General features: G+C 43.1%; 1 protein-coding gene and 4 non-coding genes across 17 annotated transcripts; 1 reads left to right on the plus strand and 4 right to left on the minus strand.

Moving 5' to 3' along the window:
* Positions 1-1,047: 1,047 nt before the first annotated feature.
* On the minus strand, positions 1,048-171,826 carry MTSS1 (MTSS I-BAR domain containing 1). 13 transcript variants are annotated; one of them, XM_030553801.1, is made up of 16 exons: positions 170,938-171,826; positions 148,598-148,659; positions 142,720-142,793; positions 44,561-44,645; positions 42,983-43,074; positions 40,665-40,739; positions 34,214-34,225; positions 22,229-22,386; positions 21,007-21,114; positions 19,596-19,693; positions 16,986-17,112; positions 8,987-9,106; positions 7,847-8,041; positions 5,883-6,047; positions 5,307-5,469; positions 1,048-3,934 (listed from the first exon to the last, which is right to left on the minus strand). In XM_030553801.1, the coding sequence occupies exons 1-16, from the start codon at positions 171,007-171,009 to the stop codon at positions 3,252-3,254; spliced, it is 2,289 nt and encodes a 762-aa protein (XP_030409661.1). In that variant the 5' UTR covers positions 171,010-171,826; the 3' UTR covers positions 1,048-3,251. The 13 variants fall into 13 exon arrangements, with proteins under 13 accessions (XP_030409661.1, XP_030409659.1, XP_030409657.1 ...); XM_030553799.1 differs by having other exon boundaries at positions 5,307-5,466; positions 16,986-17,196; XM_030553797.1 differs by having other exon boundaries at positions 16,986-17,196.
* Positions 171,827-280,401: 108,575 nt separating this feature from the next.
* LOC115647359 lies at positions 280,402-280,615 on the minus strand. The gene has a single exon (XR_003999307.1). It is a non-coding gene; the product is annotated as a small nucleolar RNA U3 (small nucleolar RNA).
* Positions 280,616-283,969: 3,354 nt separating this feature from the next.
* Positions 283,970-284,182, minus strand: LOC115647362. The gene has a single exon (XR_003999310.1). It is a non-coding gene; the product is annotated as a small nucleolar RNA U3 (small nucleolar RNA).
* Positions 284,183-286,571: 2,389 nt separating this feature from the next.
* On the plus strand, positions 286,572-286,785 carry LOC115647364. Its single transcript, XR_003999312.1, has one exon. It is a non-coding gene; the product is annotated as a small nucleolar RNA U3 (small nucleolar RNA).
* A 1,335-nt stretch (positions 286,786-288,120) lies between these two features.
* On the minus strand, positions 288,121-288,337 carry LOC115647368. The gene has a single exon (XR_003999314.1). It is a non-coding gene; the product is annotated as a small nucleolar RNA U3 (small nucleolar RNA).
* Positions 288,338-288,358: the final 21 nt, after the last annotated feature.

Below are 288,358 nucleotides of genomic sequence, written 5' to 3' on the forward strand. Positions count from 1 at the left end.
AACAGAACCAAGTTGTTGCCTTATTGTGACCTTTTGGGGACAAATAAATCAAAATACTCTTTTTGTTCCACTTGTCTGAAGTCTCCATATTTACAACTAGCATTAAAGAAACCAGTGAGAATCTTTCCATTGACTTCAGTGGCCATCAGATCTGATGTCTGATGTTCTCTAGGAGAATACGTCTTTCAAATGTTTGCACACAGGGTCAAAGCTGACAGACACACTGGAGAACCATTAGGAAAGTGCCTCGAGGTTATATAGGTTTGCCTAGCAGCACCGTGCATGCATGAAATAAATGATGGCAGTAGGCAGTGCAACGGGTATGTACATATACTGTTTTTAAAGGCACAAAATATATTTAGCTCAACCACCTTGAGTTTCCCTTTCATGTCTTTAGGACGTGAATTTTCATTAAGTTTTCATGTATCTGTTTCAGCAGCAAGTAAATTAGGACACTGCATGGTACTTTTAAAACAATTCCTTCCCATCCTACCTTTGTCTTTAGGACAGGCAGCAGAACTGAGAGTAGACACCAGTCAGAGATATGCTTATACTTAGTTATGCTTGATACTGACTAATATATTTATTAGAACACAAGCAGCATCAACAGCAGAAATCTTCGTCCTAAGGCAAAAGAAGAACCAGTCCACAAGGAAAACAGATATACTGAAAGCACAGTATTGGCCAGGAAATAAAGAACTCTACAAGTAATAGTGCGGGCTGGGCAGGGAAATATAATTGTTTGGCATTAAGGACATTTTATCTTTAGGGTGCTCTACAATGTATCTTTCTCCTCTAACCTCAGGCCACCTCTCCAAACACCCCAGGAAAAAACAACTGAACAAAAATATAATCTCCAAGATTCCTTATTGAAGCTTCTGTTTACCTACATGCATGATTCAGATGCTTGGAGTTCAGGGATGATTTGCATGTTCTGTGTTTTATATATATATTTTAAAGGAATTAGACAAAGGAAAACATCTATATCCAAAGCTCTGAAAGGACTGAGTCTTTTTTAAGAATGGAAAAACACGCATTTTCCATCAGTTCTTTATTTATAATGTAGGCGGAAGCAATCATTACAATGTAGAAGGGAGACCCACAGTTACAGCAATTATTTATACCAGTTTAGAACAAAAAACTGCACAAGGAGAGGTCAACTCTCAGTACAAACTAGCAACTAAACCACAATAATTTACCATTAGAAACTTTTTATTTTTTAGCTGTGACACTGCTTTTACAATATGCAAAAACACAAACAATAGAACTATCCAAAGTGTTTTGTCACATTCTTTCTACATTGAATTTGGCAACATTTTATATTACATTTACCGAGATTATACTTACGTTTAAGAACTAAACAATTGAAAAGCTGTACTTTGGTACAGTTACATCCATTTATTTCAAAGGTTTAAATAACACTTTTAACTACTGAGATTATTACCTAACAGTTTTTTGTTTAAGCAAAAACCATCTCAAAGCATCATTTGCACAATTCATCAGCTACTTTATCAAGATTGGTGGGCTCCACCACAGGCACTACTGTTTATTATATTCGGTAATAAGGAGCTTGTTTTTCAAAGAAAGGAAGGTTTCATATATTCTAAGAATCATGCCTTTTTGCTTTAAAGCCGTAATATAAAAATGTTAAGCAACCATAGCAGTGTAAATATTATATAGAACAGAGTGACTATTCAGTTACAAGAAGTCTCACGTCCAATGCAGTTATGTATTAAAGCATAAGAGGTTATGTAGGCAAGACAAAAGCCAACAGAAATCTGCAGTGTTTGGTGGAAACTACCCCCTTACATTTTTTGGTGTATTTTAACAGTCAAAAATGTACAAGCCTGGTACCTATCTCACTTTTGGGGTTGATGAAGATAGGCAGTTGTGCTCTTTTGGACTGTTTGAACAGAACACTTGCGGCAGTCCAAGTTCTGCACATTTCTGTTGGCTTCAGGAGATGGGTACTGCAGTCATAACTTAATTTTACTTTAAGAAAAAATCCATCTCATCTATAATTCTATCAATAACATTCCAAAAATACATTACCTAGAATACAAAAAAGGGAACAGAGTGGTCAGTCTCGGAGAAGTGACATTAAATACAAATATTTCACCCATTTTTCAGGATTTAGTAAAAGCCAATCAACTGTCATTTAAAAGATGGTAAGAAAAACAAGCCCCTGAACTGGAAATGAAATATATTTGCAATTTATTAGATCTTAAGCTGGTGACTGCCGTCAAATCATTAAGTGTTTTCTCAAAATATTTGGGCTTTTCAGGGTGCCCAGCCTGCTGGGCTCAGTCACTAAAAGGCATTTTGATATATCTAAGAACTCCCTGCTATCATTTTTAAAACGTTTTCACATTTGTAATTTCCTTAAGTCTCTTGAACTTGTTTGTATTCGATGAAAGGATGAGTGGAATAGAAAGTAATGGAGGACATTGAAGCCTACACAGTTCTGGTGGCATGCATATGACTGAACGTTCTTACTGTGCAGTCTAGAAGAAATGTGGAGGGGGGGACACTAAAGTCTTTAAACACGCTACAGAAACAAACAACGCAATCCAATATGGCTTATTCGGGTGCACTTACTGTGAAGCTACTAGCACTTAATCCTACTAGACTACTCTTGTGCAACAGCATCTGCTATTTTGATGGCATTTCCCTCCCCCAATTATCCCCCAATACTCTACCAATTGCAGGTTTCTTTCTTGCATTATATTGCTTTTATTATCAATTGTTATTCCTGCTTTTCAAACAAACAAACAAACAAAATCATTATACTTAAATGAGTATCTATTCCTTACTGGTTCATTTATACACAAAAGTATCATTTCTTTTAAACCTCACTATTACAAGGTGCTCTACAAAAACCTGCAAAAAAGCCAAATGCAGTAAATCTCCTTGCCAAAGTTAACTATTTAACTTTTTTTCCTCTTGCGTATTTAAAACTTTACAAAGAGTTATACAAAAGTTAAATGGGATTTGGCACCTTCAGAAAAAATTAAAAGGGGGTCTTAGATCAAAAATGTGCAGAAAAAAATCATTGATATTTACAAATTAAAACACTCGTGAAAATGCCTGTTACTATGCGCTTTTATTTTTTTTTCCCCTTTATAGTACCTTCAAAACGGTCTATTACTGAGTTTCCTACAAAAGCTTTTGATTATAGATTGGAATGGATAGAGACAAAGTTCCATCACAGTTCATTCTCAGTGACTAGAACTCTGGCAGCACTCTCCTGTCTACAAAATACGAGGTGCCGAGCGATCATTTGTGGTAGTTTTCTTCAGTTTGACACCACGGCGAATGGCGTTCAGCATGTCTTCGCCTTGTGGGGCATCTCCAGGGCTCAGGTCTCCTGGGTCACATTTTGGGGGTGCAAGGCTGCTTGAGCTATCCCTTTCTTCTCCCTCGCTTTCAGGGACTGCTTGTCTCTGCTCGTCTGGGGTATTCAGCTTCTGGCTTGGTGGTGGAGGGTTGACAGATGCTTGCCCGCTCCACAAGGAAGAGGGCAGACTGGTGACTCCTTGCCCACTGTCGCCTGCTGATTCAGACTCAGGACTCTGCTCAGCACATTCTTCTGCTCCACCTAGAATGCCCGGCAGTCCCCCTAGTACATCTGGTACAGTTGGGGTTTTGACAGGAATTACTGGAGTTTTGATTGGAATAGGGCCCCCCCCTATGGTACCTCGTCTGACTGAAGGTTTGGTGGAAGGGGTCCGTCTGATGGTTGCTACACCGGGTGTAACTATTACAGGTCCAAGCGTCGTTGGCAGGCCTGCAGTAGAGGCAGGACGCTTGGCCTGAAACATTCTGCGGTAGGACTGGCTGATGTCACTGTTTCTTGGAATGGTTGAGGATTTGTCAAATTCTTGTTGTTCTGTCTCCTGATCAGCACTCACAGAGAAATAATCATAATCTGAAACTGACACCAAAGGATACTGTAAGAAACAAGCTGGAGCAAACAGCTGTATCAGGTTAGTGAGTCTAAAATAAGTGTATAACAGTACTAAGTTTGAAGTCAGTATCTATTAATATTTGCAAAAGACACACTTTAACAGCATGTGCATGCACCCAAAAGATGAACAAGAGACCACGGCCACAATTTTCAAAGCTAGGTGTCTAAAGTTAAGCACCTAAGTAGCCTGATTTTAGAGGTGATAAGCATTTACCTCTCTCATTGAAGTTAATGAGAATTATGGGTGCTCAGATCACTTACTCAGGTGTCTAAGAAATTTGGGTGTCAACAGTAAAGAACCCAACTTTTAAAACCACTGACTACTCTGTCCTGTTAGCCATGTCCCAATATTTTGAATTCATCGATGATGGAAGCGCAGCCCTGGTCTAAAAGGCAGTTCTAAAAATTGCATTGTAGAGGTGCACATTTGCTGTGTCTCAATGATTTCTGCATCAGATATGATCAACTTATGAGTAAAAATATTTGCTAATGGCCAGCCCTTCAAACTCAGCCTGAGTTCTGAGTGTTAAGCCTCCTTCTCACACACTAGAAGTCAGAGGTTATGCCAAATTAGATCTTCAGTTTTAACTACCCAACCCGTATTACCTTTAATGGACTTACACAGGTGTAACGGATTCAAAATTAGTAAACAATTTTAGAGGTGCACAAAAAATAGAATCCAGCTCACACCCCCTTAGCTGGGTTGCCTCTTCTGAAGCTGAATTAAAAATAAATCCTGAATGCAATTTGTCAGGTATTCCCAAATAAACTTTCAGCAAATCTATTTTTCAATTAAAGTTACTACAATTCCCACCTATGTTCAAAAAAAAGCTCACAGAACGAAGAAACGGGAACTAGACAGCTACTGAGCAAAGTTCATGGATTTGCCATTGGACAATACAGGACCACCCAAAAGGCTACATAGTCAGTGAGACAAATCATGCAGAACATTATTAAATAAAACCTGTAAAAGATCAATCAGCTTTACTATAAAAATGGTACGATGCTTAAGATGAAATTCTCCCCTATACAGTTCCTCTAACCTCCGATAAGTCTTTAGTTAGTGTAGGCACCACTCCACCAGAGTGAATTTTGCCCTTATTTGCTGTTTAAGGGAGAACAGGCTCAAAAGCTTACAAGATGAAATCTGTTAATATACTGCTCACACTTAAGCCTGAACAAGCCATCAGCATGGTAACGTTCGCTTTGCTCTTCTCCTATCACTAACCAGAAGAGAGCAACATTTCCTGACTTCAAATCCATTAGTAGTGAGAAGTTAGGGGCTGTGATGGTCTTCGTCTGGAATGGTCAAGAAGTGCAGCAACTTAGATCTGTATACCTTGTGATGGGATAGTGTCCTCCGAACAGCACGGTGTGGTAGTCTGAGTGCTGTAGCCACTGGAGCACTGCAAGGAATCTCTGCTGCTTCTCTGGGTGTCCAGCTGCAGACCTCTTGTCAGAGCTAGAGCTAGCTCCTCACATGCTTCTATCTCCTCTCCCTGCTAGTTACACACAGGAAAGCAGCTCATTACATTTACGTCTGATTCCATTGGGACAATACTTCCGAAACTGCACCAAGTTTGGTCCTGTCACTGTTGTATCCTTTCCCACCTCAACCTGAGTCACCCACAACCCAGTAGGATTATTTCTAAATATTCACCATTTTAAAAAAAAAAAAAGAGAGAGAGAGAAATAGGTGTTTCTTCTTACATCATAGTTCCACAAGTGCCACACTGAACAGAGTATCCTCCGTTGAGGCATATTTATGAATTCCAAAGATTATGCCCATGCCTTAACCATTCTGTCTTTATAAAAAGAGTTGTGCCCACAGAAAGCACTTGAACTAAAATGTTTGCAAGAGCTAACAAATACATCCCCTCTGCACTGAGCTCCTTAGTGAAAATTAGAGCATCACCCTTGTGGTAGCTGACACAGTCATACTCCGAGGTCTCTGGGCCTCCTCAGTGGGCACAGATGGTCCACTTGGGGCTCCTCCATTAGGGTCTGGTTCACGTTTCTCTTTGCGGCGTTGCAAGGTGTTCACCATAGGCTGATCATACGGACCTGGTTTAGCCCAATCCTAAGGAAACGTTTCCATTAGCAAACATACGGTCTATGTGGAAATACAACCATTCCTATTACAGAACAATACCAACATAGCAGCAGATTAGGTATCAAATGTGGGCGCAATATTGAAAAAAGTGAAATAAAATTCTTAATTCTCATATTTATAAAAAAGTTCATGATACAGACTCATCTCTTCTAATCTTCCTTTAAACAAGGTACCTAAAATACCTCAATTCTCTCCAGGTAAAACTCAGTTGCATTTAAAGCCTAAATTTTCAGAAGTACAGAGGCAAAATTTATGTCATTACCACAAGTGAGCAATTGCAATGCACGTGCAAATGGTCAGTTAGCCATCTAAAAATTCACCTGCATGTGCAATAGCAGAAACTGCACACATCACATTATGGCTGCCATGTTCTCAAAATCTGGTCTGAAACAGATCTAAATACCCCATTAAAAGCGTACATTTATTCTGAGTATTTTCTTTTAAAGCTACTTATTAGCGGAAGTCTAGGTTTTAGTTAAGAGCTATATTGAGGAGGGCTAACTTCACTTTGCATACTGGTGATGCTGAATCCACTAAGGAGGCAACCTTTCAAGCTATTGGAATATATGCACTTATGGCTCTATTAAGCAGTGAAAATTCTGTGGATACATAGAAACTATGGAGCATGCACTAGGAAAAGTGTTCAGCAGAGAAATTTGGTGGGACTACAAATTCACTGTTGATCAGATCCAGAGGTGCTACTTACCAAATGTTAATGCTCAATTAATTGTAAAGAGTTCTTCTCTAATCTGTACATGAAGTCCTTTCTCTATTCTTTTTCATAAGCAAACTGCCATAACTTTAAGACTACATGGCCTATTTCTTGTAGCAGCCTGGCTGCTAATCAGCCTCTTCTCTACCCTCTTCAAGTCAACAGAGGGCTCACAGAAGATACCCAAGCCCAGAGGTGGTAATTACCATCCTCCATATAGGGATTTCAGAGAAAGGTAGCTCTACAGATTAAGTTTCAGAGGGTGGGGTAGAACTGGAAGCCTGTATGTAGCATTCTACAGCTGCAATAAGTATCCCAAAGTCTCAATTTAATTTATAAAAAGTCCCATTTAAAAAAGCTGAAATCTTGTAACAAATCTATAGCCACCCAAGAACTTCACAGCTGTCTGCATGATGCACACCATGGCTCCTTGGAGCTTCAAGGGGACAGAACTCAGATTCTCCTTGTCCAAAAACACAGGTCTATTCCTCCCATTGAGCTAAATGAGAATCTCTGAAAGCTCTGGGCAGTATTGGGCTTATGACACAATGAACAGTTCTGATTCCATCCACTAAAAGACAGGGGTATTCTCTAGTAGTTCATTACAATAGCTAAAGCAACACATGCACATTGTTAATCAATTAAAAAAAACATCCACTAAGTGAACTAGATGCCAACCCTACATTTGTCTCTTCGAGCATAAGTTTGGTGGGGTGCTAAGCAACTTGTGGGAGTCCTACCACCTGCTGAACAGAACCCAGAATGCCCACAAAGGAACAACCTCCCCCTTTTTCTAAGGCCAACCCTGTCTATTTTTAAAGGTAAGTATTTTACAAACGTTAGACTGTTCATGGTCATGCGGAAATACTGATTTAGTTCTTTGTACATTTATAATTGGATTGTGGTAAATATTCGGCATGTAAAGTCCACTTTAGAATGGGTACTAAACAGAGCAAATCAACTGGTAATTAAGCGGGATCTGAAAGGCAAGGACTGCAGTGAGTATCGAAAGGCATGGAGAGGAGAGCATTGCTGCAAAAAAAGAAACACAAACCTTCCAGCTAGGGATCTTAGATGATGATAACATGCCTGGCCCAATGGTGTAATAATGACCGCGGTCTGGAAGGAGGGTTGAGGAAGCCCGAGTCCATGCGCGGGAGACAGGCGGGAAATGAGGGAAAGGACCTGCACCAACTGAAGCTAGGTATGGGTCACTTGACAAACTACAGTGATAAAACCCATTAGACAACTGGAAACAAAACAAAACAAACAAAAAATAAATTAATATAAACAAGATGAGTATGGAAATATACGGTGACTGATGTGCTCTGGGCAGAAAGTATCTTAATTTTAAAGCAAAAAACCTGAGAACTGCTACAAATTAACAACTAATTAAAAAACAGATCTAATATTTGATCCTGAAGTGTGCCTGCTTGAAAATTGTTATTTGAATTAACAAATTTCAGAGGACAATCCAGAAATCATTTTCTTTGGGCTAAGCAGCTTTGCCTGGTCTCTCCTGGAGATCGTATTTTAAAAAAAGAGACTCAACAATTTATTGATGATGCAGCTCTGGACATGGAAACTAAACATTTCCAAAGCTGAAAACATTCATGTCAGCTTTATCATATGCAATAAAATGGAGAAAGGAAAGTGTGCAGCCTCCGAAAATGACATGTACCAGCAGCATAATGACCAGGGAAGGAAAAAAAAATGGCTGGATGAGAATGGATACTGATATCACTGGCTCCCCAAGATTTAGGGTTTATCCAAAATTTATTCTACTGTGGTGGCTTTTTTGCATACCTGGGTTTCTCAGAGCTTAATGCATAATGCATCATTTGGAGAAAAAACATGGACAGTGAAACCTGAACAAGAGGCCACTCATATTAGGCAACTACTCTCTGTAGACAACTTCCCACAGTGCCCCCAAACACAGAGTGTATAGTTTGGCTGCACCTTTGTTAGAAAACCACCTCTTAAACCACCAATTTGTAGGTCCCCCGAGTGGCAGTTTAGACAAGTTTCACTGTAGTTTATTCATGTATTCATTTGTTAAGAGAGCGTGTAACAGTTCCTTTTCTCATCTTCACAGGGAAGGGTCTTAGCTCCATGTCCCATGCATGCTGTTATTTAATGTCTGGGCTTGGCTAATGAGCTAGAAGATTTGTATGTCTGAGATGAAATTTTTCACCTTATCTGTGGAGGCCCAAGCCCCCATGGTGGAGCCTGAGCTGACTGAGGTGGGGGAACTGCACTCGCTCACTGACTGGCAGGTTTCAGAAGCTTCTGAAGAGGCAGAGCTGGACGAATTCTGCAGCGTGAACAGCATCACAACGTAAGGAAAGGAAAAAACAAGCCACCAACAAAGGAAAACAAAAAGCACGCACATACAGACAGACACACGCAGGAGAAGGGGAAGGATGAGAAAAGCAGAGGGTTAGGGATTAAATCAATCATTAAATACTGTTCAAATCCACCACTAGTGATCAGTAAAGGTACAGAAGAAACAAAATAAACTAATTTCTTAATGCAAGGACTAGCTTCACAGACTCACGGACCTCTTGGTTCTCTCACCCCCACTGCTTTCTGTGCCACTGCACCTCAAGGGCCAGATGCCCTCAGATGCTGAGGGCCCTCCTGTATAATCAATGGAAGTTGAGGGAATTCAGCTCATCAAATGTCTGGCTCCTATATGAATTTAACTATTTAATATCAAAGGCAGATTATATCATGAGCTCAGTTTCCTAGTGGAAGCTGTCTAGACTCAGCATGTGGCTGCAAAACAGCAAACACCCTTTGTGCACACAAATTCTGTTTTTTGCAGATGCAAATGTGCGTGTGCAAAGCTTGATTGAATTTGGACATTAGGGAACAGCGTACAGTCCGCCTTTCCCTCTTTGGAACCCTTCCCTGTGAGACCAGTTTGACTATAAAATCCCTTCACAATTATGAACATACCTATTGGGTGACCTTAAAGCTCAATTCACCCCTTTAACTATTTCATCACAGTAAGTTTTTTTTTTTTTAAAAGCCTGGAATGACTGTGGTTACCCTTCAGAGAGTGCACGCACTACAGATCTAAAAATCACCTCTTCTATGAAAGAGATTAAAGCTAACACAATACTAACATAGCAATCTAAACAGTGCTTTGCACAGCAACAAATGCCATTTCTCAGGGTTATATTGTATTCTATGTAGCCTACTACCTTGTCTGTCAGATGTTGACTCTTGGTGTCAGAGATTGTTCTTCAATAACCTTTCAATGCCTATGGGCATTCCATCGAAAATATACAATATTTTGTATTTTGAGCCATTGTACCATGTTTTTAGATTAGATGGAACTTTCCACCTTTTGACCTATACAAGATCCATATCCATTTCAATCTGCCTGCAGCCTTATTTTGCTATATTTTTAATTCATGTACTGTGTTGCTGCTTAAAAACAAATAAAAACTTTTCCTAGGACACCATACCAAGGAAGACAAAATCCTACTGGCGGGCCTGATCCTGAACCTACTGAAACCAATGGGAGTCTTTCCACTGACTTCAATAACTCAGTTGGGTCACACTCAGAGTGACTGGAAATCACTCACTTGGATTTTTCCACTGGCAGCAGAAAGTCTATGCAGTGACTTCTGATGGTCTGTTAATAACCTAACTGGATTTTTTAAATTTGAAGAAACCCAGGAGAAGCTAATACTTGATGGTGGTTCACAGAGATTTATAGTTCCTGTGGGACCCCTACTAAATCTTCCACTTGATCCGTGGGGTGAATGTGTCAATTCTGAAATGACAAACTGATATTTTATGACCCATTAAGAAAGGAAGAGCTCCTGGCATGACCAAAATGATTCTTGGTCCAGTCAGTTAATGTCTTCCAAGCCAGTTTCTTATCCAAGGAAAGTTAGTTTATCCACATACCAGAACTTTCTGCTAGGCAATTAGTGTAGTACTTTACTGAATGCTTTTTGAATATCTAGGTATCAAAGTATATCCTGCATTTTAGCCTGTATAATCTTTGAGACAGAGGCTGCATCTTCCGCTGTATTTGGAAAGCACTTAACACACTTGGGGTGCTACTAGTCATAATCAATTGTGCAGTCTGCCATATAAACAACAATTGATGAATTCCAACAATTCATTAAGCATAACAGACCTCCAGGCACTTTACACCCAGATGTTCTTACTAGTTTCTCTAACAGATGCAGTAAAGTTTCCTAATCCATATATTTTAACTTAGTATTAAAAACACACACACATCGACTGTCAGTTAGTGAAACTGTAACTAATTTCAGTCAGAGTTTTATATTTTTTTTAAAGATTTGTAGAAGTTACCTGCATTTCATAATTTACATAGAAAAAAAGGATTTTTTTCAAAAATATTTCCACCGTGAACTGTACTAACTTCTTCCCTACTATCTGATGCAACAGGATCTCCTCATCAGCGGACTCCCATCAGTTTCCTGACTGGTACATGCAGAAGGAGTTAAAACAAACCTGCCACATATTTCTGATCTAGTTTCCCTTTTTAGAGATTACCCATTTTTCTTTATTGTCTCTGGAAAGATATTTTAAGAATCCTTTATTGTTAGTCAAACTGTCTTTTGCAATTTGAGATCGGAATTTATTTTGCTCTAATTGTGCTTTCAACTTAGTCTGTCTATTTACTTTTCTAATACCATTACCTAGTTTTCATCCTCATCAGGTTGTTTTAAAAGCCTTTTTGATTGTGTCTTGTGCCTTTACAATGGCTTTTGCTGTCCTTTTGTCATGATTAGATTTAAAACAGAATTAATTCCATGTGCAGTCTCTCCAACTGTGTAATTACTGTCCATTTTCCTGCAGTACATTTCTTACATTATAATAAACAAGGCATTTACACGTTCACTCAAAGTCAAAGGCATCATTTTATTATTATCCTGATAACTCAAATATAATTACTAGAGCTGTCAAGCGATTAAACAAATTAATCATGATTAATCGCACTGTTAACAACAATAGAATACCATTTATTTTAAATATTTTTAGGTGTTTTCTACATTTTCAAATATATTGATTTCAATTACAACACAGAATACAAAGTGTACAGTGTTCAGTCTATATTTATTTTTGATTACAAATATTTGCACCATAAAAAACAAAAAAATTGTATTTTTCAATTCACCTCATACAAGCACTATAGTGCAATCTCTTTACCATGAAAGTTGAACTTACAAATGTAAAATTATGTACAAAAAAACCTTCATTCAAAAATAAAACAATGTAAAACGTTAGCGCCTACAAGTCCACGCAGTCCTACTTCTTGGTCAGCCAATCAGACAAACAAGTTTGTTTACATTTACAGGAAATAATGCTGCCTGCGTCTTGTTTACAATGTCACCTGATAGTGAGAACAGGGATTTGCATGGCACTGTTGCAGTTGGTGTTGCAAGATATTTACTTGCCAGATGCGCTAAAGATTTGTATGTCCCTTCATGTTGCAATCATCATTCCAGAGGACATGTGTCCAGGCTGATGATGGGTTCTGCTTGATAATGATCCAAAACAGTGCAGACTGATGCATTTTCATTTTCATCATTTGAGTCAGATAACCCCAATAGAAGGTTGATTTTCCTTTTTTGGTGGTTTGGGTTCTGTAGTTTCTGAATCAGAGTGTTGCTCTTTTAAGACTTCTAAAAGCATGCTCCACACCTCATCCCTCTCAGATTTTGGAAGGCACTTCAGATTCTTAAACCTCTAGTGCTGTAGCTATTTTTAAAAATCTCACATCGGTACCTTCTTTGCGTTTTGTCAAATCTGCTGTAAAAGTGTTCTTAAAACGAACATGTGCTGGGTCATCATCTGAGACTGCTATATCATCAAATATATGCAGAATGCAGGTAAAACAGAGCAGGAGACATACAATTCTCCCTCAAAGGAGTACAGTCACAAATTTAATTGGTGCATTATTTTTTTAATGAGCATCATCAGCCTAGAAGTATGTTCTCTGGAATGGTGGCCGAAGCATGAAGGGGCATACAAATGTTTAGCATATCTGGCACGTAAATACCTTGCAACACTGGCTACAAAAGTGCCATGCAAATATCTGTTCTCACTTTCAAGTGACACTGTAAATTAGAAAGAGGCAGCAGTATCACCTGTCAATGTAAACAAACTTGTTTGTCTTAGTGATTGGCTGAACAAGAAGTAGCACTGAGTGGACTTGTAGGCTCTAAAGTTTTGTTTTTGAGGGCAGTTATGTAACCAGAAAAAATCTGCATTTATAAGTTACACTTCTATGATAAAGAGATTGCACTTCCATACCTGTATGAGGTGAATAGAAAAATACTATTTCTTTTGTTTATCGTTTTTACAGGGCATATATTTGTAATAAAAAATAATAATATAAAGTGAGCACTGTGCACTTTTTATTCTGTGTTGTAACTGAAATCAATGTTGAAAATGTAGAAAAAATCCACAAATATTTAATTAATTTCAATTGGTATTCTATTGTAATAAGTGTGACTAATCATGATTAATTTTTTTGAGTTAATCGCATGAGTTAACTGTGATTAACTGACTGCCCTAATAATTACCACATCAGTTGAACCTAGATACTCCCAAACTTGGGCCTCTCTATTGTATTAGGCTATGGTTAGCTTCAACAGGACCTCTGTCATGTAAAGTGTGCACCAAAGAGATGGTATGTGCTGTCTCTACCAGCATATTCCCCTCCTTAATTTTACAGAGTCCCTCAAAACAAGACTTAGGCAATTCCAACCCAACTTGATCTAAGATTGGCCTTTTAAATAACTATCAACTGCAAAAGACAGACCTGATCTGTGTTCTTCAATTGGTCAGTAATATTCAACTATTACTTCAATATACTGAAAAGCAGTCTTCACTTTGCTGCATGTTCACTGATAGATTAGGTAGCTCTGTCTATCTGTTTAGTAAAGTCTGTATCCTTGTTTAAAACCCTAGGTATCCCTCATTTTCAGCCAACTTAGTTAAAAAAAACCCTGATTTATTGTTAAACTACTAGTTATATACTTTTCTAAAACTTTGGTTTACACTTCTACCCTTCTCCTACAGCCCTCGTGGAAGATACATGACCATGGAATTTATGCACAGTCCCTTTCTATACTCTTTTCACCCATCACCAAAACAAAAAAAGATGTTTTGCTGCCTTACACAACATGGTGTTAATACATGGAGCTAACAGAAACCACCAGAGCAGGTCAATCAATGCTGCATGTACAGCTTTTGTCATTCTAAAACTTCCCAAAATGTTACTGTTGGAAATGACATCTGGGTTTCAAAAGCAACATTTAGCAAACAGTACACCTGTGCTTTCTTCTCATATGAACATGGAAGCACAATACAAGAATGAAAGTCTGGCCATTAGTTGGAGACACACAACACGAAATATCCTGTATGTTAAACAGCCTTTTAATAAATTTACTGTCACAAATTTGTCAGCACAACATGCACATTTTAATTAGTGCTGCACATACAAAGCAAGCCACTTAAGCAAAAAGTGAAGCTGCCAGGCAATGATCTGTTACCTTTCCCTCGAGGTAAAGGCAGACAGAACTTGGGACATGTTGAGGACATACCTATGCATCGTACCAAGATACGACAGTTGGCAAGTCAACTCTTTTGTTCAAGGGCAAGGCAGGGATAGCTCAGTGGTTTGAGCACTGGCCTGCTAAACCCAGGGTTGTGAGTTCAATCCTTGAGGGGACCATTTGGGGAACTGGGGTAAAAATCTGGGGATTGGTCCTGCTTTGAGCAGGGGGTTGGACTAGATGACCTCCCGAGGTCCCTTCCAACTCTATGATTCTAATGTAAAAAAGCTGAATTCCCATTTACTACCGTTATTCAGGAGCTACAGTGGTATTAAGGTTGCTTTGTGATTTCATATGTAGCTTCAGAAATGAACTAAAAAAATACTTGGGCCAGATCCTCACCTGGTTTAAATCGGCATAACTCCACTGGCTTCAATGAAGCTACATCGATTTACACAGTGAGGATCTGTCCCCTTATTTAAGAAGATGCAAAGAGAACTTGTATGAGATGGTGCTGATGCTTCCCATACTCAAATGACCTTAAAAGAAAAAATCTTTGCCTGCAAAAATACTTGCCAGTACCATACTGCAACTCAGCACACTTTTACCCAAATGTGCTGGATGTTATGGAAAGGTAAGGAGATACCAACAGGTTAAATCCATATATTTTATAGTTAACTTTCTTACCTTTTTACTAATCCAGTTTTCATTTTTGATCATTCATGTTGCATTTACTTTTTGCATTTCACTTGGCTTAGCCTTAGATCATCAAAATAGAGCAGTCAATTAACTTGTCTATATGCAGTTCCTAATCAATTTCACTTTCAGGATCTCATGCTGCAATGTCTGAGCTTCAACACTGCAGAGGATATACTTATTTGAAAAGCAAATGTTTTCATTAAAATAAAAACATGGAAATATTTGTTTTAGTGCATACAAACTCACCTAGCTTTTACCAGATGAAAAAGATTACCGTATATACTCGTTCATTAGCCTGTTCGTTTATAAGCCAACCCCCCAAGATGGTTAGATAAAAATAGCAAAAACTGTATGACCCTTTCATAAGCCGACTCTATATGTCAGGGGTTGGCAAACTTTGGCCCCTGGCCGTTAGGGTAAGCCACTGGTGGGTCGGGACGTTTTGTTTGCCTGGAGCAACTGAAGGCATGGAGCCCCTCTGTTCCTTGTGGCTGCGGTTTGCAGTTCCCAGCCAATGGGAGTTGACTGAGAAAGGTGACCTGCGGCCACAGGGAACTGAGGGGCTCCATATCTTCAGACGCTCCAGGTAAACAAAATGACAGTGTATTAGACATTCAATTCAATGATCCCATAGAGTTTAAAATCATCAAATTTTGGTGTAGACCGGTTTATAAGCCGACCCCCACTCTTTGATGCATCACTTTTTTTACCAAAAATAATCGGCTTATGAATGAGTATATATGGTAAGTTTGTATTTATTAAACTAAAAACTTTTATTAAAGAGGCACTAAGGGCATCTCTTCTTCCAGTGACCTGTGGGCTACTAAGCAACAAACACAAATCTTAACAAAAGATGACAAAGACCTACTAGTGGGTATGTCTACACTTGAGCTGGGGATATAATTCCCAGCTCGAGGAGACACGCTCATACCAGAGCTACACCCCCAGCTTGAAGTACAGACATACCCCCAGTGTCGTGATATTGAGCTCTGGGGTGGGACTGAGTATGTAAAATGGCAAAAAGCCTTAATGAGAGCACAGAAAAAAAACCTGTACTTAAAGGGTGATTTGAAGAAACTATGCAAAATTCAGCTGCTGAAAACGAGATGGCAGTCAGCCACAGAAACCCCATTTGCATATTTCACCAAGGTTTTTTAGGATGCTTGATTTGATCATAAACAGAACAGCAACTCAGTTTGACATAGACATCTATAGAGTATACTGTCTGATTTAAACAGACCAGGAAAAAAGCAAGAGGTGAACTTCTGACCCCACTGATGTCAACAGCAAAACTCCCATTGGCTTAAGTGGACTGGGATTTCACCCAGCATCTTTAGGTTAATATGCATGTCTTATAAGTAGTGTGTGTGTGTGTATGTATATATATATATATATTTTATAAATTTTACATTATTTTCATACTTCTGCAGGGTGCTGGATTGGCAGCCCTAGCGAATGAGGTTATCCATGGAGGTGGTTACCACCACAAAAGGTAGAGCAACTAAGTTTCCCATGCTGCCTGCCAATGCTACTTAGCACTGCCCTGGAAGTGGGCCATTTCTCATAGGTCAAAGGGGAATGTAGTTTTATGTGTATTAAGTCCTTGGCCTCTTTGCCTACACTACCAGCAAGGGCACCAGGGTTAATATGAATTATAAGGCTACTGGGACATGGATGTCTAATCACTGGGAAACTGAACTGAGATGTCTTAATGCAACACTCATTATATGTTAACTTGCAGTCACTGCTGACCTAGATAGGATATGAACAAGTGAGCTGGGTGAGTGGAGTTGAAGTAGAAATTAATTCCCTCATTTAAAAGTGTTCAACTTGATTCCATGATACCCAATAACCGTGTACTTCTTCCTTTTGACTCCACAGATTGCGTGTGCATTACCGTACATTACTCACTCAGATTTGTGTTGTTTCACTTGCACATACCTGGTTAGGTGCTTCGGGTGGCATAGGTGATGGCGATTTGGACTGGAAAGCATCCTGGGACATGAAACCAGAATCGTGGGATGACACACTGGACAGTCTCATGGGCGCCTGCTGAGGCAGATTGGAGCTGCGATAGCGATAGTGTGAGCTAGGTGAGTGAGAGTGAGAGCCACTCGACCGGGAATCACTACTGTTAACACTGTTCAGACTGCTGTGAGAGACAAAAGGAAAAGAGAAAGGAAAGGGGAGAGGGAAAGACAAGAGGGAGGAATGGGAAGAGACCAATACAGTACAATTAACACTCTACAGGTCTAGCAACAGGCAGCATAAACCAGGAAAGAAATGTGGAATAACAATTGGCAAAAATCATAAGAAGCTGCAAATATCCTTAGAGATTAGAGAGGGAAAATGGCATTCTGCATTACTGTGTGTTCTGCGCTCATTAGGGGCCGGAGTCTGACACACCTACTCACACTGCTTAGTAAGGGTAGCACAATCTGGCTCTAAGGAATTTATTTCCCCAGTTTGGGGAGACAGTAGAACACTCTCTCTGGGCTTTTACAGAGCACCAGTCACCATAGTCACTAAACATGAACAGTCCATTACTGTTCCTATCTGATGGTCAGCAGAGGGAGTCTAGTTTAATATTACCAGCTCTGATATGTTAAATTCAATGTAATGGGCCACATTGTTAAGGTAGTGTCGAGTAACACGTCTGCAAAGTTTAAACGCACATCCAATAGCCTGCCTCTGACTGCACAAAGAGGGTAAAGTGGGCAGCAGGAGCGGCTTCAGGCACCTGCACGCCAAGCGCGTGCCTGCGGCGGCAAGCCACGGGGGGTGCTCTGCCGGTCGTCGCGAGGGAGGCAGGCAGGTTGTCTTCGGCGGCATGCCTGCGGAGGGTCCACTGGTCCCGCGGCTTCGGTGGACCTCCCGCAGGCTGCTGCCGAATTCGTGGGACCGGGGACCTCCTGCAGGCAAGCTGCCGAAGGCAGCCTGCCTGCCGTGCTTGGAGTGACAAAATACCTAGAGCCACCCCTGATGGGCAGACAAACAGGTGCAGTTTCTGGAAATGGCTTTGAAAAATGCAAACTTATCTTGAGTTCTCTAGATCTTCTACAGCAGATTTCACTGTATATAAAAAAAATTCTGCTGATAAACTGCAAACTGAAAGCACGTAAGTTAAAGCTATACTGAGGGTATTTATTAAATGTTAGTGAGTACAGAGAGGAAAGAGAATTAAAGATCCCAGCTAATAATTGTGAAAAAGGCATAAATATTACTGACTTCTGAATAACCCAAAAGAGACTGTTTTCAAAAAATTCCAATAAATCTATGTTGCATCGATTATTTACCAGCCACACAGGGATGTTTTTCAAGAGTTTCCTTTTGCCCCTTATGATAATGTGCTAATGGCACTAGTAGCACTCCCCCATGTAAGTACAGGGAATAACTGCTCAGACTGGTAAGATCTCCCCTAATGGTATAATGGAAACAGAAAAGGTACCCACTCAGCTGTATGCTGATTCGATGTGTATCATCATCTTTCTATTTAAAAATTGCATGTTAAAGTGTGTGCTTGGGACAAAGGTGGGGAGCGCCGTGTTGCTTGAACCAGACACACAAAAGCCTGCTGCTACATGATCGTATCACTTGAGAAAATAAAAAGCTGGCTAGGAATAGACAATGTATTTTCAGCCATTTTCTTTTACAGTTTCAGGATATTGCATCTTTAACCCTGTGCTCACTGCTGTAAATATTATATATAATGTTATATATACATATATTATATATATACACACACATATATACAATATATATGCATGCAGAGACAGCTAGATACATACATGAAGCAGCGCAATTTTGCTAGATCTGCCATGCTATAGGCTAAATTCAGTTCACACAAAGGAGCTTACGATCCACTTGATTCATAAGGTAAACCAAAAAGGTAAGAGTATTAAAGGCGACAAAGGTATTAGAGAAGGATACACAATAGATATTCATCCTTTTTTTAAAAAAAAAAAGGAGGGGAGGATAGTTAATTATTTAGACACCAAGGCACGGGGCAACATGCTGATAAACTGTTTTACTGAAAGAAAACAGTTTTACAGAGAAAGTAAGGACAGGATACAACTATTCCAAAATACACTTTAGGACAGCATTAAACAGTCTTGTATTTCACAGCAAATAATCTCCATTTAACAGACTGAAAAAGTAATTGACAAGTGTATTCTTCCCTTTCATACAAATTAACCTAGTAGTGAATTACAGCTACTGCATGATCATTTCTTTATCTAAATCATCATAATATGAAGTAAGCATGATCAAAACGGGCAATTATGAGTGAACAATTCAGAGCTTAGATTGGTTAGTAGGGTTTCTTCTTTCATCTGCAATTCACTAAGCGTATCTTCAGCTGTCAGTCTCCTTGCATTCTGTTATTTAATAGTGACCCTCATTTTTCATGTTCTGTCACACACTTAAGTGGACAGTGACTAGCAGGGATTGATATCTCATTATTAAAACAAAATACAGACACACATTTGCAACAGAGCATGGGCAGTATTTTCCCAATAATAGATTAAAATAACATTTCACCAATCTGCTTACCTGCAAACACTAGATTTTCTGGACATGGTGGTACTGGGAGAGGATGGAGGAGTTTGATATGACCAGCTGTAATCAGAACCTTTCAGATCTAGAATCACCTGGTGGAAACAGAATTGATCGTATAAAATGACGTTAAAAAAGCCATTTTCCCTCTCAAGAAAATACCCCAAACTAGCAAAAAGTTGTTCATTGTTAGAGGAATTTTCACTATTCTTCTACTGATTTACACTTTCTGATCACCAAATCCATGCTTTCTATTTTTTTCATATTTAGCTCTGGATGGATGATGAGTACAGACTAGTCAGCTTCATTTTTGGGTTCTGGCACACTAAAGCAAAGTCCCAGTATTTGAGTTACTAACACGAAAGGGAAAGTTTAGATTTATACAAAAATATTTTTTAAAAGATTTCACTTATTTACATGTAGTAACTAAAAAAAAATCAACCCTCAGGCCATGATCCTGCAAACAGGATATAGGAGAACAGACTCATTAAATTAAATGGATCCAATTCTCACTTACACTGCTGGATCAGCGTAAAGGTGTCAGAGTGAATAAGAACTGGACTCAATAAGACTACGCAAGTGTTTGTGAGATAAGGGCCTAAATTCTAAAACTAGGTTAGTTGATAGTATACCTTAAAGGAAAGTCATGAACTCAAATGACAGAATGCCAGGAATTATCTATCCAGAGCAGTGCTGCTGTTGTCTAAGATGTTCAAAGGTACCTTACGGGAGTCAAGCACCCAAATCCATTGAGTTTCCATGGGAGCTGGGCACCTAACTCCCTTAGTCTCTTTTGAAATGTCCAGCCTAAAATGCTACCACAACCACCTTAAGATTTGTTCCTGCATTTGTTTTTACAGTTCTATACATGCATTTAACAGATACTTTTAAAGGTTCAAAAGAACATTTTTACCAGTTTTTAGTTTGTAATTGCCAAACAAAGGTGGTAGAGGGTGGAAACTTCTCCCTGAGCAGCCTAATTCTAATTGTAGCCAGCAGCAAACTTACAGTGGGGCCCCACAACAGAAAAAAAGCCATTTCCCTTTGAAAGAGTCCCTTAACTCTGCAGCTGCACTATGTTATTTTCCAGCACCAAATGGTGAGACTGATTTGTAAACAGCATTTTCTACTCAGTCCTTTCTGGAGCACAGTTGGTTGTTTCTTAGCTACATTCAAAACAACATTTTGTGTTGGTCTGCCCAAGATTTCAGGAGACAGTCGATTTACTTGATTTATCAAGTTGGAAACACTGTATATATTAAAAGTGAAAAAGTTATCTTGCTGCACCTAGGCACCTACAAAAATATACTCAAGTATTTTTTTTACCACTTGAAGTTAGTAAAAATTTCTAATAAGCAGCCCCTCTCCGTCCGTGTAACACTGCCTTCTCTAGGGAACAACAACTAACCTGTTCACTTGAAGATGGCAATTTGTGAGGATCCATAGTGAGGTTTTTCAGGTCATCTGATATGGTTTGCAGATGCGTTATTTCTCCTAGCATTGATATTTCTTCTTCCTGAAGAGATTAAAAATGTAACAGTAAGTCTCACCATCCTCTTGGATTTTAAAAATTGCTATATATAGACCATGATGTGTAACATTTATCACTCCTCCTCCTGGATACAACTATGTCAAACAATCAGTTACGTGCTCATGTCTTTGTCCATGAGATTATTATTTCCCATGGAAAAGGGCTGGAAAGTTCAATCTATAGTGCTTAAGAACTAGAACCACACTGCAGCAAATCTGTGCCTCAAAACTCATGCTCAGTAAGCCATCTGTCTCACCCAGGAGATGCAGAAATCCAAGCAAACTTTTAGAAAGACCTGTGCAAACAGAAGTTCAGTCCCTCTCTGCATTTGGAATGGGAATCAGAACTCCTAAGTGCACTCAATGTTTGCCCTCAGGGATCTTATCTTTGAAACTCAGACACAGTGGTTGAACTTACAGTTTTTGCTGGTTTTGTGTGCACTTCATTTAGATAAAGTCATTACATAAATCTGAGATTCAGACTAGCACATAATTATGCAAAGGGCTGGTTTTGACCCAACAGAGGTTTAGGAACATGGCAAATTACCACAGCAATTGCTTCAGCTACCATGGCAATTTTATCCAGAACTTCAGTGTCTGCTATTCACTTCTTATTGCTTAGGCACCCTCCTACCTAACTTTTAATGGTGGTTCTACTTAGGGACTGATGCCTTTCATGAGAAAGCATCAAGAACATATTGCATATACAAATATACAAGTCTTATACAATGACACAAAATTCCATTCCTGGGCTTCAGGCAAATTGAGCTTACGAAAATATACTTAAGCCCCTAAAATGGACTGAAAAGGGCCTTGCGTAGGCGGTCGATGCTATCAGAAAATTGTGTTGAAGCAAACTGGAATGTATCAGATAATCATTTCTGTATATGGGGGGGCATGGAATGCACGAGTCCAAGCATTCCATGGGGAGTGAGGGAGGAAGGTTTTTTTTAATATCCTGTTTTAAAGAGAGGGAGGCAGAATATGAATTAGTAACATCTAAGAGTTCATTCAAAACTTTTATTACTAATTACACTATCTCAAAGTTACATTTACCTGTCAGGGTTCTGAATTTTAAGAACTTGAAACAAAAGACTTACTATCACAGGTCGTAGCATCGAGATAAAAGTACAGAAGCGACTGCGTTCTTCAATGAGGGCCTTTCTAACAGCCTGCTTCTCGGTTTCTTCAAGCAGCAGGTACTTATCATTGACATCCTGTAATGCACTGTCCAACTGGGGTTGGATGTCTCCTCTCCCTGTACATGGGAAAGAATAAGTAGGTTTTGTCTGAACTACGGGCTTACAGCAATGGAACTCCCTATTTTCAGTCAATATCACTGCCTCATTCCCTAATAAGGCTATTCATAATGGGAAGCTAATCAGCATTTTCTATAATTAAAATATATTTTCTTAATCAAGTATTTACCATCATTTCTTTTTCACCTGGAAGCAGAAATACAACCCTCTCAATTCAAAAGAGGTTCCTTCAAGTTAGAAAGAACAGATTCTGGTTTCTATTTCACATGGAAAGTGCAAGATGGCTGTATAAAGCAAATCTTATTAAAAACCCTCAGCCATTCTTATTAATGACTGTTGCCTGCAGGAGTTGTGAAGGTGCCAATCACTGACCACTGACATCTCTCTTCCTCCCCCTCCCTCCTCTTTGAGTCTAGTTCCTAGGTACTTTTGGTTTTGATAGGACCACAAAAGATTCAGGCACTAATGATGTTCCTTAGGATCAAATGAAAACAGGTGCTGATTACTAATGATTAGAACACTGGGTTCTCTTGTATTTCTAGAAGTAACTGGTAATATGCCAAGCACAATACTCATCAATCTGCTAAGGTCAAAACCCTTTTATAAGCTATGCATAAGTCCAGTAGCTTTTACTTATTATTATTTTTTTTTTTACCTACAACCAATCTACTAAAAATAAAAGGAACAGACTTTTGTCAGAGATTTATCTAGATAGTTGCAACAAACTCATTATGCTGAAGCTTGCTGCCACAGTAAGTACACATCAAGTCTCATCCTAAAACAAGTTACACCCTTGCGTACTGTCCACCACTCCAAAAATATGGGTTTGTAATAAAAAGCAACCTTAGCTATAGCATTACTGATGCACCGTTATAGCTACAAGACTTTTTAGTACAACTTATTAGGTTCTGTAATATTTTAGACTCAGACACATACATTTACCCTAACCATTAAATAATGTGATGTCTTTTCTGAAAACATTATGTACTTTGCATATTTCCATTTCCAGCAGTGTGGAATACCAATGACTGCTTTTATATTATATTTATGTTTGTTCGTAACAGTGAACCTCCTCCCAGATTCATTGCAGTGATATTGCCCGTTACTAATGTTTGCATCCCTCTGAAATGGGGAAGACCATTTCCAGACAAGATAACGGTTGGATAGCGTGTTTGGGTACGTAGTTGCTATGTAGAGGCTTCCCCACAACCCAAGCTGAGTTACTGAACTCCAAGAGAGGGGCAGGGCTTAGGACATACCCCTCTTCTCAGCATCTCCCATTGGCTGCTTAGGCATCTCCCTGCCTAGCATGTTAGCTTTTGTGTATTCTACTCTTACGCACCTCTTTCTCCCCATTCACCATATAGGGAGTGTAGGCATCTAATTCAGATTTTCTGGATTCCCAATGCTCCAGTATTTTTTAGGCACCTGTCAGGCACTGCAACACCTATGCCCTTTGCGAAGCTGGCCCAGCATTTACATTTCACCCTTTATAGAAAGCTTTCTGTCTCCATCTACACCAGAGCGTGCTGCATAACATTTTGTAATGTTTGGCTCAAGGATAGAGTTTATGAAATGGAGGCAGTTGAAGAAACTAACTTGCCTTTTCTGGTGCAGCAAAACTTTAGTGGTCTGAAAGTTGGCAGAACTGCAATTCCTGGAAGCTGAAATCCTATTAGGGAGCAGACCTGACAGAACGTAGGATTTTTCCTTACTGTTTTGCAGGCCAACTTCAGAAGCTATATCTACATAGTCCTCTATAAAACAAAGACTATGCAAAGTACCAGGTGCAAATGTACAACGCAGCCTAGACAGACCAAAGACCACATGCTCATTTCATCTTGGACTCTGTACCAGGGATCGGCAACCTTTCAGAAGTGCTGTGCTGAGTCTTCGTTTATTCACTCTAATTTAAGGTTTCGCATGCCAGTAATGCATTTTAACCTTTTTAGAAGGTCTCTTTCTATAAGTCTATAATATATAACTAAAGTATTGTTGTATGTAAAGTAAATACGTTTTTTAAAATGTTAAAGAAGCTTCATTTAAAATTAAATTAAAATGCAGAGCCCCCCGGACCTCCAGTGGTTAGGACCCGAGCAGTGTGAGTGCCACTGAAAATCACCTCGCGTGCTACCTTCGGCATATGTGCCATAGGTTGCCTACCCTGCTCTATACACTGGATAAGAATAGTTACTGCCAATCTTAAGAGTAGAATTTGATATCTTGGTACAACATTGTTTTAGAGAGAAAGCAAAAGGCGAGGTAAGATTGGGTTAGCCTGATGGTAGCACATTACCATGCATATGATGAAAGTACATCATCTAAGATGTATTGTCTCCTTTGGAGGCAGCATATTCCTTTCCTAGGAGGGATGTTTGTACAAAGGAGCATTTTGCATCACCTTTTAGTGATTCCTGGGGCCATTTTGGGAGCGTGACTAACTGGACCCTATAGGCATCATGACCAGCTTCACCCCTCAGCAAGGTCATTCACTGAGACCTGAGGGCTTTTAGAGTGAAGGTCAGCAAAGAAAATTCAGGTGAATGTCTTTTCTCTAGTTGGTGCTGAGCAGGGCTTAAATTCAGCCAGAGCTGTCCAGAGCCAGGTTCCAGTAAACGTCTTCATCCACCCTGGAGATTTTATAGCATGTTGGGGGAATGGGACTCCTCTGGGAAATACTCTGTAAGAATTTAACCCATGGTGCTGAGACTTGGGATTTATTAAAGCACAATGTATCTGCTGAGCTCAGGGCTCCTATTGCTTAGGGTTTGAAAAACTAGAGTTTAAAATGGGTTGAAAAAATATGTATAATTCAATTTCACTTGTTTTAGACTCAAGCAGAAGAGAAAACATTGAATAGATCTCTAGCTAACTGCACCTTCTATGTTTCAAACAACTAGCACTAAAGTGGTTGACCGAAAAGCACAGCCAGTATAAACTGTTGTAAAGATCTCTTAAGATGCATGTTTGTCAGTAAAGATTTATAGAGAGATAAGTACAATATGAGTTAGTTATTTCTGTGGGCTAGGCGAAGCTGGCACTGAATTACATGCCAGTCTCTAAGTTCTGTGGCTTTAATGAAGTAGGGCAGCAGAGAAGCTATGATGCCAGCACATTTAGAGACAGCAGAGTACATTCGACATCTTGAATGATGAAGTATGTTGAGGAGCGTGTAAAATTAAACAGAGTTTGCGGAATGAATCCTTAGTATAAATATATACGCTCTGTCAAACTGGTTTATAACAAATGATAAGCTACCAAAAATATAATTATCTGATGCAAGGCCAATCAAAGATATCGGCGCAGAGCTGGATTAATATTTATTGGGGCCTTGGGCACAAAGAATATTTGAGTCTCCCCATCCCCCTCACCACTAGCATGGGGCCCTGCCTCCTGTTCTTCCCCTTCCCACCACGGCCCAGCCCCCAGCTAAGGCCAGAAGCAGAGCTGGGCTGTGGTACGAGCTTCTCGGGGAGACTGGGCTGTTGTCGAGAGCCCCGACACCTGCCCTAGACACTGTGCTCCGAGGAGCAAAGATAAGGCTGCTCTTGGGCCATCCACTCAGGGCAGATGGAGGGGCCGAGGCTCCCCACAGTGGCTTGGGCTCTCTGGGCAGCTCTTACCACAGCCTAGGGTGACTATATGTCCTGTTTTGGCCAGGACAGTCCCCTTTTTAAGCCCTACCCTGGAAGTCCCAACTTTTTAGGCAAAACTGGGCCTTTGTCCTGTTGCACTTGCCAGCTGATCATCAGGCTCAAGCCAGCTCCATGAAAGCATGACGATGTACGTTAAGGCTTAAACTTATTATATGCTATTAAAATAAATTACATTTTTAAAAAATTAAGCAACACATGTCTGCTGCTAAAGTTTTAAAAGAAGTCAAGCCACTGAACTGGTAGAAGTTAGTGGATAAGCAACTGGAACTAGAATTTTCTGAAGTGCTAAACCAGGATCGACAGCAGTGGCTGCTGCTTCAGGTGCAGAGAGAATATTTTCTTCATTTCAGTTGATTCAGCTAGTTCATGTCAGTGACTAGTTGCTTCAAAGTTCAGAAACCAATGGGAGCTGAAAAAGCAGGGTTGGGGATGGGTTTGGGGAATCACAAGTGTAGAGCCGGCATTAGGAGGTGGCAAGCAGGACAACTGCCCCGGGCCCCGTAAAGCTCAGTTACATGCTTCAGCCCCAGCGCCTGGGGCTTGGGTTTCAGACAAGTGAAAAACAGGCTCAAGTACTGCATTGAAATACAAGTTCAATATTTATACTCCAATCAATTTACTTTGTAATTATATTGCAAAAACAAGAAAGCAAGCTTGTGTGCTGTGACACTTTTGTATTTTTATGTCCGATTTTGCAAGCAAGTAGTTTTAAAGTGAGGTAAAACTTGGGGTATGCAAGACATATCAGACTCCTGAAAGGGATACAATAGTCTAGAAAGGTGGAGAACAACTGTTTTGGAGGATGAGATCTATTAGTTCTAAAATCTTGAAGGACATGGTGACAAGAAACAATCACTACAATTCAGTAACTATAGATAGTATTTCCTCTGTTTAATAAATTAGGTTTAAATGCAAAACCTGTTTAAACTGACTTCTTTCCTTATGTATCCAGAACATTTAAGGTAATTTTATTTAATAAAAAAAATTAAATGCTGTTTTTGTACATTGTAAATGAGCACAGCTGTTCTGCGGCACTCAGTTTTCCTTCCACAATAAGTCCACTGAGGCCTATGTGACATGCCAACACCCCTTCTTGGGGATCAGCTTATTAATATACAATATGCTCAAACACAGTCCCTTTTGTTCTGGTACCCTACTGGGTACAGCCCCTCCTTTCTGAAGGTCTTTCTATTTTGCAGCTTCAAATTAAAGTCTCTTTCTTAGGTCCTCCACTGGGTACACTCCTGGTGTCTAAGGCCTGTCTATTTCCCTTTCACATTTCCCCTTCTCTGAGGTCTGGCTTCAATTTCCCCAGCTAACAGTTTCTCAACTTTCTTGTCAACTGCTGAAATGAGCCACATCCACCCTAACTGAACTGGCCTTGTTAGCACTGATCACCCACTTGGTAAGGCAATTCTCATCTTTTCACGGGCTGTATGTATATTCCTGCTGACTGTATTTTCCACTCCATGCATTGAGGAAGTGGGTTCTACCCCACAAAAGCTTATGTCCAAATAAATGTATTAGGCTAGGCCTACACTGGGGGGGGGGGTCGACCTAAGATATGCGAATAGCGTAGCTGAAGTCAGTGTATCTTAGGTCGATTTACCTGGCCATGAGGACGGCGGTGAGTTGACTGCTGCCGCTCCCCTGTCAACTCTGCTTTCGCCTCTTGCCATGGTGGACTTCCGGAGTTGACGGCGGAGCAATCAGGGATCAATTTTATCGTGTCTACACTAGTCGTGATAAATCAATCCCCGATAGATCGATCACTACCTGCCAATCTGGTGGGTAATGTAGACGTATCTTTAGTCTCTAAGGTTCCACAAGTACTCCTTGTTGTTTTTACAGTTTCTTAGTGCTCTCCAGCTCCTACCGTCTCTCATTCCCTTTGGAGTCCTCTGGGTTATCCCGGCCCCTTTCCTGAGGCCTCTGCCCTCTGGATTCTCAGGCTGTACCTCAAGACGACTTCCCCAACTGCTTCCCAAAGGAATCCTATCACAAGCTCAGCCGCAGCTCAAATAGCTCCCCAGCTGCTCCTCTCTACCTCCAGCTGCTCTCTCCTGCTGTTCCTGCCCCTCTCCCAGGAAGCTCCCTACCGCCCTCTTTTCACGTCCACTCCTCCCTGCCTTATAAAACCCAGGTACTTTCCTTTTTGATCAGCAGCAGCCAGTTGGTCACTTGTGCCTATCTGCTGCCCAATTAACTGAAAGGAAAAAATCAGTCAAAGGTGCCATCCCTTTCACCCCATGACGTGCATTTTTATTGAGTTTGAATTTCCATCCAAATACAGCCTGGCACAAATCACAAATAAACTAATTATCATGTAGAAAATACAATGAGTTAGTCATAATTTTCTAACATAATAAAAACAAATATTGAGACTAATCCATTTGCAGGCAGAGTGTGTCATCCAGAGAGAAAATTGTGCATTATTGTACAGTGTGAAAATCTCTCTGATGTTTTCCCAATGGGCAATGCATCTGCCTCAACTGAAGCGTTGCAGTGCTAGCATGGACTTACATTGGTGCAGCATTACCAGTGTGGACACACACAATCAGTGTTTGACCAGCTGCGTCAGATCAACTGATCAGTATTTCCATCAGTGGATTTTTCTAAGACCAGACCTAAGACTTTCACTGTTGTTTTACAGTGAGGTCTATAACTTTTTAAAAATAGTTAATTTAATAGTGTCCTGTGAAATTATAGAATTACCAAGTTCCTCTCCCACAAAAAGTGAAATATTAACAATTGTTGTTTTTTGGCAAACTGATTTGAAACAGTGTGGATTGATTTAAACCAAATCAATTTAAAGCATCAAGTGGAAAGCCTCAATTTAAATAATCAATTTTATTCAACTTTTCCATTTGTACTTCAGTTATTTTCTAAAGAAAGGTGCATTCTCATTGGTTGATATAACCATGAAACCATGTTGATTTACAACTAATGCTGCCTTCATACCAGATTTGGTAGGTATTTTTGGCTACTTAGGAGGGTACACTATAACGATATACATTTATATAAGCAACTATACAGTTTAGTATTTTCAGATTCTTATTAACTGTACATTTTTAGTATGTTTAGAAAACGGTGAAGGATATATTGCTTATTTACTACTATTGTGCCATATTTATAAAGCTAGACTGCAAAAGTTAGATGTTTTTCCTGATTCTCTCTTTATATAGAAAAGCAGCTTTAACTCAAACGTTTTTTAAAGAGACTCATGGATTCAGTATTTTTTTTTATATTTAAATGTTTTAAGAGATTAGAAGTAGTATTAAATTCAGATTTCATTTAAAATAGATTTTTAAAAAGAAAAACTAGAATTTAAACAAACAAAATCAAAGAAATCCAATTAAAAGTAAAAATATCTGATTTTTTAAAAAAAAACATGGATTTTTATCCACCCTAATTTCAAATCACTCCTGAACAGACTCACATTTTCGGAGTCCTCATCTGCCTCTTGAGACAGGCAAGATGGTAACTTTCTATGTGACTATTTTTTAATACCTTTCAAATCATTTTTATTTCATCTCTTTGTAATTAGAAGCAGTGATCAGAATAGCATTTACATTACACTAGAGTTTTTCTTTTTTATCAGATTGAGGATTATATTATTGACACCACACAAGAAAATACTAAGTGACTATATTTTGAGAAGAATTTTGAAAATGATTGTAAGTGCCTTAAATCTAGACAGTAGCTCACAAATGTCCTCTGCCCCATCCCCCGCACCGAAACTCCCATATTCCCTTGCCCTATCCCACTCCTGTTCCTTCTCCACTGCCTCTTCCCACCATCCCATCCCCCTTCCCTCATATCCCTCACTCATTTTGCCCTGCCCCACCACAGGCACTCACAGTTGTACACAAGCCAGGTGCTAGGACTCAGGAGGCAGCATGCTTCAGAGTCAGATAGCAGAGCACCAGCCTCCTTCAGCCAGGCAGCTTTGTGCTCGCTGAAATGGGTGGGGCAGTGGTACATGACCCTGCGTGCCCTCCCACCTCACCTCAGCTTGGGGGGAAGCAATGTCCCCCCCAAACGACACCCATGGGCTTACCCAGTCCCTTCCCTCACGCGGCATCCCTTTGCCTCCCCATCATATTCTGTGGGGATGCAAAGAAATCTACAAGGGGGACATGAATTCTGCATATATGCAGCGGAGCAGAATTCCCCCAGGAGTATAAAATGCACTCACTATTTAGGTTTGGACACTACAGGTATTGCTACTGTAGACAAGATAGATACCACCATATATGCTGGTCCAATTAAAACTACTTTTCATTGCACACTTTTTTGGCTCACCGATTGCTTCCCCACTCCTTCCATGTGTCTGCATTGAATTATTAATTTGGACTCTACACAAAATGACACAATTTACACTACACATTTATAAGCTGAGCACATAAACAATAACACCAAAAAACAATTGCTGCAGCCACTCACCCCTTAGTCTTCTCCTATGGCAACTGTGTGCACTTTGACCTTCCAATATAATTAACTATTGTCAATACTGCACAGTGAATCAAACAAACAACTATGGTGTAGTCCAAGAACAAAAGAACCACGGAACTGTTTTCAGACTGATGGGAAGAAACTATACAATAGTATCTGCAATTTGTCAGAATAGCCTGTTAAAAAATGGTTTCTGTTGGATTAATCTATCTTCAAAAGAGGAAAAAAGCAAATGTGTTATACTGGCCTGCAAATAACCTTCTCTAGAATCTCTAAGGAATGCCTGAGGTACCTTATAGAACAGAATCCTTAGAAGCCCAGTAATTGATCCAGTCCCTAACCCCATTCCTGCAAACATCAAGAAAAAAAGGTTACCTATCTATAACCGTTGTTTTTTGAGGTGATGCAGATGTGTATTTTACTTATGTGTGTGCGTGCCCAGGGTACCAGAGCTGGAGAACTTTGCCTAACAGTATCCATAGGAGCAGTGCTCATGTCCTGCAGCCCCACTCCCTCCTCCATATAAGGGTGGTTAGAGGACTGCAGGATTGCCTTCCCATAGTTTACATCTGATCTGGATGCAGCAATATGGCATAGTGGCATATAAAAGTATGCACAGAGAACCAAGTGGCAGCCCTGCAAATGTCCAATATAGGAATGTCACTTAGAAATGCATTCAATGTTGCATGGGTGCTTGTGGAATGAGCTCACAGCACCCTTTGAGAAGGCGTAATCTGGGCTAATTTGTAGGCTGTCACAATACAGGAAGTTATTCACCCGGAGATCAGCTGTGAAGAGACCGCTTGTCCCTTCATTCAGTCTGCATATGAAACAGACAAATGAGATGAGGAATGCAAAGGTTTCGTCCTCTCTAGATAAAAACCTAAAAATTTCTTGACATTCAATGTGTGAAGACATTGTTCCTCTGGTGTTGAATGCAGCTTAGGAAAGAATACTGGTAAATATATTGTTTGATTCAAGTAAAACTGGGTAATCACTTTGGATAAAAATGTAGAGTGCTGTTGCAGGGTTATTTTGTCTTTAGAAAACTCCTCCTAAGGGGTCTCCACCATCAGAGCCTACAACTCACCCAATTTCCTTGCAGATCTTAATGACATAAAGAAAGAAGTTTCTGACAGACTGGAGAAAAGAAGAAGTGGCCAGAGGCTCGAATGGAGGCCCCACAAGAGCTGCTGAGATAGTATTAAGATCTCAGAAAGGAAATGGCTCTTTAAGTGGCAGGTGGGGATGAGCGACTCCTTTCAAGAACCTTGCTGACATGGGGTTTGAAAACACCAATCTTCCATCAATGGACAGATGAAATGCCAAAATCGCTCCAATGTGCACTCTCAATGAACTAAGCACAAGACAAGAAGACTGAAGGTGTAACAGGTATTCCAAGATATCCTAGATACAAGCCAGCTTCGGATTAACTCCCTGGGCTAGCGACCATATTGAGAACCACTTCCACTTGACCAAAGAGGTAGCTCAGTGGAGGGCTTCCTACTATTGAGTAAGACTTGCTGGACCGCCACCGAACACTGTTCCTCCTCCTCTTCATGTAACCATGCAACATCCATGCTGAGAGATGCAGGAAGTTGAGTGTGGGACACAAAACCTGACCATGGTGCTGAATAAGGAGGTCAGAATGAAGAAGAAGAGATGTGGAAAGCCGAACTGATAATGCAAGGAGGCTGGAGAACCAACACTGTCTTGGCTATCCTGGAGCAATGAGAATGAGTTTGACACAGTCCAATTTCAGCTTGAGAATGACCTACGGGATGACTGGAATTGGAGGAAAGGCATACAGGAGTGCTGATTGCAGCTCAGGTAAAAAGCATTGGTCAAGGAGCCTGGACTGAGACCCCCTCAAGAGCAAAACAGCTGGTGAACATGCAGATTGTTGGGATGCGCTGAACTGCAAAAGTAGACTGCAGGGCACTGGGATTCAGAGACCACTCATGATTAAAGGAGAAATTCCTGCTGGAGCAATCCACCAGGTGATTCTGGATCCCAGTAAGTGATCAGCCATGGGGGTAACGTTCTTCCCAGTGCAAAACTGTCAGAGCCTGATCACCACCACGCTGGAGTTTGCTTCTTCCTGTCTATTCATGTAATACACTGTGGTAGCATTGTTGGTAAGAATGTGCAATGTCGAATCCCTGATGTGATCTCGAAGGGCCTGACAGTCATTGTAGACGGCACAAAGCTCCAGGACATAGATATGCAGAGAAGCTTCCCGTTTTGACTATAGGTCTTGAACTTTCAGCAACACCCCCTCCCCCATATTCCACAACCTATTAAGAAAGCAATAATGACAATCGTCCTGGTCAGTTGGGACTGAGTGAAAGGAACGCCCTGGAACACATTGCCCTGAACCATCCACCATTGTAAGGAGTCTAGGATCGGTGGAGGAAGTCGGACCAGTCTGCCCAAAGGGATGTTGGCTCAGATGATAGATCAACTTCAGCCCCATCTGGAAAGACACAGGTGCAGCCTGGCATACTGATCTACCTGCGTGCATGCAGACATATGGCCTAGCAACCTCAGAGCCACTCAGGCTGTGGTTGAGGGTTCAGACTGCAGCTCTAGACAGGTGGTGAATCAACGAGAATTGCTTGGTTGGCAGAAAAGCTCTCTAATTCATCATCTATCGGGGCCCCACTGAGCATAATTCTTTGAGTTGGAAACAATGTTGACTTCCACTGTTTAGGATGAGACCTAGGAGGCGTAGTATGATTTGCGTGATGTGGACAGGACAGAGGATTTCCTCTCTGGACTTGACCCTCAGTAAACAATTGTCCAAATACAGGAAGATATGGATACCCCTCTTACACCACCTTCCACTTGTGTTCCCCTTGTTATCCACAGCTTATTGCTACTGCTGACTTCAGAAACTAATTCCAAATCCAAATCCCACTGAAATCAATCGGAGTCTTTTTAGTGACTCCAAGATGACGTTGGATCAGTCCCTAATGCTGCAAAAATTGTTAGTTGTCCCTATAGGGCCAGCTCTAAGTAATGCAAACTTATGGATTTAGATAAGCCCAAGAAAAATGCAAAGTACAATTTCAAAAAGGAGAAAAATACTGAAAGACTCTTAGCAAGACAACCGTTTTCAATTTCCAGTATCATGGTTGAAGATCACCCTCTGATTCAACAGATTTAAGACTTAGTCAAGCAGCAGAAAAGAAGAATCCAATTTCCACCCCTTTGAAAGATCAATATAATTTGTTATTAATCAATCATAAAAGTGCATGCAATGTGTTTAAAAGGGATTCGGGTAACAGGTTTCCAAAAAACAACACGAAGGATTTTTAGCTCTAGACTTTAAAAATTACACTGGCAATAAGAACAAATAATTATTTGAGCGTCACCCTGACGACAGATTGTGTGTTTAATGTAACTTCTCTCATAAGCATGGCATGATTTAACCAGTACATATTAATCCCTTTCTAAAATAAACCTACAATTTAGCTACTACAAAAGAGATTTTTTTTCCTTTTACAGTGTTCCAACTCGATGCAAAGAAAAGGAAAATTAAAAGAATGATTGTGGAGTTTCAAGATCATTGAGAATAGGTAGTATTTTAATTTTATTATTTTAATTAGAAATTAAAGTCTAGGCAGCTAGTGGAGACTAGACAACCATGAGGAGGCCACAGAAAGGACTACAACCAACCAGCCACCAGGGATACAGCACAGCACAGACTTACCCAGAGCCTCAGCTGGCGGGAAGGTGCGCATGATGAGAAATTGCAGGATACAAAATTGACACAAAAAGGAAAATAAAAAAAGTCAAACTGGTATTCCAGCATTCCTAGTGTTTATACATCAATATCAGCTCCAGGACAAGAGTGTGAGTCACTTCAGATTACACTACTTTCACTTCTTCATGTGCTGGTATCAAGGAAAAACTGCTAGCATTGATTTGCAACAGCTCATCAATAAACAAACCTCCCATTACATGCCAAGCAGTTATATTTTAAAGGGAGTTTAACTTTAAATCCATTTAGTACTTTTTAAAATCAACATTGTTTAACTTGCAGCAAGAACATAGTAGCTGACCTTTAAAGAAAGCACACGCGATATATAATTAATTCTCAGACTCAGTAAGTTAACAAACAGGAATGAAGTGAATGTCCTTTGTTTAACTTTCCCTGTCCCTCTATTTAAAGCAACAGTGATACATATAACAGCAGTTCAAGTCCTTGCAATGCTGAGATACTGCACTGGTTGCTGCAGCACGCTCCAGGATACTTTCTGCTGCTGTTTTATAAGCTAAAGGTTGATGCAGTAAACAATAATGTCAGAAGGCTGCTACTGCGAAGGGGAAACAATCCCTCTGCAAGTTGGGATTTTAAACAAGATAAAAGGAAGGAGAATCAGAACAAGATTTCCTGTCAATGATTTCCCTAACACCTTTATTTTCATTTTGTCCCCAGCAGAGCTTACATGATAGAGGTGTGAGAAATAACATGTTCCTAGGTGTTTTGTTTACAATTTTCTCCAAAAGTCTCTAAAAGTTGTTTCTTTCAGTTTAGCAATAGTCACTGTTCCAAGCCTGTTTGTACTGCAGTCAGCTCTTTCTAAAGTCTCACTGCTGGAGTCGTAGGCGCCGACTCTGCGGATGTTCCGGGGCTGGAGCACCCATGGGGAAAAATTAGTGGGTGCTTAGCACCCACCAGCAGCCAAACTCCCCCCACCTTCTTCACCTCCTCCTCCCCCGAGTGCATCGTGTCCTCGCTCCTCCGCCTACCTCCCAGCGCTTCCTGCCCAGTCACCGCCAAACAGCTGTTTGGTGGCACTTCTGACTTTCTGAGAGGGAGCGGGGAGGAGCGGGAATGCGGCATGCTCAGGGGAGGAGGCAGAGAAGAGATGGGACAGGGGCCGGGACTTGGGGGAAGGGGTGGAATGAGGGTGGGGCGAGGGTGGGGCAAGGGCAATGCAGGGGTGGGAAGAGGCAGGGCAGGGCCGAGCACCCACCGGGCAAAGGGGCAGTCGGTGCCTATGGTTGGAGCTGCATGCACTACAGTAGCACATGTGCTTACTTTAAAGGGGAAAATCCTAGTATAGATACATTCTAAAACTGGACCTGATCAGAGGTCCTTTACCTGCACGCAACTCCAGTGAGAGTTGATGAGAGCTTTCCGTACTAAGCATTGCAAAATTGAGCTAAGAGATTTTAAACAAAATGCTAATCTATTTAAATATTTATATGGCTGCCATCCCTATAATATTGGCATGCAAATATTTATTTTCTCCTTCAGAAAAGGTGCCAGGTACACAATCATCCTTAATATTCTACAGCTGTGACAAAAATTCAGAAATTAAAATGTCAAAATCAACTGACAAAAGGAATCCAAAAATGGGAGCATTTTATCTTGTCTAACCAAAAAAACAAAGAATTTAAAGGGCTTGTAAAGCGACTTAATAAAAAGCAAATCTCAAATATATACACTAAAATTCTGAAGAGCAAGTTCTCAAGAACTGCTGAGTAACTCAAAAGTACAGAGAATCAGTATCTAAAGTAAATGCATTAGATTTGCTTTACCATTAGCCCTACATGTCATGAACTTAGACACTGGCTACTGATGGGATGAGAGATGTCCTCATTCAGGTATATTAAGTGTAAGTAGTGCTCTAAAGGGACTTTATTGTGTAGTTTTGATCCAAAATGCAGGTTCTGTATAAGTTTTATAAAATTTATTTGGGGGGAGAAGGATTTTTGACTATGAATTGCTTCCACTCCCCAAAAAGATTTATCTATCTGAAAACGCTTCAGATGTAATCATTTTCCCTTGCAGTGTTTGCAGCCCTTAGACTAACACAATGCTCCACAAAGATCCTGAAAGCAAAACCTATTAAACACAAATTAAGCAATAGTGAAATCTGAGTAGTCTAGCTAGATGTAATTAGATTTTTTTTCAATTATATCCTAAGATTTTAATTCATTTTTTTTAAAAATATGATTTTTAGTTAAAATGTGCCTAACAATGTTAACTCACCCCAGCCCCCACCCCCTCAAATGTTTTACACCTACAAAAATAGCTACGACAATTTACGCCAGCTGGGGACCTGGTCCCAATTCATCACAACACAAAGTATACACCTCGTTTTAAGCACATACTTATGGGCTTTATTCAGTCAGTTCCTATGCACACGGAGTACACAAAGTGGGAAGGGCTGATTTTTCTGGTGCCAAAGAGATCAATGTACAAAAGGAGAGCAATTTAAAGATGGAACATATAATTACATCCATTGGAAACAAACAAAAATAAATGAAAAATGTAGATCAATTAAAACATATGCTTTTCCTATAGTCTTAATAAGTTTGTCATAAAGCAGCCACAAGAAATGACTGCAATGTACAAAAACAAAAAGATTCCCAAGAAAGTTGTAAAATTTCCATTTCCCTTTCCATAAAAGTCCTACCATTTTGCCAAATACCTTTTTGCAAACTCAGAAAAAGAAATCCTAAAATCATTCATTTAGTTTAGCGTTCTAGTGCTTCTCATTCATCTTAAAAGGAAACACATTTATCCCAATTAACACCACTGATGCCATCGGTATAATTTCTAATTACTGATCTCAAGAAAGTCCAAAACTGAGTTTCCACATAGTCACATGAGATTGGAATATAGTCTACACAAAACAAAAAAAGATGGACCAAATACATTTAACCCTCTTTGAATTCTAAGGGACGGGGATGAAGGATGCATTGTATTGAGGTGGAAGATTATACTCAAATCTCTGGATCCATTGCCATCCATATAGTTTGTGTCCAAAGCCAAGAGGGGTCTACTTTCCAATTCAGTTGTGGCAGAAATCTTGCTATGCAAAGCTAGCAAAATTCTGGCACCAAATCTTACCTTAAATTTAATCTAGGTCCAGACCTCAGCACTGCTCCATTGACCCATCTCGGACCATAAGATTTGTTAAAATATATTTGAGGAGTGGAAGGTGAAAGATTATCTTATTTGTTGTTTTATAGTTCTCAAAAGTGTGCTAGGAACATCACAGAAAACAAAAGGAGTAAGTTCCTGCTTGGAAAGGGCTCAATTTTAATGAGAGATGTAACAGACAAATGAATTTACGACTAACAGGAAGTGGGAGGGGAGAAGAAACAGGTGATGGACATACTGGTATGAGTACATGGATATTCATTTGAAACTAACGTGTCATGATGTCAAGATTTTTGGATTTTAAAGTTAATACACTTGTTAGTTCCTCAGCACTCTAGAGATTGTGGTTCAAATCCTGCTTCTATCTAGAATGGAATTAGCTTAGTGTTGTCAATGTAGTGCCTGGTAAAAGCTTTGACACTTAATTACCAAGCTCTACTTCAGTTTGTCACTACTAGAAGTTTCTGCTTATAAGACACTGCAGATTGATAGCAAGAATAATGCAGTCAGGACTGAGGCACATTAAGCAGATATTCAGAAGGAAGCATAAAAACAGTTGTGCCTTCATGATGCCTGCTTTTAGCTAGACACATATTTTATTTTAAGGACAATGTCTTGATGCTTCAAGTCTGGGGATCAGAAGGCAGGGGATAGGGAAAGGAGAAAGCATATGACACCTATTTTCTTCTACACTTCATTGTTTTTTCAAATGTTAGAGGAAGTAGCTATTCTCCTCTCCATTGTGTGTGATCCGCTGAGCTGACAGACTCAGGAATTCATTTTTTTCACTTCTACTTAAGCTTTAGTTTGTAGCTAGGTAGCTGTGTAACCATACTCAAGGTAGAGAGAGAGAAGGGACAAAGGTTTCCTAAGAAACATGGTGGACCCTGATTTCACTGTGTATTGGGTTGGCTATCTGGCTTCCTTTGTTCTTCTTATTTCCAACCTCCCTTGCTGCTCCCTTTGCCACTAATTTTGTCCTCAGTTCCTACCTTAAAGAAACTTTGGATCCAAGTGATTCTTCAAGACAGAGACGACTCAGGGAGCTGAAGTGTCCCAAGAATGCACTGCACACCAGCATGGGCAATTCAGTAAGGAGTCTGACAGCATATCCCAAGGTGCCAACATTTAGAAAGGGCGACTGGATTTTTAAACCAGTACCTACTCACAGTATTACCACCATGGAATCTGTGTCACGATGGAGACACTAATGCAAATGGCCTTTTACTTTTCCCCTTTTAATCCTTTCACAAAATAAAACAAGACACCACATTGAGCTGATGATCTCTTGGCCAACTCTACTCTGGTTCCTTTAAAAAAATTAAATAAAAATAAAGGCAACACCCTCCACTGCACACCCTCCTGTACATGGAGACAGGATAAGAGAACACACACATCCGTTATCTTGCTTAACACTTTTCTGGAAGATGCTCAGATACTACGGTGATGAGCCTGGTATAAGAAACTAGACAGGACAGCACTGAACACATCTCCATGCTCCAGCAGAGAAGGCATTAAGTGTTCCTTCTCTCCAAGCATGGTGACCAGACAACAAGTGTGAAAAATCGGGATGGGGGTGAGGGGTAATAGGAGCCTATATAAGAAAAAGACCCCAAAATTGGGACTGTCCCTATAAAATCGGGACACCTGGTCACCCTATCTCCAGGGAGTCTCTGCACCATGGAGTGTGCCGGCTAGCTTGGGAGAGAGCAAGGGATAACCCGCTAGGAGATAACCTCTGAGACAAAACTTGTAAAGATGGTTCCACTCTGGACACGTTCTCTGTAACTCTCCATCTGAAGGATGCCATGCACTGCAGGGTTGCTTATGGTATCCAATGAAGAAGAAAGGGGGACTGCAGGTGGTTGGGAGGGGAACAGCATACACTAGTTCGATAAAATTAAGACTGAAATCAGCCAATTTCTCAAACAAGGAGTAAGCAAAGCTAAGAACCTAAACCGAGATTATGATTTGATACTGGATTCTTCCACAGAAGAACTCCTGATACCGGCAAAGACTGCTGGCCCACTGTGCTAATCCCCTATTTTACAGTCTTTTGCTAGTTTTTTTCCCTTCCATTCCAGTCTTCCTTTAAATAGCTAGAGAAGCTTCAAGAGCAATTTATTTACTATGAAATAATTTAGTCATATGATCATCCATTAGAATACTTGTTCATAATCTCTGCTAACTCAGTGGTCAGAAAGGGAAGTTAGTGATGCCTTGGATAAAACATGAATTCATCTGAATCTCCGAGATGTTGAAAGTGAAGGAAACTCCACATCCCACCACTTACTTGGCTTGGCTCTACACTTCCAGGTTTCAGCCAGCATGGGAAGTATAAGTTCCAACAGGAGACCTGTCCAAAGCGTTCTTCGGACCCAGCTGATATCAGAGAGCACAGGACCAGGAAGTAAGGAGAGCCTGGTCCTGCAAGGTTTCCAGTCCAGTTTTGCAAGTGTACGGAGGCAGTAGTAAGAATATGAAACTTACGGGTTGGTGAGATTTGTGCATCACTCAGCAGAGCTCGGGACCTCACTCTGTTACCACCACAGCCCTCTGACTTCAAGAAGGTGCCAATTTAAAATAAAGCACTGACAAATCACCAATGGGGAACAAACCACTGTGAAAAACCACAGATTCTGCTACTAAACATTGTATCACTGGATTATAAGAGAAAGAGTTTGGGAATTTTGTTGGGGAGGAGGAAGAGGAAACTATTATACTGCCTTTCTTTACCTCATCTTCTGGCTTTTTACTATTGCTAAGTACACTCTCTGACAGCGACCAATACCAGCTTCCTACAGCTACCATTTTATGAATCTTGTAACAAACAATGGGAAGTTTAGGAGACTATAAATTGTAAAAGATGGGGGTGGAAAAGAGAGAACAGCATAATTTCCTTCTATAACTACTATAGAGCATTTGCATAATAGTTTTTCTATACTATTCCAAAGCTTCCAGGAAATTTTGCATGTATAACACAGCACAAGTCATACAATGTTAGCAGTTTCTAAACATGAAAAAAACCACCAAAAATATTCCATTTAAAAACTCTCTCTGCTGATCAATTTTGTATATAGAGATTTTTCACACTCTTTTAAGGCACTTTAAAACAGACAGCAGCTTTTATGCTTTCTACTAGAACACCATGACAGGAGATGTGACACTATATGGTTTCCACAGAACATTCTATAGCTAGGCAATTTTTGCCAATGAATCCTTCGCGAAAGTATTTCAGTGATAAAAATATGGAGAAAGTTACCTTTCTTAGCTTTCTTCTGCAGTTTCAGCGTGTCTGATGACTTCTTTTTTATCTCTTGGCGGGCTTTTTTGTACTCTAAAAAACACAGTCTGTATATCAACACATTTGATACTTGGTTCACTCTTTGTTTTAGAAAAAAGACTCTGTTTTAAGACACTATAAATGTTCCCTAGACTAGACATTTTAGCACAGCACACAAGAATTTTCACTTTTAATCAGAGCAGCTTAAAAATCAGAATGACATTTTGTAGTGTCTGTAGCTTAGGTTTTGAGAGAAATAGTGCTCACAGGGTACACCTTCATGCAATAAAACACACATAGCAATGAATCTGAGAGTCTGGGTCAGCTGATTCAGGTTCATGGAGCTCGTGCAGTGGGGCTAAAAATAGCAGTGGAGAGGTTTGGGCTTGGGCTGGCTCCCAGGCTTTCAGACACTTCCCCCGGCAGAGTCTCAGAGCCCAGGCTCTAGCCTGAGCCCAAATGTCTACACTGGAATTCTATAGCCCGACAGTCTGCACCCCATCAGCTAACACGAGCCAACTGCTCCTGTGCCATGCAGTGTACCGCAGTGTAGACATACCCCCAATGGCCTTTTTTTCCCCCAAATAAACTAGGTCTTTACAGACATATCAGTGAACACAACACAAAATGAGAGAACTAGCTTGATTCATGACTTATCCATTAATAGCAATGGAACACAGGAGGATTTTGACAGGCCTCTCAGAACATGTGTGTTCAAAAATTAGTATCCACTAACTGTAAAATAGAGAACACTATATTTACTATCCCCTTTGAAAATCAGGGAAGGGATGTCATATCTAGAGCTAGGCAAAACTTTTTGGCTGAAACTCCTTTTGCAAAAAAATTAAAAAAAAAAATGCAGATTCTAGCTGACCGACACATTTCGTGAATGTGTGTTGATTTCGGCAAATTGTTTTGGTCCCAGGTAAGCAATCTCTCATCTGTTTTAACAGCAATACCACCTTGCTCTTATATACTCTTTTCCATCAGTAGATCTCAAAGGGGTTTATAGTGGAGGTCGGTATCATAATCCCAATCTTAAAAGATGGAAAAACTGAGGCACAGGAAAGGAAGTGACTTGCCCAACATCACCCAGTAAGACAGTGGCAGGGCCAGCAATTGAATCCAGGTCTCCTGTGCCCCATTCCAGTGCTCTATCCGTTTGGCTGCACTGATCCCCAACCTCCACTCTTCAGAGAACCCCACATTTAGAAGCGCAGCTGATCCCTCCTGCCCACTGCTTCTCTCTGCTTAAATCTCCCACAGGCACCTCTGTAGTTGCAAGAGTGAAGGACAGGACGGAAATTCCTTCAGAGACTGTTGATGCTTCTATTAGGCCACAATATCAACTGGGTGTTAAGAGGAACTTCCTCCCACAGGGACCACTGTGCAGCCTCCACAGGAGGCTCAACTGTTCTCAGTCCAACAAGCCCGGGTCACTGCACAGCCATGATCTGAATGCTCAGAGCATTACTAGATCAGCAAGCATGATTTTGCTTTGTTCTCGCAGACCCAAGGACTTGAATTTTAAAGGCTAACAGTAAAACATAAACAAGTTCAAATGGCTGTGTCAGAGGTCAACTGCCCCCAGTGCAACGCCTTGTATGTCTGAAATTGTTTCCTGGCAACAGCCATGGCTCCAGCTGTGTGCAACTATCCCTCTCTCCCCACACTGTGCATTCTACGGGAGAGATTACCCCACCACGGAACAGCACTGCTGAGTGGAAAGATGGCTTCTCCTGCCCTCTAACAGATCGTTTTCCAAGTTCTCTCTGAATATTTATCTCTTATATCTTATTGGATATAAACCAAAAAAGACTGAATGCTTTACAAGACTACATGATAGCTGGAGGGCGATCTGGCTGAGGCTTCCCTTAACATTATAGGTAGTCTGCAAATCCCAGGGCTGTCGACTGGTGGGTCCCATATCCCCAGCAGAGTGCATGACACAAGGCATCACGCAGCAAGAGATTGCTGAGAAAAACACCATGCCAGACTTAAATTTACAAGAGAAGATTCACCTAGGTTTAGTAATATGCTGAAAACAGCCCATTACGGCGTTCATTTAGACCCTTCAGCACATAGCTTCAAAATTAAGCCTGTAACGCTTGAAGAATTAGCTAACTATATTTGCTAAGTAGTTTTTAAAAAAAATAATGAGGAAAATTAGTATAGATCTTAAGCAAGTGTAATATGGTTTTCCCAATACCCAGTAAAAGGAGAAGTGCCATGTTAGGAAGAAACCTTGTATTACAACCTTGTCCTATAATACTACAGTGTTTTTCCTCTATAACTACCTTTTGCATGGTCTTTATCCAGTTGATTGGCCACTTTCTTCCACTCTTCCATCTGTTCTTGAAGTGGGTTTATCAGACAGTCAATTAAAGCACTAATTTTGTTGAAAAAACACAAAGAGCAATCAAATCCTGCAGATGCCTTTATTTCTATATCCAGAGCCAAGGTCAATATTGGAGTATTTTACTCTGCTGCAACAGTTAATAGTGCCATGGAATGCAAATATCTAAACTTGAAAGTGTTTAAGTGCCTGCTATACAATCAGGTGGTTAAACAGTTGTTACAAGGTGACCCAAATTTCTCTGGTTGGATGAAAGCCAAAGATGAGACACTCAAAAAACCCGCATAACAGGAGAAAAAGAATTAGTGTGTAGAAGTTCGGGGGAGGTGTGAAATAGAATATAAACCAGAAGGGTGACCTGAAACAGTCCCAATGTAAACAATTTGATTTTTCATTTGTCACATGCTTGCATAAGTCAATGTTTGCAGAATGCTCTAGATTGATGTCCTGAAGACTAATGGCTTCTATTTATCCAAAAAGATTGTACAAATATGTAATGCACAGGCAGAGCACAAACAGCAGCAGTGTAAGCGTCTATATTCTGCCTCATCCATGTGCCCCAATCCTCATCAGTGGGGACATGGTGCTGGAGTAATTCAGTCTCTATGCCTGCTGAATTCCTGGCATCTCTGCTGAGAATGCTAAATAGGAATTTCAACTGTGGCTGTGGATTCTATGATACGGCATTGGGAACTGTCCACTAGGGACCTGGACTGAGACCAAACTCATTTAAAATAGGCTACTGACCAGCCAATTTTTGGTCACAGCTGACACGAGCTGAATTCAAACCAGTAATTGAGAGATGACAGGACTACCCCTTTTACCAATCTTCAGTCCCTCAAATTTAGCCCATTAAAAAAATGTATCTAGGTCAAAGAAATGGCAAGTCACGGTTTCCTCTTACCACTCGCAGAGTATGCATTTTACTTCTGTGATAAAAGGTGTTGGAGTAAGCATATTGGCAGCTTTCTTCCTAACACACAACAAGATTGTGTTATCCTCCCCCACCTCACTATTTTTACGTTCTGTAGAAATCTACTGAAATGGGGTGCAGTGGAGGAGTTCAGTTCACGTCAGTTTGCTCCCAAACCTTCTTGGCTGCAAGTTATTCGGATTCCCATGCATTTGAGAAGACGGGATGAAGTATTTGCTTTTACTCTAACTCAATGACAACACAGAAATTCTAAGCCTAGTCCCCAACACCATGAATTGACTGCTCACTGCTGAGCTACACTAACTCTGATGTTAGGAATTTCCAGCATTTAAAGCAGCTTGAGTTGGCAAGACCAGTTCTCAGAATGAGCAGCTAAATCCCTGTTCCTCTCTATTTCTATGAAGTCCATTTTGTTGGGGGAGAGAAAAGAAAGCCTGTTCTTACTGACTTTAAGTCAGAGGTCAGCTGGAAGCCAACACTGGTAAACAGCTTAACGTGCTCCTGAATAAAAGGGGCTGTGTAACAATTATGTTTTGACTGTAGTCTAGATTCCCAAGCTTTGGGCCAGGCTGCATAATTGCTCACCTTGAAAACTGCCTGAGTTTGGACTCTATACTTCTGTGTCTCATGCACATTCTTGTCAGGGCAGACCCAATTTCTCTGGTACCACCTGAAAACGAAATACAAAAGAGTTAAGGAACAGGTATCTCTCGGATGTGAAACTCTCACTGTGATGTTGATGGAAGCTGAATTAAATATCACATTGTAAAATTAAGTCCCTAGTGTACTATTAACAGTAGAACTACTAAACAATATTTGACATTTAGGAAAAGAGATTTATTGCTGATCACCAGAAGCCGAGAACTGGATTAACAAGAGGACAAAATAGTTTTCTCTCTAGAGGACTTAGTGTGCCAAGAATGTGTAGAGGATCAACATACTCTCAACATTATACTTGGAAGGGATCCAAATGGAGCATGAGAGCTGGGAGATCAGAGCTGGGTGTGTAGGAGGAAGAAGCAGGGTAAAGAGAGAAAAGAGAGAGTTGGGAGCAGTAACAAACACTGATCAGGTCAGTGTCTACAGAGACACAGTAATCCAACGTCTTGAAACAACATATCCAGGACTTTTGACTAATTTCCTTTCGCCAGATTCTTCACAGCCAATATTGCAAAGTTTTTGGTATTTAAAACACCTATTTCAGCACAGATTACGCTCTTTCTTCCCAAACCTAATCCTGGATATAGTACACATATCAGTAATCGTCACAGACCATGCGTCTATCACTTCATAATATTGCCAGAAGATGGCACTGTTTATGCGCGCTACGCTCCCAGTCACTCATTTCAATGCCTCCAAATGAAAACTTCTCTTGACAGCGAATGATTTTTAAGACTTTTTCCCCCCGAAGTATATTTTCTTTTAAAGAAAGCATTTGCCTGCTCTATAATTTAAACAAACAATCATCTTGGCCTTTTGTGTATTCAGTTAGCTCTTGTTTTGATAGCCATATGGTTCTAGCTATGTGTAAGCTAAGCGGTAGCATCTCAGCAAACTTCTACACAAAGTCCTAACTAATTTGTTAAAAATATTCACCAGGGTTGTGTGAAACACCCATAACAGTTTTAAAACCTCAAAATGTAAAGTTTTTCATTTTGATTGTGATATTGATCTGATTTTGCAATATACTTTGAAATTTTGTGAGTTTTCCTAAAAACTAGACTGTTTAAGCAGAAAGTGTTTACTTTCAAGTGAAAAGCTCAATATGGTCAATATTTCAATTTGAAAATCAATTTTTACATTTAAAAAAATTGCCAAATGTCACATTTTGATGTTAAAATTATTTTCACAAATAGCAAAATTTTGGGCCCACCAAATGGCCCAGAATGAAATTGCAAATATTTTGCACAAAATGCTGTGGGTTTTTATTTTTTAGCTCTTTATTATGGCAGAAGCCTTTTATTTACCCTTTTGAACATGTTCAGAATTAAATTCCTTTAAGGAATTAATTTAATAACGAACAGCCAGAAGTTTAAAGTTTTACTAACATTTATAAGAATGAAGGTGCTGTAATATAACTGACAAATTGTGCAAAAACAATGACTGAAGAAAGCTTGCAGACATGAAGCTTTACAGTTGAGGCAGATCAATCTTCTCTCGTTAGTACTGCAGTTCATACAAAAGTTGTTACTGCACATATAGCTGGGTACCAAAAAGCAGAAAAATCAGACCCCTCATCTCCCACAGTGAAAAATTATGTCTGCTACTGACAGCATCTTTCTTGTCCCACATGCTCAGTATGGTCTTATTCTTCATTCCCCCTAACAGGGAACTACCAGGCCATTAAAAAACAAGCAAAAAACAGAACATCTTGTCCTAATGGAGGCAGAACTCCTACTGGAGATTTCAAGGAAGGTCTCCTAAGCAATGAGTGCTAAAACTTTCTCCATTGTCATTAGTGGAGTAACTTACCATTCAAGCACAGTGAAATGCTGCACTATGCAAGAACTGGGGAAACTTGAACAGGAACACAAGTATTCTAGGGTTTTTACAGGTTAATATTTATGCTTCCCTAACCCCACACCATGAGAAAAAGGAAGAGCCATTTAAGAACAGAAAATGGGGAACGTGTTTTGTAAAACGAGGAATAAGGGTCAGCTAAAATAAAGAAAGGCACTAATAAAAACTGCCAGGTAAGTACTATTATAACCCAAGTAGCAGTAACCAACCAACATAAATATGCACATTCAACACACAAGGCTATATGCGCATGACAAAATTGCATGAAACAAGGTCTACATATTATTTCTGTTTATTAATAACAATAAAGCACATTTGCAGATTTTCAAAGTATTTACTATTAATTGCAACAAGCTCTTTCAGAGGTGTGAAAAAACTGGGTTTTTCCAGAAAACAACACTAGTTTTTGGATGGAAGGACTGTTTGCTTGTTTTTTAAACAATAGCCCCCTCCCCCCATCTTTTGAAATTATTTTTTTTAATACCATAAACATCAGGTGTAAATTTCAAGCTATGAATGAAAATTATCCTAAAAAGTTTAGAAAACAGGGAAGTGATGAGGAGATCCAAGTTTTTGTATGCCTGTTAGGAAACAAAGTCTAGAACTGTTATAGAAGCCAAGAAGGGAAGAAGAATGGGTAGAGTCAATGGTGACAAGGAGAAGCCAGACCAGCTCATGAAAGTAAATGTCAGTGAATATTAAAGAGAAGAGACTGGGAGAAGTTGTCAATGGTGAGCATGAGGCTTAGTTTGTTAAAATCTTGCTGTGAGGGGATAGGGCATCTGATAATACGATTGTGACGCAGTGGACCTGGCTCTGAGGGTCCCTGCTGGAGGCCTCGCAGCCCTGCCAAACCCCAACCCAGAAAAGGGCAGTGGAGAGGGTCCTCCAAACTGCCTAGAGTGGCTGTATGGGACACAATCAATCAGAAAGGGGCTTCAGGGAGCAGCCAATCAGGACCCAGCTGGCTAGTATAAGAAATGTTGCAGGGCCAGAGTGAGATCAGTTCCTTGCTATAGCTGGAGGAGAGTGGACCATGTGCTTGGCTAGCTGAGGGAGCTACAGCACCTAGGACAGAGCAGTGCTGGCAGAGGTGGCGAGGAACATGAAGGAGCCAGGCTGGCTGTTGGGACTCAACCAGGACAAGGCCCTTAGGTAAGGGTGAAGAATGTTCTGGGGCCATGGGCAAGTGGCCCAGGGAACCGTAGCACTGACCGTTTATTTAAAAGGTTGTGGCGGGTGGCTGCTATCTATAGGGTCCCTGGACTGGGACCCAGAGAAGAGGGCGGGGCCGGGTCAGCCCCACCAGCCACTGGGAAAATGGCCTGGACTTTGATACACCCCAGAAGAGGAACTGAACTCTTTTAGTGGCCCAGATGAAAGGCTGAGGCCAAAAAGGCTCAGAGGGGGCAAAAACGTTGCCTCCAGGGAGGGAGCTCTGGGGCACTGCTCCATACCGGAGGGGGGACAATTTGAGAGAAGCCAGAAGGGACTGAAAGGCAGTTTGAACCAGGGTACTACAACAGGCCCTGCTGGACTGATTGAGGAGTGAGCCCAGAGATAGGGCTGCAGATAAAGGTACCTGAGATGATCCCCCTGTTGGACTTATATCCAGGATGGGGTTTGATTGAACTCACATACAGACTGTGTGTGACCTGGCCGGAGGGCTGGATCGCTGAAGACTTACCACAGAGCAGAGAGAAAGTGCAGGCGCACACACTGCCAAGGGGGCACTCGTGAAAGGTGAGTGCACCCCATTACAATGATGCTGTATAATGTCAGTTAGCTTAATCTTATTTTTCTCTGTTCACAGAGTTGAATTCACCAAGCAATTGCTCACTAAGTGGTAAATGTGAAATTTGCTGATCAGTACCGCAAAATGAGTGGTTAATGTTTAAGTCATTTCCAAACAGCACACGAATGTATCTGACTCAGCTCGTCTAAAACCAAAGGAAGTGTTAGGAAACAAGTGACTGTCAAAAGTTGCTAAGTAACAAAAGAGAAAGGATTCATGCTCATATAATAAAGCACACTGAATTGGTTTCTTCAGAACCTTCAAGATCAAATGTGCTACTGAATGAAAATGTACGCATAAATGGAAGCGCAGAGGGACACCGAGTCTGATGATCCCAGAAATGAGACATTTGCAGTGGCACAGTCAGTATCAAAATATAGCTGCAAAGATTATTTAAGTCCCAGATCCAGACCTTCCAGCAGCTCATCATCTTCATTCCAGGGTAACAATGCTATGGGACCATTAAAAAAAACCCAACAGTTGCATATAGCAACTTGCCATAAACAATTACAGTGCTGTTTGATGCAGACCATGGTGATCTTCGTTGTATTCCTCAAAGCCTTCTCATTTGCAGGCTGCTGCCATCTCAACACAGCAGGCAGCTAATAGATACACAGTCAATCAGTCCATAGAGGGGTGCAGGTGGCAAGCATGTACTGAAAAAGTTGTTCTGTATGAGCAGGCTTCTGCTGCAGCAAAAAACAAAACAAACCTGGGGTTCATTCAAAGCATACTGCGACAACAAAGTCACTGCATTTCAAATTCCCATTTAAAAGCTAATGTTGAAGTATAATTAAGTGTATGAGACTGAACTGCTGGAAGAGACAATTGGATTTTTAATCTTGACACGCTTTTGATCAGAAAAGCCAGAAAACCACCTAAATATGTCTGTAAATACCTATCCAAGTGAGAAGGCACACTGTGTTTATAGGTTTCAGAGTGGTAGCCGTGTTAGTCTGTATCAGCAAAAAGAACAAGTAGTACTTGTGGCACCTTAGAAACTAACACCTTTATTTGGACATAAGTTTTCGTGGGCTAAAACCCACTTCATCAGATGCATGGAGTAGAAAATACAATATATACACAGAGAACATGAAAAGACGGGGGTTGCCATACCAAATCTAACGAGACTAATCAATTAAGGTGGGCTATTATCAACAGGAGAAAAAAAACTTTTGTAGTGATAATCAGGATGGCCCATTTCAAACAGTTTTCAAGAAGGTGTGAGTAACAGCAGGGGAGGAAATTAGCATGGGGAAATAGTTTTTACTTTGTGTAGTGACCCATCCACTTCGTCTTTATTCAAGCCTAATTTAATTCCAGTTCTGCAGTTTCTCATTGGAGTCTGTTTTTGACATTTTGTTGTTGAAGAATGCGACTTTTAGGTCTGTAATCAAGTGGCCAGGGAGGTTGAAGTGTTCTCCAACTGGTTTTTGAATGTTACAGTTCTTCACATCTGATTTGTGTCCATTTATTCTTCTGTGTAGAGACTGTCCAGTTTGGCCAAGGTACATGGCAGAGGGGCATTGCTGGCATATATCACATTGGTAGATGTGCAGGTGAACGAGCCCCTGATGGTGTGGCTGATGTGATTAGGTCCTACGATCGTGTCCCTTAAATAGATACGTGCACAGAGTTGGCAATGGGCTTTGCTGCAAGGATAGGTTCCTGGGTTAGTGTTTTTGTTGTGTGATTGCTGGTGAGTATTTGCTTCAGGTTGGGGGGCTGTCTGTAAGCGAGGACTGGCTTGTCTCCCAAGATCTGTGAGAGTGAGGGATCGTCCTTCAGGATAGGTTGTAGATCCTTGATGATGCGCTGGAGAGGTTTTAGTCGGGGGCTGAAGGTGACGGCTAGTGGCGTTCAGTTACTTCCTTTGTTGGGCCTGTCTTGTAGTACGTGACTTCTGGGTACTCTTCTGGCTCTGTCACTCTGTTTCTTCACTTCACCAGGTAGGTATTGTAGTTTTAAAAACCTCAGCCGTGCAGAACACAATGCCATCCACAGTCTCAGGAACTCTGACATCATAATAAAAAAGGCTGACAAAGGAGGTACTGTCGTCATCATAAATAGGTCGGAATATGAACAAGCGGCTGCTAGGCAGTTCTCTAACACCACATTCTACAGGCCATTACCCTCTGATCCCATTGAGGGTTACCAAAAGAAACTACACCATCTGCTCAAGATGCTTAAAGATACTGGGATCGGCTAGTGGGACACTGCCCACATAGACTAGCACCAGGCAGAAGAAGGTCTCTTCAAGTCATAGGATCTTAGTAGAGCTGTTCCAAAATTTTTGAATCTTCAGAATTGCTGAAACTTGCTGTTGGTTTTGTTTTTAAATTAGCATTAATTTTTAGCTTCCTCCAGAGGGTCATCACAGATGGGAAGGCAGTCCCATACTTTGGTTCAGCATTACAGTAACTTAGTGTCTTGCCCATAGAATGAGATGTTAACGAACCATTGAGTTTGTTACAGAATTATGAAAGTTCATGTGGCAATAAGTACTTCAGCCACTAACTAAATCCACCAGGAAAACCCTCAGCATTATACATGGGAGTTTAGCCTCACAAAAACATGGATGGAATGTGGGAGAAAGTTTGTGTATTAAATATGCAGTACAATTGGTGCCGTCTAGTGCTTAAGAGCACAAAGCAGGATTTTAAAATCCATAGGGGAAAGTAATTTCATATTTAAAATAAAAGTTTTAATGCAAGTATGCATAGACCCTGAAAAGTGAAGTCTACCTACAGTCAAGCACAGGCAGCTGCAGTGAAAGCTTTCCAGCACTAACTCATACACTTTCCCCAACCATGACCCAGAGAGACCCACCTCTAAAAAGTGAGATGATAGTCTAATCTCTGTGCCTGTTCACTTCTTACCCACCGAGACTCTCTATGAGTAGCCAATTGCAAAGGGAAAACAAGTTCACTGAAGAACAGAATGCTGTCAGTTTCCCAGAAGCAAACAGAGCACCGGCGTTCAGCTGTTACCAAACCCAACTGGAGAGAGCCAGACAAAAGGCTTTGCACGCAATACCAGCCACTCCCATGCATTCCTGTAGCTTAGAAATCGTTGAACCAATATAAAGTCCATTTTCTTTAAAAGCTGACATTTTGCCTAAAGTTCCAGCACGCTTCTATGACACTTACAATCCCCTGAAGAGAAGAGATTATAACGGCATATTTGGCAGTCTCCTAGTAAAAGAATGGTAAGGTGTTGGAAGACCTGAGTTCCACTCCCTGCTCTATGACTCCTTGGGCAAGTTCCCTAACTACCATGTCTCAGTTTCTCCACCTATAAAATGTGGGTAAAATATATGTACCATATAGGGCGCATTACAATGATTCATTAACATCCCTAAAATTCTCTGACACTGTCTAAAGCAATATTCTACAAGTGGAGAATGGCATTACTGCTATACAACGGAACCTTTCATCGGTATTAAAAAAAAAACTGTCAAATTTGATCAAATTAAAAAAAGGGGTAAAAAAATAAATAAAAGATTCTGTGTTCTCCAAAATAAAATGCATTATTCACTACACACACGCGTCTCCCAACCAAGCCTAAGAAGACCAAAAACCTCTTCATTATAAACTAATTAAATGAAATGCTGTGTAATACTGCTACAAGGAGGCCACTGTAAAGGCTTAAATGGTTCTATTTCCGTGCTCATTCGTTATTCAACACCACAGAGGAATAAAAAGGAGTAGGGGAGGGAGGGGGGAGAGACAGACTAAACTGCTTTATTAGAATCATTCTGTTCTACTTAATGATCACGTATCAATGAAATTATTATTTGATGAAACGTGCAGCTGTATAACTACAAGGCCTTCTATATAGTCAAAGCAGGTGGCTACAATCAGCCTCTTATCTCTTCTAGCCTTTAATTTCATTGTTGAGCAGGGTACAGAAGGTTAGCATGACAACTGTCTTTCAGGAAGTGACTTTAAGACTCCACTTAAGTGATTCCTTTTTATCTTCAAGGGCGAAGCCCAATTATGTCAGACACCCTTCTCCTTCCAAAAGGGAAGGGAGACCATGAAAGGGGGACATAACATTTTACAGTTTCAAAGTTATCAAGATGCTTCCATCTCAGAACATAGATTAAAGAAGCAGCTGACTATAGGCTTGATTATTAAACACATTAAATCCAAGGCTGTGACAAGCTGAAAAGCAGTAGGACTTCTCAGTTTATCACTCAATCCTTATTTAAACTCAAGCTGTTAAAATAATAAGTAGTTTCCTTTATGGGTTACAAGCCATAGGCCCTGATCCCACAAGCTGTTCATGTGGGGGGGGACACTTGTGCCCACATGCAGTCCCATGAAAGTAAAGGATGGATTGATGGATTGATCAATGCCTCAGAGACTTGCCCTTTTGGGATTTCTTAGGCTATATGGAGCCTAGCATGGCTGCAACCCTGTTTGCATGCAAACCAAACACTGTTACACTATTACAAACTTGTTTAAAACCATGCTATAAACTACCTTTTGGTGGAGGAAGGAGCATTATTTAGGTTAGCACAGGTCTCCCCCCCTCCACCCCCTGAAAAGAATTGTTGGCAAAACAACTGAGTGTTGAGAAATTTCTAGCTGAACTGCACTTGGCAAACATTTCTAAATACTGTTTGCTCAAGGTGATTAAAAAAAAGAAGCAATTTTCTGAAGTATTTAATTTTTAAAGTTTTCATTAACTTTTTTTTAAACAATTAGACCGCTTTGAAACAAGTGTGATTTTGCAATTGTTACACAGTCTAAACTCCCTCTTAACTATTTTCATTTAAATCAGAAAAAAACCCACAATTATGACAAGCCAAAGTCATGCACTGCATAGCTATGCAATTGTCAACACAGGATAGATGGAGTGTAATATTCAGTACTACATAGCCTATTTGAAAAAGTACTGGATAATGTATTTAAATGGGCTTGGATATGCACATGACTGAAAATTTGCCCAGGCTATGCGATTCTGTTCCCAGCTTGGCTGAGAAAGAAGTATGCTAAATAGCTATTTTCTCTGTAACTAAGGATGCCAAAGTCTTTGCAGATACAAATCAGAGGAAAACTGCCTCAGAGATGCAGATTCTTGTTGACGGAGCAGCTGTATCTGTGCTATTTGTGTCAATGGGTACTAAAGCTTTGTTTACAATAGAAAGGATCTAGCTATACATGTATAGTTATACAAGCAAACCCCCTAGTGGCAATGCAGCTTATACTAGCAAAAGGATTTCTTTTGACAGTATAGCTTATATCAGTTCCTCTGAATAAAATAATCTATACTGACATAAGTGCTTGCACCATATGGCTTTTGCCAACAAAGTTATGTCAGTCAGGGGTGTGATATTTCATACTCCTTACCAATGTATCTGTGCTGTCAAAACTTTTAAGATGTGGACCAGACCTGGTAATTAATTAATGTAAATGATGGAGCTCAGTAAGGGCTGGTCTACATTACGGGGGGAAATCGATCTAAGATACGCAACTTCAGCTACGTGAATAACTTAAGTGAATAACGTAGCTGAAGTCGAAGTATCTCAGATCGAATTACCTACCGTCCTCACGGTGCGGGATCGATGTCCGCGGCTCCCCATGTTGACTCCGCTACTGCCATTCGGGTTGGTGGAGTTCTGGGATCGATAGGAGCTCGTTCGGGGATCGATATATCGCGTCTAGATGAGACGCAATATATCGATCCCCGAGAAATCGATTGCTACCCGAGTGAAGTCGTAGCCTAAGATACAGAGGCACAGACTATTCCTGAAGAGCCACAAAACTCTGCCCTCTGAGGACCTCCAAACGAGGTTTGGGAATTTAAAAACAAACCCCACAAAAACAAAATAAAGCCCCTCAATCTGAGAAAACACGTAAAAGGTTTCAGTCCAAATTCATGAGTTAATATCTGTATTCAAAATGTTCCGTTTGGAATAGAATGTTTGGTTAAGTCTTTTACGTCCATATACAGTGGGTGCACTTCGTCCAATACTTGGCTGAGTTTAGGAAATGGGAAAAGCATGCAAATACACCAGTGTTCACTGGCTTAGGCCAGAATGCACCAGGATTCTCTGTGACATCCTATATGTATTAAGGGTTAGATGAAACGGATGGCATATGCAGGACAGCACTGCTACTGGAATTCTGTCTGATATTCATATGGAAGGATGAGTTGGAACCAAAGTCTAACAGGCGCAAAAGGCAGAACAAAGAATTTGTCACTAATGGCAGCAGATACAACTGAGAGAACACACAGTGAGCAGTTCTGCAGAGTATGGCAGTGCTACTTTTATACAGTCACTTTTTCAAGCAGAACAACTCTAGAGCATTTTCCTTGGCGGAGTACAAGGGAGGATGGTGGGGTAACAAAAGGAGGAAATTCACTAAATGCTATATTAAAGTTAACATAATATACTTTCCATGAAATTTCATAGGTCTTCATTCAACATACAGGAATACAGTACAAATGTTTAAATTAAAATGGCAACACCAACCAAGAAGAACAATTAAATGCACAATTAAGCAGAACAACCCAACAGGGTCCAATAAAGCATGTAGAGGAATGCTATGCTCCATTTCCAGGTATTCCATGATGTGCTTCATTTCTCACTCGTGAATGTCTTTCCTTTTGCATGAGTGTTAACATTCTTTCACTGTGTTTAGTGTGGTATGACTGTCAGAAAAAGTTTTCATTGCACTCCTAAATGCACACACTCCAAAGGCAGCTGCTGTGCATTCTGCAAAGTCAATTTTAAAAATCTGATCTCAACTGTATTTTGAAATACCTGTGAACTCTAGCTCCCAGGAATAATTCATTGCTGAAATTAGTTTTAACATGGATTGGTACAAAGAACGGAGCTTTAAAATTAACTGTCTTTTTCCACCACTTCTCTAGACAGCAATTTCTTAGGCAAAATTTGGAGACTTTCTGAACTCCTTTAACCAAAAGACAACTAACACGAGTATTAAGTTTAAGTTGGACAACTGTGTCACTAAAATGGTTATCTAGATTCCATAAAACCTGCTAAGCTATTTTATCCAGTACTATGTTCAAAGACCCATGCTGTGCTGTTCAGCAGGTCAGTATCCAAACATTTGGTCTGGCACTAATATTTTGCATTACTGCAACTACTTTCATCTCTAGCTTTCCTACATTTGTTACATACGGTAGTTATGCTTTTCAACAAATGGAGGGAGACCAGCACCACACAGCCTAATACCAGCTGGCTGTTTAAACCCAACAGGCACAGGAATTTAGTACACAACACTTGACATCAATGGAAAAAAGCAATACTCCACCTGTTATGAAAAACATAATGAGGACAATAATCTGAACACCCAGAAGTCAAGTGTTTTTGCTCTTCTAGCCACATAACTGCACTAAATGCTACAAACTCTGAAATAAACTAAATCTAATTACAAAATTTGTCAATTTTGAATTTAAAAATGGTACTGTAGCATCTTTTCCCCCTCTGCATATACGCACCAGTAGAGGAATATGCTTTTTACATTAATAAGCTTGCATACCCATTAACAGATTAATTTAGAGGTGGGAAATCTGATGAGGCCAGCTCTTGTTCTCCAGATAAATTCTTTGCAGGCTTGAGTTAACAGCTCAGCTGGCAAATATACTGTTTACCCCAAAATTCTTTACAACAATCTAAACTGGCATGCTGAATTTAAAGCACCTCTGTTCAAAGCATGGAGCATAAAAGTGGGAATAGCCTCCTGAGATTTTCTTACTTTGCAAGTAAAACCTGCAAATCTTATAAAAAACATCCTTCATTTAAAAAAGCTATGCGTTGTTGTAGTACATGGCAATTCTGGAGCCAAACAAGATATTTAGGGTGTTCATTTACATGCAAATACCAAGCACAGCAGATGCTCATGTCCCACTGCGGCAGAGCCATCAGTGAAGGCAGGCAAAAGGGAAGTAAAATGCATGGACAAGATGGGAAATTCCAATGCAGGATTTAGGACCATCCCACAAAATGCAGCAAAATGTCTTTTTGATTCCTTCTTTCAGAAGATCCCCACAACTATGATGGAAACTTAAGAGCTCAGATTGTTAGACTGCACACAAATAACTTTGCTGTTCAGTTGCTACTATGATGTACACAAATTAAGCACAAACAAGTTTAAGATTTTGGATAAGAAAGCTTAAAGACACTTTGTCATTTCCTCACTGAAACTAATTGTAAAAAGCTCCAAGAAACCACCCTTAGAGGTAACAGTTTTTTCCCTACCCATGGACACCAAGACAAGAAAGAAAGCGCGCTGAGGAAAAAAAAAAGATTAATACTTAGCATGCCCTGCAATTCAAGACTTGAAAAGAAAGACAAATTCCTCTGCACCTTATAAAGGACAGTGCCATCACCCCATCTATTTTACAACTTTTAGCAGTTTGTAATCAATCAAGCTCCTCTGGCTCTACAGAAGGGTTCTGTCCGCACACAATGCTGCGGCTGCTTTCTTAGTAACGATGGCAGCTAGCAACATTCCTTTCTCTGCCAGCATATGCGGCTGGCACACGGCTGTCTTCTGGTAACTCATTTGGCCCACTTCTTCTGCTGTGCACATGGAACTACCTCTCCGCTCCCTTCACAAAGAGCGCTTGTGTAACTGGCTTGGCTGGTTGTCCTTACTCCCAGCATTTTGTGGAACATCTCAGAGTGCACTGCCCACTGCTGCTGTGTGCATGACTTCTAGTTGCTCAATTCCCATCTCAGGCATTAGCTGCCTAAATTTATTGAGAATGATCTGAAAGACGACATGGTAAAGCAGCCTGGTAGGTGTGGACAGAAACACAGTGGACATTTGTTTGTACTGGGGAAAATGTTTTTATGTCAACAACTCAACCACGTATGTTAAATGGATCAAATACCAGTGTCACAACCTAGTTACAGAGATTCTCTGGTGTACTTAAGAGGCTAAGCTCTTGAATAACACCAACATATCTGGACACAGATATTTTCTCCGAATTTCCTAAAGCACATCAGAATGCATTTTGCCCTGCTTTTCAAGGTTAAGTTGACTTATGCCTAATGATACTGAGATCAGCATCTAGTCATCTTTTGGTATTGGGGTAAGTTCATGCAAACCTCACATCTTCTCAACCCTCATTGCCACTCCTTTGTTCAACTTTGTTCATCAGCCTTTGTTTAGGAAGGATGGCTGGTTTATAAAATTGTCAGTTAAAGATGACAGGAAATGTCAGAGCAGGCAAAGGGGCTTTTGACCTAGGCTCTAAGTGCTCTGGTGCACATAATGCCAGCACCTAAACTGCAGGTTTCCAGGGAACTACTTGGAAAGATTCGTCCGCTAATAAGAATTTATTAACTATTCCCAGAGGAAGCACTTTGATTTAGTGCCATGTTCCCACTTTAGTAGTGATGCTCTTGTATTAATAGACTTCCCTTCCCTCTCACCATTCTCTCGCTCTCTCAACCATGAAGCAGGACTCAGTTCATTTCATCCAGCTGTTCCTCTGAAGACAGTCAACATGAGAACCAGGCTACTCTCAAAGAGCATGACCCAATTACAGACCATTTTGTAAGTCTAACATTTGTAATGCTCTAATGGGGTAGTAGGGAACAGTAACTCCTCCTGCAATGTCTTTTAGAGTGCATTTGTAATTTCCTGACTTTGTGGGGGACATGCCCTCTAATGGATGGACCACAGAAAGGTTAAGAGATCTACTACTACCATGATCTCAAGTGGTGAAGACCTGTGTTTTGGAAGCTGAAGGACCTGGGTTCTAGTCTCAGATCCCCAGATCAAAGTATGATTTATTTAAACCTGTGTTTGTATGTAGCACATGAATGAGTTACAAATTATGGCCATGGGTGGGACAGAGGAGCCCCAGATGGAAGGTGCGGTTTTGAAGATCAGGAAGAACAGTCCATAGGACAAGAATGCAGCATCTCTGAAAGGGTGTGAGATGGAGGGAGACAAACCATAGCTACTGTGTATGCAGTTACTTTCTCTCTACACTGTATGACTGCTGGTAATGCTTTAAGGCAGGGTAATTATTTTTTGATAAGGAACAAATTTCTTGGTCAAGGTATAGTCAAGGTCCAGACTTCAGAGAAAATAATAATGATGATAATAAATAAAAACATTTTGTAGTCTGTTCATTTTGTGGTCTGTTCAAATAAAAACATTTTGCTTCTGGTGATCCAAATTTGGCCTACAGTCCGCTTACTGACTAGCCTTTCTTTAAGGGAACCATGCATCCCAATTAACACTATGCCCAAAATACCTGCATTATGGACACATCAATAAATGCGTCTTATACATGACAGTAAATGTCAATGAAAAACAATATAAGAGATCAAATGAAACTTCGCACAAAAAAATCAAAGCTCTACTAAGATCAGGGATCAAAGTTATTTTAGATCACATAAATTCAACTATAGGGAGTGTGTTTGTTTTGCTTCTTTCTGTGTGGTCTGTCTCACACAGTTTTCCTACTAGATCTTAGGTTTTGGTTGATTTTTTTAAATAGGAAATTATGAATATGAATGGAAAAATATTAGTTTCTTTATACCTCAATTTCTCCAACTGTAAAATGGGAATAATGGAACTTAACCATCTTTATGAAGTGCTTTGCTTTCTAAGCATGAATATTGCCACAAGTGCTAAAATGAATTCAGCATGTTTAACATTCAAAAGCTCTTTCCCTTGCTTCAGCAAAATTTGTATCAGTTATCCATTAACTACAGGGCTGTTCTGCTGTAATTGCAGAGTTGTATCAATGATTTTCATCAAGTTTTGATACTTGTGAGCCTTAAGTAGCATCCAGTTACTGAATATTAGTATAAATATTTTATAATATTTAGTACCAGAAATGAGATATTGCATTATATAAGGGAATGGAAGGGTCTGAAAGTGTGGTGAACCATAGAAATATATGCTATAATCAAAATATTCAAGTTCATAGATTCATAGACTCTAGGACTGGAAGGGACCTCGAGAGGTCATCGAGTCCAGTCCCCTGCCCTCATGGCAAGACCAAATACTGTCTAGACCATCCCTGATAGACATTTATCTAACCTACTCTTAAATATCTCCAGAGATGGAGATTCCACAATCTCCCTAGGCAATTTATTCAAGAGTTTAACTACCCTGACAGTTAGGAACTTTTTCCTAATGTCCAACCTAAATCTCCCTTGCTTGGTTGTGCTCTGGTATGTATTACATCTTAGCAGTCTTAAGATACATCCAATGGAATAGAAGTTTCACTGCTTTACTTCCTTCCACCCCACAAACCTCTTCACCACAATCAGTTTCCATCTGAAGCATCAATATACAACAGCCAATCTCACCTTCTGCAGCACGCAATGCTGTTTATATGGAAAAACAGATATCACTACTTGCAAGGGAGCAAAACAGTAGACAACAGAACTGTGATCAAACCTGTACTTCCCTCCTGTAAATAAAGGATCATTAGCTACTGCGTTAAAATACTGTAGCTAGGTCCCAGTTCTTCTGGTTAATTGTCTTAAACAGTATGTGTATATTTCTGAATACAGAGAGGGATGAGGCTCAAAATCTCTCACTGCATATGCATTTTCAGCTTTGTACATAGTATTAGAGAGGAGGGGGGCTGAGATCAAGTGAGTATCATGCAGGAAATGCCTTTAAAACATCAAAAACCTTCGAAAGCGTATACATTGCAAGATCTCTTCCCACTCTACAGAACTAAAGCCACACCTTCCTAGGCTCCTGATGAACACTTCAAGAGCCCAAATTTCTGGTTGTGATGTAGGCTCACAGTAACTGCAATGCAGCACTTGTGTGGTCTTTGATTATCTCAGAATTTGTCTTCTGAAGCAGCAACATTGCCACTCAATCTGAGAAACTCAAGGGCAAATCCTTAACAAAATAATTGGTGCATTCAATCTGTCCAGCTGCAATCCATTCTAGATACAACTGCCTGCAACAGCATTAGCCTAGATTTCATAACAGTATGTTTAAGTAGGTAAAATAAATTATATAAAGAGCTACTTCTTAATATAAGGACAGAGTAATTAGATCCTGTCCTAAGCAGCCACTCCATGGTTACGACAAACCTTTCCAAGGCGCTCCTTTAGTCTCATTAATCTGCCATTTCCAAAAGGATCAGGAAGACTATGAAAAACTGCTTGCAGGAAAGACTGCAATAAAATGAGAGCAAGGTTGGTAATTTAAAGAGAGAACAGGGATGCATGTGGGATAAATTCCATGTAATGCACTATTTTATTATCCAATAGCTATGGCAGAATCCTACACCGACAGAAATGAAAGCATAGAAAATTCTTAGGAGACTGATAAATTTCAGCACACCGATGAACAACAGAACCAGACTCAAGGAACAGTGATCTACCTATTACTTTACTTCATTTGTTTCAAGCAGGCAAGCTAAGGGCACAGACACCACATGAAATTAAAGTGTGTGCCAAGTTCCAAACAGGAGTTGGGAGATAGGAGATTCCCCCCTTTACAGTGTTGGTGGTTGGGATGGGTGCATGCACATTAAGCGCCTAAAGAGGTGCCAGATTTACGGCCATAAAATAAGTACTGAGCAAGAAACAGCAGTCTCAGCTTCTCTTTCAATATGCCCCCTCTCTAAGCTTACCTATAACAACAGCAGTGACAGCAATTTAAAGCCCTGGGAAGCCTCCTCCAGTACATTCTGTTCACCACAAGCAATGAAAGAGAAGAATCTCATTTGAATGTAAAGCGCATGCACGAGGTGGTAGGATGTGGCTTTCTTTGAAGTTTCTCTGCCTTTTGCAAAAGGAAGAGCAAAACAAATCAGTTTGCAAAAGCAGTAGAGGGGTCCCATTAAGAGAAATGGCCTCCCTTTTACAAGATTCCATTTGACTTAGTCTAAATATGTCAAAGAGCTCTCATTTTTTTAAATGATGCAGGGTAAGATGAAAATATCAAAAAGGGATAAGACCTATCAGGCCATCGAGTTTATCTCGCTGACAACGCAGGGCTACTCCAGACTTTTAAGTGTCCCAAACACAGTGCTTTGCACAAATTGCAGACTAATCTATAGCCTAACACATCTCATCCTGATATTCATCCTAAAATTTTCCCCTCTTCATGTTGCACAGTCATCCCCTTGTACCACTAAGTAATTCCTCTCCCTCCTTCGTGTTTACACCCTTCAAAGAGGCTTTTCTATATTTGGATCCATGGCTACTATCATTGTTCTACTAAATCCCAGCAAACACAATAGGAGAAAATGTAGAGGGAGCTGGCAAAGTTTCCTTCTGAGGGTGGAGGAGGAAGTGTGAGCAATCAAAATGTGCCATCATCCACTAAGTCAGCCGCAAGCTGCTGATCGCTGGTCCGCCTGCATCCTGTGTTAGAGTGTACAGCTTAGCTGTCTGCAAGCTACAGATATTTTGTTCTAGTTTCATGCAGTCACTGTCCAACAACAGAGGTCACAGCAGCAAAGGAAGAAACCCATTGCTTATATGCCAAACTGTCTCCAAAGCTTTGATTTCAAATCATAGAAAACATTTTATTAAGGAAGCCATCAAGCTTGAAACATGCCCCAGTGCTCTCCTAGCCAGCTGAGGGCAGCCAAGATTACTTCAAAAGAAAAGTCATGCCCAGTCACTGACCCAGACTTTAAAATAGCCTAATTTGTGTACCGTGGGGAACATTTCCTGCCACAGAACACCTCTGTATGGAAAATGCACAGTAACTTTCCTCAGAAGTCTTATTTTAATTGGGGCCACAAACCAATGCCAATGTTAAAAAATAATGACCTAATAATTGGACTTCTCAGCTGAAGATTTTGATGCTTTGCCACATGCTACAAGAGTGAATTTTCTGTCCTTTTATCTTTGGATTTTCCACCATGAGAATTCTACTCCAGACTAACAGCCAAGTATGACTCCACTAGTTTTGATGGCAGGATCATTACTGTATTAGCAAACTCTCATAAATCATACCACTTATCCCAAATAAAAGAAGCAATTAACAAATGCAGCAACTTGATAGTAAAGTACCATACAGAATGATACTAGGTAGCCTTGATGCATCATCCACAGAGGAGAATACACAATTCCATTCTACAGAAGATATGCAAGATATGGTTTGACTCCCTGAGTTCTTCCCCCTCCAAATCCTTTAGGCAATCGATTAGAGGCGTATAGCAATGTAAGTTATATTCCAATCTCCCTCCCTCCCTCTCTCTCTCTCTCACACACCTCAGTGAAAAACATCATTAAAAAGCTGTCAAGAAACTCCTGGTGGAAACAGAAAACCCTATCCCCTAAGATATTTTTAGCCTGATGAGCATGAAAGCTCTGCTAAATCCATTAGCCTGGACCAGATCAGCTGCGGGGGCTGGGAATCTGGCTCTGCTTTCACTGAGATCCACAGGAATAAAGTCAGAGCTGTAACTAAGTATTTTAGTGCACAGAGTGAGCAAGCACATTTGTGCCCACTAGAAGTGATGTGTGGGGGAGCATGAGGGATCACATTCCTTCTTCTCAGATTTCTGCCTTCCATTTAGTACAGGGGTTTTCAAACTGTGGGGTGCACCACCCAAGGGAGACATGCCCCCCAGTTTGAAAATCGTCACCTCCTGCCAGAAGCCAGGGTACCATGTCAAAAACTGCTACTGACAGATTTCTCTACCAGCAGCAGTTACTGACACCTATGGATGTTCTCTTTGTTTGCCCTGTCACAATTTGCTACTCTCACCTTTCCCATCCTCTGGTCCAGGAATAGCAAATTGAGACAGGGTGTCAACCATCCATCACAATTTGCTATCCCTAGACTAGAGAATGACAAATGTCGGTGGTAGCAAATTGTGATGGGTGGTTGCTACATACCCCTGGTGCACCCACACTCTAAATCAGTACAAGCACTCCTGGTGAGTACACTCATCCTGACACAAGGAGCCAAGTAAGCACATGCATAAGTGATGTACTCACTGTGGCGACTCTATGCTGCCATAACTTGAGTGAACCCAAATGTGTAGTATAGATATGGCCTTACATACATGAACTATTTGGAAGAGGTAACAGCAAAAGTATGAGGCTAGGCCAGGATACACTGAGGGTTTAGGCTCCTACTTCTGTGGATCCAAGCCTCCTGAACCCTAAAGGCTCAGGAAAAAGAACCCAGTATCATTTATTTCTTTTTAAAAATTTTATGACTTAGGCTGCAAGTTTGTCACAGAAGTCACAGATTCTGTGACTTTCTGGGACCTCTCTGACTTCTGCAGTGGCTGGTGCGACTTGCCCGGGGCCACCTGAGCAGTTCGGGCAGCCCCTGGACAGCCGCACCGGCCGCTGCTGGGGCAGGCTCAGGCTACCGCGCATCCCTCCCCCAGCAGCTGCAGGAGTTGTAGGGGGCAGCTTAGGGCTGGTGGCATGGGAGGCGGTGAGGACTCTGGGCGGCACTCACCTCAGGGGAGCTCCCCAGAAACGGTGACATCCCTCGGCTCCTATATGGAGGCGTGGCCAGGGGGCTCTCTACACTGCCACTGCCTGTAGGCACCATCCCTACAGTTCCCATTGGCCACGGTTCCCAGGCAATGGGAGCTGCAGAGCCAGCTCTTGGGACAGAGACAGCATACACAGCTGCTTGGCTGCACCTCCAAGTCTGCCTAGGAGCTGAGGGATGTTGCCGCTTTCGAGGCGGCGCAGAGCCGGGCAGGGAGCCTGCCAGCCCCTCCGCAAGCACCTGTGGCGCCCCCGGTCAGGGGTATATAGTACAGGTCATGGACAGGTCATGGGCTGTAAATTTTTGTTTACTGCCTATAACCTGTCCATTGACTTTTACTAAAAATACCCATGACTAAAACAGTCTTACTGATGACTTTGGGGTGTATAGCTCATGGTTTTTGAATTCTTGTGATTGTCAAACAATCTTGGGGTTGTAGATGTGTGTTCTTTATGTTGTTAAGGCCAAAACTATAACTGGGTTAAAAAAAGAATTAGATAAGGTCACGGATGAAACCCCATGCTCTGGGTGTCCATATTCCTAGCCTCTGCCTACCTGAAGCTGGGAGTGGATGAGAGGATCACTCGACTTCATTTCCTCTGAAGCACTGTCCACTGTCGGAAGACAAGATACTGGGCTTGATGGACCATTACTGACTCAGTCTGGCTGTTCTTATGCTCAGTAAAAATTACAACAGATGTTTGCCTTTGAGAGGATTTAATATGAGATAGTATATGGCCCTTGGTGAATGTCTGGGAACAAAGTTCTGCACACAAGTAGTGACATGCAAAAAAGCATGAAGGGCTGGATTGAGAGGCAAAATAACCATTGAGAAAGGCAATCCCCACTGGTGGATCAAATGAAAATGAAGTTTTGACACCAGACTAGGAAATCAGTCAGACTGGAAATCACATGATCCAACAAAATAAACTTGTGCTATAGTAAAAACATAGGAAGTGCTATGCCTGAAACACAGATGTCACTGCTAAAACTACTAACAACTATTTACTTATAAACATTTTCAATGATTATTTGCTATTAAAATATAAATTAAAGCGCACAATGACATCCATCTGCTTAGTGTTGACAAAGGCAAATGATGAAGTGCTAAGAGTAATAAAAACATTTAAAAAACTAAACAATTAGAAGGAGCAAGACTCTATTTAAAATGGAATACCAGAAAGGGAAAGCAATTCAGGGAATCACAGCAGCAGATGAGACAACTCTGTATCTTTACTAGTTGTCTAAAATAACTAGTAAAGATATATATACTTTATGCAGACATATATACACTAGTAAAGGATTATTTTAGGTACTCAGAATGTGTGACACACAGCTTTGGGGGGGTGTATGTATGTCACTGAATCAAGTCTCCTATACCATTTCAGTACTTTAAAGGAGACAGAGAACAGCTGCCTTGTGCAGGCATTGGGATGTCTATGCCTTTAAGAACAGAGCCCTGGGAAGCGGGTGCTGAGCGTACTGTTCTGAGGGAGGGGAAATAAAGCCCGTCACCCCACCCCCATTTTTGTAAATGCTGCAGATGGCTCACCCCATCACGATAACTGGTAGCCCTCTGCACTTTCCTGTGCCAGGGTTTTCCCCTCTGCCGCCATCCATCAGCCCCTCACCCCTGGCTCCTACCCCCTTCCCATCCTTGATTTTGCCCCTCAGCTGCTCTCCTGCCCTTGCCTCCAGCTGTTTAACACCCCCGCACAGTCACTTTGCATCCCTGCTCAGACCTGGCCCATCCCACACCACCGATTGGCTCCCTTTAGCCCTCTGAACAGCAGCAGATTTTAATCCCCAGCGAGGGCAGCAGCTTCAGCAAATGTTACTGAGTGAACTCAGTCCATGAGAGCATGTTTAGCGCGAGCCAAGGAGCTCACTTGGCACCATACCCACCTGCTGCCCTGGTCCTAGTGCCACAGGGAGAGCCTGCTCCAGCCGGGGTTACTGGGCCCGTGATCCTGCAGCGAGGGGGGCGCTGAGCATGCTGGGCTCCAGCAGATGCCCCACCCTAGTTACAGCCCTGAATAAAGTATTCTAAGGATTGGAGAGCTGTGTTTTATGTGGACTTAAAGTAAACCTCCACAGAAGAATGTCTCTAAAGGGGTTAGGGGCTGGGGAAATGTATGTTACGTCAGCAGATCAGGAGGCATCAGTTTCACATACTCAAACACTGTCCCTCGTATAAACAAGATCACTGGCTCCACAGCATGAGATGGAAGTAGTGATCAGCTGGAATCCTTCCTCTTTAAAGTGCTATTTCTCTGAAGCACCTCTCCTCCCTTACTGCAGGATGCCTTCAGACACCCAGTAGAAGAACAATAAGACCATCCCAATTACCATGACTGTGACCTTTCAATGTTTAACTACTGATCTGTTCTTTGTGGCCAAGAAAAAACAGCAGGTGATTAGCTTCAATATGAGTCACTGTGTCCCTGTCGTGCAATAATTCAATTAGACACTTAACTTGTGAGGCTGAATGAAACCACAGCCAGGGGAGAGTGTGGCTGCAGTAGACAGATCCCAAACCAGATTGAAGGTTGTTAAGTAGGGTCAGGCCAGGTCAAAACTCAGGTACTATAGGCAATAGTGCGGATGGTTTAGTGAAGTCAGTGGCACTCAATTAGTGCCCTGGGATGGCACTTGGAGTCACTGTGAGCAGGGAGGTAATGCTAAGTTTTATAGTGCTGGAGCCGTCTCCCAACCTACCCTTTCCCACCTTACACCTGCCCCTTCCCTCCAATGCCTGCCCCCCATGCTCTGCTTAAGTCGCCTCTCAGCATAGGCGGCTGGTGAAAATATTCTCAGGGGAGACGGATGCATCTGTTGAGCTGGGCCCTACTCTTTGGCGCATGCAGGGGCGGCTGTCTCTAGCCCAGCCTGGTGTGAAAAGAGAGGACTGAGGGACAGGAGAGCATGCCTGCCCCAAACTCACCACACAGTGGCAGCTCCCGTCCCACAGAAATGGGCCCAGCTGCCTGCTCTGGCCTGTTGGCTCTCACCAATCAGAGACCTGCTGTGGCAGAAACCTCTGAATAAGGGTCGGGGGGAGGGAAAGAAGACAGCCATCTGACCACCCCAAGATGAGAGTGAAAAGGTCACTTGTCCTGCTTCAAACTGAATACGGGATGCAGATGCCAGGGCTAAAGGGCCCTGCAGGGTGTTCATGGGTGAGCCTCAGGGGACTGGAGCACTTGCGAAATGGAGAGGAGAGCTGGTGCAGCCAGGAGTTGGGGGCAGTTGGGCTGATCTGTCCGGTAGATGGACTTGCAGCAAAAGAGCGCTGCGGGAAGGAAGTGGTGGTGGAATAGTGGGGGAAGCGGGGTGAAGAGGGAGGAAGGCGGAAGAAAGTGTTTTAGGGATTGGTGGACGGGTAAGTACAAGGGGTTTAAGAGGTGGGTTTATTGGGGAAGGGGGCTGGAGAATGGTGAGCAGTAGTGGTGGAGGGTTTGGGGGTGGAAATGCGGGGCAGGATGATGTTTATGGGAGTGTTTGGGGGGGGTTGGGTGACGGGGTAGCTTTACTTGAAGAGATGAGGGTTGGTGTGGCTGGGTGAGGAGTTGACGTCGTGGGACGTTTGGGGGAGGAAGAGTAGGAAGGAGTTGGGGTGGGTTTATTTGGGGGTGGGGCATTAGGGGCCCGGATGGGTTTAAGCAGGGGCTATGGGGAGATGGGTGGGAGCAGGGTTATTGGAAGTCTATGGCGGGGGTGGCGGGAGGGTTGGGAGAGCATTGTGTGGCGGTGCCAATGGCCACAGCTGGCTGTGGTTGGCTCCCTCTGCAGCCCCTTCCCCATCCCCCTCTGTCCACTCTATCCCTCACAGGCATCAGCCCCAGCTCCACTCAAAAGCATGGGGGGAGGAGGGGAATGGACTTGCTGCTGCACCTGGGATGGGGCTGGCTCGCTGGGCGCTGGCTCGCTGGCCACACCCATGCCCCTGCAGCCTTGCGCACTCACCTCACTACCTGCTGCCAGGCTCTGGGAGCTCTCCCGGCTCATTCTGATGCCTGGCAACCAGGCAGCTCAGGGACAAGCTGGCCCTAGCATCGCCGGAGGCAGGGCTTTGCCTGCCAAGCTGGGATGTGTACACAGGCAGCAGGGGTGCTCAAATCTGGGCAGGCCTGGCTCCCTTTAGCCCTAGCCACCTGCACCCCTTGGCCCTATCCCACAGTAGTGTCTCCTGGGGCAACTGAGCAACACACATTTCAGAGAGGAGCACCAGCCTCTGAGGGAGTCAGTGGGAGTGGGGCAGAGGGAGGGGTAGATTCTGAAGCGTTGGAGCTTTGCTGTAGCCTAGATTTCAGGTGCCGGAGCAATGCACAGGACCACTTTGGCAGCATCACTCCCATGATTTTGCAACTGCAGGTGATGGGTTTTTCAATGACATAAAACTGAGAAGCTGACCTCCACAGGTCACTGGGCTCATGGTGCTTTCTGCAAGGCCTAAGGCCTTAACCTTGGTATCCTGGTGAACTCCAACTTGGGCAGTATATTCTGCCAGCCTATACTGCTAACCTTCTGCAGTTTGTTTGCTACGTTATTCTTCATTTCCTGGCCTAAGCTGCTGCCCCCACCCCCAGAAATGGTTGTAATGCAGAGATGAATGAATCTACACATCCTTTCACTCCCTTCCACTGAATCTATTTTCCAGTTGGCTTGAGAGTGCACCAGGAAGCAGCTTGGGACTTGTTCCCCGGTATGGCAAGTAAGTGAAACCTTCAGCACAGTACGCAATGCATGACCTCATTTATGTTCAAACACTCTGAAATTTCAGAAGCTAAGAGGGGAGGGAAGGTTCTGTGAGGCCGTGGCAATGGACAGTGGCAATGGACCTAAACTCAGGTGACCTGGATTCTATTAGAGGTTCTGTCACAGGCTTTCTACATGACTTTGTGAAAAATCACTTCACTTCATCTCTGTGCTTCAGTTTCTTTATCTGTAAAATTAGGATAATAATGCTACCTCTGCCCCACGCTTTGTCTATTTAGGCTGTAAATTCTTTGAGGCACCGACCATCTCTTACTATGCATTTATTCAGCACAAGGAGACTCAATATTGTAATGCAAACTAAATAACTGCAGAGGTATTCATCCTATTTAAATATGCAACTGGAGTTCTGATTCCCCCTCCACTCTGACAGTTTAGTTACTGAAGACTTTGAATTGATGGCAAATGGCTGAAATTTCTAGCCAACAGATCTAATGGTTTGGCAGATCAACACTGAACCCAAACACTCAGCTTTTCCAATCACAAAACCACTGAAGTAGCACGGTGCAAATCACCACATCTGCCTGAAATCCCAGGCTTTAATCAATAGGAACCACCACTGGCCAGTGTCAAAGTCATGAAAGCACACCACAATTATACTGATATAGTAAAAAGGATACAACCTTTCCAGAGTAGCCAAGCCCTCAGAATTTTGTAACAGAGGTTTTCCAAAGTTCAAAGGGTAAACACAGCTCTAACAGCTGCAAGAGAAAGGCTTGTGTGATGGATACCAAAATATCCAGCGAGAGGAAACGAAGATGGAGGACTCTCCCCCTCCTTTAAAAATTAAAACCCTCATGCATACACAAACTGGAAAAACGGGGGGGGGGGGAGTGGAGACGGGGAAATCGATCCATTCCACAAAGCAAGCAGACAGCTGACAGAAGAAAAAAAATGGGGTGAACAGTAATCCCATCATATCACGCATGTGACTAGAAAGCAGAAATCTGAGTCTGAAAGAGCTCACCTTTGTTTTAAGGAAGAGCCTTAAATAGATTCTCTTTTCTAGCGGGGTAGTCTTACTCTTGAGTATTACAGCAATACATATTCACTGAGTACTATAATAAAATCATCATCATCATCATCTCTATCAGTCCTTTTATGTTTATAAAATCACTTACAATTTTCAAACCTCTCATTGTTCCTACAAACAAATCCTAGCAACTCCAATTACAAGCAGATCTACAGGCCCGGGTCCTTCAAGGTGACCCAGAAAAGGTCGGGGGAAACTTTTTCTTCCTTGTAGGATTCCAATTCTCCCAAACACTTTGGCAAAGTTTGAGACAACAATTATAGCTGCTTCAGAGCCTAAAGAATCTGAGTGACAGACATTTGGAGTCTTGTGCCAGAATGAGGCACCCCACAGCCACCATAGATGGAGGTTTGGAAAAGAATCCAAAGAAAACATGTGCTAAGCAGCTGGTTTAGCAGAGGGAGGAAGAGACTGAACTGCTTTGCAGAGGGAAAGTTCACAATCTTCAACCACAACCCACTTCACAGAAGCATGGGAGAAGGGAACATCCCTCGCACCAAAATCTGGACTGATTACCTTTGAATTTAGAGGACACAACATTCTCAGTGGATAGTCTTCAGCTGTGGCAGTCAATTCTCTCAATGGTCTATCAGAGGCAAAAGTGCTAACCTGGAAGGCATAGTATATGGCCCCTGTTTTAGCCACAAAGTTTTGCAAAGCAGAGGGTGGTCAAGTTTATTCTAAGGAGTTGAGCCTGACTTACATTTAGCAGTGCTTCTCGAAGTCAGGCCACTGCTTGTTCCGAGAAAGCTCCTGGCAGGCCGGGCCAGTTTGTTTACCTGCCGCGTCCACAGGTTGGGCCAATATCGGCTCCCACTAGCTACGGTTCGCTGCTCCAGGCCAATGGGGGCTGCGGGTAGTGACATGGGCTGAGGGATGTGCTGGCCGCCCTTCCTGCAGCCCCCATTGGCCTGGAGCGGCAAACCGCGGCCAGTGGAAGCCGCGATCAGCTGAACCTGCACATGCAGGTAAACAAACTGGTCTGGACCACCAGGGGCTTTCCCTGAATGAGCGGCGGCCCAACTTTGAGAAGCACTGATTTAGTCAATTAGTTCTGCATTGACTTTAACATGAAACCTAGTGGTGAGTACATTTTATCAAACCAGAAATAACTCCCGCCCCCAAATCCACAATGACTCGTTTTAACTCAACAACTCAGAGGGACTGGCAAAACCAGCTGTTTAACAGATATAGTCTTCTAATAAATGTTTAATTCTGCTAAGAGAACTTTAGAGATACTTTACTACTGACTAGACGCATCATGCTTACATAGCATTCCCTCATAGCTGCCCAATCTCCTTGCTGCATTTGGAAATTAGACCAGAGCGTTGATTTCCCAACCAATAATTAGCACAGGAGGTGGCAGGAGAGCAGTGAATAGGGCATATCAGCATATTGACCAGACCAGGGGTAGACTAATAAAATAACCAAATTCTTCCTCTCTGGCTGGGACCTCTGGGTTATGTCTACACCGCAATAAAAATTAAGTAGCTGGCCTGTGCCAGCTTACTCAGGTTCACAGGGCTATAACAATAGTAGTGTACATGCTCAGGTTCTGGGCTGGAGCCCAAACATCTACACTGCAATTTTGTACCCCCCACAGCCTGAGCCCAAGTCATAGAATCAAAGAATATTAGGGTTGGAAGAGACCTCAGGAAGTCACCTAGTTCAATCCCCTGCTCAAACAGGACCAACACCAACTAACTCAGCTGACATGGGCCAGCCATGGGTGTTTTATTACAGTGTAGATATGATCACTTCATGGAGGCTGGAAAGAAGAAGAAATCATAAAATTACGAGGGATAAGCATTTTGAAACCCTAAGTATCCGAAGACGGGCTTGCGCATGTTCATTAGCTTTGATATTTTTCTTCCTCTCCATTTCAGGACTTTATGTTGCCAAAAGGGTAGGTGGCGGACAGACCACGACAGGATGTTCCAACGTGTTGCTGTGGTTACTGTATCAGTACATGACATGCTGGCAAAGTACTTCCCCCATTAGTACCTTTTTGCCTCCCCACTGCTCATGAGTCAAGAAATATGTTCCTGTCTTCAATAACGCACGACAACACATTCAGCCGCAAAAGTCATCAACATGCAACTCTCTCTCATTTCAGGACAGATGGAATGACACCTGTAGCAGCACTAGCTAAATTCAAAACCGACTGTCTTCACTGCACCTTTCATCCCAGCATCTCAGAATGACATTAAACATTACACCTCATAACAGCTCTGTGAAGTAGGGAAATCTTCCCATTTTACAGATGGAGGGACAGACTCGGAGGTTAAGTCTATGCTGCAATCACAGGGTGTGACCGCAGCTTGAGCAGACACACCTGAGTCAGCTTTGCTCTATCTAGTTTGGGTCCTGGAGCAGGGTAGTGGCTGCACGGGCAGGCCACATGAGTAATTCCCCAGGGTTCGGAGCTGGGCTGTACAGCCGTGCAGCTGCAGCTGGGAGGGATAGCTCAGTGGTTTGAGCATTGGCCTGCTAAAACCAGGGTTGTAAATTCAACCCGTGAGGGGGCCATTTAGGAATTTGGGGATTGGTCCTGCTTTGAACAGGGGGTTGGACTAGATGATCTACTGAGGTCCCTTCCAACCCTAATAATCTATGATTCTATGCTCTGTTACCCATGTTAGCTAGGGAACGTGTACTCAAGTTGCAGTCACACCCAGAGACTGAAGTACAGACATACCCCGAAGAGGCTGATTTGTTCATATCAGTGCGACACCCCAGAGCTCCTTACTCTTAGTCTGGGCTCCAACCATGCACCACCTCTTTAGGAACTGTCTGCAAAATGACAAAGGTCAGTGGTGTTCCCTTTGATATGACCATGATTAAAATGGACTGTTTGATCATTTAAAAACTGAAGTTTATTTGATAAGCAGCCTATAATCTGTGCCGCTGATGGACAAGACACTAGCATATATCTGGTTCAATTAAGTGTAGTACTTAAGAGCCACATTTATTTAACCCCAGACTGTAGTCATTTGCATAGTATTTATTATTAGCAGGACCTGTCCACCCTCTCACCTACACAACTCCCTTTTCTTCCTCGGTCTACATTATGCAACAGGTCCCAGAACTGGCAGGCAATATGATTCTCTCTTGATTTTCCCAAGGCAAATGGAGCTGCAGCACCACACGCAAGTGAGAATTTCCTGGTTAAAAACAACCTGATAATGTATTAAACAAATCATGGGTGGGGTTTTTAAATAACCAAGTTGCTTCTTGTTCTTCAGCAGCCAATAAAAATACACTGTTACCACTTCAGTAATAAACAACAGAAAGAGGTCCCAGCAGTGCCATTACTGCTCATCCCCTCAACCGCATGTCTATGTCCATTAGTGCGGATGGGAGTTACGTACATATATCCAAAGACGACCAAACTTCAAAGTATGCTACACATGCACGTCAAAGCAGTACCTGCCTTTCAAAAGCCTTATAGTATAACTGCCATAACTACGCCATCAAGAGCCATAGATTCATTTCGGGCCTTGACGTATAGCCATCAGTCACACAAGTAGTCCATATGGGACTCCTATTCTAAGTAACTGCTCACCAACATGAATAAGTGTTGCACAATGGGGTCAAATAGTGAGGACGATGTTGTAGTACTGTGCATGACAAGGGACTAGCTGCATTGCTGTAGGCTGGTCATGCAGGAGATGCATGCACCTATAGTCCTTTACAGAACATTTACTGGTATTCTGGTGGAAGGTGTGTTCAGAAAGCTAGCAGCAGTTTTAGAAGAGCTGTGAGACATAATCAGAACTGGTCTCCTCCTAAAAGTTAAACAGGAAGGCCTGACCCATCCCCACTTTCATCCAGAACTAGGACAGGTTCTGTAGTATTCCTAACTGCCCCAATTTTGTTACCACAGATCTGACTTGGGTGGGGCACATCTGGCAGAGACTCTCCTGGGTGAGCCATGGTGGTTTTGGAAAGAACCAAAGCCAAGAGTAAACCCAAGTGGCTTTAAAATACATACAAGCTAGTCATAAGTAGCACCTGCACTGTGAAGATATCCTGTGTCACAATCACACTATCAGATATACACTTTCACACTGAAATGCTCAGCTCTGAAAATTCACTTTTGGCTGGAGTACAGCATACAAGTGCTTACCTATGGAGTCTTATTTCTGGCCTCTCCCTACAGTTGCTTTCACCCAGAGCAGCCAATTCTAAGTAAATGGCGAGTAACAGCAAATGAGAAGTCCTGAATGCCAAGTTAATGGACATGTGCAAAGGCCAGGTTGACAAGATGACAACAGGCTGGAACCACTCCACAGTGTCAGTTCACTAGGCTTTAACGCCCATGAGTCATGTCAGTGATCCAAGGATTAAGGTACTGATAAGAGTGGGTAATCTTACTGCCCAGCACTCTTCTTAATTAGAAACAAAGGGTCCTAACTCACACGGTCAAGGCAAGCAAGGTAGGAGCTGGTGCTAATGCTGTTCTTTATCCTTTGGTGTTATAACATGACACTGGACCGCAAACATCACAGGATCTTGTGTACTTAAACCGACACCATACACCGAAATAAATCACCTTTACGTGTTTATTAGAACTAAAAGAGCAGAGAAAGAAAATGTATTCTCCCTCCTCCACAACTCCATTTCATCTGTCCAGCTGACGCCATTTGACCAGTCTTGATGGACAAAAAGGGTATGGTTTTTGGATCATGTGAGCTCATTCATATTAACTTAACTGAGGTAACACAATTGATGCACACACTCTCTCTCTTCATCAAGACATGACATTTGTATGGTTGGTTTCATTACTTGGTCTGTGTAGTCAAAGTCCTCCTCATCCCAGAAAAGACTAATGTTAATTATAAACAACACAGAGAAAGATTAGGGTTACAAAGAGAACATATATAAAAATAAAGGCGGGGTTTAAAATACTTTAAAAAATTAGGCAAGTATTTAGGAGAACCCTTACAAGAGGCTGGTACTAACATGATGTGCACCTATCACCAACTTGATTTCTTTATGTTATATCCTATCCCACCCTCCACCCTCATTCTCCCTCCTCCCTTTGTTTCTTTAGACTGTAAGCTCTGAGGCAAGAAGATATCCTATGTCCTCATATGGCACCTCACATGAGGCCTCTGACTGGGAACTTTGGGCACCATCGCGATAAAGATTTGAAGGGTGGATACATTTGGAGGCTACTTTTTGAAATACTGGTGATTGTAGTGCTCCTGAAAGGTGCCAGATTGGCACCTCTGCAGAATTAAATCCTTTATTTAGCCATAAAACCCACACTACACGGACAGTGGCAGTGCACGCTTTCCCAAATCACTTTACAATATGCCTTATTCCTCATAAAGGTGGACTCAGAGAGTCATTTCATCTGCCTAACCAAATCTCTAGCCTCTTTGCTAAGGCTTTTAGTGAGTGCTGAATTTGGCGCTGGTTTGCATGCTGGGGATCATCAACTAGGAACAACACCGTGGAACCAATACTCAGTCACTACCAATCTCAGTCCTATTTGAGCCACCAACCTAGAGGTAACAGGCGCTATATTCTACTACCAAGCTCCTAAAGCACCAATTTCCCAGTGTATTAATGACTAGCTGAACTAGAACTTAAGTATCGAGGGCAGCTGAAGTAAAGTTGAAATTGAGCTCAGTCTTAACTGAGAGAGAAAGATCTTGAGGACCTGCCCAACTCAAAGGCTGTGACCAGGACCAGGACACATACGTCCCATATGTATAAAATAAAGATTATCAGGGAAACAGTAACTAAGTTGGAACTGTAATACTGAAGTCTATATGCTACTTCATTGTGCCAAAAGGCCCTAGCTGAACTGGCTCAGACAGGTGTACTATGTGATGCCAGAAAGGTTTCAAAAGTAAGTCATGGCTACGTCCTGGGAATATATTAGCACACACTGGGTGTTGTCCTTTGCGCGTCACCAATGGTAACTCATTTCACAGTTGGTACTCCTGTTTGTGGAAAGAAGATAGGGTGACCAGACAGCAAGTGTGAAAAAATCGGGACGGGGATGGAGCGTAATAGGCACCTATACAAGATAAAGCCCCAAATATCAGGACTGTCTCTACAAAATCAGGACATCTGGTCACCCTAAACTAAGATACCATGCATGTTTGCAAAGAACAAAGATGGCAAAATTGCTCCCAACAAGCTACAGAGTAACTTTGCCTTGATTTTCCAGACAAACCGAAGCACATCTTGTAAGAGAGGCCCAGAGCGGAAGGACTGCAGTCAGCACAGCCACTCTGCATTAGGTGGCATGGGGAACAGAGTCATGTGGTACATTATCCTCTTCACCTCCATTATGACAAAGGTTGAGAGAGTAGACCAGCAGTTTCTGAGGCGATTATCACCTCTCAAAATCTCCACATCAGCAGCAACAAACAGTTCAGGACTTTGGATGGAGTATGAGTAAAAAATGATAACCGGAATGAAAAAGCAAATATAAAACCCACTAACAAAGCGCTGCATACTCACATTTTTAATATACAATGTGAGCAAGGAGAATGAAGAATCCTGTGCCGAGGTGCCAGGGAAAAAATATATACATATGTATGTAAAGTCATTAATCGCAATGCAAATCTGAGAGCGTCAGTTTCTTCTTTGTTTTCAGGGGCACTCAGACAGCTGCATATTGAAAATGAAAGTTACAACAAAACAAAAATGCAAATTTTAATAAATCATTAAGCTAAAGCTCTAAATGTTTATCTACAAAAACACGTGCTTTTTTATCAAATGTTAAAATGTCTTGTAGATATTATGAAGATTAAAACTGATCACTACAGAGAGAGGTTTCTTTTTACTTCATATAAGAGGAGTAATTTGTTCTTCTGTATCACAAATATAAATTTTTTGGGGGGGAATATATTGAAAGTCATAGAGAAGAGACTGTAAACATAACTCTTAGCTGCTGCCATTGTGTTGACAGCCAAACAGGCCCAGAACAAGTGAAGCTTTAAGTGGCGTTCATTAATAAGGCAGCTATGGGGAACCAATCTTACTGGCTTCGCTCCACTTCTTCCATTGATTCCTCCTACCCCATATTTGCAACTGTAACATAGTGGCAATTCTTATGTACAGGTTTACTGAAAGTCCAATGTCTGTATAACCCTGGTTAGAGTCTGCCAAATACATGCAGTACCTTATACAAGGAAATAAGTCAGCTAATACATGCAGCCAGGACATTTGCTCATAATGAAAACTCTTGACTTTGTCAGAGTAGCTTGGAAAGAATACGTCTGCATTGCTGAAGGTCTACAATTCAGTCCACAGGTGGCAAAGAAAGGAAAAAAGCCATGTTTATTCTATTCACAACATTCATGGTGCAGTGCTGCTACACAATACCTCCTTGAAAGCCCATTGACTGGGTGAAAGCACCAGGACTCATTCCTGAGAGCGACCCCAGAAACTGCTGACATTTTCCCACAGTGCTATACAATACAGACACAGACCTTTACCTCACTTCTCAGCACCTCAGCCCCATTCATAAGGATACAGGGGACCCCTGCAGCAACATGCATCAGAGGTATTCCACCCACTTTTTTCCCTAAATTGCAATAAATACTCTGCTTTAGAACGACATTTCAGTGTACAAATATTGAGTGTGGCAGAAAATTATCTCCCCACAGTGTCTGATAACCAAACAGCACTTATTTTATGGCAGAGGAATATCTCTATCCTGTTCAGACTCAATACACTTATCTAAAAAGAAAGTAAATATTAAAATAAAGGGTGGAGGGTGAATGGTAGGAGAAGTTGCACCTGATTGCAATATTTATACACTGAAATCTATCAGAGTCCTGTACTAATACAATTGCTGCATTTCCAGATGGTATGGATGAGGAGGATTCAAGAATCACCTGGGACTTTCCAGTAGCTTGCTTTGTCTACAGAGTATGAGGCAGAATGTAAATCGATGTTCAATACAGCCTGAGAGGCTGGCTCTTTAAGACATAATTCAAAGCACACTCTTCTCTATTGAAGACTTTTGAATATATTAAACTACAAACAAATTTCTCTGCTTCTTTGTGCAGTTAACTCAAACATCTCTGAAATGTTGAAGTCCTTGAAGTACTGTACTGTTTACCCATTAAGGTCTGAAATTAGGCTGCAGCACATGACTAAGATTCACTGAAGTTCAACCCTAACTTATGTAAGAAGAGATGGAACTGGTGATTTAAAAAAAAATTAGACAAAGACTTGGGTCAGCAAACATGCAGCCTGATATTTAACGACAGTAAACTGGAACGTTAACAGGGTATGCAGCCTTAAAACTGCTCCTTAAGGCAACAGATGTGACATGATCCTTCTGACAGCTGTGACAAATTCAGTTTCATTTGCTTGAGAACTAGCCATGTTCATTTAACTACAATTACTGGCGCACCATGATCCCCACCCCCAGAGAATGCATCCAGTCATCCATCCAGGCAGTGAAATAAAGCATCTTGTACAGATCAACATGTTTAAATCATTCCTCTGTAACCACAGCAAAATACTTAAATCTTCAAGACAACCAAGTGGGTATGTATGTCTGCAGATTCCAGAGTTGTTTAGCAGATCCTCTATTTTTCAGTAAATAGGGAACAGTAAGACCCATTTGTAATGCTTTGAAATATTCACCCATCCACTGTGCATCTGGCTACTGAACACTGCATAAAAACTCAACAGTCCATACTCTTCTCTAGGATATATTCTGGTTTCTGACCGTGTATAATAAAACTGGAGTTCTTTGAGATGTTAGGTTCCTATGTGTATTCCACTTGAGGTGCTCCATGAGCCTAAGACCAGAAAATTTGTAATGAGCAGTATCCCTTGTTCTACACCTGCCCTCCTCTCCTCCTCATGCTCTGAGCTGAGGATGTTAGGGGCAGTGCAGACCAACCACCTCTCCAGTTCCTTCTGAACCCTGAATAACCACAGGATAAGGATCCACTGCAGAAGGGAAGGAGGGCAGGTGGTGGAGTGTACATGGGAGACCACACATCTTGAAGAACTCCAGTTACTGTACAAGCTAAGTAACCAGTCGTCATTCTTCAAGTAATGGTCCTTAGGTTTATTCCACTCGAGTTGATTCTCAATTAGAATTCATTGAAGAGGAAAGTGCGAGGAATCCTGCTGTACCACAGATTGGAGGACTGCTATGCCAAAGGTTGCACCAGGACATAATGTCTTGCAAATTTATGCACAGCGCCTCACTTTGCTGCATTACAGAAGAGGAGCATCTCAAAGGGAAGTGTCCAATGCAGCCTGAGCTCTAGCGAAGTAGGCTCTTGTACTGTGTGCAGGAGGAGCCACTACCAACTCACAGCAAAGCAGGCTGCATCCTGAAATCCATTTAGAAAGTCTCTATGGTGACTGCCACCAGGAAGGCAACCTTCATAGATACATGAATGAAGGAACACAAGGCTAAAGGCTCAAATGGGAAATGTGCACAGATAGGACAAGATTAAGGTCCCATATCAGGGCAGGTTTCCACACTGGAAGAAAGATTTACAAGACCCTTCAGAAACCTTACATTGTAGTCAGGCAGGCGAAGACAAAATGGTTGTCCATCAGAAAGTGAAATGCGCTAATGGCTGTCATGTGCAAGGAGCTGAGACACAACCCCGACATTTTCACAGAAAGGAGATAGTCCAGAATGGCAGAGATCTTGGGACCCTCTGGAGGTATCTGATGCCATATAGAGAATCTCTTCCATTTTTCTGAATAGCATTTCCTCATTGAGTTTTTACTGCTATTGTGAAGGATGGAATATACAGGCACTGAGCACAATCGCTCTAAGTTCGTCAGCCATCCAAATACCAAGCTGCCAGACGGACAGAGATTGGATCTTGCCTCTGTCCTGGATCAATAGATCTGGAAAGAGCTGAATATGGATGAATGGATACAAGCCCACCTGGAAGATACAAGTGAGCCAGGACTGCCTTAGGCGAGGTCTAAACTGAGTGTGGTGTCGACCTAAGATTGCAACTTCAGCGAGAAGTCGACATATCTTAAGTCGATTTACATGGCCATGAGGACGGCAGCAAGTCGACTGCTGCTGCTCCCCCATCAACTCCACTTCCGCCTCTCGCCGCAGTGGAGTTCTGGAGTTGATGGCAGAGCGATCGGAGATTGATTTTATTGCGTCAATCGATCCCCAATAGATCGATCACTACCCGCCAATCCAGTGGGTAGCGTAGACATATCCTCAGACACCTGGGAGCCATGAGGGTCACCATCATTTTGTCTGTTCTGATTCTCCTCGGGACTGGTGGTAAGAGAGGGATAGGCAGAAATCTGTACATTAGGGGTTATGACCATTGTATTCAAAATGTGTCCCCTCTGAAGTTGTGGCCCTGGAGCAGTAGGCTGGGCATTTTTTGTTTTCTTGAGACGTGAAGAGATCCCCTGATGGGAATCCCCACTACTAAAAGATGCTCTGCACCACTGCGTCATGGTCTCTGGAGAAGCATTTGCTGGGGCTGCCTGCTGGCGTGTTCTGCACTCATGGAAAATGCTCTGCCAAGAGGTAATCTGGTGGCAGATGCATCAGTTCCAGACACTGACAGCCTCTATGCAAAGGACGGACCTTGCCCCTCAGTTTGTAGATATAACAAACTACTGTCATGTTGTCCAATGTGACTTGAAATTGACGGGTCCAGATCAGCAGCAGAAACCATCTGCAGGCTTCGTGGACTGCACCCAGTTTCTAGTAGGTTTATGTGTAAGCTGGAATCCTGTTATGTTGAAGTACCTTGTGCTATATGTACATTCAACCTAGCAGAGAGGCATCTGTGACCAGTCTTTTTGTCGGAAGATGGAGTGGAAACAAAGGGAACTCCTATACACACTACCTTCATGTTTTCCCTCAGGGGAGTGACGTTAGAACTCTGTGGGAGACCTTGTCCAAACTGTGCTCATTTGTGCATAGAGTATCCACAACTAAGCCTGTACACATTGAGATGAAGTCTTGCAAAAGGTGCAACATGTACACGTTCCCATGTGGCCCAGTAGCACAAAACAGAATCTTACTGTTGTCCAAGGGCTCACGCAGAGCTGCATAATGAGATCCTTCATAGCTTGGAACCTGTTCTGAAACAGGCAGGCTTTGGCCCTGACCAAATTCAGGCTCACTCCAACAAAGTCTATGGTCTGTGTGGGAGCTAAAGTGGACTTTTCTGCATTTACTCAGAGTCCTAATGATTATAGGAGTTGGAGCAGGGTCCAGCTGCCACTTGCACTTCTTGGTATGACTTTCCTGTGTGTGGTTGTCAAGGTAGGGGAACGCTCACATACCCCGACAATGCAGACGTGCTGCCACTGCTGAAAACATCTTCGTGGACACTCGTGGCACAGCTGAGAGGCCAAAGGGGAGCAAGCTGTACTGGGAATGGTCTAGGACTACAGCAAACTGCAGGAATCTCCTGTGTGCAGGGTGGATATTTATGTTGAAATAGTGCCCTTCAAGTCAAGAACTGCAAACCAATCACCTTTGTTTAGCAGTGGGGCTATAGCTGCCAGTGTGATCATTCTGAAGTCACGTGGCAGATGAAAGGGTTTTTTTGGGGGGAGGGAAGATGGACAAGAATTTTATCACACAGTAATGATTCCCAGAACCCATGTCTGATGTTATATGGCACCACACAGAGGAAAGGCCATCAAGAGTTCCACGTGTATTCAGTCTGGGTAGGTCCATCTCTGACTGTGGGCAGTAGAAAGGAAGCAGTCAGTCCACACTACCTCTCATATCCACAAGTTCAGAGCACAAGGAGGAAAAGGGTGCATGAGTGGAATACACATAGGGACAATCACTCAAGAAGAATCTTACTCTCTGATCAAACCCAAACCAGAGTACTCAATTTGGACGCTAAACAACTTCCATATATACCGTCATGAAATGGAAAAGTCTGCTGGAATTTAATCTACAGGATTTTAGAGTAATTTCTACCTTGTTTCATCCCTACTAAATTCACTAAAACGTATCCATAATGTCATTCTGAGATCTTCAGGGCCAACTTCTGCCCTTGAACATATGCTAACAGCTCCCACAGACTTCAGTGGGCACTGAGCATAGTTGATGAACGAGAGTTAAACTTCACCTCAAAGAGAGAATGACCTGATTTTCCAGATTCATGGAAGGATTAGATGCTTCAGTGTCCTCATCATTATCCTCCCTAAACTACAGCCTCAAAACAGAAGTTTCATTCAATTGTAAACCCAACAGTGAAACAATTTTTCTTGAGAGAGAGAGAGAGAGAGAGAGTCTAAAAAAAATTAAAATGCACTCACTGCTGATTGGCTTTAACGCTCCCAGATGCACCTGTCTTGGTTTTAAATAATCAATTTAGAAACGTCACAAAATGTTTCCAAATATCAACATTATCTGTGTTCAAAAACAAATTTATATAAATTCCAAAGCGTGACATGTAACAAATACATGCAATTCGTAGGCAAGAATTTGTTCTCTTAAATGCTGTTGTTCAGGCACCAGCTGTTCTTTCAAGCTACGGCCTGTAGTAACAGGTGGCTTATGTTTTTCTTTTCAAAAGAACATCCTAGTCCACAACTTCAATGGAACACAAGAAACACACTGGCATTTGTGTATTCCAAGGCAGAATTTGCTCTTTAGTAGGAGTCAGTCTCCCATCAACACATGGGGAGACTTACTGTTCAGTACATATATAATGCCAGCTAGCACATGGGATGCCATAAGTATGCCAAAAGAAGGCAGGAATCCTTACATGGCATTAGCTAATGGCTCAAACTTCCTGTTCATTCAGGACCATAAGAAAGATACTTTACTGGGCAGATATGTTCCTGAAAATAGTTGTCTTGATGAATAATGTGCTGAAACAACTTAAAACTTTGAGAACAGGCAAGATGTTAAAAGAAAATGAAACCAGAAAGATAAGGAAAGCAAGTGACAGGGAAGAGAAAAACATACAGATGAATTTTTGATAAAGATTATAAGCTAAACAGCAATCAAAGGGCAAAAGGCCCTGAGCTGGTCAACTAAAACACTTTAGCTAATAATCAAAAATGGGTAAAAAGTAGGCAATGGCAAGGAATTCTACACGTTTAAAAAAATAAATATTTTACAAGTGGAACTAAGTAGGTCCCTGGCCTTACAAACTTACACACATGCTTAACTGTATGAGCTGCGAGTAGTCCCATCGACATTAACAGGGATACTGACAGTGCACGAAGATAAACCATGTGCTTAAATCAATGTAGGATTCCAGCTTAGACGTGAACCAGTCACAACCCTTTATGCCCATTTCCTAGGTTCTTTGTCTGCCTCCTAGCTTAGACTGCAAGCTCCTCATGCCAGAGGCCGTTTCTGTTCACCTTCACGGTGCCTAGTACATTCTGGATGCGAGTGCAATACCAACAAATGAAGTTACTACCCCAAACCAATTCATACTGTCCATGTTCATATTTTAAAAACTATGTTCATTCCAAAACCAACAGTTTTTGAAAAGGTTATTCCCCTCCCCTTCTGCAGACGGAAAGGTTAACCTCAACATCCATTGCATACATGTCTGCAACAACTGTACGAAAGATGGAGCTACAAAGTCCACAGCACTAAATACCTCTAGAATAAAGACAGCTTGTCACTGAGAATGCCATATTGAGAACGAACATACAGCAAAAATTCCTGAACTCAACCCAGCTAACCCCCTACCACAGCTTGCTTACTCGTCTGAATAGAGGCTCCACCAAAAACAATCCTCCAAAATGTGTTTACAAACAAAGCCTTGAACAGTAAATGTAAATTAAAAAGTAATTTCTTCCTGTATTTTTATTGCGGGCATTAAAAAAAAAAGGACTGCAGACATCACCAATGGGTAAGCAGAGGCACAGACGTTAACTGACTTGCTCAAAGGCATAGTTAATTATTGAGATGGGAACAGAACCAGGAGCCTTACTCCTAGCTCCCTGTTTTGACAAAAAGATCTTTCAACGTCCTAAGAAAATAGCTCTTTCCACACTAGTGGGATGGACATGATCTGATTTGTTTTATTTACAATTATTTGTGAAGCAGTTGAGTTTTACTGGAAAATAACCTGGAGGCTATAAAGCACAAATAAACTCAACAGCTCTGCAAGCATTTGTTGGCCTGATTTTCTACCTGCTCCTCCCCCCTAGCTTTAAATCATGATGTCTCTCTTGCGGGAGTCTATTTGCAGACATTACTTTTCATTGCCAATACTTTTTCTCAGCAGCCAGTCAGCCATGCAACACATCTTAGTGCACAGCTGCACAGACAGCATTTTCTAAATCCATTAATTGATGGGACGTTATTGTAAAGTTTAAGGTATTCAGTCATTTACTTGTCAACTAAGTCTACCTTGTTCTTAAATAGAAGAGGAAAATTTGTTATTAGGTTTTCCAAATTAAAATAAATAAAATTCTGTTTATTTTTCAATGGAGACAGAGAGAGAGGAAAAAAATCTACTTCCTACACCAAAAGCACTCTAACTCTTTGGGGGCATTTTTGAAGAAGATATTCAGAGGGTGAAACAAATGCATCTTCTGTCCTTGGTATTTCTAATGAGGCCCCATCATCCCCAAGAGCCACTGCAGAAGGAAAATGGGTCACATATCTAATTACCACTGTTGAAGCGTGAAAGCAAAACATCCCTGAAATGTAATAGATTTTTAATAACTCGAGCTTCATTAGAATAGCCCAGTCACCTATGTATTGCCAGCAGCTTAAACTGAGTACTATAAAGCAAGAACATATCAGACACCATGCTTTTTCACCATCGAGACAGGCAACACACTTGACAACGTCTAACCTGCTATGGAGTAGTAAAATGAGTATGAAAATCAACCTCATACAGACTGTTCTTTAATTTAATCAAAAACATCCTCCCCCACAAAAACAACCAACCTAGACATATCCAGGCACTAACCAAATCCAAATAATTCCGTTTCTAAGCAAACAGCTGGACCGAACCCACTACGGACTCCAACTTGTTTCACAGAATTTTTTTTTTTTTAAACTTGCATTTCTCATCAAGTTTATTACTTCCCTGTAACACAGTAAGGATTCCACACCAAGATCTTTGCCCAGCTGTTCATTTAATTCTGCCCTCATTCCCTCCCACACACAGATACCGCACCCTCATACACAAACTATTAGACACAACCACGCATTTAGGCTTGGTCATAGGCAGATTATGTTTTTAAATGACAGGTGCATACACTGGCTGTACTGAACAGTAAACCTGTGATCAAGCTTATTAAATAGAAGACAAAATCAGGAAGTCACATGGGGAAAAAAATCTCATTATCAGGCATGTTCATAGGACGCTGCACTCATAACAGGATGCAAGACCAGCAGCATGTCAGTTGGCCACACTTTCCACACCAATTTAATAGTCTGTTTGTTCTTGCCTCCTAAACCTTGTCTTCATTTGGACCAGTGTGACCCCCCCACACACACACCTCCCAGGTCAAACTCAATTTCATGGATAAGTTCATATTACCTCTTGATGTGTAGCAGCAGCATACCATTTGCTTTGGATGATATAAGGGACAGTGAAGCCCTAGTGGGGTGTTTAAGAAAGCACCAACAGGGAGGTCAGTCTCTCCAGCCAAAGAGCATGTGGCTATAACAGATTTCCACCACTCACCAAGTGACTGGATAACAGTTAGAACTCTGCACACTAATTCAGTGCATCACAGCTAGAGGTAAGATGCAATACAAGCAAGTCACCACGATGTTTTAGAAATCAAACATCATGCAGAGGAGACCTCCTATTTGATAGAGCTGCAGATTTCTTTCTGTACGTGTCAAACAGCACAGTTCTCATGCTACTGCACCTGATTTTATATGAGAGAAGAGCAACGATGCTAGGCACAGGGAGCACAAAACCAGAATGAGATATTCATTCTGAATGATACATCCATGACTACGTTCCTGCCCTGCAGGCTAGCATGCCTTTTTGTGGGTTTCGCACGCCAGCACAGCTGCACTCACTGCACTGATTTCATATTTCTGTTATTAAACTGGGAGCTCTCCTTTTACGAAGTCCTCATGCGCTACAGTGAGGACAAAGACACAAATCACATTTGAGTAAAACCCACAAAATTCCATTTACAGATAAGTCCCTTGATTAATCTAAGTAAAACATTAACATTAATACTTCATATAAAAAGATATATATAAAAATGTCTTTTCTCCACTTAATATAGGAAAAGAAAAAAACAGTGGCAACAGGGTCTAATGCAGTGGTTCTCAAACATTTGTACTGGTGACCCCTTTCACATAGCAAACTTCTGAGAGTGACCCACATTATAAATTAAAAACACTTTTTAATATATTTAACACCACTAATAATGCTGGAGGCAAAGTGGGGTTTGGGGTAGCAGCTGACAACTCGTGACCCCCCATGTAATAACTCTGAGACCCCCTGAGGGGTCCCAATCCCCAGTTTGAGAACCCCTGGTCTAATGAGTTAAGCACAGTTTTGGCACCCAGGAATATATGGATCTAAGGATTGGTCTACACTCAAAAGTTTTACTGGCACAACTATTTTAGTTCGGGGTGCGGGTTTTTTGTTTGTTTGACCGAAATAGTTATACTACTGCATCCCCTACTGTGGATGCAATAATACAGGTACCTTATATGGGCATAGCTTATAGATTCCTACACCAGAAGGGACAACTGTGATCATCTAGTCTGACCTCCTGTATAACACAGGCCACAGAACTTTCCCAAAATATTTTGAACTAGAACATATCTTTCAAAAAAAGTCTTGATTTCGAAATTCCAAGAGATGGAAAATCCACCACAACCGCCGGTAAATGTTCCAAGGATTAACTACGCCCACCATTAAAAACATATACCTTATTTCCAGTCTGGATTTGTTTAGCTTCAACTTCTAGCCATTGATTGTGTCACATCTTTTTTTGCTAGACTGAAGAGCCTATTATCAAATATTTGTTACCCATGTAGGTACTTGTAGACTGTAACCAAGTCACCTCTTAACCACTTGTTAAACTAAACAGATTGAGCGGCTTGAGACTATCACTACAAGGCATGTTTTTTAAACACTAAATCATTCTCATGGCTCTCCTCTGAACCCTCTCCAACATCCTTCTTGAACTGCGGACACCAGAACTGGACACAATATTCCAGTAGTTGTCACACCAGTGCCAAATACAGAGGTAATATAACCTCTCTTCTCCTATTCAATATTCTCCTATTTATGAATTCAAAGATTGCATTAGCCCTTTTGGCCAAAGCATCACACTGTGAACTCATGTTCAGCTGATTATAAAAGATTTGGAGGTCATGGCTTATAAAATATCTGCTTCCCAGGACTGAGTCCCCCATTGTGTTAGAATGGCTTACATTCTTTGTTCTTTAGCAATATTAAAACACATATTGTTTGTGTCCAGCTTACCGAGCAATCCAGAATGCTCTGCATCAGTGACCTGTCCTCTTCATTATTTACCATTCTCCCAATCTTAGTCTCAGCTGCAAACCTCATCAGCGATGACTTTATATTCTCATTTCAGGTCAAGGTGTTAAATAGTGTAAGGCCAAGAACCGACCCTTGTGAAACACACCCACACAATGACGATTCCCCATTTACCATTACATTTTGGGACTTATCAGCCAGTTTTTAATCCACTGAATGTGTGCCATGTTTATTTTGTATCATTCTAGTTTCTAGCTTATTCCCTTTCCTATACAGGAATAGCTATACAGATAAAACTACATTGACACTAGGCTTTTTACCACTTTAAGTATGCTGGTATAGTTAAAACAATACAACTTTCTGCTGCAGACAAGGCAAAAGCATAAGCAGCAGCAAAGTAGTTAGCTAACTTGCTTTAGCGGACCTGGGGCCAGATTTTCTGAAGAGTTCTGCTTCCAGACACCAAAATATAGCTGAGATTTTCATTAATGCTCAGCATGTTGTGTAGTAAGCACTTATGAAAATCTGGACACTTATCTAAGTACCTAAATGGGAGCAGAGTTCTTCTGAAAATTAGATTCCTACGAAGCATCCGACGAAATGCGTATTCACCCACGAAAGCTCACGCTCTGTTAGTCTATAAGGTGCCACAGGACTCTTTGCTGCTTTTACAGATTCCTACAGCGCACTTCCACAGCACTTTCTATGCAAGGATCTACAAGTGTTAACCGTCTGAGCAGGGTATTACCCCATATTATAGCTGGGAGCTGTGGCACACATTTTAAGGGTCGAACCCCATTCTCATCAATATCGTCAGAAACATTCCCACCGACTTCAGTGGGCTCTGAATCAGGCCCTAAATGCCTTGTCCATGATCATACAGCAGTCGTGCCAGAGCCAGAAACCAGATCTCCTATCTCCTAGCCCAGTGCCTTAACCACATCATCATCTCATTTATGTGAAACAAAACTAGGGTAAAGGAGGTTTTCAGTGGAAAATGCAATGTGAATGGAAAGCAAGAGTGAAAGCAAGAGTAAAAACCCCATCAGCACATTTCATAGACTTTGTCTCTGTTTAATGAGGAGACAAACAGATAAAGCTTTCAACCTATGGAGTATTTTTATTTAAAAAGAAACTACCCAAGCGTACGGAACTCAATGACAAACAAAGGCAGAACAGAATGCATTTTCTGACAACAGCCTACAAGTTAAGTGAAAAATATCACAATTTTCATACAACAGGAAGAGGAAGTAGGGGGTTTCCCTATCTTCTCTACCTGGCCAAATTCGTGTGTCTCTGTCTGCCATGCTGTCTCCCCTCCCTCCATTTGTGCTGCCTTGTAGAACGTGAGGCTACATTAACAATGTGTTCACCTTTGAGGGCTCAGCCGAGTGCTAGTTCATCATTTAGCACTAAGAAATTCCCTGGGAAATATCCCACCCTCTGACTCCACTACCTCAACCAAGTTTCACAATCATCATTGCTGTGTACAGTATTAAATTGTTTAAAACTTATACTGTACATTTATATATATTATATATATATAGTCCTTTGTCTGATGAAAAAAATTCCCTGGAACCTAACCCCCCCCCCCCATTTACATTAATTCTTATGGAGAAATTGGATTCGCTTAACATTGTTTCACTTAAAATCGCATTTTTCAGGAACATAACATTAAGTGAGACGTTACTGTACTAACTTCTGTGCACTAGGAACCTGACTGAGATCAGACTCACTCTCACACAGCTCAAAGAGCCACCAGATAAGTAACCTTCTGTCTCTACTGACCAGGGAGAGATTAAGGAGCAGACAGTGCTTAAGAACCCGCAGCCTCCAATGAAAGGCTTATATCCTCTGCTATCCAGCCCTCCTGGATTTCTTTTTAAAATCTAAAGACACGCTTTTAGGACAAGACCAAGCATGAAAAACTTCAAAGAGGCATTTTTTTGCAGGATTTTCTACACCCTAAAAAGTCAGGGTTTAGCTGGAAGTACCATCTCAACCTTAAATGTATAGCATTGTTACCACAATACCATAAGAGGCTGTTCACTTAACTATGCAAGTCTCCGACGCTGATTTACATGCATGTGAAATACAAGGATGGGTTCTTTTAACCATAATTACAGGAACCTTTACAAATATGGAAGATCTTGTTATTGAAAGGGAAACACTGAATAACAGCTGTTATGTTAAAAAAAATTACACAAAAACAAAAGTAGTAAAGCCAGCCACAGGAAGAACTCGATGGGAAAGAACACTTGGTTTCAGTTTCTAAAAAGGCTGCATCACAGCATCAGTTCTTGTCATTTGTTTCAGAGATTGCACTTCAATCAAAAACATTTATACCAAAGGGCCCACCGCAGAAAACTACAATGCAGGAATCTACATATCTGAATATGTAACTTTAGAAAAATCTGACAGGAAAAAATGGAAACTTATTACACTTACCACTGTTCTGCACAGTGCCAAGAGCTATTTTCAAGATGTAACTGTGGCATTCCCCAGGGTGCAATCTGAACTGCTGTATATCCCCTTAGTTCTATCGCCTGGGATGCTTTCTACATTGCTTTCCTGATAAATAGCAGCCTCTCCAGGATCTGCTAATTCACGGCCGCCAGCATGCAAAGTCACTCCCAGCTGAATACATGAATGCCATGCCCAGCCATCCACAAATTACATAAAGGGCAGCATTCACATATCCTTCAGCCCCAGCCTTGCTCTCCAGAAATGTGCGTCTTGTACTGCTCAGAAGCCCACTGGTCAGTACAAGCTGAAAGACAGTTTGTCATTCCAACAATGGGTAATGATGATGCACCAGGCTTGTTGTCCTAAGTAGAGATTCCCAAGCACTTCAAACAAAATACACTGGTTTAAATAAAACAATAAAACAAGTTTATTAACTAGAGACAGATTTTAAATCATTACAAGTATAGATGCATATAAGACAGGATTGGTTATAAAAGAAAGATGGTTTCTTATCATCAGAGGAGAGATGTTCTGAAACAGGCTTCCAAGCAGAACAGTCCAGGCGAAAAACCTAACTGGCTTCAACACTGAGCTTGATAAGTTCATGAAGGAGATGGTATGATGGGACTGCCTGTGATGGCATGTGGCCCATCGGCAACTGCCGATCGCAAAAAATCCCCAACTGCTGGAGACGGGACACAAGATGGGGAGGATTATAGAGAGTTACTGTAGAGAATTCTTTTCCAGGTATCTGCCTGGTCGGTCTTGCCCACATGCTCAGGGTTTAACTGATCACCTTGCAGGTTTAAACTAGTGTAAATGGTGAATTCTCTGTAACAAAGTACTGAAAGCATAATTTGAGGACTTCAGTAACTCAGCCAGCGGTTAGGGGGCTATTTCAGGAGTGGGTGAAGTTCTGTGGCCTGCAACACGCAGGAGGTCAGACTAGATGATCACAATGGTCCCTTCTGACCTTATATTCTAAGTCTAAATAAAAGGAAAAACACACAAGCTAATTCTTAAACTTTACCAAGGCTAACAGACTTAAACGCAAAAGGTTTGTCTCACCACGAGCTGCAAAAATTTACAGGCTGTGCCCCTTTCCAGTCTGGGATCACTATTCCCCTTTATTCAGTTCTCCGAGAGTCGTTCTAATAAGAAGAAAGAACAGGAGTACTTGTGGCACCTTACAGACTAACAAATTTATTTCAGCATAAGCTTTCATGGGCTACAGCTCACTTCTTCGGATGCACAGAATGGAACACACAGACAGAAGATATATATACATACAGAGAACATGAAAAGGTGGAAGTACACATAGAGAAATGAAATCGGAGAGAGGTGAGGTGAAGGTCACTGCCTCATATTTTTATACCCTCCTCCTCCTTAAGGATTACCACCGCCACCCCCCGCCGTGGTGCTGGAAAACAGTTCCCTGTGTACATGAGATTTGAAACATTCCTGCGATGCAATGAAAATTTCTTGTTTATATCTTCTCAGCCGCTAGGGAATAGCCAGTTAAGTCAGTAAGGGCTCTTTAGCACTTGGCTGGTACACCAACATCTCTGTCTCTGAAAAGTTGGTCTGTAGGCATTTCCCAGAACTACAATGTATTTCACTAACAATCCTACAATAAAATCTTATAGCTTTACACACAGTGTTGTTATGCAATCATAACAGGACAATGATGTTCAGCAGTTTATGAGTTTTCAAATGACACCTCACAAGACATACTTTGTACAAAACGTATCATGACCTTATAAAACTGGTGAACATTGGGTACAGGTTCCCACAGTAACTGTCATTTTGAAAGCAGCATATTTCTGGAATGCATTACTCAGGTTGCATCCAGTGTTTAACTCAAAACATGTCAGTTTTTATTTTAGTGGAAACAGTATGGTGGCACTAGAAACTGCCTCCCCTATTTGGTTATAATGCAAAAAAAAATAGAACTTAACTGCTGCATATTGCAGCTACAATCAACTTGGAATACTTATTAATGCAATTTATGGATAAAAGCCAGACCAAAGTAAAAGAGGGTATCATACAGAAAACTCTCTTATCACATCAAGGTTTATTCTATTGTTAGCCCCTCTCTTTTGTCACACTTTAATTTCTTAATACATATTACCACTCAGAGATTTTATATTTTTCATATTTTTTTCTGCCTCTGCTCTACAGTTTGGTTATAACAAGAAAGAGTTCGCCAAGGGAAGTGGTAAATTCATCATCACACAAAGTCATTCTAAAATATTCGATCTAATTTAACCAGTTATCTAGTTGTTGGGCCCAACAGTATTCATTTACAGAGAAATTCTGGGTCTGCATTATGCGGAAGATCAGACTACATTACAGTAATCCTTTACGGCCTTAAAAATCTGTGCAACTGAGGTCTCTATCAGTGCATCAGCCAAACTGATGCAAAAGTCCATTGCAACCAGGCGCTCAGTTTATATTGTTGATCATTCCTGAGTTCATGGCATTATTAGTGTAATTCCCAGAATATGACGAATCTTAGTAAACACCAAGAAGTAGAGGTAATGGTATTAGGCCTACCTTTTCCAAAGATCAGAGACTATTGCTCAATCATTTTAATCAATTCTCATCAACCAAGCCTCATCGGACTAGGTTCCCAGCTGTAAATTCCATTTATCGTTAAGCAACAAGATAAGTGCTTTACGGTAAGCAATCCCCAAATAATCATAATAAAATACTAGGTTCTTTTTTAAAAAGTAACCTCATCTCTATAGTTACACTTACATGTGAGCAGCAGTTTCAGATACGGTAACTCCTCACTTACTGTTGTAGTTATGTTCCTGAAAAATGTGACTTTAAGAGAAACAATGTTAAGGGAATCCAATTTCCCCATAAGAATTAATGTAAATGGGGGGGGGGGGTGGTTAAGGTCCAGGGAAAATTTTTCACCAAACAAAAAACTTTATATATAACACACACACACACACACACACACACACACACACACACACACACACACACACACACACACACACACACACACACACACACACACACAGAGTATAAGTTTAAAACAACAATTTAATATTGTATACAGCAATGATGATTGTGAAGCTTGGTTGAGGTGGTGAAATTATAGGGTGGAAGAGGGTGGGATATTTCCCAGGGAATGCCTTAGTGCTAAATGATGAACTAGCACTCGGCTGAGCCCTCAAGGGTTAACATATTGTTGTTAATGTAGCCTCACTCTACAGGGCAGTACGAAGGGAGGGAGGGGAGACAGCATGGCAGACACACACCCCGTGTGTGTGAGAGAGACGCGCATTGCCCCTTTAACTATGCTGACACCATTCTAAGTATATTGCCTTTAAAAAGATCAGGAAGCTGTGTCCAGCGGCTGCAACCAGCAAGCTCTCTCCATCCTGAGCCCTGTCCTGTCCCCACCCTGCTCTATATGGAGAAGGGGTAAGCGGGGGGCAAGAGTAGGGGGGAGGGGGACCCCCTGACATTAGCTCCCTCTTCCCCCCTCCCGTGCACAGCATGCACGAGGCTCCTGGGAGCAGCTCCAAGGCGGAGGGCAGGAGCTGCACATAGCAGTGGGGGGAAGGACATCTGAACTGCATGCAACTGACAGTCTGCTGGGCAGCTGCTGCACAGGGAACTTAGGGTAGGGTAGTGGGGAGCTGATAAGGGACTTGATGGGCGGCTGCTGATCCACCCTGGTTCCAAGCCCCCACCAGCAAGCTGCAACGGGCTGCTCTTCCTGCAAGCAGTGGATAAAGCAGGAGGCTGCCAAACAACATTATAAGGCAGCATTGCGCAACTTTAAATGAGCATGTTCTCTAATTGATCAGTAACGAAACAACATTAAGCAGGATGACTTTAACTGAGGAGTTACTGTACATTCATTTAGTTCACATTTTTGGTAGTGTTTACCAGGTTATTGTTTCAGTCATCATAGAAACTGAGAAAGGCAGACAGACTAGTAAGCCCTCTGTCCATTCCTGACCAACTCAGAAAGTCCCTATAGTGTATTCAAATATTTTGTCCAGGGTAGTCATGAATGATTCAAGTGACAAGATTGCTACCATTTCCTTTGACAGACTATTACACCAAAGAGAAGGGTAAAGAAATTCCCCTAAACTCTATTTCATGCAATTCCTCTCCTTCCCTTTATATTTTGAATAGGTTAATATCCCAGTTTACTGAAACTGTTGACTGATCAAACTCTGATCTAGAGCTTGTCTACTCAGGGGGCTAATAAGCTGTACAGGGGGGTGATTTCCAGTGTGCACCAAAGGTTCTCTAGCGTGCTTTAGATATCACATCCCCATAGTGTGCATTACCCTACTGTGTAGACAAGCCCCTAGACCAGTGATGAGCAACCTGCAGCCCGTCAAGGTAATCTGCTGATGGGCCATGAAACAGTTTGTTTACATTGACCGTCGGCAGGCAAAGCCGCCCGCAGCTCCTAGCAGCCACAATTCACTATTCCCAGCCACTTCCCACAGCTCCCATTGGCCTGGAACGGCAAACCGCAGCCATTGGAAGCTGCGGATGGCCATGCCTGCAGATGATCAATGTAAACAAACTGTCTCATAGCCCACCAGTGGATTACTCTGATGGGTCACGTGCTGCCTACCACCTCCCTAGATTGCTTACTTTTCTTGTTAAATCTTTTAAGAAAAATTCAATACTTTAACTATTTTAGAATAATTTTTATCTTCTTAACAGGCTATTTCCTCTCTAGTCCATAATATTCACTCTACGCTCCCCCAATAAAGGAATTTGTAAATGTTCTAAAAGTGGGATTGGAGCAAAGAAGAATCCATGAGACATATCCTACAACGCAAAATATCTACACGGATGGATGGTAAATTGCCAGCATTTGTTTCCAAGCAGATCGTTTTCTTAGCCAATTGCTTTGACCATGTCACCCCTCCCTTTTCATCCCTCTACTGCTTCCCCCTTCACATCAAACATAAGCTACTAGTCTTCACTTTCAAGGCCCTTCACTGCCCATTCTGCTACTTATCTCATACACTACAGCAGTGTTTCTCAACCTTTTTGATACCAAATACCAGAGACCAGCTTGCTGCCTTCCCGTGCTGTGTCAGGGAGATCTCAAAGCGAGCAGTGCCAGTCCACGGACTAGCAGTTGAGAAACACTGCACTACAGACATGTTGACTCCTGCCTTCGATCAGCCCATGATGCCAGCCTCCATCAGCCACTTATTAAACCTCCGTGCTTTCTCCCATGCTGTCCCTTCACTTCATTATCCTCCTTCAAACTCTTTGCCAGGATGCCTACAAAAAACATTAACAGGCAGCTGGTGTACTGAGACCATTGCCTATCAGGCTGACCAGCATTGACTCATTGTTTCCTTGTGCTTTCCTGTCTGTCTCCATCTGTCATAAGCTCTTTGGGATGGGGGCAGTGTTTTTGTTCTGTGTTTGTACAGCACCTAGCACAACGAGGGCCTGGCTCATAACCAGGGCTCCTAGGTGCTATCACAATACAAATAATAAATAAAATCAGAGTAATCTCACATTTCTTTACATACAAGTCATTATCATCAAGTATCTTAAAAACATTCCTAAAAATTACACTACCAAAAACATTCAAAGCCGTCTTACTGTTCTGAAACTCGGATTTCTGTCTTTTTTAAAAAAATTAGTGTGTCCTACTGATCGTAGCCTTCTACCATGGTACGTAAATGGCTCTCATCACCATAGTATCTGAGCACTTCACCATCTTTTGTGTATCTATCCTCACAACACTGCTGCAAGGTAGGGCACTGTCATTACCCTCACCAAACAGGTGGGGAATTGAGGCACAGAAAGTGAACTGATCTGAACCCAAGTCTCCCAAGTCCTAGGCTAGTCCTTTAACCACTGAAGGATGCTCTCTTTATCAGTACTGTACTGCAGGGTGGACTGCAACATTTTAAAAGTGCAACCAATTTTAAATAAGCAAACAACTTCAGAATGAAGGATTAAAGGAAAAGCTCTTCCCATATACGTCAACCCTGGACCTAGATATAAAATATGAAAGAATTAAGCCAACACAAACATTATACGAGACAAAACAGATCTAGGCAAGACCATCATTATTTCTATTTGGCATAACGGGTAACACCCTCGTTTTCGGGACACCGAGCAGTGATTTCAGTTCTGAAGTTAGGATTCACTCACTGCATATCCGGCAGTACACAAAGCTGGGTCAGTGAAGCACCTTTACATGAATGTAAAGGAATTTTCTTCTCTTCCTCTAGTGACTCTCCAGTTAGAAACTTTCCACAGCACTGTTTGAAACAATTAATGTCTTCATTTCCCCCCTAGAATTTCCTATGATACCCCTTCTGGAAATATGACAGACTAAATTACAGATTCTACCAGTGGAAAATTCCTCAAGGAAAAAAAAAATACAATGTGCAACTTCAGAGATATGGACTGGTTTTGACATGACCTATAGGATTATCTATAATCCTGGTGTGACTAAACATGCTATTTCCAATGTTTGCTGTCTGGGAAGGAGAATTTAATGACACCCTCGCTTTACACATTCCCAAGGGGTGGAGAGAAGATTGAGGAAGGGATGATATGTAAATATATTCAGTACCTATAACCTCCAGTGAGCTGGTTACATGTTTTTCTAGTTTACTGCAGAAGTAGCATAAAAAGTTTTCATTAATAAGAAAAGAACAAGAGAATAATCCAGGTATCCTTGCCAATGTTTCCTCTCAATAAAACAAGTTTCAGCATTCACAATTTCACAGGGGCTATTTCCAAGCACTTAAAAATAGCTGGTCTATTTGTCCACCCCCTCCATCCATTCTGCCCCACCTCACTCAGAGTCAGGATTCAACTCTTTACTTCATAAAGCACTAAAATATCTCAGGTTAAAATGGTGCCATATCAAATCAAAATTATGTTCTAAATAGAGTCTTGCAAAGTTGCCATGAAAATTTAATGACCCAGACAAAAATCTGTTCACCTATGATTGACAGTCAAAAAAACCGAACTATATTCGATGTGCTAAAAAAATTATGCATCCTGGACAAAGAGCATTTTGCAAGGCTGTTCTACTGTTATGTAGGGCTGAAAGTCAAACATTAAACTCAGCCACTACAAAAGAAAGGCAGGGGGAGTAATAAAGAAGGCTGTGAATAGCCAAATCTTACAACTTTTTCAGAGGCCAAATCAGAATTTCCCCTTTCAAGGGTGGAACCTCAGAGTAACCAAGATTGCTCCACATGATGGATCACATCCTTCCTACACAGTCCAGTCTAATAATACATCAGCAAGTTAAATGAGGACAACTTTTTCGAAAAATACCACCTCTAGGACTGCCTAAGGGATGAGATGGGGTGGATCAGTTTCCCAGGACTAGATACGCTTACTTTTCTGGCTGAAAGGGATTGTCATGTTTGAATTTAAACATCAGTTGTGTCTATCAAGCCCTAAATGGCTTGGAACCAAGTTATCTCAGAGACATACACTTACTTCCTTAGCATTCCCCTAAGCCACCACCTGAACTCAAGGACTAGAATCTGGACATTCTCAGTGAGGGAGAGCTGGCTGGAGAGCTCCACATCTGTTGGCAGAGCAGAGACAAAAGGTGCTAGAACTAGGGGTTCTGGGGCTGCTGCAGCACACCCTGGCTTGAAGTGATTTCCACCATATAAAGGGTTTACAGATCAGTTCAATGACTCTCAGTACCTCCACTATGCAAATTGTTCTAGCTCCTCTGACCAGAGCTAGAGTTTGCTGACCACCATCACACAGTGAAAGGCCCCTCCGTAAACCTTAGCATTTCCCTGATTTGGGGGTTAGAAGTGGTGAAGTTTAAGCCATAGGTAGGCAACTACAGGGGTAGGTGGCTGTGATGGCTGCCCACCCACGACAGGATCATTCACTGTATTGTTTAACATTCTATAAACGTGATCGGAGGACACTGCAAGAGGTGGATATGGAACTGACACACAAACAAACAGCCTTTAATCCAGGAATCCTTGAGAAAAGACATTTTTGGACATAACTGTTTTCCAGGTTCTGCAAATAGTTCTGAAGCCATCTGTGCTGGACTGCCCCTCCTTAGTGTGGAACTGACAGGGAGGCAGCTATCTTCTTACGTGGCTGTTCTTGGTCACCGCTCTGGTTTCCTGAGATCTACTGACACTCATTCTAATTTAGTCTGTAGAGAGGCAAGAAATACAATGGCCCATGCGGGAGCTCATTCGTTTTACCATTTCTTGACTTTGTATTCACAATTGAAAGCAAAACAAGTCAGACATCTTGAGAAGTCACAAGACGGCTTGGCCTCAGGAGCAGAAGCATGTGGTTAGGCCTGTTGAGGCAACCACTCTGCATCGGAAGTTCCCATAGACTCCTAGTGTTTGCAGCCTCAAGGTCTCAGCCTTATATTTCAGTGTAGTTGTTAGACTAATATAAACCTTAATGCCAGCTGTCCATCTATAAAAGAGTAAGATGCAAAAGGACAATAAAATCCATGTCTTGTGGGTAAAATCAGTGATACCCCAGAAGTAACTATTACAAGGGAATTGATGCTTCAAGTGTGAACAGTTAAAAAACCAAATAACTTCTGAAAAATTGAGCTATGTTGCTGTTGGAGGTTATAATATTTCCTAAATACACATTAAGCTGTATCATTAATATGAAACTTAGTGCTGAGATTATGGGACTCAAGCGCGTTGCATAGCAGGGTGCTTTCTAACGTTTCCAGCAGATCCAAAAAAATTATAGACTAGAAGCTCCTACCTACTTCATCTCTGATGAGATACCCAAGATACTAGAAAACCTCAGCATTCACATCCTTGTACTTCTGCTGCAAGACTTGAAGTAGTGTATACATGTGTACGGACATACTTGAGATGCGCACAAAGAATTACTGGCAATATAAGCAGAAACAATTTTGAAGTCGCCTCATATTGGTGTTTCCGCCACCAAACTCCTGAATATTTTAAAACCCCGTTGGAATGGAGCCAAGTTTCAGTTTTCACTCATCTCGCTGCTGCTGAACATGACACGTCTCACCCACCGCCAGATACAGAAGCTTTACCTCCTGTAGCAAACGCCTTGCACCTTTGATCCATTTCAGAAGTACTCCATTGGCAGATAAGCTACACAAGGAGTGTCAAAGTGTGAAGGAAGGAAAACTTTGGTATCTGTCACAAAACAGATCAATACATCAGGCAACTTCCCAGGACTGATTTTCTCAGTAGTGTTTGGGGATTTAATCCTCTGTGCCTACTTACCATTGCCCATTTTTTATTCCATTGCAGCCTATTATTCCTACTGTCTTTCTTTATCCTAAGATTATGCACAGCTTTTCATCATGTCCTGCTGTGAGCAGGGGGTTGGACTAGATGACCTCCTAAGGTCCCTTCCAACCCTGATATTCTATGATTCTATGACTTCCTAATGGGAAGTCTCAATTTCTGATATTCCGAGGAAACTTTTCTTTGTCATATTGACTGCACAGGTGTTTCTTTGGATTTCTGCTTTGCACTGTCTCCTCCTGTTTCCACCTCTATTTCTAGTTACCAATTCTGTTTTTTTAAACCCCATAGTCTTTTGCAAACTGAATGTTTTAACCAATCCAGTTAAAGTGTCAACAAAACAGTTTTCTTCCCTGGAGATAGCATCCTATTTGCTCCTGCAAACAACTGTCACACCAACTACCTAACTCATTAATACTAACTAAACAAGGAGATCGATTCCCATAAATAAAGACTTACTGGTGTTTCAGTGCCTAGTGGAAACTTTATTGCCCCAGTTTACTGCCCTTTGACCATCAAAGTTTGAGCAGATTGTTAATTGCACCTTTGCTGGAGTGCTGAGGTTCCTGTGGTTTAGCACCTGTCTTCTCTCTGCGTGTAAATATTGCCCTTTACTGATCTGCCCATAGAGTGCAAGTAAGAATTTTCCCATCTCAAGAAGCAAGCTGCCCTGAACGCAGAGGTCCCATTTCAAATTAAAAGGCAGGTACTAGGGTAGCACTAACTGAACACACAAACACACAATACATATTCATGATTTTAACAAATTACAGGGAAGTGCACTAGTAAGATGCATTAAATACAAGAAATAAATGAAACAAATAATAATCCAAACAATAATAATGTCACAGATTTGACTTATTTAAAAAGGAACACAACATAACTTTAAAAAAATCCATAACTTTTTGTTACCAGTAACTTATTTCGGGGTTCTCTCTTAGATCAGGAGTTTTCTGAGGCCCCCACAATATGCTATAAAAGCTCGACAGCATGCCTGTACCACAACTGTTCTTCTGCATATAAAAGCATAGGTGCTGGAACTAGGGGAGCTGGGGATACAGCTGCACCCCTGGCTTGAAGTGGCTTCCATCATACACAGGGTTTACAGTCTGGTTCAATGGTTCTCAGCACCCCCCACTATACAAATTGTTCCAGCGCCCCTGCATAAAAATCAGGGACGGCATTGGGGGTAGCAAGCAGGGCAATTGCCCGGGGCCCCAAGCCACAGGGGAACCTAAGCTGCTCAGGATTCTGTTTCAGCCCCAGGTGGCAGAGCTCGGGGCAGTGGGGCTTTCTGCCCTGGGCTCTAGTGAGTCTAATGCCAGCTCTGACTGGCGGCCCTCCTGAAACCTGCTCGGGGCCTCCTAGGGGGTCTCAGACCTCTAACTGAGAACTGTTGACTTAGATGACCACAACTGAAAATGTTTTAAAGCCCTAACTGAACTTTTACCTTTTATGTTTTGAATTATTCTCAGCTTAGACAATGAAAGAATAAATGATTTTATGAAAACTGACTATAATTTCATCTTCTGGTTCAAATGCACTATAACAGTGTTCTCAAACCATTGTACTGATGACCCCTTTCACATAGCAAGCCTCTGAGTGAGATCCCCCCTTATAAATTAAAAACACTTGTTTATATATTTAACATCATTATAAAAGTTGGAGGCAAAGCAGGGGTGGAGGCTACAGCTTGTGATCCCCCAACGGGTCCCGACCCCCCAACTGATAACCCCTGCACTATAATCTTTGGTTTAAAACGTGTAGAGAAATGTTTAGATTAAAAACCCTTCTTTGAAAATTAAGAAGCATCATAAAATATTTGCAATACCAGTTTTTAGAAAATAAATGCTCTTTAAAAAACAATCCAAACTTTGTGCTTAAAAGTTGTGTACAATATACCTTTCAGTAATGTTCCTTTGAACACAATGGAAACAAGCAACTACAGAGCTCCTCTATGCACAGCATATCTACTGCATTACAAATGTTTTGTAAATGTGTATTCTCTTCATGTAATCTCACTTTAAAATGAGGGCCAAATCTGACCAGACGTTTTAAATAATCGGTAACTTTTTAATTCATGGAGAGGCAAATATTAATCTCTCAGCATCCTGCTAGTAAGGTGTTAGATGGTAGCTGGCTACCATTTGAAGAAAATATCTGGTCCTGACTGATAACATACAGTGAAAAAACTGATTTACAGATTAAATGTTTGGAAGCTCCATAGGAGAACCTGATCATTGCAAAGCCAACTGTTAAATCTCCTCTTTAAAAAAACCACACAAAGCCAGGATTAGCTAGCATTGCTCTACTAGAAGCTACTGAATGTAGTATTCATGCAGCTTCTGTGAGCAAAGTGGTCTACACAGTATAGCAAGGTCTTTCACAGAGGGCCGAACACTTTGCCGCTCATGTAGGCCAAGTGCTGTGTGTGAGCCAACTTTAAGTTCAAATGACATTTTGGGTTTAAGGACCACCTAAGAAGGTAATCAGCAGGCAGAATCTCAGCTTGGTTGCTCTCAGAAACTGAGAAGTCGCTGTGGAAGCTAAGGCTGGACACAACTGCCACAATGAAATCAGGCAGGGAGAGAAAAACTCTCAGAGATTTGTATGAGTGAAAGATTGATGCAAAAGAGTGATGCAAAAGTGTCCTGACAGAAAATCGCACACACTTCACAGATTCTGTAAGCCATACTCATTCCACACAAGGAACACCTTGCATGCCTCCATTCCCGCCCTCTCATCCCCTCCCCTCCCCTCCCCGCCAGATCTCTGTGAGACACCTTCTCCTGCCGCTCTCCACCCCCACGCCCCCACCCGCACCCAGGGCCAGCTTTAGGAAGTGCGGGGCCCAATTCCAACATTTTTGGCGGGGCCCCAGCATGGATGACTAAAGTAAAAAAAAAAGCCTTTCATCTCTTCCATGTATTATTTACTTTCCATAACTATATAAATAATAAAATCATATATTATGTACATAGCATCATATATGCTCTTGATTGGTTATTAATGAGCTCTGTTTCACATGTGTGGGTCCCAACTGCTCCCTGCCCCTCTCATTGAAGCAGGTGTGCAGGGTTACTGCCCTAGGAACTACAGGGCACCAGTGAACATGGGGCTGGTTGGAGGCAGAGCAGGGGCTGACTGAAGGTAGGGTCTGGCTGCAGGCAGGGCAAGGGGTGCGGGGCTGGCTGGAGACAGGGGTGCATGGGGGTGGGCTGGCTGGCTTCAGGCAGGGCTGCAGGGGTGTCTGGCAGGGGTTGGCAGGCTGGAGACAGGAGTGTGGGACTGGCTGGCTTCAGGCAAGGGGATGACGCAGCGGTTGGCTGCGGGCAGGGCAGGGGGTGTGGGGCTGGCTTCAGGTAAGGCAGGGAGTGCGGGGTGAGCTGGCTGCAGGCAGGGCAGGGGGTGCAGGGCTGGCTTCAAGCAGGGCAGGGGTGCGGGGCGAGCTGGCTGCAGGCAGGGCAGGGGGTGCGGGGCGGGCTGGCTTCAGGCAAGGCAGAGGGTGCGAGGCGGGCTGGAGGCAGGGCAGGGAGTGCAGGGCGTGCTGGCTTCAGGCAGGGCTGCAGCGGGGCGCAGCAGGGGTTGGCTGGAGACAGGGCAGAGTGAGCGGCAGGGTTGGCTGTGGGCATGTGTTGCGGCAGGGGCTGGCTGCAGGCAGAGCCGGGGAGGCGGGGTTGATGCGGGCAGGACAGGGGGTGCACGGCTCATGTGGGCAAGGGGTGCAGCAGGGGCTGGCTGCAGGCAGGAGGTGCAGGGCTGACTGGAGACAGGGGCTGGCTGCGGGCAGGGCAGGAGGTGAAGGGCTGGTGCAGGCAGGGGGTGCAGCAGAGGCAGCTGGAGCCCCGACCCTTTAAAGAGCCCCTGGAGCCCCCTGCTACCCCAGGGCTCTGGAGTCTATTTAAAGAGCCCGGGGCTCCCCTGCTTCTACCGCCCCGGTCCTTTAAATAGCCGAGGGAGCCCTGGGGAAGCAGCAGGGCTCCGGCAGCTATTTAAAGGGCCGGGGCGGTAGACGCAGCGGGAGCCCCAGACTTTTTAATTAGCCCCCACAGCCCCACAACCCTACCCCAGGGCTCCAGCAGTGGGGCTCTGGTGGCAATTTAAAGGGCCTGGGGCTCCTGCCCCTGCTGGGAGCCCCAGGCCCTTTAAATTGCCCCCTGGGGAAGCCGGGCCACCCCGGTACGGCACACCAGCTCTTGCTGGTACACTACATCAGGGCTTGGGCGCGGGGCCCGATTCAGGGGAATTGGTTGAATTGGCCTAAAGCCGGCCCTGCCCGCACACTGCCCATTTCAGAGACTTGCTTCAACAACTCTCATTGCAGAGGCTCTGTCTCCCCCCTATTCCTCATGTCAGGGACTCTGCGTGCCCATGTCTCCCTCTCCCTCATATCATTGCCCCTATTCTCCCCACCTATTCCAGGGACTCTGCGTACCCCCCTTTACCCTTTTAGCCCATACGAGGCTCCCCCATTCTCCCACCATGCCACGTGCCCCTGTGTCTCCTACCATTCTCATTTGCCTTTCTTTCTATGCGGGAGGGAATTCATTCAGGGGGTCACACTGAATTGGGATGGTGGACAGAGCTGAGATGGGGTGTATTATTATGCAGGAAGGTGTTAGTAGTAGCCATCAACCTTTTTTTTGACCTATAGATAATTATAGAGACTAATGAAGCTGCCAGTTCTGCTAACGGGATGACAGCAGCTCCGTCTAGCCCCAAGAGCCCCCAAAATCCATAGATTTCCACCCACAAATGCTTAGAACACTCCCTGAATTTTGGAATTGAGGGTATGTGGCATTCAAATATTATGAAGTTACATCTAAACAGAACTGAAGAAATGCCATCAAGTTGACTGTAAATCCACATCATACGTGGAGTGCCTTACTGATATAGGGATATCAGTATACTGTACTAGCAAAGCCCTCCTCGTTATATAGCACTCCTAGTCATATCCTGGCAAAGCTGTGCTGAGTACCAGTACAGAAAAACCACCCCCCCCGAGCGAAAGAAGTTACCTGGTTAAAAGCACAGCTTTGCTGCTTTAACTGCATCTACACTAAGGACTTCTGCCAGCACAACTATGCTGGTCAGGGAGCACATTTCTTCTCTTCACAGCCCTGACCGACACAGACTCTACCTTTAGAATCTTGGCCTAAAACCTCGCTTCACTCAGCCAGTTACACGGAGGTGATCTAGGCCTTGTCTACACTACACACTTTTGTCGACAAAAGTTAGCTTTTGTCCTCAAAACAACGAAGGTGTATACATACTGTAATGCTGCTCCCACCGACGTTCCACCCTGCTAGGCTGACATAATAAAACCACTTCAACAAGAAGTGTAGGGCCTATGTCGATACACTCAGGGTGGCGCAGTATCTGTGTAGACACTAGGTTCCTTACATGGGCTGTTGGCTGTCACTCTTGTCAATTTCATGGCTCTTAAGCTGCCCAGCTCCCAGCAGAGGGGGACAAGAAGCCGGGGCAGCTGGACCCTGCTCCCTGGGGGCAAAAAGCCCTGAGCGGGTCCCCATTGCTCCTGGCAAGGGAGAGGAGGTAAAAGGCCCCAGGCAGCTTACCCCCACTGCCAACAGGGAGCCGAGGAGGTGACTCACTGCGAGTCTGTGGGGCAGCTGCCAAGGAGCTGAGACCAGGCTCTCAGCTCCCCACACTGCCCCTCTCAAGTCGGTGGGAAGCACTCCCGGAGACGACACACACCACTGACCCCAGGAGATATGCACCACCACAGTAATTAATTAACAACTTTATCTTTGTAGTATAGACATAGCTTTAGTATGGATTGAAGTGGAGCAAGATGCTCATATCTGCACTGTCAACCCTAAGTATTCAAAAATCATGTAATTTCTGAAATATAATAAATTGAGGGTACTTTTATTTTCCTTCAAATCTGATTTATTATGGTGGCACTAGGGACACATTTTCAAGCTTTTATCTGCAACTATGAGGGCTTGAAAACGTATTTTTTTATTAAAATAAAAGCAGAGATACTCTCTTGTAATCCCATGAATCCAGGAGTTGAGGATTCAAGGTCACCATCATATATGACAAGGCATGTGATAAATTTGTTAAAGTTGGCAACAATGTATCTGGATGCTCACACTAATAAATGGTGCACTATATCTGTAGCTTGCTAGAGAGCAGCCCTGAAAAACTATCCCTACAATAATAAACAGACATTTCTTTTTTCAAAGTTAAGTTTATTTTTGGTTCAGATGTTTGGAGTAACTGAGCCAGTTTGCAGAACGTTAGCTGCTGTGCTCTGCAGTCTGGATTGCCTTAGAGGAACATAATTAATGTGGAGTTAAAACCCTGTGCCTCCAGCACCCAGGAAATAATTGAAATCCTTGCAGTCCCAAGACTTCCCTGAAATTGGGGAGCTGCTAAACCAAAATGTAGAGTTGTGGCAAGATGTTTCTATGAACACACACACACACACACACACACACACACACACACACACACACACACCAATTATAACAATCATCAAGAGGCTCTTATTTGAGGGCACTTTTCATGTTTAAATTATTAGCGTACAATGCGTCATAACCAAATAATGCAACAAAACTGTTCCAGCTAAGGGTGTGCGGTGACTTCTCAACTCCCAGGGAACTAGTCACTCAACCATTAGCTTGTAACGATCCCTACATGATTTAGTTTCCACGAAAATACATCCCATAGTGGCTTGGAAGCATCAATCCCTGATAAGAGTTAGTTTAACAAGTGAATCTGAGTTTCATATAATTTACTCTAATTAAACAAAGTGTGCATATTGTTGTATGTGTGACATATTTAACAACAACCGTTTGTTTAGCGTTTGTATTTTACAACACTAATTTCTGGGGTGCCTTCAGACTTTTCCCTTGAGATCTCTGTCGACAAAATCTTGAGATCAATCTGGATAAAGTCTAAGTAAAGACGAAATCCAATGCTAAAAATAAATAAGCATCCCATACATGAGAAAATTAGGTTGTCTACCTCATCCACTAATCAATTTGATTAACAGATCTATTAAAAAAAATAAAGAGGGCAAAAGAATCTGTGGCATTTTCAAAACAGCATGCAACATAATCTAACCACAATAAGAATCCAGGCAGTTTAGTCAACTCAGCAGGCTGAAGTCTAAAGGCATGCAAGGTGATGACTGAAATGCAGCCTGCCCAGAATGAGTGGGTCAAAGGCTTCCATTTTATGCGGAAGAAGTTATGTCACTTCAGTGGTCTTGTAAAGCCAGGATTTTTATGACACAAAAGTGTGTGCAGAATGATTCCCATGGTGCAGTGTAATCAGAGTAGGTATCAGCTCTATGCACATGCCGCTTCTCCAGCCTGGAGAAACCGATTCATCAGAACTTCTTCATCTGAAGTTTAAAGTTTGATTGTTTTGTTTGTCTGCTTAGAAGCACAAATACCCCCGTCACGTATCCATGGATCAGGCGCTCTTGAATAGCTCTGGATCAGTCCTTAGGAGGACTCCTTCAGTGATGTCAGCCCCCTTAGGGTCACACTCTTTCCTTAGGGGAAGTCTCCTGGGACCATCCCTCACAGCACCCTTTTCTGTTTGCCCTCATGCTTGCTCTGAAAATGGATAGAGTGCACAAGAATGCATATTTTACACAGTTGCATCTGTATTCTTGGAATATTTAACAGTAGACTAGGGCAGGAAACATTAAAAGGAGCTTATCAACTGCCGTCAGCAGTAACCTAAGCACATAGTACTTACTGCACAGAGTTTTGGCTTTTGTCTAGGGATCAATATATTGGACATTTAATTTTCTAACCTACTTCTTTCTCTCCAGCCAACAGTGATGTGATGCCATACTGTAAATGTTAAGAACCGACTCATTATCACCCTAAAATATTTTTTGGTTTGTTATTTTGGAAAAAACAAAACAAACCTGAATTGGTAGAAAACTTGCCTATGTAAGGTCATGGGTTCAGGTGTCAGACCAGGACTAGGGACAATACTCAGCTTTCTTCTTGGTGCTTCACCTTCCCACTCTATAAGAAGTGCAAAGTACTATTTCCAAAGCCACCTGCTGTTTTGTGGTTAGTGGGATCCAAAGCTAAAACAATCCTAAGGAGTAATGTCCTTTCACATATTCAGCATACATCTGACAGATTCAACACAGGTGCATTTACTGAGGGCAGTATGCCTTCTCACCTGTAAAGCACCTCTTTTGGTGCGGTCAATCTATGACCGACATTAGCTCTGGTCTGTAACAAAGCAGGTGTACAGTCATTGATGACTAACATGTATAAACAACAGTAGCAGGTACAAGGGAATTCTACTTACAAGACAACAGAGCAAATGAGGTCAGATTTTATAAAAATAAAATTTATGCCAGAGGCAATGTATCAAACAGCTAAGATATATTAAATCTTCCCAAAAAGAAAGGCTCTCTGGCTCCCTCCTAATTCACTGATTTGATATTTTAGGACTGACAGTGCTGAAAAATCTGCGATATGATTAGCTAACCAGTTGTCCTGGCTTTAGGGGAAACACCATTACTGTAATGGAAAGAGATTTAAGTCTTGTTTGCAGTCAGTCTAGGCCTGTACGGAACAGCTGTTTAAAATTCTATGTAACCACTAAAGACTTGTGCTGCCAAAGTAATTTCTCAGGAAGCCACAAATTGAATTGTAACTTGAAGGCTGGTAAGTTTCTAAAAATGAAAAACATTTCTCTTCTTTCAGCAAAGGAATGTGGCTAAACTGATAGGCAGGGAATTGGGAGGAAGTACAGTTAATAACGTAAACAAAAACTATTGAAGGGAGCTGCTAAAGAAAGTATATACTAAGACACATCACACACTTACAAAAGGGGATTTGTGTTGCTTTATGGATCCATATAAATCATGACAGTTAGCACATGGTTCCTCCAAAGATTTAGGCTGAAGCCACTCCAGCGTGTCTTATCCAATATTTGGTACACATGGTACAAAATTAAAACCACACTTCACATTTTTATCCCAATCCATCTCCCCATCCCCACACTTCTACAGAAGGAAAAGCAAAAGCCGATGACTCATGTTTGCTGCAACGTATTTTATTCTTTTTCCAAATTTCTCCCATTCTGGGGGAGCTCACTGAGAGGATCTCTAAAATCTGGGTTAGGTGGTCGAGAGGTGGCGCCGCCGAAATGCCGCAGAAATTCAGCGGCGTTTCGGCGGATTTTCCACTGCCGCCACGGTCCTTCATCTGGCGCCTGCCAGATGAAAAGGTTGGGGACGACTGCTTTAGAAGAAATAGATTAAAGGGGACCCCAAATGTTAATAGGAATAAAATCTTCAATTAGTGCATCCCATTTATATACATATGTTAGTGTGACTGTCTTCCCACCATATGCAAGCACTGTACGTCATCCTCTACTGGATGGGAGGTGTCACAGCAAGACCCAGACACCCTCTAGCACAGAGGTGGGCAAACTACAGCCCGCGGGACTATCCTGTCCAGCCCCCGAGCGCCTGGCCCAGGAACCTAGCTCCCAGCCCCTCCCCTGCTGTTCCCCCTCCCCCACAGCCTCATCTCACTCGCTCCGCCTCCAGCGCAATGCTCTGGGCGGCAGGGCTATGAGCTCCTGGGGCAGTGCAGCTGCAGAGCCCGGCCTGACCCAGTACTCTGTGCTGCGCAGTGGTGGCAGCGAGGTGGCCTGGCTCCAGCCGGGTGGCGCAGCTGTAGCACCACTAGCACTTCAGACAACATGGTAAGGGGGCACCGAGCAGGGGGGGTTGGATAAAGGGCAAGGGAGTTCCGGGGGAAGAGGGGCAGTCAGGAAGGAGGGAGGGTTGGATGGGGTGGTAAGGGTAGTCAGGGGCACGGGTTCCGAGGGCAGTCAGGGGACAGGGCAAAGGGGTGGTTGGATGGGGCAGGGGTCGGGGGGGGGGCATGTCAGGAATGAGAGGAGGGGTTGGATAGCGCGGCAGGGGTCCGGAACAGTCAGGGAGCGTGGGGGGGGGGGGAATGGGGCAGAGGTCCCGGGGCACAGATAGGAGATGGGGGCCAGGCCACGATCCCCTCCCCTAACCAGCCCTCCATACAATTTACGAAACCCCGATGCAGCCCTCAGGCCAAAAAGTTTGCCCACCCCTGCTCTAGTGACTGTAGTTCAAAGAATATGCACTACAGAGTCATAGATTCCAAGGCCAAAAGGGACCACTGTGATCATGTAGTCTGACTTCATGTCATAAAACTTCCCCTAAATAATTCTTAGAGCAGATCTTTTAGAAAAACATCCAATTTTGATTTAAAGGATGTCAGTGACAGAGAATCCATCATGACCCTCGGTAAATGTTTCCAATGGTTAATTACTCTCACAGTTAAAAATGTATGCCTTATTTTCACTCTGAATGTGTCTAGTTTAACTTCTAGCCACTGGATCGTGTTCTACCATGCTCTTCTAAATTGAAGAGCCCCTTATTATATATTTGTTCCCCATGTAGATACTTACAGATGGTGATCAAGTCACCCCTTAACCTTCTCTTTGTTAAGCTAAATAGATTGAGCTTCTCGAGTCCATCACTTAAAGGGATGTTTTCTAATTCTTTAATCATTCTTGTAGCTCTTCTCTGAACCCTCTCTAATTTATCAATGTCCTTCTTGAAATGTGGACACCTGAAGTGGACACAGTATTCCAGCAGTGGTCACACCACTGACAAATACAGAGGTAAAATATCCTCTCTACTCCTACTTGAAACTCCCCTGTTTATACATCCAAGGATCATATTAGCCCTTTTGGCCGCTGAGTTTGCAATGGGAACTAACCTGACTATTCATCCTGACCACGAAGTGCTTTTCCGCATCACTGATTTCCAGGATGAAGTCCCCATCCCACCAAAAAATTTAAAAAAAAATAAATCACATAAGTATGGCCTAAATTCTTTGTTCCTAGATGTACATTTTACATTTAGCCATTTAAAAACCCATACTGTTCATGTGTGCCCAATTTATTAAGTTAGCAATACTCATTCTGACAATTCATGGGTTTGGTAGTGTTCTTGAAATCTGCATGTGTGATGCCACTACCCCCACCTCATGTATACCTGCTTCTAGTTCATCGGCATGGGAAGTGTCACTCCACCACAATTACTATGACAATTTTCAGAGTGGTAGCCGTGTTAGTCTGTATCAGCAAAAAGAACAAAGAGTACTTGTGGCACCTTAACAAACGTATATGGGCATAAGCTTCCATGGGCTAAAACCCACTTCATTGGCTGCATGCAGTGGAAAATACTGTAGGAAGATGCAAACACAGACGACAGGAAAAAATGGCTGTTGCCATACCAATGATTAGTCTCATTATAGTTGGGATGGCAACGCCCATTTTTTCATGTCCTCTGTGTATATATATCTTCTTACTGCATTTTCCACTGAATGCATTCGATGAAGTGGGTTTTAGCCCACGAAAGCTTATGATAATTGAGTAGTAAGAGTGCTATACATCCATATTCCTCTTCTGAGCCTTTCCCTCGCCTTCCAGATCACAGAAGCAGCAGCATAGCTGGTTGAATGCCATCCTAACCAGCTGGCTCTCTCAGCAGCCCATACAACTGACCAATAATGACCTTCAAAATGCTAACCAAGGATAATATCCAAGAGAAGGCAAAATATAAAATCCAGGACAGGACATTAATCTGAGTTTGGAATAGCTTTAGTCACAGGACTATGTCCCCCTTAAACACAAACACAGATATGTATGTACTCTGCGTTCTTCAGCAGTGCATTTGACAGTTTGAGTTAGGAAAAGAAGATTACAAACATATTACCATATTGAACAGCATGAGAAATGTATTTTGGTCTCCAATATGGTTGGGCGGGCTCCAGAGACCTACTCCTGTCCTAGGTCACATGACTAAACTACAACATTACTTCGATACATACTCACTGATCCAATCAGAGATGGCATCCTGACAATGATCCTGACACCTGCATCATGTCATTGGAATGCTACAGCAAATGTCAGATGCTGTGGTTTACTTAACACAGGTTTCTCTGAAGCCCTAACCCAGCATAGCACTTGCTCAAACTTTTAACACACCCACACATAGTCTCCTACCCACTCACCCTATTAGGCAGAGACAAAGACCCTAAAATTTCAACACAGAAGGTTTGGAATGTTTATGAGCAATTGGAAACAGGGTTAGAATGGAAGCAATTGTATAACCATAGCAACAGCTGTCTCACCCCTATCATCTTGAGATCAATTAATGGCATTCGGGGGTGGGATAGACTATGAATGGGATTTCAAATAATGGAATACATGAAGGACAGGATGAGAAATGACACTGGAACCCCCACCTTTCAGCAGCTTTTCTATGGTAAAGTGGGGAAGAAAAAAAATGCAAAATGGAGAAGAGCAGGCAGACAGAAGTCACGCACAGAGCATACAAGCAAGCTCTCTCGTTAATATGGACATTCTATTTAAACACACTTCATAGTAGACAAGATGCTCTATACAAAGAGGCCCCACTTTACACAGAAAAGCTAGTAAAAAAAAGCAATTCCTATTTCTTTCAGCTTTACAATAGCATTCAGAGAAGGGCCTGCACATTGCTAAATAGATTGGGCACTTAGCTTTGGTATGCCTACGACAGCCTGAGAAGAGGACTTCAAATCAGTCCAGGAAATTAAAAGATACGTGAGCAGCCAGGCAGTTTAGAGAGAGACAGGGCCCCCTTGGGTGCCTGGGCATCACTGCAGATGAAGTACTTATCTTTTCTTAGCACCCTCTGGACAGTTGGTGCTGTACAGTAGAACTCTGAGGCTAGAGGCCTGCCAGCCCTTGTGGCTAGCTATAGCCACAGTTTCACCTAACTATGCAACAACTGTCTGGCCACATCAACAGGCTCTAAACAGATAAACTCAGATTCCATGTCTATCATCACTATAAACCTGTTGCACCATGGGGCTGCCTAGCCCGAACACAAGATTCACACTTTCATTTACGTTATCATGCTCAACGTTTAAAGCCTTTTTATTTAAAAAAGGTCAGCAAAAGCAGGGAAAGCCTTGGATGCAAGTTAATGCCCCATTCAAACAAGAAGTATTTAATTTTAGTCCAAACCACGACCATTTCTTTGTATCCCTGTGCCGTATGTGCAATAATGAAACATTTTACAAGCATGTGTCATTTACTAACCTTGCCAATCAGAACACATTTCTATACTCAAAGAATTTAACAGCACTGTTACTTAAATGAGATTTCCTGATCACTGTTACTACAAACCAGTGCGTGGTTTCAAATCTCATATCCATACCCTTTAGGGAAACACGGTACTGAAGTCTCTCAAACCTAATAAAGGTACCTTTGATTTGGCTACGATACTTCACCTTTCAACAGCCACCTAAAAATGATTATGAATGATACAGTATTATCATCATAAACATCAGTAGGTACCTGGAAGCAAAACTGACAACCTTGGAAAAAAGCTTCGATTGGTGCATCATCTGTTTCCCATTTAAAACAAAGTCGGGTTCAAGTTTTTGGTCCTGACATTTCAGAGCCCTCCGGAGGGCTAGCCAGGCTCCCCTTCCTCCCTCTGCGGGATCACAGCCCTCCCATGAGAAGCATATTCCTCTGGAACCCATCAAAAACATTACACATATGGCACGTGAGCTTTCCCAACAACTGGCCCCTGATGGTGAAACACTCTTCAGGGACCAACCTCAGCAGTTTCAGAATGAGATGTAAAACCCAGCTTCAATCTCACCTTCCCACCAGCTCTTATAAATAAACTGAGCATTGGGGGAGGGATCCTTTCAGCCTGAAAAGTTAGGTCGATTGGCCTGTCTCATCTATCTGGACAAACCAATACACAGGTAAGGCACTCAGATACTACAGTTCTGAGTGCAGGCATTAATAACTCCCCAATGAAGAGTTAAACAAGCTTAGATATTTTAAACACTACAGGGGAGATTTTCAAAGAAGCAAAGAGCAGTCAAAACACCTTACTCGCACTGACTTTCAGGGAGAATTTGGTGCTTAAAAGCCATTGGTGCCAATGATGATCATCTTCTAATCCAATCACATTCAAGATAATCCACCTCATTCATGCCAGCGTGACTGTGCATAATTGTTTATCCAAAGAGTATATTTTTTTGTGCTAACATGACACTCAAAACACACATTACACCTTTAGGTGGGGTCATATATAGTAAACATAGTATCTGTAGGAACCAAAACATAGTATTATAGAAAGTATCTAGTTATACAACCGGTAACTCATTTTGACACAAATATTTATACACTGCTCGCTAGGTTAGCAAAGAAGCTACAACCCCAAGTTCTGGAACAGTCACCGTTGCTATTTATAGAGGTTTGCTTTCTATTTGAAAATGCTCAGGAAGAAATGCATCCCTCTCATCCATTCAATATTTAACCCTAAAATACGTGAGTAGTTTTAAACCCACCTTTTCTGAGTTCATTTTCAATTTTCCAATTAAACCATTAATAAAAAGAAGCACATGAGACATTATCTAGATGTTACTAACCATTTCCATACTACAGCTGAGACCATGACTAGTTATGTTAGTAGTTATCAAGGTAACAGTGTTATTTCCAATGAGCCTGTGAAGGCAACACCATGCCTCCAAAATCAATGTAATGTTTTTGACCATCAGTACATTTCAAGAACTTGAACTAGAGAAAACAAGCGTTCCAAGTGAAACTGCACTTAAAATTTGAACAAAGACATATTTATTAAAAAGCTGCTTTGATTTAACACCATCTCTTTCACTCCTTCGAAACCCCCATATTCCCTTTCAGTTGGAAAGACAAAGGACGCTCCAAGTCCTTGGTAGAAAATTTTCTGACCATGAGCCATATCTTCAACTTTAAGATGCAGTATTTCAAACTGGGATGAGGAGGGGGTCTAATAATTGAAGCAGCAGAAGCCAATTTACCTTTTGCCAGAATAAGTCATAAGGCATTATCTTAACTTGATAAACGGGAGGTTTTTTTAGCCACCTCTTAAAACATAAGCAAAAGGGAAAATTCAACCATGGCATAACCACCTACTCTTTCATTGTTAACTCAGCACCAGTATATAGATTCATCAGCATTTCAGCACTTCAAATAAAATCATTGGATAGATTGAACAGCTCTGCTATTCTCAGTGCAAACAATACACAGCTAGAAGTCCATCACTTGCATCCCAAAATGGTTTTCCCTTTTAATTTTCAGAAGGATTGCAGGCACATAAGAAAAATGACAAAAACAGAGTTACAATTCCATGAAAACTTGAAAGTTTACCAAATTTCTATCCAACTTAAGCACTAAGTCCCGTTTCCACATTCCCCAGATGAAAGGGTCCTGCCGCTTTGGCTCTTAGATTTATACTAAATACGATTTGTCCAACATGGGAGAGCACAAGTTGTTCATTTCAGCTAAGGTTTTCAAAAGTGACTAGTGCTTTTAGGTCTCTCATTTTTCCAAAGACCAAACTGAGACATCTTAAAGGACTGGTTTTAAGGAAGGGCTGAGCTCCCCACACTGATAATCAGGCTCCTGTGCAAATAAGGCCTCCGACATGCTTATTCGTGCATGCAAATATAATAAATGCATACTTTTGGTGCGGACCTGCGTCCTTTGGAAATTTAGCCTAAAAATGCCTATTCTTGGCTACACCATTAAACAATCCAAAATGCCATATGTGCCGCTGTAATTAAGTTCCTTCTGCAATGATTTGTTAATTTCACATAACCCAGCTAAGGCTAAATAAATAACTAAATAACCCTACCATTAAATGCATATATCTCTTCGATCAACATCTATTTTTCCTCACATACAATAGGTTATGTGGAACTTCTTAGCCTCCATTTCTGTTTCTATGGTTACATCCTAATTTAAAAAAAAGCCAATGTCGATTACTTAAACCATGTTGTATGACCAGTTATTATTGGATGGATGTAGAGGATCAGAAGAAGCCAAAACAATGTGTAATCTCAATCATACAGTAACAGATTTATATTTTGTTTCCAAAAGGACTAAATTATAACATTTCCCCCAACGCTAAAGATACTAGGCTCCAGTTTCAGCACTACTGCTCTTCTGTGAACTTTCAATTATCTCTAAAAATGGCACCAGCAACTTAGGGTGTGGTAAGCACAACAGCAACACAACATGCTTTCAAAAGGCTACTCATCAAAGCCACTTTTCAGGACAGAATGGTACAAATTCCGTAATTAAGGTGATGCTCAACCCAGAAAAATTATTATTCCTGCACTCGGTAACTTCTTTTCACCAATTAATCATTGCCATGCATAGGTCTCTTTTTGCATTTCGTTCTTTTTAAAAGTACATGGAGTAATTAAAAGAGATCTGCTTTCAAAATCACATTAACTTCTACTTTAACCCATCATGATGAAATTTGTGAATTTGCTGTTGAACTAATTTGTTTCCCATAAAGAATGGTTGACTGCATGAAGAAAAACATTTCACATATAGTCTGAGTCAATATATCTCTTCTTCCTCTTCTGCCTTCCAAATATTATATCGTATATAAAAATAATATTCTAATTAAAACTGTTTGAAAAACAAACCATGAGCAAGTTCCTGGTGTAATGCAACGGAGTGACACCAGAGATAAATTTGGCTGCAAGTCTAGTTGCTCCACATTTCACGTGCAAGTTTGTTTTGAACAGATTAAGAATCGGTTTCATTATGACAAATTTAAGTTCCTGTTTACCTCCCCTGACTCTCCATTTATTGTGCACAGACTGCAGTTGTATTAGCTTTAATTCAGAGGCATTACAGCCATTTCTTGGAGCAAACGCCAGGTCAACTCTGCACTGCGTGAACTGCAGCTTCCTCTTAAAAGAATGAGGAAACATCACCAGGCTACTTTTTCGCCTCCTTTTTTTTTAAAGTTATTCTTGGTTCACAATTGAACACAACCCTTTGGAAGTTAAAGTAATACAGTTTCACTCAAAGTAATTACTAACAGTCAGATGTACTCTACAAAGAGTTAAGAAAAAGGATAGACATAGGCTTTACCAGACATTAAGAAATGCTGAGAAGTAACTTTTACACTGAAAAATTACTCCATATGCCCAGAGATCAAAAGCCAAAGAGTGAGCCGTCACCACTAAAAGATACTAATGGTTTGTTATAGGACAGGGAAAAGAATCACTCTTCTATATAAAGCAAAATATTGTAATAACTGATTCTCCAGCTAACAGTTAGATGTTTTTAAATAGTTAAGACTTGAAAAAAATGGCAACATGGCAGTGTAGATGATCTGGGAGAGCATGCAGATACAGTGGAGCAGAAGGAAAGTTCTAATTTGCCACCCGAAAAGATGCAGAAGTGGGCAATAAAAGTGCCAGTTTACCTTTGCAGACCAGAAAAACAGACAAAGCTCAGTGGACTCTGACAGCTGGCAGCATTTTAAGGTTACTTAGATCCTATCTGCTCTCGTTTTTTGTTTGTTTGGAAATCTGGGCTGGTTTGGAGACCACACACATTTCTTATATTAAGTGTATTTCTTTACAAAAGTTATTAGAGACACTGATCTAAAGCAGATCTGTTCCCAACTAGAGCCCAGATGTTGATAGTGGGATCATTCTTCACGCAGGGTCAAAGCCAAGATTCCAGACTCCTGTACAAGGAGGATCAACAGGAGATTAAATGAAAGCTGTCTTCAGCATTTTCATCCTATGTGTTATTTCGAGAAATATGACTTCATACTTGTTTGTTCTCGAGCTGCACAGATGTACTGTATCAATTCGTATTACTGGAAGAAGATAAGTAGAACCAGTTTTAAAACCACTCGACTCCATAGTTTAAGAAGCATGAATTTGGACCGTCAGCATGTTTTGCTGCATAAGCATGGGGGTTAAAATACTGATAAAATTAAGTTTAATCAAACCATGAACAGATCTGAAAATAGATGTTTTGAAACCAAAAACAACCACCACCAAAAAGCTATGACGGAGCAACTGAAAAAGCAGTTGCACTTATTTCCATGTTCTCTAGCTACTTTTTAAGTCACCGGGCATTCCAAACTCTTGCAAACAATACATCTTGCTTTCAAAACCATAACAGAGAATAATAGAATAGTTGAAATGAATGCCAGCTAGACTACTTTTCACTACTTCCAATGTAGGTGATCCCAGGATGCCTAAAGGGTTGATTCGCTATGCTGAAGTCCTGGTTTGTCTCTAATGAAGAACGAGCTTTAAAAAGGGAGAGCGCTCCAACGTCTCATACAGTTCCAAAATTGCAACTTTGCTTTCAAATGTATTTTCCCCTACTATTGACTCTTAAAAATTATTGGGGACTGTCCCTGGTCCCTGTATCCTCATAGCTTCCCTCACTTACACTCCCCTTTCACATACACAAATTCCATTTACCACTAAATCGAACAGAGCCAAAAGATCAGAACTTATGCCAAATTCAGTAATTACTTTTGGAACTCCATGAACATCTTTTACAGTAAAGCCACACTAATCCATGCTTAAATAATCGGCACGCAAAAATAGCAGACTCTCTCACCTTCTCTAAATTTTAAAAGCCCAAAATGGTAGTGATATATTTCTAAGACTTTACTGAATATGTCATAACATATCATGAACTATTAAGGAATTAAAACTAAAAAAACTGTCAAAATAAATTTGGTAGATTCTAATACACTGTTCTTGCGTCATTTGTTTTCATTATACCTTACAGATTGCAAAAATGCAGCAAATATCTGCAAGTCTCCAGTCATTAGTATAAATGAGTGAGGTTCTTTGTTATGAAATGCCAAATTCACCTAAGACTGAAACTTATTATGTATTTGTCTTTTAAAGTCATGTTTTGTTTTTATTCCATTAGCTGCTTAAGTAGACATTGTAGAAGGACCACTACGTTATTTGCCATGAATTACATGGTATAACATCTCACTTATAAAAAACATTTGAATTCATAAGTGCTCACAAGCGCAAACAATCCCCTACCCAAAAAAAAAATTTAGCGCTAGAACTTTCAGAAATAAACACTAAACAAAAACTTTTGCAATCAGCCAGAAGCTTCAGCTATAGTGCTTTTCCTGTAAGTCTGTGCTGGAGGTCTAGAAACAGGCCCACTATATTTTATAAATCAGGATGGAGCTTGTCTGAACTACTAATCTAAGATGCATGTTTCATTAAAGGCTTACAAGAAAACTGCAAAGAGTTGTGTTTCACATTAGCTTATTCCAAATAAAATTATTATTAAATTTAAAATATCTTCAGACCTACAAATGCAAAGCAAGTAGGTCTCTGTACACTAATGTACACACCACAGTGTACAATGCAGAAATAATTGCCCCAAGATTTAGATGACCTTTAATTTCCATGGGTATAATCCCTTTCAGCCAAGCATCTCGCTCCTGTGAGATGAGGAAACAGAGATAACGTTAAATCAGTTTTTCAAATGATGCTGAGCGTACAGAGATAAACTGGGCATCAAAAGGTTTTGCAATCAGAAAAGCAGGAGTTCTTACAAAAAATATACAAATACACTAGAATAGCTATTAGCTCCCACTATCACAACTGCAGTTCAAGAAGCATAAACATTTTCTGTCCTCCTCATCCTGCTACAAGAACCCTTTTTGATGTAACTTAGGTTTTCATAACTACATCTTTTATGTAAATTTACACACACCAAATGTAGGTAAGACTGCAGTAAAACAAGCAGCAATATTTTTTATATGTACTCTAATCCTCTCTAATATATACAAAATATTGTTTTATAAATCGGTTGCTGCTTGTTTTACAGTTATATTAAGGTCAGTAATATTCGCGGAGTCAGAGCTAAACTGAGCCTGCATGTATGATTACATAGAGGTAGGGCTCCAACAACTGAAATCATCCTCTCACAGGTCTTTTGATACCTCTGCCATTGTGGGTTTACTGCAATTCTGAGGGAACAATCAGGTATTCCTAAAGTTCTCATTCTCTGGAGAAAGAGCATTCTCTAACTTTGCTTGGCCTCGCTGCCATATGTTCCTACACACGTGACAGTCCAGATATTATTTTCCCAGAGGTCAACCATCTGTCCCTCAGCAAGGGAAGAACTTTGGAATGGCTACAGACAGATTTTGTTGGGTGTTTCTCCCTAGTTGACTGCCCCCTTTCATCTATCCTCTACCGCCCTTGAATTGACTGGCAAACTACCAGAAAGACCCATGTGACCAAAAAAAGCAGTAATGCACAAGTCCAGTATTAATCATCCTTTCTTAACCACCCTCAAAGCACTTCAAAAAGACAACCCTCACAATTCTAGAAGACAGACTGCCAACCCTATTTGTCAGCTCCTCTCTCCAACCAGCCACGGTGTAGGAGGTACCTGACTGTAGTTAGGGTAACTGCTACTTACTGGCAAAGAAAGGAAGATTCAGCATGCACAGTGGGAGAAAAGACTCATTCGCAAACTTTCTGACTTATTTAGCTCCCCAACCTTGTCCATGGAGAAAAACAAAAAGTGTTCCAAATTCTTCCATGCAGATCAGTTTTTCCTCCAAATAGACCACCCTCCTATAGAACAAGGATCCACAAGCTTTGCGTACCTTGTTTGGCCAGGAATTTTCTACTGGATTAAGAATAAGTAATGCGAAGCAAGATCTACTAAGCTGCCTTGCCAATACCTTCCATCTTGTAAAGTGCAAGACTTGACTGAAAGACTCCAGCATAGCTAATTTATCCCCTTTTCAAACCAAGTGCCACAAAACCATAGAGGGAGGGGACAATATGTATGTGTGCTACAATACTGCAAGGTTCATGGTCCTCAGTGTGATTAGACAAACATACAAACCATACTGCCAGAGAACATAAACCAGGGACCTAGCTATTAAAGGTGTTACTGTTTAGAAAACCAAAGGCATAGTTACTCCAGAGCCAGAGTTCCCAAACTGGGGGTCGGGACCCCTCAGGGGGTCGCAAGGTGTCAACCTCCACCCCAAACCTCACTTTGCCTCCAGCATTTATAATGGTGTTAAAATTAAAATACACTTTTTAATACATTTATAAAGGGGGTTTCATTCAGAGGTTTGCTATGTGAAAGGGGTCATCAGTACAAAAGTTTGAGAACCACTGCTCTAGAGGATGGGGCTCGAATTTGGACAAATGGCCCAATTGCTTAAATATGTACCAGAAGAAAATAATCTTTAAAGGTATTATTTCAAAGGTATTTTTATATATATTGCCATCTCAATCTGTCAGTCAGCGTAGAAGTGCTGGAGAAATTGTGAAGTGAGAGGCAATTTTATCCACATATGGTGGACGTATCCAATTAAAGATTTCTGGGATGACTCAAAACTACATATTACAAGCTGTTGGACAATTTGTTTTCAGCTAGAGCAAAAATGTGGCAGTTAGTTGGCAATTTTCCAGGGTAATTCCAAGTTGCAGGACACTACACTCCCTACAACCCAGGGCTCCTAAAGGAGCTAATAAAAAGTTAAGATAATTCTTTCTTCACCCAAATTATCAAATTAAAATAAATCTGTCAGGCTTACAGTTTAAAATATATTACAGAATACACCTTGACTTGTTTTTAATTATTCCAGCTTTAAAGCAGTAACATACAGGTTTTGAAAACGGGACTATTACTCAGAAACAGCTGTGCTTGCTTTGAAGGAAACAAGCCTTCCTATTGTCCAGCCCCTTCCTGCAATGTAAACGGTGGGAAGAGGGATAGAAGAGCATATTGAGGTTCAAAGGTAGACCCGTAATAGTATTTCAAAAAGCTGCTTGGGTGACAATCCTACCAAGTAATATATCTCAAGGCACTCTAAACTGTCATAATTATCATCATTACAGGCAACCTTGTCTCAAACCAAAATGCAGCATCTCTACATGTGTTCAAGCCTCTTAATGGTCTCCATTGATGCTACAGGAAAACTCTTATACTTTGGCCAGTGCCCTGGATAACAGATCTCTGAGGTCTCCGATAAGAAGTAGGAGAATCAGTTTGTTTCAGTGCATCTTATTGTACGAAAGTAAACCAGTGAGGAATCTGCAGATGCATCTACACGTTGGGCAGACGTGGCCTCATGTTTTTACCACAGTCTGCTTTCTTCGCTCACACTTCTCTTTGGCGTTTTCTGTTCTGCTATTCTCGATGGCTTTAACCGCAGAACAACAGGCCTGCCGCCGTCCTGCTCTATTGGCGGCAGCAGCTTCCCATGTGTTCGGGTCAACTTGGTCAGCTTTCAGGTGATCTTTGAGAGTGTCTTTATACTGTTTTCATTGGCTTCCCAGGGTACGGGCTCCCATGTTCAACTGTCCATAAAATATGGCTTTGAGAGTCACATATCAGTTTTCTTGCGGCTGACAGAGTCCAAATCACTTTGCCGATCCAGAAAATTCGTCAATTTGATGCTGCATGTCTTCAATGGTATGCACTACAAGTGCACACTCATTAGCAAAGAGGAACTCCCCACAGAACAAGTCCCGGCCAAAGTACGCAGTGCTACCTGTGTCATTACAAACCACTTTGCAAAACAGGCACTGTTCTTAGGCATTTTACAAGCCATTAGGTCTGAAGTACACCAGCCACAGAAACTGCCAGCACCTTTCTGGGAAAGAGTTTAAAAGAACATAAATGTTTTATTTTATTTGTAACACAACCTGCTAATGCAGGGCCTCAAGCACTGGCATACCTTGATCCCTCCTGTTCTCTGCCTGTGGCATATAATAGTCTAGTCTGCTGTGAGCTGCAATACTTTGGTCTAATTTCAGTTGTGGGGTTTAGTGTGTGGGTGCTGGTGGTCTCTGACATACAGGAGGTCAGACTCGATGATCTGGTGGTCCCTTCTGCCTTAAACTCTATGACTGAAGATCACTGTACTATTTAGTGCTTTTTGTTTGGTTTCAATTTTATGTCAAAGATGCCTAGAGACTGAGATAGGCACCCTTTTGTATGTAAATCAAAATAAATACAGCTGAAAGAAGATTCAGCTGAAAGATGCATTCAACAGTTTGTCTAGTCTGTTGATCTGTAATCTCTTTCCTCTGATTCTACAGGTTTTTCAGACAACAACAGAGGATAGAAACATAGGAATGTGTAGCTGTAAAACCATAAACTCTGGCAGGGGACTTGAGGAAAACACAGTACCCAAAAATAATTGCATCTTTTTTTGGTTTTTAATTGAAAATGACTAGATTTCTATTTCTACATGTCCTTTTTAAAAAGTCCTTTGGTTAACAGTGATTAAGAGTTGGCCTGTTGTGTAGAAATAAAATAAAACTATCTCCAGAATAACAGGTACACAATATTATTCTGTACTATCTTGCTCACTTCTACGTAAGACTGACTTCTGGTAGGGATGCTATTTTGTGTTTCCAAACCAATCCATGTCCACTACGTGGCATTTTTCATAAGATCTCCAGCAACTGCGCTGCCACCAGTTACAAGAAAGAAAGTGTGAATATAGAAAGGCCACTACCTACTTAACCACCATGTCAGCTAACCCCGCTCACAGCAACTCTAGACAATATAACTGCATGAACACTGACGGCCAACACCATTACTATCAGCAACGAAGCTGCAGCAATACTAGAGCAACAGTGAGAGGTTTTAAGAGAAATGCAAGTAAGTCCCATGTGCTGCTGGAGTTTCTAAAATCCCAAAATACGCTACAAGTTGGCAAAGGAAGAAATGAAATCAGAAAGTAAGACCAGCAGCCATGTCAGCACTGCTCCACTGCTAATGCTAAAGCAAGTGAGCTCAAAATACTGCCCACTGCTAAACAGAACCTGTTGGTAACTGTTGAATAAAAACCTACAGACCACCTTTTTATCCTAAGTTTATATTAGTGATTAAAGCAGGGGAACAAGATTCCTGGGTTCTGTTCCCACCTCTGTCAAGGTGCTGTTTGTTCCTGCACAAGCCATTTAATCTGTGCGCCTCAGTGCAACACCACTCTTTACATGCCATGTCTGTATGAGGCTCAAGTACGAAGGGGGGAAGTGTGTGCCTCATAGGTGTATGTGGGAATCAGTCCCTTAGTTCCAATAAGTGCTGTGAGGTCCTCACATGAAAGGAGTCATACACAGCATTTTTTTTTCCATTTTAAAAGTCTCTTTCTATCATCAACAAGGACAAGTCTCAAGAAATATACTTGTACTTCTTTGGTCAAATCAGGTCAGTTTTATACAAAGGAGAGGCAGCTCAGGCACTAGCACATTTTCCATCAGGGTCTTCAGTATCATGAAGTCTGCAAACCCGTGTCTAACTTTGCTGTATAACAGCAATAGTTTACTTGATTCTGTGGAAAGCTATCAGTGTCCTCAGAGTTTAAAAATCTATGAATCACCACTGTGCTTCAGAGTCCTTGCACAGTTCCTCCCACAAGCTCTCACCAGCAACTGCAAACTGCAACTTGCTTAAATCCTGGCCCAGTTTTATTTGAGGTGCAGAATGAGATGAAACAGGTAATTAGCCAGGGGAGAGGAGCATAGCTAAAAGGGCTACTCTGGGCCTGTTAGGAATGTAGGCCATATTTACAGGATAGAGGACTCTTATCCTAGGAATTGGTGACTCTGAAAAAGATTTGGAGGGGTGCGTGGAGAATCCGCTGAGCATGAGCTCCCAGTGCAAAGCTGTGGACAAAAGGGCTGATGCAATCCTTGGATGCATAAACAGGGAATCTCAAGAAGTAGAAGAGAGGTTATTTTACCTCTGTATTTGGCAGTGGTGCAATTGCTGCTGAAATATTGTGTCCACATTTCAATGGTGTCCATAATTCAAGAAGGATGCTGGTAAATTGGAGAGGGTTCAGAGAAGAGCCAGGAGAGTGATTAACGGATTAAAAAACATGCCCTATAGTGATAGACTAAAGGAGCTCAATCTATTTAGCTTGACAAAGAGAAGGTTAAGGGGTGAGTTGATTACAGCCCATGAGTTTCCACATGGGGAACAAATATTTAATAATGGGCTCTTCAGTGTAGTAGAGAAAATTATAACGTGATCCAATGACTGGAAGCTGAAGCTAGACAAATTCAAACTGGAAATAAGGCGTACCTTTTTAATAGAGAGAGTAATTAACCATTGGAACAATATACCAAGGATGTAGTGGCTTCTCCGTCTCTGGCTATTTTTAAATCAAGATAGAGTAGATCTATTAGATTGGATGTTTTTCTAAGGTTATTTTGGGGGAGTTCTATGGCCTGTGTTATTCAGGAGGTCAGACTAGATAATCACAGTGGTCCCCTCTGGCCTTTTAATCTATCAATCTAGGAAAGATACAACGGGTATTACATTTTCAAACAAGCAAGAGGAGTTTTAAAAAGATGATTATTTCAACAGTATGGAGCAGGAAGATTCAGGAGAAAGGGGAAATAATATTTTACATATTGAAGGTTCTAACATGGCAGTCACCTGTCCTTCCTAGTCCACGTGGAATTCCCTATCCCACCCCGGCATCTCAATCTTTCTTGAGTAAAGCAAGACTTATCCTCCTCACTCTGGGCTGATCCCTGGGAAATGTACAAGAATGTTTCCCACTTAGTACCACAAAGAGTTCATCCACATGTTACTACAGATAGATACACAATGCAATGCCCCAAAAGGCATGCTACATTCCATGAAGTCGAAAGACAGCAGTCCTTTTGATCCCAGATCTACCCATCTGAGTCACACAGGAATTAACTGACAATCAATATTTGTGTCATACTGGGCCTTCTTTATGCCATCACTGTTTAGCACTCCCACTGAAGCCTGTCAAAGTAGAGGCTTAATTAATTGATAAGCCACGTCTAGAAAGCTTTCATTCAAACTAGAGATGCAGTCCCTTATGTTCCTGCCAAAACAATTCTACTCCCACTCTCCTGCCAGCATGATCAGGTCTAAAACTAATAAATAAAAAACAACATTAAAAGGTTTTCATCTGAGTTAAAGGTAATTTGAGATTTCTCAAAAAAAATCCCAAGAAACCAGACTCCCTGTAGACCGGGTTTTTTAAAAATGTCATTAATTAGAGATAACATCTTTAGTTGCTGAAATGAAATCTAAAAGAGTAAACTGGAGTACTAAACAGGAGCTAAATTAGAGAACTGACGTGTTCTCTACATTTATTGCATGGAAGTTTCAGTGTCTAAACATAATGTTTTCATTAGTATCTTGTAATAAAAACCTGGAGTGAAGGGAACTAAGATAGGCAGTGGAACATTGACAAGGCTTTCAAAGCTGTGTGGTTTTATACCTGCTTTACACGGCAAAATAGATTTGGCTATCAGAAAGGTCTGCCTCCACTAGGCAAAACACTTGGGCTTGTTAGCGCTCAAGACTGTGGTGCACTTATTTGTGGCTAGCCCTAACCCCATTATCCAGAGCTAGAAAAATCAGGGTCCAAAACACCTTGCTTTTTGCAAACGTGACCAATAACAACCAGACTATTTTTCAGGTTGTATATTTACGAGTCATCTAGTTTAATGCAAATATATGGACAATGCTGCTTCTTACCATAGGGGTTTTGTGCTTCCAAAACAAGACAGATAACCACAGATGCAGGTAAAGGACAGAAAAACAGCACATAAAGCCTTTGCTGGATAAAATGTGAGCTCTACCGTTTGCTCAGTAGAGCTACATGAACGAGGCATTAGAAATCTGTCCAGAAATGGGGAACCAGTGTTTACCACCCACCCCGCCCTCAAAAGATGTTAGAAAATCATATGTTCTCATTGTGTTCTCAGGAGTGGTGAAATTTACAAATAATTTAAAACAAGCAAAAGAAAATGGGGAGAGCTTTAAAGATAAAGCAGAGCATGGTTGCCAGCCTTGTGGGGCACTGATGGAAAAATTCCCAGTCCAACATACATCAACCTCTGTATCGTACAGGTGACTTTGGGGAAGACACCGAGCGTTTATTAAAAAAAAACAAAAAAAACAAAAAAACACTCTTATCCATCTCATGAATTAATCCACAACCCCAAGTAAGAAAATATGCAACCCTTTTAACAGATGGAGGAAAATAAACTAGGTGACTTGCCCAGAGTTAATAGATTTTAAGGCCAGGAGAATCCACTCTAATCAGCTAGGTCAGAGAGAGAAAATGTCAAAGATGGGATTAGAATTTAGAATTTCCTGGCACCCAGCCTTGTGTTTAAACCAATCCGTTCACTCCTCTATCCAAGAGGAACCAGAGACAGTTTTAGCTAGCCGAGCGTTGAGTCATTTTGTTAGGCTGTTTCCCCTTTCGAGAAAGACCTGAAATACCCTTAACTAGAAATTACTGTGATTATATAAACGGATGTTCCACTGTCAGATACTGTTGGCATGCAATTTAAAAATAAAAATAAAAATTTACACACAACCTAAACACAACATATCTCCTTAGCTAGGTTGCTGTCTGGCACACAGCAAGCCATTATGTGAAACAGCTAAGGAAAAGGTTCATATGTTCCTCGTCCTTTCAACCTTTTCTCTTTGCAGCTCATGGAAGCAATGAATCAAAGGTAAACTGAACTGACTTGCCCCATTTCATTTCCATGCAACTTAAAACCACAGCGTTAATATTTAATGTTTACTCCCAATGGTCATGGGAAAGCTTTTAACATGGGGAATGCAAACTTCATTTAAAAAGGAAAACACATATTAGAGGAAATAATTGTAAAAAACTATGCTAATAGCACCTTCTTGATTATTTTCCACAACAGATTTCCTAAAGTTTGATGACATTCTTTTAAACAATAAAGCTACATTACCTAGGAACACCTGGAGAACCCACTTTGCAAGCCAGGCTTCCTGCTTTTGCAAGTGCAATTTATCCGCCAAGATAATTCCTGGTGAATTACTAGAGGAAAGTATGAATTAAACATGAATAAAAACAATTCTGGGTATCATTATTTATTGTACGTGCAAAACGGTGCACATAAAAACGGAAGTCTATTTAAAAGTCAGGTTTGAATATTTCCCATACAAAAGTTGGCATTAAAAATTAGGTTTTGAAGCACTAGGGTTTTTTGGTAGTACACTCTGATCTGAATGCAGTAACGTATCAAACAGTCCATGTATTGAAGTGAAAGGAGCAGTGAGGTTTTCCTACTTTAGTCTTAATGAATCAGTCCTTCCACAAGTAAGGGGAATGCTAGATCTTCCTGCCAGCTCTGTCCGATATCCACCAGTGGCACACAGGACGGGCAGATAAATTTTCTTAAAACACATCCCCCTTCAAGTTCTACGGTAGGGAAGCTTATGTACTCTAGTACCATGCTTGAATAGGCAGGCTTTGTTCTGACCAGGCAACAACTGCTTCAAAACAGAACTCTTCTCTCGATTTTCAGAGCAGGTTACTGTTCACTTATACTGCGCATGAAATTTCAAGTCATATTACAGTACCATCAACATTCTTCTTCTCCTCTTTAATCATTTATTCACAAAAACAGTCTTCAGCACCACCCTGCTCATTTAAAAAACCCTTTTCCAGCTTCCCCACTCCCATTTTGAAAACTATGATGCACTCACAAGCAGGCTGCCTCCCATGTGCCCACTTGTGGCTCTGGGTTGCTGCCTCCCATGTGCCCACTTCTGGCTCTGAGGCAGGCTTCCTGCTCTGGCAGCCTGCCTCAGTTTCCCCCATTCGAGGAGCTTCTTAAACGCCACACAGACCTTTCTTGTCCATTCACCACCCCTTCTCAGGAATGCAAGTTCATTCACATAAACAAAGCTCCAAAACACAATCCATCGGTTTTACACTCTTGACTCGTCAGTCCCAGGCTTTTCCTGTCTGTAGTCTCAGGAGGGAAACCCCATGCTCCAGGTGTTTCTGCTGGAGCCAATTCACCCTACTTCTGGGCCTTCCTATCTGTGGTCCTTCCTGCTTTGGCAGGTCATTTCCAGACCCTAACTGGCTCTAGCTTCCAAATCCCCTGGGTATGAGGGTCTTTCCTGCAGAAGTCTCTCTTACTTCCTGCAGTTTCCTGAGCTTCTGCCTTAACTGTAGCCAGCTGCTGCCCTTTATAGGGAAGTACCTAAACTAATCCAGATGTGCCTCTTTAGTAACCAGGGTTGGCTAGACCCAAGCCCTCCAGCCTTTAGGGGCAAGCCGCCCTGTTACAGGCTATATTAATTAACCACCACAAATCTGTATGGTGCCCTTCTATCAAGTGGTCTGGAATGGGCAGAGGATTACGCCGTCCTTTAAAAGACAGCTTTCATTTCCCCAACTGGAGGCTAAACTGCGGTTGGTTTAATCGCGCATGCCATTCCCGATTAAACTCCTCACTTGGGCTCCTCGTTGCACAGCCATGAAGTACAACATGTGAACGCTTTACCTCTGAACCAGCATGTCTGATGCCCACACTTAGCTACTATTTGTCTAGAATAGTGGTTCTCAAACTTATTTATCAGCCCCCCTTCTTTGTGTCTATAATCCTTTACGCTCCCTACACACACAAGTACGTATATCGCCACCCAGCTCTGACGGCAGTGCTGCACCAGCAGCAGCACAGAAGTAAGGGTAGCAATGTGAAAAGTGTTATTCATCAATATCACTTTTCCCAGCAGACTTAGTACCCCACTGCCACCCATTCTTCTGCTCTGCTGCTGTCACCCTGGACCTGACAGCTGGAGCCCTGTGCCTCCGGGTGAGGATTGGGGAGGAGGGAAGGAAAGCCCAAGTCTATGCTGCCTCCCAGTGAGGGAATGGAGAGGGAAGAAAGGAGATCCCAAGCGGCGAGGCTCCCGCTGTCCCCAGTATCCCTGCCGCCCAGGTGTGCATGGCCCTTCTGCACAAGTCCCAGCCACCCGAGGCTGACAGCCAGAGCTCCTACCATAAAAAAAAGCACACATCTCACACACACACCCTTCATACATTCCTGTGCCTCCCTTGGGCACCACAGTTAAGAGAACCGCTGGTTCTCAACAGAGATAATCCACCATAACGTGCTTTATTCGCCTGTTTATCAAGTGTTCTTTAGCTTTAACACATGCATAATTACAAATAATGTACTAGACTTGTAGGGAGCGTGTTATGTAAAAATAATGAAGTCTTACAGCACTCGGCTTAGCACCCATTTGCTGGGAAGCAGAGAAGAGACTCTCTCTCCACTACTACAAGGCATGCAGATTCATAGAATCATAGAAGATTAGGGTTGGAAGAGACCTCAGGAGGTCACCTATTCTAACCCCAACTAAATCATCCCAGTCAGGGCTTTGTCAAGCCAGGCCATAAAAGTCTCTAAGGATGGAGATTCCACCACCTCTCTAGGTAGCCCATTCTAGTGTTTCTCCACCCTCCTAGTGAAATAGTGACTCCTAATATCCAACCTAAACCTCCCCCACTGCAACTTGAGACCATTGCTCCTTGTTCTGTCATCTGCCACCACTGAGAACAGCCTAGCTCCATCCTCTTTGGAACCCCCCTTCAGGTAGTTGAAGACTGCTATCAAATCTCCCCTCACTCTTCTCTTCTGCAGACTAAATAAGCCCAGTTCCCTCAGCCTCTCCTCATAAGTCATGTGCTCCAGCCCCCTAATCATTTTCATTGCCCTCCACTGGAGACTCCACAATTTGTCCACATCCTTTATGTAGTGGGGGACCCAAAACTGGACGCAATACTCCAGGTGTGGCCTGACCAGTGCCGAACAGAGGGGAATAATCACTTCTCTCGATCTGCTGGCAATGGTTCCACTAATGCAGCCCAATATGTCGTTAGCCTTCTTGGCAACAAGGGCACACTGTTGACTCATATCCAGCTTCTCGTCCACTATAATCCCCAGGTCATTTTCTGCAGAACTGCCGATTAGCCAGTCAGTCCCCAGTCTGTAGCTGTGCATCAGATTCTTCTGTCCTAAGTGCAGGACTCTGCACTTATCCTTGTTGAACCTCATCAGATTTCTTTTGGCCCAATCCTCCAATGTGTCTCGGTCACTCTGGACACTATCCCTACTCTCCACCATATCTACCTCTTCTCTCAGTTTAGTGTCATCTGCGAACTTGCTGAGGGTGCAATCTATCCCATCATCCAGATCATTAATGAAGATGTTGACTAAAACCAGCCCCAGGACTGACCTCTTGATTAACAAAGTTTCTCAGCAATATCAACCAACACATGCTGTGCAGCTCTGACACTAACAAGTTACCTGGAAACATTTTATTGTTGTCCAAAAATACTCAAAATCATGACTGCACTAAACCAATGGTATCATGTGAACAGGCAAGTTAATATTCTGTATTATGGATAACAAGGTCAATTAAACAAAAAACAAAATGAGTATTTTTTCACACAACGCAGTCACTGTGGAACTCCTGGCCAGAGGATGTTGTGAAAGCCAAGACTATAACAGGGTTCAAAAAAGAACTAGATAAGTTCATGGAGGATAGGTCCATCAATGGCTATTAGCCAGGATGGGCAGGGGTGGTGTCTCTAGCCTCTGTTTGCCAGAAGCTGGGAATGGGAGACAGGGAATGGATCACTGATGATTACATGTTCTGTTCATTCCCTCTGGGGCACCTGGCATTGGCCACTGTCGGAAGACAGGATACTGGGCTAGATGGACCTTTGACTAGATGGCCATTCTTATGAAATCTTATTCTAAAAAGCGTGATTATCCATATTTTTATACTCAAATATGTTCAACTAGCTTTCAATTATAAATTAGAATACACGTTCACACCTCAGATTATGTTGCTGATGCTACAAACTTGGCTGGTAATAAGACTGCCCTTGACTTTAATTCACAATATCTGGGGAATTGTTCACAGTCCAGGTACCATTGTGCATTGGGTATGCCCACTTCTTTGAGCCATTCTTCTGACTGTATGAAATATTCTCTGCTCAGAGATTGTTACTCTACTGCAGGTGACTATCCCTATGTTGTATTCCCCTTCTCACGAAAATGGGGTTCTACTCTGAAGATACAAACATATCATGGGATTCCATCTTCATCCCTCAGACCACAACATAATAATTGTTCAAGAAGAACGAGGATATTTTCCAGACTGCCAGCACCACAAAACCTGGATTGTCAAAGTCACCTCTGTTCTTGTCTCTTTTCATTCTGCTATGCAACCCCATTACAACTTAAAACTGCACAGATGGAAATGAGAGCAGAATCTGGCTCTGCAAATGAAACTTTATTAACAATGCTATTCACTATACACACTAAAATAGACTCCAGCTCAGTATCCGTATGTGACAGCTGTTATCCAGTGGAGAAACAGCACCAATTCCTAGCCTTACATTTCACTTTGAGATGTTGAAGTGATGCCCAGAATATAAGAATATTCTGCCATCAATTCTCACTGTATTCGTCAATCCTTCAAATCTATGGCTCTTTTGGCAACATCAGAAACATACACGCTGTCAACCTCTGATACAGGCATTCTTCAGAATGCTCATTTTCAGACTGCAGTACCCATTTGAGATGCATGCACTTCAGTTGTAGCAAGGAGAGCCACATTCCCTATCTTCTTGGCTGTAATCAAACATTTGCACAGGATTGCATGGAACTGTGAAATACGCTCTTATACAACTTTGAAGAAAAGCACAAGCCAGCTCCTTGATATTAGTTTCTATAGTAACCAGTCCCTAGGCCCAGGCGCTCCCAGCAGGGGATAATGCAGATTTCAATTTTACATAGCAGTAAATGCTTCAGAAAGACAGAGTTGCATAGTAATTGTAAGCATTGGCATAGCAAACAGAACCACCCCATACAATTATCCCATGATTCTGCTACACTGCAATCAAACAGAACGTTCCCCCACTCCCTATTATTTTTCACATGGTTATCTGCAACCTGTGCTAGGGCTGCTGCTGCAAAATGGCAGCATTTTTCACCAAGGTCTTTATGAGAATAAGAAACGTGCTCCCTCTCATGTATCAAACAGTGCCAAATACAATGAAATTTAACCGAGTCATTCACTGAGATTGGGTCATTTTTGAACCAGAACTTGCCTGCTAAAGGCCAAATGAAACAATCAGAAGGGGGGGGCAGGGGGAAATCATTCACTACAAAAGTTTGCCCTTTTAGACCCGCTCTTCCTAGAAAAGAAGATAAGAGAGGTTCTAACACTGAATTGAAACAGCAGGACGATCACACTATTTTAACTTTCATGCCGTTTTATAGGTTGGACTTCATTAAGTAAGGGAGTGGAGCGGAGCGGGAGGGAAGGGCACAGAACAATAAGTCACTTGTCCTAGGCTGATAGTAGTTTTCTAGTACAATCTGACAACCGAAAGGGCTCCCCTCTCAAGGGGCTCAGAATTCTGCATACAAAGGGTATTTCTACCCTAGTATTGGCCAAACAAGACCAGAAAACTGCCTAGGTTCTAGCTCCAGGAGATACCTCATTTTAAAACAAACTGATACTTGCACATAGCAACAGGGACAAATAATTGAACTAGCAACACCCAACAGCTCACAAGCAAACAGAAGGACAAGAAAATACAGGAAGTTGATCTATTTTAAGCAAGACCTCATTATTACCATACAAATGTATAACCTTCCTCCGAGCAGCAAGTATACAAATATGGGATGAATCATATCAGTAAGCAAACTGCCTGGCAATGAGAACAGCCTTAACTAGTTTGCTTGTACACACGCGCACACACACCCCCCAAACAAAACTACACAACTGAAATTGATGACAATCTGCAGTAAGGGTGAATAAAAAGAATTGACATGGCAGAGTTTAGCCTCCAGGGAATAATTAAAACAACATCAGAAACAGTGGCTCAAGCATCCTTCTGAGAGACGGACAGTATATCACAGAAGGGGGAAAGCCTGTTAGACAATGCAAAATGCCACTGGGTCTTTTGTTCAAGGATTAAACTGAGTCTCATTGTTCTGGATGTGCAATTCTCAATTCTAGACCTCCAAGGCTTGTCATCTCACATTTGTTTGTGTCCTTTATGTTGTCAGAAACAGAATTCTGTCTGAGGGGAAAACCTAACAACAAACCTGTATTCCAGTCCAAAGGGTATAACTTTATTATGTGCCACAAATACACTGCCTTGCATCACTCAGGACTGATGTAAAGGAATGGAGAGAGGGACAAATAGCTTAAAGACATGATAACAGGACATACTCCTATGTCAGTGGTCTGAATTTTGCCTGGGTTGATACTATAGCTAAATGAAGTTGCCAGCACAAAACTGTAATGTGACTTGCAGGAAGCAAGTTGACTTTGCTAATTCGACTTCTGGTGGGCACATTCCATTGTTCACTAAAGCTACCATCACAACTGTCACCCTCAATCTCAGCAGAGGATATGCCTACACTGAAATTAGTCAGCCGCAGCTGGCCGGTGCCAGCTGACTCGAGCTCGCAGGGCTCGGGCTAAGGAGCTGTTTAATTGCAGTGCAGAGGTTCAGGCAAGGGCCACAGCCTGGGCTTTGGGATCCTCCCACCTCTCAAGTTCCTACAGCCTGGGCTGTGGCCCAAGCCTAAACCTCTGCAATTAAACAGCCCCTTTAGCCCAACCCCTTAGAGTCCAAGTCACCTGGCATGGGCCAGCCACAGGTGTTTAACTGCAGTGTAGACATACCCAGAGAGGCCAAGGAGTGAACTGGCATGTAGAGACTCAGCTGCTGCCTTTCGCTTCGAGAGGTGGCCTAAGCAGGCTTTGGGTCAGACATGGAAAGGCAGTTTGGGCAAGCATCGCTAGCTGCCTATACAGTTTGGGCAACATCTCCAGGGCCACCAGGATGAGTCTACCTAGATAAATTCTTGGAGGACAGGTCCATCAATGGCTTTTAGCCAGGATGGGCAGGGATGGTGTCCCTAGCCTATGTTTGCCAGAAGCTGGAAATAGCCAACAGAGGATGAATCACTTGATGATTACCTGTTCTGTTCATTCCCTCTGGGGCACTTGGCATTGGCCACTGTGGGAAGTCAGGATACTGGGCTAGATGGACCTTTGGTCTGACCCAGCATGGCCATTCTTACGTACTTTAAATAAAGGGCGAGCAACTCAATTCTAACTTAATGGCCTTAAACTTATTCCTCCTATAGATGCCTTATGACAAATAGATTAAAATAAAACAAATATTGGTAAACTACAATGGAAACATCTCTTTAGCAACTGTTGCTAACGAACAGATTCACAGAGGGGAAAAAAGCTCTTCTGTTGTGGTTACTACAGACGTATGGTTATGCACCAACTACAGTACCAGTTTATCACATCATGACTGAATTAGACTGAAAGGGGATCTCCAACCATAGGAAGATGGGCTGTATTGACAAGTAACCACCAACCAACACCTCAGCCACCACTGTTTTAAAAGTCATTCTCGCTCTCTCCCTCCCTCCAGTAAATTAGTGAAATGAGTGTAAACCACAAGCTGTTTAAGGATTATTTCATCTTCACAGTTCCACAAGAAATTGTATTTTTAAAGGTTTTAACATTCCAATCCCAGCCCTTTAACACTTGTAACTCAAGACCAATTCCAAAAACCAGGCATTTCGTTCCCAGTCCTGCAAGGAACAACATGTGGGCAGATACCTACACCTACACAGAGTCCAATAAAGGGCACCACATGGACACACGGGTCAGTCCATAGGGCCTTAGATAACTACAGTGCTAAGAAATACGAAAGTCAGAAAAAAAGCTGCTGTTATTGGTTAAATAGCAATGCATACCTAACGCTCACTCTTCCTCTATCCCCTACTACCTCCCCCAACAAGGCTTCTGACTCAATGTTTCTGAACAGATTTGCATTTTTAATCAGGAAAGGGGTGTCAGCCTCTTCCTTAGTATACACCTGCCATTTCTTACTTGCACTTCCTCCCAAACATTGGTGTGGTGGTGGTGGGTGGGTTTTTTCTTTTGTTCGTTTTTTAAAGAAACCTTTGCAATTAAATTTGTTCATTTCTGCTGCCTGAATACCGATTGTTGCAGCAGCCTAATCCATCTCCTAACTGCATTTCAATCTCTTTACAAAAGACAGACGGCTTCATAAAAAAACACGTTGATTCAGGGAAAGACATCATCGTCTATTTATACACCATATTGCGCAAAGCACTGTGGACTAGGTGGCCATGTACGTTGCCATAGTGACTATTTTATCTATCAAACTGGAAATTTCCCCTCAGTGTGAAGTAGCAAGGCAGCACTAATTTTGATTACGTGAATCCTGAGCTAGCTTTAGACTTGACCTTAAAGGGGGGGGGGGTGAGGGAGAGCGCACAAAAATCTAGCTAGAAACAACAACAAAAAATTCTTAGAACATAGCTTTAAATATCTTGCATTTAAGATTAAACTACATCTAAAAAAAAGCAAGACTCTGGTCTCATTCCATTCTGACCTCATTCTACTGAGTACCACAGAACTCTCAAGGTATGTATGCAGCTCAGTGATTTTAACACTGTGCTCTATCTATGCGCAAGAAGATAGTATTATCCTTGTCTTCTCATCTCTACCTGCCTTCAACTACGTACTTTCTTGATTCTGCGGATTTAATATTAAATAGATAGTCGTTTTAAAACTACTATCTGTTGTGCATGAATTGATATTGCAGACCATAGATTGTATGTAAATATGTATTCAAGCAATTTAAAAACTACCTGCAAAGGGCTTTAAATTGATCCCTTTGTTCCACATATTGGTAGCATAAAAGGTTTATTTAAATATTGCTTTTTCTCCTGCTTGATTTACACCTTACAAGTACCATATGTGTAAAGTCTGATCATCTCTGGGTTTTATTTATTTGGGAGGACCGGGAGAAGGACACAGACATTTATTGTAAGTTCCTACGCCCTTAACTGAACAAAGGTTTCCTTTATTTTAATATCACTTAAACAGTTTTTAATAATTTCACAGTGACTAAATTCCCTTCCCCTCATCAGCTCCACTTTTACTCCCATGCTTCTTGTGATGTCATCATTTATAATAGGTCTCCAATGATTGGAGACCGCCCTAGAACCAGGCAAAAACAGGGACAAGTTTTGGGGGGAAATTACATTTCTTTCCTGCACTCATCTCTATAACTGGTTCAAAGTTTAACTTTGAAGTTTTTTGACAGCGAAGGGACACTTCTGTCAATATTTCCCATGCTATTACGCTGTACTGTCATGAAATTTTGTCCTGCAAACACAATTTATGGCAATTTTTATTAAGTCAAACACCAGTTTAGGAGAATTAAAATATTTACTCAGGAGACCTGGACTCTATTCCCAGCTATGCTAGTGATTTGCTGCGTGGCCTTAGGCAAATCACTTCCCCTCGGTTTTCCCCCCACATATCACTTATCTTGTTTAGTTAGATCGCAAAATCTTTGGGGGCAAGGACCATCTTACTTCATGTTTACACAGTGCCTGGCACAGTGGGGCCTCCAGGCACTACTGAAATATAAATAAATAATTCATTTTCACAAGACCAGATGGAAGAGACTCATCTTCTGCCCATAGCCCTCAGTTGCCTTTCCCCAGCCTGGGAACACCAGGGGTACTTCTACGCTGCAAAGCAAAGGTGTGATTGGAGCACAGGTAGGCATACCCATATTAACTTTCATCTAGTTATCACGGTTAATAATAGCAGCATAGATGCTTCACAAAATTCAGCACTGGCTAGCAACTAGAGTATGCACCCTGGGTCCCTGGGAGTATGTCTACTTTGCTGCTAGAAGCATGTCTCCCAGTCCAGTCAGACTTGAACTAGTGCACTCAATAACAGCATTGTGGACATAGCAGCACATGCAGAGGCACAGGTAGCCACCTGAACTCTGACCTAGGGAGTAGGTGGGCTTGTACTCAGGCATCTAACCCATGCTGTCATCCATGTCACAACATCCACACTGCTATTTTTAGCATGCTAGATTGAGCAGAGCTAATGTGTCTCTGTCTACTTGGGCTAGGAGTCACACACTCAGCTGCAGCATAGACATAAGCATCAGTTTTGGCTGCTTTCCAGTGTGCTATCTTGGCTATTCCTCACAGGCCTTGACACTCTCTAACACCAAGTCCTATCCTACCGTCAGGAAACCATTTCCGAGACACATCTCACTAGCACTCTAATGTGCAGATCATCTTTCACTCCTCATGGACTGCTGTAGAATGAAGGGGATTGAGAGCATAAATAGCACTGACATCTTGAAGTGCATTGCATTGTACATGGGAAGGGAAAGTGTATCCCTTGCAGGACATGTCAAGTTGAAACAAGGCCCATGATTGCATCATCACACACTGAGTCAGACTGTCAGCAGAAAAGCTCTCTGAGTTACTGTATAATTAAACCATTCTGATGTACACTTATCTGCCAAAAGCAAATACTCCTGCTATGTGTATTAAAAACCATTTCAATACAGTTCAAGAAAAAAAAAAAACGCTATATGTGAAGTGGATACTGAAGGACCCATTAACAATCATACTTTGAAGATCAATTGTTAGCTCCCACGTAATCACAAAGCTTTCAATTTCTCTTCCCATAAGTCTTCTAAATTTACACCTATGAAATGAAGGAGAAGGTGGGGAGACTTTGCCATTTAATATATTCAGGCTTCCCTATGAATATTCAATAAAGCAGATTTAAAGGATAACATCAGTATTAACTCTGAAGCTATAAAACATTAGGCTAATGTCACTACTCCTCTCCAACTTACATTTTCAGGTTTTTTAATCCAGTGCCAGTCCGGAAGGACATCAAAATATAGTGAGGGCAAAGAGAAAATTAGTGTAGGTACAAAGCAAAGAAACCAACTTACCCACACACATAACTTGGTTTTTTTGTGCAGTTTTAATTTACAAACTACAGTGTTTTGAACATATTGAGATTCTCTGTTGTAAGAAAACATAGCACGACCATGTCAACTTAATTTAAGGCCAACATTTATAGAAGGCTGGGTTAGAAGAGAGGTTATACGATTTTAAGTCTCTAAAAATGACCATTTCCCCCTTCACTGGTTTGAACTAAGATGCAGTAATATTGCACTAACTTATGAAAATGAGAACATGACTAGACCAATTTAGTTTTTCTTTCTCCATCCTCAGCAAAATGAAAACTAAGCCAATAATAATAATTAAAATAATAATGCTTAAAAATGCACTTATGTAGTGCTTTGCGTGAGTAGCTCTCAAAGCGCTTCGCCATCTTTTAATGCATTTATCCTCATAATATCCATCACAAGGTAAGGCAGTGCTATTATCTTTAGTTCAAAGATGGGGAACTGCGGCACAGAGGGGCTAAATGACTTGTCCAAGGTCACACAGGAACTTTGTGGCAGAGTAGAATACTGAACCCAGTGAAAGATATTGTTCTTTATAAATCAAAAAAATTCTGAATGGGTCTGAGACAATTTTTCCGCCAAAAAATTTTTAAATGGGGGTTTTAAAAAAAATAAAAATACTTAAGCATTATACAGACCTTGGTTCAGCAACGTGTTGACATGTATGCCTAACTGGCAAAAGCCATCTATTGGAGAGGGTTGATGGGGCAGAATGAGAGTATTTTGGTGAAGTGGGCGAAAAAATGGCTTCTCAGGGTGGGTAGTTGTTTTGTTTTACTAATCTATTGCTGGCCAAGGTAAACTTATCTCCATATGCAGCCACTGCAGCCAACAGGATCTCTACCATGGACTTCAACAGGAGCAATTACGCCAACGTTGAGCACTTCTGAAAATCCCATCCTTAATGCCAGTGGCTAATGAAATGTAATGTAGTAATATTTACTGTAATTTTGTTGTACATTTAATAATTCTAAGGGCACTTAGTACTTCTTGGGCTTTTTTTAAATTGGGACATAAAATAACTCTCAGCCAACGAATAACTTCACTGCAGTCAGTGGGACAACTCACATGTTTTATATTAGGCAAGAACTCAGGCACCTTGCTGAACTGCGGCCATAGATTTTACACATGAACTAATCCTCCCATGAACTCTGGATAAGAATTATCTTCTGGTATGGAGGGGGAAGAGAGAAGGAGAGGAGTATAGGGCCTGATCCTGTGAGTGTCTGAAGACAGTCCATTTCCACTGACGTCAGTAGGAGTTGGGGGCACTCAGCACGTATCCCAGGATGGCCCCACAGCAGGTGTATCTGGACTAGAATAAAAGGTGGATATTTAAAAATGCACAGCTGAACCAATTTAGCCAGCACCCTTTGAATATATATCTCTTATCCTAGTCTATGCAAGCCCCATGACCTGAGGAAGGCCCGCTCTGAAACAGATACAGAGCAGAACTCAGACTCACATGTACTTGGCTCCCTGCCCGCGGTCAATCCACCAGACCACACTATCTCCTTAAAGGGAGATAAATCCTCCAATACAACACAGTGTTATACTACTTGAGTTCATATGCTTTTATAACAAATTCTGTATCCGGAATATAAACATAACTAATATATGGCAACGCACCACTTTTACTGCATGTGTTAGATGGACAATGTTCTTTCACTCGTCGACTCATATAACAGCTCTCCTTATTTAGGAAACTGGAAAAAAAGAAGTGGTAAGACTTATCCTCCACTCACCATCTTGGAACAGCTGAATGTTTCTGCTCACACACATCAGGAGTAAGCATCATCAGTAATGAAATCCTTCAGAGTTGGCCTCCCACCTTGAAATGAACAGAGCAGCTCATACCACTCTGAGCTATTGTTTCTATAGACCAGCTCAGTACAACAATGCACTGAGTCACATCGAGTGGGTCTTTGCTACCCTCAAAGGTAGCCCATGCATATTGGCACACTCCACCCTGTGAGTCCATTGTTTTACACTTCCCCCTTAGAATCTTCCACCGCAAAGACTCTTAACTCCAACAGGAATATAAAAACTGCCCAACTGCGAAATTAAAGTCAAGAGGAGGCAAATGACCAAGGGAGACCAGCGGATCTGAAACTGTGGGTCACAACCCCAAACTGGGTCGCAACCCCATTTTAATGGGGTTGCCAGGGCTGGCATCATTTGCTGGGGCCTGGGGCCAAAGCCAGAGTCCCATTGCCCAGGACTGAAGCCAAAGCCCGAGGGCTTCAGCCCTGGGTGGCAGGGCTCAGGTTACAGGCCCCCCGCCCTTGGGTTTCAGCTTTGCCCCCCCACCCAGGGCGGTGGGGCTCGGGCTTTGGCCCACCTGCCCAGGGTTGGGCAGGCTCAGGCTTCAGTCTCCCTTCCTGGGGTCATGTAGTAATTTTTATCATCAGAAGGGGGGGTCACAATGAAATGACATTTGAGAACCAGTGAGATAGGCAGATAGGACGGGAATAGCCAGCACTTCGGGGTGGCAGACCTCAAGCACCATGCAGAGGTTAGTGCCAGCTACAAAAGCCTGGCTTCAGTGTTGTACTTCATGGAAATGAAAGGTAGCGTGCAACCCATCATCCTCAGGTATCTGCAAAGGTATGAGGGTTTCCTCTGTATACGTGAGTATGTAAAGTTGTAAATATTTATATATTATATACATAGACATAGACAGTATTTTCTTCCTCTGAAGCAAATGCTGATGCAAGCAGATTGACAAGTAGACAGAGAGGGCTACTGCTGACTGTGATAAAATGCTTTCATCAGCTAGAACGCTGGGCCTTAAAATAACATGCCACTTCCAGTAAAACAGTAAGCAATTACAAATAAAACACAGCACACAGCTTTACAACAATTTAATCATATTACTTCCCATTAGGGAATAGCATTGTCTCTCAAACAGGCAGGTGGATCAGCATTTTTACTTAAAATTACCAAATAAGTACTTGTTCATACAATGACAATGTATACCTATAATTCGCAGAGTGCCAAGTTGCTAAACCTTCTGTCAAGTGGTACACAGGATGCATGTGTATTTCCTGCTTGCAGTTTGCCCTCAAATATTTGCATACATATTAAAAACAAATATTTTATATACTCTCTGCACAGATAGTTAAAACACAAAAGCAAACTCGGCTAATTTCAGTTAATGTAAACAAACATGGGACAAAACTGTTGTAAAAACTACCTTTGGTTTTGCAGTATTAAGTTGTATAATCTATACCAACAGCAACCACCCCAGGTCAAAGAAACACACAATTAATAAAAGATAAAATACACAGAAAAAAATAGCAACATTTAGTACAATATTGTCTTAAGTCCTACATATCTAATTAACAACTCCTCAAGGAGCAAAACCACAGGCAGGAAAAGAATCCCCACATCATAAAAGGGAGGGGAGGATAAGTATTTTTAAGCCAGATTTCACTAAAGCTATTACTTTCATGAAGACGTTGGATGAAATCCTGACCCCAAAGAAGTCATAGGAGTTCTCCTATTGACTTCAATGGGACCGGGATTTCATCCAATGTACAGCAAGAGAGATAAGGAGTCGTATTAGTTGAGGAACCTCAAGGAGGTTTCTTCTTGGCTACAATGCAAGATGCTAATTCTTAGTAATACATATTCAGGGGGGAATGGAAGAGCCACTAGCCTGAAATTTCAATTATTTGGTCAGAATATCAGTTTCTAAAAATATGTCAAAATTCAAAGTGAGTGGGAAAGAAAGTGGGAGTTATACAATTTTAACAGGACTGAATTTACAGAGCTTGTTTTCTGAAGGCCACAGTCTTCAGAGATGCAATGCACGTTGGATATATTCCAAATACATGGAACAGAAGTATAAAATATCCTGCACTAATTTGCATAGATCCACATTCCTTAGGTTTTTTTTGTCATTCAAGAATTCAAAACATTTGTAAAAAAAATGTTTTTTTAATTATCTTTAAGCACTTTTAATGACCCAGCTCTGAAGCAGAGCTCAGCCAAGCCCGAACTTTGTGGGCGAAAAAAAGCGAAGTTTCAGAATCCAAACCCAAAATTTTTCACCTTGGGTCCCTATGACAGTCTCATCTCTAGTTCTGGCCCTTTCCTGCCATGTCCAGCAGAAGCCAAGTCTGTCAATCATGGTCTGATGTCCAACATGTAGGAGCTGGCATTTAACAACGTATGAATTAATATCACCAACAGCAGATAAAAAAATTCCTTCAGATAAGCCTAGCAGAACGCAAATATTAGCTTTCAAAAACAAATACCTGGTTCCTCAAAGTTGTCAGAGTGCCCTTATTTAACTCTTGTTCTAGCTGCTACTACTGCTCTCAGAAGGAAAAGTGTGGCTTAGATAGTTAGCACATTGCTAATTAAACCTCACACTTTTCAACATTAGGGATGCAGTATTACTCAGAGCTAGAAACCAGCAAGGATTTTTTAAGACCAAAATAAATAAATAAAAAAGCTAGAAGCTACTGAAAACAACTTAATGAACAGTTGTGCATTCACTTTGGAATATCTCTTCAATAATAGAGCCCTGCTGGACAGGGCATCCCAGCCTCTGCAGAGACATCGGAACTCTTGTTGCCTGGATCAGTGTTCATTCAGCACACCACAGAAAATCAGCCCTTTGCTCCGTACTCACCGAGCGATCTGGCAGGATTGTCAGCTGCACTGTTTCTACTTGTCTATTCACTGACAAACTTGCACAGTCACCCCATATGAACCTGGACATCCCTCATTTCCTGCTAGAGGCAAGGAGAACTACTTTGGCCACTAATTAGCAAGTTAAGGAAAAATTACAGAGTAAGGGAGGGTGAGGAGAATAGAGGAAGATTCCTCTAAAATGAAGGTACAGGCAACTGTCTCAGCTATCCAGGGACTGTGGCTTAAAACAAACAAAAAAACTACAGACCAGATCCTCAGTTGGTACAAGGCAGCACAGCTCTATTCTCTTCAATGAATCTACACTGATAGACGCCAGCTGAGGATCTGACTTTACATCTCTTTTAAACGTTTTATGGGATAAAGTATGAGAGTGAGAACAGATACAGATTTCAATAAATCTACAGTTAGAATATTCTTTCCAAGCATGTAATTCAGAGGGCAATTAAGAAATATTCAAAATGATTTATGTCAAACAAATCAAGATTATGGGTCCCCATCATTTTTCAAAAAATCTTTCCAAACCATCTCATATTCTGTATATTCTAAGTAAGAGTTCATCAAACAGAGGTCTACCAGATCTGCCTGCAAGTGGTAAGAAGTAGGCTTTTTTTATTATTATTGTTATTTAAACCACCACCACAAATGGTATAAACTGGACACAGCATTCTGTTAAACTAAATATTGACACATCTGCTTACCACGTGTGTTAGTTGCCATGTCAGCCACTTTCTGAAAGGCATCCAGAAAGGCAGCAGCTGCTACTACTGTAGTCCTGAAATGCATACAGAAAACAAAACATTAGCTATGTCTCATTGCTGCCTGTTTCACGATTGTCAAAAATATTTAGGCTTATTAAGAAACTAATGGGAACATGCAGGGGCAACAATATAACAAATGCCCCTCTATTTTGTGTTTGAATTTAGCCCTTTTCTGCCTTCATTTCTTAATCTCTTCCTTGCTTTGTGCTGGCACTATGGACCGTGTTGCAGCCATGCTAATGCTGTGCTGTGAATTACGCAGGACAGGTGTCATTTCAAAAGGATGCAGCCAGACCCTTCGAGCGGATTTCATCTGATGAATCACTATTAAAGCAATCAAACATGAAAAAGAATCTAAACAAATTAAAACCACTACTATTTTGGGGGGCACCTGTATGTTGCAGGATACATCCCCAAATAAGGGAGAAGTAAGTTCTCTGCAGTCCTAGACAAATCCTATCCTAAGCACATCAAATGAGTGCTTATCTGAAGTGTACCTGCCTCCCCGATAATTGTGAGAGCATAAGAGGGTACGTTCCAAGAGATCTGTTGATCCTGTTTGGGAGTTTTGGGACCAGTGGGAAAAGGAGAATATTCATTACCCAGAGATTTCTCTCTGTCCTACAGTTACACCAGGACAGGACAGATGGTTATATCAATCACCTCTTGACAGGTAGGTCAGCACCTTCAGTCTTAGTTGCCAAGCCAGCTAGACCATGCCCACCATTGCCTCTAGAAGATCTAAACCAAAGGCCTTAGTGCTACATGTACAACAACTAAACTGCATCTGCTGACTAACTTTCGGTGCCCGTGCAAGTAGAACCAGGGCAAAGAAAGGAGTTACAAGTAAGAAATCTCTTCTGTCCCAGAGGCAGTCTCACCTCGAGGAGGAGACAACATACGCCCAAGAGACAGAAGAGAAAAGATGGCAAAGGCAAAAGAGCCAACTGAAAAAAATTCCATCAAAACTAATCCACAAGATACAGAATACCTTCCCTCTCCCCCCACATCCTTGACAGAAGGACCACCAAGCTATGAGGAATGCCCAAAGGGCACATTGTCCATAGGCAGCATCTGAGGATGAAAGCATAGAGGCAGTATGTTGAGAACACTTCTGCTGGGACCACCAAGTGGGAGATTTGCCCTTCTTCAACTACAGCTACTCACCTGTTCTGCCAAGGAAGTGAACTGGATTGGCCTTTCAGGTTCGAAGGGCAAGGACAGCCTGCTAATTGCATACTACAAATAAACAGTTTTATCTATTTTGATAGCAAATCTAGCCGCTGCCATCCTTTGATTCTTATCCTCAGAGAGGACATACGTGGATTCCAATTTTCTATATAAGTAGGTCTTGAGGGCCCTACGCATCACAGCTTTGTGCCAAAACTTTTCTTTCTGTCTTTCAGTCTGGGTATCCTGATTTAAATGAAATTAGGACAAGACCTTAGGGATTAAATGAGAACAGTGGCACAGCAATATTTAGTCCTCATGGATAATGAGGTATGGAGAAACATAGGTGAATATAGTGAATTCCCTCCTCCCCACAACAGTTGAAGAGATCACTCCAAATGAGTCCCAAACAATCAAGATCCCCTTAAAGAGATCCATCAATTTTACTTTGTCTCAGAAGTCTTCTCATTATGGCCTAAAGGCAGAAGTCCATCCTTGCCACACTCAACAAACCAAAAACGTGAGCAGAAAGCTGCAGGGAAGCTTGTCCGCAGTCAGTAAAGACCATAGTTGTAGATGAAGAATTGTTTTCCTGGGAGAGCTGGAACTGGACTACTTGGATGTTATCCAACCCTCACTTCAAGCACACCCTCAAAATACAGGAGACATAAATGGTAGTGCACAGCTGGGAGACAGTCGATGCAGAATTCTTCTTAAGAGCCTTCTCAATCTTCTGATCCAAGATATGGGTTTGAAAGAGAGGATAACCTCAAATGGACGGGAGGAGGAATCTCTACACACTGTCATTTGTAGGTCAGCCCCTGGGATGGGGGAGGAGCAGGGCTTCTCTAGCTAATTGGTAATACTTATTCATGGATCTGGCTATTTCCACATCTGGATTTTTCCAGCATTGTTTTCCTATTGTTAGACTCTTCCAAAATCATGGGCTACATTATCTTATCCAGATTGTTACCAAGGAGGCTCCACCTCTCTGATAAGAAAACACTAGAGGGCCCAACTCCAGCTTAGATTACATATACTCCCCTTTGTCAGAGGAAGCAGCAGAGGCAAAAGATTAACATTTGCTGGAAGTAAGGGAGAGAATCCTCAAACTGTGCACAGAGTTACTAAAGCACCTGGGAGGGAAGTTTTCTTTGTGGTGTGTGGGTAGTGGAGAAAAAAAGCCCTTGAGTAAGACCTATAAAATAACTGGCTGAGCAATCGAACTTCAGCACCTGAAGGCAAACACTTCCCACCTTCTAAAAGAAGCTGCTGGAGGAAAGAGGGTGCTGGAAATTGTCATCTACCCTTCCAGCTGCAGTAGTTGAGGACAAGGCCTGGATCTGAAAGCTCCTATTCTTGGAAAGCTCTGTCACGGGCCACTGGCATCAGAGACTGTCCAGGCCAGGAGCAGTGGAGAGGTAGTCTGGAACTTTGAGATGCTGCCAGATGCCATTGCTCTTTCTGAAGGGCAGCTTGACAGCAAGAATCTACAACACAGGTCCATGTTGTACTCATGCAGCCAAAGTATGCAGAGCCTCTTTTCTGGGACAGGGGAGGAATGTCCCTTGTCACTGCTGCCCATAAGGAAAATTAGAAAAATGAAGAACTCTGAAAAACTGCACTGAAAACCCAGCAAATGGCAGAGACCTGAAATGTACTGGCGAGACAAAGCAGGGGTCAAGACCTGGCTGGCTAGTGTGCGCCAGAATCTGGAGATTCTCTTGGATTCTGGTCTCCCTATTGAAAGATGAGGAGTTGCCCAATTGTCCTGAACTGGTGGCATCAAGGATTAAGAGGAACTTGTCATAAACAGATTGTTACGGGCTAATGTCTCTTGTACCTGTAAAGGGTTACAAGCAGGGAACTGGACACCTGACCAGAAGACCAATCAGAAGACAGGATACTTTTAAATTTGGGCGGAGGGAAGCTTTTGTGTGTGTTCTTTGTCCGTTGTGGGCTCTTCTCTCGGAGGGTCTGAGAGAGACCAGACATTACTACAGGCTCTCTAAGTTTCTTTTCATATAGTAAGTAAAAACAGGCAGTTTAGGCTTTTTGATTGTTTTTACTCTATTTGCAACTGTGGATCTGGCTGGTTAACTTTTATATGTGTAGTTGCTGGGAATATTTTGATTTGTATTGGTACTGGGGGGAAAGTCTCTTTCTGGTGTTTGTAAGCTATAGGACCCTGTAATATTTACATCTTGAAGTTACAGAGATAATTCTTTACCTTTTCCTTCCTTTTATTAAAAGATTTCTTTTTTTGAGAGAGAGAACCTGATTGATTTTTGTTTTCCTTGTTTCCCTTGTGTTATTCCAGGGGATTGGGATAACTCACCAGGACGGGTGGGGTGAGAGACGGGAGGGGGAGAGATAGAATCTCTGTTTGTTTTCCTTGAATCTGTTTGCCTCTTTGTGGAAGGGAAGGGAGATGCTTCTCTGTATGGTGATTTAAGAGGTTAGATCAGTATCTCTCAGGATAGCCCAGGGAGGGAAATTCTGGGAGGGGGAAAGGTGGGGGAATGGTTTATTTCTCCTTGTTTTAAGAACCCAAGGGATCTGGGTTCTTGGGGTCCCCAGGGAAGGTGGGGGAGGTCAGAGTGCCCCAAAACACTATATTTTTGGGTGGTGGCAGTGCTATCAGATCTAAGCTGGTAATTAAGCTTAGAGGATTCAGGTGCTAGTATCATTTTCTGAACTCTATAAAGTTCAGATCTGAGAAAGAATGCTATGACAGAACTGGAGCAGTTTCTGAAGCAATCCCAACTGGGCAGACAAACTGTATTTCCAAAATAAATGATTAAAAACTTCGAGGTTGCTCTAATTTGTTTAACACACCTTAGCTTAAAGACATACCACACTGTAACCTTTCAAACCTTTAACCTCCTCTGGGACTCCACTCATTTTTCTCCTCTCCCACCAGTAGCTCCACCCACCCTCTATACAGATTACTCCTCACTTCTCACTGTCTATCATCTCCTCCCCACACTTGGTCACAGCTGCATTTGTATGCCACCTACCCCTACAGCTTTCCAAGCTGCGAAAGGTGGCAGAAGCAGGAAGCCAGATAAGACTTGAGGTGTTGGGTGTATAGAGGAGCTCCTAGAGATAAGGAAGTGGGCCCAGCTCCTTTCAAGAGTACCAACATGGCTCCGCTTTCCAGTCCATCCCATTCAGGACAAGACTTCAGGGAACACTTGGAAATTGGCCAGACAACGTTTGAACATCTAAGAACCCAGGCAGATCCTTTCCAGTTGTGCCTTCCAAAATCCAAAGTGGATTTAATAATGATCTGCAACTTGGAGTGAAGCTGTGGCACAGTCCTGTAAAACCTTTCTGGCATTTAAGTACTCCCAATACGTGGCAATTACTTTACTGGTATCACATATCAAAAAAGGGCAGGTGGGGGCTGGATAGGGTGGGGACAAGCAAGTTCACATTGGCCAAAGCAAAGCCTTCCTAGCCCCAGGGGCATGCTTCAAATCCCACAGTGCTGGTGGAGGAGAGAAAGACATGGAGAAAAAAAGAACTGAAAAAAATCTTTAAAAATAGATATAATAATAATAATAAATATAATAATTGGAGATATACCAATCTCCTAGAACTGGAAGGGATCTTGAAAGGTCATCGAGTCCAGTCCCCTGCCTTCACTAGCAGGACCAATTTTTGCCCCAGATCCCTAAGTGGCCCCCTCAAGGATTGAACTCACCACCCTGGGTTTAGCAGGCCAATGCTCAAACCACTGAGCTATCCCTCACACAACTACACAACCTAATAGGAGTCAGAGAAAGTATGGTTCTCCTTTCACTTCTTCAGTAAGACAGGTGAATCCCACATGGGATAGGACTGCATGGAAAGGGAAGGACACATACAGGCAACCAACCACATACAGGATTTTGTGGGGTTTCTGACAGGACACAAGAGACGTGTACATCCCATTAGTTTAGGAAACAAGGTTCAGTTCATAGTAGCATGCAATTTAATTTCTCCTCTCTTTCTATGTGAACAGAACAGCATTTTATGAGTCTGTTGATTCTGTTACTGATATCAAGTCGTGACATGATACAGAAGCTGCTTAAATAATATTTTATTAATGGAAGGCTGTGAAAAGTTATCCAGAATGCACTTGGTATACGGAGACCCAATCAGTTACATGTTATTAACTGCTGCCGAATGACCCAGAACTGAGATTCCCTTGGCAACCAGATCCTATGTCCTATTTTTGGGTTACCATAGACTTTATGCAATATTCAGAGTACTCCTGTAACTTAATAAGCCTTCTTTATCTTACATTTATAAAAATAATGTAAGGACTTTAGACCCCAAAGCTATGGGTTAATTAAATCAAAATAAATCAACTAGCTTACAATAATAGTCCAGATGGGACCACATTGTGAAACAATGAAAATGTGAAAAGAACTTACCGTACTGTTTGGACAATTAGCTATTTTTCTAAAATATACTAAAACTGTAAAAGGTGGCACACAGAAATTACATTGATGAGTTCTGAATATGAAATATTTAAAAGAAAAGCTAAACTCAAAATATACTAAATACACTATCAAGGATGAAGCACCATTTGAACTACACAGGATGCCTAGCATATCCGCACATGCCAAGGGGATGGGCTGTGTGATAAGAAACTTACCTTAGCTGAGACTGCAGTTTCCCAGCTTTGTTTATAAAATCTTCCCAAACTGGGTAACTTCCCTGAAAGAAAAAAACAAAAAACTAATAATGAGAATTTTAGTGGCCATTCTATTTTGACATTCTGAATTCAGTGTTTGAGATAATACGAATGATCAAAATAAAGCAATAAAGCCTACTTTTTGTTTAATAAATGTCCATGCCTTGAGTCATATAACATTTTTCTAACAATTTATCTGCTGTTCCTTTAAAACTACATTTTCGTTAAACAAAAAAAACCTCCCACTGGTTCTGAATTCAGGCTGCCTGTTTGCTGAACATAAGCAGCAGAGAGAACACTATATCCCAGGACTTGAGACCTAAGTTCAAATCCCTACTCTGTCATAGACTTCCTGTGTGACCTTGGGCAAGCCACTTAGGGCTTGTCTACACATACCCGGGGATCGACACATGGCGATTGATGCATTGGCAGTCGATTTAGCGGGTCTAATGAAGACCCGCAAAATCAACTGCAGATAGCTCTGCCGTCGACTCCTGAACTCCACCTGAACGAGAAGCGCAAGGGGACATCGCGTAGTGTGGACCCCGCGATAAGTAGATCTCAGTAAGTCGACTTCAGCTACGTTAGTCACACAGCTGAAGCTGCGTAACTTAGATCACAGAGTAGCAGCCGTGTTAGTCTGTATCCGCAAAAAGAACAGGAGTTCGATCTTAGAACTTAGGTCAATCTCCCCCCAAACTGTCTAACATTAAACTGTGTCAAGTAAGGTTTGGCATACAGAGCCCTTAGCCCTGCTTAGTACTATGGCAAACACAATTAAAAATGTTAAAAAGATGTTATTACAGATAAAGAAAAAAAAGGTGAAACAGTTAATATTTAAAGCATTTGAAATGTAGAATAAGGCTTTCATTCAAACAACATCCCTTGTTCCTTTTCCCACTCTACCTGGGGAGAATTTTTATGAGTAAAACACTTTGTTTGACTTTCAGATGGCATCAAAGATAACAACTCTCCTTTTTGGAGGGGAACTTAGTTGAGATGGACTGGAGCTGTTATAAATGCAGTTGAAGTTTGACCCTGTTTATATAAAACAAGACATACACAAGAAGGGAGAAGAAAGAACAGCAAAGACAAAGTGCAGCTTTTGTCTCTGGTGTTGACTTTCATTTGCAATCTCTCTGCTGGAAAATCACAGGCACAGCACATGGTTTTATCGGCCACTCTGAGACCTGGCAAACTTATATCAGCAATGGGCTGTTTAGGGCATTGCTTTTAACAGCCTCTTTCTGATCACAGGCTCACAGCAGTGTAGCAAAATACACACTTTTGGCTGGCTAAGCCAGACTCTAATTCAACAAAAGGCAAACGGAGAAGGAAAGCAAAGATAAGAAATGAAGTGCAGATGGAAAACGACATACTGCGTGGAGAGGGAGGAGGAGGAGGGGGAGGAGGGGACAAAGTCTCACATCCCAGGTGGTATTCAGGGTTTAGCCAGAGCCAGTGGAGGTGCTAATGTCATCTAACTTCCTCTCTGGCCCAGTCTGCTCAGCGCCTCTCAAGATTAGGACGAAGATGATCCAGGTCCCAGTAGACAGTGGAGGTGGCAGCCATGACAGTGAGGCTCGCTCCTTCCCCTTCATTTAATCAGCCAGCATTGCCGTCATCCCCTAAAATCTCCTTCTGAGGACTCTCGGTCCTCATTATTTTGTCACCAATTAGGCCTAGTTTCCAATACCCTAATTTTGGTTCATTGTTTTCCTTGGTTACCAAGCATTATCTTAACACTGTTCTTGAATTATATCAGTAGGCCTTTCTGTTAGGACTAATTCAGTCTGTCTCTCTTCTGCACCTTTTCCCATCACCATGTATAGGTATAGGTAGAGGTTACTGTGACATCTTACAGACTTTCATTCACTCTTCTCAGCTGAGCTCACAATTAGGATAAATTGGTAGGCCCCGTTACCACAACAGCTCTATTCAGAATAGGCATTGAGTCCCCCTTTGACCTAGCTTCTTCTCACCCCCTCACCACAGTACAATCAGCTGTCCATGCCCCCCCCCCAATAATTCCAACTGACTAGGGGTTAGAGAGAAAGAGAGACCGTGTTCACTTTAATAAATTTGCAAGATACTCAGTTACTGCAGCAATGGGCATGGTACAAGCCTAGATCAAACAGAGGCCCACAGCTGAGAATATGCATTCCAAACGGGAAGTTATTGTATGCAAATACGTTTGTAGTAAGGTATATCTGCCCCAACAGGTATCATCTCTGCTTCTATCAAAGGAGACAGAAGATTGGTAATATAAATAATTAATAGGCATAGTGCCTAAAAGCCCTAGGCATAGACCAGGGCCCTATTGTGCTAGGTGCTGTACAAACAGAACAAGAAGACAGTCTCTGCCCCAAAGAGCTTATGATCTAAATAGAAGACAAGAGAAAAAACAGATGGATACAGACTGGGGAATACAAGGAAACAAGACAACAGTGGTCAGCATGATGGGCACGGATATCAGTGTACTAGCCGTTGTCAAGTTTTTTGTAGACGTTACCTATTCTTCAGATTTTGTAAGTATCATGCAATACCGTATCTGGTAACACCCCAATCTTACAGGAATTCTGCACCAGGATTGGCTTCTTTTGCTTACTACTCTATTTGGCAGCAAATTAGAATGTCAGATCACAATGTGTTTATCAACTATAATCCAGTGGATTATAAAAATACGAGCCTGATCCTGCAAGCCTACTCGTAACTCCCATCGAAATCAGTGACTCAGGTTCACACCCTAAAATTGCTAGTGATGCTAGCGTATCCAGGGGATCATTGTCAATAAGTAAGACAAGATATTAAATGCCCCCCAAAATCTTTTCGCCTAATGGAAGAGGCTAACTCTATTTTACCAATCTTGTATTGATTTGCTAAACCAAAACAAAGTTTATTTGAAAAGAAGAGTATTGTACTTTGCAGGTTTAAATCAAAGAGATACTTTCAGAGCAAAAGAGAAAGCAGCAGATTCAAAAGGATGCACCAGTTTCCCCAACAAAAGTTTCATACAACATATTCAATTTCATTTAAATTTGGTACTTTTGTTCTCAGATTCCCCGTTTCCTAATATTATTTCAACTCAACTCGCTGATGAGTCTTAGAAGCCTCATTTTTACAGTGCTTTTCCTTAATCAAGTTCAGAGCTAATTGATTGGCATGCATCCTCTCCCTTCCCCATCCCCACTTTGAGAAATGTCAGCAGATACAAACCCCAGCATGAAGCTTACCACGTATAATTAAAGTCATCTTCAGAACATGCAGACACTGAAAGTATAAGGCTGAAATCTTGACTCTACTGAAATCAATGAAAATGTTGCTATCCACTTCAATATGGCCATGATTTTACCCTGAGTTTTTTTCCAGGTGACATCCCTACATCAACAAGGACCACCGTTAATGAACACCAGAGAAGTGAGGAGGCATCTTTGTAATTCCCACATTCACAATTCCTTTAGAAACCAGTTTTACAGCCAGCAGCTCTGCACTTGCAGAATTGAATTGTTCTTGTTGTTACTGTAACACTGACCACAGAAGTACCTTGCTGAATCAGGGCCTAAGTACATATTGAAATTTCAGCCCATGAATACTCCCACATTAGTCAGGTAGGTCCTTAAGTACCTTGCTGCATCAGTGCCTTAAGAAACGCACTGGCTGGCAGTATACAAAGAAACGATTTTTACATTTGACCTCCATACCGTCATCTAGAACTGTGAAGGAAACTCAAATCTGGACTACTGGAGCGTTTACAGTTAGGCTATCCGCCGCCTTCCGAACACTAGCAACCTCACAATGTAATTAATTTAATACACTACCTATTAGACATGAGAAATGAAGACTCCTTAACTCGAGAAATGCCAGAACACTACACTGACTTTTCCATCATTAATAGCAAATACCCAGAGAAGAACAGAATGAATCAGAGGATTGATAATGAATTACACAGCTTCACCCGTCTAAGGGCTTGTCTTCACTGCAGCACTTAGCACCAGGTCCTTGTTGAGCCAGCCTCGCTTGAGTGAGAGCAGCCACATGGTAAAAGACTTGAGCTATACAGTGTTTAGATTAGGAGCTGTGCTAATTCAAAAGATAATCTGTAGCTACATCCTCACTACATTACTAGCTCAAGCATCAACAGCAACTGGGCTTCCAGTCACCACCTCTAACAGGCCAACTAGCTTGAGTTTAAAACATCATTTACCTCAGGCTAGAGATGGGGAGGGAATTGGACTGGGGGCAAAGCTTGATTTACACCCTGCAGTGAAAACAAGCCCTAAATTCCTTATTCAAGTCTAGCCAAGGTCAGTAGCCAATTTGCTATCCTTAGAGTGCCATGAATGAATGGCCCGTGTGTGAAATGGGAAATTCTTGTCCAGTGATCACATCTCTCACAAACCAGAAGTCACTCCACAGTTGGCAACCTCTAAAAGAAAGGCCCAGGGGTGAATACATACGAAGAAGGCCCTTCCCTCTTATCCCTAGACGTCCTTGTCCAGAATTAAAACACTACACCGAGGTAGGAGAAGCATGCCCTGCTATTGTCCTAGCTGTGACTGTCCTGTGGATGAAGAAAACTGCACTCTCTAGGGATATCAATATGACACCTCTCACACACATTCATTTTAATGAACTGAGTAAATCAATCAGGTTGCCATGAACCTGAACCTAAGTATGTCTACACCTCATGGGATGTTAAAATCTTATTTAGGATTATAAAACCCTGAATAAAGTGTTTTATGTTAAGACAGAACTGTCAGCCATGTAAATGCAAAAACACCCACTGATGAGTTAATCATTGCCATTTCCTTAAACTTACCAGTATTACTGAAATCTACTACTTTGAACCCGTCTATACGCAACGTATGCATTATGTATGTATATACCAGGAACCTTTGAAGCACTGACAATTAACAGCAGGGCCTAAAGCTTTACTGGATTCTCAAGCAAAATACAAGCTGAGAACTAAGCTTACCAAAGCAGTCTATTTATGCTGCCATTTCAGTGGCAGTATTACACTGCTAACTGTGCTTAATGGTACAGAGAATACTGACAACCAGCCATGAATTTAATTGTGTCACAGGGAGACTTGAGAGACACTATAGACAAAATATAATTTGGGAAGGGAAGATTCTGTGGTACCACCTTGCCATACAGAAATCAAATTCAAATCATCATCTACCACTTCCACAAATCTTGGTTCTCTTTGTTTTTAAGCCTACCCACAGAAGCTGTATCAATGTAATTAAATTGGTTTCGAAATTGATTTAGTTAAATCAGTACAAATCCTTTCATGTGGACATTCTTAAACTGATCTAAGAGTGGCTGATCGCGATTTAGCTTAATTTGATACCAAAATAGCAATTTATTAATTCAACCCTAATTGAGTCCCTGAATATTTGTTCACCTGCAATCTAGCAACAATCCCACCTTCTAGCAGCATGTGTGTGTTATGGTTTTTTCTGTATTGCATTTATAGCATTAATTAAATATAGTATACACAGTATAATCCCTTTGGCTAGCAATAACTCACTCTGCTTTTCCACAGCTCTGATCTCTAACCCACAAATCTTCTATATAAACTCATATTTTGTAGATTTCCAAGATCTGATGGTAGGTATTTATCCTGCCACGTCCAGCTGGGGAAACAATTTATGCAGGACCACCTGGGTGAGGTTTATGGAAAGCAAAGGGGGAGGAAGAGATGGTCCACTAGTTACAACACTAGCCTAGGACTTGGGAAACCTGGGCTCAAGCCCCTTCTCTGCCACAGACTTTGTGTGTGACCTTTGACAAGTCACTTGGTTTCTTTGTGTTCCCCATCTGTCAAATGGGGATAATAGTACTTCCCTACCTCAAAGGGGTGTTGTGAGGATAAAAGACTGAAAGGTGCTCAGATACTGTACAACAACAGGGGGCCACAGAAGTACTTTATAGACAGAATGTCCATTAAATTTGTAAGATTTCATCCTAAGAAATATTAAATGCAACATTACTTTAAGTAATAGGAAAAGCAAACTATACAATTGCTTTGACTAAAAATCCTAGTGTGATTTAAGAATCCTTTGGAAGAACAACAACGAAGTGTTTTTAAGTGCAATGTTTCACACAGCTACCTCTGTTCAGTCTGAAATTTCTTATTTCAAAATAGCTGATAAAGGAAATCAATTTTTTTCTTTAAATGTCAGAGTCATTTGAGCTCAAGTATCTGTAAAAGGGGCAAGCTTCCTTTATCTTTCAAACCCTGTTCGCAGTGTGAAGGGAGTGCTGGGCAGAAGATCAGCTTTAGGACACAGGTCCTGGGGCCATGTATTGAGCAACTTCACTGTTTACAGGACAAGTCAGTAATTTGCAGACTGGGTTTTTGGGAGGTTTCTTAATGTTAATTATTTATCATTGGGGATCTAACCTTATGCCTATTGAAGAAGTTAGTTCTTTAAATGTCAGCTACTGTGTTTTTCTTTGGAATGTATATTTTGCCACAGTAGGACACTCCAAAGTATCTACAGTGACACACTTTGGTGTTAAGCAACGCTCTGTATTTGGCTGCTTGCCTACCAACCACCAAGGCATGTCATTATTAGGCCATAATAGTATACCCTTGTCATATCTCATTGCTTAATTTGTTAGTTGATGGGTGATTAATCGTAGCATGGGTGAGTCCTCTCCTCAGATCAGGTGACTCATGTACTGCAAAGGTGGGCAGGGCACACTCTTCCTGCTTTTACCTCTCCTCCCTGATTGACTACCCTGCAGGCTGACAAAGGAAACAGTGAATCCTATCCTGTCAGTATTTAGCCAGTTCACAATTAAAACGCCAAACTGTGTCCCCTCAAGGGTACATACAGTAGCTGGTTCCCCTAAAGCAGTGTTTCCCAAACTTGGGACGCCGCTTGTGTAGTGAAAGCCCCTGGCGGGTGGGGCCGGCTTCTTTACCTGCCTCGTCCGCAGGTCCAGCCGATCGCGGCTCCCAACGGCCGCGGTTCACTGCTCCAGGCCAATGGGAGCTGCTGGAAGCAGCGGCCAGTACGTCCCTTGGCCCACGCCGCTTCCCGCAGCTCCCATTGGTCTTGAGCAGCGAACTGCGGCTACTGGGACCCGTGATCGGCCGGCCCTGCAGACAGGGCAGGTAAACAAACCAGTCTGGTCCGCCAGGGGCTTTCCCTGTACAAGCGGCCTTCCAAGTTTGGGAAACACTGCCCTAAAGGTATTAGGCTGAGCTGTTGGAGCCCAGGATGCTCTTTCAAGCCTCAGAGGTGCAGTACCCAGGCCTATTAGCATCTGGACAAATCCTGTCACATACTAACCATGCCCCAGTCATAAACTTAGTGGTAGGGTCATGGCTTTTTCTGGGCAGAGGAGAGTATTTTGGATCCTGTGCATGTGTGGGGATGGGCTGGCGGTGTTCGGAGTCTGGGAGGGGGATCAGGGCTGGGGCAGAGGGTTGGAGTGCAGGGGTGTGAGGAACTCCAGCTTGGGGTGCGGGCTCTGGGGTGGGGCTGAGCCGTTTGGGGGTGCAGGAGGGTCTCCGGGGCTACAGGGGGGAGAGAGAGGACTGCCCCCAGCTCTCTTTCCCCGCAGCAGCACCTGGGCTGGGGGGAGAGGCGCCTCTCCCTGCCATGGCTCAGGGGCTGCGGCCACAGAACAGGTGCCCCTCTCTGGCCCCTGCAGGTCTGGGCCAGGGCTGGGTTCAGTTCCCCCTATGACAGTCACCAATGACAATTACTGCAAAAGAGGCAGAAAAAAGTTTGATTTTTGCTTGTCCATCACATACACAACCTTTGACAGAACTATCTGAATGTCACAGGATGACCTGGATGTACCACCTATTTTAGGGGGAAAAATGAGAAAATGGTTTGACAGTCCCACTGGGGTGTGAGGAGCAAAAAGAGAAGAAAATGGGAAGGAAGCAGGGTGATTGCAGCGGGCAGAGCAGTAGTGTTACTCATCAAAAGCCAGAAATCTCCACTTCCTCACCTCAAGCCTCAGCTTCCCTCCCTGCAACCCACATTTATCACATTAACAGCTCACTGTTTAGAGACATTAAATACAAAAATCATGAGTGTTAGCACAGAGGTTCTCAAAATGGGGATCGTTACCCCTCAGGGGGTTGCAGGGTGATTACATGGGGGTCACGAGCTGTCAGCTCTGGGGGCTCTGGATTGTCAGTCCCGCATTAAATTATCCACCCAGCCCCCACCCCCGCTTTTAATTTATAGTGGGGTCATACTCAGAGACTTGCTGTGTGAAAGGGATCACCAATACAAAATGTTTGAAAACCACTGCATTAACACTTCTCAAAGTTAACGGGTGATTTCCTTCTTGGATTTTTTTAGCATAATTGTACAACTAAATTTAAGTTTGCAATTCTGTCACTAACTTTCACACAGTAGTAACAGATCCACAGACTGCACATCTGTCCTGCGACAACAAAACAATATTAACTCTACTCCTGAACACATGTCCTGAAAATATAAAATACAGGACTGGCTCTAGGCACCAGCAAACCAAGCACATGCTTGGGGCGGCACAATTCCCCAGGAGGTTTGTTGGTTTTTTTTTTTTGCTATGAGAGTTGTGCTGTCGGAAGTGTGGGGGGGGGGTTGTTGTTTTTTTTGCTTGGGGCAGCAAAAAACCTAGACCCGGCCCTGATAAAATAAAATATACAACTCTAAAATCTTATCCACCCACAACAAAACTTCCCTCTCATTGGTTACCACAACCACTAGAATGATTAGTAATATGAGCACAACACCATGTCCCCAAACAGAAAGCCTAATGTGCTAGGTGCTGTACAAACATACAAAGGTTACACACAAAGAGCTACTTCACTAGACCGGACATAGAGGACACCAAGTCTGCCGAAGAAACTTCAGTGGTCAACAGAGCAAGAAATACCGAGGGGAAGCAATACAACAATGGCCTTAAAATGGACCTTTACCACTGACAAATGTCAAAATGTAGAGGGAGATATAGTGGCTGAAAAATCAGTTCGCTAAACCAGAACATCTGCTGCAAACAGTTTGTGTTGGGTTTTTTTAAAAGGGGTCAACAAGGGAAAAGGGCACTTGGCAAGAGCCATGAGAGCAGAAGTTACAAAACACTAGCAAACAGTACTGCTAGTTTCTCTGCTCAATCCATGGATGGTTTACGTAACTCGAAAGTTAGACTATGCAGCCACTCAGAAGACCATAAAAGCGCTTGCAAAAAAACCAGATCATCTTTGAAACACAACAGACAGTCCAATTTGAAGTTTAGGATCACCTTTTCCAAGCTTCTTTACTATCTTAACAGTAATAATTTTCTTTCCCATTGGTAGCATTCCCTCTAAGCTGGCTGGTTCCTCCACTCTTCAGGTCAGAAAGTTGACATTAAAAATAATTAAAGAACCTACTTAATGAAGTATCTTCAGCTCAATGTGTTTCCCAACAAAATGTCAGGTTAACCACCATCTTACAGTGAGCTGAAACAAACTCAGGCAGGGTTCAGAAATAGTTCATTCTATTTCATTCTTCACGCAGATCTAGAATAATAGCATATGTATTCTAGGATGTTATTTTATTTGCCTCTTAACAAACAGGCCTTCATTACTGCTGCCTTCATTATCAATTTGTATCTTGCTTTGGTGCAAGTGATTTTGACATATTCATTTCCCACACACTTCTCTTTCCTATCCCTCAATATTAATATTCCAGTTAAGTGAATCAACCCGTGAAGCTTCTGCAACACCAAACGCACCATACGCTCATCATACAAGATCTTGAGCATTTCCAGTTTGTTTTGCAATGTCAAAATGAACTAATTTAAAACCAAGCATTTAAAATAGCATTTCAATTCCATAAGATTAAAATACTCCATTTCAAACTTTTCTTAAAAGAAAAGTTACTCCATTGGTTGATATTCCCGCCAAAACATATCTTGTTAATTGTATAGCATAAACATGAGAAATATCAATGTAATTTAAGCCAAGTTTTCAAAATCTGTGTACTGTTAGAATTTCCAACACCAGACTAGACCAGACCGGAGGTCCATCTAGACCAGTATCTTGTCTCTAACAGTGGCCAATAACAGATGCTTCAGAGGAAGGGATGAGAAAACCAGCTAAAAGTAATTAATGAGATAGCCTGCCACCATGAAAAAGTTTCCTCCTAACCTCCAAACTTAGAGGCTGTCTTATGCCATGATGCATGACAATTTATATCCCTTGCAAAACTCGTTTAATAGTCACCATTATGGATTTTCTTGATAACAATATAAGAATCTCATTCTTTTTTTGAAATCATGGACATCTCTTCCCTTCAATGGTATCTCATGTACAATCTAATTGTGCACTGCACTGAAAAATATATTTCTTTTTAGCAGCTTTTAAATTTGCCACCTTTCAAATTCATTGAGAATCCTTTTGTTCTTATATTATGAGAAAGGACAAATAGAAGTTTCTATCTACCTTCTCTATATCGTTCATAACCAGTATCTTAGAATATTTTTGTATCAGATGAAAATACATCTATCCTTAATTTGTTGATAGATAATTAGAATAAAGCAGATGCAAGGCCTCTTCATGTTTATATGAACACCATTTCACTCTGACGGATTCTTTACAAACTATATGCATGGCCTGATTTACAAAGGTGGTGAGCACATGTATCTTCATGACTACAGGTGCTCAGTTCCTTTGAGAGTGAAGTCATCCCCATTCACCCATCATTAATATACATGCACCCGTGGGATCAAAGAGGACAGAACTCCCCTATTAAGCTACTCTGCACTGTTTTGTTTTATTTTATTTTTGAAAGGCAAGTGAAAAATAACTTCCCCACTTAGTTTCATTTAGAGAACTGTGGGTACCCGGAATGCAACTTTGTTCAAAAGAGAAGCAAGTGTGCACAGAACCTCTCACAAGTGGTAAGGGCAAGCCCATAATCTCATGAAGAGTTCTACAACTGAAGAAAAAGATAATGCTATACATAGAGCAAGGATTTAGGATGCAATGGTTTTGCAGCCAAAGAAACTCTTTACTCACCCAGAACCCCTGCAGGGCCAGGAATGATATGTTGTAGTTAACAGTTAAAGAAGAGAATGACATTAATTTCATCTCCTTTCAAAACTAAGGCATCTCAAATCCAACTTCATGAAATGGAAAAGCATCAACTTTAAGAGGCTGTACTGTGAACAACTAAAAGCAGTGACAAATCATAGGAAATCAAGTTAAAACCGTGATTTAGCCTGTGTTGCGTTTCAAGATCAAAAGACTGTCGATCAGTGGTTTTCAACCTTCTTTCATTTGCGGATCACTAAAAAATTTCAAATGGAGGTGCGGACCCTTTGGGCATCTTAGCCAGTCTGCAGACTCCCAGGCATCCATGGACCATAGGTTGAAAACCACTGCAGCAGATGATTAAAAAGAAAATATAAGTCTAACCTATTTTTCTACTACTTATGCTACTGTTTTCTTTTTTATTTCTCTCAGCCTAGACCAGGGTTTCTCAAACAGGGGTCACCACTTGTGTAGGGAAAGCCCCTGGCAGGCCAGGCCGGTGTGTTTACCTGCCCCGTCCGCAGCTCTGGCCAATCGCGGCTCCCATTGGCTGCGGATCGCTGCTCCGGGCCACTGGGAGCTGCTGGAAGCGACGGCCAGTAAGTCCGTTGGTCCATGCTGCTTTCAGCAGCTCCCATTGGCCTGGAGCAGCAAACCGCAGCCAGTGGGAGCCGCGATCAGCCGGACCTGCGGACAGGGCAGGTAAATACACCGGCCCAGCCCGCCAGGGGCTTTCCCTACACAAGCGGCGATCCCTCTTTGATAAAACCCGGCCTAGATGACTTGCCAGTTTTACTTTCAGGGTCTTGTGCAATAGCACAATGCTGCAATGTACACAATCTAAAGACTTCCATGGAAAGCTTGTATAGGTTAAATTTGTTATAAATGTTATGGAACCACCTCTACTAGTCTAGGAGTTTTGTAACAGCTTGATCAACGCAAGACACTGATCCAGTCAGGGTGGAAGTCTATGGAAAACTCTAGAAGAGAACCACCACACCACAGGAAAAAGTATTGGTTGCCCACCACTGATTTAGATATGCCCAAAGCACCTTCTGAACATCAAACAATAGCTAATTCCGAAGCACTGATGTGCAGCCACCTCTTGGAATATGGCAATTTAATGAGGATAGCAACTATAAAAAATTCAAAGGAAAGAGGTGAGGAATACGAATTAGGTGTAATTTTGTTATTAGAGAGCCATTTTCTTCGCTTTGTTCTTATTGGTATAAAGTCCACATCCCAATAGCCCATGACTAAATGGATCCAGTAGTGAAGTACACACACTGTATTTTCATAATCACATCAGTCTGTCAGATGTCAAGGGTGGAATGATCCAAGATATTTAGGCTCTAAAAGCATCCTCTCCTTTCTTTGCGCGTAACATCCTGGCTTGAGACCAAGTCAGGCCACTCACCAACTGCCAGCAAGTTTGATGTCACAACTACATCATTCACTACAGGTTAAGACCTAGCAAACTTAGCTTTGAGACAGTAAGTTTAAATAAAAACGGATTGGAAAATTAGCAAACATGTTGAGAAAAATGTATTAATACAATGTGAGAGGATACACACCCACTGGATACCTTTCATTTTCTTCCACTCTGAAAGTCCCTCTCAAAAATAAGCAGACCTGCATTAAGATGAGAAGTCTAACTGGACTCTCTCTCTACATAGAGAAAGTTGTCTGTAGGAGGGGAAAAGCTATCCTGCTGCAGCCATGGGAGAACCTGACCTAGTATCCGATGGCACATTCTGCAAAAAGAGTTATATACACAAGAAGATGATTCTAAAGAAGTATGCAAGGGGAAATGTTTAGTTACATGTTCTTCAATTCAGATTAGAATGACAAATTCGTGAGAAACTCTGAAGGGAGGATTTCTCCACAGAGACTCATCAATAAAAGCCTTTCATCCACTCTAACATTATGAATCAGCTCCTGTGTATGTACAGCAGACACTTAAACCCACAATATTTCAGTTGGATCAAAACTAAGATTATTAAAATTTCAAGAGGCATTCACTCTGGTTAAGGCATACAGGGTAAATTCTCAAAGCAATGCCAGGGCCTACGCATGGCCGGGTAACTCCATTAACAGCACTGGGATTTGATCGACTAAAATTTCACATAGCCCTTTTAGCAAAAAAAAAGTATAACAGTGCCCCTCACCACTTGGTCTCTGTGCACTGTACAATGTTTTATGCATCTTATGTGCTAACCAGTGTCTCCTTTACAAGAGTCACACCATGCAAAGTATGCACCACCAAGTCCACACGATTTCTTCGGCAAAACCCACATAGAATAGATGCCCGTGGTTTCAATGCCCAGGGTTAAGTCTAACACAAGCTCCCTCAGGCCAGCAGATGAAACGATTACCAGAACCAAAGATCTTTTCCCCAGATGTTGAGAAATGCCTCAGGTGATCACAGCTGTCAAGGCAGCACACAGGGAGAAAGGGAGTTCTCTTGGGGGTTTTACCCTTTGGGTAGCTTCAAAATTCACTGGTATGCATTGGTTTATTACAAGTTTATTATTAGCTCAGAGGAGAAAAATAAAGTCATTTCCTAGCCCCAAGCTAAGCACCTATGCCAAGCTTCAGCAAAGAAGAATTGGAAAAGGTTGGGGCTACGATTATTACCAACTCAAAATTGACGGGCTAACTCACCCTCAACTACAGAGCTACTATGCAAAAGTCAAGTATCAGAGGGGTAGCCATGTTAGTCTGGATCTGTAAAAGCAGCAAAGAGTTCTGTGGCACCTTACAGACTAAGGGTATGTCTACATCTACAATTTTGTAGTGCTGGTTGTTACAGCTGTATTAGTACAGCTGTATAGGGCCAGCGCTGCAGAGTGGCCACACTTACAGCAACCAGCGCTGCAAGTGGTGTTAGATGTGGCCACACTGCAGCGCTGTTGGGCGGCTTCAAGGGGAGTTCGGGGAACGCGAGAGCAAACCGCGGGAAAGCAGGTCTTCTTCCCCGGTTTTGCTCCAGTGTTCCCCGAACCCCCGAGCAAGCAGATCTCCTTCCCCGCGGTTTGCTCTCGCGTTCCCCGAACCCCCGTGCAAGTAGGTCTCCTTCCCCGCACCCCCGAGCAAGCAGGTCTCCTTCCCCAACAAGCAGCAGTAGCTATGTCAGCAGGAGAGCATCTCCCCCCGTCACAGCACTGTCCACACTGGAGCGTCTGTTGGTGAAACTTATGTCGGTCAGGGATGTGGTTGTTTCACACCCCTGACCGACAAGAGTTTTACTGACAAAAGTCCTAGTGCAGACATAGCCTAGATCAGCATTTCTCAAACTGGAGTCCGCCAGCCCCGCTGATCAACTCCTCTCCCTCTGTCCCAGTACCTCTTGAATGCTGGGGGAACAGCTGTTCCCCAGCATGCAGGAGGCACTGGGCAGGGGAAGGGAGGGCACACCAGGGAGGGAGTAGAAAGAGGCAGGGAAGAAGAGGGGAAGGGGTGGAGTAGGACGGGAAGAGATGGGTCAGGGGTAGGATGACCAGATGTCCTGATTTTATAGGGACGGTTCCAATATTTTTTTTTCTTATATAGGCTCCTATTATCCTCCATCCCCTGTCCTGATTTTTCACACTTGCTATCTGGTCAGCCTAGTCAGGAGTGGGGCCTTGCGGGGAAGGGGTGTAGTGGGGGCAGGGCATGGGGTGAGCAGGGGGCTTAGGGGTCCACAAAAAAATTAAACCAAAATGAGGGTCCTCGGGTTGCTGTAGTTTGAGAACCGCTGGCCTCAATTGTTATGCACTAGCTGGTATCTCAGCCTGCATCCTAAGATTAACACAAATAGCACAGCACTGCTCTGCTTTCAGCTCTTCAACAGCTTCTAGTTGGCTAACGAGGGGGCGACAGACAGAGATAAAACAGCCACTCACAGAATAGCCAGCTATGGATCCTTCATGCACTATAATCCTACACATTAAAGTGTTCCAATCAGCCCCTTCCTTTAAAAACTAACACAGTTGTGCCCAGTGTTTTTGGCCTCATGTACATCGGGGGTGGGGGTGCATCACGATCAGCCTTGGAGGAGCAACTGCAGAGATTCTCTTCTCCACCTTCAAACAAGGAGAAACATCAGTGAAGTCTGAGACACTGACAAAAGTTCAGAGAGCACAGTAGCGAAAGCCAGAAACTCCTGAACTCAAATCCTTCTTCTAAGGCCTGTTCCATTTACAGTCTGGGGGAAACGTCACCAAAGCTCCAAGCCTGACCCTGCCCTTTTGTTAAAGAGGGGATTAATATTCCTAAGGTTCCTGTGAAGCTGGGTACTAGTGTTTGTGGAGCACTTTGACGATGAAATGCACTATGGGCTCAACCCTATTGCCAAGCATTCCTTCAAACATTGCTTCAATCCAGCAAAGCACTTCAGCACACGAGCAGCCCCACTGACTCAACAGGGAATTTTTATGTGCTTAACATTTGACACGACGGTATATAATGCTAAACTGACTAACCTAAACACAAAGAAAACAAATCCACCCTGCTGAGAGGCCCTTTGGGGGGACTCCTCCTTACTAATTCAGAGCCCCCCTGGTTTTGTGGGTTCAAAGTAGACTGATGCACCTTTTAAGTACAGCTGTCATTTTATTATTCCACTTTGCATCATGGGATTCTTCCCCACTACCCACCCTCATCGAATATCCTATATGGAGATTTCCATGGACAGATCGCTACTTCCCTCCTGATTAAAACTGGGGATTTGTAACTGAAAAGCTGAAAACATCAAGACAATGATAGTGCGGCTTCTGCTAAATATTCTATACAGATACACAAAAGTGCTCCATCACTTACAGCAACAAATATGTGACCAAGAGAGACATCCACACACAGCACAGCACTGGCTATTGTATACTGCTGGTTTTAATGCATCTTTTCCAGGTTCAGAACCGAGGAAGTGGTGAACTCTGTATTAACCAGTTCTAAGTGTGTAATTACACAGTCTCGTTATTCTCAAACATTTGCTCCATCAGTTGTATTTTTTAGGGAAAGCTGCACAATCTCTTCTAGGCTACAACACTGGAAACCTTACTATGTAGCCTATGGCATTCTGCCTGATCTGAAAGGATTTTTAAGTATTTTTTCCCCTCCACACTATAACAGGAAACAAAACTGTCCTCTAAACACTTGAGGGGCAGATCCTCAGCTGCTGTAAATTGTCATCACTCCACTGAAGATGATTTACACCAGCTGAGGATCTGCTACTAAAAAGAGGCCGTAGTTATGTATTTTCACAATTGTATGGAACACAGAGGTAGGCCCAATACATTGATAAGAATTCAGTATTTCTTCTCCTAGACCATCCCTCAAGCTTCGTGATAAATTCATGAGACTTTTTCCTTCTGAAGTCCTTAAGACACTTGCAGAAAGATTCTGCAGCTGTTTATAAAGAGCAAAGAATTTCAGAGAAAGCAAACTACCTGCTTGCACAAATTGCAAACAATTAGCTGTATTTGCTATCCACAGAAGTGTTGACAGCAAAACACCTATTCTAAAAAAAGAAGCTGCATGGAGAAAAAAAGAAACACACTGTAGAGTATAAATACCAGAGTCTCTATGCTTGAAACAGAGCTTGTCTTCAGGAATCGTGAGAGAAACACATACATTCTAATGTAGCATGCATTGGGGTAATGAAAGAAGTCCCTCTCTCATCTCCCCCTCTCTTCCCCCAAAGTCTATACCTGTGCTTTGCATTTATTTTAGTTAACCATTAAAAGAAAATAAGGCTAGCCATATTAGAAACTGGATGGCAGCCAGACTCTTAATTCAGCTGTAATATCTATATTTTACTTCAATTTTGTTACTACCAGCTTACTCCAAAGTATTTAGAGACAGCTTGAGAGATGCTATACAAAATAAAGTCAGGGTCCTGGAAGCAGATACATGCGGGCAGCCTCGTGTTTGTACAGATCTGATCACAGGATGAGGACCATTTAACGCCATATTTGCGTGGCAACTGGCTCAGCACTTTGCTTATCCCAACAATGGCTTAGCATTGCTTGAGTCACGTTACAAATATTTTCATTTGTTTTTCAAACGTGCATTTCCTTGTGTTCATACCAAAAACACACACAAATGCCACCAGCTTTCCTTAACCTCTGAATCAGTGTAAGAACCTAACTACCAAATTGCTTCAAGAACTATAGCCATTTCCCTTGTGCATCTTGTGCCAAGTTTTGCCATGTACACAGTTTAACTACTCTTCAACCTGCCCATATTGAAAATACATTGAGAATCGGAAAAATTCTCGGAACTTAATATTTCTCATCTCTCAGCCACTCAGATACATTCTCTTATCTATTCTCCTTTTGGGCCCACTCAGATTTCTATCCTTTCTATATCTCTATCAGCAACAGTCTTGAACATTTGACAGCAATGACGCCGCATTCCCATCCAAAAGTGCATTACTAGCCACAACAGGGCAGAATGAAGTTAGTGGTATCTCTCCAACTTTGCATTAAAATAAAAGTCACATCAATGCTTTGCTCTCAATTACTTCATGGAGACTTCAATTAAAAGACTGTAAAAATTTATATTCTCTTATCATTAGGCCTCTGGATTTCCATCCCTTATTAGAGAGGTGAGCACTGATCCTGCCTTAGAAATGTGTTTTTACTCTCCAAGGAGAAAATTTATATCCCCTTTTTGTATCTTTAAGCCCAAGCAAACTCATGGATATAATCAATGTAGGCCTGTCTGTTATCATTTATTTGTATGCTAGGAATGCCTGGAGACCACAATCAGGATCAGGGCCCCATTCAACCAGGTGCTGCACAGAGCAACAGCTCCAACAAGCTTACAGCCGAAACAGACAAAACAGATGAAGGGTGTGTTGGGGGAAAAGGATGCAACATAAAAGCAAGAGTGATGAGTGGCACACAGTATCTTAGTTCCTTATTGGGGTGGGGAAGGAGAGAGTAATGGTTGTGTGGAATAGCGAGAGTAAAGGGGAGCCGGAGGGAACAAGTTAAGAAAAGCACAGAATTAGGAATGAGAAGGAAAGGAAGAGCAACACTGAAAAGGGGAAGCATGCTCTGCATCAAAAGACAGGATTGTTTGAAACATGCTCTTCAAAAGCTCATCCCAAAATGATCTCCATACATTTGCTGTATGCTACGAGAAATTAACAGCATACTACTGTACAGAGCTTCTCGGTATTTTGTTTCCAGAAAGGAGTTACAATCCATTCAGATCAAATGCTATCTTCCCACAGGGAGCTACAGAAAGCACATTATATTCACAGGGAAACCTGAACAATGTTAGCACATCATATAAATCTACTCCTCAGAGGGAACAAAGCAAGTATTTATTTTTTCATTTGGACCACTTCGAAAAAAATCTTACATATAACATCTGTACATTATCACCTCAAGAATAGATTGTAGGGAACAATAGTTCATTAAGAATGGACAAAACGTACAGCTAAATTTCTATGATTCTCTTGAATTCTGAAGTTGCCAAATCCTGATTCTGGAGCAAAAATACCAAGCATGGCACCAAACGTGAACACGTCAAACATGAGTCTGTCATAGTGAAGAGCCTGTGTACTCCATGATAAATCTGACCTAAACTTTGCAGCAGATTTTGCTTACACAGCAAACCATAAATTCCACAGCAGAATAAGATAAAATAAAAAATGGAAGGGGGAGGGGTTACTGAATTATATATTAAAATGAACAATAAAATATTCCTTGTGTTATTTAATTTGATATTCAATTTAATTGAAAAAGTAAACAAGGAAGTGTTATTTACTTCTTCTCATAACACAAGAACTGGGGGTAACCAAATGAAATTAACAGGCAGATTTAAAACAAACAAAAGGAAGTATTTTTTCCACACAACGCACAGTCAACCTGTGGAACTCTTTGCCGGAGGATGTTGTGAAGGCCAAGACTATAACAGGGTTCAAAAAAGAACTCAGTAAGTTCATGGAGGCTAGGTCCATCCATGGCTATTAGCCAGGATGGACAGGGACGGTGTCCCTAGCTTCTGTTTGCCAGAAGCTGGGAATGGGTGACAAGATGGATCACTTGATGATTACCTGTTCTGTTCATTCCCTCTGGGGCACCTGGCCTCGGCCACTGTCGGAAGATAGGACACTGGGCTAGATGGACCTTTGGTCAGACACAGTATGACAGTTCTTATGTTCTTAATTACACAATGCCATAAATTTTTTAATTTACACATAGCTGCCAAACTTTGTACTGAAACCAACCTGCACTGTAGAAGATTTGGGACTTTTGGCACTTCAGAAATTGAGAGAAGCCGTTTATGATTGTGGACTAGAAGCAAACTAGTTCAATGTTTCTGCTAAGACCAGCACTAGACTGGTTAAGCATACTAACACAGTCATCATTAGGTTTCAGTGTTAACACACCATTGAGTCTATTGGGGGGAGATCTCACTTTGGAGCTATTGTTTACAGGCTCAGAAGCCTTGTCCACTCTAAGGAAAGGTGGGCATCAACAACAGGACAGCTGAACTGGTGCTGAACACAGTTTAAATCGGGGTCTCAAACTCACGGCCCACGTGACTTCAGCAGTGGCCAACGGGGCTTCAGCAGTTTTGGGGCAGGTCTCTCCCTGGGCCCCACCTGAAGTCTCCGGGCACTCCCCCCTTAGGGGCCCCGGTGGTGCAGCAGAGCTGAGTGGCGTCTGCCTGCTCACTCCAGTTGCTACGGCCCTCCCCCTGCGGCCCAAGGGTGGGGTGGGGCTGTGCCTCTGCGCCCTGCCCCGAGCACCCCTCCAGCCAATGGGATGCTGCAGGGAGGGTGCCTGGGGGCAGAAGCGCATGGAGGTCCCTGGCCAGCACCACCTTGGAGCCCCAGGTAAGCGCTGCACATCCGACTCCTTCCCAGAGCCTCTGTTCACACTGTTCATATTTGGGGGGGGGTTCATCACAATCACAATGGCTAAGTATTAAAATTAATAAAATGAAAGGGCTGGATTCCGTTGCAAATTCCACACCATTGCAGAGTACACAGGGCTCTGGCTATAGCCTTCCGATTATGGGAATTACGGACAGATCCTGCAACAGGATAGGTTGGCAGACTCCTGCTCAGATCCCAACAGCTTTGCAAGGAGTCCACCCCCACAGTTCCACTTGTACCTCTGCAGTAAAATGGAACTTAGCTTTCTAAGGACCATTTCGTACAGCTGGCTGAAAGCACCCATTAATCTCTGAAAAAAGTAATTATTTTTGTAAACTGTCGTTATCCTTGCACATAATTAGTAAAAACAGCTAAGGTTTCATTAATTGCATGGATGTAATTTAATTGCTTTGTTTAGACTAAACAATAAGGAACATTGTGCCTGTTCATCTAAACAGTGATCAACCGGTTTAAGATTGGTGCAGTGTTCGTTTTCTTTAAATCTAATACACCCCTTCTAGAGTTCAGTCTAGAAAACAGGTTCCACTAATATTAAAGATTTTTTTTAAATCCACACCTGTTTCCATTTCTGTAAAGCAGCTGTGTTAAAATCTTTCCAGTGACCAGGGTTTCCGTACATGTAACAGTGAATAAACACACACACAACAGCAGCAGCAAAACAAGATGCATCATTTTTACAGAAGAGAAGTAATGACATATTCTGCTCTTCTGTATTTAAATAAAAAATAACATTTAATCTGGCAGAACAAAACATCTGTTAAATGTTCTTTTTGAAGTATATTTAATGAAAATTATTACAGTGGTGGAGGTTGGTTTTTGTTTTGTCTTTTTAATTAAACCTACACTTAATGTAAAAAAAAGAAAAGGCAAAATTTGGAAAATCACACTTGAAGAACATGACAGCAATAATTGCAACATTCTTCTGATACACACACCTCTCCCCCAAACCTGCCTACTCTTTACAAACCATGCTTTTAATTATCTCCATAGATCTGTTTAGATGAAAGGCATGTGAATCCAAGCTAAGAAATAATTCCTGGACCAGACACCTCCCCGTCCCCCTTCCTCCCCCCGCCCACTCCATACACACACAAAAAACATTCATTTATATGTGCCTCACTGTAAATTATATTTTAGCTAGTAAAACTGAGCTCCCATCCAAAGCACATGCACACCCACCAGTGAATCCCTCACCTCTGAGAACTACCTCCACCTGGCACCCTCACCTCCCAGCCCTTCTGGGAAGAATCCTGTACAAATTAAAAATACACTGTTTGGAATCATTGCTGTAAAATACTGTAATGTAACACTTCACTATTGGCTGTATTTAGACTATAGCAGGATTCCCTCAAACCTAGCCCCGCATCTATACCCCATCCGAGAAAGGCATCTTGCCCTTGTTAAAGAGAACATTACAGTATTCCGCAAGAAGAGCTGCAAACACTGTAGTAACGTTATTTTAAGCTGTAGTGATCTAGGACCATTATTAAGGAGATACTGTAGTTTATTTTTTTAAAACAAGACTAGGCTAGAAGAGCCTTCCCATCCTTATATATATATATCCTGCAGAGAGGCCCTTTGCAGTCAAGGATGCAGGCAACACCCCTTAATTGATGGCTCCCTCACAGGAACGATCTTTGTAGACTGTGATTTCAGTTTGCATGGGGGCAAAGCTATGAGAATTGATGCACTTTGCATTTAAACAGACTTAGGAAAGGGCAGTTACCATCCATATGAATATACCATATACAAACAAAATTAATCACAGATTAAGATATAGTTTCATCCCAGAAAAAACAAATATACTTTTTCGTATCTGTAGGTCTATATTTTCATATGGCACTCATCATGGTGATATACGGATGCCTATATTGCCCTTTTCAGCCCCATCCCAGGGCTTTCCAACACACTATAATAGGTGTCCTACACTGAATCACTTCTGGCCTTGTTGCATTTATTGTCAGGAATTGCACAACCTAAAACAGTTTTTAAAAATGGTATAGGAAATATTGGCCCTAAGGTAAAGAGATCCAAACTTAAATGTTCGTGGATGGGCACTGCAGGAGAAGGAGGTGGTGTCCTGCAAGCAACTCAGGAGTCAAAACCATCAACAATTAACTAACATACTGCAAAGAGCATTTATAACTGATGCCAACACACATCCAGAAGATTAAACACAGGGTCTCAGTCTCATCCACAAACTAGTGTAAGGGGGCTTTGGGTGGGGTAGGGAGTTAATGCAATGACCCTTCAATGCAGCTGGAATTTATGGTGCAATCATGTGGTGCTTGTAAAGTTTACCCAGCAAAGGTTACTAGATGGCTTCCCAGCACCTGGTCCCACACTTCCCTCTCAATCACTTACCTTCATGTCGCTTATGATGGTCTGGAAGAGCCCTCCAAGCGCACTACATTCCTTCTCTATCACAGCCTCCATTTTCCCAGCTCGATCACACAGGAGGACACAGACACTGCTGCAATTTCACAACCCTAAAAAAAAATAATCGCCCCAACCTCCCACCTCAACAAAACCTGAGCAGCTCTTTAAAAAAAAAAAAAGGCGAACCTAAAGGCAGCAGGGAAAATAAGTGAAATCCTTATCTATTTCGAAAAAAATCCCAGTTATTGGTGTCTATTTTCTACATACAGCCCCCAACAACCCCCCCAAAATATCCTGAGATTTAAAACCAAGCTGCTACTATCCGCCCACACAAGGGCAACAACAAAATTCATCCTTGTGCATAATGGGTCATGCCCACAAGTAGGATCAAACCTGCTATTTCAATCTAAAACAACATCAGCTGTTTAAAAATGAATGTAATGCACCAGATTTGCTGCCTACCAAAAAAAGCAAAATAACTATTCATTTAAGGCAACAAATCTGATGGCAAAGAAAAGCATTTAATACATCCACGCCACTGCCTGCACTTTAAAAAAAAGAAAGTCAAGCGCGTTTAACAAAACAAATCAATGGCTTGCCAAAAAAAAGCCTAACGCATTTAGAGCAACAAATTAATATTTCAATTTTAAAAGCCCCAGAGCATTTACTAATGCTCTCGGCCGGCTGGTTGCCACGGCGGGAGAGGAGCCAACTACCAATCTAGTGTTTCCAGAAAACCCCAATGCACGGGATTCATCGGCGCTTTATTTGCAACCCCCCCCGAAGCCGGCGGCGCTGCCCCGTCTCGTGCCTCTGTGCTGGGCTGTGGCTGGGCTCTCTCAGCTTCTCTAGCTCCCCTCGCGAGCGCGCGCCACTGCCCGGGCCCTACTATCTCACCTCCCCGGGAGCGGGGGCGCGGGCGCGTCACGAGCACAGCCCCGCCCCGCCGCTGCTGATTGGTTAAAGGGAGAAGAGGCGGGTGGGCAGAAGGTAGCTGCCGGCTCTAGAGCACGCACTTGTGCGGGAGTGGGGTGCTGGCGGGGAATGGTTGGGTTCGAGTCCCTGCTCTGCTGCTGCGGGAGGGGCTGCTGGGTCATGTCATTTTAAATCTAGTGCACACAACAAAAACCACGTTAGACGAATATTATTAAGGTTGTAAAGTCAAGCACACTAGGAAATGCCAGAATTAAGGCTGGCTGTGCAAGGGTCCTAGGAAAAAACAGTTACAAGATTATTTAATTAAACATTATCACAAGGCACTCAAGCAAGCTAGCTAAATTAATGCTTCACAGGCCACGTCTACACTACAGCATAAAATCGAAATTATTAAAACTGGTTTTATAAAATCGACTTTACGCGTCCACACTAGGGCACATTAATTCGGTGGTGTACGTCCGTGGTCCTAGGCTACCATCGATTTCCGGAGCGGTGCACTCTGGGTAGCTCAGTAAAAGAATGAGACCAATAACTTCGATTTCCGTCCACACTAACCCTAAATCGATATAGTAATATCAATTTTAGGGTTACTCCTCTCGTTGGGGAGGAGTACAGAAATCGATTTTAAGAGCCCTTAAAATCGATTTAAAGTGCCTTGTAGTCTGGACGGGTACAGCGTTAAATCGATTTAATGCTGTTTAAATTGATTTAACGCTGTAGTGTGGACCAGGCCACAGGCACCTGTAATTCTGGCCTTTGCTATCTTTACAGTGCTTGACTTTCTAACCTTAATAATGTTATTTGAGAAAGAGTGTCTAATGTCCTGGGTTTTTAAAACAACAAACTGAAAAAATAAATTGCATCATGCTGATATTCACATGGTTCATCATTAGGTCTACCGCACAGACTTTTACCAGGTAATCTAATAGAGTGACTGAGAGCAGTAGTAAGCTGTCATCCTCTATGTGGACTAGCACTAGAGGGAGATGGAATGCTTTGGGAGAGGATTTAATAGATATTTGCTGACAGCCAAGGCATGGGGAGATTTGTGAATCTTGGGTTCCATCTCAGGCACTGTAGAAGACTGTGATCTCCTAGGTGCAGCCTCTTCTGCCCACTACTCCCTAACTTGACCCCCTTCTACTCCTATTCTCTCCATTCTCTACTTCTATCTCTCCCTGGTTACCCCTCCCAGTCCCATTCTCCTCACCTACGGTAGTCTCAGTCTCCACTCCTTAGGCTTCTCATCCTAGTCATAGTCTCCTTGCCCAGCAAGTCCTGATCTCAGCCCTCTGGGCTCCCACTCCGCATCTCCTTGTCCTGCTGGACCCACTCTCATTCTCCAGTCCCAGCTTCCCAGAAGCCTCTAGTCCAACTCTCCTTCCCCCAGGCTCCTTGTCCCAATCAAACCCCTATCCCCCACACTTCAGGTGTGGCTCCTGTCCCCTCTGCATTGGAATCAGGTAGCTATCTGCTCCACACTGCATGGGCCAAGCGGTGGTGTGAGAAGAGGGTATTGAGAACACAGGAGACACTGCATTCCTGCTTTCCATAACAGGTCAAACAGCTGAACATTTTGGCTGAAATTCCCACCCTCCTCCTCCCAAGACAAATCAGCCTGAGGCAGATGCCTGGCATGAAAAATTTCAACCCAAACAGTTAAAGTTATAAGCAACTGAAAACAACATCTTATAATTGAAAGTGTAGAGCAGTCTTAATAATAGGTGGTGTGTGTGCATATTATCCCATAAATAGGGCCCTACCGAATTCACATTCCATTTTGGTCAATTTCAGGGTCATAGGCTTTTAAAAATCTTAAATTTCACGGTTTCAAATATTTAAATCTGAAATTTCATGGTGGTGTAACCATGGAGGTCCCAACCCAAAAAGGGATCATGGAGGGTTGCAAGGCTATTGTGTGGGGGAGTTGCAGTATTGCCACCCTTACTTCTATACTGCTGCTGGCAGCAGTGCTGCCTTCAGAGCTGGGCTCCCTGCATTCGGGGGAGGTTCCTGGAGATGGGTCGGACCGAGCCCCAGGGGTGGCCTCTGCAAGGGAAGAGGAAGTCCCCTTCCTCCCCAGCCAGGCTAGGACTAGGATCTGGAGATCAGCACACATTAAGAGGCCCCAGTCCTGCCCCTCCCCTACTCTAGCCAGATTTCACAAGGGAGATCAGATTTCACAGTCCATGATGCATTTTTCATGGCTGTGAATTTGGTAGGGCTCTACCCATAAATTCAGAAATGTAGTAAGGTTGATCATCTGAGCATTTATATCAAATAAAAATACTTCTCTCGAAACACCAAAATTTGGTCTATTAAAATTGTATCCAGTTCAAAAGCTTTCTACACTGAGGCCTCAAATCTGCAAAGAATTATGATTGTGCCTAATTTGTATGCACTATGACCCCAGTGCTGCAAGCACTTACACATTTGCTTAGTAAAGGTAAGTGTTTGCAGGATTGGGGCCATAGAGTCATCACAATGAAATCTGTGGGACTAGCCACAGTGTAGAAACATGCCTGTGCTCAAGTACTTTCAGGACTGGAGCATTGGGTTCCGACTGTTGCTGTCCCTGGTGGAGTTGCACCGATGGGACATTAGACTAAATTATTGCACAACTTAATAAGCTCCAGATGTAGGATCAGGAAAATATGAGTGAAAAATAATATGCCCTGCATAAGTACTCACACTCTCTCTCTATTTTATATATATGCACTGCTAGGCAGTGCATGAATGCCTAGCAGCACAGATGAACCAGCTGCTGGCAGCAGGCTCCCACTCAAACTGGCTAACACAAGGAAGGACAGTGCTGGTCATGAAAGACCCCTGCAAGGGAATAGAACCATCCAACTACCGGCCAATAACCTACCTCCCCACAACACGGAAAATCCTATCAGGTATCATAACCGCCAAGCTACAGGACCATATGGGCCAGTACAGGAGCACAGCTCAGAAGGGCATTGGGAACAACACCAGAGGCTCGAAACACCAGTTGCTCATAGATAGAGCAGTCACCCAAGACTCAAGGTCTAGACAGACCAATCTGAGCACAGCCTGGATTGACTACAGGAAAGCCTACGACTCTATGCCGCACACGTGGATCTGTGAATGTCTGCTGCTATACAAAGTCAATAGGATACTAAGGACCTTTCTCAAGAACTCAATGGGACTATGGAAGACAACACTGGAAATCAACTCAAGGCAGCTTGCACAAGTGGCCATCAAGTGCGGCATATACCAAGGTGATGCACTGTCTCCACTGCTGTTCTACATAGACTTAAACCCCCTCAGCCAGATAATTACAAGGACTGGATACGGGTATGGGTTTAGGAGTGGAACTACCATCAGCCACCTCCTCTACATGGATGACATCAAGCTGTATGCTAAGAATGAATGAGACATCGACTCGCTAACCCACCTGACGCAGATTTACAGTGAGGATATCGGGATGTCATTCGGACTGGAGAAGTGTGGCCGGATAGTAGTGAAGAAAGGGAAGGTAGTCAAGACTGATGGGGTGGAACTACCAGCAGGCCACATAGCAGACATACAGACCAGCTACAAGTACCTTGGCATCCCACAGTCACATGGAAACCACAATGAGGAGGCAAGGAAGACAGCAACATCCAAGTATCATCAAAGGATAAGACAGGTCCTGAAGAGCCAGCTCAGTGGGAAAAACAAGATCCACGCCATTAACAGATACGCCCTGCCGGTTATCAGATACCCTGCTGGTATAGTGACCTGGCCAAAGGAGGACATGGAGGCTGCCGATGTGAAGACCCGGAAGCTCCTCACAATGCACGGAGGTTTCCACCCCAAGTCCAACACCCAGAGACTGTATAGCAGCCGGAAAGAAGGCGGGCGGGGCTTGGTGAGCGTCAAAAAGCCACTGTCCTGGACGAAACCCGAAGCATCCAGGAGTACATCAGTAAGATGGCCCCCAAAGATGAGCTGCTGAGAGAATGCCTGAGGCAGCAGCAGACATGGGAGGAAGACCAAGCAGAAGAAGTGCCATGGCAAGACAAGATCCTGCATGGGATGTACCATCGACAGATAGCTGAGGTGGCTGACATTGGGAAATCCTACCAGTGGCTGGAAAGGGCTGGACTAAAAGACAGCACTGAGGCACTGATCGTAGCAGCACAGGAACAGGCACTGAGCACCAGATCCATTGAAGCAGGGGTCTACCACACTAGAGAGGACCCAAGGTGCAGACTGTGCAGAGAGGCCTCAGAGACAGTCCAACACATAGTGGCAGGATGTAAGATGCAGGCAGGAACAGCATACACTGAACGGCACAACCAAGTGGCTGGCATTGTGTACAGGAACATCTGCACAGCGTATGGGCTAGATCCTCCCAAGACCAGATGGGAGATTCCACAGAAGGTTGTGGAGAATAGCAGGGCTAAGATTCTGTGGGACTTCCAGATCCAGACGGACAAGCAGGTACTGGCCAATCAACCAGACATCGTGGTAATAGATAAGGACCAGAAGACAGCGATGGTGATAGATATAGCAGTGCCAAGTGACAGCAACATCAGGAAAAAGGAATATGAGAAGCTGGAGAAGTACCAGGGCCTGAAAGAGGAACTAGAGAGGATGTGGAAAGTGAAGGCCAAAGTCGTCCCAGTGGTGGTAGGAGCACTCGGGGCTGTGACTCCTAAGCTGGGTGAGTGGCTCCAACAGATCCCAGGAACAACATCAGAGCTCTCTGTCCAGAAGAGTGCAGTGCTAGGAACAGCTAAGATTCTGCGCAGAACCCTCAAACTCACAGGCCTCTGGTAGAGGACCCGAGTTTGAGGAAGATACATACCACCCATAGGGGTGAGAGGGGGGGGTTAATTATATATATATATATATGATGGGTTTATTTACATGAATTTAGTGCTGGTGAAAGTGCCAGCGTGATCCTCACTCTCAGTAAAGCCAGTGTAGCACATCCATTAGTGCAAAGGTCCCAAACTAGAGGGAGCACAGAGGAATGTTCTGGGGGCCTGGCAGGCCCAGGCCAGCCCTCACAGGGTGTGGGGAGGGAGTGCCACCCAGCCCCACTTTGCTCAGGCTTTGGCTCCTCCACCTGGGATGGTGGGACTCGGGCAAGCTCAGGCTTCAGTCCTCACCCTCCTGGGCTGTGTAGTAATATTTGTTGTCAGAAGGACTGGCAGTTCAATGACGTTTGAGACACCCTGCTCTAGTTCAAACCAGCAAGTGACCTGTGCCCCACGTTGCAGAGGGAAGCAAAAAAAAAACCCCAGGGTCTCTGCCAATCTGACTGGGAGAAAATTCTTTCCTGACCCCCCCAAATATGGCAATCACTTAGACCCATAGCATATGGGCAACACCCATCAGCCAGACACCTGGGAAAGAATTCTCTGGATTAGCTCAGAGCCCTCCCAGCTATTGTCCCATCTCAGGCCATTGGAGATATTTGCTAATAACAGTCATAGATGGCCCATATGACATCATAGGCAACTTCATCATACCATCTCCTCCATAAAGTTAACAAACTCAGTCTTGAAATAAGTTACAGTAGAACCTCAGAGTTACAAACAGCTCAGAAATGGAGGTTGTTCATAACTCTGAAATGTTTGTAACTCTGAACAAAATGTTATGGCTGGTCTTTCAAAAGTTTACAACTGAACATTGACTTTACTATGCAGAAGGAAAATGCTGCTTTTAACCATCTTAATTAAAATGAAACAAGCTTTGCACAAATGGGTTTCCCTAACTGTGGAGGGGCAATAGATGGGATGCATATTCCAATTCTGGCACCAGCCAACCTAGCCTCCGAGTATGTTAATCAGAAGGGATATTTCTCTATGGTTCTCCAGGCACTTGTGGATCACCATGAGTGTTTCACTGACATTGACGCAGGCTGGACGAGAAAGGTGCATGACGCACACATCTTTTGGAACACTGGCTGGTTCAGGAAGCTGCATGCTGGGACTCTTTTCCCAGACCAGAAGATCACCAGAGGTGACGTCAAAATGCTCATTGTGATCCTTGGAGACCCCACTTACCCTTTAATGCCGTGGCTCATGAAACCCTACACAGGGAGCCTTGACAGCAGCAAGGAGCAGTTCAACAACAGGCTGAGCCAGTGCAGAATGACTGTGGAGTGTGCTTTTGGCCGTTTAAAGGGCCACTGGCACTCTCTTTATGGGAAGCTGACCTGGCTGATGACAGCATCCCCACGGTTATATCCATGTGCTGTACCTGTTATTGCCTTGTTGAACTGGGCTCTGAAGTGTCCATGGTGGTACTTGGAGTGGAGGTGGGGTCGCCCCAAGTATCACATCCAGCTCTTTGTAGAAATGGCAGGTCCCAGGGGCAGCAGCAGAGTGGTAGTTTGCCTCGCAGGCTTTGTGGTAGGCATTTCGCAGCTCCTTCACTTTAACCCTGCACTGCAGTGCGTTCCAGTCATGGCCCCTTTCCATCACGTTCCTTGATATCTGCCTGAAGGTACTGTAATTCCTATGGCTGGAGCGCAGCTGGGACTGGACAGCTTCCTCTCCCCAAACACTTATGAGGTCCAGCACCTTGCCATTACTCCATACTGGGGATCGCCTGGGACGTTGAGGCATGGTCACCTGGAAAGATTCGCTGAGAGCATGCCACACTTGGCTGAGCAAACAGGAAGGGGATTTTCAAAATTCCCAGAGAATTTAAAGAGCGGGTCTGACAGTTGGTCACCTGAAGGCAGGGCAGTAGAGTTCAAACTGATGACCAGAGTGGCTAGACCAGGCATTGTGAGACACTTCTGGAGGCTGATCAGAGCACATTAACAGACTAGGGTATCCACACTGGTGCTGCGGTGCTCCAGCGGGGGCACATCAAATGTTATTCCACTCGCCGAGGTGGAGTACTAGGAGCATTTTAGCCACAGAGTTAGAGTGCTCTACATTCCTTGCCAGTGTGAATGCGTCGTAAGTTAGAGTTCACAAGGCTGCTTTAATGAGCTGTAACTTGCAAGTGTAGCCATGCCCTGAGTGAATAATAGCACTTTGCACTATAACATTTCATCCCATTTCTAAAACTCCAGTTTTCAAGGTCATCCAAATCTTCTGGTTTGATATTCTGGTCCTCCTCCATATTGGCAATACCTCCTAACTTTGTGTCATCTGCACATTTTATTAGCATACTCCCACTCATTGTGCCAAGGTCATTAAAGAAAATGTTAAATAAAATTGGTCCCAAGATGGATCCTTGAGGTACTCCACTAGTAACCTACCTCCAGCCTGACAGTTCACCTTTCGGTATGTCCTGCTGTAGTCCCTGCTTTAACCAGTTCCCTACCCACCTCTAGATTCTCATATTAATCCCCATTTTGCCCAATTTAACTAATAATTTTCTATATGGAACTATACTGAATGTTTTAGTAAAACATTTAATGTGTAGATTAGATCTACTGCATTTCATTTGTCTAGAAAATCAGTTATCTTCTGAAAGAAAGATCAGGTTGGTCTAGCATGATCTACTTTTTCTAAAACCACATTTTATTTTATCCCAAATACCATTTGCCTGTATATCTTTAATAATTTTCTTTCAAGATTTGTTCTAAGACCTTGCCCACAAGCGAGGTCAAACTAAAGGGCCTATATTTAGTTAGATCACATTTTTTTCTTTCTTAAATATAGGTCTATATTTGCAGTTCTCCAGTTGTAGGGTGTGACTTTAAGTTTATGGATTCATTAAAAATCTTTCCTATTGGGCTAACAATTTAACATTCCAGTTCCTTTAATATTCTGGGATTAAGATTATTTTACCCTCCTGATTTGGTCCTGTTTAAATTTGGCTTCCACCTCAGATGTGGTAATTTCTAGTTCCATATCCTTGTTCCCATTATCCACACTGTCACTGCCTCCAAGCTCTTTATTACCTTTATTAAGAACTGAGGCAAAGTATTTAGTTAGGTGTTGGGCCATACCTGGATTATCTTTAATCCCCATCCTCACTGCTTAGCAAACCCACTTCTGTTTTTTCCTTGTTTTCTTTTCACTAATATGGCTAAAGAACCTTTTACTATTGGTTTTAATTTCCTTTACAAGGTCCAACTCTGCCTGGCTTTTGCTAGTTCTCACTTTATCCCTACACTTTCTGATCTCCAACAAGCAGCTTTCCTTGTTGTTCCATCCCTTCTTCCATTCCTTGTAGGCTTTCTGCTTTCTCTTAATACCTGTATGAGATGCCAGTTCATCCAGTATGGTCTGCAACTCTTCCCTATGAATTTTCCCCTTTGCTTGGGATGCAGGCTTCAGATCACTTCTGCAACTTTGACTTAAAGTAATTCCAAGCCTCCTCCACATTCAGATTCTTGAGTTTGTCAGTCCAGTCCACCTCCCTAATTAATTTCCTTAATTATTTAAAGTTTGCGCTTTTGAAATCAAGCACCTTAGTTGCAGACCTATTTTTGTTTATCCTTTAATTGAATTTAAACTGGATTAACTCAGAATCACTCGAACCAATGTTCTCCTCTACACCCATTTCTACTATGAGCTCGCCATTTACCAAAACTAAATCTAAAATGGCATCACCTCCTGTTGGTTCAGTGACTATTTGGTGAAGAACTCTGTTACCTCTCACACTCAGGAATATCTAGGCCCTACTGTTATTAATAGGGCTATATACACACTACAGTTTAATTTGGTATAAATTATGTCACTCAAGGGTGAGAATAAGCCACTCTACTGAGCAAGATAAGTTACACTGACCTAAGTGCCAGTGTGGACAGCGCTATGTTGGCAGGAGAGCTTGTCTCATTGACATAGCTACCGCCACTTGCGGGAGCTGGAGTAATTAAGTCAACAGGAGAGCTCTCTTCTGTCAGCTTGGAGCATCTGCACTAGCAGACCCCAAGAACTATCACTGTGCAGCCTCTGTTGCCATTCTTCCTCACAGTGATTTTGACCCAAACAGCTTCTGTTTTACGCATTCCATCTATTCCATTCTAAGTTTCTTTACAGCCTACTTCATTGTTAATATATCGTGCTGCTCTCCCACCTTTACTTTTATTTCTCTCGTTCCCAAACAGCACACACCCTTCAGTACCTATATTCTGATCATGACAATATTCCACTATCCCTTTAATATCTGGTTTTACTTCCTGCATCAGTAGTTCTGCCTTCAGTTAAGTAGACCTGCCTATGCCTGGTGTTGGTCCAATTCTCAGGCCTTTCCCCATTTGTTCTTTCTGGGTGCAAGTCTTCTTGTCTTTTGTTCTCACCTGCAGTCTTCTGAGAGTCATCCTCTGTCCTCCTGGGACTCTGAACTATGGCTATTCCATTGTCTCTTCCCCTCTTCTTGTAGGTCTAGCTGCTCTTCTCTTCTTCCTTGCCCTTCTTCATTTTCCAACGCAGTGAACCTGTTCCTCAGCAGTATTTCTCCTTTGCTCTTGTAATCATATGCTGCCACAGGTCACTTTCCTCATTCAGCAGTCTACCCTCATATTTCTCTTGTTCGGCATGCATCTGCAAGTCTTCAGTTTTCCCTTCAGCTTCTTCTGTCCTTCCCTCCATCATCTGCTCAAATCCCCCTCTAAAACCCATACTTTCTATTTGCATCTCCAAACCTTGGATCTTCTCTTCCATTAGTTCTATCAGGTGACACTTCATACAAACTAAGCACCTTTCAGGGATCCTCTCCAGAATAATGTACATCCTGCATCTTCCACTTGAAGTCACCTGTATTGTCTCTTTCATTCTTTGGGTCACTACCACTGTTACCCCATATCTGTGATAGCCTTCCTTCCTAAGTTCATAACCTTAGTCCCAGATTTGGACCTTAGCGTCCAAAATATGGGGGTTAGCATGAAAACCTCCAAGCTTAGCTACCAGCTTGGACCTGGTACTTGCTGCCACCACCCAAAAAATTAGAGTGTTTTGGGGCACTCTGGTCCCCCTGAAAAACCTTCCCTGGGGACCCCAAGACCCAAATCCCTTGAGTCTCACAACAAAGGGAAATAATCCTTTTTCCCTTCCCCCCTCCAGGTGCTCCTGGAGAGATACACAGACACAAGCTCTGTGAATCCAAACAGAGTGACTCCCCTTCTCCGTTCCCGGTCCTGGAAACAAAAAGGACTTTCCTATTCCCCCAGAGGGAATGCAAAATCAGGCTAGCCAATTCAACACACACAGATCTCCCCTGATTTCTTCCTCCCACCAATACCCTGGTGAATACAGACTCAATTTCCCTGAAGTAAAGAAAAACTCCAACAGGTCTTAAAAGAAAGCTTTATATAAAAAGAAAGAAAAAATACATACAAATGTTCTCTCTGTATTAAGGTGACACAATACAGGGCAATTGCTTAAAAGAATATTGAATAAACAGCCTTATTCAAAAAGAATACAAATCAAAGCACTCCAGCACTTATATTCATGCAAATACCAAAGAAAAGAAACCATATAACTTACTATCTGATCTCTTTGTCCTTACACTTAGAAACAGAAGACTAGAAAGTAGAAACTACTCCTCCAAAGCTCAGAGAAAGCAGGCAGCCAGAAAACAAAGACCTAGACACCAAATTCCCTCCACCCAAAGTTGAAAAAATCCGGTTTCCTGATTGGTCCTCTGGTCAGGTGCTTCAGGTGAAAGAGACATTAACCCTTAGCTATCTGTTTATGACACACCTGTATTGTCTCTTTCATTCTTTGGGTCACTACCACTGTTACCCCATATCTGTGATAGCCTTCCTTCCTAAGTTCATGTCAAGGAAAAAACAAACAAAAAACAAACAAACAAAAAACTCACCATATGCATATACTCCCCCAAACTCCTACTCTTGTTTTCAGCTCTGTTTGCTGGCTCCTGTGCCACTGCTCCTGTGGTATAGCCACAGAAGGTTTTTTTCTGCTGCTGTAGTAAATAATAAATTATAGAATCATAGGGTTAGAAGGGACCACAAGGGTCAATCCACTCCCTTGAGAAGTGATATCTCAGATTCTTCCATCAACCTAGCGGTGTCTATATTATCGGGTTATGTAGGATTAACTACATCTCTCAGGGGTGTGAATTTTTCACATCCTTGAGGAATGTAGCTAGCTTGACCTAAGTTTTATGTGTAGCCCAGGCCATATATAAATCAGTGACATCAACTCTGCACTAACTAATTCATCACAATTGAAATGTTCCACAGGCATGTGTGAATTTTGATGTATTTTTGTTTCAAAAAAAACCAAAGCAATGTTTCAAAACAACTTTTCATTTCAATTTTTTTTCATTTTTATATATTTGATTTTATATTTAATTTTTATTGTTTCAAATTTTATTTTTATATTTTTATTCTAGTTTATATTATACTTTTAAAATTATTAAAGTAGTTTTAAAACAATATAAATGTTAATAAAATATTCTATATAAATGTCAAAATCAAAATACAATATTAATAAAATATTCTATATAAATGTCAAAATCAAAATACAACATTTTTATTTTATCAAAATTAAGTGTTTTGATTCACCTGAAACAAATATTTTTCATAAATTTTGTTTCACAGGAAGTTTGGAAATTTCACCTTTTTGTTCCACTCTGGAATTAATTTTATGTATTGATTTATTTTTTCAAAATGATGGAATTTCCTGTGTGATAGATATTCTGAATTTCTTTCAATACTAGTGTTTTCCCTTGGTGTGCTGAATCAAAATGGTGGTTTAAAGCATAACTAAAAGTGAGTTTGGTGGTGTCATCATGATCTAGGGCTAACCACTTCTCATAGTATTTCTGGAATCATCCTGATTTAGTTATGGGAAACCACTTCTGCAAGCATTGATTGCAACACATTATTACATCCAAAGGCTATTTCAGAACTTACGAAACATCATTACATTGCAGCATTGGATCACCAAGTGCTGACATTACCATGAAACACCCTGGATAGCAACATGCCACCACAACACCACAATATCATAATGGCTGAGTGTATCTAGTAGACAACTGTCAAAAAGGCGAGAACCCTAACATTTGTCAGCATCACAATATCGCCACACAATCTGGCATGCTTCCACACTTTTGGCAGTCCACTGATAAAGGGCCTATTCTGCTAAAACTGCAGGGCTGCTCCTGGTCAAGAATGAAGTTACATTGTCAGAAATATGTAAGGAACTCTGGACAATGTCTGTTGTCACTATACTTGCTTTGAGCCAGTGCTACTAGTCCTCTTGAATTCCATTATTAGCTCTGCCTCTGACTTGCCACATGACCATGGGAAAATCTCTTCACTTCCTTGTGCCTCAGATTCTCCATCTGTAAAACAGGGATATGATCTTTGCTGAGGATTGCAAACACTGAGATCTACTAATGAAAAGTATTATAAGTGAAAAACATTATTGCTATTAAAATTAGTTATTTCATCAGTAGCCCCTAAAAGCGTTTAACTGCAGCAGTGATTTTGACCCTGATCCTAAAAACATTTAGCCGTGTATGTAACTGCACTCATGTGAGTAGTTCCACTGAAGTCTAAACTCTAGATTACACATGTGTTTGAGTGTTTTCATGATCAGGGTTAGAGTCCGACCAATAGTTACAAAAAAAATGGTTATTCACCTTTAAATTACGGTGTTACTAATTCCATGCAATGTTGTTCCCCAGGGAAAAATTGCTCCATCCATGATACAATGCAGGAGGAACTTGCACCTCCAGGTGGCTTATGGTTCAAAAAGTAGATGTGGTTAAATATGATAGCCAAAGCATGTAATGATTACCTGAGATGTCTTGTTAAGAAACTGATGCCATTAATATTATAACACTCTATTACTTTTCATCCTCCAGCTTTCCTAAAACACTTATGTAAGCTTAACAAACAAGCACACACATTTCTCCTTATATGCACAGTATTCTTAGGAGAGGAGCATAATAGCTATTGTTTTCCCAATCTGTCTCTCCCTAAAGCTGTCTGATAGACCTTTGCATTTCAATGAAGTTAAAAGGAAGGTTTGCATTTTTCTCCACATTGACTCAGTACTGACTTGGGAGAAAGTGGCACCTACTAACTCCCCAGCACCACTTCCTACATCCTCAAGCTGTTCCTTGAAGATCTTGTATCCCCGTGTCTACCCGGTACAACTCTGCTTGGCTTTTCAGAGCTGGTGGGATCACGGTATAAGGGCTAATTGGATGAGAATGTGTGTGAGTGTATGAAATGATCTAAGTTATGCAACTTTAGCTACGTGAATTACGTAGCTGAAGTCGACGTACTTAGATCTACTTACTGTGGTGTCTTCACTGTGGTAAGTTGACAGCTGACGCTCTCCCATTGACTCCACCTGCACCTCTCGCTCTGGTGGAGTACCAAAGTCAAGGGGAGAGCACTCGGCAATCAATTTGTCATGTCTAGACTAGACACGATAAATCTACCCCTGCTGGATCGATCGCTGTCCATTGATCCAGCGGGTAATTGGATGGCTGGCAGCATTGCTGAAAAGGGGACAAAATTAATGGGAGAAAAACAGAATAAAGATCAGTAGTAGACTTTTGAAAGCTGGGATACAGACTGCAATATAAATATTAAATAATAGTTGCTCCTTAGCACCAGTCAAGGATTTAGGTTATCTGTAGGGTACATTAATTATTCATTGTCATATCTGCAGCTGGGAAGCAGGTGAGGTGGAAATTTCACGTTTTCCTGAAACAAATGTTTTCAATCTGGTCCCTAAACCACCAGTGTCAACCCAGAAACGGTGCATTTGTGGTTTACCACAATTATTTTTGTGCTTTGTATTGTGTTCTCCCCCACCCCTCCAACCATATTCCCAAGTGCCGTTTCAGTTTAAACATCTCTGCAGTAGTTTGAATTTAGTGCTTGTGGGCAAAGTAACTGAGCTGCTGTTCTTTCATAGAAGGGTTGATATCTGTGCAGCAACTCTGTCTAAAGACTACTCACAGGCAACAACTCCACAGTAAAATACCTGTGCGCTGCATCAGCCCCGTTTTTAGTTATAAACTTTTAAGTACATCATATTGGTGAAAAGTACAGTCTCAGCAAAATCAAACACAGTATGACATTCAACCAGAGCACATCAAGGATGATCCTCTCATTTCTAAATATAAATTAATCAGGATTCTACTTTTAAACTTTCTCCCTACTAAAAAGACAGCAAAAATACTACTGTTTGTGACTAATAAAAGATCAGACTTTGGGGTTTTTTTTGTGATATCAGGAACTATATTACATAAGATCAGGGCCATCCCTAGCTATTCTGGGGCCTTATGCAGCCCCCCCCCAAGAAGGGGGGCAGGTCTCTGCAAGGGGGGGCGGGGCTGTCTTGGGGAACGGGGGGAACTGCCCCCCAGCATGCACTGTTGCCCTGGCTGGAGCAAGGTTCCTGCAGCTCCCGCTGCTGGTGAGTATGGGCTTGGCCCTGCTGCAGTCCTCAGGGGAGTGGAGGCGGAGCTGGAGTGAAGCAGGGGTGGGAAGGGGCAGGGCGAGGGCTTTGGGGAAGGGGTGGAGTAGGGGCAGGGCTGGGACGGAGCAGGGTGGGGCCTTTGGGGAAGGGGTGGGGTGGAGATGGGGTGGGGCGGATTAGGGGCAGGGCCATGTAGAAGAGGCAGGGCAGGGGCTGGAGCAGCACACAGTTGCACAGGGCACCAGGAAATGTGGTGCCCCAAATTTCCTGGTGCCCTATGCAGCTGCATACTTTGGGTAGGGATGGCCCTGCATAAGAACAGCCATAGTGGGTCAGACCAATATCCATCTAGCCCAGTATCCTGTCTTCTGACAGTGGCTAATGCTAGGTGCTTCAGAGAGAATGAACAAAACAGGTAATCATCAAGTGATCCTAATCAGCTATTGGCTATTTTTATTTTACATCAGTGGAAATTAAATTGTTGCTTGCCAAGATTCTTCTTAGGCTGACAGATTTAGAAAATGGGCCCAGGCCTGCAGCACACTTTCAAGCAAAACGCCCATTATTCTCAATGGGAGTTTTGCCTGAGTAAGGATTGCAAGTTGGGCCTCTAGAAACAGCTGTTATGTAATCCCAGACCTATACAAGCATGACGTATTTGTTTCTATTAAACAATTTACTGTATCTCAGCTATCAAAATGCAAAATAAGTTCAAAAAGATTTGTGTGTGTTATTTATTAAAAATAAGGGGGAAATGCTGCAAATCCTACCTTGATGCCTCAGTGTGGCGCAGTGGTGACCCTGGCTGTTCGACAACAATGGTAGCGGAGTGTATTCTCTGGCAGGTCTAACCATGCTATCAGGGTGTCGGACTGTCAGCCCAGCAAGAGGGTTGCTTCCTCTGTGGAGGGGCGTATAATCCCTCTTTCTGAGGCTGTAAACTAGCTAAGTTGAGGAGGTAAAAGTGCCACTGACAGCTCAGCCAGTGGGTGGCTGAAAATAATGGCTAAAACAACACAGAAAACCAAGTCTCAGTTCTCTGCACATCCCTCGATCCCCACTCCGGAGGCAGTGAGGCATTCAATTGACAAGAGGTTGAAAAGAATTCAGGTGCCAGGTTGCCAAAAGGAAACCGGACAACTCTCTCAGTGTGCACTTATAACTGCAGAACACTGATGAGGGAGGATTCGATAAACCATCTCATGGAGGAAAAGGCAAAAACATCCTGCCATGTGCTGGGTATTTGCGAAACACGATAAAGAAGGAGATGGAGGTCAGCTGGAGGAATGGAAGCATGGACATTCTAGGAAAAGGAAAAGGCACGAGGACAGTTGGAGGAGTTGGATTCATCATAAACAAGGAATGGTCTTTGAAAATCATCTCATGCCTTTTGAAGTTGTTGCGTGTCAGGGTGCTTTACCTCTGATTGAACCGAAACAGCACCCTCAAAATCATCCAGATCTATGGTCCCACAAGTGCATGCAAAGATGCTGATGTGGAAGGATTCCATCAGGAGCTGGAGGAAACCCTTACTCAGAGTTCCACATATACGATTGCGATGGGAAATTTTAATGCCAAGGTGGGAAGAGGAAAAGGGGGTGAAAAGTTCATAGGAAGGTATGGTATCAGAGAACGAAGCACGCTAGGAGAACAACTAGCTATATTGGCAGAGATGAGGAGAATGTTCATTGGTAACACCTGGTTCTGAAAGAAGGCCAACAGGAGAGGGACTTGGATTGCACCGAACATGAAGACAAGGAATGAAATCAATTACTTTCTGATCGAAAGATGACGCACTATGCAGGATATTTCAGTAGTGCCATCATTTAACATTGGTAGTGATCATCGCCTACTGAGAGCTAGACTCACATTCACTGTGAAGGTGGAGAAAAAGGCTCTGTGTATTGCAGACAGAAGGCACCAACCGGTAGCTTTCGACGAGGCAATCCTGAAAGAAAACATTTCCAGGGAAGACTGGAGCCTCCTGGATGATTGTGATGATGATTATGAAAACTTCAGCAAGAGACTGAAATGGTGTGTGAAATCAGCTGAGCGTGAAAGACCAAAAAGAGCTAGAGGAAGAATCTTGGAGAATACAAAGAGCTTATTGGAGAAGAGGAGGAAAATGAAAAGAAATGTCAGTGACAGACTTGAGTACTCCCGTCTCTGCAAGCTCATACGAATGAAGCTGAAGGAAGACTTTGAGAAATTTCGAACCGCAAAGGTCCTAAAGGCTGCTGAAGATTGTAAAAGTCTCAAAAAATGCAAACGGGAACTGGCATTGTATAGGTCATCATTATCGGTTTTGAAGAACAAGGATTGAGAATCAGTAACCGATTGAACAGAGATGGAGGCAATCTGCAGGGATTTCTATACCTAGCTGTTTGCATCCTGTATAGACATCCCAATACCATCACTTCAACAGACCGATGGACACACTCCCGGTTCTCATCAGCGAAGTCCGTCATGCAATCCATCAAATGAAAGAGGGGAAGGCTCCAGGCAAGGATGGTCTGACAGCAGAAGCACTTAAGGTGGGAGGTCAGGAACTCTGGAAAGCTCTTGCCCAAAGGTTCAGCCGTTATCTGGAAATCCAGAAGATACTGTCCAGTTGGAAAGAGTCCAATACCATCTTGCTGCATAAGAAAGGCAATTGAGAAAATCTAAAGAACTATCGCCTGATCTGCCTGCTTTCGCATGTCTATAAGTTGTTCACCAAAATAATAACAAATCAACTGTTGTGAAACCTGGATGAATAGCAACCTAGAAAGCAGGCCAGTTTTCAAAGAAATTTCAGCACAATAGACCACATCTTCACTCTAAACCAACTACTAGATCATTCAAGACAATACAAGTTCCCTTTGTGCATTGCCTTCGTGGACTATGAGAAGGCGTTGGACTATGAGAAGACGTTTGATAGTGTGGAGACTAACGCTGTTCCTGAAGCTCTTTCAGAACAGGGCATCAGTGCAAAATATATCACATTATTAAAGGAAATGAACTCTGGCTGCAGCACTGATATATCGCTGATCGATACTCCCCTCAGAATCCCTATCGAGAAAGGTGTGAAACAAGGAGATACAATTTCACTAAAATTATTCACAGCCTGTCTTGAACTGGTCTTTCAACGAGCAGACCTGAAAGGCAGGATTAATATCAACGACGAGTGGCTAAACCATCTCAGGTCTGCAGATGATATAGTGCTGATAGCCAAAAATACAGTCCAGCTTAAGAGAATGCTTAAAGAACTGAATGCAAAAAGTAGTCAAGTCAGATTAAAAATTAACCAGTCGAAAGCAAAATATATGAGATGAGATGTTCTGCCAAGAAACCAAATAACTCTTGGAGGAAAGCAGATCCAAGAGGTCGACGAATACATTTGTAACCCTTCTGCCCCTCTGAGTTGGCAGCAACAAGGGCCGGGTTCAGTATCCAGGGGTTCCGTTTCAGTAACACAAAGCATAACCGGCTCGAGCCCCCACCCAGTGACCTGGGACACTCACATACCACACCCCCCTGGGCATCTCTAGGAGGCAATACTTCCCCTCTCGCAAGCACGGAGTCTGAGTGTAGCAAAAACTTTTTAATAAAGGAAGGAATCAATGTGGTATCCCATTGGAGAAACACCACAAACAGGGTTATAACACAAACCATAAACAAAAACCCACCTCCAAGTACGTTTGGCACTGTCCTTTTTCCCCTTAGGGTTTTAAGTCCAATCACCCTGAAGTCCAACAACCCAAAAGTCTCTGGTCAATGCCACACCAGAGTTCGAGAGTTTATCTGTAGAGGTCCCTCCCCCCAGCCTGGGTAAAAAGGGGCACCTTACGTGGTCCGGGGCCAACTGCCCTGCCTCTCCATGGGTTCTGCTTCCGCCTTCTCCACAAACTGCTCCGCTTTACCAGCCGCTCCACTCTGCTCCTCCAGCCGTCCTCAGAAACTGCTCCGCTCCACCAGCTGCTCTGCTCCATGAGCTGCTCTAGTTCTCCCTGCAAACTGCTCAGCTCCGTTCACTCTGTGGGCCGCTCCAGCCATCCCACAGCTACTCCGCTCTGCCAGCTGCTCCGCTGCCACCAGCTGTCCCGTGATCCACTCCAGCCATCCCCACAACTGCTCCACTCCGCCAGCTGCTCAGTTCCACAGTATAGCTTCAGGCTCCCCCACTAGTTAGCACTCAGTGCTCTCAGCTCAGTAATTTCAGCTCTTTAGTGATTTCAACTCTCAGTGATCTCAGCTCTTAGTAGGGGAGCCCCAGTGCTAGTGCACCATTAGCCCAAAGTGAGTTCAGCTCAGTAACCTGTATTTAAATTCTTGAGGGAATAAAAAATCAACTCTGACATTCCACAGTGGAGAAAGGAGGAAGTGGAAATGGTGTTTCTGACGCCACAAGGAGACTGCACCACCAGGCACAGATACCTACCCCTACCCCTACCTCTCTCAATTCACTGGATTTTGGAACCTATGTCCCTTGTCTTGCAAGTACCACCCAACTGAGGGTGAGTCATTTGTCACCAAGCAGTCTCACAGCTCGGCAGTCCATCAGATGTCAGGGTAGAGCTTATCCTGACTCTGCTTACACATTTATTTGGGACAGGAAGTCAACATGTATGGCAGAAAGAGATCTAGGGGTCATAGTGGACTACAAGCTTAATATGAGTCAACAGTGTGATACTGTTGCAAAAAAAGCAAACGTGATTCTGGGATGCATTAACAGGTGTGTTGTAAACAAGACACGAGAAGTCATTCTTCCGCTTTACTCTGCACTGGTTAGGCCTCAACTGGAGTATTGTGTCCAGTTCTGGGCACCGCATTTCAAGAAAGATGTGGAGAAATTGGAGAGGGTCCAGAGAAGAGCAACAAGAATGATTAAAGGTCTTGAGAACATGACCTATGAAGGAAGGCTGAAGGAATTGGGTTTGTTTAGTTTGGAAAAGAGAAGACTGAGAGGGGACATGATAGCAGTTTTCAGGTATCTAAAAGGGTGTCATCAGGAGGAGGGAGAAAACTTGTTCACCTTAGCCTCCAATGATAGAACAAGAAACAATGGGCTTAAACTGCAGCAAGGGAGATTTAGATTGGACATTAGGAAAAAGTTCCTAACTGTCAGGGTAGTTAAACACTGGAATAGATTGCCTAGGGAAGTAGTGGAATCTCCATCTCTGGAGATATTTAAGAGTAGGTTAGATAAATGTCTATTAGGGATGGTCTAGACGGTATTTGGTCCTGCCATGAGGGCAGGGGACTGGACTCGATGACCTCTCGAGGTCCCTTCCAGTCCTGGAGTCTATGAGTCTATGAGTCTATGTGCCATAATCAGAAAGGCGAACTGTTGTGCAGAAAAAAAGCTGGATGGTGCGCATTCAACGACGTCAGGGACATCCTCCAAGGAAAGATCAGCAAAACAACTTGTGCAAATCTTTTTAACTCAATCATGCTTCCAGCGATGCTATATGGCAGTGAAACATGGTCTCTGACGAACACTGAAGAACATCAACTGTCTGTCACGCCGAGGGCAATGGAACGAACATTTTTGGGCATTTCACTAAGCGATCACATCCCCAATGAAATAATTAGGCAGCAGTCTGTAGTGCGAGATGTTGTTGTTGAAAGCAGGCTCAGCAAAATGTGGTGGGCGGGACACGTGGCCCAAATCAGTGACAACAGATGGACTGCAGCTATATCCCAGTGGTATCTGCAAGAACTGAAACGGTCACGCGGTCGGCCTCCAAAGAGGTGATATGATTTCCTAACAAGGAGATATGGACAAGCATGATGAGATGGCCAGAGTGAGAGAAGATTGGAAGACGTGTTGTGATCGGCTCAGTCTTAACTGATGAAGGACTGACAGTCTACACAGCCTACTTATGGGGGAAAAAACAAACTCTGGTCATGGGAAATTTGCAAAGTGAGAAAAAAGGCTACATTTATTGACTACATTTTTTGCTATAAAGAGTTTGTCCATCTCTTAGCCAACAAAAGCAGAGGGAAGATTGTTAAGACCCCAATTCAGCAAGGTACTTAGCAAGTGCCTGACATTAAACCAGGGGTGGGCAACCTGTGGCCCATGGCGGCCCACCAGGGTAAGCTGATTGCGGGCTGTGAGACATTTTGCTGAGGTAGACCATCCGCAGGCACAGCCCTTCACAGCTCCCAGTGGCAGCGGTTCACCATTCCTGGCCAAAGGGAGCTGCGGAAAGCAGCGGCCAGCATGTCCCTGCAAATAGTCAACATCAGCAAAATGTCTTGCAGCCTGCAATCAGATTACCCTGATGGGCCGCATGTGGCCAGCGGGTTGCAGGTTGCCCACCATTGCATTAAACACTTAAGTAGTTCCAGACTACTCACATGCTTAAAATTAGGCACCCTGCAGAAGGAGTGCCTGTAAAGGGTGCCACTTTCCCAAGCAGTCAGTGTGTTCTTTTTTCAAGCAATATTAATATTTTCTTTTTAAATGATGACTTTACCTCTCCAATACGTCTATCAGTCGAGCACTTTTCATATAACCTCTTCTTCCTCTTCAACCTCTGGATGCCATTTCCTACAAACACTAATTATTTGGAATGATATCAGCTTGAACTGAATTTCTTCTGTACTTCTCAGCAGGCAACAATTTTTAGAAGGTCATTTTTCCTTTACAACTGCATTAATTGTTTCTAGAGCTCTCTTTTGCGACCCATATTTATTGGTATGCACTGAAATTAACATGTTCATCCACTACTGTACTTGGTGATGTGAAGCATTATAGAATGCTTCCTCCTATAAAGAGAGGGCTTTATTCGTCAGGCCTGTAAATCCAGCACCTTTCATGAGCATTACATTCATATGGAAACATTTTAAGAAAAAAAAGGTAAATGTATTTCTGTGGGCAGAAATCCAACTATACTACACATGTAATACAAATAATAATAATTAATATGCATAATTTTGAAATAAACAGGGTTATACTCTTTTTTTAGACTGATTAAAACACATGGGTCTTGAACCCTTTTCTACAAAACTGTACACTTAAGATGTCAGTAGGGCAGATTGTTATCCATAAGTTACACCTGACAATTCAAATAGACGTTCTACAGCAAATTCTGTGAGAGAAAACATTTGTAAGTAAATAAGATCAAGCCATGAGTCTGCCAGTACATAGTTTCTACAACAAAAGCGACAGTAGAAAAAATTTGGAATTAAATAACAGGAGCCTTTCCAATGAGACATGGAAGATGGACAAAAGAAAAAACCTATTCTAGTTAGGCAAATAACACGGGCAGTCCAGCACGTAGTGGAATTTGGGACCCAAACTAAAGAGAACTGACATGGGGACATTCTGCAGGGAAAGAGAAGTACAGCAATGAATGATGCTATTGTGTGACTGCTTTAATTAATTTTTGTAATGAAGCCAAAGTACTAATTTACCACATCCCAAAAGTAAATACAAAAGGTTATTCCCATAAATTTCAGAGGTGGAGAAGAAAACCTAGTTGTCAAGCAGCTAGTTGTCACACTTGTTATTGCAACTGGGCTGATAAGTCTGTTGTGTTACTTTGAATGGTAGTGAATGCTAAAATGATTAATAATGAAAGCTTAATTTTTCTCTTTCTCCTCCCCAATTATAGTTTCATAGAAATCATAGAAATGTAGAGCTAGAAAAGTCCCCAAGAAGTCTTCAATTCCAGCCGCCTGCACTGAGGCAGGACCAAATAAACTTAGGTCATCCCTGACAGGTATTTGTCCAACCTGTTCTTAGAAACCTCCAGTGATGATTAGCTAAGGTTTGTATCAGTTGATGTCTGTATACCATGAAGATAAAAAATGACTAGCCCATGAGGTTCCAAACCAAGCATGCCTGGGCCTGTGATTATTCTTTTGGAGGAACAAACTGTAGACATCGACCATTTCTATTAAACTGTCCCCTGTCAGTCTCAATCACATATGATTTGAGTGCTGAATTCTTTTTCTTCACTATGGCTGGAATTCTCCATCCTTTTTCTCCATCCATTTGACATGAACAAATTTGAACAGTAGTTCTGAGTTGTCTTCCCATCAGGAATAGTGCTGGATTGTATCCAATAGCTGCTATTGGTGTCGATCTGTAACTCAGAAGAGCAAGGAATGGATCTTCCTACTGTAGGATTTTCTTGGCTGGCTGTACAGCTTTCTCAGCCTCTTCGTTAGCTTGTGGGTAATGTGGGGTGATAGTAATATGATCAAGATAATTCAGAATGACTTAAATTCTGCTGCAGTGAATTTTGGTCTGTTGTCCATCACTAGTTGTTCTGGATTACTAAAGAGAGCAAAACTGCATGTCAGTTCTCAGTAACACTGTGACATGTTATGTTTCTCAAGTACATTTTTTCTGTATACCTGGAAAAATAGTTCATTATGACCAGGTAATGATGTCCTCAGAATTGGCATAAATCTGCAGCCAATCTCTTCCAAGGTCTGTCTGGTAGAGGTTTTGTTATTAAAGGTTTGTGTTGTGTTGGTTTGTTAGTTCTGCAGTGTTCCCATGCAGATACTTCATTCTTTAAAACCTTGCTGATGCCTGGCCACCACACTGATCAGTCAGCCTGTTCACAGCATTTAGTTAATCCTTGATGTCCTTCATGGATGAGGTGTAGGATTTCTTCTCTCAATTTATGTGGAAATATGATACAATTGCCTTTAATCATTAGTCCATTTGACTTGCTTAATTATCCACAAACCACAAAGTAGTCTCTTGTCCAGAGATGAACAAGCTTTTTGGCCTGATGGCTACATCGGGGTATGGAAATTGTATGGCGGGACATGAATGCTCACAAAATTGGAGTTGAGGTGCAGGAGGCAGTGATGGCTGTGGCTGGGGGTGTGGGCTTTGGATTGGGGCCAGAAATGAGTTCAGGGTGCAGGAGGGGGTTCTGGGCTGGGGCAGGGGGTTGGGCTGGGGGTGAGGGTTCCAGCTGGAGGTGCGGGCTCTGGGGTGGGGCTGGGGATGAGGGATTTGGAAAGTAGGAGGGTGTTCCAGGTTGGGACCAAGAGGTTTGGAGGGCAGGAGGCGGATCAGGGCTGGGTCAGGGGGTTGGGACACAGAGTGGGGGTAAGCGCTTTGGCTGGGAGTGCAGGCTCTGGGGTGAGGTCAGAAATGAAGAGTTCAGGGTACAGGAGGAAACTCTGGGCTGGTGTGTGTGCATGGGGGGGTCTGCCTTGGGGTACAATCTCTGTGGTGGGGCTGGGGATGAGGGGTTTTGAGTGCAGGACGGTGCTCCGGGCTGGTATTGAGGGGTTTGGAGGGTGGGAGGGGGATCAGAGCTGGGGAAGGGGGTTGGGCAGTGGGGGGCTGGGCTCAGGGATACAGCTCTCAGAAACAGCAGCATGTCCCCCCCTCTGGGTCGTACATGCAGGTGTGACCAGGCAGCTCTGTGTGCTGCCCCATCCCCAGGCGCTGCTCCTACAGCTCCTATTGGCCGCAGTTCCTGGCCAATGGTAGCGGCAGAGGCAGTGCTTGTGGTGGGGGGAGTGTACGGAGCCCCCTGCTGGCCCTTAATGTAGGAGCCGGAGAGGGGACACGCTGCTGCTTCTGGGAGCTGTGTGGAACTGTGGCAATAGACGTTGGCATCTCAGCAGTGGTGGATCCAGGGCTTTTCTGCTGATGAAGGTTACAAGCAATTTGTGGTCTGTTATCAGTGTAAACAAATCCAGTCCACACAGATATCTGTAAGACTTCTCAGATGGCAATATGCTTGTCAGGCATTCCTTTTTAATCTGTGCATATAATTTTTCAGCTTCTGTAAATGTGTGAGAGCAAAATATAACTGTCTTCCACGTAGCGCCACACTGTTGGAACAATGCACCACCTAGGCCATAGCTGCTTACATCCACGCTGACCCCCATTGTGGGTTTGTGTACATTGTAGTACCTAAGAACTGGAGCTGTTGAGATAATTTCTTTTACCCTTTTAAAGGCAATTTATTGATTTGGCCCCCATAGCCAAAACATGCTGAATTTTAACAATTCATTCAGTGGTTTTGTCACTGTAGAAAGGTCTCACAAGTATTGACCAAGGTAAGTTACCATCCTCAGCATACATCACAGTTCTGGTACATTAGGTGGTGCATTCAATTCTTAAATTGCGTGTACTTTCTTAGGGCTAGCACTGATTCCATCTTTGTTTACTGTCTGTTCCAAAAACTCAGTTTGGGGTAGACAGAAAATGCATTTTCCTTGTTTAACTTCAGTCCAGACTGACTGATTAGGCTTAGAGTTTCATTGAGGATTTTGCTGTGTTTTTTCATTGAAGATCCATATATGAGAATATCGTCCATTAAAACTACAACTGCATTTTTGTTTGTTAACAGTTCTGCCACATTCCTTTGGAAAATTTTAGGTATACTGCTAGCAGGGGCAATGGATTTTTCCTAAAAGTGTGGGTGAGGGGCGAGGCATGAGGCCTCACACGTGCCTTATCTCTTTCCTCCGAGGCCTCAGCCAAGATGGAAGCCAGAGCCCAGCTGGGAAGCCCAGTCCCTTCCAGCTGCCTGGGGTGGGGAGGCCCAAGAGCAGCCCTGGCCCATGTCCCTGCCCCCTGTGCCCCTGGCCAGGGCAGGTGAAGGGTCTGTGGGCTGCCTGCATGGCTCTTACCCTGCATACATGAACTGGCCCATGCAGCTCAGAATACCTCCAGGCATATGCGATTTGTTGGAGGGGCACAAACGGTCAAGTGCCCTCCCACAGAAGCCAGCTTTGGTGGGGAGAGGAAAGGGTGGAGCCAGAGCCTCTTCCAGCCATGCTGCCTGGGACTGTGTCCAGTGCAGCGCAGTGTCTGGGCTGACTGGGACAGTGCCTGGTGGTGGCAGCAGCAGGCTGCCCTACACCCAGGCTCAGCTTCTCGGGACAATGGCTGAGCAAGCTGGAGCCATCATGTCTGGGGCAAAGAGCATGCTGGCTGCGAGAAAGCCTGCCGCCTGGTTGGGGAGGGGCAACAGTGGCAGCCCGCTCCCTGACCAGGCTCAGCTTCTGGGGACAGGAGCCAACTCTGAGCATGCTGGGCAGGGGCGGACTCTGACTTGCTCAGCCATTATCCAGGAAGCCAAGCCCTGATGGGAGGCAGCCCGCTGCTGCCACAGCCAGGCGCTTTCCCAGGCAGCTGCTGCATTTCACCACGCAGCATCCGGGAGTGCCTCTGTCCCACTCCCTGCCCAGCTCTGGCCATAGGCACCGACTTCTGCTGGTGCCGGTGAGTGCTCGACCCCCACCCTCCCCTAGCTCCACCCTGACTCCACCCCTGTCTCACCCCCATTCCAACCCTTTCCCCATGTCCCTGCTCCAACTCTGTCCCCTCCCTGCCCCTATTCCAACCCCTTCCCCAAATCCCCATCCCAGCCCCGCCTCTTCCCCTGAGTGCGCCATGTTCCCGCTCCTCCCCCCTCCCTCCCAGACCTTGTTAGACCGCGAACCAGCTGTTTTGCAGCGGCAAGCGCTGGGAGGAGAAGAGAGGATGGGGGGCAACTCAGGAGAGCAGGCAGAGGTGAGGTGAGCTGGGGTGGGGAGTTTGGCTGCTGGTGGGTGCACCCTCCATTTTTTCCCTGTGGGTGCTCCAGCCCTGGAGCACCCACAGAGTTGTTGCCTATGGCTCTGTCTGCCAGAAAGAACATAAGAACATAAGAACGGTCATACCTGGTCAGACTAAAGGTCCATCTAGCCCAGTATCTGTCTACCAACAGTGGCCAATGCCAGGTGCCCCAAAGGGAGTGAACCTAACAGGCAATGATCAAATGATCTCTCTCCTGCTATCCATCTCCATCCTCTGATGAACAAAGGCTAGGGACACCATTCTTTACCCTTCCTGGCTAATAGCCATTTATGGACTTAGCCACCATGAATTTATCCAGTTCCCTTTCAAACATTGTTATAGTCCCAGCCTTCACAACCTCTTCAGGTAAGGAGTTCCACAAGTTGACTGTGCGCTGTGTGAAGAAGAACTTCCTTTTATTTGTTTCAAACCTGCTACCTATTAATTTCATTTGGTGACCCCCAGTTCTTGTATTATGGGAACAAGTAAATAACTTTTCCTTATCCACTTTCTCTACATCACTCATGATTTTATATACCTCTATCATATCCCCCCTTAGTCTTCTCTTTTCCAAGCTGAAGAGGCCTAGCCTCTTTAATCTTTCCTCGTATGGGATCCTCTCCAAACCCCTAATCATTTTAGTTGCCCTTTTCTGAATCTTTTCTAGTGTTAGAATATCTTTTTTGAGGTGAGGAGACCACATCTGTACACAGTATTCGAGATGTGGGTGTACCATGGATTTATATAAGGGCAATAATATATTCTCAGTCTTATTCTGTATCCCCTTTTTAATGATTCCTAACATCCTGTTTGCTTTTTTGACCACCTCTGCCCACTGCATGGACATCTTCAGAGAACTATCCACAATGACTTCAAGATCTTTTTCCTGACTCGTTGTAGCTAAATTAGCCCCCATCATATTGTATTTATAGTTGGGGTTATTTTTTCCAATGTGCATGACTTTACATTTATCCACATTAAATTTCATTTGCCATTTTGTTGCCCAATCACTTCGTTTTGTGAGATCTTTTTGAAGTTCTTCACAATCTGCTTTGGTCTTAACTATCTTTAGCAGTTTAGTATCATCTGCAAACTTTGCCACCTCACTATTTACCCCTTTCTCCAGATCATTTATGAATAAATTGAATAGGATTGGTCCTAGGACTGACCCCTGGGGAACACCACTAGTTACCCCTCTCCATTCTGAGAATTTACCATTAATTCCTACCCTTTGTTCCTTGTCTTTTAACCAGTTCTCAATCCATGAAAGGACCTTCCCTTTTATCCCATGACAGCTTAATTTATGTAAGAGCCTTTGGTGAGGGACCTTGTCAAAGCCTTTCTGGAAATCTAAGTACACTATGTCCACTGGATCCCCCTTGTCCACATGTTTGTTGACCCCTTCAAAGAACTCTAATAGATTAGTAAGACACGATTTCCCTTTACAGAAACCATGTTGACTGTTGCTCAACAGTTCATGTTTTTCTATGTGTCTGACAATTTTATTCTTAACTATTATTTCGACTAATTTGCCCGGTACCGACGTTAGACTTACCGGTCTGTAATTGCCGGGATCACTTCTAGAGTCCTTTTTAAATATTGGCGTTACATTAGCTAACTTCCAGTCATTGGGTACTGAAGCTGATTTAAAGGACAGGTTACAAACCTTAGTTAATAATTCTGCAACTTCACATTTGAGTTCTTTCAGAACTCTTGAGTGAATGCCATCTGGTCCCAGTGACTTGTTAATGTTGAGTTTATCAATTAATTCCAAAATCTTCTCTAGTGACACTTCAATCTGTGACAGTTCCTCAGATTTGTCACCTACAAAAGCCGGCTCAGGTTTGGGAATCTCCCTAACATTCTCAGCCGTGAAGACTGAAGCAAAAAATCCATTTAGTTTCTCCACAATGACTTTATTGTCTTTAAGCGCTCCTTTTGTATTTTGGTTGTCAAAGGGCCCCACTGGTTGTTTAGCAGGCTTCCTGCTTCTGATGTACTTAAAAAATATTTTGTTATTACCTTTGGAGTTTTTGGCTAGCCGTTCTTCAAACTCTTCTTTGGCTTTTCTTATTACACTCTTGCACTTAAGCTGGCAGAGTTTGTGCTCCTTTCTATTTGCCTCACTAGGATTTGACTTCCACTTTTTAAAGGAAGTCTTTTTATCTCTCATTGCTTCTTTTACATGGTTGTTAAGCCACAGTGGCTCTTTTTTAGTCCTTTTACTGTGTTTCTTAATTTGGGATATACATTGAAGTTGGGCCTCTATTATGGTGTCTTTAAAAAGGGCTCATTCAACTTGCAGGGATTTCATTTAGTCACTGTAACTTTTAACTTTTGTTTAACTAACCCCCTCATTTTTGTATAGTTCTTTCTTTTGAAATTAAATGCCACAGTGTTGGGCTGTTGAGGTGTTCTTCCCACCACAGGGATGTTGAATCCTATTGTATTATGGTCACTATTTCCAAGCGGTCCTGCTATAGTTACCTCTTCGACCAGCTCCTGCGCTCCACTCAGGATTAAATCTAGAGTTGCCTCTCCCCTTGTGGGTTCCCGTACCAACTGCTCCATAAAGCAGTCATTTAAAGTATTGAGAAATTTTATCTCTGCATTTCATCCTGTAGTGAAATGTTCCCAGTCAATATGGGGATAATTGAAATCCCCCACTATTATTGGGTTCTTAATTTTGATGGCCTCTCTAATTTCCCTTAGCATTTCATCATCACTGTTACTGTCCTGGTCAGGTGGTCGATAATAAATCCCTAATGTTATATTTTTATTAGAGCAGCCAAACATGCCAGGGCAGGAGCCAGCACAGTGGGAGGACAGAGACACCACCCCCTCCACAGGTAACATAGGGTGAGGAGAGCATGGGGGCTCTGAGCTGGGGGTGGGGCAGAGACATGTGGGGAAGTCACGTGTCCCCCCCTTCACCTGGGGGGCACCAGTCATTTATGCCTCCAGGGCTAGTCAGAGTAGTGTCTGGTGACTTCAGCTCTGGGAGGGGTTGAAGGGGATTGGAAGTCCTTACTGAGATGACTGTGATGTCAGCTCCTGAGTCAATTTTAAAGTCAATAGTCTTGCAATGAATATTCAGTTTCACTCTTCAGGCAGGCTTTATGTCATAACAAGTGTTTTGGTTGTCTGTAATATGAGGCAACTCTGATTGCTTTGGTGCCACAATCAGCTGCAAAATGGCCATACTTCATGCATGTATTATGCTGTGTACCACTGGCTGGACATGCATTATCTCTTGGAATATGACTTTTTCCACATCATGTGCATGTAGGCTGGAACTTATCCCTCTGACATTAGTCTGTTCACTTTCCTTGTTTCAGGGGTTTTATGATAATGTCTTTTAACACAAAAGTGTCTGTTTAGAGCTTCTCAGCTAGTTTCAGCTTTTTCAAGTTGCTCCTGCCTTTTGCTCTGTTGTTTGATTAATTCTGACTGCCTTATTATCTGTATAACTGTGTCTGGGGTTAATCTCTCTTCCACTGTAGCTGTTGTGAGAAATTTTGATTTGTTAACCCAATAATCAGCCTGTCTCTGATATTTTCATGTTTTGCATCCCCAAAATGACAGTTTTCAGCCAATGTATGCGGAGTCTGATAAAACATTCAGCATTCTCCGCTGGTTCTTGAATTCTCTGGTGAAAACATGCTCTTTCATAAACCACATTTCCATGGGGTATAAAGTATTCATCAAACATAGCTAGAACCGTTTCATAGTCATCTTTGTGACTGTCTTCATTTAAGTCAAAAGCTTTAAGATATGTTCTGCCGGCTTCTCCATAGCATACATTAAAGAAGATACCCGTATATCTCCAGTTTCTTTGTGGAGTTTGTATGCAATGCGAAATCTTGCAAAATATTGTTTCCACTCTGTCCATTCTGAAGCTTTGTCAAAGCTGAAGTCCTCTGGGGCATTGAAGAGTGGAATTTAGATGAGATCCTATAGCCTTTGTTGCTTTGTTCCTTCTGTCTGCAACCTTTGTTGCAGTTTTCCTCCTGTTTCTGTTCTTAGTTTGCTCCTAGAACCATGCCATGTTCTTCTGCACCAGATATGGACTGATCACAGAGCTTGCTTGTACACACCAGATGTGTTCATCATAAGATCTTTTAATGCTCTTCCAGTTATGGCTGAGATTCCTTTAAATCAGGTACAGTGGAACTCAATTTAGCTGAGCCTCCATTATCCAGCTCTTCATATTAACCAAACCAGGCAGTGGGGCTTGAGCTGTCAGTCCTGCTGCCTGGGGCTGACAGCCAGAGCCCTGCCACCTTTGGGACTGACAGCCTGAGTTCCGCACATTCCCTTTGTTATTTGAATTTTTGATGATTCTATCTAGCCCTAGTTCCAATTAGATTGCATAAATGGGGTTCCCTTGTACTTTACACACTGTGCGACCTAGCAGCTGCACAGTGTAAAAATTTAACATTCTATCACCAAGGGCGGCTCTAGGGATTTTGCCGCCCCAAGCACGGCAGACAGGCTGCCTCCGGCGGTTTGCCTGCGGAGGGTCCACTGGTCCCACTGCTTTGGCAGACCTCCTGCAGGCATGCCTGCGGGAGGTCCTCCAAAGCCGCGGGACCAGTGGACCCTCCGCAGGCCTGCGGGAGGTCCACCGAAGCTGCGAGACCAGCAGACCCTCCACAGGCAAGCCACCCTCGCGACGCCGGCAGAGCGCCCCCCTCGGCTTGCCGCCCCAAGCACGTGCTTGACGTGCTGGGGGCTGGAGCCGCCCTGTCCATCACAATTACTCATAATCCATCCTGCCTTTTTATTCATTATTTGCTGTGGGAATCGATTAAATTCCTATGCAAAAGACAATTACAGAAAGGGAGTGAATCAGAGTAATATGTCTGCAAGCTAGATTTAAAAAGTAGCAGAAGCAGCATTTTTCCAACCACTGCCACTTAAGAGTACTTTATTTAATCAAAACTGCATTGGGTGCTGTTCAGAAAATGTCTCTGTTCCCATCACACAGACTCAGCACAACAGCTGTTTCTCTGCACTTGTCCATGCAACAGTATTATGGGGTTATTTTTATGGGGCATGAGAAATACTCATGGACAAGTCTGAGAACAGAATTCCATAACAGGATTTGTGCCTGCACCCCCTCATCTAATGACGATAGCTAGTTATCTGACTCCCTGTTTCCATGTGCTCCCAAACAAAAATAATGGAGTACAAAGCCATCACTAAACACGAGGGTTTATACTCTGCACCTTTTTTGCAGGCACATTATAATGATTGGTATCAAAAAGTGTGCGAAATTCTGGTATTAGAAAAATAAAACTGTCAGAATTCTACAAGGAGAAGGAAAAAAGACAACTACTTAGAAGTCTGGTGGAACTTTTTGATGTTTGGTGGAAGAGGATCCTCACTCGCCACCAGACCTGACACTATAATAAAATAGGATAGGAGAAACCCCTTCAACAATAGTCAAATGTAAACTCAAAATTAAGACTAACAAGATAGAAATAGGAGGAAAAAAGAGAACGGCTTCGTATCATGCAGAGTTTGATAGGAGAACTAATAAACAGGTTACACATCTAAATGTAAGAAAAACCAGAAGTTATGACCTAAATGTGAGATGCTGAAAGACTTTAACACAACCAACTCACAAGGCAGAAGAGGAAGACAAAGAGTAGAAAAGCATCAACCACAATATGTGATCAGTACCACAAAAGTTGAAGAAAGTGACTGGTAGCAGGTGTCGTCACTACAGCTTTAAGGACTTCTATTGGCTAATTTATAATTGTCCATCTTTTATCTCCATTTAAGTTGTAAATTTTTTTCATGAGATTTCCAGTCTAAAATAAATGAACTGTTAATAAATAAACTGATAAAGAATGAGCTGCTCAGATTTTAAGGTGATGGGGGCCATTTAAGTACCACAGATTAATAAAAAAGTGACTGTAAAAAACTGCACCTTCTACTCGCTTTGGCTATTTGGAATCATATTTGCTGTCATTAGTGCTCAGTTATTTAGAAATAGCCCCAATCTCTCTCTGTCTCTCTCCTTCTTTCTTCTTAGTCTGTGAGAGAAATAGTTGGAGTATAGCACTTTGTAATTGTTTGTGAGTGAACGAGTGGGTTGTGTGTGTGTGTCTGTGAAAGTGAGAACTGAGGGAAAGCTAAATCAAAGAAACTTAGTTTGCATTTAATTCTAAATGCAGTGAAGCATATGATGATCCTCATCTCCCAAGGGAGTGGACTCCATAGTCTAGATCCAGCTCCTGTCACTCACACTCATCAGCCTTCATCCTTGGCTAACAGTTTGTGCCAGTGGAATGCAACTCTCATGAGAGGTCGTAGTCACAGAAGGAAACGTGATGTTTCAGGCAGCAGGGTAGTCCCATAGAAGATCTGATTGTCATTACAGAGACCTTGAATTAGACCAGGCCTGCACAACATGCGGCCTGCAGACGCTCATTGTGTGGCCCGGCAGGGAATCAAAGGGTTCTGGGCTGCTCACAGCTGTGGGGAACTCAGAGCCCTTTAAAGCCCATCCGCAGCCAGGATTCATAAGGTTTTGAGCTGGCCGCAGCGGCGGGGAGCCCAGAGCCCTTTAAATCCCAGCCGCGACCGGGATTCAAAGGCCTCTGGACTGGGAGCCGTGAGCCCTTTACATCTCAGCCGCAGTCGGGATTCAAAGGGCTCTGGGCTGCCCGCAGAGATTCCCGACCGCTGCTGAGATTTAAAGGGCTCAGGGCTCCCCACCACCATGGGCAGCCCAGAGCCCTTTGAATCCCGGCCGCGTCTCCAGCAGAAGGGCTGGGGCTGGGATTTAAAGGGCTCCCCTCAGCGGCAGGAGCTCTGGGCCCTTTAAATCCCTGCCCCAGCCCCGCAGAACTCCGGGTTCCCTCAGCCACTGGAGCCGTGGGCCCTTTAATTTGCCCCTGACAGCTCCCAGCCACTTCTTTAGCTGGGAGCCCCTGGTTGATTTAAAATCAAGTATCACCTGCCCACCCCCAACCTTCTTTTTGACCCACAGCTGTTTTGGTGGGGAGGTGCTGGGGGAGGAGGGTTTGTTTCTGCAGGGCTGGGCGGTACTGGGGCAGGGTGTTTCTGCAGGGCCGGGAGGTCCTGCGGGGGAGTGGGGGGCGTGTTTCCATGAGGCCGGGGGTTTCGGCCCTCAGCTGTTTTCTTTGGAGTAATGTGGCCCTCGCCACTTTACGAGTTGTGCAGGCTTCTTGAATTAGACTTTGTAGTCACTGAGACTGAGAGAAGAGCCCTATGGGACACTCACCAAGAGAAGATGAAAGAATGTTTATTGTTTACAGATGTAAGCAGAATCAGGATAAGCTCTACCCTGACATCTGGTGGAAAGAATGTCAGAGAGTGTATTTGCATAGGCATGCCTACCCTATCCCAGACTGCTGAGCGGTGGGACTGCTTGGTGACAAAAGACTCACCCTCAGTTGGGTGGTACTTGCTAGACAAGCGACATGGGTTCCAAAACCCAGTGAACTGAGAGAGGCTGGGGATAGGTATCTGTGTCTGGTGGTGCAGGTGCCTTGTGGAGCTAGAAGCACCAGTTGCACTCTTTCTACTGTGGAATGTCAGAGTTGATTTTTTTTTTTTCCTCTCAAGAATTTAAATACAGGTTACTGAGCTGAATGTACTTTGGGCTAATGGTGTACTAGCACTGGGGCTCCCCCACTGAGACCTAAGATCACTAAGAGTTGAAATCACAAAAGAGCTGAAATGATTGAGCTGAGAGCACTGAGTACTGTGCTAATTAGTGGGGGAGCCTGAAGATATACTGTGGAACAGAGCAGCTGGTGGAGTGGAGCAGTTGTGGGGACGGCTGGTGCAGATCACGGGACAGCTGGTGGCAGCAGAGCAGCTGGCAGAGTGGAGTAGCTGTGGGATGAGTGGAGCGGCCCACAGAGCGAGCAGAGCAGTTTTGCAGAGTGGCTCATGGAGCAGAGCAGCTGGTGGAGCGGAGCAGTTCCTGAGGACGGCTGGAGGAGCAGAGTGGAGCAGCTGGTAAAGCGGAGCAGTTTGTGGAGAAGGCAGAAGCAGAACCCACGGAGAGGCAGGGCAGTTGGCCCTGGACCACGTAAGGTGCCCCTTTCTACCCAGGCTGGGGGGAGGGACCTCTACAGATAACCCTTGAACTCTGGGGTGGCATTGACCAGAGACTTTTGGGTTGTTGGACTTTGGGGTGATTGGACTTAAAACCCTAAGGGGAAAAAGGACAGTGCCAAACGTACTTGGAGGTGGGTTTTTGTTTATGGTTTGTGTTATAACCCTGTTTGTGGTGTTTCTCCAATGGGATGCCGCATTGATTCCTTCCTTTATTAAAAAGATTTTGCTACACTCAGACTCCGTGCTTGTGAGAGGGGAAGTATTGCCTCCTAGAGGCGCCCAGGGGGGTGTGGTATGTGAGTGTCCCAGGTCACTGGGTGGGGGTTCGAGCCGGTTATGCATTGTGTTACTGAAACGGAACCCCTGGATACTGAACCCGGCCCTTGTTGCTGCCAACTCAGAGGGGCAGAAGGGTTACACAAATACTCTAGCAGTTTAATCAGATAAAAACAAAATAATTGGAGGGAAAAATAATAAAAATCATTATTCACCTGACATCATATGCAAAGCAAGGTGAATAACACAAAAGTAGAAAAACCATGTGGCATTATTCCCCAGAAGAATAAAAACAACTTCAGAGCTAATTGCTAATTTATCAGAATTAAAAAAAACATGGCCAGAAAGTGTCTCCTGGGTATCAGGGAGGCAGTTTTAACACCATGGCAAAAAAGAAATAAGAACTTACACCCCTGCACCTTATTTCTCAATCTGTGCCTTTTCTCTCTGTAATAATAATACAAAAATTCAAATATGCCTTTACTGACAGAGTGACTGTGACACCGTCTCTGCCATACTCACTGAAAATCTCATGGCAGGTTTAGGGAGATGAGAAGTCTGTCAGTCCCATTTTCCATTTCATGTCACTACATCTGCTTTTCCCTCCCCCAACAGAATGGTAACTGTATTTTGTAAGTGTAGTATGACTACGGCCAAATTCTCATCCCCTGTGCAAAGCCTGAATAATTGGGTTCAGAGGAGGAGGGAATTGTGGGAAAGCTAGGTAGAGAACAAAGGAGCAGACACTTGCCCTAACTCAAACCCAGGCATGGAGCAGCCATACGGTTACCCAGTATTCATTGCCAAAGCTTCCTAGTTATAATAAGAGTTGCAGCCTGCTAAGAACCCTCTTCACAGGTGCTTAGCCAATGGATGTATTAAGTTTTTGGATGTATTGGCCATTTTCTTGGCCTACTGCTAATTCCCCCATAATGGAATATACAACAATTTTATAATGTTTAGCCACTAGGAGCCGAAATGTTTAACATCATTTACCTGATCCAGAAATAACTAGAGCAATGTGCATTAAAATGTCTTAAATAGAACACATCTCTTGTATCTCTCTTTCTAGTGGAAATGCTGTAAACAGCCCGTATCTGGTACATGACATGGTGTCAGAAGTAATGGCAACCTAACTGCCAGAGGAGAACAGAAACAGGAAACTAGTAAAGGTTGGAAGCAGAAGAAGAAAATAATTTTTAAAAAGCAATAAAGGTTAAAGGATTTCTCTCATCAATATGCCATTCTTAAATGCCCCCAGTTAACTCCAGCTGTGTCACTGAAAACTATAATGTTCTAGTGTTGTGTTTTAAATTTGGGGAGTTGTCTAGAAGTCTTTAGAGGCATTAGTGAAAAGAAAACATGGAAATAATTGAATCCAGTGAATTGGAAGATTTCCTCTATCACTTGCCAAAAGTTTAACACCTCAATCTGAATGAGCATCTCGGTTCTCATAAATACTGAGCGTTCCAAACAATAAATAAACTATTAAAGATTTTGAAAGCTTCAGAATGGACAGACTGAAAGCAGCATTCTACAAGAGTTCACACTGCAACCAAAAGGAAACTAGAGATATTCAGGTATCGTCTTTAATTCATGCTATGGGGAAGCAGGGAGGGTATACCTTTAAATCTTTTAGATTCCCTGAAGACATAATCACAAAAAAGACAATGAAACAGTTCTGCTGATGTTTGATACATACTTTATACCTCATTTCTGATAGAAGGTGTTTTCACCAGAGAATTCAACAACCAGAAGAAAATGTTAAATCTTTTATTAGAGGTTTACACATGCATTAGCAAAAAAAACCTGATTTGGGGCTCGCAAAACATGAAAATATTAGTGATAGATTGGTCATAAGGCTTACAGATAAATGTCTTTCACAGCAGCTATAATGAAAAACAGATGTAACCAAACACACATTTATTCAATTAACAAAGCGGTCTAAACTTGTGAAGCAGCAAAACAAACTTGCTGAACCTGAAAAACAAGAAACTAGTTTAGAAGCTGTAAATAAATACAGCATGAGTGCTAAAAGTAATTATCATAAGATCCCTGAGGCCAAGAGGGACAAATTTTACGATATTCACAAAGCATTTCAGACTAAATGCATAAGATGTTGAAAAAATCATAACCCAAGAGATGTATAGCTAGATAAAGGCACGAGATGTAATAAAGGCACAAAATATGGTCATTTTTCCAACTGTTTGCCATGCCAAAGCAGTCAGGGAGTTGACTAATATTACAATCAAGAGCCATTGTTTCTGGGATTTATCACATGTGATGACACACAGCCTGCCTGAAACATGAAACTGAATATTCATGGAAAGTCTATTGACTTTAAAATTGATTTAGGAGCAGAGGTGACAGTCATATCAGAAAGGATTTACAATCACCTTCAACCCCTCCCAGAAATGAAGTCATCTGACACAGCTCTGACTAGCCCTGGAGGTATTCTGAACAACATGGGTCAGTTTGCCACAGAAGCAATTTACAAAGACAAAAGCTTTGCATTCTAACTGCTTGTGATCAAAGACCAACACCGTTCTCAGCCACAGTGTGGTTGCCATGACGCAGCTAGTGAGAAAAGTGCATGAACACATAGTATTTGATGATATTTGATTTTTGAAGGGAGATCCAGTACAAATAACCTTAAAAGACCATGCTGAAGCAACCGTGTAGAACATGACCACCTCTACTGGACAGACCTTGGAAAAGATTAGCTGCAGATTTATGTAAATTCAGAAGTCGTCATTACCTTGTCATAATGGACTATTTTCCGAGGTATATAGAAATAAAGTACATTAAAGACATACTATGTTCATAGAATCATAGAACTGGAAGAGACCTTGAGAGGTCATCTAGTCCAGTCCCCTGCACTCATAGCAGGACTAAGTGTTAGCTAGACCATCTCTGACAGGTGTTTTTCTAACCTGCTCTTAAAAATCTCCAATGATGGAGGTTCCACAACCTCCTTGGGCAATTTATTCCCATGCTTAACCACCAACTGTCCTTGCTGCAACTTAAGCCCATTGCTTCTTGTCCTATCCTCAGAGGTTAAAGAGAATAAATTTTCTCCCTCCTCCTTGTAAAAACCTTTTATGTATTTAAAAACTGTTATCATGTCACCTCTCAGTCTTCTCTTCTCCAGACTAAACAAACCCAGTTTTTTCAATCTTCCCTAATAGGTCATGAATTCTAGACCATTAATCATTTTTGTTGCTCTTCTCTGGACTTTCTCCAGTTTCTCCACATCTTTCCTGAAATATGGCGCCCAGAACTGGACACAATACTCCAGTTAAGGCCTAATCATTACAGAGTACAGTGGAAAAATTACTTCTCGTATCTTTCTTACAACACTCCTGCTAATACATCCCAGAATGATGTTTGCTTTTTTTGGCAACGGTCTTACACTGTTCACTAATATTTAGCTTGTAATCCACTATGACTCCCATATCCCTTTTTGCAGTACTCCTTCCTAGGCAGTCATTTCTCATTTTGTATGTGTACAACTGATTGTTCCTTTCTAAGTGGAGTACTTTGCATTTGTCTGTATCGGATTTCATCCTATTTTCTTCAGACCATTTCTCCAGTTCATCCCGGTCATTTTGAATTTTAATCCTGTCCTCCAAAGCATTTGCAACCTCTCCGAGCTTGGTATCATTTGCAAACTTTATAAGCGTACTCTCTATGCCATTATCTAAATCATTGATGAAGATATTGAACAGAACCAGACTCAGAACTCATCCCTTTGGGACCCCACTCAATATGCCCTTCTTGCTTGACTGTGAGCCACTGATAACTACTCTCTGGGAATGATTTTCCAACCAGTTACACGCCCACCTTATAGTAGCTCCATCTAGGTTATATTTCCCTAGTTTGTTTATGAGAAGGTCACGTGAGACAGTATCAAAAGCCTTATTAAAGTCAAGATATATCACATCTACCGCTTCTCCCCATCCAGAAAGCTTGTTATCCTTTCAGTGAAAGCTAGTAAGTTGGTTTGACACTATTTGTTCTTGACAAATCCATGCAGACTGTTAATTATCACCTTATTATCTTATAGGTATTTGTAAATTGATTGCTTAATTATTTGTTCTATTATCTTTCCAGGTACTGAAGTTAAGCTGACTGCTCTGTAATTCCCCAGGTTGTCCTTATTTCCCTTTTTATAGATGGGCACTATATTTTCACTTTTCCAGTCCTCTGGAATCTCTCCCATCTTCCATGACTTTTTAAAGATAATTGCTAATGGCTCAGATACCTCCTCAGTCAGCTCCTTGAGTATTCTACGAGGTATTTCATCAGGACTTGGTGTCCTGAAGACATCTAATTTATCTAAGTAATTTTTAACTTGTGTTTTCTCTATTTTAGCCTCTGATCCAATCTCATTTTCACTGGCATTGACTATGTTACATGTCCAATCACTACTAACCTTTTTAATTAAAACATAAAAGTCACTTAATACTTCTGCCATTTCCTCATTTTCTTTTATTGTTTTTCCTCCCTCGTTGGGTAATGGGTCTACCCTGTCCTTAATCTTCCTCTTGCTTCTAATGTATTTATAGAATGTTTTCGTGTTATGTCTGTAGCTAGTTTAATCTTGTTTTGTGCCTTGGCCTTTTTAATTTTCTCCCTACACACTTGTGTTATTTGTTTATATTATACTTTGTACTTTGACGTAGTTTCCACTTTTTATGAGGAATCTTTTTTGAGTTTCAGATCATTGAAGATCTCCTGGTTAAGCCAGGGAGGTCTCTTGCCATACTTCCTATGTTTCCTATGCAGTCGGGTAGTTTGCTCTTGTGCCTTTAATAATGTCTCTCTGAAAACTGCCAACTCTCTTGAACTGTTTTTCCCCACAGACTTGCTTCCCATGAGGTCTTACCTACCAATTCCCTGAGTTAGCTAACTCTGCCTTCTTGAAATTCATTATCTTTATTTTGCTGTTTTCTCTCCTACCATTCCTTAGAATCATGGATTCTACCATTTCATGATCACTTTCACCTAAGCTGCCTTCCACTTTCAAATTCTCAACCAGTTCCTCCCTATTTGTCAAAGTCAAATCAAGAGCAGCCTCTCCCCTACTAGCTTTTTCCACCTTCTGAACTAAAAAAAATGGTTTCTAATACATTCTAAGAACTTGTTGGATAATCTGTGCCCTACTGTACTGTTTTCCCAACAGATGTCTGGGTAGTTGAAGCCCCCCATCATCACCAAGTCCCGTGCTTTGAATGACTTTGTTAGCTTATTTTTTAAAAAAGCCTCATCCACCTCTTCTTCCTGGGTAAGAGGTCTGTAATAGCCCCCTACCATGACAGCACCCTTGTTTTTTACCCCTTTTATCCTTACCCAGATACTTACAACAAGTCTGTCTCCTATTTCCATCTCAATCTCAGTCCAAGTGTATACATTTTTAATATATAAGGCAACGCCTCCTCCCTTTTTTCCCTGCCTGTCCTTCCTGAGCAAGCTGTCCCCTTCTATACCAATATTCTAGTCACGTGTATTATCCTGCCAAGTCTCTGTGATGCCAACTATGTCATAGTTGTGTTTATTAACTAGCATTTCAAGTTCTTCCTGCTTATTCCCCATACTTCTCACATTAATATACAGTCATCTAAGATATTGATTTGATTTCCCTCCTATGTTCTCTCTTGTGTCTCCCTTATCCCTGCTATAACAGCCCATGCTCCCTCCAGACTCTGACCCTTCTCCCAGGTCTCCATGTTTTGGACTTACCTGTGGGATTTTGTCTCCTGCTCCTGTCGAGCCAAGCCCTCCTCACTATCCAAATATGCTCTTCCCTTTCCTTGATAGGTGGACCCCATCTCTGCTTAGCAGTCTTTCTTCCCTATTGCTATGTTATAGAGAAACTGAAGTCCATTTTTGCTCATTACAGTATTCCAGAACAACAAGTGAAGTACAACAGTCACAATTCACTGCAGCAGAATTTGTCATTCATACTAAATATGATTTTGATCATATTACTAGCAACCCACATTACCGACAAACTGATGGAGAGGCTGAGAGAGCTGTACATACAGTCAAGAAAATCTTACAGCTGGAAGATCTATTCCTTGCTCTTCAGAGTTACAGATCAACATTAATAGCAGCTACTGGATATAGTCCGGCACCCGATAGGAAGACAACTCAGAACTATAGTTTCAACTTTTGAAAAGAATCTATCTCCAAAATGGCCAGACATGAGGGAGTAACCACATCAGATGAAAAGGCAAAAAAGGGCTTATGAACACTTTTACAACCATCGTCACTCAGTCAGAGGGCTGCTGTGTCTATAACCTGGTGACTGTGTTTACATCAAACTAGATGGAGAAGAATGATGGACAACTCCAGCTGTCGTAAAGAAAAACAATTCATTGCCCCAATCATATGTGATCCAGCTCAACAGAGGAGAGTAGAACAGTAACAGTCAACATCTACAGTTTGTTCCTTCGAAAGAATAATCAACAGAGTAAACTCTGCAGATGGCAGTTGTAGAACAAGATGACAATGACTCAAGGATTCCAACCTGATCCCAGCCAGTCATTGTAACTAATGGACAGCCAGATGATCAAGTTGTTTCATGTTAAGGTTGTGTATTTAGAAAACCAGTATGATTCAGAGACAGTTAACAAAATGATTCATATTTAACTTTAAAGGGGATCATGTACATTTTGTAAACAGTAGGAATGTAAAACAAAGAGGAAGCTGTAATGGAATGTAAAGTGTATGTAACAGGGAGCTTGGAGCACTGGGCAGGCTAGTGGTTGGAATAATTATCCTCCGGCCCCTTGCTTCCCTGGTTGACGTGCCTCGGTCTTTAAGGCAGTGGGGAGGGGGATCTGGGCCCTCCCAGTCCGCCAGGTCCGTGCCCAGGGCCCTGTGTCAGTCCACCCCTGAATCAGGGACCTCCCAGAGGGGTGGCTATGTCCACTGCCCTGGGCTACTTCCTACTGCTGTCCTTTTAGTTTGGGGCATGGCCCCTATAATCTAAGTCTCTGTGGTGGCTTGTCTTTAGCAATGCCCCTTCGTGGACCTTGGACAGTGTCCTGCTGCGGTCCCAGGTTCCTCTGGGCAGGGCAGCCGTAAGTTTGGCTGGACTAGAACCCTACAAGGTCTCAGTGTTTTGGTCACTCAGTTATGTCTTAAGCTGGGTGCTCCTAAGTCTCTTCCACAGTCTCCTTTAGCCAGGGAGACAGTACTTATTTCCTGGTGGCTGCCTTGGCTGACAGGCTAGTGACCCTTCCTCTCAGGTAGAGAGGCAGCTACCTCCTGCCTTGTCACTAGTCAGTCCCAAACTGAGCCAGACTCTATCCTTTTCTCCCTCTCAAGGCCTGGCATTGGCTGCAGGTGTAACAGGGTGGCACTAGCTGGGCCCAAAGTCTCCTTTAACCTCTTCTGTATCGGCAGGCAGTTTCTCTGCTTCATCATGGTATATTATAAAGTTCTGCCATAAGGTGGTGACATACTTTACTTGAGCTGGTAATAGCTAGAGCCACCAATGCACTGAAGTGTCTTAAAGAGAACACATTTCTTCTACGTCTCTCTGGAGTGGAAGCTCTGTAACCAGTACATATCTGGTACATGATACCCCCTCTCTCCAGTTTAATATGGAACAAATTGCCTCAGAATTCTGCTTCTTGGGTATGCAGAAGGGTGAAATTCATCCCTGTGCAGAGGACCAGCACAAGGCATAGGCACCAAATAAACCTTCGGAATAGGGCTGTGTGATGGACTTCTGCACAGAAGTAGAGTTCAATGAGCATGACGAATCCCCATTGCATCACTTCTCTGTGGTCTCCTGCCACATGCACACAATGAAGGTGAACTGGAGAGTCATCTGCTTGTAGCTTATGGGCACCTACACCAGTGAGGAGCATAATGTATTTCCAGTTTCATATAATCATGCATTTTTGAGTGCTGTCCTCTGTCTTTTGCACTGTCCCATGAGAAAATGCATGTTGTACCCAGGCCACTGCACATTTCTGTAGGTGACTGAAAATATTGTCAGATCAAGAAATTGCTAGCAAACCTCTTAGCAGTAGCTTTGCTTAGCTTACTGAAATGTAAAATGATATAACTAAATTACATTATCTTCTCCTGAATATATAATTTGGGAAGCCCTTTTACCAATGTTCTCTTCTATTATAAAGGATTCTTAATTGTATATGAACAAACTGCATGTGCTGCGCAGTATTCTTTCTTCTGAGTGTGTACACATTGATTAGTCTAAATTATGCACAAAAATACACATAGTACCTTCTATCCTTTAAACCCTGAGACTAGGCTGTACATGAATTTATTAAATCATCAGCCCAACGAATAGTTGTAACTGTGTGCTATGTGAAATAAGATAGGGAGAGAAGTAAATTAAGGGGATTGTGTTGGCTGCAAGATGGAGGGCTTTAGGAAAGAGAACTGAGGCTAAAAGCATATACACCCCATTCCATAAATAAAATTTTAAATACATGTAGGTTGCCTGTAAGCATCACTTTAGATATGCTAAGTTTGGACACATTTGTATCTTGCATTTTGGTTCATAATATGGGTAAAACTATTTGTATATTGACGGGCAGTATTCTTTTGACTAAAGTGGACAGGATAGGGATCCCTCTCCCTGAAATAGTCACAGTGTCCTCCAGAGAAGGATGAGTGAGAATGGGGAGAAAGGACAATTTTCACCGTCAAAGAACTAAGAAACCTGAAAGATCCGAGCTGCACTAGCTTCTGATAAGTTTCTGGGTGGGCTATGAGGTGCCAGTTTTAACCGACAAAACCCTAAATACTTTGGGACCTGCTTACCTGAGAGATTGCTTCACTCTTTGGGCCACTCTGCTGCAGCTGAGATCAGTGGAGGCATATGAGCCAGAGCTCCTCTAGAGAGTGAGCTGCTGTCTGGCCTTCTTTCACAAGGGGTTCTCAACCCTGGAATTCACTTCCCTCTATTAATCTTCTGGGAATATTGCAAAGCCCTTCTTTTTTCTCAGGCCTAGCCACCTGGGTACTATGATGGTAGGTAAGGGGCTGGCAACTGCAGGATGATTTAAGTGACCTCTTGTGATAGAACTAGGTAGAGTAGAATGTCTTCCGTTTTCTTGTCTGCAAAGAGAAGCTTTTAGTTGATCTTTGATTAAGCCAAGGGTCACATTGAAAACTATAAATATTCTAGTGTTGTGTATTAAATTTGGGGAGTTGTCTGGAGATCTGTAGAGGCATCAGCAAAATAACAAATATGCAAATAAAAGAGTCCACTGAATTGGAAGGTTTCTTCTATCACCTGCCAATTGTTTAACATCTCAGTTTGAATCAGCATCTCTGTTCTCATAGATATCGAGCTTTCCAAACAATAAATAAATGTTTTGAGACTCCAAGCCACACAAAGCAGAGAGATGTGAATATGATTGATCTCACTGAGAGAGGGAAGAGAGTGCAGATGGCAGGTGAGGATGGGGCCTTGGCTGGAGCCAGAAGGCCTGATCTAGGGCTTCCTCAGGCTGAGCCTTCAGACCAGAGTACTATGAGAAAGAGGGAAAGAAGGGAACAGAAATGTGGGAGCTTAGAAGAAAAGAAACCAGACTCTCCCCCCTCAAAAAACAAGGGGACAGATAGTGCTGCATCCTTTCTCCTAAATGCCTCTGTTTTCTTTTGCTTTTCCCATCTGTTTCCTATGGCCCTTTCACTACTACCATCCCCTCCTTTCCCCCCAAATCCCCCAGGGAAAACATTACTGTCAAAACAAGCTCCACAAGCTAAAAAGTAATAGGCATTCTTTGCATGAAGTCCTGGCTCAGTTAATGTCAAGGAAGGTTGTTGCCATTGACTTCTGCGGAGTCAGGATTTCACCCTTTGTGCTTTTTTTTAGATCTGTATTGAATCATAGAATTATAGGCGTGTAGGGCTGGAAGGGATCTTGAGAGATCATTAGTCCATTCCCCCTCAATAAGTTAAGACCAGGGCCAGCTCTAGGCACCAGATCAGGAAGCAGGTGCTTGGGGCAGCCAAGGGGAAGGGGCAGCACATCGGGCTCTTCGGCAACAATTTGGTGGTGGGTTCCCCAGTCCTTCTCAGAGGGGAGGACCTGCTGCCGAATTGCCACCAAAGAAGAAAGCGGCACGGTGGAGCTGCCGCTGAAGTGCCGCTGATAGCGATCCCGGCTTTTTTTTTTTCTTCATCACTTGGAGCGGCAAAAACCCTGGAGCCAGCCCTGGTTAAGACCAAGACTACCATCCCTGATAGGCGTTTGTCTAATGCATTCTTAAAAACCTCCAATGACTGGGATTTCACAATCTCCCTTGGCAGCCTATTCCAGTAAGGTACTGAATCCTTATAGTTAGAAAGATTTTTTTAATGTCTAAATCAAGTTTCCATTGCTCCAAATTAAGCAGATTAGTTCATATTTTAAGACTCTTCTCAGCTGCTCAGTCTTATTTTCTCAAGACTAAACATGCTCTGTTTTTTAAGCTTTCCTCATAGGGCTGGTTTCTAAACCTTTTATCAGTTTTTCTTCTCCTCTGGACTCTTTCCAATTTTCCTCGTCTTTCTTTAAGTGTGGCACCCAATACTGGACAATACTCCAGCTGAGGCCTCTCTGGGAGACAATTATTTCCCATGCCTTACATACAACACTTCTGTTAACGGACTCCAGAATTATATTAACCTTTTTTCGCAACTGCATTGCATTGTTGGCTCATATTCAATTTATGATCCACTATAACCCCCAGATCCTTTTCAGCAGTACTACTCCCTGGATAATTATTCTCCATTTTGTAGCTGTGCTTTTTCCTTCCTAAGTGATGTACTTTTCACTTGTGACACTGAATGTCATCTTGTTGACTTCAGATCAGTTCTCCAATTTATCTAGGTAACTTTGAATTCTAATCCAGTCTTCCAAAGTGCTTGCAGCTCCTCCCAGTTTGGTGTCATCTGCAAATGTCATAAGCATACTCTCCTCTCCAATAGCCAAGTCATTAATGAAAATGTTGAATACCACCAGACCCAGAATAGACCCCCCTAGGAACTCACTAGATTCTCCTGCCCTGTGTGACTGTGAACTATTGATAATTACTCTTTTGGTATGGTCTTTCAACCACTTGTGCATCCACCTTATAGCAATTTCATCTAGACCGCATTTCCCTAGTTAGCTGATGAGAATGTCATGTGAGACTGCATCAAAAGTCTTACTAAAATCGACATATATCACATCTAACCCCCAATCCAATAGGCTAGTAACCTTGTCAAAGAAGGAAATTAAGTTGGTTGGGCATGATTTGTTGTTGCAAATCCACATTAGCTATTCCTTATTACCTTATTATCCTCTAGATCAGGGGTTCCCAAACTTGGTTCATGGCTTGTTCAGGGTAAGCCCCTGGTGGGCCGTGAGGCACTTTGTTTACCTGACCGTCCACAAGTGGCCGCTTGCAGCTCCCAGTGGCTGTGGTTCGCCATTCCTGGCCAATGGGAGTGCGGGAAGCAGCACATGCTGGGCCACTGCTTCCCGCAGCTCCCATTAGCCAGGAACGGCAAACCGCTGCCACTGGGAGCTGCAAGCGGCTGTACCTGTGGACAGTCAAGTAAACAAAGTGTCTCGTGGCCCGCCAGGGGCTTACCCTGAACAAACCGCGAACCAAGTTTGGGAACCCCTGCTCTAGATGCTTAGAAATTGATTGTTTAATAATTTGTTCCAGTATCATTCCAGGTATTGAAGTTAGGCTGACTGGACTATAATTCCCTGGTCTGTCTTTGTTCTCCTTTTTAAAGATAGATATGTTTGCCCTTCTCCAGTTGGCTGAGACCTCGCCAGTCTTCCATGAGTTCTCAAAAATAGTTGCTAAAGTTTCCAAGATTGCTTCAGATAGTTCCTTAAGTACCCCAGGATTAATGTCATCAGGCCCTGCTGACTTGAATACATCTACCTTATGTAATATTCTTTAACCTGTTCTTTCCCTATTCTGGGCTGTGTTCCTTTCCCCGTGTTGTTAATATTAATTGTGTTAAGCATCCAGTCACAGTTAACCTTTTTAGTGAAGAATGAAGCAAAATAGTCATTAAACAACTCAACCTTCTTGATGTCATCCATTATCAGCTCGCCTTCCACACTAAGTAGAGGACCTACATTTTCTTTTGTCTTTTTCTTGCTCCTAAGGTATTTATAGAAACTTTTCTTATTGCCTTTTATGTCCCTTGCTAGGTGTAACTCATTTCGTGCCTTAGCCTTTCTGATTTTGCTTATGCTATTCTTTTCTATTCATCCTTAGCAATTTTTCCACGTTTCCATTTTTTGTAGGAGTCCTTTTTGATTTTAAGGTCATTAAAAAGCTCCTGATGGAGCCTGGTTAGCCTTTTACTATTCTTCCTATCTTTCGTTTGCACTAGGATAGTTTACTGTTGTGCCTTCAATATTGCCTCTTTGAGAAACTGCTAGCTCTTCTGAAATAATTTTCCCCTTAGATTTGCTTCCCACTGGACCTTCCATACCAGTTCTCTGAGTTTGAAACATTGAACCATTTCCAGCACCTTACAAAACACTGTTTGATAGTGACTTACATTACATGTTTATGAAAGTTGATGTTGTCTTATGAAATTTGTCATTTTTTCCCCACTATAAAGGGCATTTTTCTCCCCCTGGAAAAAAATACAGCATTACTGGTCAAAAACCTCATGGGCTGTATCAACAGGTTCATCTATCATTGTGCATCATGAAGAAAAAAACAGATTTTTAGTATTTTCAAGAGAAGTGACTGGAAATTAAATGTTCTTGCAGAAGTTCTGTTTATATGACAGCAAAATTCATATCTTTCTGCGTTCCAGATTTAGTTATTTTTGGGTTGCCTCTCCGTGGGGAACTGGCAACCTATTTAAATTCTGGGTTTGTGACTAGCTATTAACGTTTAGGTCCATTGGAGTTATGCTGAATATGTTTTAGAAACAATGTCGCGCTCTGAGAAGCAGACACAGCTATGCCACAGACTACGTAAATAAGACTTGTGCTTCTGCCCCACAACTTCATTCTGCCCTGTGTTTTTTTTTTCTTTCCGGTCTTTGGCAGTTTTATTGCTGGCATGGAACGCTTCAAAACTACATTTTAGGAACATAGGAGATGCCATACAGAATCAGACCAGTGGTCCATCTAATCCTTTACCCTGTGGCCAGTTCTAGCTACTACTATTTCGGCTAAGAAAGCACATATATACTTCTTCTGCCAGGTGGCGTTGGCAGTTACAAGGGCCAGGTTCAATATTTAGGGGCTCCTCTTCACATTACAAAGTGAAACCAGCTTGAATCTCCACACAGAAATGTGAGAAAACGAACCATCACTTCTGGGCACCTCTAAAAGGCAATAGTTCCCCACTCACAAGCACTGAGTCTGTGCATAAGTAACGCCAACAGACCACAGTCATCATCGGGCAGGATCGAACCTGGGGTCTCTGGAGCTTAGTACGTGAGCCTCTACTGCATGACCTAAAAGCCACATGGCTGTTAGCTAAGGCTGTTGAGCAGACTCATTAATCTCTCTCTCTGTAAGTGGTCTTGGTCCCACTACATGGGACAGAGCACCTCACCCAGGAGGTGTATGGGTTACACATATCAACAACAAAAATGTATTGAGAGAAGAGGGAACACAGAATAAATTTGTAAGAACATAGCAGCAATGATTCAAAAGAATGCAAACAATAAGTAAACACCTGCCCCACTGTATCTTAGGCAATAGTCCTTTGCCTCAGCTTCCCACCTTGCAGTTTAAAAGTCCTTTTAATAGGCCACACCTCTTTTTCCCTCCCCTGCATCCTGGTTCGTTGTCCAAAGTCAGTGAAGTCCCAGAATACAGCTGGGCATTCAGGTGGGCTCATCTCTCACTATGGAGGGATGGTGATGGTGAAATAATGTCTCCGCCTCTTCTGCTGATCACCACTGTTGCTGCTGCTGCTATCACTGCCCACCACTGTTGATGCTATCTCAGCCACCACTCACTGCTGCCACTAGTTGGGCTATCATGTTCTGAGGTTACTCTACCTAACCCCCTCCTTAGTGATTTCACTGGCATAATGGAGAAATTCCCTGTTGCCGCCTTTTACATTGTCATTCACTTCAACACTCTCCCCATGCCAAGTCAAAGACTCAGTCCCCTCGAGCAGCTCATCAGCTCTTTCAACTCTAGCAATCACTGAAAAGAAACAAGGGCTTTCACCAAGTCTAATCAGCCCTGTCTTGTAAACACTGCAGGGGAAGGGTCAAATAGTACATAATACCCTTTAAACAACACCTATATCACTAAGGAGGAACATCTACCCCCCATCTCCTCTGGCTTTCACTAGGGTTTGGTGTCACTCCCCCCATCCCGCTTAGTGAGTGAGGTTAAATGTAGGGTAATCCCCGCTTCCAATTAGGACATATTAAATACAGTTCTGCCACCCTTTAGTCTTGTAATAAGGATAACAACATTTCCTTCCCTCTGCAGGTAAGGCTTAAGTGAAGCTTAATCCAAAACAGCCAGAATTTATCACTTTGGCAAAGTAGGTATATGTCTTGGTCATACAGGCAGAATAGGTGTGTCTATGCAAATACTGTCTGCTCCTGAAGTCTTTTCCCATCAATAGATGGCAGGGGAGAGCTCATGCAGGCCAGTGTCTTATACAACCATTTGCAAGTGTAACGCTGGGGCACACAACAAAGTGCCAAGTACAAGCTTATTCTCATACTATGCTAGGCCAGGTGCCTAAATACCTTTGAGGATCTTAGTGCTCACACCTTCAAAAATACACTGAGATTTTGATCTGAGACATCAATTTCAGAGGTGTTGAACATCTACGGCTCTCAAGCTGAGGGTACTTGGCACATCTGCAAATGAAGCCCATGATCTCTCAGCAATAAGACCTGAAGACTGAGGCATCTAAACCAAAGGATTTAAGTGTCTATGCCTGTGGGTAGTATTTGTGAGGAATGGAGCATGATTTCTTTCCTCTCACTCCTTTCTCTTCCCAAAGAAGTTTAAGAGCACCTTGCTGTGCCTCCACCTTCACTAACCCACAAATGAACTGGGACATGAGAGTGAATCAGCAGAGGGAAATGGTTTCTAAGTACAGCAGCGCCACCCACCAGAACACTGAGTAATCAGCCTTTGCATATATTCAGCTTTATTTTAGGGCAGGCGTGATAAAATGGCAACTGGTCTTTATTCAAACAGCTCCACACATTCCTGCCACACTTGTGCCCCTGCTGTCACTCCCCCGCTGATGCCCACTGCAATATCACTCACTCATAAACAGGCCTTCAGGCAATGAGCAAGATTCCACTTAAGATTCTCCTCCTAGAGTCTGGGTTTCTAAGCAAGCAGCTAATGCTTCCTCGTTCTCCCCGTCTCACCACTTCTTCCACTCATGCCCTCACTCCCATTCTGCCTCTCAGTGCAGCAAAAATGGAGAGGAATGGGTGGCTAGCATTGTGGCTTCCTGGCCATGACCAGCAGCATTTCCTATCCCCCAGGAGATAGCCAAGGATTGAAGGAGACAGGACCAGACAGCCTACCAAGAAATTCAGGGAAAGAAAAGACTTGGGGAGACTGACCATTTTGGGAAATGGTCCAGCTGAAAATGTAGAAAAAGGGCCAGGTGGTAGACACAGAGAGACACAATGGTGAAGAAGAAAAAAGAAGAAGAAAAGAGAGAATTGAAAAAGAGATTGGGACCAAGCCAAGGCAAGGGAAGAAAGGAAATGCTGCAGGACAAACAAGGGAAGGATGGGCAGGGTGGCTACTGAACAGGAGTGGGAGTCAGGACTTCTGGGTTTTATTCCCAGCTCTACTGCTAACTGACTGCACGACCATGAGAAAGTCATGTCACTGCTTGGTGCCTCAGTTTACCCATCTGTAAGAATGAGACAGCAGTACTGACCTACCTCACAGGTAGGTGAAACCCCGGAAGATACTGTAGTTAGAAAGGGGGAGACAAGCTGAATCAGTAAAAAGTCATTCATCTAACATGCTTTGCTTGCAAAAATGTCACATGGGAAGCTACTTGGAACTTGGCAGCTCTGAGTATAATTGCCCTCTAATTCCCACAGTCCCTGAGGCCTAAATACTTTCAAAAGCCCTAGTGTCTTACTAGCTTAAGCAAAAATCTGTATTAGTGGTTTGTCCTGGGAGCTCTTCCATGCACCAAGAGACACAGTTCTGAGGAAATGCACAGGAAATTCCGGCAGGTGACTGCTGCTAAAAATAAGCATGGTTAAAAATATTTGCAATCCACAAAAGAGGTTATAAATCAGACCTTAACACAAAAAGGGCCTTGTCTTGCTCACTTGGATGTCAGTGGCCCAGCTTCAGTTGTCTTCAGTGAGAGCTAGAGTGGGCCCAGAGTTATTTATTTTGCAGGGCTCAAACACCCACTCTCATGGGAAGCCCTGTAGAAAGGCGGTGAAAGGATTGGAGATTGCTATAAGGTCACAGGCAAACCATGACCAGCTAAAGGTGCTAAGCTATGTCTGCACTGGGTGCTAAGTGGTGTTTCAAATCATGTTAGCTAACTCAGTTGTGTAAGGAATGCTCTCTTTCCTAGCCTAGACAAGGCCCTAAGGATTACAAGTGGTCATGTCTTTTCTACCTGAGCTGTAGAGTGAAACAAACAGTCTTTTCTGAGCTGGTCAGCTACAGCAACATCAAAAGGAGTGACATCAGTTCTTAGTGGATGTCACTAAAACCACTATCATAGAATCATAGACTTTCAGGTCAGAAGGGACCATTATGATCATCTAGTCTGACCTCCTGCACAATGCAGGCCACAGAATCTCACCCACCCACTCCTGTATCAAAACTATGTCTGAGCCATTGAAGTCCTCAAATCATGGTTTAAAGACTTCAAGGTGCAGAGAATCTTCCAGCAAGTGACCCCTCCCCCACGCTGCAGAGGAAGGTGAAACCCCTGCAGGGCTTCTGCCAATCTGCCCTGGAGGAAAATTCCTTCCCGACCCCAAATACGGCAATCAGTTAAACCCTGAACATGTGGGCAAGACTCACCAGCCAGACACCCAGGAAAGAATTCTCTGTAGTAACTCAAATCCCACCCCATCTAACATCCCATCACAAGCCATTGGGCATATTTACCGCTAGTAGTCAAAGATGAATTAATTGCCAAAATTAGGCTATCCCATTATACCATCCCCTCCATAAACTTATCAAGCTTAGTCTTGAAGCCAGATATGTCTTTTGCCCCCACTACTCCCCTTGGAAGGCTGTTCCAGAACTTCACTCCTCTGATGTTTAGAAACCGTCATCTAATTTCAAGTCTAAACTGCCTGATAGCAGTTTATATCCATTTGTTCTTGTGTCCAAATTGGTACTGAGCTTAAATAATTCCTCTCCCTCCCTGGTATTTATCCCTCTGATATATTTATAAAGAGCAATCATATCTCCCCTCAGCCTTCTTTTGGTTAGGCTAAACAAGCCAAGCTCTTTGAGTCTCCTTTCATACGATAGGTTTTCCATTCCTCAGATCATCCTAGTAGCCCTTCTCTGAACCTGTTCCAGTTTGAATTTTAACCAGGGGAGACCAGAACTGCACACAGTATTCCAGATGAGGTCTCACCAGTGCCTTGTATAATGGTACCAACACCTCCTTATCTCTACTGGAAATACCTCGCCTGATGCATCCCAAGACTGCCTTAGCTTTTTTCACAGCCATATCACATTGGTGGCTCATAGCCATCCTGTGATCAACCAATACTCTGAGGTCCTTCTCCTCTTCTGTTACTTCCAACTGATGCCTCCTCAGTTTATTACAATAGTTCTTGTTATTAATCCCTAAATGCACAACCTTGCACTTTTCACTATTAAATTTCATCCTATTATTATTACTCCAGTTTACAAGGTCATACAGATCTTCCTGTATGATATCCCGGTCCTTCTCTGTATTGGCAATACTATGAAAAGGCTAGGTAGCCAATGGCCACAGAGGCTGAATTTAAGACAGTTGCAGCTATAGTGAGCACTGGTGGGAAGAAGTGAAGGGGTGGCACTGTCATATCCTGTGCTGTACCTATTCTGGGTACTTTCATGCTACAGAGAGACAGAACTACTGGTCCACAAGGTAACTAGACAGTGCCAGTTTTGTGGGGAAAATAATCTTCTAACAAATCCATCGCCCTTTCACATTTCCCTTTTGTCACTATGCCTGCACACTGTGGCCATTCAGAGCGTCATGGCAACAGCCAGTAGGGACAGAGCAGAACTTCTCCTGCTGCAAAACACACAGGCCTCTGCCATTTAGAGCAAAGGAGAATCTCTTGGTTATTAGCAGCCTTTGCTAATAAGGCCTGGGACAAGCAAACTTAACAGTTCTGAGTCCATCCAGTGCGGGGTAATGATACTAATATGCACTAGCCAGTCTACTGCAATATCAAAGTGGGAGACAGTTGGGTAGAGAATTTTAGTGTGGAAAACAATCAGAGGTTGAAAAATTAGACATGAATGAGCAATGATATGCTGGCGCAAAAACAAAACATAACCTCATTTGGGGATGTGTTTAAACAATTGAAATATCTCAGAATATTTATTATTATTTGTTTTTCAGTGCCCAAAAGTGTATTAGGTGCTTCTAAGGGCTGGTCTACACTACGGGGGGAAATCGATCTTAGATACGCAACTTCAGCTACGTGAATAACGTAGCTAAAGTCGAATATCTAAGATTGGATTACTCACCCGTCCTCACCATGCGGGATCGATGTCCGTGGCTCCCCCTGTCGAGTCCGCAACTCCATTGGGGTTGGTGGAGTTCCGGAATCAATATAAGCGCGCTCGGGGATCGATATATCGCGTCTAGATGAGACGCAATATATCAATCCCCGAGCAATCAATTTTAACCTGCCGATACGGCGGGTAGTCTAGACGTAGCCTCAGAGACATATGATAACTAGAGAAGAGCCTGCCCTAAAGCACTTACAAACCAAGGCCCCTATCCAGGAAACACTTGTGCAAGTGCCCAACTTTAAGCACATTCATCATCCCGTTGGGTTTAGTGGGATGACTGATGTGTTTAAAGTTAGGCAGATAAATCTTTCTGGGATCACGGCCTAAGCAGATAAAAACAGGAGTGAGCTGGGTGCAGAGATGCAAAAAATAAACAAAAATTGAAGTCATGTTTAGCACAAGTCATCTTGGCCCTACTTTTTATCAAAATAGTGTTTTTACTCTCTTCCCCCAAGCCATCCTCCAGTTGATTCCATCCCATGTTTTCCCTCCAACCCTCAGCAACTCATTGCCTAGTTTTAATCCTTTCTCTCTACACACTGATTTAATCTAGCAACTCCCCTAACAAAACCCTCAGCTTCATTCAGTCTCAGTCTTGGTAGGCTCTTTCCAGCTCTAAAAGCTATAAACCTAGTTATAGCTCAGAAGCTTTGAACAGGGATCATAAAGAAAAGGATCTTGAAGGTGCAAGACAAAAAACCCCTCTTATTCTGGGATTTTTTTAATACAACATTGGCTAATTATAAATAGTAATACTTGCCATTTTACATTCCTTTCATATGAAAATCTCAAAGCACTTTGCAAGTGAGAATTTATTAAGGCTGTGTAAGCTGCGTGCAAGTTCAGCTTGAAGGGAGTGCAAGTCATTGTGCATCAGACAGAAGTGCTCCTTCTGGTGCTTATGCTGATACCATATTCAGCTGTACAATTGTTTGTTCTGATGAATTCACTGATTTCTGTTCATTGTTCTTCTACATGACTCCATTAATGCATCTTCTCAGTTTGTAGAGAATTGTAACATAAATGGGATGAACCCACATAGATTCAAGTTATATTGAAAATACAGCTCCACAGCTTTTAAGGCTGGCATTTAAGTGGAGGCATATTGATTCATTCATCTATAAAATATAATACTGTTCCACATCCACGCAGAGAACTGGAAGTTTTTGCTTGTTTGGTTTTTTGGTATTTCTTAATTTCTGGGTAGCATTATTTCAATATGAACATCAAAGTCACAATGCTCATGGTCATTTTCAGCATATTCTGAAATGAAGGACAGTTAACACTTTGTACAAATTGTGTTTTGTCATATCACGCTTATCTCACTAATGAGAACAAAGGAAAGCTGCAATTAGTGCCCGAATATCAGCTCTAAGTTTGAAAATTCATACACTACATATAGGACCGAATGGCACTTAAATTTTAAAAGGCTTAGTTACAACATGTCTGATAGATTCCGTCTCCACATTGTGAAACCTTTACTTGGTAAAAATAACAACTCTGAAACAGGAATCAATTGGGAACTGAGCCAAGCAAGCATGGTAGTATCTCTTGTATCGCCATGTTAAGACTCTTTCCTTTCCCCATCATCCTTCAGTTATGGGTGTCATCTTGCTTCTTGTCTCTAACACTTGACAGTGGTGCACGCCTGTCTGCAGTTTCTTTTCAGTGGAAAAGACAAATCAGTGATACAGGAACAATCACATTGACTTAACCAAGCAAAACCTTCACCTGAGACAGCCTGACAGTTACTGCAAGCACAACTAGGCCAGAGGTTTCAAATACTACATACATTCTTTCATAACTTTTTTGCCCTCAGATTATATTATTGTACTTCAAGACAATAGTCATTGTAGAAGGGATAATGGGCTCCAAGAAGCTTCTCATTGCCAATCCTCTGCATATCTAACTGCATTCTCAAGATGGAGGCTTCATCTACATCAAGTTTAGTGTTGCTGAACTCTCATCTACTAGCAAACTAAAGACTCAATCTTGCAAAGTGCTGAGCCTCCTGGTGTGGGACAGGGCATCTAACATCTCAGAGAAGTGCTTACCAGCTAGTCTAAAAGCTGAAAGCAGTAGGAGTTGTATATAGATATGAAAGGAGAACTTAGCCCTAATTATGAAATTAACCTTTGGAATCCAGACCCCAATTAGAAAACATTAGGCTAACTAAAGCATGCATTTCATTTTAGGCCCTGTTGGTTTCAATGAAACTATTCATATCTTTAAAGAAAAGCACAAGCTTAAGTTCATTGGCAAATTGGGGCTTTAATGCTTTCTGACTGGCTAGCATTGATGTCATGGTGATATCAGTGATGCTTGCAAGGTTTGCCTCTGTAGTGGTACAAATGATGCAGGTTAAACTGAGCTTGCTTCTGTAGCAACTTGGAGGGTTTTTCTGGAGGTTGCCATCATGTGCTATCAAACCTGAACTTTATTACCCAGCATCCACAGGGTGAAATAAATTGAAGGGAATGTGCTGGTGCACAAGCCAAACACTGTGCCCTGTGTACATTGTGGGGCACTGAACAGCTAGTCATGAGGGATACTTTTTCCTCTGACATACTGCTGGGTTGGCTGCTAGCATTCAGGTTGCCAGTGCTATCAGTGTCTATTAAATGCAGCTCGTAAGCACACTCGAGTAGCCACTATGCCTCCTTGGCAGCAGGAATAAGAGAGCCTCTTAAAAATGGCAGCTAATCACAGCATTGCATTTGCTGAATTGCTTTTATGCATCTATGCCCTGACCATATGAAGTCACATCTAGACCAAGGATCACGATGGACCCAACCTGAATTGAGCAACCCTCTTATTTCAGCTCCTGTCCTCCCTCACCTCTTCCTCCCCCACCCCCTTTTGTTTGTCTACCACTTTCACCCCTACAGACTCAAATGGAAGCTCTTTGGGGCAGGACTTATATTTTATATGCTTTACAAAGCACCTTGCGCACATTCATATTCTGTAAAAACCCAACATTCTCACCAAAGTGTTGAGGATTGGGAATGTTTCTTGGTCCTATCAGGTAGCCTTTCCATGCAGGCAGTGTCGGCAACTGAGTCACGGGCAATCAAGGTAGCAGCAAGAGTTCATCTTATTAGTGAGAGCTGAATCCAGAGTGGATGGGTCCAGAAGCAATGCCAAGGGTCATAAACGGGTGTCAGAAACCAATGCCTAAGCTGAAGGGCTAACTGGAGTCACAGTCAGAAGGCAGAACTGAGGGTCTGAGCCAGGAGTGATAAAGAAGCTGAGGTTGGGGCAGAAGCCAGGCCAGAGACAGCACAGGCAGGGATAGGACCTTGCACAGCAGTAGGCTAGAAATGCATTGAGCAGCCACTGAACTGCTGCTGCTCCTGAGCTGAAGTATCAGCCTGCTGATTCCTTCACCCAGCCATGTGGTGCAGTCAATCAGACAGCTTCTGTCAGGGCCAGCCACACTCATTAGGCTGCCAGGAGACTGACTGTGACTGCTCAGTGCCTTGGCAGCATTTGTCTGCAGAGGTTGAGGAGATTTTTTTTTCCCCTTTCAGTTTCTGTTTTGAGGAATTATGTGTGCTGTTGGGTAATTTTCCTTAGGATTTGTAATGCTTATTTGGGCGATTCCTATCTATCTTTGGTACCTATATGGACCCCATCACCGTAGCATATGAGAGCCTCTCAAGCTGTAGTGTATTGTGCTCACACCACCCCGTGCCATCTAACAGATATGGACTGATTACAGAGCTTCCACCCCTGAGGGATTCATGAAGATGTGTTTTCCTTAAGACATTTTAATGCATTGCCAGCTTTGACAGTTGTCAGCATAAGGTATGTCACACATGGTGTTCCCCTAGTGGCTAAACATTATAATACAGTTTAACATTCCATTACAACTTCTCCTATAAGTTTTACATTCCTTCCATTTACAAACTTTTACAAAAAGTACACTATCACACTATCTTTAAAGTTCCGTATGTGCCACTCTGTTAATCATCTCTGAATCATCCTGATATTCTAACTACACCACTAAATGCATAACAACTTGGTCATCTGGCTGCCCATTTGTTGCAATGGCCCATTAGTTGCAAATGATCAGTTTCAGATCTTTGAGTCTTCTTCTTTTTGTTCTGTATCTACCATCTGTTCAGTTTGCTCTATTGATTGGTCTTTCAGAGGACCAAACTATGGTTTTCGACAGTTTCTGTTTAATTCCCCCAGTGTCGGTCTAGGTCACATATGAGCTGGGCGATTAATTTTTTTTTTTTTATGAGTGTTGGAATTGTCCATCCTTTTTCTCCATCCAATTTGTCATGAACATCGTCACCAGGTTCTAGACTCAGCAGTTCTTTAAGTGAGTGACATCTGTTGTAAGTGTTCATAAGTTCTTTTAGCCTTTTTATCGGACTTGTCTACTTTCTTCATGTCTGACCATGTTGGAAATAGCTTCCTTTCTAAAGTTGGAACAATAGTTCTGAATTCTCTTTCCATCAGGAGTTGTACTGCACTATATCCAGTAGCTGCTGATGATGTTGATCTGTAAGTCAGAAGAGCAAGGAATGAATCTTCCTGCTGTAGGATTTTCTGGGCTGACTGTACAGCTCTCTCAGCCTCTTCATTCATTTGTGGATAATGCGGGCTTCTAGTAATATGATCAAAATCATAGTCTGTTCAGAATAACTTAAATTCTGCTGCAGTGAATTGTGGTCATTGTCTGTCACTAGCTGTTTTGCAATACCAAAATGAGCAAAAGTGCACTTCATTTCCTCCGTAACACTCTGCAAATTTATGTCTTTTGAGTACATTATTTCTCTATTCTTGGAAAAACAGTCACTATGACCATGTAATGATGTCTGAATTTGCATAAATCTGCAGCTAGTGTCTTCCAAGGTCTGTCTGGGTAGAGTTGATGTTATTCTATATGGTTTAGCATGGTCACTTAAGGTTATTTATATTGGATTTCCTCTCAAAAGTCCAATATCACCAAATACTCTGAGTTTTTCCACCTTTCTCACTAGCCCCAACATAGCTGACATGCTCTGACTGAGAAAGTTGTTGGTCTTTAATCCTTTGATCACATACACTCTGAATGCAAAGCTTTGTTTTTGTAAGGTGTTTCTGTGGTGAAGTGGCCAATGTAGTTCAGAATACCTCTAGGGCTAGTCATGATTGTGTGAGATGATTTCAGCTGTTGACGGTGATTGTAAGTCCTTTCTGATATGACTGTCATGTTTGCTCCTGAGTTGATTTTAAAGTCATTCGCCCTTTCAAGCCAGTTTCATTCTCCAGGCTGTGTGTCATCACATGATAGATCCCAAAAAATGATGTCTCTTGGCCATCTATAGTATTAAGACCCCCAACTGTCTTGGTATGTCAAACAGCCACAGTTTATATCCATATTTTGTATATTTATTATATCTTGCACTGTTGGCTGGCCATATATTTCTTGCATTATGATTTTTTCCCATATCTTGTGCATTTAGCCTGAAAGATTTTGTAGTTAGCCTAGAATGTATCCCTCTTAGCTTCAGAGGTCTTATCACTACGACTTCTAGCACTCATACTGTGTCTGTTTACAGTTTCTGTTTTTTCAAGTTTAGTAAGTTGCTCTCAGTTTTGCTGTTTCACCAGCTCAGATTGTTTTGCTATTTGAATAGCTGTGGGTAGGATTAAGTCTGTTTTTAACTGTAGCTGCTGTGGAAGATTTTTGTCTGCAAGCCCTATGACTAATCTATCTCTGATATTTCCATGTTTCACAGGCCCAAACTCAGTTTCCTGTCAATGCATGTAAAGTGCTGAAAAAAATGTTAACAGATTCCCCTCTCTGCTGAAAACATGCCCTTTTATAAATCATATTTCTCTAAGGCATGAAGTATGCATCAAACAGAGCCAGAACCCTTTCTCAGTCATCTTTGTGACTGACTTCAGTGAAGGTACAAGATTTAAAGGAATGCTCTGCCTGCTCCCCTTTGGCATAAATTAAAGATGATACCTGAATATCTCCAGTTTCCTTGAGGAGTTTGGGTTCAGTGCAAAATTCTGCTTCCACTCTGTCAAAGACTAAGTTCGCTGGAGCACCGAAGAGTGGCATGAGTGATTCTGGAACCTTTGTTGATTTTTTTTTAAAGTTTGTTTGCAAACTTTACTGCTGCTTCCCTTCTTTTTCTGTTCTCCTCTGACACCAGTTAGGCTGCATTCACTTCTGACACCATGTCATGTACCACATATGGACCCTTTACAGATCTTCTATCCCAGAGACACACATGAAGATGCGTTCTATTTTAGACAGTTTAACATGCTACCAGCTATGATATGTTATGCTGCCAGGTATGGTAAGATATGTTACATATGGCACTATCTACTGGCTAAACATTATAATACAGTTTAACATTCCATTCCATGCTGTGATGAGGTAGGGAAGTGCTATTATCCCCATTTGACTGATGGGCAACTGAGGTACAGAGAGACTAAGTCACTTGCCCGAGGTCACACACAGGAAGTCTCTGGTGGAACAGGGACTTGAAATCATATCTCCCAAGCCTAGAGCTTAACCACTGTACCATATTTCCTTTCTTATTTACTAGATGATGAGACCTGGTTACCCTTTGACATTTTCTGCCCTATAGACATACAGGAATTGTATGAATGCATGAGGCCTGTAGTAGGAAGAGGGCCTGGTATGAGGCCTGAGGCCTGGGCTAAAGTAATGGTCAAAACTTGCTAATATAAAGCAAAGTCAAGCTGTGAGCAAGAGGCATGCCCTGCTCACAGAATCTGGCAAGAACAGGGCTGATATTACAGAAACACACATTCCTATGTAGAGGGAGACATAAGAATATATAGGCAAACACATTCCAGAAAGGTGGTACCAGAACACCTCGATACCAGCGCATTCCCCAAACATAATAGGAACCCACTGACCCGTCCTAAAGATAAGGTCAGGATGACAGCATGATGGATAGAGATCTTTTTGATTGACGCTACAGGTACAAGGAAATGGGCGGCACCCTAATATGTCAGAGGTGGCACCCTTATACATCAAGGGTGATATGTAACTTGTTTATATTGGTGTATAAAGATATATCTCAGAGGAAGTGTCTTTGTCCAGCCTAGGGAGCAGTGGAAAGTCCTGCCACTGAGCTGTGTTCATTGTCACAGGCATACATGTCTTAGTATCCTCATAGAGTCTGCCAGGTGCTGTTACCGTGCTGTTATGCTGCACTCTGAAGGAACATTGTCATCTCTTTTTTTCCCATTGTTCAAAACGTGGGATTATTTGAAGGCCCACGGGCATTTGGGATCGTGTCACCTCAGACTGGACAGGTTACACTGCTCTGAAATTTTTATTCTGTGAAACACTGTCTCAAAATCTGTACCTTGAAGATGACCTCGTGGAATCAGACATTGCTTGGAGAGCACTGTGGCAGTTCCTTCTGTGTGTCTTTGGGCAATGAGTATGATTATGGCTTGCACTATTATTACTGTTTATAATTTACATTGCAGCAGCACCCAAAGTGTATTTGGTGTTGTACCGATATCTAGGAAAGCATGTTCCCTGCCCCAAAGAGCTTAAAATCAAAGAAGACAAACAGACAAAGGGTAGGGAAAGTGCTGCACCATACAAGGTGAGTGCTCAAGGTGTTGATTGGACATGTGGGGGTAGTTCTGGTGTCTCTTAATCCACCTATCTGTTCTAGTAACCACAGTTAAAAGTAGTTAACTTGAAAACATACATGTCCAACATCTTGATCCACCTATCATGATGCAAGAACTGTTAAAGACAGATTTCATGTTACTATCAACATGCCTTTGTAATCTACTGAAGCAATAGCAATAAATAAATAAATAAATAAATAATAAAAGGATGCTCTAGTGGTTGAAACAGGGGACTGGCACCCTCCTGGTGTCTATTCCTGGCCCTGCCACTGATTGAAATGGTGGCCTTGGTGGAGTCACCTAACCATTCTGTCCCTTGGTTTCCCTGGCTGCAAAAGAAAATGTTCTCCCCTCTGAGGAAAGTAGGTGACTCAGTGTTTGTAAAATGTTCTGAGGTCCTTGCATGTTTTGACCCACAGTTTAAGACTCTAGAGGCCGTCTATTGAAAGTACATCAGTTTAATATTTGTGTCTTTTTTGTCTTGATTGCCATTGTCTTTCAGCAGTATGTGGAATGTAGCATGGTAACATGGCACCTCGGTGATTTGATATAATACAAGATCTAGAATGTAAATTGCAGTGTTATGATTTATGACTATGGGCTCTTGGAGCACAAATCAATTCCGCTTTGGGATATACACCTCTTCTTAGTGTAGGTCATTCACATAATGCTAATAATTTGCAGAACTTTTTATGAATATGTTCTGTAAATACAGCTTGTTTTGTTTTAAAAACAAACATGGAGAGGTTGAAATGCATAAGAGTGTTTGCAGAGGCACGCAGCGCAGAATACTGAAAATCACGCACCAATCTGTATGATATATTAACTAAGTTCACTCTTCAGCTGTTCTGTGAGGCTGAGATTTTCAAAGGAATTGAAGGGAGTCAGGTGCTTACATCTCACAGAAATTCAGTGCACCTCGGATACCTAAGACTCTTCAGCTCCTTTCAAAATTCCAGGGCTATAAACTAAATTAAAAAATGTGTCCGTGCAATTTTAATGTTGCACAATTAGGGTTTGATCCTTCTCTCAGATAAGTCAATGATTACTGATTTCTATGGGAGCAGGATTGGGGCAATAAAGTCACAAAATGTCAGAAAGCTAATTATTCATTATTAGCAGTAGTAGTTGTATGGTGATAGTGTTCAAAAGCTCCATTCAGGACTGGGGCCCCATTGTGTTAGGCACTTCACAAACATGTAAGACCTCATTCCCAGACGGTGCTCTGAACATTCCAGGATCAGGTGCTATCAATAGATATGAAATTTCTAGGATTCACCATGCCTTAATTATAGTAGTCCATTCAATCTAGTATCCTGCCTCTGAGGCTACATGTACACCATAAGCGAGGGATGCGATTCCCCTGTTCCTGTACACATACTTGCATTAGCTCGCATAGAGCTAGCATGAGTATAAAGAGCAACAGAGGCACAGCAGAGCTGTGTTGAATACAAACCTGCCTGAAACCAGTGGGTAGATGCCTCTGCTACTACCAGTGCTACCATGGCCACACTGCTATTTATACTCGCACTAACACGATGGATGCTAGTGTAAGTATGTATACATAATTCTAGTGCAAGTATGTGTACACAAGCAGGAAAATCACACCTCTAACTTGCAGTGTAGAAGTAGCCTGAGTGACCAACATCTGATGCGTCAGTGGAAGATGAACTCCCCCACAACTGTGCATCTAGGCCAGGGATTGGCAACCTTTGGCATTGGTTTATTTACCTGTCACGTTTGCAGGTTTAGTTGATTGCAACTCCAACTGGCCATGGTTCACCACTCCAGGCCAATGGGGGCTGTGGGAAGCAGCACGGGCCGAGGGATGTGCTGGCCACCGCTTCCCTCAGCCCCCATTGGCCTGGAGTGGCGAACTGTGACCAGTGGGAGCTGCCATCAGCCAAACCTGCTAGGGTGACCAGACAGCAAGTGTGAAAAATCGGGACAGGGGTGGGGGGTAATAGGAGCTTATATAAGAAAAAGATCCAAAAATCAGGACTGTCCCTATAAAATCGGGACATCTGGTCACCCTAGAACCCGCTGACACGGCAGGTAAACAAACCAGCCTGGCCCACCAGGGTGCTTACCCTGGCGGGCCGCGGGCCAAAGGTTGCCAATCCCTGATCTAGGCCATTGTGCAGTTCTGTATGTGGAAGGAGAATTCCTTCCTGACCTCTCCAGCAACCAGTTTATGCCTGAAGCATGATATTTGATTATCCTGATCTCTTGCTATGCCAACTTCAAATGGGATTTTTGTTCAGCTCCAGCTGCAGTGTTTAACTCCATGGCCCCCTGCAACAGCATGTAGTGTGAATAAGTATTTTCTTGCCACAAATATGACAAACTGTGCTTCCCAGAGCTCAATAATAAAGGTCAAGACAACACATAGTGATAAAGTTAAACCAAAGAGGGGGAGAGGGATAGCTCAGTGGCTTGAGCATTGGCTTGCTAAACCCAGGGTTGTGAGTTTAATCTTTGAGGGGGCTACTTAGGGCTCTGGGGCAAAAATAAGTACTTGGTCCTGCTAGTGAAGGCAGGGGGCTAGACTCAATGACCTTTCAAAGTCCCTTCCAGTTCCAGGAGATAGGTATATCTCCTATTATTATTATTTTAATAAGTAGTTGAACTCAGATTCTGAACTCATTTATACTGGTGTAAATCTGAAGTTGTGTCATTGACTTCAATGAAGGTATGTCAGACTCAGACAGTGTAAGTTAGATCAGACTATGGACTTTGGAATGTTTACCAACCATTAATAATAGCAAGAATATTTTTATAGCAACATGTGGGTCCCTTCATAGTTAAATGTGACACTAACTTCCCATTAAAATATAAGATGATGAAAAAGGGCCAGTTTAGAATATCTTACCCACATTGGGAAGTACTGTACTCCACAAGTAGTCCATTGACTACTCATCATGTCAGCTACTATCTGATGTCAGAGTATTGTCCCTGCCTCTCAGTATATTACTTATTTAATAAACAGCATCTATTTCAGTCCAGACCAGCCTACAGATAATGGGACCTGATTAAAAACACAAGATTTATAGAGCCAAATTCTGTCCTCAGTTGCATCCTACTCAAATCAGTGACATGCATGGGGTGGCCCAGGCATAACCAAGGGTAGAATTTTACGAGAGTATATTTATTTAACTAATTTCTCTTTCTAGGTTAACATGGTTTTGTTTTTAATTTGTACAGTATTGCTGATGGACCATGTCTGGTTGCACCAAGTGGGTCACTTTACAACCCAGCATGTAACCTCACAGAGGGATGCATTACACAGAAAACTGAATAAAAGCACCCTTGTTTTTTAGTTTGCCTACATGAAGATATTGGCCAAATTTTATGAATAAATGACCTAGAGCAAGTCAGTAATTTCTCACTGACTGCCAAGAGATCTACATAGCAGGATACAACGATCAGGCCCAGCTCTAAGTGCATTGTTGTAGCCTGTGGGTCAAATTATGTGTTCAAAATTAGCTTACAAGTCTAAAGATAAGATACAGGTATAAGGCAGGAATGCAAGAAGCCTATAGGCCCAAAAGCCTGGAAGACATTAGTTTAAGCATTTAAGGAAGTTAGGCCTGTTAAGACTTAGCATAAATAAGCTGACCAACAATGAGCTTAAGTTGCAAGATGGCACAAAATATAATTTTGCAATAAATAATTCTGCTGAAATTGTGCATACAATGCTGATGGGTAACCCCAAAATGTCAGTTGATGCCAGTTTGGGTATTTTAGGATAGGAACATCAGCACATGTTCAACTGCACAATTGTTATAGTAACCACCTGATGTGTATGCTAATGAGTCTGAGATAATTAATATACTAACCTATAGAATAAAAAGACCCCAACAATATCAGGCTGAGGATACTAGTTATGGGCAAAGGAGGCTGAACACTCTTGTGAATATTCTGGCAGCCATCAGATCCTATAATAGGGTTAACCATGGGAGAAGGGTGGGTGCAAGCCACGCTGCCTGTGCGGCGGCATAGCTGCTGGGGAAGGGGGACAGCCTCCCCAGCTGGGAGCTCGAGGGCCGGGCAGGACAGTCCAATTGGCCACATTCGGCCCGCGGGCCATAGTTTGCCCACCTCTGATCTAGACCTTAACTGTTGGACTCATTTGGCAACCCTGTGGACCACCACCTGCCTCTCCACTCCTAGGTCTCCCCAAGGATTGTGTGAATTTGCATATGACACAGCTGGTCATAAAATTAATATCGCATGATTGCTAAAGTCGTCTTTGACTGGAACCTTTGTGTGTTTATTAACCTTTTTAATAAAACTTTTACCAATTCAGAAGCTTTTTCCTAAGTGTGAGTGTTGCAGCCATGCTCATTGGGGTTTCCAATGTAACCAGAATTCTAATAACTCTAGACCTGATCTTGGAACTGGAACCTCAGAATGTTAACTGGGAATTCTTAAGTAACTATAATAAATACACAAGCGATAGATCAGGCAACACTGTGCAAGTTCTAAGGTAAGTGCTTAAAATATCTTTTATGATAAGCATTATTATTTGTATTACAGTAGCATTTATAGGACCTAACTAAGATCGGGCTCCATTGTGCTAAGCAAAAACAGAGGAAGAAACAACCCCTCTTTTGAAGCTATTACAATCTAACTTGATAAAGGATAGTATTACCCCCATTTTACAGACTGGGGACCTGAGGCACAGAGAGATTAAGCCCAGACTTTAAAGGGATATGGGTGCCAATGGGAGTTAGGCACTTACATCTCTTTAATGATCTGGGCCAAAGTTACTTGCCTGAGGACACGGGAAATCTGGTAGAGCCAAAGTCCCAGTCCAGTGCTCTATGCACAATATCATCCGTCCTCTCCCTTTTCAAGAATGCACACATGGCAAAGAAAGTTACCGTAGTTCAGGCTTATTGCCAAGTACCATACGCCACAGGATGTGGAGAGCGGCCGAGTGTATGCAGAATCATTCTTTCAACTGTCTGGAACTTTTGGTTAACTGGCACCGTTTTCTGTTGTTTTTGTTTGTTGGTTTCTTTCTGTTCCATGGTGATTACTTGTGTTTTATTCTTGTCTTATGGTTAATGAGTCACCCCTGAGTGGACACGACTTTCATCTGAAAGCACAAGCAAGGAGCAGGAGCCTAGTAATGATCAGCAGATAAACTCAGTTTCATAGGAAAGTCACGCGGTTGCTTTTTTTTTTTTTTTGGTAATATCAAAATGGTCTTTTCAAAGGAAAAGTAACATTCTGATTTGTCTAATTGTTGGGTTCTCTTGTCTTTCATGCTGTGTCTGCTCTCTTATCCAGAGAGTGTTGAAGGGGACTTCACTCCATCTTTGCTGTTATATTCGATGTCCTCACCAGCCCTTCTGCTCTGTCAGTGGTGTTAGCCTTGCTCACCCATTGGACACGGTCCCACACAAACATCTGGGGGATTTCTCCCATGCTGTCCTTATGCAAGGAAGGACCTTCCTGAACTCATCCTCAATCACCTGTTCCCCCTGAAAGTCCACCGCAGCATGTCTATGAGATGTTTGCTGACAGTAACACATTTGAGAAGTAACTTGGGTACAGTTTACATAGCCAGCATAATATAGCTATCTATTTGTAAACATAATTATATGTATGTTGCTCCTCCTCACCTGCCCCCTGTCTGTTCATTTACTAGTTCATCTTAGGTTGTGGAGACCTCAGGGCTGAGAACTTGCTTTCTTCTCTTTTTGGGACACTGTGGATGCTACCATAAATAAATAAAATTGCTTCCCACTTCTGATTGCCTTTGCCTTTGTATTCTGGGTGAGAGAGTTGGGACAAAGTGAAGGATAATCTTTGAACTGTGCAATCTTTGTCTTCTTTCTCCTAGCTGTTGTGACTTATTAAATGGAGTGTTCATCCCACAAGAATCAAATGAATCAGATCCTAACTTTGTCAGTTCATGCCAGCTTGGAGTCTGGCCCAAATATCTTTTAGAATACAGACCCTTTAAAACTCTTCCCTACATGGTAGATTTGTAGGCTGGATTAGGACATCCAGGCAGGTATAAGCAAGGTCTGACTGAGCTCTCCCCTGACATCTAGTGATGAACTGGGAGAAAAGACCTCAGGAGCAGACTGTATCTGCATAGACACATCTACTATGGCCACGTCCAGACTAGGTATTAAAATCGATTTTAGATACGCAACTTCAGCTACGGGAATAACGTAGCTGAAGTCGAATTTCTAAAATCGAGGTACTCACCCGTCTGGACGGCGCGGCATCGATGTCCGCGGCTCTCCGTGTTGATTCCGGAACTCCGTTCGGTTTGATGGAGTTCCGGAATCGATGTAAGCGCGCTCGGGGATCGATACATCGCGTCCAGACTAGACGCGATATATCGATCCCCGAGTAATCGATTTTAACCCGCCGATGCCGCGGGTTAGTCTGGACGTGCGCTATGTCTAGGGTATCAGCAGATAGACTTGTGTTACCAAAGTGATCAAGGTTGGCTGTTTTGGGTTGAAATTCATTTTACTGCATGTATCATGTGACTTTAAAAAAAAAACCCTCTGTATTTGTGGATAATCTAAGCACTATACCCAGAGGTACAGACACTCTTTTCTCAACCTATGCATTACATATTTTTTTAACAGTAGCTTTAATAAACTTTTTAAATTTGAATGCATGCATAATGAAATGTTGTTATCCTGACAGTATGAGTAAAGGACAGCAGGACTGTACTCAACATGCCCAGAGTGAAGGATTCATCTTAACTTTTAATCTCCTTCGCTAAGCATGGGGTAGAGATGTTAATGCCAAGGGAGACTTGGGCTTTGACTCCCCCTAAAGCTATTTGATCTTCTTCTCTAGTGTTTGAAGACAGAGCTGGCTAATTTCATTTGAGCATTCTAGTCCTTTCTCAGTGACAATTAGAGCTGAGTTTGCTGATAGGCTGATTTAAGGGGGCTGAGCTGTAAACCTGGTATGGAGATAGCACTGTTGTGAAAAGACAATGTAGAACAGAGAGGTCCCCCCCCACTCATCCAGTGAGATCACTGATAACTGGGCAAAGGGGTGGAACCTCAGAACACGGTATTGAAGAAAGAGGCGATGGTGATGATGGTAGCTGTGCGCAGCAGTAGTGATGACAGCAATGACAGAAACAAACAGTGGGGGCAGAGACTGCAATGACACTGATGAGCAGAGGCATCACTTAACCATCAAGGGCGGGAGGCAAACCCACTCAGGAGACAAACCCACCCAAATGCATCTGCAGGCTCTGGCGACGTTGCTGGTTCAGACAACAAACTGTGAGTGGGGTGCTGCAGAGGGAAAAGGGGAGTGGTTTGGACAGCCACAGGCCACACATTAAAAAACAAACAAAAACAAAGATTGAAAATGTCACTCACATAATAGACAGCTAAGGGGGTAATTTCACCAGCAATTCATTGCAAACCCACCATTTTCCTCTTTATAATTTCAATTTTCAGAGGGAAATAAACCTGAAAGAACCACTGTTCCTGAATGGAAAGAGGACAGAGGGCAGAAGCTCAAGCCTTATTCAGCTTCAGAACTGAAAAGAAGGTGCGGTGAATGGTTGGCTTTAAAGGTGCAATGAAAAGAAAAGAATGGACATAGTTAGCCTCTTCCCTGGGTTTAACAGATTTAATTGAAGAGGCCAGTTTAACATGCTTACACCATGTTCCAAAGGGACCCTCCAAATTTGGGTGTCTAACCTGAGACACTTCTGAGTGTGGTTTTTTTGGTGAGCCCTCTTAGCTACTCTTAAGGTCACTTGAAGTGGCGGGTGCTGAGCTTCTCTGAAAACCAGGCCCAAGGGGTTTCAAGTTGGGCCTTCAAAATTTGAGGCACCCAAAATCCATAGCCACGTTGTGTGCCTATTTATTTTTCTTTTGTAGGAAGAAAAGTAGGGAAAACAAGAGCCTGATCCTATTCGATGCTGAGCACCTTAAATGTCCCTTGAAGGTGTTACAGTAGGTGCCAGACACCTTGCAGGAGGCATGCAAGTGTAATGGTTCTTGACTTCTGGAGCTCCCTGGAATGCTGCAGAAACATGCTCCTCAATAACATTTGAATGAGGAACAGCCTGCTAACTTCTGTGCTGGGGGCCCACTCCATGGGCAGGTGGGCAGGTCCATGGCTCCATATTCTCCCTGCATAACCCCATCCCCTGCTGGACACTATGTGCCTTGAGGGGCAGTAGGCATGGAAAAATCTCTATGGTTTTCTGAATGCAAAAGTCGCAGTTCTGCCTTGCCCTTATATAGACAGTGCAAGGGAGAGGCTGTCATCTTGATCCCCACCCTTCCTCACTGCACACTCATGTAAGTACCAGACACTGAATAATCAGACTATAAAAAGAGGCTGAAATATGTCTGGCTGCAGGTCTAGCCTCATACAGCACTGTTTACATTGTCTGAATTTGCCATGGCAATCGTATGATATTTCATGCCCTTGTGGTTTCCATTTCTCTGAACTTGGTAATTGTAAATCATCTGTTGTTATGGAGATAGGCTTGGGGTTTCCCAACTCTGCTCACTTTTGGCTGCAATCTCATCTGAAGTTGTAAATAAGAAGGCTAAGAGATGGGTGAGAAAATTCCAGGAACACCTAGACATTGCAGGAAGTGATGCAGATGATTCTATATGCTCTGAGTCACAGCTGAACCAGTGATGCTTTCTTCATTCATGGAGGGTAGAGGACACAGTGCTAATCAAGCTGCCATGTTTTGTATGAGATGTAAAACCATGATACTGAACACCTTAGCTACGTAGACAAAAACTTCTGGAAGAAAGGAAATTTTGGGCAGTGATGCAAATTGGAGCCGAAATATGGCCTTTTTTGTTTAGATAGCTCTTCTCTCCCATAAAAAAGTAAAGATAGAATTATGCTTGTAAATAAATATCACCCCTACAACCAAACAAAAACACCAGTTTATGAGATGAGGTACACAAAGGTGTGAAAGTTAAGAAAAATATAAAGCTGAGTCTTAAAATAAAAAATGATAGGAAGTCAGGATAGGCTTCATAGTTAAGATGCTGTGAACACTCTGAATTTATAAATTAATATTAGCGGTATGCTAATACCTACTTGTCCAAGCATCATTGTACTAGGCACTGTACAAACACATTACAAAATTATGGTCTCGGCCTCAAAGAATTTGCAATCTAAGGATAAGATGAGATAACAGATGGATACAACAGACAGAGTGAGCACAATGTAACAATGATATTCTGTTTTCTAGATGACCCTTGAGGTCCCTTTTAGCCCTGTGATTCTATTCTATTTAACCTAGACATTGTATTCTGTTGTAACCCCTTTGGGGTTTAGAGAGCATGGTCCCTTTAAATCTTTTTCCCTGGGGGAGGAGGAGAGTAAGAAAAAAGGAGAGAAACTCCAGGGGGCAGCACTGGAGCACCAGGGGGAGAGAGAGACAGGGGAGGCCCTGGAAGAGTGAAGTGGGGAGAACCTGCCTGAGGCCTGAGGAGGACAAGCCCCATCAGGGACAGCCCAGGACAGGAGCCAGGAGGAGCCCTTTGTCAGGGAGGAATTGCCCGAGAAGGACAGGCTGGAGCTGGACCCAGTATCACGGCTGCCTAGAGCTGCGTGGGGCTTGAGTACTGAGGCTTGTGACTCTGCATTGGGAACAAGGAGGGAGGCTGCTAGATAGTTAAGTGGGGAGGTGGTCGCTCTGGGTGGCTTTGCAGAGAGCGGCAGAAGAGGGCACCGGAGGGGTTTGCGGGGGAGAGGTCACTGGCGCCGAAGATGACCAGGAGCCCCCTAGTCTCACCACTGAACTGGAACTTTGCTCAGGCCTCCTGAACTCTCTGTGCAGACACATTGCCAGTGTCTGCCCTTCCAGACTGTGCTACCACTGGGCCTGTGGGGCCTTGGTTTGGATGCAGCCCTGTTTTACTGCTCCCCTTATATTTCCCCTTGTTGTTTTTCTCCTCTCATCCCTCTGTAAATAAATACTTCCTTTTGTTATATCCACTGTACTTTTCCTGTGTGTGCGTGTGTGTTCACTCTGGGGGAGTTGGAACAGGTGCCCCTGAGATGGAAGGGATTTCTCCTGCTGCATGCCTGCGCACGCCTTCTCTTGGCTAGAGCAGACTCCATCTTGGCCACGAGGGCGCTAAAGTTACACTATCTTAGGGATACCTTGTCATAAACAGTTAAGAGTTAATGTCTCTTTTACCTGTAAAGGATTAACAAACAGGGAACCAAAAACACCTGACCAGAGGACCAATCAGGAAACAAGATACTTTCAAATCTCAGTGGAGGGAAGCCTTTGTTTGTGTTTTTGGGTTTTGCTTTGTTCTCTCTGAGTCCTGAAAGGGACTAGACATGCAACCAGGTTTCTTGCCAATCTCCCTGCTACAGTCTCTTATATATTCAGAATAGTGAGTATTAAGTAGGAACGGTGGTTATAGTCTTTTGATTGTTTTCTGTATTTGCAAATGTGTAGTTTGCTGGAAGTATTTTAAATTGTATATTGCTGGGGGGAGGCTTCTTTCTAGTATCTATAAGCTGAAAGATCCTGTAACTTTTACTTTTTTTTTCTTTCTTTTTATTAAAAGTTTTGCTTTTTAAGACCTGTTTGATTTTTTCCCATTGTCAAGGCTCAAGGGAATTGAGTCTGTACTTAACAGGGAAGAAGAAGGGAGGGGAGAAGGGTGGAATCCCTTTGTTTTAGATTCACGGAGCTTAAATCTGACTATCTCTCCAGGATAGCCTAGGGAGGGAAAGCCTGAGAAGGAGAGAGAAGGGGTTTGAATCACAGTGATCTTCTAGGGTAACCCAGGGAGGGAAAGCCTAGGAGAGGCACTGGTGCGGGAAAGAGTTTACTTTCCTTGTGTTAAGATCCAGGGGGTCTGGGTCTTGGGGGTCCCCAGGGAAGGTTTTGGGGGGACCAGAGTGTATCAGACACTCCAAGTCCTGATTGGTGGCAGCTATCAGATCTAAGCTGGTAATTAAGCTTAGGGGAATTCATGCTGGTACCCCAACTTTTGGACTCTAAGGTTCAGATTGGGGAAATATACCATGACATACCTGTAGTGCCTAAGGCTCAGATTCAAAAAGGGACTTAGGCATTGCGATGATCAGTGTTGTAAAGCCTAACTTTTATGCACCTAGAAAATCACTGGAACAATATTGTGATTCACAAAGCCTGAGGTTTGCAATGTACAGCCAGAGTCAATAGGACTTGCATCCCCTGGCCCAGTGTTTGCAAACAATGAATATTGACCCCCGCTTTAGAATTTCTGGACCTGGGTCTCTCAGCCATGCTCAGGCATCTACACAGCATTCTGAAAACCTGAGTCAAACCAGGCTATCACAAGCTTCCTAGCACTCTCCCCAGCTGTAGCCTTTCTAGCTCTTTGTTTGTGGTGCAGTGTGGGAAAACGTGCCTTTCCACTCTGCACATTACAGGAAGTTGTTGCAGGCCACCAACATATGCAGCTGAGCTGTCTTTTGGGTCTCCGTGCTCCCTGCAACTGAAGCCAGCAACATGGTGGAGTCACCATTTGAAGAACTTGTCTGCTAGAGCTTTCACTTCTGCTTCAGGAACCGGGCAGAACCTCCATGAGATGCAGGTGGATGTTCTTGTGGCATTTTCTGACCCACCGAAGGCAACTGTCAGAGGAGGAGGTTGAGAACAATAAAGACATGGCAGACTTGAACTAGCTGATGCTGCTCACAAGTCCCGGTATAGCCACTGATGCTCCCTATGTAGACCAGCATATCTGGTGCAGAGTCACAGGCACAGACTGGTGGGCTCATATTGTCAAGCAGCCTCGGGTAGCTCATCAGTGGGTCCATAACTTTTGCATGAAGAAAGCTACTTTTCTGAAGCTTTGTAGGCTGCTTTCCCTGACCCTCTAGCATCACAATATATGCATGAGGGCAGCCTTGCTGGTCCAGAAACAGGTTTCTATAACCAGCTTGAAGCTGGCTACCCTGGACTGCTACAGGTCTGTTGCTAACCAGTTTAGTGTTGGAAAGTCGACTGTGGGAAAAGTGTCTGATGCAGTCAGGTGTGTGATTGACCCAAAGGTAGTGGGCATAAACCATATTCCTGAAGTAAATGATAGTTTTGAGAGTGGAGTTTCCAAACTGCGCTGGACCCATTGATAGGACTCTTATACCTATATTTTGCCCTTCTCAAGGATCACATGAGTACATAAACCACAAAGAGTCCTACTTCATTGGACCAGAGGCTCATGGACCAGAGGCCAAGTTATGGACACCAACATGGGCTGTGTTAGAAAAGTTCGTGATGCTATGTTTTCAACTGATCAGGTCCACCTTCATTGTCAGTCTGGGACACTCTTCCCACCAAATGACAACTGGAGTTATTGCTCCACTGTTATTCTAAGGAAGCTTGCGCACTCCCTTTTCCCTTGGCTTATGAAACCTCCTGATCTCAGAGAACTTGCCAAAAGAAGGTTTAATTACACCGTCAGTGGGCGTAGAATGGTGGTTGAATGTGTGTTTGGCTGATAGAAATCCCAGTGGTGCTGTTTACTGAACTATTTGAACTCCAGTGTTGTCAATGCTGGCTGCATTATTGTAGCTTGCTGTGCTCTTCACAATCTTTATGAAGCCAATGGTGAGCCATTGTCCCCTGAGTCGAGCTATGACAGTAATGGATTGCTGAACTGGTACACTCAGCCAGAAAGAGCACCTATCGCAGCTGGAGCAGAATGCATCCAGCTAATGGAAATTAGGGATGCTCCATTCATTATGGCCTTGCCTGGACCAATAGAAGAGGGATGACAGTACATTTATGAATGTGTTTTTACAAAAAAATAAACAATAAATAAGATGTTGTCACTGTATGCAATGAATGGAGGGGTTGATAGTTATGATTTTTAATTATGGAAGAGAAGACTGTATGAAATGGGGGTAGGTGTACTGTGTGGCAAGAAATGTAGGTTTTCATCATGGACTGGTATTAGGGTAACCAGACAGCCAGAGTGAAAAATCGGGACAGAGGGTGGAGGGTAATAGGAGCCTGTATAAGGAAAAGACCCAAAAATCGGGACCGTTCCTGTAAAATCAGGACATCTGGTCACCCTAACTGGTATAAATAGATGTATGGAGAAACTGTGTTTGGAAACAGCTTCCCACTTGTATTTGTCTTTATTATTCAAAATACTGTACAAGTACTGTTCCACATTTTCAGTTTTTACTGATTTTCACTGATAAGTTACACTGGTCTACAATTTTTTGAGAAGTCGTCTGCTTCAGAGCTAAAATGTGCTATTTATTATGTATTTTGATGTGCTGAATTCAAATATGACAATTAAAACAACTGATTGGCTACTGTTTCTAAGATATTTAAGTTTTTACATTTTATGCCTATGTATATTGTGTAGATAGTAGAGTTTTAATCATAAATTGTAAACCTAGGTCTTTTCATGTGTTTATGGTTGCTTTACATGATAATATTTCACCTGTCCTGTTTATGTAACACTTTAAAAATCAGCAAAAGGGTTATATAAATAAAATTTATTACGAAACAAAAGGCAAAAACCTATTATGTACATAGTTTAGTCCTATTCAGCGTCTACTCGGCGCTTCTTGGCTTGTCTCTTGTATTCATTAAATGGAGCATCTCTTGTCACTGTCCAGCAATAGTCTGCAAGCATTGATGGGCTCCATTTGCCCTGATAGCATTTCTCCATTGTTGCAATGTCCTGTTGAAATCGCTCGCCGTGCTTGTCGCTCACTGCTCCACAGTTTGGTGGAAAAAAATCTAGATGAGAGTGTAAAAAATGTATCCTTAGTGACTGTTGCAACCAAGGCTTTTGTATGCCTTGAGGAGGTTTTCCACCAACAACCTGTAGTTGTTTGCCTTGTTGTTTCCGAGAAAAGTTATTGCCACTAACTGGTAGGCTTTCCATGCCGTCTTTTCCTTGCCACGCAGTGCATGGTCAAATGCATCATCTTGAAGAAGTTCACGAATCTGAGGACCAACAAAGACACCTTCCTTTATCTTAGCTTCACTTAACTTTGGAAATTTTCCACGGAGGTACTTGAAAGCTGCTTGTGTTTTGTCAATGGCCTTGACAAAGTTCTTCATCAGACCCAGCTTGATGTGTAAGGGTGGTAACAAAATCTTCCTTGATTCAACAAGTGGTGGATGCTGAACACTTTTCCTCCCAGGATCCAATGACTGTTGGAGTGGCCAATCTTTCTTGATGTAGTGGGAATCTCTTGCACGACTATCCCATTCGCAGAGAAAACAGCAGTACTTTGTGTATCCAGTCTGCAGACCAAGCAAGAGAGCAACAACCTTCAAATCGCCACAAAGCTGCCACTGATGTTGGTCATAGTTTATGCACCTCAAAAGTTGTTTCATGTTGTTATAGGTTTCCTTCACATGGACTGCATGACCAACTGTAATTGATGGCAAAACATTGCCATTATGTAGCAAAACAGCTTTAAGACTCGTCTTCGATGAATCAATGAACAGTCTCCACTCATCTGGATCATGAACGATGTTGAGGGCTGCCATCACACCATTGATGTTGTTGCAGGCTACAAGATCACCTTCCATGAAGAAGAATGGGACAAGATCCTTTTGACGGTCAGGGAACATGGAAACCCTAACATCACCTGCCAGGAGAATCCACTGCTGTAGTCTGGAGCCCAACAGCTCTGCCTTACTCTTGGGTAGTTCCAAATCCCTGACAAGGTCATTCAGTTCACCTTGTGTTATGAGGTGTGGTTCAGAGGAGGATGATGGGAGAAAATGTGGGTCCTGTGACATTGATGGTTCAGGACCAGAAGTTTCATCCTTTTCCTCTTCCTCGTTTGACTCAAGTGAGAATGATTCTGGTGCATCAGGAACTGGCAGTCCTTCTCCGCGGGGTACTGGGCATATAGCTGATGGAATGTTTGGATAATGTTTTTCTTCTTTGACGCACCTTTCCCAACTGGAGGCACCATGCAGAAGTAACAATTGCTGGTATGATCTGTTGGCTCTCTCCAAATCATTGGCACTGCAAAAGGCATAGATTTCCTTTTCCTGTTCAACTACTGGTGAAGATTTGTTGCACAAGTGTTGCAGCATATGTGTGGGGCCCACCTCTTGTCCTGATCTCCAATTTTGCGCCCAAAAGAAAGGTGGTAGGCCTTCTTAACCATAGTGGTTATATTGCACTTTTGTGATGCAAAAGTCACTTCACCACAAACATAGCAGAAGTTATCTGCACTGTTCACACAAATACGAGGCATCTCTGCTCACTTTGGCTAAACAGAAATGTGTCCCTTTGCAAAATCAAACACTGAGAAATAAGAGAGCATGACACTGTATGATTTCTAGAGCTGATATAGGGCAATTATTCAGCAGAGTGATGTAAGCTTCGTTATGACTGCATCATCCATGACTTCTAGGAATAACATGATGCAATTCATATCATGTATGATGCAATACCAGCTTCAGATTGCAGCATTCATTGTTTTGCCTAAAAAGCAAGTACTGTCCAAACCCAGTCATAGATTTATTCATAGATCCAGTCAAAGATGTATTTTAGTCATTTATGGTTTAAATTGAGATCCCTTCCCTTTATAACTCACTTATCCTCCGCCATTCCCAAGTCAAGGGTCGTATATACTGACCCAATAGCATATCTTGAAAACTAGAGCCAATCAACAATTTTAAGCATCATTTTCGTTCTCAGTGACCCAGATTTAGTAAAGTTTGACTACATTTATTTCAGAAGCATTTTGGCTGTAGAGCAGTGTTATCAGGGTTTTTTTATTAAAGGATTTCAGTTTTTACTGATTTACACCTATATATCAAGCCACTCAATATTTTTTCTGGTATTTATTTTTGTTACACATTAATGCTTTTAGGCAATTGTTGTGTCCTGCAGTGCTGAGACAGAAGCAGTTTCTCGGTGTAAAACACAGAACACACACACTGTGGAGGTCAGAAAAATCACACAGTGTTAAAATCGTGCTATGATTGGTTCACAAGGAGATGCTGCTCACCTATTTCTTTGAGTCTATTTAGTGCGGCGCTGAATTTAATCAATCAATCCTCCACAGATAAAGCTAAGGTAAAAACGTAAACATGGGGTGACAACACAAATCTGTCCCTGAATATCAATAAGAGAATCAATGCTTAGAACTTTTCAAGACAAGTAAAGACAGGAGCAAAGAGGATGCATTGTACTGCAAGTACGGCAGCATTGAGATCAGCGCTTGCGATAACAGAATAAAGGAGCATGTCAAAAGCAAGCAACATGAGAAGCTTAAAGAAGAAAGTGAGCTTTGGGCTAAACAATCAATATCAGGAGCTTTCACTAGAGCTTTAATGAAAAAGAAAACATAGCATGAGCGTGTCAATGAATTTGTGCATGCTCTTTGTTTCACCGAACAACCACTGTTAATTGCAGAGGATCCTACTGATGACTTTGTGTGACAGCAGGAAAAACCCTTCCTAATGCAGATAACCTCACTTGTAAGTATCTGAAAGACCATGACGATGCTTTAGTTCTAAACTGATGGACTGAATTGCTGGAAATGTTGTGTCTAGTCTGATTTTTGATGAGTCTCCTGATGCTTTGGACCATCTGATTCTTGGCCTTTTGTTTTTGTTTTTTTATTTAAGTTTGCCCGGGAGATTAAACTCAATCAGAAACTGGAGCAGTTATGCATTACCTGTCCTGCTCATCTGATTAACGTTACACTATAGGCAGCTACAGTTACAGAAGAAATGAAAGAAATTAAATCTTGCATCATTAGATTCAGGGCCATTTTCAAGCATGCAAACAAGCTGAAGGCTTTGTTTCACACAGTGCAAGATGAGTACAGAGCCAACTGCTGATTACCTACCCCTGTTGTGCCACATCAGTGGATGTGCTTTTACTTTGCTGCCTGTCGTGTAAATAATGTGAGGACTGTGCTAATGCATCTCCTAGATCATCCTGAGTTTGTTGGTGTGACGAAGTGGGGGATTTTCTTAATGGTTTGCATGAATAATGTGTGTGTGTCAGTTTCCCATTGTGTTGTATGTTTAATGAGGTGGTGGGAGAAGATGTTTGTTGTTGCAGATGGCCAGGTGTGACCTTGCCTAGCTGCCTGGACACCAGACAATGGCCTGGATGCTGTGGAACTTAACAACTGGTGACTTGGCGATTCATCCCGTCTTGTGAGTTAGCTGGTTCTGGCCAGTGGGAGGACAAAGGGCTGAGGAGAGAGACCTCAGGCGATCTGGAAGGCAGCAAGTTCTGGCCAGTGAGGGAACAAAGGATGGAAGAGAGGGGGGCCTGGTGATCTGTTTGCCCAGGAAAGAAGAGAAAGGACAGAAGAGGGGCTTTTGAGAAGGAGATATAGGATGGTCAGCTGGAAGGAGGATGCTTCTGGACTGGGGACAAAGCCAGTGTTTTACCCAAGAATTAAAATTAGGGGGGTGTTTGAATATACAGGGGGTGGGGGTGAGGGCCAATGAGGGGTCAGACAATGAGGATGAAGGTGGGCTGTATGGCACCATAGTAAAAACAGAAAAATGTTTCATGACCATTTTATTAGATTTAACTCATGTTTTTAAATCATCACAGAAATTAAAGTTGGCTACACAAAAGTACTATGAAGCCTTCTGTACTATCTGTAGCCTTCTTGGTTTCTTCTTGTAATTTTGCACACCTCTGTTAATGAACTTCTCAAATGCAATGCATTCATCTTTGGTGGCTTATTGTATGTCCATTACTTCCAGTCCTTCATGATGTGCTCATGATCAGGCAGAAGGTCACTTCTTTCAGAACACAAAATTCTGTTCAATGAGGAAAAAGAACGCATTGCTCAACTGTAGCTGTTGTGACTGGGACTAGCCCAGGAAACAGCACAAAAATGGGCCGAACCACTAGTGATGATAAAGAAGTTACAGTTAAATCTTCTTTCATTTGTCATATGATATTCCACTCTGTGTTTAAAATTCTCTATTCTGTCCTGATCACATGGCAGCCCCATTGCTGATAGTGCCTCATTCCACTCAACTGTAGGTCTTCTATAAGACCAGGCATCTGTAAAAGCTACATAGATATTGAGTAGAATCCAGAAATCACTATTATTGATTTGTAAGAATCAAGTCTGTGTACTTTTTCAATTGGCTTAACAAACACTTCTTGTCATCTTCGCTTAAAGATTCAATATAAATGCCTTCTTTAGTCAACTTCTGGACTGAAGTCTTTGCTTCTTCCAGTACATTTTCAATGGATAGCTCTCGGATTGATCCAGGAATAGCTTCTATTGCTGGACAAAGATCTACTACTGTTGTAGCAGATGCCTGGATGGCATCGTTTAATGACCCAAGTGGTTTCAACAGTAGACTTACAAGAGAGAGAATGGTGATAGTCTTCTCTGAACTCATTAGCAAAAGTAGTCTGCTAGCTGCACTACTTAGATCTGTCCTATGTTGGTAGATACTTTCCAAAGCCAGTAATAACAGCTGAAGTAATTTTAAGTCAATAGCCAAAGATTGCTCATGAAAAAGCCAGCAGGTTTTCCCAGGTTGGACTTATTTGAATTTCAGTTCCAGTGGATCTTCTATTTTTTTCCAAAAGGTTCAGACCTTTTAGACTCTTGTTGAAAAAAGAGTGTAACAAAGCCATTACATTTATGGCTTTTTAATGTATTTTGAAGAATCTGCAGCTCATACTAGCACTAGTTGGAGTAGATGCCTCTGCAGTGTGTATAGGAGAGATTAGGTTACACTTTTCTGTAGGCAAAGCTTGTACTCCACTATGTCTTCCAGAGGAGTTTACAGCTCCATCAAATGCACAAGCAGTCATCTCTTCGTGGTTCAATTTACAAGCAGTTAACTCTTCTAAGATGTCAAAGATGCAGCTGATGTGTCTTCTGTAACCTGAAGATCTAGAATGCATCTACTGGCCTATCACGGACCTCAAGATAATGTACACAATAACTTACTACTTGATGCCTATTTGCATCAGTGCATTCATCAGCCATGTATGCACATTTTTTGAATGTGATGAGAGAGTTCTTTGCTTTTTCAACTGCTGAGTCACTGTTGCACCGCATGCTTCCAGCCAGTCAGTTGAGTTTTTTTTGCAGAAAGATAGTGAGCATTTGCCAGTCCTGTTGGGAACCAGTGTCCAACTTCAGGATTAACAAGTAACAATGCACTTAACACTGGCCTACAGTTTGTAATGTGTGGTATCTCTTGCTTAAATAGAAAGTATGATGCAACAGCCATGTTGGTTCACATAAACTGTGTTGTGTCTCCAGCATTCTTAACAGCCTCATTAAGAACTTCTAAAATTGGCTTTGACTAGCTTATAAGACTTTCTGCATGTCAATGCAGTCCAGAGGCATGACTTTTGCAGCCTTTTCATGCAGGTTGTCAGTATTGGCTTGACTGATCATTTTGGCAAACCAAGCTCCTCCACTTTTACTATATAAATCCATGATACGCCCACATCTTGAATACCGCAGGCAGTCTGGTCCCCACATCTTAAAAGAGATATATTGGAATTGGAAAAAGTACAGAGAAGGGCAACAAACATTATTAGGACTATGAAACAGATTTCATATTATTGGAAATGAAAAAGACTGGGACTTTTCAGCTAGGAAAACAGATGACTAAAATAGGATATTATAGAGGCCTATAAAATCTTGACTGGTGGGGAGAAAGTGAATAAGGAAGTGTTATTTACCCCTTCACTTAATACAAGAACCAGGGGTCTGTCATAAACAGATAGCTAAGGGTTAATGTCTCTTACACCTGGAAAGAAGTAACCTGAAACACCTGACCAGAGGACCAATCAGGAAACAAGACTTTTTCAAATCTGGGTGGAGGGAAGTTTGTGTCTGAGTTCTTTGTTCTTGTCTTGAGCCTGTCTCTCTCTCGGCTATGAGAGGATTTCTGTTTCCTGCTTTTCTAATCTTCTGTTTCCCAGTTGTAAGTACAAAAGATCAGATAGTGATTTATATGTTGTTTTTTTGTATTTACATATATGTAGTTGCTGGAGTGTTTTGAATTGTATTCTTTTTGAATAAGGCTGTTTATTCATATTTCTTTTAAGCAATTTACCCTGTATTTGTCACCTTAATACAGAGAGATCATTTTTATGTATTTTTCTTTCTTTTTACATAAAGCTTTCTTTTAAGACCTGTTGGAGTTTTTATTTAGTGGGGAACTCCAGGGAATTGAGTCTGTGCTCACCAGGGAATTGGTGGGAGGAAGAAGTCAGGGGGAAATCTGTGTGTGTTAGATTTACTACCATGACTTTGCATTCCCTCTGGGTGAAGAGGGAAGTACTTCTGTTTCCAGAACTGGAAATAGAGAGGGTGGAATCCCTCTGTTTAGATTCACGGAGCTTACTTCTGTGTATCTCTCCAGGAACCCAGGGAGGAAACACCTGGAGGGGGGAAGGGAAATGGTTTATTTCCCTTTGTTGTGAGACTCAAGGGATTTGGGTCTTGGGGTCCCCAGGGAAGGTTTTTGGGGGGACCAGAGTGCCCCAAAACACTCTAATATTTTGGGTGGTGGCAGCTTTACCAGGTCCAAGCTAGTAACTAAGCTTGGAGGTTTTCATGCTAACCCCCATATTTTGGATGCTAAGGTCCAAATCTGGGACCAGGTTCACCCAATGAAATTAATAGGCAGTAAGTTTAAAACAGACAACAGGAAGTTTCTTCACACAACACACAGTCAACCTGTGGAGCTTTTTGCCAGAGATGTTGTGAAGGCCAAAATTATAACAGGGTTCAAAAAAGAATCAGATAAGTTCACAGAAGTTAGGTCTATGAATGACTATTAGCCAGGATGGGCAGGGATGCAACTCCAAGCTCTGTTCGCTAGAAGCCTCTGTTCGCTAGAAGCTGGGAGTAGACAACAGGGGATGGATCACTTGATGATTACCTGTTCTGTTCATTCCCTCTGAAGTACCTGGCATTGGCCACTGTTGGAAGACAGGATACTGGGTAGATGGACCATTCATTGGTCTGACCCAATATGGCTGTTCTTACATAAAAATTACTTATAATAATAAAAAAGTTTCGTACAGAAACTGCCCAAGATAACAACCTCTTGAGATAACGATGTGAGATAACGATCCTGGCAAATAATACATTTTTAAAATGTTGCCCTACTAGGAAACATATATTTATACAAGTTTCCTAATCACAAATCTAGCATTCTGGAGTGAATTCACTAAAATATAGTCCAACAAACAAATGTTCCTTTAACGTGTCCCTCTATTCAGTAATGATCTGGAGAATGGTGTGGACTGCACCCTCAGCAAGTTTGCAGATGACACTAAACTGGGAGGAGTGGTAGATACACTGGAGAGTAGGGATAGGATACAGAGGGACTTAGACAAATTAGAAGATTGGGCCAAAAGAAATCTGATGAGGTTCAACAAGGACAAGTGCAGAGTCCTGCACTTAGGATGGAAGAATCCCATGCACAGCTACAGACTAGGGACTGAATGACTAGGCAGCATTTCTGCAGAAAAGGACCTAGGGGTTACAGTGGATGAGAAGCTGGATATGAGTCGATAGTGTGCCCTTATTGCCAAGAAGGCTAATGGCATTTTGGGCTGTATAAGTAGGGGCATTGCCAGCAGATCGAGGGGTGTGATCATTCCCCTCTATTCAACACTGGTGAGGCCTCATCTGGAGTATTGTGTCCAGTTTTGGGGCCCACACTACAAGAAGGATGTGGAAAAATTGGAAAGAGTCCAGCAGAGGGCAACAAAAATGATTAGGGGGCTGGAGCACATAACTTATGAGGAGAGGCTGAGGGAACTGGGATTGTTTAGTCTGCAGAAGAGAAGAGTGAGGGGGGATTTGATAGCTGCTTTCAGCTACCTGAGAGGGGTTCCAAAGAGGATGGATTTAGACTGTTCTCAGTGGTAGCAGATGACAGAACAAGGAGTAATGGTCTCAAATTGCAGTGGGGGAGGTTTAGGTTGGATATTAGGAAAAACTTTTTGACTAGGAGGACGGTGAAGCATTGGAATGGGTTACCTAGGGAGGTGGTGGAATCTGCTTCCTTAGAGGTTTTTAAGGTCAGGCTTGACAAAGCTGTGGTTGGGATGATTTAGTTGGGGATTGGTCCTGCTTTGAGCAGTGGGTTGGATTAGATGACCTCCTGAGGTCCCTTCCAATCCTGATATTCTATGATTCTATAATTCTTCTCCTTCCACTGCACTCCACTCATAGTTGTTGTCCTTGGTCAGTGGAGACCCAGAGTATAGAGGTGCTTTCACATGAGTTTATCTCCCACCCTGGGACCTGGGGGAACGGGGAAAAGGCACCTTGCTCATTCCCCCAACTGTTCACTGTGGCCGCTCCCTCTGACAGCTGTTCGTTGTGCCGCTGTTCACTCCACCGCTCCATCCCCAATGGCCCTGAACTGTCACCTTCTGCTGCCACTTGCCACTGTGCCCTCTGTGAGTCGGTCTCTCAAGGTTCCACCTGGTTCTCAGTGATTTCAGCTCTCAGTGGGGAACCTCACTGCTAGTACAGGCTGGGCAGTCTCTTCTACAGAAACACTGTCCTGTAACAGGTTTCAGCACTGGGATCTGATTATCAGTGATTTCAGCTCTAATGGTCATTTAACAAACCAAAGGACTCTCTGTGGAGCCTAATCAGCTCTATTTTTTATCAGGGGAGAGGAACAGGTCAAATAGTGCCCTGTGACTCTTTGGCATTGCCCGCAAAGCAAAGCAAAGCAAAGCAAAGCAAAGCAAAGCAAAGCAAAGCAGCCGTGCCGTGCCGTGCCGTGCCGTGCCGTGCCGTGCCGTGCCGTGCCGTGCCGTGCCGTGCCGTGCCGTGTTCCCCCCACCTCCCTGCTCTCTGTCTTCCCCCTAGGCTATAGCATCCAAACGTCCTGATTAGCGAGTGCAGTTCAGGTGAGAGTGACCAGTGCTTAATTGGCAATGAAAGAGGCATCAGGGCACAAACAAGTTTTTTACTCTCATAACTGATGTGGCAAGTCCAGAGGTCCCAGGGTTATGAACTGCCAAGCCTAGAGGTGCTGGAGATCAGCCCTAGCACAAATTAAGCACTGGGGAAGACCCCCTCATTCAGTCAGGCTAAGCAAAGTTCTGCTGCCCTTTAGTCATGCAATAAGGATAACAGCATTTCATTACCCCCACATTCAAATTTAAAAAATTTATTAAAGTAAATGTTTGAAATGAAATATACACAGGTTGAGAGGTAAGGTACTGTACATCTGAGGTCAGGCTTGGGTTATGCGGGGTTACAGATATTGTTTGCAAGGTTGAAAAAATACATACATATCGCATAACCGGCATAGACCCAGATTGGGATGCAAGAGTTTTTAAAGTGTCAGTGGATAAGTGGGCTCGGGTACACCACCCATGGAATGAATAAGGAGTCCAAGTCAATATTGGTGGAGCAGATAGGTACATGGGTGGGGTGTGTCCCTTGGTCCGTCAGGGAAGGAAGTGGGTTATTTTCCTGGTTGGCTGTCTTGATTACTCGGTGTGGTATTGGCGGTGCCCGGTGATGCGTTCGGTATAAATGTATCTGGACCACCTGATGGTGTCAGACACCATGAGCTGTCTCATGAGCTGGGCGTAGCATCAACCGACCCCATACGTTCTGAGAACCAGCTCGTTGCAGGGGTCTCATGAGCCCAAGGCTCCCATGATCAGGGCATGTACCTGGGGCATACTTCGACTCCTTCCGTGCTCAGGCCTCGTGGAAGGCCAGTGACCGGTTTTCGAAAGGCACCGTGATGTTTACCAGGAGGAGCTTCTTCTTTTCTGCATCTGTCACCATGACGTCGGGTCGCAGTCGGCTGTCTGTTCCGTGGATGGTGAAGTTGAGGGTGATCTTCCCCAGGGACGGTGGGATGGCTTTCACTAGCCGGTTCTGGATGGTATTGTGGCAGTGCCGCCAGGCTCCGGAGTGCTGCTTGCATCCACACAGGATGTGCGGCAGGGTCTCATTCGCGTAGCCGCACTTCCTTCAGCGCTTGTCCCAGTTGCCGTGGCGGATGGCTTCATTGAGGGGAATGCAGTTGAGTTGGGCCCTGTGAATGAACCGCCAGATGGCGAACCTGGTGAAGCTGCCCCCAGGGAGGAAGTGGTTACTGGCGTCCCACTTGCTGGACACCTCGAACACCTTGCCCTGGTCTGGCTTCTGCTTGAGGTTCTCGTCGTAATGGCAGCGGATGGCGTCTTTCAGGAATCTTTCTAGCATGTCTCTGGCGGTCAGGGTGACAATGGTGTGGTTTGGGGTCTTTATGTGTGGCACCAGTATTCCCAGCTCCTGGCGCTCCTTGCACCATTTCCAGCAGCAGCCGATCCTCTTACTCAGAGATCTCGAGGTGCTGCGCGCGCGAGACCAGAGAGAGGACAGGTATCCCCCCTCTCTCCCAAACTCAGCCTCCAAGGAGCCGCTAAGAGTGGCGACATCCCGCTCGGAGGGGGCCCCAGCGATGCGTTTCCTGACCACGCCCCGTACAGCCTCCTGCGCGATGCTCCTCACCGTCATGTCCGGGCACGTCAGGAGGTGGAAGGTGTGGGTCATCACTGCCACGTCGCACAAGCAACCAACCGAGGTACGTTGGCGCCGCTCTGCCTGTGGGGAATGTAGCTGATGTCCGTGCACGCCCTTTGTGGAAGGTGGAGCCACTTCTTCACCAGCTGTCTGATGGTGCTGTCGGCCTTGTTCAGGGGCACCTTGGCCATGGCCGATCCCCTGAGGACAAAGGAGATGCAGGGGATCAGGAAGGTGTTGAGGGCGTTGATCTTTTGCCGGGGGGTGAGCAGGGAGGAGTCAATTTGGGCCGCATCTCTCAGGATCTCCGCAATGGTGTCTTCGGGGGTCTGCCGTACGCGGACTCCTGTAGGAGTGCCGAGGTGTTGGTATATCTCTCTCTCTTTGAGGGAGGTCATGGACTCGCCCTGGATAAGGAACTGCGACGGCCGGACCAGCGCCCTGGTGCCACTGTCGACGTGGAGGGAGGCGCACTTTTTGGGGTTGAAACGCAGGACCATCCATTCTTCGGCTTGGCTGGTGATGTCGAGCATTTGCTGGAGGCTTTCCGAGCTGTTGGTGACCAGGGCCAGATCGTCCACATAGGCCAGAATGCTGATTTTCTTGCTGTATAGGTCGAAGCCGCTCGGGCTGCTAGAGATGGCTCGGATGAGCGGTTCCATGGCCAGGTTGAAAATGATGGGTCTGAGGGGGCATCCTTGTTTCACACCATGGCGGATGGGGATGGTGTCCGTCTCTCAGTCCATGGCATGGATGGTGGTGGTGCAGTCCTTGTAGAGGTCCCGGAGGATCTGGATGAAGGTAGCCGGCATCCCAAACTCTCCCAGGGTGGCGAAGATGTGGTGGTGGGGTATGGACCCGAAGGCGTTGGTCAGGTTGAGCCATGCTACGATGCACTGCCTCTTGGACCTCCTGGCCTCCAGGATGACCGTCTGAAGGAAGAAGTTGTGCTCATAGCATCCCTCAGAGGACGTGAAACCCTTCTGGACTGAGCTGACGGCACCCCTGCAAACTGACCACTCCGTGATCCTTGCCATAAGGCAGCTGGCATACTACTTGTAGATGGTGGAGCAGAGGGAGATAGGCCTCCAGTTGCTGGGGTCATCTCATTCCCTTTTTTTGTGAATGAGGATGGTCATGGACTTTTTCCAGGAGTGAGGAATGCGATGGAACTGCTTGCATTTGGTAAAGATGGCAACAAGCACAAAGCATCCGGGGTCTTGCTTCTTTAGCAGGTGGTAGCGGATGCCATCTTTTCCAGGGGCGGTATTTTTGGCCTCGTCTGCACCTCCTGGGGGGAGAAATCTCGCTCCAGATCTTCTGTGAGGTCGATCAAGGGTAGCAGGAGAAGGCACTCTAGGCATCGCAAGTCGGTCTGGGCCTCGTTGTCGAACATGTCTTTAAAGTTGGAGTGGAGTCTCTCGGGCTGGATGGCACAGTATGAGGAGGTCCCATTGAGGATCTCCCTCATGGCTTTCAGCTGGTTCCTCCTGTATAGTTTCTGTATACGGGATGCAGCCGCTGGATCGTAGCAGTGGCTGACGTGCCATCTCCTGCCTTCTCTGGCAGTGTTGCTATGGCTTGGCGCAGGGAATCTGCGCATGGCCTGTGAGGTCTCCTGGTGTTCCCTCCTTCTAGCAGTAATTTCTGCAGAGAGTTCTGCAGTCAGTCTGTCCGTCAGGCTGTTGAAGGTCTCGAAGTCCTCGGCCTTTGCCAGTTCTTCCACCTAGGCAGATTGCCATGGTGTGCAACCCTCGCTCATGGCCGTCGTTCCTCCTGCTGTGGTGTCTCCGCGGGTTCAGGTGCTGTGGAGACAGTTTCTGGCCTTGTTGTTCCTCGACCTGGGGTGCGGTGATCCGGTGGGTCCTGAGGCGGGGGTCCTGATCCGGTGATGGGGGCCGCTCTTGGTGTCTCCGAGTCAGCGCTGGATCTTCTGGGAGGAAGTGGGGTTCTGGAAGCACCGGTGCTGGGCCTTGTGGGGGTGTGGTTCTGGTTGGAAGTGCTGGGGTTGATTTGGGATCTTCTGCAGGCAGTATCCGGCTGTCTGCAGGAGGTATCCGGCTGAGGGGTCCTCGGTGAGGCATGGGGTTTTTGGCGGTTGGAGGCTCGTTAGGTAACCTTGGAGGAGGTGTTGGGTCTCCTGGGGGCGGGGTCTGGCCGTGGGAACTGGGAGCTGCGGAAGGCTCCTCCGTCAGCTGGGTCTCGGTGTGCGGCCTGGGGTGCAGTGTTAGTTGCTCCTATGGCAGGGCGACATGAGGTTGCCTGTGGGGGAGCGCTGCACCGTCTCAGGACCGTGTCACGCTGGATGTTTTTTATGAGGTCGCTGAGGCGTCTGGTGAAGTTGTTGACCTGGGAGGTAGTGGTGATCCCCCTCACAGCAGGGTCCAGCGTGCGGTTCTGGAGATGGGGCTGGTCCTTTTGGTGGCATCGTCGGTCCTTGAGGCGGGGGTTAGGCTTTCCTCGATTAGAGGTTGGTCCCACCTTACCTGCTGTGACGGTGGGGATGTTGGTTGGGGTGCTGAATCCGGACCATCGGTGGGGGGCAGGGTTGGAGCTTGCAAGACGTCAGCAGGGATCACCTTCATGATCGTGAGGGATCCCTTGCATGTGGCATGATGGGACTTGCATTTCTTTTGGGTCTCAAAGGGGGCATTGCAGCGGCCACACCGGAAAGCAATCCATTTGTTGTAGGTCTTGCGAATGTGCTTGCTGAGGGCCCCGAGGGTCTGGACTCCATGGACGGGGAGGCAGAAGGGGCAGAGGAGAAGACCTGTAGGGAGCGGGTACTGGAGGTTGATGTAGTCATCGTCCCCTGCCTCACCCTCCATGGGATGGACCCCTGTTGTGCCTGCAGACTCACTGGGCCATTCCTCTGGGTCTGGTGGAGAAGCTTGAGGAAATGAAGTTGCTCCTGGGGGTGTGCTGGACTCACTGGCCACGGTGTCTCTTTGCCCGGAAGGACAGTGCGCGACATTGAGATCCAGGGCTCTGGAGTATATTCCCCTTTGAGCAGCCCTCCTCCGGACAGGCGGGTGGTAAGGAGTTTTGGGGTCTGGGGATGAGGAGGTGGTTCCTTACGGAGAATTCCTCTTTGGAACAGGAGAGCAGCGCTCAGCATCCTGGTCCTGGGTCATCTGAGGGGCTCCTCTGGCAGCATTCTTCCCGGCGGGGTGGCGCTCAGCATCCCAGTCCTGGATCGTCTGGAGGGCTCCTTTGGCAGCATCCTTCTCGGCAGGGCGACGCTCAGCATCCTGGTCCTCGGTCATCTGGGGGGCTCCTCCGATGGTGTCCTTCCTGGCCGGGTGGCAATCAGATCCCGGTTGTCGAGGGAGCTCCTCCGGCGGCATCCTTCCCAGTGAGGCGGCAATCAGCATCCTGGTCCTTGGTCGCTGGGGGGGCTCCTCCGGCGGCATCCTTCCCAGTGAGGTGGCGATCAGCATCCTGGTCCTCAGTCGTTGGGGGGGCTCCTCTGGCTGCATCCTTCTCGGCGGGTGGCCATCAGCATCCTGGTCCTGGATCCTCGGGAGGGCTCCTCCGGTGGTGTTCTTCTCGGGAGCAGCAAGGCAGTGTTCAGCATCCTGGACCTGGGAAGCAGGTGAGGTTCTTCTGGAGTCCTTCTCCTGAGGAGCTGTCAAGATGTTCTTGCTCCTGGATGTGAGGTCCTGAAGAGCTGGCCTTTTGCTGCTCGATTTTCCTGTAGAGGTATCTGCCGGGGTTCTCTTCTGCAAGCTCCTGATGTTTTCATCCTTGCTGGTGGTCCGTGTCTTCCGTAGGGCACCCAGGATGGTCTTCGGGCCAGGCTTCCACTGGGCTTTCTGAGAATTGGAGAGGACAGGAACAGCAGCAATCAATGATGTACCTGAAAGAGAAAGACAATTTTCTTCCAAGGAATCAGCGGTGTAGTGAATATGCAAATCAGTTTCAGAAGTGGAGTAGATCCGTAGAACAGCATCAATTTTTTCAAAAATAGCTGCAGGAGATTCCATCTTCAGAACAAGGGTTTACAGATGTCCATCTGAAACAATGAAACTGATAAGAACAGATACTATGCTTGATCTTAGCTCATAGAGAGTCAAAAAGCAATGTGATTTGTAATCCAACACCAGCCAAAATTGATCACTTGGGCAATACAGTTCTATCTGCTGGATACCTAGGCAGAGTAAGTGTGTTCATGTAAATACAGTCTGGTACTGAAGCCTTTCCACCCACCCCCTGGTTCATCACTAGCTGACAGGGACGAGCTCACTCAGACCTTGCTTACAAATCATAATTTGAAATTATTAGGTTGGCCAATATAGCTGAAACAAATGTGCCAACATTGTCATAAACAACAGCTATATGAGAAAGCTAATCTTTGTTCATATTATTCAAACCCATTATGCTTTTTCAGGTAGAAGTGTTTTATCATATACTGTATATGCTTTTAAAATATGTATTAATGTTTCAATTTCAATTCAAATTTCCAACCAATGACTAAATGGACAACACTGCATGTCACTGCTTGACCATGGCCAGGGCCGAAGGAGTTGGGGAAATTGTGTGTGTGTGTGTGTGTGTGTGTGTGTGTGTGTGTGTGTGTGTGTGTGTGTGTGTGTGTGTGAACACCCACAGGGGAGGGGTGGGGGATGATGTAGGGAAATCAGCAGCCTGAGCCCACCTGGACTGGGACAGACCCAGCTGGACTATGCTGAGACTTTTGTGAAATGAATTATATTGTGAAAATAGAAAGGATTAAAGAAATGCTGTCTGTACCTTTAAGTAAAACTGATGGAATGCTGCAATCCAGGTGTCAGGAATACAGACATTCACATAGAACAATTGCACCATTTAAGGGCAATTGGTGAAGTATTAGCCTTAGATCGATAAGAGTTAGTAAGGAAATAGGATATGCATGCTATGCCCCTGGTGAATTTTACTGTTTTGCTTTCTTTGTTCCTTTGTCTAATTCCTGCTCTTTTATCTGTATAAATAAGACTGCTGGGTCTTGCATGGCCACTCACATTATCTGGCTGTTATTGGCGGAGTGCTGCGCTAATAAAACAGAGTGGTCTGACAAATTGTGAGTCCTGATTCTAACTTTGACAATTTGGAGGTTCCACCGAGATGGCAACCGTCTTCACTGGGGCTGTGTGATTCCTGACCGTTTTTGTAGGATGACTGTGGCAGCCGGCATCTGGGCATTTGGCCCGAGTGGTCCTCCACTAGAGCGGAAAGGCGCACAGCCACAGTGAGGTCTACGCCATTGAACCTGTTGGTTCCCACTCTGTGCTGGTAGGGATCCCGGGATCTGACATCAGGAATCTGGTCAGGTAATTATTTCTGTGTTTTATCCAGACTGAGGACTGTCCTGTCTCTGTGTCTATTCGTCCTCTTGTGGAGTGTTTGGGTCTGGGTGCCGTCTCCATCCGGGGATAGGCCAACCAATGGGTTCCTGTCCCCGCGGTCTGAGTGAGTGGAATCTGCACAATCGCAGCTGCACCGCACTTTGGGTAAAACCCCTGGTGTGAAAGCAAGGGCGATTGAGGCAGTAGCCTGTGGGCTCCTTTTGTGTGTTGCACTGGGCATCGCTCTGACGAACCCGAATTTCCTTCTTGTGTGATTGGTGTGTGAAGTCCTCCTGTATTGGTAACCAGACATCTAAGTCGGGACCGTTCCCTAAATGAACGCCGGCTCATTTTATGTATGTAGGATGGGTCCGGACTCTTGTAAAAAGGGTCCATACTCCTGTAAATTTCTGGAAAAATGGTCTAGGCTAACTCAGGGGGATCCCAAAACTCAGTGGCCACTGTTAAAATCTTGGAACAATGACTGAGTGGACATCTTAAAGGACAAACTCAGCCAACATAAAACTAAATTGGCTAAAGGAGAGGTTAATTGTTTCATGCAGTGGTGGCAAGAGGCAAATCATAGGTGGACAAAATAAAAACTTGCCTCTCTCAAATATTCAAATAATAAGTTAAAAGCTTTATTAAAAGCCTCGTCTCCCACCACCAGATTGACCGCTCCCCTTTACCCTGTTCTCCAAACCCCAGATCGATCCAACCCCCTTCATACTCCCATTTCATTGTAAAAAGGACAAAAAGCCCCTTTTTCTGTTCCCCTTTGTTGTCTGCCTCAAAAACTGATTCTTTAGTGTTCCACTACCAATTCAGCAAGGAGGGTGGGCTCCTCAACTAGCCCCCACCTTTTCTGGTCCCTTTCGTTGAACATTTCTTTCAAAATTGTGAAATGACCACAATATCACTCACAAACGGTTCACTGGAAAAAAAAAAGCAGGATCGGGCCCAGACAAACAGGCAAGCAACCGATAAAGAAACAGGTTGAAAGCCCTAAGGGAATAGTGTCAGGGGTAAGAAAAGCAGTAAGTGCAGGCATGAACCCTTGGAACAATATTTAAAATGGTGAAATCTGAGGTGATAAAGGACTCATTTTGGGACATAAACAAGTGATTTAAGAAAAGAGAGTGAAAAGTTAACTCTACAGAGGCTGAAGAGAATTAAGCAGTTAAACTTTGTGGAAAATGTTAAAAAGGACCATGTTAAAGAGAAAGAATTCTTAATCCATATATATATATATATATATATATATATATATATATATATATATATATATATATATATATATATATATATATATATATATATATATATATATATATATATGTATGTAAAAACAAAGCAGTGTAAATGTTAGGTAATAAAGCAAGTCCTCACTCACCTATCCAACACCCAAGTTCGTGCGGAGTTGGAATTTGGGCACACAATTCTGTCAGAGACCAGACAGCAATGCGTTGATCAACGGGCTCACACTACCCCAAAAGCTTTAGAATAAGTGTGGCCCCTTTATTAGGGGTGAGCATCAATATTTATACACAGAAGTAAACAAAGTGATTAATAAAAGATAATGGTCATGCATAATCAATCAAGATTTTACAGGAAAAGCAAGTTTAACAAGTAAATGCATAGAGATAAAGGCTAATGGCTACTTGAGGAAGGGGGTGTCATGAGTAGTTTGCAGGTCAGTGCTTTGTTCAAAAAAAAGGTTCAGAAAGGATTATGCAGAGACGGCCAGTCTGGGTGTTTTTTTGGCTCCAAAGTTCACCAAAAGTTTAGACCCAACATTCCTCCATTTGTAGCTTTGAGATAACTATTAATCAAAAAGCTACACCCTATTTCAAGATCTCAAGGGCCGCTTGGCAATTTCAGCCTGGGCCAATTCGAAGAGAGTAAGGCTTTTAGCTGAAGTGGGAAAAGAATAAACTGACTTACATGAGTTTATGAGGGAGGGGACACACTGAATACAGCAACACAGTATTATAAGGACTACCATGGCCCCAACAACACCCACCAAGAGGTTTTTAACCCACCCAAATCCGGGCAGCCAATTCCATAAGGCCCCCACCAATCATAAGGTGGCTGGCCAGAGGAGTAGTTTTTAGCCATTTCCCTTAGGTGTTTGGTACGTTGAAAAGTGTCAGAGTAGGTGTCATTTACAAAAACACAGCATTCTTCATTTATGAGGGCGCAAGTTCCTCCCTGGGCTGCTAACATCATATCTAAAGCCATTCTGTTTTGTCCCATGTAAGATTGGGTTGGACTGGATCTTTTATTCTAGTCGGTGGCATCCAAGTCATATTAGCAGTGGTTAGGGGAATGGGTGTGAAGGGGAGTCCCTGTGCTGCATTTACTGGAAATTGAGTACATACCCAGCAATCACTTCTATTTCCTAAAATACGAGTTTTAACCTCGTGGGAATATCTAATAAAAGCATTATCTTCATAAGCAGAAAATAAACTAAAAAAAGCATAAAAAACATACAGTTGTCAGAATAAAGGGTCCTCTCATTTTTTCCGAGTTAATTTAAGTCTAATGTCTGAGAGAGGTAAGCTGGTCCACTGGTCGAAGGCAGTGTCCTCAGTGGTGACAAGAGCTGCTGGTCCGTCACTGTGGTCCACTACGGCTGGCTTGACGTGGGAGTGGTGGATCCAAGATTTGCGTCCTTCCAGGAACACTGCAGTCTGGGTTGTCAAAAGAACCTGGTGGGGTCCAGTAAACCTTGGCTGGAGGGTGTCGTCACGAACGAACTTTTTGGCCCAGACGAAGTCCCCTGGTTGGAACGGGTGGATTTGTTCCTCCAGCGGCACGGTCTGGGAAAACTGCGAGGCTTTCCAAAGGGTACGGAGGCGAGCCTGTAGGGAGAGAAACTGACACGCAGTCATATGATCCCCTCCCAATAGTGAAACATCAGCACGTGGTAGCGCCCCGCCTTTGAAAGGGGGGTGTCCATAGAGCAGTTCAAAGGGGGATAATCCCAATGCGCGGGTTGGGCGAGTACGAAGGTGAAACAGGACCAAGGGAAGTACCTGAGGCCACTTTAATCCTGTTTCCTGACAGTATTTAGCCAATGTAAACTTAAGTTCCCTATTCATACGCTCAACTTTCCCGCTAGACTGGGGGTGGTAGGGTGTATGAAAGGAGTGTGAAATGCCCAGTCCTTGTTCTAAATGGCCAAGGACATGACCAGTAAAGTGAGGTCCGCGATCTGAGTCGAGCACAAGAGGGATGCCAAAACGGGGTACAATATCTCTAAGGAGAATCTTCGCCACTGTGGCAGCAGTACAATTAGCAGTAGGAAAAGCTTCGACCCAGGAAGTCAGAGGGCAAACCAAAACAAGGAGGTGCTTTTTCCCAAAAGCCTTTGGCATATCTGCAAAATCAATTTGAAGATGTTGAAATGGAGCAGCAGGCGGAGGTCTTCCACCCTTAATTTTGTTAAGAGGCGGAGCAGGTCCATTACGCTGACATGTGCTGCATGCTTTCACTATTGATAGGCAATAGGGTTGAATGCCTGGAGCATACCAAAAGCGAGCGATAGTGTCCACGAGGGCGTGCGTGCCGTAGTGACCCCCTTTATCATGGTGCCAGCGAACTGCCACGGGGTACGTGGAGCGAGGGAGGCAGGCTCGGCCATCTGGCATAAGCCAGGTCCCTTTGAACAGAGTGGCCCCGAGGCTTTCCCATGATTTTAGTTCAGCAGCGGGTACTGGTACGGGGTGCGGTGGAGTAAAGGAGGAGGTTGCAATAGCCAATGTGGGCATGGCTAAAGGTAAGGTGGCAGCCTTCTTGGCGGAGGCGTCAGCCAGGGCATTCCCACGGGTAACGGGGCTGCTATCTTTAGTATGGGCCTGGCAGTGAACTACAGCCAGGACAGAGGGTTTTTGGAGGGCGTCCAAAAGCTTGTGGATGAGGGGGAGGTGCTGAATGGGTTTACCGGCAGCTGTCTGGAAACCTCGAAACTTCCAGAGGTGGATATGACAATGCACAACTCCAAAAGCATATTTGCTATCAGTAAAAATGGTAACGGTCTTACCAGCGGCCAACTGGCAAGCTCGGGCCAGGGCATAGAGTTCAGCGGCTTGGGCTCCCCAGTTGCCTGGCAGTGAGGCGGCCTCTTGAATGTCCCATTCAGAGGTGACAGCATAACCAGTGAAACGCTTGCCATCAACATAGAAGGAGCTTCCGTCCGAGAAGAGGATGCAATCGGGGTTGTCCAGTGGCACGTCAAACAGGTTGTCTCTTATCTGTAAGATGCTGGAAACTACTTCCACACAGTCGTGCTGGTCCTGGGGGACTGGCAGGTCAGGAAGCAAGGTAGCTGGATTAAGGGGTCCACACCTTTCAAAAATTAGGTTAGTGTCTTCTAAGAGTTCGGCCTCTAGCTGTTGCTGACGATGGGCCGAAAAGACTTGGGTTGTGCCCCTACGCAGAAGGGCTGACAAGGCATGAGAGGTCCAAACCGTGGTAAAATGACCCAGGGTTAGGCTCTTTGCTTTTGTGATCAGCAGGGCAGCTGCTGCCAGAGTCCGGGTGCAGGATGGGGTTCCCTGAGCGACAGGGTCGATTTGCTGAGAGTAAAAAGCAAGCGGGAAATGGTGGGGCCCGCTCAGCTGGGTAAGGACACCACTAGCAATTCCGCCCCTCTCGTGGACAAAAAGGTGAAAGGGTTTGCTGTAATTGGGGGGGCGGAGAGACATGGAGGAGGCCACACTGTCCTTGAGTAACTGAAAGGCTTGAATAGTGTCCGGGGACCACTGCAAAGGGTCAGGAGCAAGGTTAGCAGTGAGTCAGTGGAGCGGTTTGCTTAACTCCCCGCAGGACGGCAACCAGGGGCGACAGAAGCCAATTAATCCTAAGAAACCTCGAAGTTGTTTCTTGGTGTTCGGTAGAGGGCAGTTTTGAATAGTCTTTATGCGGGCTGGGTCCATCTGTCTTCCTTCTGGGGTTAACAGGAAGCCCAGATATCGGACCTTCTGTGAGACCCACTGAATCTTTTTAGGGTCTACCTTGTGGCTTCTGGTGTGTAGGTATAATAAAAGTGCCTTACCATCGATGCGGAGGGCAGCTTCTTCGCGATTACCTAATAGGATGTCATCTACGTATAGGACCAATGTGGATCCCTGCGGACTGGTGAAACCTTCCAAGTCGTGGCGGAGGCACTGGCTGAAAATCGTGGGGCTGTCTCTGTAGCCTTGAGGAAGTCATTGCCAGACATAACTTTGTCCCTCCCAGGTGAAACCAAAGAGATACTGAGAGTCTGGGTGCACAGGAATGCTGAAAAAAGCTGATTTTAAGTCAATAACAGTGAACCACTCAGCATCCCAGGGGATTTGGCTGATGATAGTAGCTGGGTCAGGAACTACTGCATGAAGAGGGACCACATACTGATTAACAACTCGTAGATCCTGTACAAAGTGCCAACGAACAGGGTCTCCGCCCTTTTTAGGAGGCTTTTTGACAGGCAGTATAGGGGTGTTACAGGGAGTGCGCTGAGGGCGGACTAGCTTTTGTGCAATGAATCCCTCAATAATGGGGCGGATGCCCTCCCGGGCTTCCAGAGACAGGGGGTATTGAGGGACTGACGGGGGGGTTAAGGAAGGCTTTACCTGAATCCTTACGGGCTCTGCCGAAAGGAGCAGGCCAACATCAGTGTCAGAAATTCCCCAGAGGGTTGAAGGCAAGTCAGTGAGGTCAGGGGAGAGAGAGAGAGGTGTTTCCCAATTACCCTGAGTAGGGGCCGAATCTCCTAACACTGTCATCAATAATCCTACCCCTTCAGGAGTGCAGGTTAAAGTAGCCTCAAGCTTACAGAGTAAATCCCGGCCCATCAAAGGGATCGGACAAGCTGGGGAAAAAAGAAAACGGTGAGGAAAACATTTATCAGCATAAATAACATTCAAAGGCAAAGTGAGTCCCAGAGACTGTGGGTTGCCCTCCACCCCAGTCGCAGTTTTAACCTCAGAGGATAGCCAGGGAGAGGGGGCATGATTTAAAAGAGAGAAAGTAGCCCCAGTATCAATGAGGAAAGAGACAGGCAGTCCCTGGACTGAAAGGGTTAAACGAGGCTCTTTGCTGGGAGGGGAGAAAGTGAGAAAGGAGCCGGCTAAAGACATTAAGGAAATAAGACCATCACATTGTTTGCCTTCGCCCCCGGGGTACCGTCATTGAGGAGGCTGAGTTTGCTGCGGCTGCTGCTGTTTCCCGTAGTTGATCCAGGCCTGGGGGATGGGCTGAGCTGGTGGTGCAGGGGTGTATTCCTCACTTGTATAAGCATCTGCGGATGCAACCAGACCCTCTGGGCGTCCCCAGGGGCATTCACGTTTAAAGTGACCAGGCTGTCCGCACTGAAAACAATTTCCTGATGGCTGGGGTCGCCAGGACCCTCTTCCCCGGGCACCCTGGAATCCCCTGCCACGGCCACGGCCTTTGCCTCGAACACCACCGTGAAAAGCTAAAGCCATCAGCTTATATTCTTCCTTTTTCTCTTTCTTTTTACTACTTTCCCTTTCTTTCTCCCCGGCAAAATCAGCTACTTCCAACACTGAAGTGACTGACTCACCTCCCCAACCAGGGCGAAACTTTAAGAAGTAATCCCTTACAGGGGGCACCGACTGATTCACAAAAAATGAAATAAGAGTAGGGTGGTCTGCTTCTCTCTCAGGATCCATCTGAGTGAACATTCGGGCCCCCTCCAATAGCCTCGACCAGAACTTTCTGGGCGGCTCATCAGATTCCTGCCGAATCTGCATGAACTTAGCCTGATTAGGCGAGCGGCGAGCCATTTCCTTGAGTCTCTCTAACAATCGCTCTCGGTCTGTTTGCAGCTGAGTCAGCCTTAGCTGAGTCCAGTCTAGGGGATTCCAGCCAGCGGCCAGATCCCGCCTATCCATCCAAGTAAAATTAGCTGCATTGCTATCTCCCCATGTCCTTTCTGCCATCCACAATCTACTACGTTCTTCTCCGGTCAAAACTCTACTTAACAACTGATCCACATCCGTATAAGTAGGATTATAACTTAAAAACAATCTTTCTAGAAGTTCTATGATCTTTCGGGGATTTTCCCCAAAAGACCCTGACAACTGTCCCCACTCTTTCAAATCCCATTCTAGCCATCCTTTATATTCCACAATACTAGCATGTTGCAATCGTCCATCATTGCCCATATAAGGTTGATCGTGCACCTGTAAAGGCATCTCTATAACCATACTTTTATTATTCGCAAGAGATTTGACGGAGACATCCTCTGGGCTATCCTCAGGGGGGGGGCATGCACCCTGCTGTACCTGCTTGGACCTAAGCCTAGTAACTACTCCTCCCGAGGTTTGCCCCTCCAATTCCTCCTCATCCTTCTGCACAAATTCCAATCTGGGATCCTGCAGATTCCCCTCTGCTACAAGGAGAGAGTCCCCCTGCGGAGGAATAGGGGCAGGTGCAGAGGGGACCAGCTGACGAGTCAAAACACGCCGTGGTCTACACCCTTCATCGAAATAACCTGGAGGGGGTTCACTCTCGGGAGAGTACCTGACTGCCATAATTTTTAAAGATTTCCACAGCTCTGCTGCTGTGTCCCAACAAAACCAGTAACATAACTGTCCCGGATGGTCTTTTTCGATTTGGCTCTTTACTCCTCTTAAGGCAGCCTGTTCGAAAGAGCCATACGAAGGCCACCTCATCTCCGAGTCGGCCAATACCGCGGTATACCCAGTCCAATTCCTTACACATAGTGTGTACAACTTCTTCCTAGACATTCCTGTCTGTACTGGGAGTTTCCCTTCGTTCCATAACTTATTTACAATCCCCAACGGACTCTCAAGAGGCACGCTAGTCCCTTGACCCATGGTGTCTGACAGGAGCCCTCCAACTGGCGTTTACCCTGCTGTCCAATACACGACCCCTCAATATTGAATTGGCTGGGAGAAATCTCCTGTGGCGCCTTGCCAATTCATATATGAGTGGTCTGACCACTGGACAGAGGTACCGCACCAGAAGGAATCCCGGACGAGCCCCCCAAATTGTTAGGTAATAAAGCAAGTCCTCACTCACCTCTCCAACACCCAAGTTCGTGCGGAGTTGGAATTTGGGCACACAATTCTGTCAGAGACCAGACAGCAATGCGTTGATCAACGGGCTCACACTACCCCAAAAGCTTTAGAATAAGTGTGGCCCCTTTATTAGGGGTGAGCATCAATATTTATACACAGAAGTAAACAAAGTGATTAATAAAAGATAATGGTCATGCATAATCAATCAAGATTTTACAGGAAAAGCAAGTTTAACAAGTAAATGCATAGAGATAAAGGCTAATGGCTACTTGAGGAAGGGGGTGTCATGAGTAGTTTGCAGGTCAGTGCTTTGTTCAAAAAAAAGGTTCAGAAAGGATTATGCAGAGACGGCCAGTCTGGGTGTTTTTTTGGCTCCAAAGTTCACCAAAAGTTTAGACCCAACATAAAGAAATGTTAAGGAAAAGAAAATGTGTATGTATCTATTTGTCTGTGGAAATATGTAACATTCTAAGAATCTAAACCAAAACATCTGGTTTGTAAAACTCCTGTTTTCTAGGTGTGAGATAAATTGGTTTTGTTTTTTGTTTTTAATGCCACTAAAAATTCATTTGACTCTTTAATTCAAAGTTGCAAAACTGACAGACCTTTTTGCAAGACCCAGGTAATTAGTGCTGTTTGGCTTTGGGATTTAGCATTTAATCCTTAAGGGGTATCTTGATTCTTTACAAAAATTAAAATATTTTTAAATAAAGACCAAGTCATGGCTGCAATAGGGCAGTCAAAATCAGGAGAATAGGAAGAGATTCTGAAGTCTTTTTGTTTGTTTGTTTGTTTGTTTGTAAGAATAGCAGATAAAAGCTGTTAATGAAAGAATAAGAAATTAACAGTGATCCTCTGAAGCAACAGCAGAGGTGAGGTGCACAAAACAAAAAGAAGCAATGTTAAACACTGAGCCTTAAAATGGCTCTGTGTAATCAAACTGTCACTTTTATAAGGGTACATGAAAACTCTGTAAGAACAAAACAAACAGTTACACCTTATGTAAAAATTAATATGGCTAATGTTTTAAAAAAGTTGTAGTATAGAAGGAATGTGCATTTTCCCTAGGACATGTACAGTGTATATTGTAGAAGAGGGTAAAAGCAATGCAAATGAAACATGCTACTGAATTAAAATCCTATTAGGGCTCCAAAAAGAGCCGCAATAGGCTGTGTTTTCTTTTTCAGATCTCTGTTTGTTAAGACAGAGTCTCTGAGCTCTGCTGATGGCTTTGAATCCAAAAGCCAAGCCTGTGTTGATGCAAATTACCTAACTGACAAAGAAAGGGGAGAACTGCCAGCACAAAAGAAGCTGCAAATAAAGAACATACCTGGTCAGCAAACAAATTGCCTACATAAAAGGCATGGTATAACAAGATACCTTTAATAGATTTGATGCTAATGTTATTGTTAATATTAAACATTAAAATAAATTTGATGTTAGTAAATACCCCTGTAACAACTTATAGTGTTTATGATTTTTGGAAAAATCCTTTAAAGTAATATGGTAATGATGCTTCTCAGCTATTACCTGTGAATAAGCTTAAAGCTTAACACAGCAGGAAAAACATTACAAACTTGGTCTGCTATATAAGAGGAAAAACCTGAGGTACACCACCTCATGAATTTAATAACTAAACAGTGGAATAATTTCCCCATAACCCTTAAAAAGTAGAATCAGTTAAAACCTGGCCTGCCTGTAGAACAAAAATCACAGGAAAATATGAGGTAATTCCTCTGTTTTGCCTGCAGTCAGGAAGGGTATTTGTAAAAGAATGGAATCTTTAAGCAATAATCAATGCCACCCCAAAAGGGGTAGAAAAATGTTATTTTTTGTCTTTCAGAAAATCATAAAAAGCTAATACCAGCTACAGAACAAATGTAAGTAAAAAAAAAAATACTGCAGTAGCTATGGAATGTACTGAAATGCAGATATTTAGAACATAAGATGTTTTGGGTAATAGAAAATATTAAGTTTTTAATGCATTTGTTAAAGCAAAGAAATTGTTGTTAAAATCGCACACCAACAGGCTCTGGAAGCAAAGACATGGAAGGTTAGCCCACTCCCCAGATTGCATCTGGGATCTTTCTGGCTGTCCTGGACCTCAAGCCAGTGGGCTGTGGAGAAAGGGAAACTATTGAACACTACAGGTTGTACAAAGTGGGTATGCTTATCCATGCCTGTTGCTCCAAAGCCCTGTAGTAAAGACATCTCACTAGAATCCTGTATGTGAAATAAAATTAATAATGAGACCAAAGTACTGTATAACAGGCTATGTGTATGTGTTAATTCTTGGGGAAAATTATTTAAAAAGTGTTAGTAACCCACCAGAAGACAAATGTAAACGTAATATAGGTACTGTGTTTACTAATAATCACATTCACTATTTGCCACAACAACAACAAAAGAAAGTCTCAGCTTACTGTAAGCACTGATTTAGCTGAGTTCTCTATCAATCTTGACGTTGAATGGCAAACAGTTACCAATCATCTGTTAAAAGATAAAAAGGTAACATAGTTCCTAGAAAAAAAAATGTGGAAAACTGGACCATTCACATTATACACGCAAATGGGGACATGTTAAGAATTGCCACTGCAGAAAGACATAACAGCTTACCATTGGTATAACATATTTTCTGGATGGTCTCTCACAACTACTAGCATACTAATGTTACTACCCCTAATTGTGTTTGGTTTTAAACTGTATGTGTTTAATTGCAATGTTTAAAATGTGCTGTTGGATAAAACAAATGTATGCAAAGCTAAAGCCACAGGCCCAAATCACCTCCCAGTATTTTCTATTATGCGGACTAAATAAGAAGTGACACTAGCGATTAATAATCTTAGTGTCAAAAGGGGGATATGTTGTAGGAGCAGGATTTTATAATGTCCCGTAAGAATTAAAGTATAATTTGATTTCATCCTGCTAGCCAATTTTTTAAATAGCAGAAAGAAATGACCCCCTGGGACTATAAGATTCTGTTTTCCCATATGCATTACAAATTGGGCCCTCTCTTAACTCTTTAAGATTTAGTTAGTAAGAGACAGGATTCTCTATTGTGTCTGTGTTAAGTAAATTAGAGAAACATTGAAGGCCTGGGTCTTAATGTAAATTGCCCTGGTTATCAATTGTAAAACTTAGCAAGGTTTAATTTGCAATGCCTTTTTTTTTTGCTCAATATAAAATACTACTGTTTGTATTCTCAATCTATTTGTGTGAATGAGGAATGTATGCATCAGGAAAAGATAAGGTGTGAAGGCCATTGTTATAGCCAGAATCAAGGAAGAAGTAGTAAAGAGACTTAGGCCATGTCTACATCTAAAATTTTGCAGCGCTGGTTGTTACAGCTGTATTAGTACAGCTGTATAGGGCCAGCGCTGCAGAGTGGCCACACTTACAGCAACCAGCGCTGCAAGTGGTGTTAGATGTGGCCACACTGCAGCGCTGTTGGGCGGCTTCAAGGGGGGTTCCGGGAGGGGAGAGCAAACCGGGAAAGGAAACCAGCTTCCCCGCGGTTTGCTCTCTCGGTCCCGGAGCCAGCCAGCAAACCGCAGGGAAGGAGACCTGCTTGCTCGGGGTTCCGGGACCGAGAGAGCAAACCGGGAACGCCGCGGTTTGCTCTCTCGGTCCCGGAGCCAGCCAGCAAACCGCAGGGAAGGAGACCTGCTTGCTCGGGGTTCCGGGACCGAGAGAGCAAACCGGGAACGCCGCGGTTTGCTCTCTCGGTCCCGGAGCCACCCAGCAAACCGCAGGGAAGGAGACCTGCTTGCTCGGGGTTCCGGGACCGAGAGAGCAAACCGGGAACGCCGCGGTTTGCTCTCTCGGTCCCGGAGCCAGCCAGCAAACCGCAGGGAAGGAGACCTGCTTGCTCGGGGTTCCGGGACCGAGAGAGCAAACCGGGAACGCCGCGGTTTGCTCTCTCGGTCCCGGAGCCAGCCAGCAAACCGCAGGGAAGGAGACCTGCTTGCTCGGGGTTCCGGGACCGAGAGAGCAAACCGGGAACGCCGCGGTTTGCTCTCTCGGTCCCGGAGCCACCCAGCAAACCGCAGGGAAGGAGACCTGCTTGCTCGGGGTTCCGGGCCCGAGAGAGCAAACCGCGGCGAAGCTGGTTTCCTTTCCCGGTTTGCTCTCTCGGTCCCGGAACCCCGAGCAAGCAGGTCTCCTTCCCTGCGGTTTGCTGGCTGGCTCCGGGACCGAGAGAGCAAACCGCGGCGTTCCCGGTTTGCTCTCTCGGTCCCGGAACCCCGAGCAAGCAGGTCTCCTTCCCTGCAGTTTGCTGGCTGGCTCCGGGACCGAGAGAGCAAACCGGGAAAGGAAACCAGCTTGATTACCAGAGGCTTCCTCCTTCCACGGAGGTCAAGAAAAGCGCTGGTAACTGTCTACATTGGATTACCAGCGCTGGATCACCAGCGCTGGATCCTCTACACCCGAGACAAAACGGGAGTACGGCCAGCGCTGCAAACAGGGAGTTGCAGCGCTGGTGGTGCCCTGCAGATGTGTACACCTTCAAAGTTGCAGCGCTGTAACTCCCTCACCAGCGCTGCAACTTTCTGATGTAGACAAGCCCTTAAAGAACATCAAAGAATCACCAGGCAGTGCTTACTACCCCAACAGCTGTTAAACTGTCTGGCATCTCAGGGCTTGTCTACATCACAAAGTTGCAGCGCTGGTGAGGGGGTTACAGCGCTGCAACTTAGGAGGTGTACACATCTGCAGGGCATCACCAGCGCTGCAACTCCCTGTTTGCAGCGCTGGCCGTACTCCCGTTTTGTCTCGGGTGTAGAGGATCCAGCGCTGGTAATCAAGTGTAGACACTTACCAGCGTTTTTCTTGACCTCCGGGAATAAGCAGGTATCCCAGCATACCTGAGGAAGCCTCTCTGGTAATCAAGCAGGTCTCCTTCCCCGCGGTTTGCTCCGGTGTTCTCCGAATCCCCCCCAAGTGGGTCTCCTTCCCCGCGGTTTGCAGGGGGGTTCGGGGAACGCGAGAGCAAACCGCGGGGAAGCAGGTCTCCTTTCCCGGTTTGCTCCAGTGTTCCCCGAACCCCCGTGCAAGCAGGTCTCCTTCCCCGCGGTGTGCTCTCGCATTCCCCGAACCCCCTCCGTGCAAGCAGGTCTCCTTCCCCGTGGTGTGCTCTTGCGTTCCCCGAACCCCCGTGCAAGCAGGTCTCCTTCCCCGCGGTTTACAGGGGGGTTCGGGGAACGCGAGAGCAAACCGCGGGGAAGGAGACCTGCTTGCACGGGGGTTCGGGGAACGCGAGAGCAAACCGCTGGGAAGGAGACCTGCTTGCACGGGGGTTCGGGGAACACTGGAGCAAACCGGGGAAGGAGACCTGCTTCCCCGCGGTTTGCTCTCGCGTTTCCCGAACCCCCCTTGAAGCCGCCCAACAGCGCTGCAGTGTGGCCACATCTAACACCACTTGCAGCGCTGGTTACTGTAAGTGTGGCCACTCTACAGCGCTGGCCCTATACAGCTGTACTAATACAGCTGTAACAACCAGCGCTGCAAAATTGTAGATGTAGACATACCCTCAGAGTGGATACATGCTTCACAATGTAAGAATGCACCACCCCCAGTGAACCAATCATCACCTCAGGACCACGCAGAGTCAATTTTGACTCCAGAAGAAGACGTAGAGGAACAGCCTGCAATACCTTACAATCTACGCTCTCCTAAGGGTTGCCGGAAGCAGACGACTACATAAAGCAAGGCCCAAGAAGAACCAGTAGTGAGCCTAGCGCCTGCTGCCTGGTGGACATAAAACCGTGACTGCAGTTCCCTCAGTTAAGGTTGTCAGAACCAGAAGGGCCCTGCCTCCAACATGCACCTCTGGTGGTGCCTGTTCCTCAGCTGTTGGTGTCTTAAGGTCTGGGGAGTCCACAATGACAATTAGTTTATCCAGCAGCAAGTGTGGATAGCTCAGACCCTTATTATTTCTAAATGCTAGGTCTGCAGCCACATCCCAGCCCACTTTCAAACTGGTGTTCCAGTCCTGGATACCCATTCAATTCCCCAGACCTCACTGGAGGACCTTGTCCATTTAGCACAATATGGAACAGTAATGACACCTGGGCAGAGGCTATTGGCAGTTCCTTTATCCCACTTGGGGGAGTAATACACCATGCAAAAAGGCTCCTGAGGTTACAAGCAGTAGTTAAAATAACGGCAAATGAAACCAGAGAAAGTTTAAAAACCCTGGCCAAAGAAACAGGGGCGATCGGACAGGTGGCCCTCCATAACCGTCAGGGATTGGATATAGTGCTGGCGGACAAAGGAGATACCTGTGCTCTCATTGGAAAAGAATGTTGTGTGTTTATACCTGACAATACCAATGAGGTAATAGATCGCGCTAGCCACTTAGAACAAATTGGATATCTTCCCCATGAAGAGTCGAGTTCTTTATGGAAGTGGCTAAGTAACCTGTTCAATTTCTCTGGCATAGGAAACTGGTTGTTTCAGGGAGCCCTAACTATCCTGTTTGGAATCTTAGTGATTTTTGTATGCTTTCAGTTAATCTCCTGTTGTATCCAGAATTGTGTCACCCAGATGACTGCCCCAAAACAGAGTGCTAATATGATGATTTTGAATATCACTGATGAACAAAGAGATAAGAAACGGTTAATTTGTGGAACCCAGTAATTGTTGGTCATGGCGTGTGCTTGACCAAAAGGAGGGATTGTGAAAGTGGAATGAATTATATTGTGAAAACAGAAAGGATTAAAGAAATGCTGTCTGCACCTTTAAGTAAAACTGTTGGAATGCTGCAGTCCAGGTGTCAGGAATACAGACATTCACATAGAACAATTGCACCATTTAAGGGCAATTGGTGAACTATTAGCCTTAGATCGATAAGAGTAAGGAAATAGGGTATGCGTGCTATGCCCCTGGTGAATTTTACTGTTTTGCTTTCTTTGTTCCTTTGTCTAATTCCTGCTCTTTTATCTGTATAAATAAGACTGTTTGGGTCTTGCATGGCCACTCACATTATCTGGCTGTTATTGGCGGAGCGCTGCGCTAATAAAACAGAGTGGTCTCACAAATTGTGTGTCCTGATTCTAACTTTCTAGATGTGAGGGCCCTGAGAACTTCATGTGATGTGTTCAGGTGTACAATAAACACTTCTGTTTTAGCCTGGCTGAGAGTCACTGCAGACTAGAGATCAGGATAATATTGCTTCCTATGGGTGTGGACTCCTCAGGGGTTCAGAGCGAGTGGACTCACTGAGGAGGCTCATGGAGAAAGGCTTATGGCTCAGAGATACAGTCTCAGGAGGTGGAAGGACCTAGCCCCAGAGAGAGAGTGCAACTCTTGCAGAGGGCTATCACACTGAAAGAGACCACATGGAACCAAGAGAGCATGGGTCCTGTGAGTCTGTGACAGTTGGTTCTAAAGCAGAAACTCTGAAGAGACTAGCAAATGACCAGAATGATTGCCATAGTCTACGCACCAAGGTAATAGTCATTGTTGAAAACTTGGAATCACTGTGTGACACACAGAAAACACTGTGGTTTTCTCCAACTATTGCCAACATGTTTGCCAATACAGATGTTTACAGGATTCTGACAACCAAACTCACAGCTGAATTGAGCTCAAAAGCTGACGGAGAAATATATGGCAAGAAAACCCAGCTGCTTATGGAAATCCTTTTGACCCTGGAAAACCAAAAAAGCGTTCAAACCCTTCAACAAAATGCTCAGAGAGAAATGGGAGATGACTGTGACCCGTAATCTGAACCCCAAAGTGCGTGGTGCCGAAGATTTTTTTTGGAATGTCCTCTTCCAGGTGTTTCGCCCCCTTCTTCAAGGTGAATTTTGCAGCAGACTGCGGCTGTTATGCCAAAGTGGTTCAACTATTTGCCACTAAAGATGAACTTTCAAATCTGAAAGGGGAATTTACTACTTACATAAACTTGCCTACTTCTGACAATGCAAAACTGGATGTGCTGGCTTTTCGGAACAGTCATCAAGACACACGTCCCAACTGCAGCAAAGAGGCACAGTGAGCTTTGAGTGTACCCCCTTGTCATAACTTTCCTACTCAGATCTGAACCTTAGAGTTCAGAACATGAGAAGCTAGCATGAAACCTCCAAACTTAATTACCGGCTTGGATCTGATATCGCTGCCGCCAGCCAGAAGATTCCAGTGTCTGGTTCACTGTGGTCTCCCCAAAACCTTCCCTGGGAGACCCCAAGACTTAGATTCCTTGAGTCTCACAACAAAGGGGAATAAACCATTTCCCTTCCCCCTCCTCCCCTCCAGGTGTTCCCTCCCTGGGTTCCTGGAGGGATATACAGATTCAAGCTCCGTGAATCTAAACAAAGGGATTCCACCCTCTTTACCTCCTCCCAGATTTCCCCGCCCTGGGTACTCTAGGAGATTCCCTACTTCAAGTCCTTGAAACACCACACCGAGAAATCAAATCTCTCCCTCCCCTCACCCAGAGGTTATGCAAAGTCAGGCTTAGTAAATCTAACAAAGAGATTCTCTCTTCCCCCCTGTCTTCTTCCTCCCACCAATTCCCTGGTGAGCTGCAGACTCAATCCCCTTGAGCCCCCACTAAAAAAAAAATCCACAGGTCTTAAAAAGAAAGCTTTATATAAAAAGAAAGAAAAAGACATAAAATGGTCTCTCTCTATCAAGGTGACAACATACAGGGTCAATTGCTTAAAAGAAAAAAATGAATAAACAGCCTTATCCAAAAAGATTACAATTTAAAACATTTCAGCAACTACACACATGTAAATACAAAAAACAATGTAAACCTATTGTCTTACTATCCTTGTACTTACAACTTGAAAACAGAAGATTAAAAAACTTGGAGATAGAGAGATCACTCTCAGAGCCCAGAAAGAGAACAACCCAAGAACAAAGGACTCACACCCAAACTTCCCTCCACCCAGATTTGAAAAAGTCTTGTTTTCTGATTGGTCCTCTGGTCAGGTGTTTCAGGTCACTGTTTGTTAACCCTTTTATAGGTGAAAGAGACATTAACCCTTAGCTACCTGTTTATGACACCCCTTATTTATTGAGGCAGAGTGCATAGTTTCAAAGTTGGACTACATCCAAGCCAGCATGAGGCTCAACTTGAGCAAGGATAGCTTGAAGAAAATTCCCTGAGCGTATGCAAACCAAGATTATGGAAAAACTACTAGCTCCGAGAGAGACAAAATATACCTCTGTACATTAAAAGAAAGTTTCCATTATACTGTCATAAAATGTTTATATTGCAAAACGTTTTCCTTCCCCTCCTCCCCCCCACCCCAATTTTTCACAATTTTTAATTTTTTTTCATATTTATCCTGATTCCATGGTGGTTTGAAGGTTTGGAAAATAAACACTGAAAAATTCCCAGATTTTCTTTTTTTACAAATAAAAACGGGAAACACAGACCACTACTTAAAAGCAGAGTTACAGAGCCATAGGTTTTCCTTTGAACCTGACCAGAGTCCAGATAATCCCCGTTACAATTTCTAAGGGCTATTCACCTGGATGAAAGTTGCTCAGCAGCGTTTAACCCAGAGCTGGGGACGTTCTAGGCTTCTCAGAGAGCAAGAATGGTGGGAATCCTGGCTACTATCCTGCCCATCTCAGCTTTGCCACATGGGAAGAAACAAAATCTTCCCAAGCGCCAGTGGCTCTGGTGGTGTTAGCAGGGAAGCATCATCCATTGCTTCCAGCATGGAGGACAATTGGCAGGTGCCATGGGCAGAAGCATTGTCAGACTCAATGAAGGAAGGAGAAATAGCTATTCAGATGAAGTAGAACAACCTTTTTATGGGAAACCTGCTGATTGCAGAAACAAGGACATCATGGAGATACATTAACATCCACAAAGAAAGTCTTTCTCTGCAGCCTACTGATAGATACCACCCAGTCACACAACATCTGAAAGAAAATGAAATATTTCACTGCTGAGAACTCAGCACACCAAACCCACAAAAAGCACAGCTCACAAAATGGAACACCCAAACTTTTTTTCACACCCAACAAAACAAACTCAAAACTAACCACTCAGACTGTGTTTCTTTCCCCTGCTCTTCCCAGGAAAAGCAAAACACTTTTCCACAGCAGAAAGCAGTTGCCACAAAACAGCATTTTCAGCCATTGTCATGCTCAGAAAGAAACACTACAGTTCCTCATCATGGTTAGCAAGACCAGGCTTTGAAAACCACCCTTCTCCAGTCACCAACTAGAGAAATGATCCCTGAAAGCATAACCTTAATCAACACTCACCCGGACAGTCATAGACCATTCTGGCGCATTGTTCTCTGACTGGTGGGTGCTACAATTTGGCCTTCACCAGAGAGAGAACACTACCAGAAGCCCCACATGAACAGATCCTGGCTCTCAACTCTGCCCTCCACGGGCCCCTTCCCTAGGCTGCCTATCAAAGCTAAGATGCTCAAAGTAGCCATCCCCTTTCATTTGCATAAACTGAAGACACAGACAGGCCACTCAGTCAATCTTCTCCCAGCGCCCTTCTCGGCAATGCCTAAGACAACAATCCTCTAGCTGGCCAAGCCAAGAACTCTCTAGAAACCACAGCCTATGCAGTTTTGGACACTCAGAGCACGTTTCTTTGGCACCAGAGACCAAACTGGAGAAAGTCAGCGGTGGAGAGCTGGGCCCTGCAACAAGGGGTGTTTCCTGAACCCCAGGGCCAGTCTTACCATTCTTCAGGGAGCGGGAGCACTGACATAATATTTTATGAAACGACTCAATAGTTTTTTTCAGGTCCTTATTTTTGGTAAACACTGACACTTTATGCAATTGTGTCTTGAAGTTCTGAGACTGAAAGAGTCTCGCAATGTAAAACACAAAACACCCACATACAGTGGAGATTGGAAAAATCAAATCACGTTAATATCATCATATGATTGGCCCGCAAGGAGACGCTGCCCGCCTATTTCTTTGCATTCGTTTAGCGCGATGCTGAATTTAATCGCTCAATCAATCACCCACTGATAAAGACCAGCTAAGAAGGTACATTTGGGCTCCAAACCACAAATCGATGCCTGAATACCAACAAGAAAATCAGTGTTTCGAACTTTTCAAGACAGGTAGACACAGGAGCCAAGAGGATGCATTGCGCTGCAAGTACGGCAACGTTGAGGTCTGCGCTTGCGATGACCGAATAAAGGAGCATGTCAAAAGCAAGCAACATGAGAAGCTCAAAGAAGAAAGTGAGCTTTGGGATAAACAGTCAATATGAGAAGCTTTCAGTGGGGCTTTAGTGAAAAAGAGCACAGAGCACGAACGTTTCAATGAATTTGTGCATGCTCTTTGTTTCCTTGGACAATCACTGGTAATTGCGGGGGCCTATTAGTGACTTTGTGCATCAATAGTGTCCAGCAGCAAAAACCCTTCCTAATGCGGACAACCTGATTCGTAAGGATCTGAAAGATAATGATGAGTAGCAAAACTGATGCAAGGAATGGATGGAGATGTGGCATCTAGTCTGATTTTTCAGGAGTCTCCCAATGCTTTGGGCTTTCCAAGTCTTGGCCGTCGGTTACTATTGGTTGATTTCAAAGTGATAAAGCCTCGTTTCTTTTGGGCTGAGAACACATTTGTTCCCTCTGCACACAACTGATTTGTCGCTGCAGCCATAACTGACATGGTTGAGATGTACCAGCTATATTGGCCAGAACTAACACAAATTCTGCATCCTACATGGATAAGTTTGCCTGGGATGTTAAACTCAATCAGAAGTTGGAGCTTTTGCCTATTATCTGTCCTGCTCATCTGGTTAATGTTGCGCTGTCAGCATCTACTGCTACAGAGAAAATGAAAGAAGTTCAATCTTGCATCATTGGATTCAGGGCCATTTTCCAGCAGGCGAACAATTTGAAGGCCTTGTTTTACACAGAGCAAGACGGGTGCAGAGGCCCCCCTGTTGTGCCACGTGGGGAGAGGAGCTTGTATTTTCCTGCCTGTCATGTAAATAACGCATCGACTGTGTTAATGCGTCTCCTAGATCATCCTGAGTTTGTTGGTTCTCAAGCAGAAACTCTGAAGAGACTGGCACCTAAGCAGAATGACTGCCAGATTCTGCACACCAAGGTAATGTTTATTGTTGAAAACTTGGAATTGCTGTGTGACACACAGAAAACACTGGAGTTTTCTCTGCCTACTGCCAAGACGTTTGCCAACACAGATGTTTAATGGATCCTGACAACCAAAATCTCAGCTGAATTGAGTACAATCCTTCTGACCCTGGAACACAAGAAAACCAAAAAAGCATTCAAAACCTTCCATACAATGCTCAGCGAGAAATGGGAGGCGACCGTGGCCCGTAATCTGAACCCAAAGTGTGTGGTGCCAAAGATTCTTTTTGGAATGTCCTCTTCCAGGTGTTTCACCCCTTCTTCAAAGTGAATTTTACAGCAGACGTTGGCCGTTATGCCAAAGTGGTTCAACTGTTTGCCACTAAAGATGAACTTTCAAATCAGAGAGGAGAATTTACTACTTCCATAAACTTGCCTACCCCTGACAATGTAAAACTGGATGTGCTGGCTTTTTGGAACAGTCATCAAGACACACGTCCCAACTGCAGCAAAGAGGCACAGTGAGCTTTGAGTGTACCCCCTTATCTTTTGATGCAGAGTGCATAGTTTCAAAGGTACATTACCTCCAAGCCAGCATGAGGCTCAACTTGAGCAAGGACAGCATGAAGAAAATTACCTGAGTGCATGCAAACCAGGATTATGTAAAAACTAGTAGCTCTGAGAGAGACAGAATATACCTTTGTATGTTAAAAGAAAGTTTCCATTATACTGTCATAAAATGTTTATATTGTAAAAAGTTTTCCTCTTCCCTCCCACGCAATTTCACAATGTTTTTATTTTTTCATATTTATCCTCATTCCATGCTGGTTTGAAGGTTTGGAAAATAAATACTGAAAAATTCCCAGATTTTCTTTTTTACAAGTAAAAACGGGAGATACAGACCACTACTTCAAAGCAGGGTTATAGAGCCATAGGTTTTCCTTTGAACCGGACCAGAATCCAGATAATCCCTGTTACAATTTCTAGGTGCTATTCACCTGGATGAAAGTCGCTCAGCAGTGTGTAACCTAGAGCTGGGGACATGTTCTAGGCTTCTCAGAGAACAAGAATGGTGGGACTACTGACTACTATCCTGGCCATCTCAGCTTTGCCACGTGGGAAGAAACAAAATCTTCTCAAGCGCCAGTGGCTCTGGGGGTTTTAGCAGGGAAGCATCATCCATTGCTTCCAGCGTGGAGGACAATTATCAGGTGCCATGGGAAGAAGCATTGTCAGACTCAGTGAAGGCAGGACAAATAGCTATTCAGATGAAGTAGAACAAGCAAGAGATAAAAGACAACCCTTTTATGGGAAACCTGCTGAATGCAGAGATGAGGACCAAGAACATCATGGAGACACATTAATATCCACAAAGAAATCCCTTTTCTAAAGCCTGCTGATAGGTATGATTCAGTTACACAACACCTGAAAACAGATGGAACATTTTACTTCTGAAAACTCAACACACCAAACCCACAAAGAGTATAGTTCCCAGGAGGTACACCCAACAGAACAAGTTCAAAGCTAACCACTCAGACTGTGTTCCTTTCACCTGCTCTTTTCAGGAAGAACAAGACACTCTTCCACAGCAGAAAGTAGCTACTACAGAACAGCACTCTCAGCCATTGTCATGCTCAGAAAGAAACACTATAGTTCTTCATCATGGTTAGCAAGGCCAGGCTTTTGCAACCACCCTGCTCCAGTCACCAACTAAATAAATGATTCCTGAAAGTATAACTTTAATTAACACCTCCCCTGCCAGTCACAGGCCATTCTAGAGTAATGTCCTCTAACTGGTGGTTCCTAGAATTTGACCTTCATGAGACAGAGAATAGTACAAGAAGTCCCACGTGAGTAGAACCTGTCTCTCAACTCTGTCCTTCACGGCCCCCTTCCGTAGGCTGCCTATCAAAGCAAAGCTGCTCAAAGCAGCCTTCCCCTTTCATTTGCATAAACTGAAGACACAGACAGGCCACTCCACCAGTCTTCTCCTTCTCCCTGCTCTGTGATGCCTAACACAACAATCCTCTAGCTGCCCAAGCCAAGAGCTCTCTAGAAATGCCTGCCTATGCAGTTTTGGACATCCTCGTAATGTTTCTTTGGCACCACAGACCAAAATGGAGAAAGTCAGCAGTGGGGAGCCAGGCTGTCCAACAAGGGGTGTTTCCTGAACCTGAGGACCAGTCTCACCATTCTCCAGGGAGCAGGAACTCCCAACTTTTCTGGAAACCACTCAGGCCACGTCCACACTACAGAGTAAAATCGAAATTAATAAAATCGATTTTATAAAACAGGTTTTATAAAATCGATTTTACGCGTCCACACTAGGGCACATTACTTCGGTGGTGTGCATCCATGGTCCCAGGCTACCATCGATTTCCGGAGCGGTGCACTCTGGGTAGCTCAGTAAAAGAATGGGACCAATAACTTCGATTTCCATCCACACTAACCCTAAATCGATATAGTAATATCGATTTTAGGGTTACTCCTCTCGTTGAGCAGGAGTACAGAAATCGATTTTAAGACCCCTTAAAATCGATTTTAAGTGCCTTGTAGTGTGGAGGGGTACAGCGTTAAATCGATTTAATGCTGTTTAAATCGATTTAACGCTGTAGTGTGGACCAGGGCTCAGAGTCAAACATTTTTGACTTAAAACAAGTATTTATAGCCATAGGCTTTCCTTTGAACCAGACCAGAGTCCAGAGAAACCCTGTCAAAATGTCAATTTGCTTTTCATCTGTGTGACGTGTAGTGCCTAGAGAAGCTGATTCTGAAAATGCCAAGGTCAGGACAAGTTGTACAAAGGAAAGCAGATTCTCCCAAAACTGGTGGTTAACACTGTGGTTAGAATCACCATCCAGTCACAAACTGTGCTTGCAATCCCTCCCACTGGTTATCAAGAAGCTAAAAAATAATAATAATCGGGTTTTGGACCAATCTTATTTAATCTTTTTATTACTGACCTTGGCACAATAAGTGGGAATGTGCTAATAAAGTTTGCAGATGACACAAAGCTGGGAGGTATTGCCAATACTGAGACGAACCGGGATGTCATACATGAAGATCTGGATGACCTTGTAAACTGGAGTAATAGTAATGTGATGAAATGTAATAGTGAAAAGTTCAAGGTCATGCATTTAGGGATCAATAACAAGAATTTTTGTTATAAGCTGGGGACTCATCAGTTGGAAGTAACAAAGGAGGAGAAGAACCTTGGAGTATTGGTTAATTACAGGATGACTATGAGCTGCTAGTGTGATATGGCCATAAAAAAAAGCTAATGAGGTCTTGGGATGCATTAGGGGAGGTATTTCCAGCAGAGATAAGAAGATGTTAATACTGTTATACAAGTCACTGATGAGACCTCATCTGGAATACTGCATGCAGTTCTAGTCTCCCACGTTTAAGAAGGATTAATTCAAACTGGAACATGTACAGAGAAGGGCTACTAGGATGAGTCAAGGAATGGAAAACCTGTTATATAAAAGGAGACTCAAAGAGCTTGGCTTGTTTAGCCTAACTAAAAGAAGGCTGAGGGGAGATATGTTTGAAATTTTGATAGGGTTTCTCTGGATCCTGGTTTGCTTCAAAGGACGGCCTATGGCTACAAATGCTTGCTTTTAAGTAAAAGCTTCTGCAGTGGTGTCCAGCAAAGTAGGGAGTTCCTGCTCCCTGGAGAATGATGAGACTGGTCCTCAGGTTCAGGGAACACCCCTTGTTGGACAGCCTGGCTCCCCACTACTGACTTTCTCCATTTTGATCTGTGGTACCAAAGAAACATTACAAGGGTGTCCAAACTGTATAGGCAGGCATTTCTAGAGAGCTCTTGCCTTGGCTAGCTAGCGGATTGTTGTGTTCGGCATCACAGAGCAGGGAGAAGGAGAAGATTGGTGGAGTGGCTGTCTGTGTCTTCAGTTTATGCAAATGAAAGAGGACGGCTGCTTTGAGCAGATTTGCTTTGATAGGCAGCCTATGGAAGGAGGCTGTAAAGGGCAGAGTTGAGAGACAGGTTCTACTCACATGGGGCTTCTTGTACTATTCTCTGTCTCGTGAAGGTCAAATTCTAGGAACCACCAGTTAGAGGACATTACTCTAGAATGGCCTGTGGCTGGCAGGGTAGGTGTTGGTTAAGGTTATACTTTCAGGGATTATTTCTCTAGTTGGTGACTGGAGAAGGGTGGTTGTAAAAGCCTGGCCTTGCTAACTATGATGAAGAACTGCAGTGTTTCTTCCTGAGCATGACAATGGCTGAGAGTGCTGTTCTGTGGCAGTTGCTTTCTGCTGTAGAAAAGTGTCTTGTTCTTCCTGGGAAGAGCAGGGGAAAGAAATACAGTCTGAGGGGTTAGCTTTGAGTTTGTTTTGTTCAGTGTGAAAAAGAGGTAAAATATAGTTTTTAGGAGTTGAGCTGTTTGTGGGTTTGGTGTAATGAAGCTGTAGCAGTGAAATGCTATGTTCTCTTCTGCTCTGGGCCAAGCTGAAGGCCCTGGGCTTTGGCCTTGGCCTTAGACCCCAGCAATTGTAACACCAGTCCTGATGACCCCCCTTAAAATGGGTTTGTGACTCACTCTGAGGTTCTGAGCCACAGTTTGAGACCTTCTTGGTCTAGATAATACTTAGTCATGTAGGGGACTGGACTAGATGATCTCTTGAGGTCCCTTCCAGTTCTTTAATTCTATGTACAAGTCACATGGCAAAGGATATAAAAAGACAGCTGCATCTTCTCCATTTTGTCTTCAGTCCTGCTTCTCACCTCTGGAGTAATTTCTCTACAAATGGAAGCTTTGAACAAAGCACTCAATGACCCATCCAAGCTTTGGAAGTGTTCCAGAGGGACTTTACAAGCCGGCAAACTCACCAATGTTTCTAAGAACCTGATATATGGACTGTGAAGTCATCTGTCGATATTCAATTGCTTTCACCATTTAACAACTCTCTTCTCTTTTTGTTTATAATTAAACCTTTACTTTCAGATACTAAAGGATTGACTGGCAGAATGATATTTTGGATAAGATCCAAATGAATGTTGGTCTGGTAATATGGCTGGTCCTTTTGAGATCCATTTTGTGTAGTGAAAAGAGTTTTAAATAACTTCTCCCAGTCCCAGGTCTATTTGCTGATTTGGAGGCAAAGACTGGGTGCAATAAAGGGGGTTGTGTGATTGTTATTTTTTTAGCTTCTTGATAACCAGTGTGCAGGGATCAGGAGCACAGTTTGCGACTGGATGGTGAATCTAACTACAGTGTTAACCACCATTTTTGGGAGGATCTGCTCTCCTATGTGCAGCCTCCCTTGTTGAATCAGCATCTGCAGGACTGGGACAAGTACCTGCCCCACCTGCCCACACCAGGGAAGTGCCCCAGGAATCCAAAGGGTTCTTCCCTTTCGAGTTGCTGTATGAAAGGCCAGAGGAGGGGGTTTCAGTTTAGAGTTGGCTGGGGAAATGAAGGGAGGCCCTGAACTGGGGTCTTGGCTTCCTACTCCCAAGATGGACCTGACGGAGGGGCCCTGTTCTCTGTACCTACAAACTCTGTTTTTTACTGTGTTCCTGTCATCTAATAAACCTGTTTTATTGGCTGGCTGAGAGTCATGGTGAATTGCAGGAAGTGGAGGGAAGGGGTGCAGAGCCCTGACTCGCCCACACTCCATGATACACATCCAGCAAAACAAGCTCATAGCTAACCACTCAGACTATGCACCGTTCCCCCCGCTCTTCTCAGGAAAAGCAAGACACTCTTCCACAACAGAAAGCAGCTGCCATGGAACAGCAGTCTCTGCCATTTTCATGTTCAGAAGGAAATGCTATAACTCCTCATCATGACTAGCAAGATTAGCTTTTCACAGTCACCCTTCTCCACTCATCAACTACAATAATGACCCCCCTGAAAGCATAGCCTTAACCAGGGCTAATCAGAGAGG

Source organism: Gopherus evgoodei, chromosome 2 (genome assembly GCF_007399415.2).
Source record: "Gopherus evgoodei ecotype Sinaloan lineage chromosome 2, rGopEvg1_v1.p, whole genome shotgun sequence".
NCBI classification, from domain to species: Eukaryota; Metazoa; Chordata; order Testudines; family Testudinidae; genus Gopherus; species Gopherus evgoodei.

Coding starts and splice junctions, on each gene's coding strand:
- MTSS1 (XM_030553797.1), bottom strand. CDS start 171,009: ATGGAGGCTGTGATAGAGAAGGAATGTAGTGCGCTTGGAGGGCTCTTC. Junction 6,048..7,846: donor CTAAGATCCCTAGCTGGAAG/GTTTGTGTTTCT, acceptor ACGTTTCCTTAG/GATTGGGCTAAACCAGGTCC. Junction 3,935..5,306: donor GGACACTATCCCATCACAAG/GTATACAGATCT, acceptor CTTTGGTGTCAG/TTTCAGATTATGATTATTTC.